At 38.8% G+C, this 249143-nt stretch overlaps 2 protein-coding genes across 3 annotated transcripts in view; one reads left to right on the forward strand and one right to left on the reverse strand.

The window, feature by feature from the left end:
- Positions 1 to 33066, forward strand: part of LOC127572921 (centrosomal protein of 120 kDa) — a 106760-nt gene extending 73694 nt beyond the window's left edge. The window contains exons 2-8 of the mRNA XM_052020649.1: positions 233 to 322; positions 869 to 961; positions 5715 to 5876; positions 8676 to 8798; positions 11628 to 11726; positions 27061 to 27206; positions 31078 to 33066. Coding sequence (XP_051876609.1) covers positions 233 to 322; positions 869 to 961; positions 5715 to 5876; positions 8676 to 8798; positions 11628 to 11726; positions 27061 to 27206; positions 31078 to 31315 — 951 coding nt within the window. The 3' untranslated portion in view covers positions 31316 to 33066. The remainder of the gene's footprint in view (positions 1 to 232; positions 323 to 868; positions 962 to 5714; positions 5877 to 8675; positions 8799 to 11627; positions 11727 to 27060; positions 27207 to 31077) is intronic.
- A 48826-nt stretch (positions 33067 to 81892) lies between these two features.
- prdm6 (PR domain containing 6) lies at positions 81893 to 239477 on the reverse strand. 2 transcript variants are annotated; one of them, XM_052020023.1, is made up of 9 exons: positions 239350 to 239477; positions 238198 to 238694; positions 232320 to 232624; positions 144911 to 145038; positions 131496 to 131620; positions 119779 to 119850; positions 115920 to 116256; positions 107333 to 107509; positions 81893 to 85325 (listed from the first exon to the last, which is right to left on the reverse strand). In XM_052020023.1, the coding sequence occupies exons 2-9, from the start codon at positions 238676 to 238678 to the stop codon at positions 85211 to 85213; spliced, it is 1740 nt and encodes a 579-aa protein (XP_051875983.1). In that variant the 5' UTR covers positions 238679 to 238694; positions 239350 to 239477; the 3' UTR covers positions 81893 to 85210. The 2 variants fall into 2 exon arrangements, with proteins under 2 accessions (XP_051875983.1, XP_051875984.1); XM_052020024.1 differs by lacking the exon at positions 119779 to 119850.
- Between the last annotated feature and the right edge of the window lie 9666 nt (positions 239478 to 249143).

The following is a 249143-nucleotide window of genomic DNA, read 5'->3' on the forward strand; positions in this document are numbered from 1 at the left end:
CCAATGTAATTCAGCTCAGAGTCTTTTTGTTTGTTATAACTTGAACATTTTATCATTTAGGAGAGTTAAATATTCCTTTTGCTTTTTGACCCTTATGGTATTCTCTAAGACTAGCTGGATTAATTGCCTGAAAACATGTTTCTTTCTGAGATTTTCAAAAAAATTTGTTGTTACTATAGTGTGCCTCTTAATTTTTATTTTTGTAAATGAGAAATGTCTTTTTTGGCTTTAGCTGAAACAAAAAGAGCTAGTGCACATGCAGACCCTTGCTGAGGAATGGAAGAAGAGAGACAGAGAAAGGGAAGCTCTTGTGAAGAAAAAGGTAAGGGGAGCAGGAGGAGAGGTTGCGTGGTAGCAAAGTAGCTTGAATTTCTTTTATTTCTGTTTCCCTGCACTGATCTGCATTTTCATAGTTTAAAAGCATGGTGCAATTTTACTGTTAATTACAAGAATACTGTGTTTTATAAGTAGTTGGTTTCCCAACTCAGTCCTGAATGGTTGTTGTGACGGATTGCTGGGGTTAGGAATTGCAAGAAGACTTGATGTTCATTCTCTACTTACTTCCTTATTGTCAAGGGCACCTGGTGAATAAGAAGTCTTCAAAGCATTAGTAATTGGGCACTTGTCTTTCATTTTCATCTCCAAGATATTGCTGTAGGACATTCATCAGGGCGATAAACACTAGCATTGTTGGTGATAAACACTGTCAATGAATAATTAAAAGTATTAACAATAATTAAAATAATCGTGTTAATCAAATTCTGTTAAATGAAAGTTTTGTTTTTGTCAAGTATATTACAATGTGTTGCAGATTGTGTTTGCCATTGGAAAGAAATTCTACATCGGCATGTCTTTTTATTAATGGCAGGTGGTTGAATATGCTGCGCTAGAAGAGCAACTACAACAAACATTGGCTGATTTGGAAAAAAGAGAGCGCCATCTCGCTAATGGTGAAATAGAGGTATTTGTGTTTAAAATTTATTTTTGCACTAAAAGTTATTAAAATTTATTGTTTGCTTTTAGTTGAAATTTTTTTAGCTGTATTGTGATTATGGTGCAGTTCTATCTCAGAATTTGATACCTTAGAGGCAAGAAGGCTCAAGTTGTTGGGAAGTGAGTAGTAACATCAAAACAATCATTATTCCATACCTCCTTTTCTCCTATAGCTGGTGGTGGAGTTCTTTGAATCGCTGTAGGCCTTGTTGATGATAGGTAGGGTATTTCTGGGTATCCATCCATTAATGGAGGAATAGCAGTGCATAGCTAGGTCAACGTGATGCATGGTTTGGAGCTTATATTGTGATCTTGCTGCTTTTGTCCTCGAGCGGTTAAAAACTACAGAGTGGAATTTGCTGCTGTATTCCAATTGATGAGGTGTTACAGTGCTTCGCAACTGTGGATATTACAACTATTTTATATTTGTAATTAAAGGAATTAATTGGAGCTTAATGAAGGGGTGCTAATGAAATGAACTGCTCTATCCTGGATGTTGAAATTCCTGGGTGCTGCTGTTTTTGGGCCATCCGGGCAATTGAGTATTCTTTCATTGTCTTGATTAGAGATGAGTAGAACAGATTTGAAGGTTTGGTGGTTGTGGGGGGGGGAAGTGCACGGTGGTAGGTGACTTGTCTGCCATCTCAACCTCTTGATATAAGAACAAAAAAGGAGGTTGTATCATCCCTTGGTCCTGGTCTGACATTTAGCAAGATTACGACTGATCCTCTATTCATTTTCCTGGCTAATCCCTATATTCTGGATTTTTTTTTTACTTCCCCTGCTCCCCCCCCCCCCCCCCCCCCCACAGTCCATAAACCTGTTGATTTCAGCCTTGAATAAACAATGACTGAACATCCATTGCACTTTGAGGTGGAGAATTTCAAAAATTCAGAGAGCAATAAATGAGAAATTTCTTTTTCTAACAGTCCTAAATGCCTGACCTTTTACCCAGAGCCCATTTCTCTCAGTTCTAGACTCTCAACTTCAAGTTTATTGTCATGCACATGCATTCACAGGGTATAAATGCCATAAAAGTTAGCCTTTTGCAGCAGCAGCACAGTACATTTCAAACATAAGTTAACATAAACTTAAATTAACATAAATTGTACATAACTTGCATGACAAAATAAACATAACGACACTAGTATGAATTGAGAGATAAAGAAATATAGTCCGAAATAGTGTTAGGGTTTTTCAGATTGGTTCAAGAACCTAATGGCAGTGGGGAAGAAGCTGTTGTTGAATATAGATGTGTGGGTCTTCAGGCCTCTGTAGCTCCTGCCTGATTGCAGCATCAAGAAGGCGGCATGGCCTGGTTGGTGGGGGTGCCTGATTATGGATGCTACCTTCCTGAGACATCGCCTCTTTTAGATGTCCTTGATGGTGAGAAGAGCTGTACCTGTGATGGAACTGGCTGAGTTCGCTACTCTCTGTACCCTCTTGTGTTCTTGTGCTTTGGAGTTTCCATTCCAAACCAGTCAGGATGCTTTCCATCGTACATCTGTAGAAGTTTGTCAGAGTCTCCAATGAGATCCAAATCTCCTTAAACTTCTAAGAAAGTAGAGATGTTGGTGTGTGTTCTTCATGGCTGCATCTTTGTGCTCGGCCCAGGATAGGTCCTCCAGATGTTGGCACTTAGGAACTTGAAGTTGCTCTCACTTTCCATGTGACCCTTCAATGAGGACTGGTGCATGTTCGCCTGACTTCGCTTCCTAAAGTCCACAATTAATTCTTTGGGTTTGCTTCTGTTGAGCACTGGGTTGTTGTTATGACACCACTCAACCAGCTGATCTACCTCATTCCTGTATGCCACCACGTCACCGTCCGTGGTTCTGCCAACAGTGGTGTCTTCGGCAAATTTGTAGATGAGGTTGGAGCTATGCTTAATCATGCAGTCATAGGTATAAAGAGAGTCAAGCACGCAGCCGTGCGATCCACCTGTGTTGCTGATCACTGAGGAGGAGATGAAGTTTCCGATCCATCTTCCAGTGAGGAAGTCGAGGATCCAATTGCAGAGGGAGGTACAGAGGCCCAGGTCTTGGAGCTTGACGCTAAGTTTTGAGGGGGAAACAGTGTTGAAAACAGAGCTGTAGTCAATGAACAGCAGCCTGATGTATATATTCCAGTTGTCCAGATGGTCCAGAGCAGAGTGGAGAGCCATCGAGGTAATGTCTGCTGTAGACCTATTGTAGTGATGGGCGAATTGGAGCGAGTCCAGGTCTTTACTGAGTCAGGTCTCTCCATTTAAAGGAAATGACCTCTCACATCTGCCCTGTCAAGTGCTCTGATGAATCTTGTGTGTTTCAGTGAGGCCCTCTCATACTTCTAAACTCCAATGAGCAAGGGGCAATTCTGCTTTAAACTTCCTTCAGAGGATAGTTTTCTCTTTGCAAAAATAAATCTGAATCTGTATTGTGATGTCTCTAAAGCAAATGTTTTCTTTATTAGAAGTGGAGAACTAAACTGTACATCAATATGATTTTTGCCAAAGCTTTTTTTTACAGATGCACCAAAAATTCCTCCAACCCCTTGGTAATTAGGGGTAACATGCTATTTGACCTATTTTGAGTGTCCATGTATTTGTCCCTGTCTTTTGCATAAAAGGACATCAAATCGCTCAATACTAGTTTTTAATAATTGCTTGTTTTTCAAAATGGAACTATGTTTTTCAAAATGGAACTATGTTTTCCCACATTATACTCCAGTGTGGCACTTATTGATTCACTTAAGCTGACTGTATCCCTTTCCAGACTCCTTTTGTGCATCCTCATCACAGCTCGCTTTTCCCACCTGGATTTCTGTCATAGGCAAACTTGGATACATTACACTGTTGATCCATCACATGGATATATGGGCCATCTTTTATACCGAAGACTTATCCTATGTATGAGATTGTGATTTTTTTTTTGCATCCTGAATAGGCAAATAGGGTTTTAGTTTGATCAAAAAATAAACTGCTGGAAGAACTAGGTTGCCTAGTCTGTGCTTGCTCTTGTCGATGTAGAGGCTACAGATTTTAGTTTGATGTATAGTTTTAATGCAAATTTTAATGAAATTGAGCATGTGTTAGTAGTTAGCTACAGGAAGATTTTCCTTCATCTTTTCTGCTGTTGTTATTTGTTAAGTCACTAAATATGGCTCTGTTAAGATTTAATCTAGTGTGTTAATTTTTTTGAGAGATGCAGACCTGAATGTTGCATTCAAGTCCTCGATGGAAAGATTATCAGCCATAATATAAAACATGTATTTTCCTTCGATATTATTGATCAGAACTAATTTTTGGATTATAATTTGAGTATTATTTGTTTGAAAATTATTTAGCATTTTGTATAATAAATGCAAGATTGTATGATAAAATTGTGTTGCATTGTAGCCTACATCATATTCCCATATTGTGGTCCCTTTTTTAAAAAAAAAGAAACAAATATCAAGTCTTTCTTTTATGACAAATCAATATTATGGAATTATGAAGTCATTTTCACTTTTTTTTTTAGGAAGCTAGTACATTTATCACAGTGCATGGGGGAAAAATACCGTCTTCAGTGTTCTAGCTTCAGCATTTACTTTTTGATAAATGACTTGTCCTCTGTTTCAAGTTCTGAAAGAACAATTTCCTGTATCTCTGTTGTCCATTGCTCCTGGACAGCTTTTCAATACTTTAATCATACTGAAATTATATTTCAAAATTGGAATCTTTTCACTGTTCTGGGAAGTGTAATTATTTGAAGAACCTGATAGTTAGCTGCAAGGCTGCCTCCTGGTGCATCATCATGATGAAGCAAAAATTGGGTAATCACCAAATCCTCAATTAAAAACCTGGCTAGGGTGCCAGTTGAATCCATTGAGACTGTACCTTACTCTTGACAATGAACAGTTTAGGGTTTGCCACTGAATCTATGCCTGAGAGTTAATGTTGCATAAATCTATCTTGCTTAAGCTGTCTTTTTATCAACTTAGGCCAATTATATCAGCTCTGCTGCCTGTATCCTAACTGTTGGCTCTACTACTTCACCCATTACACCCCTACTTGCAAACCTCAATTGCTTCCGTTTCTAGCAGTTCGTCATTTAAAAAAAATTTCATCCTTGTTTTCAAATATTTTTGTGTTTTCTCCTCTCCATTGTTCAATTCCAACGGTTCTACAACCCTCAAATCTGTGCTTTCCTCTAATTTTGACCTCTTGTACATTCGCTCTATCATTAGCAGCTGTGGTTTTAATGAGAAAAATTATTAAACCATTTTGTCATGATCTAAGAAGTTGAGCAAGAAACCCATTAGGGTGTTTTTAGTTTTCAAGTTTGATGTTTTATTAATATTCTTACCACCATTCAGTAATGGAATAGCAAAAATTTGCGCATGCTGGAAATCTGAAAGAAAAATGGCAATGGATTGTTCTATTTCTCTCCACAGATGCTGCATGATCCTTTGAATATATCCAGTGTTTTCTGTTTTTATTTCAGTATTTGAACTACAGATGCTGAATTTAGAGCCATCGTAAGGCCATCTATTCTATGTTTTGTGGTGAGATGGAAGAATAGGAACCAGCATCCCTACAATGTCTGGGATTGTAATTTGTAGTTTGAGAAGACTGTTTAACTAACCATTTTGGAATGTGTGGACATGTTGCATGTATAAGTGTTCCATCACTGGTCATGTTTGCTGTTTAATGTTTATTGGAGAACTTTCAAAATAAAGTCTTGATTTTATTCTGTGTAAAGCTGCAGAGGCTGCGGAAAGAATTACAGGATGATCATGATCGGAACTTGCGAGAAATGCAAGACGCCACACGACGTTCCACTGCAGATGCTGCCCATCAGGTGGAATTGGAAAGACTGAAGTTGAATCAGTTGCAAGATGATAAGTTGCGTTTACAGCAGCAGGTAAGGAGAAAAATGCTAATCAAAGGTAAATTTTTAAGGCAGAGCTAAGTCTAAATTGGTTGTAATAAAATGTTGGAGGAACAGTGGGTCGAGGAGCTTCTGTGGAGGGAAATGGACAGTTGTCGTTTCGGTAGAGACCCTTCACTTAAATTGCTTGTGATTATTTTTTGTGCTCATCCAGCTTGTCATTCAAGTAAAAAAAAAAAATTTAATTTTATCGCATTTATGGCTGTGCCTTGCACTAATGATTCTAGGATGTATTATTTCTGGCATATTTCCTTTTCTGGTTTACATCTCATTTGTCTTGTTTCTTATCCTATCATAAAATCGCCCATCTGCTGCTGAATCCCCTACTTGTGTCTTTTTACTACTAGACCTAACTCTTCCAATGTGCTTCTTCCGGACCTCCATTTATTCTACTTCTAAACTTGAGTTTCCCCAAGACTGCTGCTTGCCTCTAACCCCAAAACTTTCTGAGATAGTTACACTCCTCCACTTCTGGCCTCTTGACATCATTGAATTTATTTCCTTCACTTTTGTCAGCTGCTAAGGCTCTAAGCCTTGGAATTTTTCTCTTACTACCTTGTCTTGCTTCCTGTTTCTAACATTTCCTTAAGTATTATCTCTGACCAAGCTTTTGGCCACTTATCCCAAACTTTCCTTATGTGGCACAATGTTAAATTTTGTTTGGAAAGTTTTGCTCTGGTAAAAATGGAAATTTGTTGTTTGTTGAAATCTCTCTGAAATGTTTCATTCACTTAGTCTGACCCTTCATGTCAAGATGTTCTCATCTTCATTGCCTATTCAAGGAAGAAATCATGCTTAGAGTACCAGAGTAGCATTCATCATTTCTTCATTGACTGTGGGTGTATAGATTCATTCAAAAGACTAACATCTAATCGAAAAAAAATTGTATTTATCCTCGGTCTCTACCAAGAAATCAGCAAGAAAAAGAGGCAGCATTCTTGCCGCTCAGAACAGGAATTCCAATCTCACTCCATGATTCAAGCATACAATCTAGATTTATGGTTCAGTGTAGTATTCTGTTGTCTTGGTTCACGGTTTTTGTGGAGTCATACAGCATAGAAACAGGCTCGTTGGCTCACTGAGTCTATGCCAACCATCAAGCAGCCATTTAGACTATGAGTCACAAGAGAGACTGCAGATGCTGGAAATCCAGAGCAATGCACATAAAATGCTGGAGGAACTCAGCAGATCAGGCAGCATCTGTGGAGGGAAATGAACAGCTGACACTTCATCAGGATTTGGCCCGAAATGTAACTGTTCATTTCCCTTCATAGATGTTTCCTGACCTGCTGAGTTTATCCAGCATTTTGTGTACATTGCACCATTTACACTCATCATTTTCTGTTTAAGGACCTATGTTTAAGATCCCATGCCATATTAGAAGTGTGAAGGAGTTCTCACGCCTGAAGGTGGGATGAATATAAAATTAACTGAAGTTTTTGTTTGAGGCACTTTGTAGACTCTTTTGATTAAAGAGTTAATATTTGGTTACCGACTCAACAAAAATCTATTAAGTAATGGTGGGACCCTTTTGTAATTATCAGGAAAACTCCCATGCAATAAGGAAAAAAATGACACAAGATGAATCAATAAAATTCTAATTAATTAATAACAATTACTCTTTTTAAAAAAAAAAGTTGTTGGAGCAAAACCTTGTCCTATTGTGTATCAATTGGATCAGATGCCTTTTATTTTCCCATATAGTTGCTATTTCATGGGTTTTATTTGACAGCTTGTATAGTTAGACATTAGGTCTTGTGCTGCTCTTAAGTTTTTTGTTACTCAGGTTACACCTGAAAAAATTAGAGTTGTCCTAGCCTTACAATTTTGTTGCCTTGACTGTCGGTTTATTATGATATTTTGACATTGGATAATAAAATATCAAGCTGTTCATCAAGTACTTTTTAAAATTAAACCTCCTAATTGTTTTGAACTAAATCCAGACTTTTGATCCTTTATGGATTTCAAAGCTGGCAAATAGTTGTATAAGTTTGCTGTAAATGTCAGAGTTTGCTTTCGAACTGCATTACTGTTTGAAATAATGTTTAAAACATTGGGGTAGCATGCTAACTGTGATGCATATTTCAGATCACCTACTTTTTGGATTGTATTCAGAAACATTTCTGTTGTTCAGTTGCCAATAACTTTCTGGAAACTTAGTTTTTTTTTAATCTCTGCAAACTGCATTTATTTTGATTTTAATTTTTAATTATTGCCAGAGTTCAAAAGCAGATTCTTTTCTGGAATTCATTGTGTAGATTATAAGGTCAGAGATATTGACAATTATACAATTAATCGATAAATTTCTTGTGCTTTCAGTTATGCTTATCTTTTGACTTTAAAAAAATTTCCAGAGGAATAACATCTGAAAGTGAAGTTTTCAGTCTATTAGTTGGACTTTTTAATGTTACAATCAGATACTGTCCTTATAAATGTTAGTGGCAATAACGTATAAACAACCAGAAAAGTGTTAACTGAATAGATGGATAAATAATGATCTGTTACAGAAGGATTAGCCTGTTATGTGTTGCTGCTTTGTATCGCCGCCTGCTTTGTCAGCAGGATGTAAACAATGAAATTATTCACTCATTTTTAAATCGGAGCTTGATCAGTGTTCAGATTTCTTGCTGTTGTCTGCATGTACTTTGGTTGAGTTGAAAGTCCATTTATTTTGAATGTGAATTTTTAGAGCATCTGTTTAGTGTCTAAAGGATAAGCTGACTTCCTTTGGTTTCTTAAGTCTTTTTTTTCACTTCCATGAACTCTATCCAGCTCCATGAAGCAGAACAGAAGTATAAACTGCTTGAGAAGGAGTTCCATCAGTACAAGGAGCAGCAGAGCAGCAAGCCTGAAATTCGACTTCAATCAGAGATCAATCTATTAACTCTAGAAAAGGTAGAATGAAAGTGGATGTCTACAATGTACTTTAAGATTGTTCTTCACATTGGATATGCTTTAACAAAAGCAAATTTTAGTAGCTTTTATTTTGAGTACTAATGGACCGGATCTCAATGAGCATTGCCCACCCCTCAGATTTGCCCCCTTGAATTCACTCTTATTGCACCCAACTTTAAAGGCTGTGCTGCTCCTTCCAGCATGTTGGTGCACACCTTCCACAAAGTGAAGCAAACTTCAGTCAGTGACTAGGCTATAGTTAGTGGAAAGTAAGGTCCTGCAATGGATTGCCATGATGGCCTTCTGATAACTTGTGTTCAAAGGCCTTTTACACTGTTTTACATTGTCTGTCATAATCAGAGAGAGTTCTAAACAGTTGAAAAAGTTCTAAACAGTTGAAAAAGTTCTAAACAGTTGAAAAAGTTCTAAACAGTTGAAAAAGTTCTAAACAGTTGAAAAAGTTCTAAACAGTTGAAAAAGTTCTAAACATCTTTTCAAAACAGAAAATATCAAATTTACTGAAGCATACTTATGTTTTGGAATTTAATTAACAACATTAAAAGGACTTGAAATAAAAACAAATAATCCAAACCACATACCATTTTAATGAAAGTCAACAACCCATTCCAGTGAGAAACACCAGCAATGACCTGGGGTCCAGCCATGATGTTTATCCAGCACCACAGACAGATGGTATGGAAAGTCACTATGTTCGATAACAAGTGCAAGGGTGGGATGAGAGGTCTCTACAGAATTGCCAACTGGCTGTCATCACAATCCAGTCCAATATTTAACATCAAAATGCTTCATTTGACTATTCTATTAAATAAAACTTGTTCTACAGGATACCAAATCTTCGTCAGCTAAACCAGGTAGGAACATAAAATAACTGCAAGTGATTAGATATTTGGATGCTTACATGTTGATAATTAAAATTTTATCTTGAAATTTATAAACATTGAAATTTTCAATGGTATTCGTGTGAATTAAGGATGGTTACTCTGGATTCCTTTTCAGATTGAAGATGGGGAATTTGCAGTAATATTTCATATCAATTACCTCCATAAAACAAGAATTGTAAAATGATTTAAGTTTGGAATAATTGCACAGTATTTCAGATGAAACTTGTTCATTTGACATGTCTAGAATATAAGAAATATTCTTAATGATGCTAACTGATGCTTGTCTGACATGTCTAGAATATAAATCATTTTGCATGTTCAAAGGGAAATGAAGCATTCTTGTTGATTGCTTTTAAACAATATGAATTATTGAGGTATGGTATATTAATTTATCATAAAAGTATGTTATCTCAATTCCCTCAATAGTTCCACATTTAAAAAGAAATGCATCATATCCCTTAAACCAAAAATGTGCTGACATTTTGTGATATCAAAATATTTCTTCTTCTTTGCCCTTTTTAATTTCCACCTTGCTTCAGTATTTTGGAAATGGAAATGTTATTTCCTGAACCTGCCCTTTATTCTGCTGTCCCATTTCTTCAGGAGCAATAATTGATTCTTCCACCATTCCCTTGCTGTTCTCCTTCTTGAGCTCTCACACTTTGCTCTTATTCTATAGCCGCCTTACTTATTTAACTTTTTTTTTTGGAGGAGTCACGTGATGCACTTCCAGACTTTCATTACTAGATAGGATCAACAATTCAGACAGAAGCAGGACAACAATACAAAGTGCACTAATTCTTCCAGCTGTAATAGTAATACAAAGTAGTTTCAGATATACATTGTCTCAAGCTGGAGCTATTTCATCAATGTGGACACATATTGTTTTGATTGAAAAACATACTGAATCCAAAAATAGACTCGCTTCTGGCACAGTGGTCAGTTTGGTTTATCATCAGGTACTGAATGTCAGATCCATTTGGAAATGCTACCATTATCTAAGTTGTGACTAGAAGGGGGCATGCTATTTCACTTCTGGAAAAATAATTTCAGTGGAGTGTAGGCTATTAGAAATATTGGAGAGTGAACTACAGGATCCAAACTGAGCAATCAGGAAGGAAATCCTCAAATAATGATTTGCATTTTTATTATACATTAAGAATTGTACACTATTGTGAAGTGTCCATTGAAATGCTGTCTGCAGAGATTGCTAATTGCCTTCTATAGATCAATAGAAAACTTTGTTGAAACTGACTCTGGCGTTTTTCAGAGAAATCTAATGCTATTTTATAAACCTATCCCTATGTAATTTTCAGGAAAAGCATTATGGTGACCCATAAATTTAATTCAATTTCTTAACAAACTGGCTATAGGAAGCCAATCAGCCTCCTTTAGGCTTTTACTTTATTTTAATCCAGGATAAATCTGCAAAGATATTTCTAATTTCTCTCCATGTTTAATTTCCAAACCTTATCCAAAGATGAAAACTGTCATTGGATATATCAGTATTTCTTTTACTTATCACTGATCTATTCCATCCACTTCGTTTATATCTACGAAGCCAAGTCTTGAGGTCAAAAATATTTCAATTCCTTCAGTTTTCTACTAATGCTCTCATTTTAACAGATTCTTAAACAGTTTGTTTTCCAGCTTTATAAGTTCTTGAAGTAAACAACAAATCTGGAATGTTAACATTTGGAGTTATAAGTATAAATGAAACTGATTATAGTCCTTTTTTAATATGTTTAGCTGTCTGAAATTACAAACAATACATCCGAAGTGAATGTTAAGCAATAGTGCTTTTTTAATAAGGCGACATTGCATTTTGTGGATTGGTGACTATTTGGAAGGGATATTAAGTTGTCCAACTTTTGTTTTAGTGACAGTATTACAACTTTTTTTATTTTATCCTCACTTTTTTTATTAGGTGGAACTTGAAAGAAAATTGGAGTCGGCCACAAAATCCAAACTGCATTATAAGCAACAGTGGGGACGAGCCTTGAAAGAGTTGGCACGCCTGAAACAGGTAACCTACCTGTCATTTCTTTCAATAGTGGCAGAAATGATCACTTGTGATACAGTTTTACATCTGAGTTCCATATTTGAAACCAAAATGATCTTTTTAAATGAAAAGTTACACCACAATTGTTGGTGTTTGTACATATCTTTGTAAGTGAACTTGTCGATTCTTTAACCATGAATGCTTAAGTTAGCTAACTTCCCCTTTCTTTTTCCTATGGAGTCAGTTATACATTAAACAGCCAAACAAAACAGTTATGATCTGCTTTTTCTATTCAAAGTATGGTTTTGCATAGCAAACAGTAGAAATCATTTTACAGAAAATTATTTGCAATTTAATTTTGAACTGCTGCCATCAGAAGTAATTAACAAAGATGGTTTTCAGACTTCAACTTTTAATTGGGAGTTTTCTTGGTGCCAACTGATAGTGTACATCTTGCAAAGGCTGAAGCACTTTAGAATAGGCATACATTAATAAGTTCCGGGGGAAAATACTTTTCTCATTTATTAAAGACAATGCATGAGTTTTTAATGATTTCTGGACCAGCAGACAATGTGCAATGCTTGGGTAAACATTGTTTATATTTATTGAGAGTGTGTTTATTTTTCTTGACCAAAACTTTAAACCTTTTATATATTGCATTAAATAAGATTTAATTTTTGGATGACATAACATTGATATCAAAAATGGTGGATGTATTTAAACATGGTTAAATTTGATGGTGTTTCAATTTAAGTAAAAGATATGTCAGTGGGTCTATACTACACTGCTAAGTTGTGCTGAATTAGCCTCACCTGCCAAGATGGCGGTAGAAAAAACTATATTTGGCATTATCATTTTAGGACAGGGAATTAAAAATCACCATTCAGTTTCACTCCTGATACTATTTGTGGGTTCTTTGTGCAAATGGAGATCAGAAGCTAGCTCATTTAAGATTTGACAGCCTTCTGTTTACTCTGCATTGTTGAGTAAGCTACAGGGGTGAGTCTCTTGCATGCATAAAGGACACTTGAAGAATACTAAAGGATGAATAATGCTCAAGAAAGCAATTGGGGGGATAGAAAAAGAGAAATTGATTTTTTAGTGGCTCACCATAAGTTTGCAATTATGTATCATAGAGAGAAGGATCCTTTCCTGTAGTTTGCCTCTAAAGACCTGAAATAGCTAATGAGGGACACAGATTTGGTCCACAATGTCTTTTATCACTAATTACACAGCTCAGTCAGCTTTTACTATGGTAAGTTGCAGTGTCAATATTTTATGTTCGGTTTTGCTATTTAAATATGTCCTTCTCACCTCTAACAAAGTTCCCATGGGGCAAGAGCTAATCATCAGAATTAATGAGAAACTGTTAAAACTACAGTGCCAATGCTCCAGAACTGCTTTTGACAAGGTTCTGCAGGGTAGGCCGATCTAGAAGGTTAAGGCGCAAGGGATCCAAGGGGGTGTTGGCAAACTGGATCCAAAATTGGCTTGATGGAAAGCAGAGGGTAGTGGTGGATGTGTGACTTTTTGACTGGAAATCTGTAATAAGTGATGTACCTTGGGGATTGGTGCTGTGCCCTTTTGTAAAATATCTAAATGACTTGGATGAGACTCTCGGTAGTATGACTTAGTATGTTTGCAGGTGACACAAAAATTGGTGGATTTGTAGATTGCGAAGAAGGTTATCTACGGATATAGTGGGATGTAGATCAGCTCAAAAGTTGGGTAGAGCAGTGGCAGATGGAATTTAATCCGGGCAAGTGTGAGGTAATGCACTTTGGGAGGTTAAATTCCAGTGGGACGTGTAAAGTAAATGGCAGGAACCTTGGGGGCATTGATGTACAGATAATGGGTCTTACTCCCAACATCAGCAGGAACAAAATTCCTTCACAACCTGCCCCTACTGCACAACAATTCCCTCTAACAGTAAAGGTTCATGATGAGACCTTGGAAAGCATGGATCATTTCCCAGTGAAGGCAGATCGTTGATGAATTTCACCATCGTGTTCAATGCAACAACACAACCTTTAGTTGATTGATGAAAAGTGTTTGAAGATCAAGACCTCAGAACTGGCACAAAACTCATTTTCTACTGAGCAGCAGCGATCCCTGCCCTCATATGCTTCTGTGATCTGGACTTCCAGGGGCAGGCACCTCAACGTAATAGAAAGATGTTGTCAATGTTGCCTCCGCAGAATGCTCTAAACTCTCTGAAGGGATAAGCGAACCAATGTCAGTGTCCTCTCCCAGGCGAGCATCCCCAGTATTTGGCTCTTGTTACACCCAGTTGTCTGTTGGGTCAGCCACATTGTTCACATGCCCAAATTCAGCACTTAGTTTGGAGGCTTTACAGGAAGAGACTACCAGGACTCTGGCGGGAGAGGGGAAAAAAAAATCAAGGAGGTGTTCAAAGCTTATTTGGAAAAAGCAACCTTCCCATTAACTCTTGGGAATTCCAGGCTTATGATTTCTCAAAGTGGAGAAGGAGCATTCAAATTAATATTGAGAATTCTTGAACTCAAGCATTGGGAGCACACAAACTGAGTAAAAAGTAGAAAGAATGTACCACCCTCCAGACTATTCACCCACTTGTCCCATCAGGCATCATCTGTCCATCTTTGGAAGAATTTGTGGATCCCACCTTAGCCTTGTCAGTTGCCTCAAAATCCACAACACTGGATTAGAAGCAAGTCATCCTCAATCCCAACGGGCTTCCTGAGAAGAATTTGGCAATACAGATCGATTCTCCAGCTACAGGTCTCTCTCCACACTAGGAGTTTCTCAACTGAGATTCTTTCATTCTTTATTTTTAAAAAAAAATTGTATTCAAATGACCATTGCAGCACCAAAACTATACATTATACAGTTGTTTAATAACTTGTGGATCAAGAACTGAAAACTTGGCATTTGCTGCTGCATTTTCTTTTAAGTATAAAATTTCTTCAGCTACAGAAATCTCATTTGGTTTCAAGAGTTTCATAAATCTTGTTTTAATTTTCTTTAGGAAAGCAGTATCAAAATATGACTAGCCTTTTTCTTTCCCCATGACCCCGACAAACTTTACATTCTTATTGAATTGTGGTGGGTCTGAAATCTCACATGAAACTCCAAAGTCTGTCAAACATTTCCATAAACTATTGCATGCAGAAAGAAATATCCAAATTTCCCAATAAAATATTAATGACAGTATCCAGCTGCAGCCTGATGGCTTTGTATGTAATTTTGATTTTGTGTGCCAGAAGATCAATGTGAAGGCATGTTTGTTACAACTGTATGTTTAAATTCAGACCACAGCTTTGTATTGGTGAAATAGTTATTTTCTTGTTTCTGCAATCCATTTTCTTTACAAAAATTACTTTTGTGAGTAATGATTTTTGAGAGAAAGATGGATTCCTTCCTGACAACTGCAATTTCTCGTCAATTGGTATACATCTCCCTATTGGTTTCTCCACTCTGGAATAATTAAGCTGATTAATTTCTGAGTAATTTGGCCAAAGTCTGTTTAAATCTCCTGAAAAAGCACTTTGTGGTTCAGTCTTGAAGTCATCCAGGCCTTCCAACCCACTTGTCAACTCTGGGTTATTTTCAGAAAACTACACTTGAGTTTTTCAGCTTCTGCCAAGAGTTATTCCTAATGTCAGCAATCTGTGCGGTGGCCAGTGTTTGACCATTGTTTAGTCTAACTGCGTATTTACATCTCTTCAGATTTATGGGCGGCACTCCCATGTAAAGATGTTTATTTACGTGATAGAGAGACCTCTTAGTGGCACCTGTAAGAGGATTCTGCTTTTTTTTTAAAAAAGGTCTGACAGTCCCTTGCTTTAAGTGTCTTTAATGCATTCAATTTTTTCGGTGTCTAGTGACTTGACATTTCAGTAGTTTATATCAATAAGCAAGTGTCTTTTACTATCAGTTACATACTATTCTCTGCATTTCAAGAATTAAGTCTCTTTAAAAATTTGAGCTTAAATGTTTCAAATATCTTGGATGTTCGTACAGCAGTGGTGGTCTTGAAGTATTGAATATAGCCTGCATGCTCACAGTGAGTTTTTGTAAATATGAAAATAATTCAGCTGGTACTATTTTATGGCCAACAATCTTCTGCTTAGCATTTTGCCACCATATGAAATTATAAAATGCTTAACATTCAAAACTACATACAAGTGATTTTTAAAGTCTTGAGTTTGAAGCATAGAAATAAGAGCACCAGAATATAGAAGCATCAACAGAAAGTAAATTTTGATAGAATAGCAGGTTGCCCTCTTGTTTCCAAGTACAGGTATTTCTCAATTTGCAAAGGTTCAATTTGAGTATTTTCACTTCAGTGCCATTGATTCTTTAGATAACAAGTCCTCAAATTACAAGGCTTTCTTCACCATGAAGGAAAGCACACCAATTTTTGCTCCTAATATATTTTGTATTTCCTCCCATGCAGTGTTTTTTTTCCTTTCAGGTCACAGAGCTCTGCTTATTTTCAGAATTCATCACAGTTTATGCTGTGCATCCTTTAAGATGGCTTCATACTGCTGCCGCAGTTCTGAGGATTGAACCTCTAAGAAATCAGGACAAGCTACAAGTACTAATATTGTAATTAATAGAAATGAAAAACTTCAGCATTTTGTGGGCTTGAGAAATTTCTTGAACCTTGCTTTGTTGATAGTCGGCAGTCCTTAATGTGGACAAAATATAAGTTGACCCTCAAAATAATACTGCTAGAAGTGTATTGCCTGTTACAAGGGTCAGATATTACAATGAAAAGAATGTGAAAAGGGCTAAGCACATGGTTAGCTAAGAATCAATGGCATGACCCCCTGAGTTTGGTGATCTGGGGAAAAAGTAGTCAATATGGCAAGGCTTAAAAAATGGAGGGGGGTAGTGGATCTTTTGATTGTGCTGATGTATACAAGACCAGCTAAGGCTGTTTTGATTGCCTCAAAATGTGCAAGCCTGCATAATATTCATCTCATGCAGATACCATGGCAACAGAAAAAGTTCCCAAAGAGCTGAAATAAATCATTGAGAAAGGTGGCAACTTTCCCAAATAAATGTTTGTCATGGATGAGATGGGGCTTTATTAGTAGAAAATGTCCTCGTACACTTTCGTCTTGAGGGATGAGAAACTATGCTGGGTTTCAAGATAGCCACAGACTGCTTTCTTCTTGGAAATGATGACAAAGATAACCAAGCTGAAGCCTTGCTCAACCTATCACTCAGAGAATCTGAGGGCCCTAAAGGAATTGTTTGGTGATTTAGCAAAAAAGCTTGGATAAGGGCACTGCTCTTCCAAGATTATATCATGTCATTTCTCTCCCCTTTTGCATGATGTTGTGTAAGAAATAACCTGGTCATCAAAGCCTTGCTCATTGTCAACAATACCTCTGGTCACCTGATTGACATCATAGTCATGATCAAGAACATTTGTATATCGTGCTTTTGACCAACTCTTTGTTGCATTCAAGGCACACTGTAGTGTGTAATGAGGCTCGTCATTTTAAAGCTGACCACTAACAAACCAACGATTCAGAAAATCTAAAGGAATTACAATATCAAGGTAGCCATGGATTACATTGGTGCCTGTTGGGATGATGTTACCCATGTAATGATGATAACTATGGCAGTGTGTGTGAGGATGTGTTTGATGCAGTAAGCCAGTAATTATGTATAAGAGTTATTAGAATCTCAGAGAAGAGTTTGCAAATGAGGATCTATTAGAAGCTGAGCAATTGAGGTCACGAGGAATATGAAGGTCACCTCAGAGGGTCACCATCATCAAAATATCCTGCTGTGAAAAGGCTATCAGAAACATTCTTCAATATCAAGAATGAAGTTGATTACTATCCCAGCATTATTGTAGCTAAATGATAGAAAATGCAGTGCTTTGCTATAAGGACTTAAATGTAAAAGTTTTCCATTTCACTGTCAACAATGCAGATTCCATTAAGCTTGGATTCACCATCACTGCAACCATTGTCCAAACACCAGTGAACAACTGCCTCCCATCCATCCCTGCCAACACCTCAACAGGCAGTGCCACTGCTGCCAAATAAATAGTGTGTAAGAATTAGGAGCAGGAGTAAACCAAATCGTCATTTTCCTTTGCAGCTCCTTGCTTATCAAGAATCGAAGATTCCCTGAGAGAATAAATTTTGCATTATCTCTGCCTTAAATGAGAGAGCCCCTTTGTTTTCCAGTATCTTCCACTAGAGGAACCATCCTCTCCACACTTACCCTGTCAAGACCTACCATGATCTTGTATGTTTCACTTGGGAACCCTGAATAGGTATTTTTTTTTAACCTTGATCTCGGATATAATCAGTAATAAACTGAAACTTTATTATTTCTGAAACTTTTATTTATGTATATTTTGACTGAAATTGAGTTCTGGAACATAACCAGAAATTTTGCATTGAAACTTAAGGGAAGCACCTTTTTCAATTAACAAATTAGATTACCAGAAAATTTTCTAAGATTGCAATTGCTTTCATAAATCGAGGAATACCTGTAAAGAAAAGTACTTTGAAAATAAAAGCAAACAATCTTCTCTTCAATCTTTTAGGCAATCTGATACTATTTTTATGAAATTAATCTATCTTCACACACACTCAAAAAGCAGCAGGTATTTCCATTCATAATGTAAGCTATTAAATGTCTTCTGACAAAAAAAAATTAATGCACTTGTATTTGATGGAAGTACTTAATCCATCACATGAGGACATTAGAAATTGGAAAGCCTTACTATAGAGGAACAAAGTTGGCTGTTATTGGTCTTGATTTTTGTTATACTGACCATTTTTTTCATGTAATAAATAATGAAGTATTGGAATGTTGTCAGATCAGAGAACTGTAATGATCAAAATATCAATATTGTGAGTGAATGGACGTGGGGAAAGAGAATAAGAAATAATGCATGTGTAGGTGAATATTATGAGCTATAAAAGAAACAAGGTACGATAGAGAAAAACAAATAAAACTGCAGATGCTGGAATCTGAAATAAAAACAGAAATGCTGGAAGAACCCAGCTGGTCAAGCAGCTGTGGAAAGGGAAACCAGTTAATGTGAACTGGTTTCACTTTCCACTAGTGCTGCTTGACCAGCTGAGTGTTTCCAGCATTTCTGTTTTTGTTTAAGGTACAAATATATCATGACTTTGTCATTAATTTCCTATTATTGGAGTTTCATCTCTACTCAAAATAGTGTGATTAAATCCATTCTGTTATTACCTTAGTGTTGCATTCCAGATCCTAGCTACTCACTGTATTTAAAAATAAATTCTTGTTTCATTTTTTATTATGCCAATTATCTTCATTCCCTTTCCTTTAGTCCTGGACTCCTTGAACAGTTTCCGTCTAGTCCCTTAATGTTTTTAAATACTTTTCTATCAGATACGCTCAGCTTGTCAAGGCCATCCATATAACTGAAGTACATCGTCCCTGTAATAATTTTAGTACATCTCTTATGCACTCTTTCCAAAGCTGTCAAATTTTTCCAAGAGTGTAGAGCCCAGAAATGGCCAGAATGCTCCAGCTGTGAACAAACTTGTGTTAGATTGTATGTGTGTTTGTTAAGCACTTTCTCAATCTGGCCTGGCACTTAAAGCCAAATATGTTCATGTACAAAAACTGATAAATCTGGGGTACCTCTTTTAATATTATGCCCTTTAGTTTATATTTTTCTCCTTTCTATCTTCCTATTGCATTTCACAGCATTAAATTTCATCTCCATTGTTCCGACCATACTGTTTGAAGTCTATTGCTATTCACCTCACAGTTCACTGTGCCTCCAAGTTTTGTGTTATCTTATATTCTGGAAATTATTTTGTGTACATCCAAATTGAAATCATTAATCATATATTTAAGAAAAATGATTTTGTAAAGACCCTTGAGGAACTCCAAAGTACACTTCCCTCCAGTCCAACTTAAAAACCTTCCATTACTGCTCTTTCCTGTTACTTTGCCAGATTTCTACTGATGCTGCCATAGCCCCCTATTCCATTCCCCTCAGACTTAGTGACGGGTTTGTCATAAAAATGTGGTACCTTCTTGGGTGCCTTTTGGAAATCTAGGCTTGCAAAATTAATTGCATTTCCTTCATTGTTCACTGTTACTTCTTCTTGAACTTGGCCAAGTTAGTTGGGTATGATTTGCCTTTAACAAATCCATGCTGCCATTCTCGAATCAATCCACATTCAGTGACTGCTAGTTCTAGCCTTGATTACGGTTTCTAGAACTTTCAACACTGACATGGTTAAACTGGTCTATAGTTACTGGATTTATCCCCATACTATTTTGAACGAGGGTGATATATTTCCAGTTTTCCAGTCCCTGAATTTACAGATGTTTGTAAGGAGGTGACCAGGAAGATTGATGAGGGCAGTGCGGTGGATGTGGTTTACATGGATTTTAGTAAGGCGTTTGATAAGCTTCCTCATGGTAGGCTTCTTCAGAAGGTCAGAGGCCAAGGGATCCAAGGAAGCTTGGCTGTGTGGATTAGGAATTGGCTTGCATGTAGAAAGCAGAGGGTTGTGGTGGAAGGAGTGCCCTCGGATTGGAAGGCAGTGACTAGTGGTGTCCCACAGGGATGGGTTCTGGGACCTCTACTTTTTGTGATATTTATAGATGACTTAGATGAGGGGGTGGAGGGCTGGGTTAGTAAGTTTGCAGACGACACTAAGATAGGCGGTGTTGTGGATAGTGTGGAGGGCTGTCAGAGCTTACAGAGGGATATTGATAGGATGCAGAGCTGGGCTGACAAGTGGCAGATGGAGTTCAATCCGGAGAAGTGTGAGGTGGTACACTTTGGAAGGACAAACTCCAGGGCAGAGTACTGGGTGAATGGCAAGGTACTTGGCAGTGTGGAGGAGCAGAGGGATCTGGGGGTTCATATTCACAGTTCATTGAAAGTTGCCTCACAGGTGGAGAGAGCAGTTAAGAAGGCCAATGGGATGTTGGCTTTCATAAATCGCGGGATTGAGTTTAAGGGCCGCGAGGTGATGATGCAGCTTTACAAAACTCTAGCTAGGCCACACTTAGAGTACTGTGTTCAGTTCTGGTCGCCTCATTATAGGAAGGATGTGGAGGCATTGGAGAGGGTGCAGAGGAGATTTACCAGGATGCTGCCTCGATTGGAGAGTATTGAATATGAGGAGAGGCTTAAGGTGCTAGGGCTTTATTCACTGGAAAGGAGGAGGATGAGAGGAGACATGATAGAGGTATATAAAATATTGAGAGGAATAGATAGAGTAGACAGTCAGCGCCTCCTTCCCAGGGCACCACTGCTCAAGACGAGAGGTCATGGCTTTAAGGTTATGGGTGGGAGGTTCAGGGGAGATGTCAGAGGGAGGTTTTTCACCCAGAGAGTGGTTGGTGCATGGAATGCACTGCCTGGGGTGGTGGTGGAGGCAGATACATTGAACAGGTTCAAGAGCTTGTTGGATAGGCATATGGAGGAATGTGAGATGGAGGGATATGCGGGAGGAAGGGGTTAGGTAGTGTGAGGGTGGTCTAATGGATGGCACAACATGGTGGGCCGAAGGGCCTGTTTTGTGCTGTATGGTTCTATGGTTACGGCCATAGCTTTCCTTTTTCCTCAGCACATAAGGAAGCGTCCCTATAGACACGGGTGATTTCTTCTCCAAGTGTAGCTGTCTTTCTAGTACTTCATCAAATTTTAGCCTGTCCTTTATTTGAGATCCCAATACATCTTTTTCCATTAGCAAAGATTGATGTAAAGTTCTTAGTACTTCAGCCATTCTCTGTGTGAGTTTCCTTTTTTCTCTGAGATCAGCCCTGCCTTTCTTGCAGCCCATGTCCTATTCAGTTGACTATAGAATAATTCTGGGTGGATTCCACTTTATATTTTCATGCTGATCTCTTCTCATGCTCTCTTTCTGTCTCATTTCTTAATCTATTTCAGGTGTGAACTTTCTGTAATCAGGCTCTTTTGATTTGCATTAACAACCTGGCATCTGCCTTGTAATTTTTTTCTCCACTTTATTTTGCTGTCCTCCTTGAAGTTATTCAGTGACCTTCAGCTTTAATTTTCTCAGCCCTTTCATCATGAGCATGTACCTGGACTATAGTTGTATTCTCACACTCCAAAGATTAAAGCACGTTAATGTGCACCCTATCCAACACTTGATGTTTATTCACTCCACCCCTTGTGGCCTGTTCCTGCATTGTTTTCCTTGTACAGAGTGTACTGCAACGATTTGTCAAGGGCTTTCTAACAGCACCTTCCAAACCTCTGACCTTGCCATATTGAAGAACAGAAGCAGCAAACAATGTGCAACACCAACACCTGCAGGTTTCCATCAGAAAAAAGGTGATGATACAAGTTGTTGTTGTTGTATTCAAGGAAGGGTTAATTGGATGGGATAAACACAGTAAAAGAGGAAGTGAAAGGTTTAGCATCTTAATAAATAGCTCACCACACCGGAATAATCCCAAACTCCGAAAAGAAGCAAGGGAGGAAATTGTGAAGACTCTGACCACTTTTTTTTTCAATCTTCCTTAGCTACAGGAGTGGTATTGGAGGACTGAAGAACTTTCGACCACATGCTTTTCTTAAAAAAAAGAGTAGTTACAGGCCAGTCAGTTAACATTTGGCAGTAGAGGACAAAATAATAGAATCCATTCTAAGGAACATTACAAACCATTTAGATTAATTGGGGACATGTAGTTTTGATTTGTTAAAGAAAAGCCATTTCTTACATAAGGGCCCATTGAGTCTATGTCAGGTCTCACCATCCCAGCAATCCCACTTAGTTTCTCATAACCTACTCTCCCTTCCACATGCTCATCAACACTACCTTGATTCTCCTATCATACACTAAGAATATAAGGAATTTACAGTATTAACTTACCAACAGCGTGTCTTTCAGATGGGAGAGGTAACCCGAGCAATTGGGGGAAAGCAAACATGGTCGTGGGGAGAGTATGGAAACTCCACACAAACAGCACCTGAGGTCAGGATCAAAACCAGGACCCAGTATCTGTGAAACAGCAGCATTAACTGCTGTGCCTCCATGCCAGCTGTACCTTAATTAATTTGATTAAATTCATTGGGTAGCTAACAAGGAGAATTGATGAGGTATTTGAAGTAGGGTATATAGATTTATGACAGCTTTTGACAAGCCTAGTCAAAAAATTGTCGAAAGCGTCAGATTGGATCCAAAATCGGTTTAGGCGCAGGAAGCAAGAGGTAATAGTTAACGAGTGTTTTTGTGACTGGTAGGGTGGGTTCTCCTGGCATCAATATTATTTTTCATTGTTTATATTAATGATTTGGACTGATTGTAGGTGGCATGATTAAGAAGTTTGCCAACAATGAAAAAGTTGGCCAGGTAGTTGATAGAATGAAATGTTTAGATGGCAGGAAGGTTCAAGGGTCTGGTCACTTGGGAAGAAAAGAAGCAAATGGAATTCATTTGAGAGAAGTGTGAGGTGGTGCATTGGGTAAGTTCAACAAGGCAAGGGCCTTCACAGTAACTGGCAGGAGATTGAGTGATGTGGAGAAACAGAGACTTTGGAATGCATGTTATTCATCAGGGTCATCCCTGATATTTTTCTTGAGTGTCATTTTCTGCACAATCCTTGTATCCCTCGATTTGCCTAATATCCAGAAATCTATTGACCTGTTTTGAATATGACAGAGCCTCTACTTGCCCCTAAGGTAGAGAACTCAAAAGATTCACCACCCTCTGAGGGAAGAAACTTTTCCAGATCTCAGTCATAAACAGCCTACCCCTTATTCTGAGCCTGTTGTCCCTGTTTCTAGACTCTTCAGCCAGAGAAACAACATATCTATACGGCTATCAAACCCTGTAAAAAGTTTCGTAATTTCCATTGAGATCTCTCATTCTTCTAAGCTGTGGAGAATAAAGGCCTAGGTGACTTGTTCTCTCCTCATACAGCAAACTGCATTTTGCTGCATTCCCTTTATGGTATCTGTGTACTTTCCTGGGTAAGGAGACCAAAACTGTGCACAGTACTTCAGGTCTGGTTTCATCAAAGTCCTGTACAATTGCGCTAAGACCTCCTTACTCCTGTAATGTTTTGTAGTGATGGCTAACGTACCATTTGCTTTCTTAGGTTATTGTTGCACATGCATATTGGCTTATGTGCAAGCACATCTAGGTATCTTGAGTATTTCAAACACCACCCAATTCTAGCATGTAAAAAATACTGTACTTTTCTGTTTTCTGTACCAAAGTGAACATCCACAAATTTCCATATTATATTCCTTCAGACCATGTTCTTGCTCATTTACTCAGCTTCTCTATATCCCCTTGAAGCTTCTTTTCATTGCCCTTCCTCCCCAACCCCAACTAATTTAGTATCTTAAATAAATTTAGAAATACATCATTTGGTCCCCTCACCCAAATTGTTGATGTAGATTGTGAATAGTTTTGGACCAAATCTTTAATTGCAGTACCCCACTATTCACAGCTGGACACCATGAGAGGGATCCATTTATTTTTTATGTTTTGCTTTGCCCCAATTATATGTGCTGTAACCTTGATGACCAAACTTTTGTTGGGGACCTTATTGAAAGCTTTACAAAAATCTAAATACACATCCACTAGTTTGTCCTACTAATCACATCCTCAACTCCAGCAGATTAATCAAAGATGATTTTCCTTTCGTAAAGCCATGCTGACTTTTCAAGGTGTTCTGATGTAATGTCCTTCATTATATATGCTGGAAACTTCTTGCTACTGGTGTTAGGCGTTCAAGTCAGTAGTTCCTTGTTCTCTCTTGCATTGTGGGGTAATATCTATTACCCTCCAGTCCACAATGATAGTTCCAGAAAATGTAGAATTTTGGAAGATGATAACCAGAGCATACCTAATCTCCATTGTGATCTCTTTCAAAACTCTAGGATGTAGATCATCGGGTTCTTGAGGTTGATCTACTTTTGAACTCCCCAATATCACTTGACTAATTTTTTGCTTCCATCAAATCCTTCAGATCTTAGATCTTTGAAAGTAGCAGGATAAGTCAGTACAGTTTAAAAAAAAAGCATGCAGGCTGCTTTCCTTTATTGGATGTGGCATAAAATATAAGAGCAGAGAAGATTACTAGAACTACTTGGAAAAGTATGTAACAATAGTTAGCCCATAGCCTAAGTACAGTGTACAGCCTTGGTATCTGTTACAGGAGAGGTGTGAATGAACGGAAAGATTACTATGGTTATTCATGAAGATGTTGTTTGGACTGCAAAATTGTAGCTCTGATGAAGATTAGACATGCTAGAGTTATTTTATTTGGTACAGAGGAGGCTGAGAGAAGACGTAAGTGGGATGTATAAAATTGCAAGGGGTCAAGATAGAATAAATGGGAAATGTATTTTTCCTTAGCCAAAGGCTCAGAAAAAAACTAGGAGGCATAGACTTGAATTAATTGGTAGAAGAATTAGAGAGCAATAGGGGGGAAATAAAATCACCCAGGTAGTGGTAGAGGTCTGGAAGGGTAGTTTTGAAAGGATAGTTGAGTCAGAAAGCATCGTCACATTTAAACAATACTTAAATATGTGCTTGAACAGTTGTGTTTACAGATGTAAAGCAGGAAAGTAGGATTAGCATGCAGTGCTCTTTCAACCAGCATAGAGCCAATGGGTCAAATGGCATTCCCCTGTTTGTACATTTTCTGATTCCAAATTCAGCACCATGTTGAATTAGAAATACAGTATATTGCCAATCTTTCTTCATTGTTGGGTCAAACTCTTGAAATTCCTTACCTAACAGCATTATGAGAAGTTCCTTCACCACAAACACCAAAGTGTTTCAGGTAGGTAGCTCATCACATTCTCAAGGTCATTTTAGGATGGCATTAATTGCTGACTCTGCCAGTTACACCCACACCCCCTCAGAGAATAAAGATTGAAACACTGCCAACAAACAGTTGTGCTTATGAGGTTTCAATTTTATCATTTATAATCTGAGGTGATCCCTAGTTTTCTTGTGGATGTGGGAACAATTGCAAATTGTGTTTGAGATTCTTAACCCACTGTATGGTTACCACTTAAATTAAAGACTGTGACTGATGTCATTGTCAGTGACCAAACAAAAATAGACCAGATCTTTCATCACCACAACTTTTATTGTCTGTCACTGTCTGAAATGATTGGGGTGAAGGCTGTTCTTAGAAGGCAGTGGGTCTTAATGAACCAAGTTAATTGAGTGAAGGTGGGCATAGGACTCGATCCTATGCTTTTTAGTTGGTTTATTTCTAAACTACACTTTTCTGATGTTAGATCTCAAACAAAAATGATTTTTCCATTTGTTTTCAATTCTAATCATGAAACAACTTTGGAAGCATAATTGCTTCTGTTTGGAATATGTAGCAGACTTGTGGTTTTAAGTACAAATGAGCAGCATATATATCAGGAACATTACAGATCAGATTTTTCTTTTGAATGTTGTTAGACTCATCCTTCCCATTGACTTTCCAAGGGTTTATTTTGCACTGGAAGCTCTTACAGTTAACTGGCCAAAAAGTAAAGCAATTTTATAGGATAAGGAGAACCTATCTGAACGTGCATGCAATTTAATAAATCCCAATTGAGTTGAAAAACAATTGCTATAAGCAGCACAAGAAATATCAATGTTGTAACGGCACAAGAACTCTGTACCTTTAATAAATTTAAATGGTGAATCAAATCTGAGTTTCTGTTTTCAGGAAGCTTTCAGAGGAGTAGGTCACCTGTAACGTCTGCTTTTAGATTTCTGTGATATTTACATTTGTTCACTGATACAAGATTGTGTCAATTAACACACACACACAATAATTTAAAATCTGACTCAACATAATAATTTGCATCTTGTTCCATCATGATAACAATATCTGTGACTGAAGTTTTTTTTCCTTTGGGTATGGTTTGCTTCAGAATTACGGTACGATAAACGTGCCCTATAATAAAATATATCTTTATTAGTGACGTATATCAAAACACAGTGAAATGCATCTTTTGCGTAGGGTGTTCTGGGGGCAGCTCACAAGTGTTGCCACGCTTCCGGCGCCAACATAGTATGCCCACAACTTCTTAACCCGTACGTCTTTGGAATGTGGGAGGAAACCGGAGCAGACCCAGGGAGAACATACAAACTCCTTATAGACATTGGCTGGAATTGAATATCTGGTGCTGTTTTCACTTCTTGATTCATTATACCCAAAATCTGCTCATTGCTCTTCCTAAAAGTCTCAATAATATGTGTAATTTAAAAAAAAAGCAAAATTCTTCTTTTAACTATGCAAAGGCAGCAAAATAAGTTGCATTCTGGTTAATTGTTTATCAGCTATTTTTAACTGAACCTGCAAAGCAATTAGTTAATTGACAGTATTTTATTTGTTTCAGCGTGAGCAAGAAAATGCCATGGCAAGACTTAAGAAGCAACAGCAAGAACTGGAACATATGAGGTTACGATATCTTGCAGCAGAGGAAAAAGAAGTGGTTAAAACAGAGCGACAAGAATTGGAGGAGATTAGGAATGAATTGAACAGGTACCAGAGAAAAATTAAATGTGTGCAGTATCTAATCAGAATTGTTTGGCTTTGATCTAAGGGTATAAAATTTTAGAAATTCAATCTATGCTTCTTATAAAGAGAAACCATACAATACCCAGAAGTTCTGTTTCTTTCTCCAATGAGATTTCCATTTGTTTTTTTACCTTGTTGGTTTTCTCTCCTCTTTATGCTTATTAAAGCATATTAAAATTTGCTCTTTTCTATAACTGTTGAGTCCTGATCAAAGGTCATTTACCCAAAACATTAGCTGTTTCTCCTCAGAGATGCTGCCTGACATGCTAAGTATTTCCTGTATTTGTTTCTTTGTACATTTTGGATTTCCACTATCTCTAGCATTTTGCTTTCCTATTCAAGAGTCTGAATGTGGGTCGAATTTGTTGAGAAAATAAGAAACTGAAAACTCTGAGATAGATACATGAATATAGTGAGCATCCTGTTTAAGTGCATACTTATTTGTCACATTTTCGTCTGGCACTTGGGCTAAAGTAAAATGGCAGTACATTAGAATAGAATGTTAGGAGCACACAGATGAAGAACTGAAACTTGGAAAACTTTGAAGAACAAGAAAATTACCAATTCTTAACTAATGAGGAGTGCTTATCTTTCTGCTTTATCACATATCTTTAATTGCTTTTTTGCTTACTTTTTGTCACAAACCAGCAACAAAAGAAACACACACTGAGCATGATTCAGCGTTAAAAACTATTTTATTAATCACTACTTATGGTAATACGTAAAATAAAAGTAAAAAAAAATGTTAGTATGTTAGAATTCAAGAATGTTAAACCTCGAACGTTAACCCCAAAACTAAACTCTTCGTGTGTGTGTGTGTGTGTGACAAAGTCCAAAACTCCCAGTTCCTGAATGGTTCTTAAAGTTCAGTTCCGCAAGCCATAAGGTGAAACATGAGCAAGGGCTTCTTCAACAACCACCGTTGTCTGAAGATAAGATGTAGATGTAGAAAAACATAGAGAGAGTACATACGAAATCCAAATGTTCCACGATGGAACCCAAACGACACTTCAGTGTTTACTCGGTAGTGACTTCCTCACCCCGAAAAGCATCCGAACCGTGGTCGTCCACACACAAATGCCTGTTTCCTTCTACAGGTCAGCAACAAAGTGAACTCCACCGGATTACTTCCAACTTCCATACATGGATTTCAGTGGCAAACACAGTTATTGTTTCTCATCCATCGATAGAGAAAACAAGCAGGCTGGTGTCTCTCTCCCTTCTCTCTCTCTCTCCTTCTTCTTCTGACTTCTTCAACAACGTCATTACGTCCTTTATCTTCTATTGACGTAAGCACGCCCCACACACACATACACACACACTCTCTATCTTAAAGGGACTTTCACTGAGTCCATAACACTTTTATAACTGAAGTGTTCAAAATTTTGGTTGTCAAACACAATTTTCCTTTTCGAAATCCGAGTTAACTTGGTCCAATTATGTTGATAGTTTTCCAAGCCACCTGTCATCTCCTCCTTTATAATAGTCTCTGATGTTGCCTGAACTGGTCTGTAGTTCCTTCTCCATCCTTTCGATTAAAAAGTGGGTTTACATTTGGAACCCTTCATTTGCAGGAACTATTCCATGATTGCAATCTGTAGGATTCTGGTAAACAATAACCAAACCGTCCACTATTTCCACAGCTACTTCCTTTCGTCCTCTAGGGCAACATGGCAGATAGGGCATGGTCATGCTTGCCCTTAGCCAGCAATTCTGTGGAGAACTGCTGGTTCCCTGCCATTGTTCTTCAGTTTGTTTGCAGCTTCTATGCCTGTCACCTGAAATGTGCAGGAGGTCAGATGCCAGCATGCCCGATTCCTGGCTGGCTGCTGGACTCCAGCTTGGAGGGGCTGGATGTACCTAACATCCAGTGCCAGAACTCCCAGGCATAAGAGGTACACTTCCTTTCATTTGAATAAAAAGGTAAGTTGTTTATCTTTTTTGTGTTGTTTTATTATTTTTAGTTGATTTCTAGTACTTCAAGTAATTTGTAATTTTTAAAATTTGTCAAATTTTTAACTAATTATTTAAGTTTACTTAAACTGTTTGTAAACGTCACTATCAAAGACATTTGAAAACTCTTTAAAGTAGGTGTGGCATAGCTAGTAAAGCTGTTGTCTCACAGCTCAGGATATCCAGGACCTCCTCACCTCCAGTGCTCTGGATGTGGAGTTTGCACATTCTCCTTGTAACCGTGTGGGTTTTCTCCGTGTGCTCTGATGCTCTGGTTTCCTCTCACGTTCCAAAGACATCTAGGTTGTTAGGTTAATTGGCCACTTTAAATTGCCCCTAATGTGGTGAGGGGAGTTGATGTGAATAACTGATGTGTGTAACTCTATGATTGTAGGAATATGGGGAGAACATAGAACAGTATAGCACAGGAATAGGCCCTTTGACCCATCATGTTGCCAGTGTGAACTAATTCCATCTGTCTACCTGTGGTCTGTATCCCTCTATTCCCCGTCTGTTCATGTGTCTGTCTGAATGTCTCTTAAACTTTGCTGTCATGTCTGCTTCTACCTCCCCGGTGCACATTCCAAGCACCTACCACTCTCTGGTTAAATAAAAACATGCCTTGCAAATCTCCTTTAAACTTTGCCCCTCTCACCTTAAAGCTGTACTCTCAAGTATTTGACATTTCACTATTAGGAAAAAAAAAACTGACTATCTTACCCTATCTGTGCCTCTCATTATTTCATGTACTTCTATCAGGTCACCCCTCAGCTTCAGATGCTACAGAGAAAGCAATCAGAGTTTGTCCAACCTCTTCTGCACCCTTTCCAAAGTCTCTACATCCTATAGTGTGGCAACCAGAACTGCACACAGTGCTCCAAATGTGGGCTAATCAAAGTGTTATATAGCTGCAACATGACTTCCCAACTTTTGTACTCAATACCCTGACTGATGAAGGCAGCTATATCATATGCCGCTTTTACTACACGTTGCACTTGAGTTGCCACTTTCAGGGAGCTATGAACTTGCATCCTGAGATCCCTCTGTACACCAATGTTCCTAAGGGTCCTGCCATTTATTGTATACTTTGCTCTTTAATTTGATCTCCCAAAATGCATCACATCAAACTTGTCCAGATTAAACTCCATTTGCCATTTCTCTGCCCATATCTGCAACTGGTCTATATCCTACTGTATCCTTTGACGACCTTCTTCATTATCCACAACTCCACCGATATATGTTATCTGCAAATTTACTGATCAGACCACTTAAGTTTTCATTCAAATTGTTAATGTATATATTCCAAACAACAAAGGTCACAGCACTGATCCTTGCAGGACACCACTGGTCACAGATCTCCAGTCAGAAAAACACCTCCTGCCACTATCTCCTCGACCAAGCCAATTTTGGATCCAAATTACCAACTCCTCAGGGATCCCAAGTGACTTAACCTTCTAGAGGGACCATGTCAAATGCATTACTAAAGTCCATGTAGACAACATTCACTGCCCTACCTTCAACAATTATCTTTGTCCTTTCCTCAGAAATTGGAATGGGATTATTGTAGGATTATTGTATATGGGTGCTTGATGTTTCGGGGGCAGAGTCCCAGTGCATGCTTCCTGTGACCTAGCTGCCACTTGCATCACTCTGCCTCACAGGACTACGTTATTGTCCAATTATATCACTGGCTGATACTATAATGGTATTTTAAACAACACCCATTTACATGCATCATTCTATATGGTGTTCCTTCCTCTCCTCTCAGAGGTATCTAAACATAGCCACTGCAGGGAAAAGTTAAGATAGAGCTAAGTGGAGATTGTTCTTGTGATTTAAAAAAAAAAATTCTCAGATGCTAATTGTTTGTGTTGATTATCAGGTTAAAACTGCAGGAGGATAAAAAACAATCCTCAGTGCAGCGACATCCTGCCAGTGGGGAGGAGGCTGGAGATCACGTTCAACATCAAGACGAAGCCTTGGACAATTATCTCACTCGGCTCATAGAAGAGAGAGACACTTTGCTAAGGACAGGAGTATACACTCATGAAGATAGGATTATCCGTGAACTGGACAGGCAAATACGTGAAACTATGGTGAAGCGACGTGGTCATACTTGAGGATACTAGTGTTTCAATGAAATCTTTGGACAGCAAGTGCTAGGGTACTCGCATTATCCCTATTATTGCTTCTGATGTTGTTTGCCAATAATTTACCTTTGGTATAAAATCAGCACATATTATGAAGACTCAAATCAATCTTCTAATATCATTTTGGTGTATTTTTTGACTTTTATACAACTTTGTGTTTTTGAAAATGTAATTTTAGACTGAACTAGAAAGTTGTTTTATATGTACAGTAGTTTTCTACAGAAGTGTTTTTAACGAATCTGTAAATAGCTATATTTTGCAGAGCAAACTTTATTCAATTTCTTTAAAAAGTAATAAATAGTAAGTATTTTTCTTTAAAGGGACCACTAGGCTGATAAGCTCAAGCCAAATAAATGCAAAAAAATAACCTGTCAGTAAATAGTATTCACATTAAAGACAGCAGTTGAACCAGAGAAAGCATTTATTTCTAGAGCAGAATATGAAAGTATGATGATCACTTACAGAGCAGGTTTGTTCCAAGTAAACAGCAATAAATTCATAAGTAAGGATTCAAATACATTTAACTTTTGCAACATTGAGGTACAGATATTTGAATTCTGCCTTTCACAGAAAAACCAAGATGGATAAGCCTCAGCTTTTACACTTTTTGAAGGTAACTCCATTTGGAACACAAGATGCCTTGTTGACAATGACTAACTGTCCTTTATCATGTGTTGTTTGTCATTCTTTTCCCTTCCTTGCAGCAGTAGTACCTTTTCAAAAAAATCTGTGACTTTCATTTCTTAAAGACATCATTATGGTTCGATTTACTACAATGGTGTCTTAAAGAAAAGTCCTGACAATTTAAATGTACTTATCATTTGTGAAAATATTTTAAAGGTTGCTGTTAAACTAGTAAATAGTACACTCATTCTCAAAATAAAATGAAATTTTGAGATACCAAGCAGAAGATGACAAATCAGCATTGGTACATTTCGGGATAGATTTTACAGGATCCACCCAAACATGAGCAATGAACATTCTGATCAATTAATTATTATAGTTTTGCTTCTTGGCAAATTGGTTTATTTTCTGTTATAAACATTCAAACGATAATTTGTTCTCAATAAGCAAATAGGCTTCTTGCCCAGCTTCAAGTTGGGGGTGGGGTAGAGAGGGGGGAGTAATTAATGAGCCCGGATAATATCAGCTTGCTGATTCCTTAGAATTTATATTCTAGTTTAGATTGTATGTGGTGAAGAATGGGATATTACTGAAATTATCCTAATTTTATAACAATATGAGAAATTACCTGACAGCTGAAAATCAGGAAATGTATACAACACTTGAAATTTCTCTCACGACCACTTTCACTCCCTCCACCAGAAGCGCACACATTTTATAAAATTGCAATTAATGTTACCAGCAATAAATATTGAGTGTGTGGAGTAAAACTGGGGTACATCATCGTCAGTACAGTGCAGAACAAATGAACCTGCTATTTAAATCTCAGAATTAATGATGGTTTTTGAAATTCTATTATCAAACAGCAGAGGGGGCTGCATCTTCAAATTCTACATTATTGTGCATGTGAAATTCTACACCTCAGCCCTGGTTTTGTATGCTGCTTTCCATTTAGTTGATACTGTTGAACATAAATTAAAACATGAACAAACTTAAAACTTGCTAACTTTCAATGCCACTTCCTTGTGCTTTAATTGTGTTGATGTTTGTTTTACTTTTATAAATATGATCAGTTTAAATAAATTATTTTGTTGCAAGATACTTTGTCAATCAAACTGTTGCCATATAGTGATTGCCTTACAATATTTTAATCATTAACCACAAATGCTAGATGACAATATTCATACTGAGTGAGCAAATCTTGGTAAATCAAGGATGAATGAGAAAAATCATCTTGTGGCATATTATGGTGTATTTGAATAATGCAGTACCAATTGTCCCTGGAATAATGTTCAGGCTCTAGTTTGACCTCTGACAAACATTGATCCCCAGCATCAAAAGATTGAATTATGAAGAAAGTCTGAAAGCAGCTGGGGTCCTGTAATCTTGGAACCATATAAATATAGACAAGATAGTAAATATGGTGCAGGGTTAATCTGAAGCCTTCTTTCAAAAGGATACCATGATACCAGAGAAGGAGGGGCATAGATTAAAAACAATGAAAGGGAAACTTCATCCAAAGGACGTGTAGATGACATTTGAGATGCAGATAGATTGTTTGATTTATAGTCTGCTACTCGGTGCAGGTTTTCAAACAATAGAATTTGGTTTTGCTTGCTTTCATGCAACTATCCACTAAGTTTTTGCTCTGTCACTTCCATATCATTTGCTGTGTGCTACATGCTAGTCAATAACCATATAATTCTAACCATGTGATGGCACTAGTGATTGTCAGTAAAGAAGATAAATAACTTGTTTAATACTTATTAAATAACTTATTTATTAACTTAATTAATACTTCTAGTTTATTGAGCTGCCCCAAAAGGCTTTACAAAGTTAAATACAATTTTGAGCTGCAATCACTGTTGTAGTGTAGACTGATAGTACATGTTGCTGCAGGATAATGAACCAGTTAACTACCAAGAGAATGAGTTAGTAGTTATGTTGAATTTTCTTCTTTTAACTTTTTTGCAACACTTGCATGTTATTTAACATATTTTATACAGCAGAAAGTCTGATTACTCAAGTCCAAGCCAATTAAATATTTTACCATATTTTGCTGTACTAAAGCAGAATGCTAATAAAATGGACAGATAAATGTCCTGCACATTTTCCTACTTTTTTCCTTCATATGCAATATGATACCATTGTTAAATCTGAAGTTTTATCCAAATCATTTCTGTCCATTAATGACTTAAGTAGGTTTAGAAGTTCTATTTTCCTACCTTGGGACTCAAACAGGCCCATCCCAAAAACAAAACAAAATCTTGTTAAGGCAGGCCTTCAACATGAAGCTTTAACCCACGTACTCTTTCCGCAGATTCTGCCTGACCTGAGCATTTTCAGCATTTTCTCTGCTCATTGTTTAAATTGTGAACACCAGTGATTCCATCACCGATTCTTCTGTCACACAACTTGAGAACTATGTACAATTCTAACAAACAAGTTCCAGTAGAGAGATGTGATTGCACTGGAGAGAGTGCAGAGGAGATTTGAGGATGTTGCTCGGGCAAGGACATTGTATCAATGAGGTAAGTTTCCATAACCCAGGGTTGTTTTCTGTGGAATAGAGGAGGCTGAGGGGAGATGAACTGTATAAAATTATATGGGACTCACGGAGAGTAAATAGGCAACTCGTTGCCTGAAAAGGTGGGAGAGGCAGAAACCCTTATCACATTTAGACAATGCTTGGGTGTGCACTTGGAAGGTGAGATTAGCTGGAGAATTCTTTCTCTATTGGCACAGACACAACAGGCTGAAGGACCTGTGTCATAAATTTTCTATGATTCTAACACCAACACTTGACTTTTGTTGGGGGTGAGTACCTAACACCTTTAACTTATTTATCTCTGCAGTCAGTCTGCTCTCCACTCTGACTCCATGTGTTTTGACCTTAAGCCATGGCTCTATCATTCATTATCTTATTGTACGTCTTTTGGAAATTTAAATATAGTGAACTAATGTCATTTATCTATATTTCTGTTACCTCAAAGAATTCAATGGGATTAGTTAATTACATTTTTTCCTTTTGGAATGCATGCTGAGTATGTACCTCTTTACTCTTTTTTTAGATTTTAGATCATTTTTAAATTTCATTTTTGGATTAGTACAAGTAGTTTCACATTGGTGGTTGAAAAGATAATGGAATCCTGTCTGTTTTTAAATACAAGAACAATGTCAACTGTCCACAATCTCCCTTCTCTACATTTTTGTTAATATACAATCCAAACATATCAAGCATTTTATTCTCAAAGTTTGATTATCTTGCCCCTTTGCATTAAACATCTATATACCTAGATTTATATCAAAAATCCATTTTGTGTAGTGCATCTTCTTTGCTTTTGGTTATTGATTAAACCATAGGTGCCATGTCTTTGTGGAGCCTTAATGCATTGCCACCGTCAAAGATTTGTAAACATCTCACCGGTTTCCCTTGTCCTTCACTTACATTAAAATTCAGTTTATACTACCTCACCTTTCCATCTTCTCAAGAAGAATTTCTTTGCATTTCCATGTAAGTTTGTGTGTGAATGTTTGCCCAGTCTGTCCAGGTCATCCTGAAGTCTGTTACTGTCATTTTCTCTGTTGTCTGCATTTGAGTTTTGTGTCGTCTACAAATTTGAATTATGCAAGCCCAGGTCACAGAGTGCTCCTGACAATAACTTGTGGGACAACATTGCATTTTTCCTTCATTCTGGAAAAGCATTTACTGCCACTGTCAGTTTTCTATTCAATAACAATTTAAATTAAATTTAAATTTTATTTACAGTGTGGTAACAGGCCCTTCCGGCCCAATGAGTCCGCGCCGCCCATTTTAAACCCCCAAATTAACCTACCCGTATGTCTTTAGAATGTGGGAGAAAACCGGAGCACCTGGAGGAAACCCATGCAGACACGGGAGAACGCACAAACTCCTTACAGACAGCAACGGGAATCAAACCCCGATCGCTGGCGCTGTAAATAGCGTCATGCTAACCGCTATGCTACCGTGTCACCATTGTGTATCCATGTAGCCACTCCTTTAGTTCCACGGGCTTCAATTATGCTAATGTCTGTCATGTGTTTCTTCATCAAAAGCCTTTTGAAACCCTATATACATAGCATCATCTGCACTTTCATCAAAATTCCATGTGACATCATCAAGAAGCTAAAATCATTGAATAAATTAGAATATATTATTTGACCTGCTTAAGCACATGTTTATGTCATGCACTTTTGAGAAAATATACTTTCAAAGTTGAATTTGTATTAGTAGAGAGAAGTTAAAGGCCATGAGAATGCTTTTGGAATTAAAATTATAAGGATTAATTGACCAATTATAAACTTTTTTCTATTATAATTAATGTAAGTGCTTAAACAATTGAAAAGCAAGGTTGCAGTGGTTATAATTTGTTTTGAGCAACGAGAATGGGCAGTTCAATCTCTCGAGTGTGTTCTACTATTTAATTAAATCACATTCTTTCTGTGAAAGTGCATTGAATTGGAGGTAACCTTATAACAGGGGTTAGAAACAAAAAGTGGTATTTTCTTTGGTAAGTAACCAAAGGAAAATGTACATAAATACCTCCGTAGTTATTTTTCTTTGATTACTCACAATCCTCAAGTGATTTGGCTACATTTGGAGCGAATTTATTTATTGTAATGACAGCCAGTTGAGTTGAATGTCTTTACTTGTGTTTTGATTGTGCACTTAGGCAATTGTATAGGAACTGTATCTGTGCAATTGAACATCTTGTCTTAAGCATGCAAAGTGTGATGTTATTTCAATAAACCCTCAATCAAATAGGGGAAACAAAGAAAAAGTGCAATAAATGGAGTGTAAAAGCTCCCAAACAAATGAAAGGAACAGAAAATGTGTAAATGGGAAATTTAAACTAGAATGCAGAAATGAACATTAACAAAATAATGATCCTTGAAATAACTTTAATATTGAACGTTAAAGCTTGGTAACTTCTAGAAAGCAATAACGTGGAAGGAAAAATGTGACCTTTTATATCACATGGTTGTCACTTAGTTTATTTTCATATCGCTGAAGGCCAACAAATACAATCAGCATTTCGTGGGATTAGGATTTGGATTGACCCCTGCTGTGGTCAGGGATTTGCTGGCAATACCAATGGGCAGTTAATAGCAAATTGTACAACTGTTTGTTACTTGGACTAATTTCCTGGCAGCTCATAATCAGTAGGACTCATTGAAGGTGGGGTAAGCTTGAAGTGATGTTGGGTCTGTCTAGTGATACAAACTCAGAAGCAAACTGACCTATTTTATCTACGTCGTGCAATACCTGAGCAAGACAATTTTTAAGGTGCTGTGGACGAGTGTCCTGATTCTGATGAAGCCTGGAAGAATATACCTGGCAAATAATATTTTTCATTTGACTGCAGATAGTTATGCTGTTTGATAAGCAGGACACTTACCATCATCACAGTTTGTAAATTGCTCTTTTAACTGGTTTAATCCCAGAAAATATTCCTGAGTGTGTTTGATCGTTTCTAAATAAAAACAGAAAATGCTGGAAACGCTCAGCAGGTCAGCAATATCTGTGGAAATAGAAACCGAGTTAGAGTTTCAGGTCTGAGACCATTCATCAGACTGTTCCTAGACCTTTGCTGTTGTAAAACTAGTCTTGCAACACAGACCACATAGAAGGGCAAACAGAAACTATAGAGGAATTCCTCTTAGGTTAGTCTAGAAATGTTACATGCCGGAGGCTGCTGGGGGTGGGGTGGGGTGAGTTCTTGTAATTAAAATAGATAATTTTGACTTGTCAGAAGTTGCTATGTAGCATAATCCTTGTTTCCTCCGAGTAAATTGGATTTGAGGTTTTGCAATGTTTCAACACCCTTTTAAAAACAAATGCATTTCTGAATAACTGTACAGCTACTCTTTTTAATCTGTGTTGATTTTTCAATGTAATTTTTTGGTGTAGCGCATTCTTGTTGCTCTGCTATTTATATAACGAGATGAACTTTTGGCCTGTGAAACATGAACGCCACAGCATTGATGGCTTGTAGTTTGTCTCAACGAGGTGCCTTTTATGATATCTAAAGGTATTATAAATAATTACTTTATGCAACCTCTGTAATTTGAAATACATAAAGTCTTCGGTTAACTGAAAAATAAAACAATGATGGCATTAATTGCATAAAATACATAACTAAATAATAGAAATAACACATTGCTTTTTTTTTGACATCCCCAGCTAGACTGGGCACTCACTGTCTGTGACACATGGTATTATAAATAAATAGATATTAAGAGCAATGTTCCACAGGGAATTGCTGTCTTCTAGTTCTGCTTCTTACTTTCACCCTGTCTTCGGGCATGCAGATAGGAAATTTCATTTATAAGTTTATTTATCATTTTTTTTACCCAATGAAATACTTTCATGGTACAATAACTGTATATGGAATGAAGAATTGCTCTTGGATTTATATTAAATAGCTTTAATTTCCCTGAGTGGCCATATCTGAACTATTTTCTTTAGAAATATTTTCACAGATGTTTGCTTACCAGATATGAAGGCTCTGTGAGTGGAGTGGCTCTGAACCTTGGCATTCAGGGTGAAAATAAAATGAAGGGATTGTTTATTATTCTGAAGACTGTTTTACAAGGATGGAATTTATTGGGTTGGTGATATTTTATTGGCAAATATATTGCATGTGGCAAATAAGCTTTTGTTCTCACTTAACCTTATTTTTTAAATTTTAACATTGAAAGGTAATTTTGGTTCTTAGCAGATTTATAGGAATTTTATGTGACAGACTGAATTAATGAGTTTTGAATCGAGCAAAACATTTTCCTCCAGTATCTGCAGTCGTCCATTGATGTGTTCAAATCCTGATAGCTGTTCTGAAGTATTAGAGCAGAGGAGTTGCAAGGGGTTTTGGCAGAGGTATTTTAAAATCATGAAGGGTTATTGACAGATAATGAAACTGCTCCCATTGACAGAAGGGTCAAGAACAATGGAACACAAAATGAAAGTGATTGCCAAAAGAACAAAGTGATTTGAAGATAGTGTTTTATGCAGCAAGTGGATCTGACCTGACAGGATAGGAGTGGAGGCAGATTCATTCATGTAGTATTAAAACGAGCTAGAAAAGTATCTGAACGGAGAGAATTTGCAGGGCTTTGGGGAGAGCTGGATAGCTCTTAAAGCAAGTACGGTCTTGATCAGTGGAGATGCCTCTGGCAGTGCTATAACATTGAGGTTCACTGACAGATGAAGGAAGTCTGTCCTAACTAATTAGACTGGTTTAACAGTACCCAAATCAGATTTGAGTTTAAGCATCTATGTCAATTTAATCCTTCTATATGTCACAAAGTTATATGTCACAATATGTCACTATATGTCACAAAGCTCAGAAACAGAATCTTTGGCCCATGTTGACCATCAGGTACCAATCTATATTAATGCCATTTACCAGCGCTTGGTAGCCATCTATGCCTTGGCGATTTCAAATGTAACTCATAACTGTAATACTCCATCTTAGGCAACATCCTGGTGAATCTCTTCTGCGCCATCTCCAGCGTCATCATATCGTTCCTCTGATGTGGTGACCAGAACTGTACATAGTACTCCAACTGTGGCCTAACCAATGTTTTGCAAAGTTGTACCAAAAACTCCTTTTTCTTGTATTCTATGCCTCTGCTAATGGAGGTTGGTATCTTCCCCATCCGATCTTCCTGTGCTGCCACTTTCAGGGATCCTTGGACTTGTACACCAAGATCTGTGTTCCTCAGTACTCCATAGGGGCCTACCATTTATTGTGTATTCCCTGCATGTATTAGTCCTCTGCTTCAATGTAATGTCCTAAAATAAATTTAAAGCCTATATCTAGTTTAAAAAAAACTATTATTTGAATACCAGGGTTTCAAAGGTTTGTAAATTATTTTGACCCTGAACCTACTATCAATGTAATATGATGGCTGATATTGCTTGTATTTTTATCGGTAAATATTATGGCAATCATAGAGTCATAAACCAATACAGCACGGATACAGGCCCTTCGGCCCTATGAGTCCATGCCGACCATTGTGCCCACCCATCTTGTCTCAATTTCCTGCATTCACCCCATATCCCTCTAAGCCCCACCCCGCATGTACCTATCCAAGTTCTTCTCAAATGATACTATTGTACCTGCCTCAACTACTTCCTCTGGCAGCTCGTTCCATTCACCACCCTCTGTGTGGAAAAAGTTGCCCCTCAAGTCCCTCTTAAATCTTTCCCCTCTTGCCCTTAATCTTTGCCCCCTAGTTTTGGACTCCCCTGGGAAAAGACTGCTACAATCCACCTTATCTATGTCCCTCATGATCTTAGAAACCTCTAAGATCACCCCTCATTCTCCTGTGCTCTAGGGAATAAAGACCAAGCCTGGCCAACTTCTCCATACAACTCAGGCCCTCTAGTCCTGGCAACATCCAAGTAAATCTTTCCTGCACTTTTTCCAGTTTAACCACATCTTTCCTACAACAAGGTGACCAAAACTGTACACAGTATTCCAAGAAAGGTCTCACCAATGACTTGTACAACTGCAACATAATGTCCCAACTCCTGTACTGATTGCCCTGACTGATGAAGGCCAGCATGCTAAGCACTTTTCTCACCACCCTGTCTACCTGTGACACCACTTTTAATGAACTATGCATGTAGTCCTAGGTCCCTCTGTTCCATTATACTCCCTAGTGCCCTACCATTCATAGTATATGTTGTACACTGGTTTGACTTTCGAAAATGCATCACCTCACACTTTTCTGTATTGAAAACCATTTGCCACTCCTCGGCCCACTTCCTTAACTGATCAAGATCCCCCTGTAATCTACGATAACCTTCTTCACTATCAGCAATATCTAATTTTGTGTCATCTGCAAATTTACTGATCAAGCCTTGTGCATTGACATCCAAAACATTTATATAAATAACAAATAACAAGGGTCCCAATACTGACTCCCGCGGCACACCATTATTCACTGGCCTCCATTCCAAGAAACAACCTTCAACCACCACCCTCTGCTTCCTACCTCTGAGCCAATTTTGAATCTGCCGAACCTGCTCTCCTTGGATTCCATGGAACCTAACCTTCCAGACCAGCCTACCATGCGGGACCTTGTCGAAGTCCAAATAGACAACATCCACTGTCCTATCCTCATCTAATTTTTTGGTTACCTCTTCAAAAAGAAATCTAAAAGGTTCATCAAGCATGACTTTCCACACACGAAGCCATGCTGACTCCTCCTGATCAGACTCTGTCTATCCAAATGCTGGTCGATCCTGTCCCCCAGAATTCCCTCCAGTAACTTCCCCACTACTGATGCAGGCTGACCGGCCTGTAGTCCCCTGGCTTGTCCTTGCTACCCTTCCTAAACAACGGAACAACATTAGCCACCTTCCAGTCTTCGGGAACTTCACCAGTGGCTAATGATGAAGCAAATATCTTCACAAGGGCCTCCGCAATTTCTCCTCTAGCCCCCCACAAAGTCCAAGGTTGCACTTGGTCAGACCCTGGGGATTTCTCCAGCTTAATGTGCTATAAGACTTCAAATACCTCCTCCCTGGTAATATGAATTTCCTCCAAAACATCTCCACTGGTATCCCTTATCTCTTGAGCAACCATGATTTTCTCCTCAGTAAACACCAAGGAGAAATATTTGTTAAAGCTCCCACCCATCTCAAGACAAAGGCAGCCCTGCCGATCTCTAAGGGACCTACTGTCTCCCTGGTCTCCCTTTTACTCTTAATATAGCTATAGAACCTCTTGGGTTTTCCTTAACCTTACCTGCCAGATCCATCTCATACCCTCTCTTTGCCCTCTTGATTTCCCTCTTAACAGTATTCTTAATCTTTTTATAGTCATCAAGGGATTCACTCGTCCCCGACATCCTAATCACAATGTATGCTTCCTTTTTCTTGAACAGAATATCTCTCATCAGCCAAGATTCTCTGAGCTTGTCAGGTTTACCCTTCACCCTAACATGCTGCTCCTTGACTCTTGATATCACACTCTTAAAAGCCTCCTTTCCCTTCAAACGGTCTCACCCAATCGACCTCTGCTAGATCCTGCCTAATTCCCCCAAAATTAGCCATGGTCCAGTTTAGGACCCTAACCTGTGGACCTGTCCTATCCTTTTCCATCGCTACCTTTAATAGAATTATGGTCACTAGAGCCAAAGTGCTCCCTGACTGCCACTTCAGTTATCTGCCCTAACTCGTTCACTCAGAGAAGGTCTAGTATTGCACCCTCCTGAGTAGAACCCTCTATATATTGACTCAGGAAACTTTCCAGGACACATTTCACAAATTCCACCCCATCCAGGCCCTTAACATTCTGGATAGTCCAGTCAATAATGGGGAAATTAAAATCTCTCACTAAACCCCATTATTCTTACAACTATGAACAATTTCTCTACATGTCTGCTCCTCAAGTTCCCGTTGACTACTGGGGGAGTATAATACAGTCCCACTAGAGTGACGCTCCCCTTCTACCCATATAGCCTCACTGGACGATCCCCCAAGAATATCATCTCGAAGTACTGTTGTCACGTCCTCCCTTATCAAAAAGACAACACCCCCTCCTCGCTTACCTGTACCTCTGTCATGCCTGTATCATCTGTATCCTGGAATATTGAGCTGCCAGTCCTGCCCTTCTGTCAGCCATGTTACAGTTATGGCTGTAACATCCCAGTTCTCAGAGCCAATCCATGGTCTGATTTTGTCCGTTTTACCTGTTAAACCCCATGTATTGAAATAAGTGCAGTTCAACTGGGTATTCCTTCCCCTGCCTTTACTGTGCCCCTGGTTATCCTGATTACTAAACATGCTCTTGTTGGCTAGTGCTTTATCCCATGACTTGCTCCCTCTCAGAGTCCCCCCCCCCCCCCCCCCCCCCCCACACCGCCAATCTAGTTTAAACCCTCCCATGTAGCACTAGCAAATTTCCCTGCAAGAATATTGGTCCCCCTATGGTTCAAGTGCAACTGGTCCCTCTTGTACAGGTCAGCTCTACCCCCGAAGACATCCCAATAGTCCAAGAACCTGAATCCCTGTCCCCTGCACCAGGTCCTCAGCCACAAATTCACTTGGCCTATCCTTCTATTTCTGACCTCACTAGCATGTGGCACTGGGAGTAATCCGGAGTTCACTACCTTCGAGGTCCTGCTTCTTAACTTCTTGCCTAAATCCCTGTACTCATACTGCAGGGCTTCATCCCTTATTCTACCTATGTCGTTTGTACCAATACGTACAACAACTTCTGGCTTTTCGCCCTCCCACTTGATAATTTTCTACAGCCACTCAGAGACATCCTTGACGCTGGCACCTGGGAGGCAACGCACCATCCTGGCACCTCTTCTGCATCCACAGATTCTGCTGTCAGTTCCCTCATTGCTGAGTTTCCTTTCACTATCGCCCTGTCTGACTGCATCTCTTCCCTCTGAGCCTCAGAGCCGGTCACAGTGCCAGAGACCTGATTACTGCTGCTAGCACCTGAAAGAGCATCCCCTTCAACAGTATCCCAAGAGGTATACGTGTTTGTGAAGGGAATGGCCACAGGGGGACCCTGCACTGTTTGCCTACTGTCCTTATTTTTCCTGGTGATCAACCATCTATCTGAAGCCTAGACCTTGGGTGCTGGGAACTAGGAACAGATGTGTATCCAAATGTTGCCATACAAGCCACACTGTTCCACTGTTAAAATTGTGAAAATAGTGCCTTGGTCTCATTTATTTTAAACCATCTTAATGTAGTTCCCCACAACTTTCCAAACAACTTTTCTATGAAACTCAAGTCACTACAAGTGCAAATACCCTTGCAACAACATGTTATGTTAATGATTGTCAATAAACCTCATTAGGACTAAAATTTAAGTGAGAGCATTGGTGTCTAATTCCTTATAAATTGAATTTTTAAGAGAATTTAACTTTTATGAAAAAAATATTCTGCTGTATCATTGTTATTTTCCCTTTATTTTAACTGCTTCTGCATTTTGCAGTATTAGCCATACAAAGTCATAAGCAAGAGCCCGGCCCCTAGTTATCCTAGTTATGATTCAAGACTGCTCTTTAGTCAGATATCCAGAAGTGCATGAAATGAAACCTTTCATACTCATGCAGCTTTCTGATAAAATTCATACAATTTTACTAACCCAATGTAACTGCACCATGTAAGGAATTGACCTCTACGATCGGTATGCAAGACAAGTTTTTCCACTGTACCTCTGTACAAGTGACAATAATAAACCAATACCAATATTGATAGTCTTGCTGAGGTACATAAACAAGTCACCACAGGTAATTTCAATCTTTCATTCCTGTTCCTTACTTTTACTAAGATTGTAGGCATGCGGGATAATAAAAACCAACAGTTTGATGGCCAGTCATTAAAGTGTGATCATGGCAGTCGAAATCCTGCCTTTTTTTTAAAAAAGAATACTGACTAGTTAGTTAGGAACAGCTTATTTGAACTGTGGCGTTTGCATTATGAATCAAATATCAATCCCCTCTTTTAGTATTGGGGCATTGTCACAAAAGCATAGAATTGTTACAGCACAGAGGGAGGCCATTCATCTCATTAAGCCTGTGCCAGTTTGTTGAGTAATCCAGTCTGAACTACTACTCTACTCTTTCCCCGTACCTCTTCAAAATATTTTCCCCGAGTTCGTATCCAATTTGATTTTGAAAGCCCTGATAGATTCTATTTCCATCAGCCCTTCAAGCAGTGAGTTACAGATTTTCACCTTTCTACATTAAAATAAAAATTATTTTCCCTTACTACATATTGTGCTCATCACCTTAAATTGATGTCCCTTGTTCTTGAATCATTAGCTAATGGGAAAAGCTTCTTTCTCCCATGAGTAAGTCATGATCTTGTACACTGCTCTCAGAACTCTCAATCTTCCCTATTTCAAGTTCCTCCAGTTTAACTCTTTTAGGACATGGAGGTGTAACCCATGGGAGCTAAATTGGATAACCATACAGCATACAGTGCCTCTACCTCCTCAGAAGTCTAAGGATATTCATCACATTCCCAATGACTCTTACCAACTTTTATAGATGCACCATAGAAAGCATGATATCCAGATGCATTACTTTGTTATGGCAACTGCTCTGCCCAAGGCCACAATAAATTGCAGAGAGTTGTGAAAGCAGCCTATTCCATAACACAAACCATTGACTCCATCTACACTTCACGCTGCCTCGGGAAAGCAGCTAACATAATCAAGGACTCCTCCCACCTCAGTCATTGTCTCTTCTCCCCTCTCCCATTGGGCAGAAGATATAACAGCCTGAGAGCACGAACCACCAGACTCAAGGGCAGCTTCTATCCCACTGTTATCAGACTCTTGAATGGACCTCTCATATGCTAAATGATGAATTCTTGATCTCCCAATCTGTCTCCTCATGTCCCTTTCACTTTATTTGTCTACCTGCACTGAACTTTCTCTAACTGTAACACTATATTCTGCATTCTGTTTTCTTTTCACTACCTGGATGTACTTGTGTATGGCATGATCTGTCTGGATGGCACATAAAGTAAAAGCTTTTCACTGTATGTTGGTACATGTGACAATAATAAACCGATACCAATACCAACATAGAGATTATAACACACCATAAACCCATATCTGTTGATTCAGATGTAGTGAGTGCACACTTTGTGCTATGGGGTCGTTTATAACCAGCACGAATCAAACTGTCAAATGACTTTGCACCTTTGTTAAAGATCTAATTTTGTGAGCAGCTAACTATTTAAGTGGCGTATAGTGGCAGCACATGCAGGCAGGTGGTCTACAACTGAGGTCAACCAGCAGACATGCAATAATGGCACTTCAGTGAAGGCCCAATACAGTAATATGATATCTTCATTAGGTCAGGAAACCAACCTGGTACCTACCGGAAGGCAGTGGGAGGAAGTAGCTGTTGTGGTTAACTCCAAGAATTGAACACTTAGAATCTGGAGGTAATGACGCAAGAAGGTTAGTGCCCTCATGGTGTTGGTCAGTGAATGCATCTTCAAATGCTACATTCTACAATCTGTATCAATGATCAATGCATCACAGCTTCATCACTAATCACTGCAAGTGCTTAATGTGTCATATCTCCATCATTAGCCCCAACAATTGCTCTATCCATCACATCCCCATCACTAGCCACTGCAATAGCTCAATGCATCATGCCTCATTGGTCACTGGCCAACAGCATCCATCAATCCGGACTAACTCATAAGTTCATGGCACACACAATATACTTGCACATCAGCAGCTACTGATTATTCCTTGGGCAGTCCCGAGGGATTGACAGTGTCTTGCTTCCACTCGGATTTTGTAAGTTCTGAGGCAGCTGATGAGGCTATTGTGTGAGATGCAGACTCTCCCACCCATGGGGCTGGAAGTGGCTGATGTGATGGGTGTAGATTGTGAGATGAAGCTTTCCTTCTGATGCTCCTCCATGCTCCTGATGCATGGTCTCGAGATTCTCAATGTCATAGTGAATGTTCCTCCTTAAGTTTCAGTGCAGATCCGTTTAATGAAGCACAAAATGGCCTATATATTCTTCTTCACTGAGATTCTAGTAGGCGAATCAATATGATCTTATTCTGAGAGCACATCTCCCCCACCAGTCCTGTATCAAGAAAAGATCAGAAAAACTTGTGGTGTCAATAAACAGGTCATAGATTTTCCATACTCTCTAATTCCTCTTCCATTGATCTTAATTCAGCAACTGATAGATAATCATTTAAATTTTTCTGATTTCATGGGAGCAAATTCAATACATGAAGCTTTGCTGCTGGTATTATTCATAGACATGTTGGTTTGATAAGAATGTTAAGGCACTGTTAAAGTATTTTCAGTTTTCTTGTTCATAAGTATGGAGGTTTAGCATTAACACCAATATCCCATTTGGCAATATGGTTATCAGCAATGATCTAGACAGGCAGGCTTGCATGATTTAAAACTCCACAAGAATTTTATGATTATTACTTCGATCATTATCGTCTTATCAATTGTGAAAGTTTATTTTAATTTTCTGTGTCATTCAATCCTGTTTCTCATTATATTTGTAATTTTATCTGCAAAATATACATATTGAAAAATCAGTTTTGGGATTGAGAATAAGTTTTGATGTCTTGAAAAAAATACAAAGATCATTTTGTACTTGCACCATTTCATAATGCTAACAGTAATGACAGCTATCAATGAAAAAGGAAGCAGAAAAGAAGCAAGAAATATAAATGTAAATCTTCAAAAATGATTACAGTTTCTTGAAGAAATTAAATCCAGTTCATTATAATACCCCCAATGGACATATTTATTTTATGTTTTCTGTCTAAACATTGTATTCTTGCTCCTGTAGTACTTATAAACATGAACTGTTCCATTTGAAATAGTTTTCTGTTCATCAGAAAACTTTTACTAGTTTCCCTAAAATGTTCCATGTTTAACTAAAGATCTCTGGGACAATTCTTATATGGAAATACATCAGCCATGAGACTGCTACAGGTCCTAAGATAATCAAAGTACAAATTACTTTAATTTTTTAAAATGCTGTATGTACTGTTTTATGATGGCTTCAAGGAGAGAGAGTAGACCATGCAGACAAGAAAATTTAAATTTGTTCAGCACAGCGGTCTCATATTTGAGTCAGAAGTTTATAAGTTCAAATCCTTGCCTAGGGACTTGAGTGCAAAGTCAAGGCTGACAATCATGTCTGGCGCTGAGGGAGTGCTATTTTCTTGGAAGTATTGTGTTCTGATGAAGCATTTTTTGTTCTGTGTATCTTCTGGGTGGCTGTAAAAGATCCCATTACATCCCATGGAACCAAGAAAACCCTGTGAGTCCTCCCTTATGTCCTTTGATATTTATCCCTAAACCAACATCAGTAGAACAGATTATCTGGTCCTTAGAAGCTTTGCTGTTTGAGAGAGATCACTGTGTGAAAATTGGCTGCCACATTTATAATCTTGCAGTGTTGACTACAATTTAAAAGCACTTCACCAGCATAAGGAACCTTATGATGTGCTGAAGTTGTGAAGAATATTGTATGTATGCAACTTTCTTACTCAGTGCTGAATTAGCAGAACTCAGACAAAATGACAATATGAAGAAAAGTCCTGATGCAGGGTCTCGACCCAAAACATCAACTATCCCTTTGCCTCCACAGACACTGCTTGACCTGTTGAGTTCCTCCAGCACTTTGTTTTCTGCTCCAGGTTACAGTATCTGCAGTCTCTTGTATCCCTGTCTAACAGTATGAAGGAGCTTGTAATGAGGAAGCTGTAAAAAAAAGTTCGTGATTCTGACAATTGTTTTTGAGTTAAAATGTGTGTCTGTGTGTGCGCGCACGCGTGGACATCCCATGAGAATGGAACCTAACTTATTTGATATGTTTCCCATGAGTAAAATCCTAAAGGATTCTGCTGCATGGGTTATCTGTCAAGAGCAGCCACATGTGAGGTAATGAAGAGTTGCTGGCATACTTGTCAACGCAAATTCCCCCACCCCAAATCTTGAAGAGAAACATAGGAAAGTGCAGCACAAGAACAGGTCCTACAGACCACCATGTATGCGCTGACCATGATCCCAAATTAAACTAATACATGGTCCATATTCCTCTGTTCCCTGCCTGTTCAAGATGCCTCTTAAACATTGCTATCATATCAACCTCTACCACCTCCCCTGGCAGTGCACTCTATGCACCGATGATTCTTTGTGTAAAGCACTTGCCTCGCGATTCTCCTTTGAACTATCCCCCTCTTACCTTAAACCTATGTTCTCTAGTATTTGACTTTTCCACCCTGGGAAGAAAACTCTATCTATCTATGCCTCACATAATTTTATATACTTCTATCAGGTCGCTATCCTCTTCTCATTGACCTTCCAAAACCCATCACCTCACACTTGTCTGGATTAAATCCTCTCTGCCATTACTCTGCTCAAATTTCCAGCTGATCTATATCCTGCTGTATCCTTTGACAAACTTCCTCGTTATCCATAACTCCACCAACTTTTGTGTCATCTGCAAACTTACTGATCAGACCACCTACATTTTCATCTAAAAGATTAATATATAGAACAAACAACAGAGGTCCTAGCACTGATCCTTGTGTACCATCACTAGTCTCAGACCTTCATTTAGAATAACACCTTCCACCACTACCCTCTGTCTTTAATAGCCAAGCCAATTTTGGATCCAGTTTACCAATTCACAGTGGACCCTGTGTGACTTAGAGTCATGTAGTCATTCAGCAGAGAAACAGACCCTTCGGCCCAACTCATGCATGCTGACCAAGATTCCCATCTAAGCTAGTCTCACTTGCCTGCGATTGGCCCATATCCCTCTAACCCTTTCATTTTCATGTACCTGTTCAAATGTCTTTTAAATATTGTCCATTAGAAAGTATGGACAATATTCAAAATATATTTGGACAGCTGCCTCAATGATTTTCTCTGGCAACTCGTTCCATATATGCACCACTCTCTGTGTGAATAAGTTGCCCCTCTCACCTTAAACCTATCCCCTCTAGTTTTTGATTCCTTTACCTGAGAACAAAACTGTGTGCATTCACCTTATTTATGCCCCTTGTGATTTATACACCTCTGTAAGGTCACCCCTCAGTCTCTTACGTTCCAAGGAATGAAGTCCTAGCCTGCCCAACGTCTCCCTATAATTCAGGCCGTTGAGTCCTGGCAACATTCTGGTAAATCTTCTTTGCACTCTTTCCAGCTTAGTGACATCTTTCCCATAACAGGGTACAAAAATTGTACAAAATACTCCAAGTGTGGCCTCACCAATGTCATGTGCAACTGCAATATACCATCCCAAGTCCTGTACTCAGTGCCCTGACTGATGAAAGCCAGCATGCCAAACACCTTCTTCACCACCCTGTCTACCTGTGACGCCACTTACAGGGAAAGACTTAATCTTCTGGACCAGCCTGCCATACGGCATAAGAGCAGAATTAGGCCACTTGGCCCATCGAGACTATTCCGCATTCGATCATGACTGATTTATCTCTCCCTCTCAATCCCATTCTCTTGCCACTTCCTCGTAACCTTTGACACCCTTACTAATCAAGAACCTATCAACATCCACGTTAAATATACCCAATGACTTGGTCTCCACAACCATCTGTGGCAATACATTCCACAGATTCACCACCCTCTGGCTAAAGAAATTCCTCCTCATCTCTGTTCTAAAGGGACGTCCTTTTATTCTGAGGCTGTGCCCTCCGGTCCTAGATTATCCTACTACTGGAAACATCCTCTCCAAGTCCACTTTATCCAGGCTTTCCAATATTTAGTAGGTTTCAATGAGATCTCCCCTCATCCTTCTAAACTCTAGTGAGTACAGGCCCAGGACCATCAAATGCTCCTCAAACATTAGCCCTTTCATCCCTGGGATCATTCTCATAAACCTCCTCTGGACCCTCTCCAATGCCAGCTCATCCTTTCTTGGATATGGGGCCGAAAACTGCTCACAATACTCCAAATGTGGCCTGACCAACGCCTTATAAAGCCTCAGCATTACATCCTTGCTTTTATATTCTAGTCCTCTCGAAATGAATGCTAACATTGCATCTGCTTTCCTTACTACTGACTCAGCCTGCATGTTAACCTTTAGGAAATCCTGCACTAGGACTCCCATGTCCCTTTGCACCTCTGATTTCTGAATTCTTTCCCATTTACAAAATAGTCTACACCTTTATTCCTTCTACCAAATAGCATGAACATACACTTCCCTATGCTGTATTCCATCTATCACTTATTTGCCCATTCTCCCAACCTGTCCAAGTCCTTCTGCAGACTCCCTGCTTCCTCAACACTACCTGCCCCTCCACCTATTGTTGTATCATGTGCAAACTTGGCCACAAAGCCATCTATTCCATCATCCAGATCATTAGCATATAACGTGAAAAGTAGCAGACCCAACACCAACCTCTGCGGACCACCACAAAGGACCTTGTCAAATGCTTTACTAAAGTCCATGTAGACAACATCCACTGCTCTACCCTCTTCAATCATCTTCATTATTTGGATGTATAATTTGTCATAAGGATGTACAAATGCGATAATATGACTTCCGAACACAACTGATTTGTTTATTCGATTTTAAAATGGTTGTAGTGGGGGGTTGTAAGTCAAACCATAATAAAGATGCAATTCATCCTCATGATAGAATGTACTCAATAGAAGAAAGAGATTGAGGAGAGTGGAGTTTAACATCACATTTATGGATTATAATAATATACTTTCTAATCATTGGAGCATGGCTTGGACTGCTTTGGTTTCAGCTAACCTAGAATTGGCAATAACTTGTTAAAATGGTTGATCACAGTTTTAACTGGCCTAATAATTGAAGTAATAGTAATGAAAACTTGTCAGATCCTCCTGGCAACTTTGTCCATTGTTCAAAACTTGCTGTTCAGGAGAGAAAGAATGAGACTCCCTCAACGCCACACACATACAGAAAATATCAGCACATTTAAATCCAGCTTGAGGGCTATAAATTTCATTAACTGACCTGGAGCTCAATGTAAACAGTCTGAGAGACTGCTGGACCACAGACTCAGAATGTTCACTCCTGGCAGCCCTTCCATTCCAGGGTATGTTCTCTATCAGCTGACAAATCACAGCACTGTCAAACCAGTGCACAAAGCAACAGTTGGCTGGGACTTCAGTGCTGGAATGCATGCTTCTTTACAAAAGCTTGTCACTGATTCATATTATCTATACTAAACTACTTTTAAAAAGAAATATCATTCTTAATATTTGCATAGGTACCTTTTGAATTCTGAACACAGCTTGACAAAAAAGCGTTGCCAGCAACAAATGTTGATTTCGTGACCTAAAGCACAACTAATAACTATATTAGGAGCTTTATGTGTAGCCCTACATTATTCAGTGCTAGTAAATGTAGAAAAAAGACAAGAAAGTGCAAGAGTTAGATACAACAGAGACAGTTATTGCTTTTGTGATCTTGTAATTTATGTAAAAGAGCCAATAAAAACTAATAAAATCCTTATAGTTTTTAAAAATAAATGATCTTTCTTTTGTTGTACTATCTTCTTAGGTACTGCATGTGCTTTTTTTTAAAGAAAAGCTTGCAAAACTTTATTTTGTTCAGATGTGTATTGTGTGCAAGGCAGGTTAATTCAACATATGGACGGACAATGACTTTGCCAGACTAACATTACTTGATCACTTTCCTTTTTAATTCCTATTATGGCCATAATTCCAAGTCACTTCTCAATGCAGTTTCTTTGATCGCAAAAATATTTTTTTTAAGACAAAGGGCTTGCGTACAGCCTAACAAAACACAAGCAGTTTAGATGGTAATCTCCTTCTTATGGATTTAACAGTGTTCCTAATTTGTGTATTTTTTCAAAACTTTTTGGACACATTCTTTTTGCTTCATCGTCTGCCATAGTTCACCAAGTTATGAATGTTATTCTGTGCACCCTCTTCCATCAAAATGTTAGATAAATATGTTTTCTCAAATTAAAACATATTGTTATATTACGTATTTCTGCCCAAACAGGCCTTTAAAAATATTTATTAAAAAATTGCTTTTTATCTTGCAAATATATTTAGTACTTAATGGCTGTTTAAAGTAATAGAGGTGATCATTGACAGTTAATGTATCTAATCCCTCCAGTCCCATTTGGTTTACAAGATAAACTACAGACTAGAGTCCTCCCCACATCTGGGTATAAGAAATCCTTTGCAGAACAAACAGAGGAATTACTTCTGATAAACAGAACAAAGCTTTACAGGCTAGCATAGGCCCCAAGACTGTAAGAATATTGATATAAATCATTTGATTCTTAAAGCCTGTTGTAAGGCTAAATTCCATTACAACAGACATTGAAGACTTTCTACAGTCTCGTTTCTTTATCTACAACAAAACAGGATCTTATAACTCAGTAAAATAAGATGTTTAATGTATATATATTTCACTTTCTTTGCAGTGACCAAGCATATGCAATTATATCTTTAATTTTAAAATAATTTGTCAAATATAGCCTGTTGCTGATTTATATTAATGTGTCTCAATATCCACAGCCCTGACTAAATTTAAGACCAAATGGTTTGATTTATTTGTTTCAGTTATTTTGTTAAGTACAGCATACCTCAAACTCTACAAAACCACTTTAAAATGATTATAAACTTTAGGCAAAGATAAAAGATAACCTATATTGTATTTTTATCTCATTGGATTCTGCTGTTTTGACTCTTCATCTTCATCAAAGCCTGCTGCACTGCACAGTGTATTCACTTTCCCTCATTAAGATTAACAGCGGAGGCATAAATGTAGTTGTTCACATTGGGAACGTAACATTTACAACTCTGAACAAGTTTTGAAATCTATTGTTCTCCTCACGAGAACATTTTCTCTGTTTTGAGTTCAGCTATTACAGACAGACAAAGTTTACATTTTTTTCGGAGGGATTTTCCAGTTAATATAATAGGTACAGGCTTTGTAATGAGTGTTCACAATGAAGAAATAAAGTCTCACACTTAGATCCATCTCGATTTCCTTATGTATTAAAATTTGTCGTGGGGTCCAGAACAGTATCTTGTCATTTTTCAGGTCATTAACTGCCCGCCACAAAGATAGATGGGAAAGCAAGTTCTGAGGATGCGAAGAGTCTGCAAGGGGATATGGACAGGTTATGTGAGTGGGTAAAAAATTGACAGATGGAGAATAATGGGGAAATATAAGAATATCCGCTTTAGAAAAGAAGTTCAGATTTGATTGCACTTGTATCTGGCTCAGGGAATGCAACTTGGCCAACACCAATATGAGAGTGTACACATTCTGTCTCATGAAATGGTAATGGAAAGATTTACTCATTCTCTTCCCATTACCAAGGGTTTGCAGCTTTAATGTCTTGTATTGTTACAAGAATACCAACTGGAGGAAATGAGGAGAAACTATTTGGCAACACATTTGTGATTACCTTCCAAAAGCCAGTAATGATGACAGACTATTGACCCAGAGACAGATGGAAAGCACCCTGGAGACGCCCCACTGGAGACAGATGGAAAACCTAAAGGGAAAATAAGTTAAAACAACTATATTGTTGTGACATTTCCTTCTAAAGTCTTAGGAATTTTAGAGCAATTAAGTATCAGACATAGTTGTTTTTACTTTATAATGCATAATTAGATTAGACAAGGGGAGGAGAGAACAAGGCTTTGTATTCCTTCCTGGAATTTAATTAGAACTCTTTTTTTCAACACAGGGGCTGGGGATTCAAGCATAAACTACAATTTCATTTTGGCACAGCATGGACAAATAATCAAACTTTGGCCTCAGAGAGCAAAAAGCAGGTTTCTGCAAAATCTAGTAGTTTCATAGGATACAGAAAATAATAAATTAAACAGGTGCAAATATTCTAATAAATAGATTCAATCATTGTTCAGATATGGTCATTTTCCAACATTTCACTTTGTACATTATTTCTCTTAGAAATGGTGCATTATACTACCGTACATATTTAATGAGTGATTTTAAAAATACATTAGACCAATACATTTCCAATTTAAAGCCACATTTCATGTGTGGGAATTGCTCAATATGTTTTCCATTCAGTCATTATTTTTTGTTTTAAATTAACCTTTATACCTTGGAAAAACCATCTTTTCATGTAATAGTTTATTTGAATATATGCAGATCTACAGAAAGCAAGATCAAACAGTTCATCAGACACCATCTGCGGTAATTGAACTGGTTCTGATGAAGAGTCCCAAACCTGAAGCATTAACTGTTCCTCCACAGATGCCGTTTGCTACATATTTTCAGTATTTTCTGCTTTTATTTCAGATTTTCAGCATCTGTAGTTTTTTGATTCAATTATCTCAGTTTGACTGAACTCACATGTCTCTCCATGGTGAAAGAAATTAGTTTGCTCCATTTTTGATGTGCTAAAACATAAAAATGGAGTAATGTAAGAAAAAAATCACAACCTCACAAGATATGTCCAGGTAAGTAGCAGGCTACTAAAACTACTGCCCCGTAATGCCAACTCTAGACACAGTCAGTGACATAAATGTTACTCACCCTACAACCCACACACACCCACATCAGCTGCAATGTTAATCAGCAGATTGAAGCATAAAAGCTCTCAGCTACTAGTAACACCTGCAGTGAGGAGCACCTTCAAGAAAAGTGTATCTTGAGGTTGAACTGTTTTACAGAGTAGTCATTCATCAAGCAATACAGAGATGTTATAGTGAGCCATTTAAATAACTTGAGGAAGGATTCTTTCATTGATGTTATTAAAAAAATGCAGAGGACCTGCAAAGCAGCAAGTGAGTGAATACTTTGCTTGGCCCGGCTCTCTTAGTTGTTTATTGATATGCTATAAAGCTAGTAATGGATGGATTATTGAGAGAGCCACAAACTTTGAAGGGAGACTCAATGATTGTGAAGGATGTTCATGAGAACAACACCTCATCTTCTGTCCAGGAATATTGCAGCCTTTAAGATTCAATATTGAATTCTCCCGCTTTAGGTAACTTGTCCTTTTTTCCTATCTTTATCAGAATTCTGTCTGTCAGTATTTTGGATCAATTTTTCTTTTTCTTTTTGTATAGTCTAAGATGATGGGCACGTCCTACAACCTTAGCATGAGCAACACATTACACAAACAAAGAAGTATAATCTGATCCCAGCTGCTACATAACTGCTACACTTACCCATTTGGTCTTAACCGATCTGGGATTCTCCCTTTGTTTCACCCATCTATCCCCTACCTTCTCTGCTACTGAAAACTAATTTGTTTTCTCTCTCTCAGTTCTGATTAACGGCCCTTGACCTGAAAGGTTAACTGCTTTTCTTTCCATAGATGCCGTCTGACCTGCTGAGTGTTTCCGGCATTTTTTGTTTTTACTTCAGTGTACACGAGAATTTTATTTTTTATAAAGGAATGGCCAATTGCTTATCCAGATATTGTCTTCTGCTTTCACTCAGCAGGATGATGAATCTTGTGGTGCTGCATCCTTCCACTCCACCCCCCTGGTCTTCTGATTGTGCTTCCTGGCTCTCCAGGTAAGAGATCTCCCGTCTTCTGTTCGCCAGGTTATGTGGTATGCAGCACTTTACAATAAAATCCTCACACCAGTTGGCTTTCCGCTGTAGTATGCTCCTGGACTGATGAAGATACCGGAATCTCATTTTCAGTGGACTGATGTCATTCCCTATGACCATCCCTATTGTTTCATGGCTGTTGCTGACATTCAACTGAAGCAGTGGCAGTACACGCAGGTTTGAAAAGCCACAGAATTTGCCTGTGTCCCCTGATATATATCCCTCAGAGAAGTGTCTTCCACTGAAAGTGTGCAGGATGACAGAATCATGGGAACTACAAGGAATCCTGATATTGGCCATCAGAGACATCTTATCGTCGTTAGTGACCTGCATTTTTAGGGTGTGGAGTTCTTCAAGGGAGCCCTTATGGGAACATGACAATGACAGCCTGCAGCTTGGAGAAGCCAGCAATGTCTTGTGGTGCCATATATGAAGAATTATTTATCAGAGTGCATATGCATCCAGTCTGTGACTTGTTTACAGATTTGTGATTTGTTTATTTATTTCTGTTACTGTCAAGCATATTGTCAAATCTTTCTTTAAGACCAGTGAAATTAGCTGTGAACTGAGCTACAGGGTACATGCCAAATTTTATTAATATTGACACTCAAAATAATTTGAAAGGTTTTGTTGAGAACGTTCCACTGTTGCCAGTTTTCGGTTATGTGACGACAGGGGAAATCTTTAACCAAAAGACCGGAATGGTTTGCCATCGTGTTAAGCTAAGACACAGCTTCTGAGAGCATTTGAGAGAAGGCCGTACCAATTCTGCCCTTCTTCCTTGCACCTAAAATGATTGCTTCCTGTTTATATCTTGCTCCCTTCAGGGGCCTGTTGAAGTTCAAGAGAAAGATAATTGAAAACTGAACTTCAGTGACTTTTTGGGTGGGACTGAAGCACTTACAGTTAAAGTGACAGGACATCACTTTGATAAAGCTAATTAAGGTTGTTCCAGAACAATACAATGTGATTGCATTTGTCTGGTACTATATCCAAATGTGTCACCTTAATATTCCATTAAGTGTATTGATTAAATTACAGTTGAAGGTGCGGTTTGAGCTTTTATTTGACTGGAAGAGAGAAATCAGGAACTGACCAGCTATGAACCAGAGGGTAAAAAGAGAAATTTAAAAAAACTAAGATGGTATACAAGAAATACTGGAGTTATCATTGCATTCCTGAAGGCAGCTGACTTTGAAGAGGTTAAATAAATATTTATATTTCTTTAAGAGCTTTTGAGTTCCATGTTTCCAATTATTCACTTATATATAACCAAGGAGCCTGAAGGTCACTAATTGTTTCTGATGCTTTGCCCTTCCACTCTTAAAACTGCTGTACTGTTTCCCCCAAAAGGAAATTCCATGTTTTAAACATTTCTTGTAGACCATTTTCACATGTGAATTAAATTTTATTTTATTGTAATCATTTTAAGCCCAAGGATAAAATTACAGTTCGCAGGTCTTTTCCCATGAACGAGTTGAATGAGATTGATGGCAAAAGTCAAAATTCTGTTTGCATTACAAATGTATTTTGTATCATATGGGAATTGTTCCAACAAAACATTGGCGTTTGCTTCTTCATAAATTATTTACAAGTTATATATCTCAACTATTCTTTTACATTGGCTGAAGGAAGAAATTCTAAACTGGGATAAGGAAATGTAATGTTGGCATTTATGATCAAACGATTACTGTACCCATTTGTGCCAAGATTCCCCTTCCTGGTTCATCTCTCTGTATTGGTTAATAGCCACAGAATGCTTGATTTTTATCAAAAAGATATTGTGAAGGAATGCATTTATTCATCTAAGAGACAATAAATCCATGACGTGGACAAATAATAAATATAAAATCCCAGATTTCCTTGGCTGTTCTCTGGGTGTGTGGGGGAGGGGTGGGGGTGAACACAAATCACCTCTTCCTGACTTCGGTCTGAATTTGGCAGAAATTCAGGGTTGTTGTCACTCTCAGGAATTAGAGAAATGGTGAGCTGAAGGAAGCAGAAGAAGAAGAAGGCAACAAATAAAGTGGATAGAAGCTGCCAATATACCTCTGAAGCAGCTTTGGTATGTAGATCATAGGTTGTTTTAAGAGAGATGGTTCACTGGGCTATGAGGAGTCAACCCCAACTCAATGGATGAACTTTCTGTGCAGTTTTATTTCATGATTCGTCCTATATGCACCATTATTAATATATTATTATAGGAGCTTGTTTGATGGGTGTCTCCCAGCCAAAAATGGCTGGGTCAAGATTTATAAACAATTCCATGAAATACTCACAGATGCTCTCAATTACAGTTTAATATAAAAACAATTCTCTCTGAACAATGCCACAGAATGTGTCCTAATTTTCTCCAGCATATCTGGAATGTAGAATAACAGCATTGAATTATTAGTTTGGCTTATTTCTATAAAACTTCAAAAACCAATTTGATAGACTAAAAACATTATAGGATCAAAATTCTGCATTTTATATATTTTGTTTTATTTACTCATTCACAGGATTTCTTCATGTTTATGGTATACTTAAACAAAAGCAATGCTAAACAAATACATGCAAGTTCCAATAGATAGCCAACATGAAAAAGCTCAGTGCATTCACCAGTGCTCTGCTGATGCCCATTCTAATGACTCCTTACCCTGATATCTCTGGTCCAAGAGTGCATTTGTAAAGGTAAATGGGATCATATCATTTCATGATTGATGCCCGTATGAGGACATTTATATTGCAGGAATTGGTGCACCTCAAGTTGTACTACTAGGAATTAACCACTCCATAAGCATCTAATGTTCTCTCAGGTATTAGATAAACTTCTAAAGAAAGCAGTTACTGTGGGAAGTTTGAAAACTAGATTCCATAATCCTTATTAACATTGCACTTTGTAATTTTACTGTATGACAGCACTACATGTCTTTCTGCATTGTTCATTGCCATGACATGCCCTGAGTTTTGAGCACTCTTCATGTTCTTCACACCTCGACCCCATTTTAAATAACATTTTGCATTTTGCACTATTTTATCTTTTCTTATTTTGTTCTGAAGGGAGGTTTTCTTCACTTTTACTATAAGGTTCTGATATGCATAAAAGAAAAGAGGAATGTGTTCCTGCGGTTTCTTGGCTTGTCTTTTCAGTGCTTAAAATGTTTCAAGAAGTGACTGCTGAAAAATATGTGGGCAAAGAGATGACAGCTTCTCCTTTGTAGATAGGATTTCTCAAAGTGGCATTTGTTAACATGAAGTACAGAAATCTTGCCTGTACCATCTTTGAACTCCTGCCACCACCGCACATTATGTTTGACTTGTCATATAACCATTAGCCCAACCTGACACAAATCCAGACTTTCAGAATGAACTTTATTAATAACAAAACCCAGCTTCTTAATACAATAAAAATTCCCTGCATAAATATACTCGGGAGTAATTTCTGGTATCAGTGACATAAAAAGAACTCTGTAGTCAGCTCCAAAGAAGGGGAAGGTCTCAGCCTTCTTATAAGGAAAATATGGGGTAGAATGTTTTCCTCTGTTGCATGCATAAAACTTGAAGAAATAATATCGAATTTTGTTTCTGAAATTTTGTTCCTTTGAAACAATATCATGCATTTGGTGTATGTGACGAAGACAAATTGCTGACCCTCTAGTAATTCATACGACAGAAACCATGTGCATTGATCTGAGCTTCTTGAACCCACAATATTCTAAACCAAAAATGTGAATGTTATCAATTTATTCATGGCTGACACTCCAAAAACAATGTGACTGGAATCAAACCTGTCATCTAAGGATAGGTAGCACAGTCTGGTGTTGATCTTCAGAGTATGGGGGAGAGTTAGCTTCTCTGAATTTTTTAAGCTAAATTAAATAAGGTATTATTTTGTCATTATAAAAATAATAAGTTACCTTTCCAATAGATAGAAAAATAAAACCAAGTGTGCACCTTATGCACTTCACTTCAAGTTACTGTTGAATGCCATGTCAGAAGTGATATATAACACACACATGCGGCAGATTAAGAGCATTGAAAAGAGATGGTGACTAATATCAGCAAAAAATTGATGAAACCATAGAAAGATAATGGAGGGTGATACTTTAACAATTTGAGCAAGTTCAGAAACACACAGGGAAGATATGACACACCACTGGACAGAAACTCATTTTCCACATTTAGTTTGAAAGATGTTAATGAAGTGGAGTGTACATGTGATATGCTCTGGCAAGGAAATCATTTTTCGATAATGGGGGCCTCCAGATGAAAATTGTTCCTGTATTAAATCCCCACTCTGCAGAGAAACATATATCTGGAAAAAAGATTCTACAGAGTCTCATTGACAAATTATGCTGAGATAAAAGGTTCGAGTTAGGCATTCAGCATTTTTATTTGAGTTATGACTTCCTTGTCTTCTGTATATAGAATTGTGGTTCTTCAGAGAGTTGGATATTTTTTGCTTTTGCTGCCTTCAGGAGGCAACTGTGAGAATATAAACAAATTAACATCAATACACTATTGAACATACAAGCCAAATCTATTACCTGTGAATCAGCAGAATTACAGGGATGCAAACTGCAGCAAAGGTTCTGCCAAAGTGTATAAATATTTGTAAGGACAAGAATGCCTGCATCCTATTTGTACTTATGATAATTCAGAGAATTCTGTTCTTGCCACCGGACCTATGTCATGCAGGGCAATGTCATGGCTATTAATTGACAGTGGATATATTGGTCAAATGTCACTTTCTAAAATATCTTCTGTGCTCTCTCCAGGCGCTATGCAGCTCAGTTTCACAAGTACGTTCATATTCCTATAAGTATGTGAACTTTAGATTTTAAGTAAATTCCACTAACTGCATGCAATTCATTTGTCTACCATTTTTCTGAAGGTATTCATGATACACTGGCTGGAGGCGGGTACATTACAAGTACTGGGTGGAGATGCTTCTGTCAGTACTGCTGCAGTCACAGCAAGAGTTGGTTGATCCTTTAATTTGGTAATGCTGGGGATGGTGAGGCAAACATTTGGATGGAGGAGTGGATGGAAAGTGTGATGAGACCCACTGATGCTGTTAGCAGTGAAGGAAGGGAAGGCATAGGCCGTTCATTATTGGTCAAGCAAACCCATATCCAGCAACATAAGGACTCTTCTCACACATTTAATTTGACCATTTATTTCTCTTTGTTGTGATTCCCAGGTTACTTTACCTCCCTCTGGCTGCAAAATTTCAGCTCCACTGCATACTTTGTGGATGCTAAGTGTGACAATATAGAATAGTTTAAATGTGTGCACTTTAATGGTGCAAGTTGTGTGTAACACTAGTTTCTTATTAATATTAACACAAGTAGCCAGATAACATTGCTGAGGATATTAATGTAACTGTATTAGTGAGAGTTTTACTACATGCTTAAGTACCAGAAGTATCCAGAGAAGGCAAATAATGACCTCATTCACTATGCAGCAATAATTTGACACCAGCCTTGGTGTTTCAGAGTTTAACAATTCAGCTGCTGAACTCCCTTAACCTTGCACAGCTGAATCTGCTCAGCACCAGTACTATTTAAATCATCATCAACCACTTGCAGGTTATTTTCTGACTGATTTCTACTGGTTGTTGCTACAATACTATAGAAGTTTGGTATCTTTAGAGCTCTTTGGAAATGCTAAAATCAATTGTAAATGATGCATTCGGATTTTTTCCCATTCTTCAGGTTTCTGCCCAATGCCGTTATTGCCATATGTGAAATAAAGGCCAATGTTACTCAGCTATGTGGGCATTGTACGTCAGCTTTGAGAAATAATACAACTGAAAGGGGTCCCATGGACGATTCCAGCTTAAGGAATTCCATTGCTTGGATTTTACTTTGTGTATAAACATTGGTGGCAAATCATTAGGTTAATGCCTGGCAGTCTTGAGGCACATGGTTCCTTCATGCTGTGAAACTCTGCTGTTTCACCTCCTTGAGTAACCAAAAGGCCAACAACAGCAAGCACATGAACTGTGCTTATTCACAATGTTTCAGGTGGTGAAGGAATCCAACTTAATGGATCTACTAATAATTGCTTCAAACAGTGAAAGGAAACAAAGTATTTCTATTAGTGAAGGAGGGATGGGGAGGTCTCTGGTCTCCTGCTAATAACCATTGAGGGTGATGCATGGTGAAAGTTGTGGATGGAGGTTTGGTGATGACCAGCAGCTGCAAGAGAGATGAAGATACAGGAATTGTGCTTAAAGAGAAAAGGATGGGAGAGTAAAAAATGATGTGAAGGGGGATGAGTTATGGAAAGGTAAAGGCACATTGGGGAAAAATATGGAAGTATAAAATCATCGTCGTCGTGGCTATCCCTCGAGGTCGAGGATGATGGTCTTCATTCTGTTGATCTCTTTAGTGGCTTATGATGGGCTCTCAAGTGGCTTATGAGTAGAAGTAGCCCACAGAGCGAAGACGCCTGTGCAAGTATTTGTTTAACGTGTATTTGATGTTGCACTACAAAAAGCACACGATACTTCACAAATCAACCAACTGATTCCAGTGGCATGGAAACCATGACGACTGAAGCTGATGGATTTGTTGCAGCCTTCATCCGCCTTCACAGCCATTGAATTCAAAGTAACTTGGTCCGCCTGTTCCACCATTGAGGTCTTGGTTGGATTGTTCTTTGTCAGGGACCTCACCACCACTCTTACCACCATGGGTGACCCTACCAGAAGCATAGCTCCAGACGGCATTGCTCTCGGGATCTCAGGACCACACAAGCTTCTCCACCAGGACAAGGTGACAATCCCCGGAGAAGGAGAGAGAATGGGAAAGGGATAGATTAAGTGGGTATTTTCTATAATTCTCTCACCAAATGACAGCATTTTCCACACATGCCTTCTTGATGTACCTGAAAGGAAAGAAGAGAGAGCAAGTGAACTGTCACAACAGGAATAACAAAAGAAAAATGACAGAGAAACAACAATACAAAAACAGCAGACTCAAACAAAAATGTAATATATTCTTCAGGTAAAGATATTCAGTGACACTAATTTGAAACAACTAGATATAATTTGTCAGTCTCACCCAGAGGAACCACATTGGAGAATGGATGGTTTCCCTTCAGTGTGAGCAATATCTGTTTCATCATTGATCTGGGACTGCTTTGCGCAGATAGACTGCACAAAAATTGCACACTACTTGTGTATAACAGTTGGAAGCAACCTATCTCACAACTCGACATCCTTAACCCAGACGGGCATACTCTCTCACCACTCTTTCATTCCAAAATTATTAAAAAAGAAAATGTGAAGAAGCTTAAGACAAGTAGGTTCTTGGGATATAGGTGAAAGAAGAAACAGTTCTGACAACAGAAAAATCCTAGTTTCATTCGGCAAATATTCTAATTAAGGAGTCACACTGGTGGGAGGAAACTAATACTAAAAAATTGAAACCTAAGGGTTATGCATCAAGTAATGCATCTTGGATCTAATTGTCAGAACACCTCTGGAAGTTTTCATTTCGTTTTTATTTGCCATGTAAACTACACTGACATTTGATGACCATCTCTAAGTAAATGGTTGCTATCAAGCAGGAGAGTGTGCACTTAAGATTTCTTCACTTTTCAGTTGAAATGATAAGAAATTTTTTCCCAAAGCTAATTATATTGTGTGTCCTTCATGTAAAATTTCATGCAATAGAGAGCGTAAGTCTTTTGAAGACTGACTTTATCTCCTGTTGAAGTCTTTCAGTGTAAGACAGCATGGTGAAAATTGATCTGTAATCATTAATTGAGTACAAATAAAATATAATTTGTCGATTCAGCCTGTATTGATATAATGAAGTGCTGCACACACACTTGATCACAGGCTGTCAAATATTGATGCTGGTGCCATCAGAAAGCAAATCGTATAACTTATATCAGCTGAAGAATAATGGGTGGAATCCCAATACAGTGCTGATAGTGAAAAATACTCAGCAGGTCAGACAGCATCTGATAATACCTCTGCATTAAACTGTAAGAGGCTTTATCTGGTAAAATCTGATCGTTGATGAGACGTTCTAAACATAGTGCAAAAAAATCCTCAAACTCAAAATCCTAGAAATTGCAGCTAAGTACAGTGTTTTAGTGCATTATGAAACAATTCTATCAGTGAAGTGCAATTCAGTGTTTATCTTGCACTACAAATGCTCTGCCACATTTCTTCCAGATTCTCTGTGCTTCAGATCTGAACACCACTTAGCTGATTCTTATGTTACATGGATGATCTGCAGACAGAGTAAGCCACTCACAATACACTTTGTAACTTAAAAGGGAAAATTAGAAAAATTACCAGATGCTTGAAATCTGAAATAATAACAGAAAATGCTGGAAGTATTCAGCAGGTCAGGCAGTATCTGTGGAAATAGAAACAGAGCTAACATTTTGGCTCTGAGACCCTTCATTAGAACTTAAAGGGATCTGCCTGAGAAAGCTGCAGTTTGTGGAATCCTAACACCATCACTACCTGCTTAAGGTAACTCCTCTATGAATTAAAAAACATCCTTTGTGACAGTGATTCCTTAAGCTGCTAACCTACAACTACATTAATTACCCTGAAAGACCCTCAAACTTTCATAATATTGACGTTCCCCAAATCAATCAGTCGTGACTTACTGATGCCCCTGAATTGAGCCTTGAAGTTTCAATTTTCCCTTTCAAACCTCTCTTTCCCCAGGCCTCTCTCTCCTCAAACCCTGAATCCAACCCCCAATTTCACTTTCTTTGCAATGGTGGAATGCAGGGAGGAAACATCTCTCAACTCACTAATGATGTGAGAACTATAGTACCTGATGCTTTCAACTTCCTGTGCTATAGAACTTTACAGTAGTGAGTTCTCAAAATAATCATTCACTGATCCACTGCACACTGTGAGAAACCAAAGAATATCTTGCTCAAAAGTTTAACAATATATGATATTGCACACTTCTAATTTGAAAATATAAGAAAAAGTCAGTATCAACATGTTGTTTAAGATATTATGGTCCTATTCTGTAACTTCTTCAAATTAGTGCTAAAAGGAATAGTTCAAGTAAATTGGAGCAGCATGCATAACACTTTGTAAGCAATTGCACAAGGATAAAAGCAGGAAATGAATAGTGTTGGAGTTTGAAAAACATAGGCTTCTGGCATCAGCTTATGTGTCTGAGCTTCCAGAGAAAGGCTTGGCACTTTGATGTGGAGGGAAGCAGCACAGCCAGGTAAGCTGCAACAGTTCATCTAATTCAACAAGAAATGTTCATGAACCTGTGGGATTTTGCTGCACAGTGACACTGTCCATCAAGTATCTTCCATTTATGATTATTCTTTCCATCCTCAATCATTTTCTCTGTTATTTCTCCACAGCCAAATTAGGAAAAGCATTGTCATGATGCATGATGCACAATGGCTAAATTTCTGCAGGAAAAGCAGTAGCTCCGAACAGAACAGCCAGCATTTATCAGTGGTAGAGGCTGCTGCTAAAGTGTTAAGAGTCCAGCAATGGAGTGTAAATTTTTACCCAGGGGAAACCTACAAAACCACAGGGAGATGGGCAAACCACACACGGACAGCACCAGAGATCATGATCGAATTGTGCCACTCATTCATCGAGTTAGTTTACAAGTATTTAATTGTTTTAAGTATTTTAATTATAGTTTAGCTTTTAATTAATAATTTAATAACTTTTAATAGTGTTGTGAGAAATCCACATGGCTGTCATGTGACAGTAACGACACTGACACCCGCTGACCGGAGGACAGTATTGCTCCTCTGATCGGAAGTGATACAACTGTCAATCAAGGTGCGGCTCCACCCACCCCTCAGGTGTGAGAGTACCTTTTGCGTCTGAACCTGCCTGACCAGTATCCTTTGTCTCTGAACCTGCCTGACCATTGGCTGTGGCAGGAACCTTTGTCTTTGACTTCCACACCATTGGCTCGTTCAAACCACAAGAGTGAGGCTCCACCCAGCCTTCTAGCACCATAAAAAAGGCTGCCTCCCCTAGCCCTGTCTCTTTCGATGACCCCAGGAGTAGTGAGACAACGCTGCAGAGATCATTGGTAAGAGTGCATCACCACATGGTCAGGGAGCATTTCACTCAGACTCGGGGAATATTAAGGGCCAATGCTAGTGTGGGATGGGCATTGAAGTGTTATATCCTGAAGTTGTACATTGTTATTGTGTGCTTGTTTGTATCAGTGTGTGTGTGTGTGTGTGTGTGTGTGTGTGTGAGTGTGTATTTTACCCCAGTTGCGATTTCCCTCTCGTGTTCGTGGTATCCTGTGCGTGAGTGAGTGTGTGTCTGTTCCCATCAATTCTGTCCAGCGCTTGCCTTTGTGACTAAATTAGTTTTGGTCTACAAAGCTCGTTTCCAGAGTCCTTGATCCTTAAGACAGTTAAAAGAACGATTTCACACAACAAATAGTATGTGCAATAATTATTTTTGAAAGTTTTAAAAATAATGGTGAGCTCCTCTGACAGTTTTGTCAAATGATTCAGCCCAAGGCCTCTACTTCACTGGTTAGTAAAACATTTCCGTGGGATGTGCAATTAAATCAGTCAGACTGAAGTCAGCTCCAGTAGCCAAGTTCCAAATGGAAGATTTGTTCAAGGTAAGAGTGAATTCAGCTGGTAAAAGAGCAACAAGCATGGGCTGCACACTATTCAGTGGAAATTTCAAGCTTTCGTTTTGCAATATTATCTTTATTTGGAAACATTGATCTTGGGATCTTATCAAACTTTTCTTTGCTCTTTTTCTTTGTTCTACCCCAGATATTAGACTAGATGACACCGAATTACATCATGCATAGTTTGCTTTTTATTCATTTTTTGAGATCTCTGTCAAGGCTAACATTTAATCTTCATAATTACGCTTGAACCACTTCTTGAATCACTACAGTCCTTCTGGTGAAAGTACTCCCATAATTCTGTTAGATAGAGAACTCCAGAATTTAGACCCAACAACACAGGACTGGCAATACATTTCCAAGTCGGGATGACATGTGACTAGATCTACAAGTGATGGTGTTTCCATGTACCTACTGCTCTTGTTCTTCTTGGTGGTGGAAGTCAGCATTTTAGGAATTGCTGTTGGAATAGTCTGAGCAAGTAAGTGCAGTGCATTTTGTAGGTGGTAGGCATTGCAGCCATGGTTGAAAGAATCAATATTTAGGGTGGTGAATGAGGTGCTAGTTAAGTGAGCTGCTTTGTCCTGAATGGTATTGAGTCTCTTCAGAATTGCTGGACCTGCAGTCATGCACTCATGCAAGCAATTAGAGAGTATTCCATCAGAATCCTGACTTATGCCTCATTGGTGATGGAAAGACGAGAGGCTGTGCTTGATTTGATATTGGGACATGAACCTGGTCAGGTGTCAGATCTCTCAGTGGGAGAGCATTTTGGGGATAGTGATCATAATTCTATCTCCTTTACCATAGCACTGGAGAGAGATAGGAACAGACGGACCAGAAAGGTGTTTACTTGGAGTAAAAGGAATTATGAGGCTCTCAGGCAGGAAATTGGAAGCTTAAATTGGGAACAGATGTTCTCAGGGAAAAGTACGGAAGAAATGTGGCAAACATTCAGGGGATATTTGTGTGGAGTTCTGCACAGGCATGTTCCAATGAGACAGGAGAGTCACGAGAGGATACAGGAACCGTGGTGTACAAAGGCTATAATAAATCTAGTCAAAAGGAAAAGAAAAGCTTACGAAAGGTTCAGAGAGCTAGGTAATGTTAGAGATCTGGAAGAGTATAAAGCTAACAGGAAGGATCTTAAGAAGGAAATTAGGAGAGTCAGAAGGGGACATGAGAAGGCCTTGGCGGGCAGGATTAAGGAAATCCCAAAGGTATTCTACAAGTATGTGAAGAGCAGGAGGATAAGATGCGAAAGAATAGGGCCTATCAAGTTGTCACAAACCAGCAACAAAAGAAACACACTGAGCATGATTCAGTGTTAAAAACTATTTTATTAATCACTACTTATGATAATACGTAAAATAAAAGTTAAAATGTTAGTATGTTAGAATTCAGGAATGTTAAACCTCGAACGTTAACCCCAAAACTAAACTCTTCGTGTGTGTGTGTGACAAAGTCCAAAACTCCCAGTTCCGGAATGGTTCTTAAAGTTCAGTTCCGCAAGCCATAAGGTGAAACATGAGCAAGGGCTTCTTCAACAACCACCGTTGTCTGAAGATAAGATGTAGATGTAGAAAAACATAGAGAGAGTACATACGAAATCCAAATGTTCCACGATGGAACCCAAACGACACTTCAGTGTTTACTCGGTAGTGACTTCCTCACCCCGAAAAGCATCCGAACCGTGGTCGTCCACACACAAATACCTGTTTCCTTCTACAGGTCAGCAACAAAGTGAACTCCACCGGATTACTTCCAACTTCCAACTTCCATACATGGATTTCAGTGGCAAACACAGTTATTGTTTCTCATCCATCGATAGAGAAAACAAGCAGGCTGGTGTCTCTCTCCCTTCTCTCTCTCTCCTTCTTCTTCTTCTTCTTCAACAACGTCATTACGTCCTTTATCTTCTATTGACGTAAGCACGCCCCACACACACATACACACACACTCTCTATCTTAAAGGGACTTTCACTGAGTCCATAACACCTCCCACCTAAAAAAAAAATTTTCCCAAGAAAATTTTAACCGCGCATAGAGTTAGTAATGTTAATAATTATCACGCTACACAACTACAGACTATCAGATTAGTATAGATACATGTTTCCCATTTAACATCGGGAAAGACAATCAGCAATCACATTATCTTTGCCTTTAATGTGAGTTATCATGAGATCAAACTCTTGCAAAATTAAACTCCAGTTTAACAGCCTTCTGTTCTTGTTTTTGACTCGGCTCAGAAACACCAATGGGTTATGATCTGTATACACAGTCAATGGTTTCTGAGCGGTGCAAACATATACACTGAAATGTTGCAAGGCTAAAACAAGCGACAGTAATTCTTTCTCTATGGTGGAATAATTCTTTTGATGCTCATTAAATTTCTTTGAAAAGTAAGCTACAGGATGGTCAATATCATCAAGGTCACCCTTCTGCAACAACACAGCTCCTGCAGCTTCATCACTGGCATCTACTGCTAATGAAAATGGCTTTTCAAAGTCAGGTGTTCTGAGCACAGGATGGTAGCATAAAATGGCTTTCAGCTTCTCAAATGCTTCTTGACAAGAATCTGTCCAAACAAACTTTACTCCCTTCTTCAGAAGATTAGTTAGGGGAAGAGCAATATCAGCAAAACTTTTACAAAATTTTCGATAATATCCAACCATTCCCAAAAATCTTCTAACAGTCCTCGTACCTGTGGGAATAGGGAACTCAGATATTGCTTGAACTTTTGCCTGAACAGGAGCTTGCTTGCCTTGACCTACAACATAACCAAGATACGTCACAGTGGCATGGCCAAATTCACTTTTAGCCAAGTTAACTGTAAGGTTAGCCTTGGAAAGTCTTTCAAACAACCTTTCTAACGCAGAGATGTGATCTTCCCAAGTATCATTCCCAGTCACTAAGTCGTCAATGTAGGCATCTGTATGTTTTAACCCATGAATCACTGAATTAATCATTCTTTGAAATGTTGCCGGAGCATTTTTCATTCCAAATGGCAAAACATTGTATTCATACAATCCAGAAGGGGTTACAAAGGCTGAAATTTCCCTTCCTCTATCTGTTAATGGAACACACCAGTACCCTTTTAATAGGTCAATCTTTGTAAGAAATTTTGCCTTTCCCACTCTGTCTATGCAATCATCCACCCTAGGAATAGGGTAAGCATCTGACTTTGTTACAGCATTCACTTTCCTGTAATCTGTGCAAAATCTAACAGTTCCATCAGGTTTAGGTACAATAACACAGGGCGAACTCCAATTTGAAGTAGAATGTCTAATAATATCATTTTCCAACATGTATTTTATTTCCTGATCAACAAGTTTACTTTTTTCCACATTCATTCGATATGGGTGTTGTTTGATTGGTTTTGCATCCCCAACATCAACATCATGGGTAATTATCGATGTTCTGTTTGGAACATCTGGGAACAGATTTTTAAATTTTAAAATTAATTCTCTCATCTGTTGTTTTTGTGAAACTTGTAAATGGTCCAACTTCGTTTCAAGGTTCTCCAGGATATTTTGGTTTTTCAGTTTCGATGGAACAATATTTGGTCTAAATTGGCCTTCCTCAACATCAACATCAGGCATTCTAGAAACAACCTTTACACCATCCACCAAGGCCACCACTGAATCCCTCTCATAATAAGGTTTTAGCATGTTTACATGACAGAGTTGTGTTTTCTTGCGTCTATCTGGTGTTTTGATTATATATGTTAGATCAGTCACTCGAGATTCAATAACATAGGGTCCAGAAAAACGAGCTTGCAAGGGATTATTTTGGCTAGGGAAAAATACCAACACCTTTTGCCCCACTGCGAATGTCCTAGGCCGAGCACGTCTATCAAAATATGTCTTCATTCTTATCTGGCTTGTTTTCAAATTCTCTCTCGCTAGCTGGCAGACTCTCTCCAACCGAGTTTTAAATTTTTGGACATAGTCCAACAGACTCAAGTGAACTTCCTCATTAACCCGTTGCTCTCTTAACAACTCCAAAGGTCCTCTCACCCTATGTCCAAACACAAGCTCAAACGGACTAAATCCGATTGACTCCTGGATCGATTCTCTAACGGCAAACAAAAGTAAATGGATACCTTCGTCCCAATCCTTGGTGTTTTCAAAGCAATAAGTCTTCAGCATATTTTTGAGAGTAGAATGAAATCTCTCCAGAGCTCCTTGAGATTCTGGGTGATATGCAGATGATACAATCTGCTTTGCTCCCAGCTCATAGACTATTTGTTGAAAAATTTTTGACATAAAATTACTACCTTGATCAGATTGGATTTCTTTTGGCAAACCAAACAAGGTAAAAAATTTTACAAGAGCCTTTGACACCGTCTTGGCCTTAATATTTCTAAGGGGTATTGCCTCTGGAAATCTAGAAGTGGCACACATGATGGTTAACAAATACTGATTTCCAGTCTTAGACTTTGGTAAGGGGCCAACACAGTCCACAATCACCTTCGAAAAGGGTTCACCAAAAGCAGGAATTGGTTTCAAAGGAGCCACAGGGGGTTTTTGATTTGGTTTACCTACCATCTGACATGTGTGGCAGGTTCGACAAAACATCACCACATCTTTTCTCAAACCAGGCCAATAGAATTGTTTCAAGATCTTCCCTACAGTTTTATTCACACCAAAATGACCACCCAAAGGCATACTATGGGCCAGGTTTAAAATCTCATCCCTATAAACTTTTGGAACAACAACCTGATGAATAACTTCCCATTCCTCAGTAACAGGAACATGAGGAGGTCTCCATTTCCTCATTAACACTCCATTTTTGACATAGTATCCAGTTGGCACCTTTTCAATCTCCTCACATGAGAGTGCTTTTTCTTTCAATTCTGTCAACTCAGGGTCCTTTGTCTGTTCCACCATAAAATCCTTCCTTGACAAAGACAAATCTTTAAATTCAGGCTCACTATAAGGATGTTGATCCTCCAATGAAGACAGAAAAGTCTCAGATAAGGCATCAAAATTTTCTTCCTGTTTAGGACTGTCACAAGGAACCACATCAGACTGCACCGGACTGTCTGTCTTGGCTAATTCTTTAGCTCTAGCTCGAGTCACCGCACATGATGGGTAAACATCTGGATCATTCTCAGACTCATCAATCCTTGGTTTGGTTGTTAACCGTACCACAGGATCACTTTCTCCATTTGCAAGGTCATTTCCCAATAACAAAGAAACTCCTTCCACTGGCAAACTAGGTCTTACCCCTATCTCGACTGGTCCTTCTACGAACTTTGACTTTAAAATCACCCTGTGAAAAGGGACAGACATGGTCTCACCTGTAACGCCTCGTACTAGATTTACTTCACCAGTGTCACTTTCTTCACCAAAATTTAAAACACTGTCCAGCAAGAGAGATTGACTAGCCCCAGTATCTCTAAGAATTTTCACTGGCACCTGGGGTGACTCATCATTCAGTGAAACAAAACCATCTGATACATATGAACGGAATTCTTTTCTCACCTCCTCCAACTTTTCCGCTTTTACCTCTTGCAAGGACTGATCTTTAACAGCATCTCCTAAACCTTTTTGATTTTTAATTGCCTGAAAGCAAGCATTGGGCCCAGCTTCCTTCTTTTTCTTCAAAAGGGCACAATTAGATATCACGTGGCCAGGTTTCCTACAGTAATAACAAGTACGCTCAACAGGTTTCTCCAGCCCTGGCTTCTTTTCATCTTTTCCTTTTTGATTACCTCCCAATTTAATCTCTGGTTTACCTGGATTGTCTTTGTAACTCTTTTGAAAGGTTTTAGGTTGTCCCCATTTGGATTTATGGGTTAAAGCATAATCATCTGCCAACCTAGCAGTTTCTTGTAAAGTTTCCACTGCCTTTTCATTTAAATATGTTGTTAATTCAGCTGGAACACATCTTTTAAAGTCTTCCACCAGTATCAATTCTGTCAATTTATCATAATCCCCATCTACATTTTTAGCCAGGCACCATCGTTCAAAACATATTCTCTTTCCATTGGCAAATTCCATATAAGTCTGATCTGCAGATTTCCTCAAGTCTCTGAATTTTTGTCTATAAGCCTCAGGGACCAATTCATAGGCCTTCAATATAGCTTGTTTTACCTTGGTATAATCAGCTGCATCCTCAACAGACAAAGCAGAATAAGCTTTTTGAGCTTTACCTTTAATCACACTCTGTACCATAAGAGCCCATCCTTTCCTTGGCCAGTTTGAACTCACAGCAACCTTTTCAAAATGTTGGAAATACTGATCAACCTGATCTTCTTCAAACGGAGGGACTAATCGAACCTCCCTGCTGGCTGAAAAACCATCATCAGAATCAGATTCCGAACTCCTACGCTTCATTTGTAACTCATGCTGCCTCTGTTTTTCCTTCTCCTCTGCCTCAAACTTTAACCGAATTAGTTCCCGTTCCGCCTCTAACTTCATCCGAGTTATCTCTCGTTCGGCCTCTAATTTATTTTGCTCTCGTTCAGCCTCTATCTTTAACTGGGTTTGTTCTCGTTCAGCTTCTATCTTTGCCAGCTGCACCTGTGCCTCAGAAATTGCTATTTCACTGCCAGGAAACTGTTTTAACACTTCCTTCTCAAACACCTTCTTTTCCACATAATGGCCAGCTATCAATCTCTGAATATCTGCCTTTCTCATAGACTGCTTTACTTCTGTAAGGTTTAGCCTTGTAGCAATCTTTATCAAATCATCCTTTTTTGCCACCTCCAATCCCTTTTGGGTTGGTGACTCCAAAAATGCCTTAATATCCATTGCTGCTGGTTTCCACACACACAAGCCAATTAAAAAAAGAATTTATCAGAGCTCCCTCAAAAATCTTTGGATTGAATCTCGAACAAATCTCGTCAATCTGGGGTACAATCCCAGACGACACTCGTTAACCTTGGGAACTATCCCGGACGAGCCCCCAATTTTGTCACAAACCAGCAACAAAAGAAACACACTGAGCATGATTCAGTGTTAAAAACTATTTTATTAATCACTACTTATGATAATACGTAAAATAAAAGTTAAAATGTTAGTATGTTAGAATTCAGGAATGTTAAACCTCGAACGTTAACCCCAAAACTAAACTCTTCGTGTGTGTGTGTGACAAAGTCCAAAACTCCCAGTTCCGGAATGGTTCTTAAAGTTCAGTTCCGCAAGCCATAAGGTGAAACATGAGCAAGGGCTTCTTCAACAACCACCGTTGTCTGAAGATAAGATGTAGATGTAGAAAAACATAGAGAGAGTACATACGAAATCCAAATGTTCCACGATGGAACCCAAACGACACTTCAGTGTTTACTCGGTAGTGACTTCCTCACCCCGAAAAGCATCCGAACCGTGGTCGTCCACACACAAATACCTGTTTCCTTCTACAGGTCAGCAACAAAGTGAACTCCACCGGATTACTTCCAACTTCCAACTTCCATACATGGATTTCAGTGGCAAACACAGTTATTGTTTCTCATCCATCGATAGAGAAAACAAGCAGGCTGGTGTCTCTCTCCCTTCTCTCTCTCTCCTTCTTCTTCTTCTTCTTCAACAACGTCATTACGTCCTTTATCTTCTATTGACGTAAGCACGCCCCACACACACATACACACACACTCTCTATCTTAAAGGGACTTTCACTGAGTCCATAACAAAGTGCAGCAGTGGGAAAGGATGTATGGATCCGGAAGAAATAGTGGAGGTATTTAATGAATACTTTACATCAGTAGTCACTATGGAAAAAGATCTGGGTGATTGTAGTGAGGACTTGCAGCAGGCTGAAAAGCTTGAGCATGTAGCTATTAGGAAAGAGGAGGTGCTGGAACTTTTGGAAAGCATCAAGTTGGATAAGTCACCAGGACCAGATGAGCTGTACCCCAGGCTGCTGTGGGAGGTGAAGGAGGAGATTGCGGAGCCTCTGGCGATGATCTTTGCATCATCGATGGAGATGGGAGAGGTCCCAGAAGATTGGAGGGTTGCGGATGTTGTTCCCTTATTCAAGAAAGGGAGTAGAGATAGCCCAGGAAATTATAGACCAGTGAGTCTTACCTCAGTGGTTGGTAAACTGATAGAGAAGATCCTGAGAGGCAGGATTTATGAACATTTGGAGAGGTATAATATGATTAGGAATAGTCAGCATGGCTTTGTCAAGGTCAGGTCTTCCTTATGAGCCTGACTGAATTTTTTGAGGATGTGACTAAACACATCGATGAAGGGAGAGCAGTAGATGTAGTGTATATGGATTTCAACAAGGCATTTGATAAGGTACCCCATGCAAGGCTTATTGAGAAAGTAAAGAGACATGGGATCCAAGGGGACATTACTTTGTGGATCCAGAACTGGCTGGCCCACAGAAGGCAAAGAGTGGTTGTTGTAGGGTCGTATTCCGCATGGAGGTTGGTGACCAGTGGTGTACCTCAGGGATCTGTCCTTGGACCCTTACTCTTTGTGATTTTTATAAACGACCTGGATGAGGAAGTGGAGGGATGGGTTAGTAAGTTTGTGGATGACACAAAGGTTGGATGCGTAGTGGATAGTATAGAGGGCTGTCAGAGGTTGCAGAGGGACATGGATAGGATGCAAAGTTGGGCTGAGAAGTGGCAGATGCAGTTCAACTCAGATAAGTGTGAAGTGGTTCATTTTGGCAGGTCAAATATGACGGCAGAGTATAGTATTAATGGTAGGACTCTTGGCAGTGTGGAGGATCAGAGGGATCTTGGGGTCTGAGTCTATAGGACGCTCAAAGCAGCTGCAAAGGTTGACTCTGTGGTTAAGAAGGCATATGGTGTATTGTCCTTCATCAATCGCAGAATTGAATTTAGGAGCCGAGAGGTATTGTTGCAGCTATATAGGACTCTGGTCAGACCCCACTTGGAGTACTGTGCTCAGTTCTGGTCACCTCACTACAGGTAGGATGTGGAAGGCATAGAAAGGGTGCAGAGGAGATTTACAAAGATGCTTCCTGGATTGAGGAGTATGCCTTATGAAAGCAGGTTGAGGGAACTTGGCCTTTTCTCCTTGGACTGAAGGAGAATGAGGGGAGACCTGATAGAGGTATATAAGATGATGAGAGGCATTGATCGGGTAGATAGTCAGAGGCTTTTCCCCAGGGCTGAAATGGTTGCCACAGGAGGACAGGTTTAAGGTGCTGGGGAGTAGGTATAGAGGAGATGTCAGGGGTAAGATTTTTACTCAGAGAGTGGTGAGTGCGTGGAATGTGCTGCCGGCAACGGTGGTGGAGGCGGAAATGATAGGGTCTTTTAAGAAACTTTTGGATAGGTACATGGAGCTGAGAAAAATCGAGGGCTATGGGCAAGCTAAGCAATTTCTAAGGTAGGGACATGTTCGGCACAACTTTGTGGGTCGAAGGGCCTGAATTGTGCTGTAGGTTTTCTATGTTTCTAAAGGTGGGTGTCAGGAAGCGAGTCACTTGCTGCAGGATATCTAACCCCTGGCCTGCTCTTGTAGCCACAAATTTACTTGGCTGGTTGAGTTGAATTTCTGGTCAGTGGCGGCTCTCATTGCATTGATGGTGGGGGATTTGGCAATGGGGTAATGCCATTGAACATCAAGGGTTGGTGGTTAGACTCTCTTTTGATGCAGATGTTTGATTGGTACTTCAGCAATGTGAAGGTTATGTACCAGTTATACTTGAATATTGACAAGATCTTGGTGCATGCAGATAAGGACTGTATCAATGTCCCAGCTACTAGCACAGACCCAAGCACTTTGAAGAATCTGGGCAGTGAATCTGAAAAAAGGATCATCCTTCAAACTGTACTCATATGAAGGATTGACTCAATGATCATGAAGTGATTTCCATTTTTAAGAGTTACCTGCAGAAAAGCCAGGAAGAACTAGATATTCTCAGGTATTTAGTGGAATACATGAGAATATGTTTCTCTTGATAGTATATATTGTGTATGCAGAAAATAAAATGGCCAAATCTTATTAAAATGCACAAGATGAGTAATAGGGTTCAAGTTGTCCTAAGGATGAACTAACACTTCTTCCTTCATTTTCTCTGATTTGCATTGGAAGCTTCAGCTGCATTAGTCAAATGTGTAGTTCGGAGATGTAGCAGAAAGGTGGCAAATGCACAGTCCAACTTAGCTAGGTGTTTTGTCTCCTCCTTTCCCGCCGAACAGCAGCAGAAACAGGACTTGGCTGCTGCTGTCTCCACACTGCTCCGTTTTCCAATCCATCAATATGTCAATACATTTTGCAGATGGATTGCTAGAATAATCGTCCGTGTATGTACAATGACCAATAAAACTTTTTATTGTTGTGTGAGCACTTGACATGGAAAAATGCAGAACAGATTTGCAGACAAATTTAGGCAAGAGTAACAAGTGAAATCTTGCATGATTTACGTTATGATTTTGCACATTACTACCATCAGGGAAGAGGTACAGCAGCCTGTAGAAACACACACAATGTTTCAGGAACAGCTTCTTCCCTTCCGCCATCAGATTTCTGAACGGTCCATGAACCCATAAATACTACCTCATTATTCCTCTTTTGGACTATTTATTTGTTTTTGTAACTTATAGTAATTTTTATGTCTTGCATTGTACTGCTGCCACAAAACAACAAACTTCATGACATATGTCACCGATAATAAACCTGATCCTGATTCTGTAATATATTCTGCATAACTGCGGTATCCGAATCTCTTTTTCTTAACTTATTTGCATGCATGCGAGAAAGAACTGAGAAAGAACAGCAGAGAAGGAATTAACTTAAAGGAGTGAATACAGGAAGGGCACTTTCAACAGTTAGGCCAGGAAGGATACCACAGGTCCTGAATGTAGATGTAACCTAAAGGGAGCCCTTTAATATCATTGTAAAGATGGAAGTGTGAAAAATTGCACATTCAGCTAATTACTACCCAGTAATCATTCAGATATGGGTTGATAAGTGTCAAATAACGTTTGTGCCACAAAATCGCCAGGCAGTGGCCATCTTCATCAAGAAAGAAACTAACCATCTACTTCTGACATTTAAGGGCATTACTGTCCCCATGTCCCAAACCAGCAATATCCCACAGGATGCCATTAATCAGAAATTCAACTGGCCAGCCACATGGATTTCAATGGGTACAAGAGAAGGTTGGATGCCGGGTGTCCTGCAGTGAATGACTCACCTCCTAACCACATCTATAATGCACAAGTCAGGACTGTGATGGAATATTCTCCACTTGCTTGGAAGTGACAGCAACTCACAAGAAGTTGATATCATCCAATACAAAGCAGACCACTTGATTGGCAGCCCATCAACCATCCTAAACATTTATTCCCTCCCCCACAGTGGCTGCAATGTGTACCATGTATAATATGCAATGCAGTTCCTTCTCCAGGCTACTCCCAGCACCTCCCAAGCCGATGATCTCCACCACCAAGAAGGCCAAGGGCAACAATCCCATAGGAACACCACCTCCTTTTCATATTCGTCTCCAAGTCATGCACCATCGTGACTTGGAAATATATTGTCAGTCCTTTATCATTGCTGTGTCTAAATCCTGGAACCCATCCTCCAATAGCACTCTGGGAATACCTTCAGCTGAATGGAGATCACGGGTTTTATTCAACTTACAGAAGGCTTCCATTTTTGATCAGAAATTATTTTTTATTGTAATTGAATAAGGTAGCATACAAAAAGGTGATGGGTTGCAATTAAATTTCAAGCAGCAGAATCCATCTGAACAAGGCAGATTTATAGTGGAATGTTGAAGTACTAATCCCAACAATAGATGTTTATATTTGTGCTATCTATCTACTTCAAGATGTCAGTGTGTGGTCTGAAATTAAGGTTAAAAAAAACAGAAAATGCTGGAAATATTTCAGATTTCAGGTTTTTATTTTGGAACTATAGCACCTGTAGTATTTTTTGCCTTTATTTCTAACATCAAGGTATCCTTTCTTCTTCTGCATTAGTTCCTACACCATGCAGACATTCTGGATAGAAATGAGCTGCAGAATCTTTGCCACATATGCCACGTTGCTGTGTTCATAGGAAGTTACCCTGAACTGTAAAACCCTTCTGGTCTAGGCCTTCTGAAATGGCTTCCTTCTTCCTGAAATGTGGCTTCCCCTCTGCCAAAATTGATGGAGCCCTCATATGCAATTCCTCTATTTCCTGCACATCTGCTTCCACCCCCCTCTCCCCATACAAAACAGAGATAGATTTCCCTTCATCCCACCAGCCTTTGCGTCCAACATATCATCCTTCGTCATTTCCACCAGCTCCAACGTGATCCCACCAGCAGTCATATCTCCCCCCTGCACCTGCTTTCTGCAAGGACAACTCTCTTTGTGACTCCCTTGTCCACTCATCCCTCTCCACCCATACCCAGTACTTTCCCCTGCAACCATAGGAGGTGTAACACCTGTCCCTTCAACTCCACCCTCACCAGCATACAGAGACTTAAACAGCCCTTCCAGGTGAGGCAGAAGTTCACTTATGCCTCTTCCAACCTGGTCTACTGCATTTGGTGCTCACGATGTGGCCTCCTCTACACTGGAGAAACCAAGTGTAGACTAGGCAACACCTGCTCTCTGTCCACAATGGCCACCCTGAGCTTACAATTGCATGACATTTTAACTCTCGTTCCCACTCTCAGACCAATCTATCTATCCTTGGCCTTCTCCATTGCCACAGAGAGGTGAAATGCAAATTGGAAGAACAACATCTCATATTCTGCTTGGGTAGCCTGCAACCCACTGATATGAAATACTGATTTTTTAAATTTCAAGTAACCCACACCCCTGGTGTTCTTCTCCCACATGCACTCTCCTGTCCACCTAGGTTTTTTCACTCTTTGTTCACCTTTCCCATCCCCTACCTCCCCCTTCCTCCCTCCCCCCCCCACCCCCCCCCAAATTTGGTTCCATCTGTCACTCATACCCTCCACCCATTGTCTAGTTCCACCTATTATCCACCAGCCTCTGTCCCACCCTTCCCTCATACAGCTATATGCCGGCAATCTTTCCTCTTCCCTCTCAGTCCTGATGCAGGGTCTCAACCTGAACTGCCAACATACACCTTCTGCCTCCACTACTTGACCCTCTGTTTTTCTGTTTTTTTTGTTCCAGATTACATCAGGTGCAGCCTCTCTTGTCTTCAGAGCATAACATAATGCTTCAAGCAGCCATACCTCCATTTTACCAGCCACTAAAGAGAACTATCAGCTTCTGCAATGTTCACTAATTTCCCACTAATGCTCCAGTTATTAATTAGACTCCAACTGAAGCTGAAGAACCAGTAGAGTCAATTTGCCTATCCTTAATGCAGCAGCTATTGGGAAAAGACTGGGAAGTTAAAATTATTTTAAAATATATGCAACAGAGCAGCAAAACAGATGAGTCTTGTGTATTGTTCAATGCAGACTACAGGAAAAATATAGTTTTGATGTCCAGAGAGTTTCAGGAAATTGGAAGCCATTGAAAAAGGACTTTAGTGTTTGTGTAGTAACAGTGTAGTAGAGCAGAGTCAAAGTAGATTACTTTTACAGTATAGAGTAGAGCAACAGAGTCCTCATATTAGAGGAATCCAAAAACTGGGAATTCAAATTTGAACAGAGTTAATGTAGTCAAAACCAAAACCAAAGGAGAAACCATGTCAAGCATTGGGTGGTGGGTTCTGCACAGCTAGTTTTAAACATGCAGTTTCAAATTATAGTTTAGACCAAATTACTTCCACGACAGGGGAAGAAAGGAGTGGGAGAAAGGAGATTGAGTGAGGAAGGACAAAGAGTGATCATGGATGGAGTTGGAGAAAAGAACAACTCAGTAAAGTGTTGCCAGCCAAGAGACAACTTGGATAAACTCAAGATCCAGGCTGCCTTTGGCAGTGGCAACCTTGCAGCACAAGATCAAGCCACAATTTGTCATCTGCAAAGGCTTCCAGTCTACCAACATGTAGCAGATGTGCACAAGGTTGCCAGACGGCTGTCGTGATGCTTTTAATCTGCAACAGTCCAAGTTCCCTATTGTGTTCAGACTTGCAACACACTTAAAGTGCACTTGCTAGGAGATAAGAGATATTGATTTCAAACTTGAGGCAGGACAGCTGATGGAGGCCCAATGACACCTCAGTGAATGACATATAATCAACAGAGGTGTAATCAAACAAGCAGTGGTACATCAATGATGTGCTTCAGCCGCCTAAACAGTACTGGAAGCGTTTTTTTAAAATGCACTGCCAATTTTACCAAGTTCTTGCTTAGTGAATCATAGAATCGTACAGCACAGAAACAGGCTGTGACGACATTTCAGCCCAGTTCATACATGCCAACCTTAATGCCCATCTATACTAATCTGATTTGCCTGCATTAAGCCTGTATCCTTCTATCCCTTTCCTATCTCAGTACCCATCCAAATGCCTTTTAACCGTTGTTTAAAATGATCCCCAGTTTGTCCTGTAGAAATGTGTCTGTCAGTGTATAATTGTGAAAGGAAAACCCCAAAGACATTCCATTTGACACTAGCGCTGAGAAGATAGTATGCCTTTGTAGCATAAATGTAACAATTATATTTGTAACAGTCGATTTAGTCAGGAGTATTGCACTATTTAATTCATTGTTTTTATAAGCAATCAATAAATCTAAAGGTTTCCAGTTAATGCCTCTGTTATAATCAGAAAATGTATTCTCATACATAGAATGTCAGAATTAATCTCATAAAATAAAGTGCAGAGGTTACAATGGCAACAATGTTGTATAAGCATATGATATTGCATTTCTAGGTACTGTTCTCAGTCATAAAAGTCCTTTCCACCCATATTGTATGCCTTCATAAATTACTTCCAAAAATGTTTTGATTGAATTTCATGTTTAAATTAGTCAAAGGAAAAAATAAAGATAATTTGATGATACATCTAGCAAAATATCAGCTGTAGCTATGTACCTGATGGTTTAAAATAGTTATTAATAAACTACAACTGGATATGAATACATAAAGTAAATGCAGGTTATTTGTGTCTTTTTGCTGACCTAGAGCATTTCCAAGTTACTAATCAGAATGTCATTTCAGTAAAACCATTGTGTTAAGATTATTCATTTACAGTATTAAAATAGTTCTACTTTAGTTTGATAGACAACAGATTAATTGAGTATTTACATTTTTGAATCCAAGCACCATTTTTTCTTACAGCTTTCACTGCGCAAAATGAAGTAAAATGACAAAAAAAGAAAGGGTGACTGTTTGAAAAGGTGTTTATTGATCAATAACTTACGGTCATTTTCAGTGACCCACAGATAAGTATCACTCTCAGAGCCATTAAAAGGTCTCCTCCATTCTGCAGCTCCTCCTCCTGGTTTCCATCTCAATCAAAGCCATAGGGCAGCCAGTGTTCAAAGATTCAAACCATTAGTTAGTAGACCAGTAATCGTAAAACTTCCTTGTGATTTGTTCAAGAAATGGTCTGTGTCACTGAGCCAACAGAACGCATCGGTAATTGGAGTGGCCATCTTCAAGTCATTCAATATTGTTTTATGTGGAGGCAGGTTGTATCAAAAAATAAGAAGTATTTGTCTCTGAAATGGTAACATCTACTCCATGTGTATATATTAAATTTAGTTTTGTTCTTTATTCATCTAACCTTTCTAAAGAATGACATATTAAAACATATGTACATCATACAAATCATATTAAAAACACAAGTTTTCTTTTTTTTGGCGATGATTAATACAGCCTTTTGATTTTTTTATGTGGTGTATTTCTTTAGGGAACTCTGTTAAAGCTACTGATGTTGCTTTGAGCTAGAATACTTCTTGGCCATGTACAAAATGTACAAAAATGAACTTTCCTTATATTGCAATAGAAAATGCTCAGAAAACAGTCTGTAGTAATAAAATATACTCAGGAAAAGCAATAGCTGAATGAAAATTGATTATGAATCATTAAACAAAAATTAGTCCATAATAATACCTATTGCACCCAGAAAACCTCTAGTGAAGCTATCATTGATAAGATATGAATGGTGCTGTTTATCTGAATTGTACATTAAGATTATATCATGATTTTAATTATTTCTAGATAGGACTTTGGATAACTCTTACATTGCAACTGCCACAATGGAGGATTAATATCCAAAAACTCATTCTGCAGGAGAGCCTGGATAATTGCAAATGAGCAAAATAATAAATAACACTATCCATCATGGTATTACTTTTTTTTTGTCAGCTAAACATGGCATTTTTCACACATTAATTATTTTTCTGTCTTGTTTTTATTTGTAATGACCTTACATATGACAACCATAATTCCAAGCTGGTTCCATTACTCAGCTTTTGGGTTATTCAAAATGTGATACTTTAAGTGGTACATTATGACAATGGCACGTCTTTATTATATGTATCCAGCATGGGTATGAATTATGATCAATTGTTTCCAGATGGCCAAGTAACACCCAAAATTCTGATTTTCGTTGTCATTATTTCATGGCACAAATTAACATAAAAATCGCAATGAAAAAAATAACTTTATACAAGGCAGGGAAGAATTCCTGTCAAAAAAATTCAGAAGAGAAATGCTGCAGAAAATAAACGTATGAAGGATTTAACTTCAATAATCTTTGCAGTGGCCATGATGTATTAAGGAAGTGGGTCAATAGGATACTCAATTGTTGGAAAATAACTGAAAGCTTAACAACTTTCAAAATGTGGTACTTAATTCCTATGTTATTCTATTTATAGAAAATACTTCGATAATATTTTCTATGTTCAATGTTCATATTGGGTAATTACAAATGTTTCTTAGTATATTGGAAGTGAACTAAAAACAAAGGGCCATGGTGCAGAAATGTAATGGCAGCCACCAAAGGGCTAAAACACCGTGATTTTAACTTCTCCTCCTTATTCCAAAAAGGAGTGTTCTCAGTAATACAATATTGCTCAATGGTTATGTAAAAAAGAGATCATCTGAATCCTGCGGCCAGTGCTGTGGTGATTCTAGAACCCTGATGCACTGAGTCTATTTTTATGCATCTTAATTTCAAGTATTCAGAGTATAGTGACATAATTTTTCTCCACAAAATTTTTGTTCACAAAATTTTTGTTTTCTAGCTGATGAGTCCAACAGAATGACTGAAAGTAAATGGAAATGCAAATAGTACTGAGAGTTCCATACTCATAGATGTGTAACCATTTTGATGTACGATCCTATATGGCCCATTGCAGTAATATAATTGAGGAAAGTTTGTGTTTAATGGTGAATAACATTAATGAACAAACTTCATTTGTTCTGCATAGTGTTATATACAACCTGATGACTCTTAAGTATTCATAACGTTACTCTATATGTTAGAGTATTCATTCTGAATGCACTGTTGTGCTGCAGGAGCTTGACAAGGAATGATGTGACAGAATCACAATGTTTCTCTCACAACAATGTATTATGCATTCTTTGACTTGCATATGAAACAAGAATAATCAGTATCCGTGATTTAGTTCTCCACCCATACAGTCATCAACTTCAGTATGGGAAGCAGGCTGATACCAGTTATATGATTCACCAAATTTCATTCACTTTTAGTCAACTGCAACTGTTGTATTAGAACATGAAAGAATAGCCAGGCTTTCTTGTTTGGAAGCTGTGAGAGGAAGATGTTAGACTACAAACCTGCTAATGACTTAACCTTACAAATAGGGTGTATTTTTGCCAAATTGCTAGTTTAGCAACAAACTTTTTCATTAATTTTAGTGCTTAAAGTAATAGGTGTGTTTCAAAGAATTAATCATGCAGAATAATGTAAGCAAAAGAAGCATTTCACCATTAGCCCAAATTTAGGCTGAACTATTATTCTGCCTGAGAATTTATGGACAAATATTTGTTCAAACTTACTTATGTGCATTGGCTTTCATAGCTCTGCTGACAGACATATTGCCAGCAGTACTGCAGCAATACATTTACAATTAATGTTGCTTTGATGCAGTTTTATATTTCGAATGTCTGATCAGCAAGATAGATAAATTGTCTGTTTTGTTCTTGTGAAGTCTGAATTGTACAGAGTCCTAATCCAATAAGGAAAAGGTACCTTTGCATTTTACAATAAATCTGGGACTCTTTAATTCAAAATGCAATTTCTTGCTTTTCTTGTAGACATCACCACTGGAAAAAAGGATAGAAGATCTGTGTCCCTCAAGTCATGCTTAAAAAGGTGCAATAAAACAATGTGCATTCTCAGTCACAATTGTGGGTCACTGAACCCACTAATTAATATTTTTTCTTGCTTTGGTATTAAATAACAATTAAAAGGTTCTTAGAAATGTAATATATTCTGGGCATAGGAATCTTTGCAAGTCTCCCATTATTTGACTTTGTCCACTGAAATGAGTCGTATCTCTAATCATAAATAAATAATCTTTTTCCTGGTTGGTTTCTCTCTCTCCCATGCCAAGATCAATATCTTTTAACATCTTACTTATTTTATTACTGCTTTTGGTTTTCTGGGACTGATTGAAAGTTGCTCAGAGGAAATCTTTGGTTTTGCTTAAGTGTCCATGACATTTAATCATGACTTTCCTTGCAGTTTAATTCCAGCCAGTCAATCAGTTAATCCACTTCAATTGATTCTGTGCTTTCTGTTATTGGCTTGCACTCGTTGGGCATCCGTTGGTGTCGGCTCAGCTGCGTGGCTTGTGTGAAGCTCCGATCACATTTCTCGCACCTGTGGAGGCAATGAGAAAATTGAGACAGGGAGCTACATGTAAAGGGTGATGGCCATTTTCTCATCCCAACTAATCGGAACAGACACTTAAAAGTGGCTGTGAATTTTATAAGGCTCCTGGGGTCTAATTGGTGGCTACTCCCCAGCCTTGATGCAAGTGACGGGACAAGGTCTGCTTGATTCAGAACAGAGGAATCTGTCAATAGGCAGAGAGTAAGGTGATTTCTCAAGAGATGCCTGTCCTGTTATGGTCCTGATCACTGTCAGTTCAAATAGATAAAGAACAAAAAGAGATTTTCAGGAGCATGCCATCAAAGGAGCAGCTCTGTCGGATGCTCAAGGGCCTTAGGAGAAATTGATGACAGACTAAATCTCACCTTTCACTAATTCAAAAATCAGACGGAAGAGGCTGTAAATACCAAATCATGTTCGGGAAACTACTTAGAGCTTAAATACATAATGGTGTTTCAGATATCTAAGTGTTCCTGAAATCTGAACATCTGCAACTTCTGCAACATTCAAGAATCTTTTATCAGTGAAGAATGTAATTTAGTGTCAGATTTTTATACTATATTTTTATAATATTTTCTACCAATTCTTGTATTCCATTGAAATGTAAAGGATATAGAAGGGTGAGTGAATAATAGAATTGGCCAGATTTTAATGATATTTTAAAAGGGAACACCTGATCAAATTACAACACAGGTTCAAGGATTTGTCCTCAAAATAACAGAATGTTTTTAAATTTTGGTGTGTGTGTGTGTGTGCACGCGCGCACACAAGAGCCTATTTTAGATGCATTTTCTGTAAACTAAATTCAAAGAGGAACTTTGAAATTGTGCTAAAGTGTTCTCATAAAAAAATTGAATGAAATTTTGTATGACATTGAAATAGACTCCTATGACCGTGCAAATGAAATTTGGAATATACAGGTGCAGAAATTTAGCATTTATGGAGACAAAGGGCTGATTGATGTTTTGTGTTGAGACCCTACGTCAGGACTGGCCTGCTTTTGAGCTGTGAACACAGTCCAATATTATATAATTTGCTATTTTTAACTTCATAAGTAAAATAAAGAAGGACTCAGTGGAAGTGAAGGAAACCAACTTAAAACTCAGCAGCCTGCTTCCTCTCCTCTTTGAAATGAACATTTCTATGCAGCCATATTACCAATGATAGTACTTTCAAAGTCAAGTTTCCTAATTATAAACCATGGTGCTTAATTTGCTTGGTTCATCACTGCCTGTAAGATCTTCAAAACCTCAACTGATACAAAAATTGTAAAATATTCCTTAGGAAAAGCTACGCCCACTTCCCTGGTTGCAAAAGGGCAGGAGAAAGGATAGAGACCAGGTTCTCACTTGTTAAATTCTTCCATGCTTCTTAGAGAATTTCAAGCAGTGGGTGCCCACCTAAAAAAAGTACTTAGATGAACCAGGATGAAAAAACAACAAGGTGCTGGAGGAACTCAGCAGGTCAGGCAGCATCCGTGGAGAAAAGCAGATGGTCAACGTTTCGGGTTAGGACCCTTCTTCAGGTCTGCATCTCCCCATTGCCAGTCACTTCAACTCCCCCTCCCACTCCATCAATGATATGTCAGCCCTCGGCCTCCTCCACTGCCGGGAGAAGTCCAAACGCAAACTGGAGGAACAGCACCTCATTTTCTGTCTTGGGACCTTACAGCCTAATGGCATGAACATCAAATTCTCCCACTTTAAGTAAACAAACCGCCGCCCCCCCCCCGCCCCCCACTTTGCCTCTTCTTTTCTTCCCTTTCCTGGCCTACCTCTCTTTTTTCTCCTCACCATTTTTTTCTTCTCTCTCCTTTTCCTCTCCTCCCCTCCCCCTCCTACTGCCTGCCTCCATACCTTTGACCCATCCCCCAGTGGATCAGCTCTCCTCTCCACTCCCGCATCTGCCTATCACTATCTCTTACCTGCATCTGCCTATCACCACCTTGTGCCCACTCTGCCTCCCCTCTTTTGTCCACCTATCACTGCTCTGTTTTCCCCCCCTATGTATTGGGCTTCCCCTTTTCCTATCTTCAGTCCTGAAGAAGGGTCCTGACCCGAAATATTGACCGTCTGCTTTTCTCCACAGAAGCTGCCTTGCCTGCTGAGTTCCTCCAGCATCTTGTTGTTTTTTCATCTAGATTCCAGCATCTACAGTCCTTTGTTTCCCTATTTAGATGAACCAGGGGGGAATGTTCTGGATTTGGTTAGGGCAGGCCGACAATGTTCTTGTAGGCTCTTCAAATGAATTCAACACCTTTTGACTGCTGAATGAGGAGAGGTCTGTTTTTGTCCCTGACTTTGCTGCCCCTTCAGCTGGTGCTCAGCCCTGCGAGGAATCATTGTGACAGAAGAAGAGATCTGTACCTCCAGATACGTGGCATGCACTTTGGATGCACTGAACGTGTACAGAGCTATGGCAGGGGTGTTGGGGGAAACTGAATACCTTTTGTTCTCCTTAACTTTAAAGCTAAACCTACAAGCATAATGAAATGTGTATATAAATTATATGACCTACAAAAGGAAAGGGATTTTTAGAATGAAATCTTTGATCCAACAATAACAGATTACAGTTGGTTACAATTTTGTGCTCTGGTTGTCTTTACAAATTCTAAGGAAACCTGCTTTAGATAACCAGCATTTTGGTATTAGATCAAACCCATTTAAATGTTCTTCTATATAAGTGCAATTTTCAACCAAAATGTCTGAGTTACATTCCATAAGTTGTTAAACACAATAAAAACGCTGCTCTTGCAAAACACCTGCTGCTAACACAAAAACAGCACCATTGAGGAAATAGAGGAGAAAAGTCACAGGAAGAAAGAGTGACAGAGGCTTTCAGTGGAATTAATAAGGACTGATTCATTCTAGAGGCAAGAAATTCAGAAAACTATTTGCACAATTTATCCTAAGTAGACCAAAATATCAGTCAGAGTTAGAAAGGCCTTTTAACATTGTACAATTTGTGCAACTAGGAGTATCTCAGACTAATAGGGTACAGCCTCGTTACTTGCCTGAAGGAAGAAACATCAGAGAGCTATAAATCAGTTTGCCTTATCTAAATGTTTTTTTAAGTGGCAAAATCAGATTGATTGGGAAGACAAAAGATTCAACAGCTTAATGAAAACAAAAGGACATTTTTCGAAGCTTGTATAGGAAGCAATGTTGGATAATAAACTTGGCAGCACCATTTTGTCCACTTTCTAACGTCTATAAGTCTTGAAAAGAAATTCCTAACCAGAGTAACGATTGTAGGCAGCACCTTGCATTTATGAACTAGTAGAATAATTGAATTATAGAACAGAGGGAAATGCATCGCCCTCTGCAGCTGAATTAAAACTGAGTTATTTATTTAGTCCCGTTGCTCTCCTTGCATTACATTGTCTTTTTTCTTCCAACTATGTTTTCATTTTCCTCTTAAAACCTATTATAGATCTGCTTTCAGTACTAACTCTTGTCTTTTGCTGTTTAATCCCAATGTGTGCTTCTGCTAGTTAACGTTCAGCCCTATGATAATCCTTCCCTATTTTTCTACTTAAAAGCTTTTCTAAACCTTCTTCTCCCAACAAAAAGAACTCCCTTTTTTATTCTAAAGGAAATACTAACGCTAAACCTTATTATCTCTGATATCATTTAAATAAATCTTCTCTGTACTTTCTCCACAACTTCGTGAACATATGCACGAATAGGTGAACTGGGAGCAGGAGTAGGCCATTCAGCCCCAAGCCTGCCCTGCCATTTGATAAGATTATGTCTGATCTGACTATAACCTCAACTCCAGATGGAGTATAAAGTGGGAAAATGTGAAATTGTAAACATTTGAAGTTTCAAAGACTCTGCTACTGCTGCGCTTTGAGAAAGGGTATTCCAAAGATCCATGGGCTCCTGTGAGAAAAAAATCTCACCTCATTGATTCTTAAATGGGCAATCACTTAAATTTAAAGAGGGATTCCTAGTTCTAAATTCTCTTACAAGAGAAAACATCCTCTCAATATTGACCTTGTTAAGAGCCCTCATTTGTTCCCATGAAGTTTCCTCTCACTCTACTAAACTCCAGTGAATAAAAGCCGAGACTATCCAAATTTTTTTCAGAAGACAACCTGCTCATTTCACTTAGCTGTCTATAAACCTTCTATGAATTGCTTTCAACATATTTACACCTGTTTGTAAATAAGGAGGCCAATATTATTAACGGTACCTCAGATGTGAACTTGCCAGTACCCTATATAACTGAAGCATAACGTCCCCACTTTTGCACTCAGTTCCCCAGCAAGAAACATTAACTTTCTGTTAGCTTCCCTAATTACTTGCTGAACCTGCATTCTCGCTTATTGCAAATCATACATTAGGTCTTCCAAGTCCCTCTTCACCTCTGAGCTCTGCAATCTCTCACCATTTAGATAATATGCTTTTTAAAAAAATATTCCTACCAACATGAACAATTTCATATTTACCTACATTATACTCCATTTGACAGACCTTTAACCACTCACACAATCTACCTATATCCCTTGTGGGCTCCTTATGCCCTCTTCACAACTTATTTTTTCTACATATATTTGGGGCATAAGCAAAACTGGCAATCATAGTATGGTGCTTTCATCCAAGTCATGATAAACTTTAAAATGTTGAGGACCCAACATGATCCTGTAGCTACTTGCTAAACCTTGCCAAAAAGAAAAGACCCTTTTATGATTACCATTTGTCTCCTGTTATCCATCAATTTATTACCTCTTATACCATCAGCTTTTATTTTCCACAATAAGCTTCGATGTAGCACCTTATCAAATGCCTTCTGAAAAATTTAAGTATACTATTCCACTGGTTCTCCTTTATCTACATCATGTTACTTCTTCAAAAAACTTGAATAAACTGGTCAAACATGATTTCCCTTTCACTAAACCTTGCTGACTTTGCCTGATTACTAAATGTCCTGCTATAACATTTTTGATAATAATTTGTAACATTTTCCTTTTGACGGATGTTACTTTACTGGCTTCTAATTTCCTTCTTTCTGTCTCAACCCTTTTTGAATAAAGTTATGGTTGCTATTTTCCAATTTAATGGGCCAGCCACATTTTCTAATAAATTGAAAAATTAATATCAATGCATCACCTATCTCACTGGCCACTTCTTTTAATACTCTAGGATGGTCCATCAGGCCTGAATGCAGTGATCTCACAGCTCCATCAATTTTCACAGTAGTCTTCCCTGGTGATTGTAATTTTCCTGAGTTTCTAACAACCCCCTTCCTCTTTACCCCACCTTCCAATTCCAAAGGTGTAGCTATTTCTAATTTGTTGCTGCAGAGAGCTATTTCTAGCTTCATAAATGCTTAACTCACTTCAATAGAGTTTCCAAAATTGGATATCATGTAGAAACAACGTAAAGAATTGGGTGGTGTAGTGGGTTGGACAGTGCCTCTGCACATCTCTGACCTGGGTTTAACTGAAGCCTATACTTTGAGGACAACTGCTGCTTGTAATCTTGGGTCTGTTCACAATACTAATTAATAATCTCACCAAGATTATCCATTTGAGAAGTTGAGTCTTTCTGAGGTTGGATAGTGACAGAAAACATATTTTTTTGAATACTGGATCTTACTGTGTTTTACTAACCTGCCATGTGCATGATGCTAACTTTGACAGCCTGAAATTGGGAGGTGACAATTCTCAAGCACAAGCATTCATCACCGGCGGGAAAGTAAATGAACAGGATAATGGAAAGAACGTTAAGATAATTGTGTAGTGAATCATAAGTAAAAGAGAAAAATATGGTAAAATGCAATAGGAAGTTGTACAATTTGAACTGCTTGAGAACATGTACCACAAGCCTTAAGGACAGCATCTATCTCACTGTTATAAGACACTTGAACGGATCTCTTATATGATAAAGAACTCCTGATCTCTCAATCAACCTCGTCATGCCCCTTGCACCTTATTTGACTACCTTCACTGCACTTTGTCTGTAAGATTACACCATTCAACACCATATTACTGAACCATATTCTGCATTCTGTTACTATTTTTCCTTTTGTACTACCTTGATGTACTTATGTATGGAATGACCTGTCTGGATGGCATGCAAAGAAGGCATTTCTCTGTATCTTGGTACAAGTGACAATAATAAACCAATTACCAACTCTATTTTTGCTCATAAAATGGCCAAATTTCCATTGACAAGCCTATATTTCCTGTGTATCTAAATTTGATAATGGAAATTTGGACAATGGTCTACAATATCCGACATCAAACTAACTGCACATTATATTGATTGCCTAACTTTCACTTCTAATGATTCAATCAAAGGAAACTTGGGTGAGACATATAATGGACAGGCAATTTTACAATCTCCATTTCACAAGATTGCCCAAAGTTAATGATATGTTCTATGTGCATTATGTCTGAGTAAGTATAATGCAAGGTAAAACATTTACCTTTGTACTGATGGGTTATCATGGTGCTTGGTTGATTCTAATCAATCAACAATCCAACTATCCTGGAGTTTTATATATTTAAAACATTCATACATTAGTAAATTGGTTTATTATTGTCACATGTACCAAGGTACAGTGAAAAAGTTTGTTTTGCTTGTGATCCATACAGATCATTTCATCACATTAGTGCATTGAGGTAGTACAAGGGAAAAACAAAAAACAGAATGCAGAATAAAGTGTTACAGTTACAGAAAAAGTGCAGTGCAGACAGACAATAAGGCGCTGAAGCTTTTAAGTTTAGGGATAGAACAAGTGGCTAACAACCATCTCAGTTTGCAAATTTTATTGAAAATGAACAGATAGCGAATTTATTAAATAAATAATGAATAAATCAGCAAGATTATGCATGATCTGGCCAGCTCCTTGCACTCAACCCTCCTTTTACCACCCTAGAGGGCAATTGAGCTCCAGGTCTCACTAATGTGGTTGTTTGGTGAAACAGAGCGGACTGCGAACAGCAACTTGGCCTCAGGTGGCATATCCTGGGTGCCCACCTCTTGCACCAATCTGATGGCCTTTTGACACTTGGCTGCTGTTAAATGATTTTTAACCTATTTTTAAATATATTCAATGAATAGAGACATTTAATGTTCTAAAGGATTAAATATCAGATATTTTTAATATAATACATTTATTTCTTTTAAAATACAGTTAAGTGATGTAAACAAAGCATTTAGATACTGAATTAAGAAAAATATCATTTACTTGCACTTACCTTTTCAATCAAAATCAGCGAACCGATTGAAATGAATGGGGCTACACTAAATTGCCAGCCATGGCTGGTGTAATGCTGAGGTGTAGGTGCAAAGTGCATCCAGTTCCTCGTATCTGTATGTTTGTGCTTTGGCCCAAGACTCAGTGCAAAGTTCAGCAGTGAGAGGGGAGTTCAGGTGCACCATGGAAGACAGGGATGAACTAACCCATGAACAGCACCTCAATAGTTATTCTCTACATTCCAGGTCTATATATATATATATATATATATATATATATATATATATAAAAATATATACAAACACACACACATATATATATATATATATATATATATATATATATATATATATATATATATATATATATATATATATATACACACACACACACAAGAGAGACTGCAGATGCTGGAAATCTGGAGCAGCACACAAAATGCTGGAGGAACTCAACGGGTCAGGCAGCATCTATGGAGGGAAATGGACAGTTGACGTTTTGGGGTGAGACCCTTCCTCAGGACAGTGATGTTGGCCTAGATTTTCACATTGCTCCTAAAATGTTGATTTGTCTCCTCTCATACTAATCAACCTGTTGAAATTAACTATGTTTTTGTGACATCTCTTCTTTTTAAAGTCTTTCAGAACATGCCAGAGCCTTTAAATTTTATTTTCAGTTCACTCTAATTCATTTGAACCTTTAGTTTTATGGAATTAAAATGACGTTAATTTTTCTTCTGAAAGTGTGTTGCCATGTGCATCCTTATGGAACCTATCTCCTTTCTTTTACTTTGTAACTAAGCAAGATCTATTACTGGCTGGATTTATAGTAAAACCCGGAACATTAATAAGAATTTCAGAATGTAAGTAGAAGTTACCGGGGCATTCTGAAACTAAAGTAAGAACTTTTAGTTGGGGATAAAGGAAGGGATTTAATTACTGATTGGAAACTGAATATGATTGTCTACTTAAAACCACTGCTGTTTTGGGAAGTTCTGCCCTGAATGAGTTGAGTTACAGCATTCTGGAGTAGAATCTTGTCAAACGAAATGCATCAAATGAACCTGTTCAATGAAAAGAGCCCAAGAGCATTGTTCACACAAAGATTTGTGTTTTATTCATTAGTGCATGTGTGCAATGCTATCCCCTCAGAGGGGGTTATCAAAGTGCTGATGACACATTAGTGCAGTGCTGAGCGTTTATCTGAAAACTGATTAGGTACTGAAGCTGTTGTTAAAATCACTGTCTTCCATCACAGGATCTTGAAATTCTCAAATTGCAATCACATTAAATGCAACACAGTATCTGAAACAATTCGATTAGTGCCAATCAAAAATCAAGTATAAAGGGTGATTTAGATATAAAGGTAGCATAGAAATGGGATCATACTTAATATTTCTGCAGTCTTCCAAGTGTTGCTACTTAGTAAGGTAAATAACAGAAGTAATTGAAGGCAGGAAAATCTCAACTAACAGCAATGACTGGTACAATAAACTATCAAACATCATACAAAATATAACACTCATTTCTTAAAGGTATTCACATATACTTCATTATTTCTCCTTCAATAAAAAAGAAATAGATACCAACCATCTACTGTTTTCATAGACAGAATTATATTATCATATATGAAATTAAACATGTATCTAATCTCAGATAGATTCAATACAAACTGTACCCAACACCTCTAAAGTAATCATTCCAGGCATTGGTCATTCCAGTGCATTACTTCTCCTGAGAGGTTCATACACATCTGGTGGACGATTTCTACTCTGCAATTTTTGTTTCACCTTAATTATTTTTATAACTATGAATGCATTGTATTAGATATTCTAACACACCAAAACATAAACCTTAATAATGGATTAATAACTCAGAGCAGCTACTCGAATAAGTACAATTACTTGGTACATCAATGAATATCATGCTAACAAAGACAATAATCTCTGCTTTGATTGCTCCTTTAGACCCTCTATTTTGTGCCTCTACTTTCACACTATCTTGCATCCTGATTCCCACTCTTCCCTTTGGGATATCTCACCCTGGTTTAATTCTCTGGACAGCATGTTCCTTTGCCTTGTGGGTCTATATTGCAATCTCTTGGTGGTTTTTGAAAGTGTTTCTGGAATCAACACTTTCTGCCATCATGATTCACGTGCAGATCCACAGTGTATGTCCATATATTTGTCCAGTTTTTACAGATAAACTCACTTCTAGGAATATTATGTTCCAATTCACCACATCCTTCAGCTGTATATCATATGACCTTTTCTCAATTCCCTCAGCACATTACCTTTACAGGCATAGGCCAAACTGCTGGTTTAGCTCCTCCATAAAATACCTCATGTTCAACTGCTCAGTTTTCCTTGTAGCCTAAGCTTCACATTTCTTGTCAGATGGACAGTTGTCAAATTACATCTGCAACGGTGCCGATGCATCACTGATCACAACTCAGTCACCACACCTGACATCACAGAGAGAACTGCCTGCTTTCACTGCATTTCAAACCCACACTGTACCTTCTCTCAGTGTCCCATGTAGTTGTATCATTGACATAAAGCTATCATTTTCCAGAAGTGTTTTGTTGGAGATGCAGCCTGTAACCTTAAACTGTCAATGCCTATGAAATGGAGATGTCTTGGCACCTCTCAAGCCCACCTGACCAATAGTCTGTTTGGAGTACATCCTAAAGTATGAGTGGCTCTTGGATCTCCTCAATGTGCAATGGAAAACATGATCCCTCAATCCGAGAGCCTCAATTGAAGCCACACCCATCAAACAGCAAAAAAAATGCAGATGTTGGAAATCTGAAATAAAAACAGAAATCTAACACTTAGCAGCATCTGTGGAGAGAGAAACCTTCTGATGAAACATTAACTCTGTTTCTCGCTCCACAGCTACTACTGGTCTGCTGGATATTTACAAACTATGTCCATGATCATTGGTGCACACCCATGCCCCTGAACTATGATAGGCAACCAGGCATGTGTGTCTCCACTCACAACCCAACTATTCACCTCCCCTGTAACTCAGAGTGTCCCTCTAGTTTATGTGTTCAACACCACTTTGGCCTACCTCAACTGAAAATGGCTGACAAAGGTCCGATACATAACTTACAACAGGGGGACTTGCCGCAGCATCAATGAGCATGCTTATAATTGCTTCCTCAATCGGTATGGTGGCCTTAAATCTTCTGCCCTTCTGCTCAGATGCAGTTTAGAGGTGAGTGAGATTTGGTGCAGAGTAGGACACAGGGAGCAGTTTAGTTTGGGCTTGTTTACTAATAGTAAAGGATGGGAGGCCAGCCAGGGGAGCAAAGGTCCGATGAAACCTGGAGATAGCATAGACATGAATGAAACAAAATGACTGAGATTGTCTAGAAGTAGAGGTTGGTAGAGTAGAGGGACATGATATTTGTGACAGAGGGGGTCCAAGGTCAGACCTCCAGCTCAGTTAGGGCTGTGAGGCTTCAAGCAGTCTGGTTCAGCCTTACACCATGCCCAGAGAAAAGTGTTCAGAACAGGACCTCATAACAGATGTATCATGAAGACAAAATTTGCACAGCTGTTTTAAAACCAAGATGGAAACATGACCATTATTTGTTGAAGTATCCTCTTCACCTGCTTCCATTTGTATATCCAGAGGCAAGGATCTAGGAAATGTCCCATCTCACAGATATTTATTTCCTTTATTGCCATGAAAATAATGGAAAATTGATCAACTTTGAATTTTTGGCCACAACAACAGTAGCAAAGCTCCTTTTGGTTATTTTCCATGGTTTCCTTTAGTTAATTGACTGCCAAATTTCAGTTGTTTCTCTCATGTTGTAACAAATGGTAAATGATTAAACCACAGCTCATTTGGGAGGAAACTCAGTTACAGAGGCAGACATTTTCTGGTGAAGTGGAGAGGAGTTGATTTATATGGCTTTAAACAGTTGTGTCTTTCACAGTTTTTCTGCTACGAGCTATGAGTGTAGAAGATGAACTGTACTCCTGGTACAATAAATGTTAATGGGAATCACATATTAGTAAACTGCAAGCATTCTACCCACAAGTTTCCTCTCCATTAAAAGATGGAGACTTGCGGTGGAGTGTTCCCATGATTTCAGCATGGGCACTCGCAGCAGACAAGACTTTGTGTTGTGAATGCACATTCACAAAATTTACTCTACATGCTTAATATGTCTGAAGAACATTTGGCAGAGCATGCAAAAAATGCATACCAGAATAAAGTGCCAAGTAAATGGTGATAAATTGATGTTTCTGCTGACAGATCTGGTCAACGAGTAAAGAACACATGTTGATTGAAGCACAGCTTAATTTAGTTGCCTTTATACTTTTGATTTATGATTCTGAACAACACAAGACTGCTTTGTAAAGGCCAAGAGGTCACTTGGTTTAATTTGTCCATATTTTACTCATAAAACAAATTTTGTAGATTGTTGCTAGATTTAGATGACCAACTATATTGTTAGAACTGATTTGTTATAGTTTGCCACCTTTGTTGCCTGTAGAATCCCAGAGGTCCTGGTCATGCTAAGGAACGTGACTATCTGTTTTTATTGGCCTACAAAGACCATAATTTAAAATTCATTAACATTAAGTATGTTGAACGTAACATTTAACAAAGTCTTTTCAAAAGCTTCAGTCAATTTTTTAAAGAACATTTCTTCAAGAGATTGATACAGTTCTGTGAAAGTGATAATACTGCATTGCTGACATTATTATTATTTTCTCACATTAATTTGACTAATTCAGGTAAGCTAAACAAAAGGAATGACTTGAGATTTAGGGCTAAGTTTCCATAGATTCTATAGCACAGACAGGGCTTTGCAATGGGCATGAAAGAAAATTACAGATAGCAATTTTCCAAAGCCCTTGACTGCACTCAACCGATGGCTGAGACCTCAGGAAATTTTGTTAATGCAATCAGTCCTAAGGGACAAGTCTATATAAGTTATATAGACTTGCCACTTAGGACTGATTTATGGGAACTAATGGGACACTGTTTTTATTTTCTCAACTGTAATTACAGTGACATTTTAGTTCAAACTAAACTCTCACCCTGACATCTGACAATTTCTCAGAGTCATTGAGGTCCAAATGTCAGAAAATGTTTATGTGACCCATTTCTGTCCTTTGTTTCGCAGTATAATTTGTTCAGTCACTTCTGAACAATTCCAGTTTACAACCAAAGTCAATCCAAGTAGAAGACCTTGAAGAAAATGAGAAGCTTGGATAGACTGTGGCAAGTTCACCATTTTAATTATGCTTCTTCACATTTGCAAGCATTACAGAAAAGGAAATTTGATTCCAAACTTCTAATTCTTGCTGGTAGCACAAACCAAATAATTCTACATAGGAAATATATTGTCTGATCTGAGCCATTTTTTAAGAAATGGATTAAGGCCCATGGATTAAGATTCACGGATCTGGAATTGAAGTTAAGAAATAATGATATAACCAAATTTGCATCTGATAACAATTTCACATTTAAGGTAGTAAGTAGTTGAATTACACCAGATAAAAGGGAGTGAAGTTCAATTTTTGGTCTGTGCTCTATTAGGTAATTCAGACAAGTGCTGCCAGTGCTGGTAAATAATGAAGGGAAAAATTGAACAGAATTTCCTGGTTTTGCACTCTTTACATTCTCAGCCAGTTAATTACTTTTACCATTGTTATTATTTGAAAATATGATAAAAAATATGCACACATCAAAATCCTATAAGTAGCACTGGAATAAAAATTAATCTGTTTTTGGTGATATATGTTAAAGGTTAATTGTTAGCCAAGAAATTAGGCTCCTCTACTCTTTTCATAGTACTGAAGGATCTGTAAGGCTATTGTTGATTGTGTCTTCCAAACTTTTCCTGCTGCAGCAAAACTGTACTCTTTAAGTTCTGCTTTAAAAAGCTGGCCTGGATTGTGTTCTCATGTTCCTTGGTGTGGCTTGACAGCTCACTCTCTGACCACAACCTACATACTCAGACAAATGGTGGATTAGTCCTGAATCCATACAACTTTGAGTTTAACTGCTTGCCTTTTAGAGGAAAGTTCATGCATTTTTAATATCTATGCATATCATGTTGAGAGTTAACAGCAGGTGTTTCACATCACATAGATAAGAAGGAACAAGTCACAAGGCCAGAGAAGAAGCAGCACCTCTCTATCCAAGGAATCAAATAGCAGCTGGTGCTGATCCATGTGCTTCGAAAAATGCAGGAGGGAAGTGAGATTGGACAATAAGGTCATGCTTGTGTTGTTACTCAGTGAAATGGTGATCAATACATTAGTCATGGCTTTGAGATATTTATGGACAGCACATGAATTGGATGCGATCACTGCTTTTGCTTGAAGATGTTGGAAACCCATGGCCATCATGATTTTTAAAGCTAATAATAGTGCTGCCTCTATGATTTTGTTGCAGTAGATGGAACCTCCTTTCCAAGCATTTAGGGAACAGCCCTGTGCTTCTGGAAGCAATTACTCTTGCTAATTAACTGCTGGATACAGTTGACAACATATCAGTAGATACAGTCAACTCAAGACACCCCTTCTTTCATCTGTACACATCAACATTAAACAAATGCACTTGTTGCTGTTGAAACAAAACACATCTTTAATGTTGACTTGTAGTGTAAAGTGGCATGGAACTTCGCTGTTGTAGTTCTTCTTAATCCCTGAGTTGAGTACAAGTTGTATTGTTGGGGTCCCTTTTTCATTTATGGGTCAAAAGTGTGGTCTGCAGATCAGTTCTTTATTTGCTAACACAGCATTTAAATGGAGTCCCAGCCTAACAGATATGGATCATATTAAAATTCAACATTATGTATTTTACACAGGATCACCTTTGTCACACTAAAAAGCTGCCTTGCAGGTGTTACACTCTGTAAATTAATTGGGGTTCTGGCTAAAGAACTTTCCATCAACTGGAACGGTTGAGCCAATTTTTCACAACTAAGTACTACAAACAGTAGGAAATGAAATAAATAATTCATCCAATGATTCCTTTTCTATATGTCTGGATGGAAAATCCCACTGTGGTTAACAATCGATTATTGGAAATGGCTAGTACATAAATAATTAAAGTTGTCTATAATCAATCAACACAGCACTTTTTATCTAACAGTGGAGTAAAAGTAATAATTTATACCACCTGCTCACCACCCTCTAAATGATGCTGCTCTATAATCAGATGCCAGGCAAGAACATCTTCTCTGATTTTCATTCTCATTCCATTGAACTTGAGTACAATGTGATATTTTGTGTGGGCAATCGGAATTAGGAATGAATATAGAGGGAGTGAAGGTAACACATCCTTACTGCACTTCTCACTGACCTTGTTTTCATTTTTATCAGTCTAGTGTGATGATAGGTGCAATGGAACATTACCTTTCATTAGTATCAAGATCCCCAGGTAAATGTGAACTCACTAAGCTGGCATTAATTAATGTGCAACAAAAATCGGATTTCAACTGGTTTTGGTCATTAAGAAAAATTTAAGTTATATTATCACAAAATAGAAAGTGGTGATTTAACTTACTGTGCCTGCTGTGGCTCTTTGAAGGAATAACCAATTAATTCCACTCTTTTGCTCTTTCTCCACTGTTCTGCAATTACTTCCTCTTCTGGTTAACCAATTCTTTGAGATTTACAGTTAAATCTGTCTCTGTCCTTTCAGGTTACAATATATTAAAAAATTGTCTTAATCTCATCTCAGATTCTTTTGCTAGTCACTTTAAAGCTGTGAGCTCTGGGTCCTGCCTCTTCTGCCATGGAAACGTTTTCTTTTTATTTGTTCAAATCCCTCATGGTTTTAAGTACTACTAAACCATTATCTCTGCAATTCCTCCCTAAACATCTCCAAGTCTCCACCTCACTTTCTCCTTTAAGCTGTACCTTAAAACCTAATTCTTTGATTAAGCTTTTGGTCATCTCCCCTAATATTATATGTATTTGGATCATATTAAGTACAGGTTTAGAATGCCTCCCCCCTCCACCACTACCAAGACACCATGGAATATTTTGCTACTTTAAAATGCTGAATAATTGTAAGCTTTTGATTTTAGTATGCTTAGAATAGAATCCTTATGTTTATAGTCATCCTTAGAGATTTTTAACACAGGCTGATTTCATTGTCCTTCAAAGATTGCTGTATGCAAGCCCCAGAACCAACCCCTCCTGCAGCTATTTGAAAATCATACCTTAGTTTATATCATTTTACCCCTTGTTTTCAACAAATGTTTATCGTTATTTCCAGAAGTTAAAGCCTGGGGGTTAAAGATTGGCTTAAAAGGGAGAAACTGGAGAAACAGAGTCATGTTTGCATTAAAAGATTCATTAGGAAGGAGACCCAAGATACTAAATGATATAGATGATGAAATCCAGAAAAGGGAGACCTACAGTGTGAGGTATTTAATTTGTTGTGTACCTGCCAGGAGGTGGCTCCAAGTATTGGACTCCACAGGCCCGGATCTGATCTGGCAGGTCCGCTTTATGTCGCCGAAGCAGGCCTCTCATTCATTATGAAGGTTGGATTTTGTGTTAGCAGACGTCATCGTCTGAGGGCCAACATGCACGACTGAATTTCCTGGAAGTGCAGTCCAGACGTGATTAACTGCCACTACGCACGTCCATATGCCTCAGCGCATTAGCATGCCATGTGTATCTGCGAAAAAATTTCTATAGTGTAGTCGAATGAAAGCTGTGATAGAAATTTTAGGCCAATGTCTTTTTGAAAGAATGAGTTGCGTTGGTCCAAAGGGCATTTGATCTGATACCGACCATATTTGACATTCAGCATGAATGATAAGAGGAGAGATTCTGGACAAATATTTCTTCCTTTTTCCTAGCTTAGTGGCTCTAAAAGCAATTAAAAATCCCAAAGCTATCTTTACTGAGATCTGAGTAACTCAATTCCAACAGAGGACTACCTTGGGAATCCCCTAGTATCTATAAGTTTGGTATCTCAATTCCTGCTTTTTTAACCAGTCATCAGAGACCACCTAGAAACAGACTGAGCTCTGCACACCATGATGCTCTGCTCTTAACACCCTCTTATTTGTTCCCAACTGTGTCATTATGCTGTGAATTAAGCAAGCTAATCTGTGCTCCTGCTTCTGTTTCTGGAACACACCTCAGAAATTGATTCTGCATTATCAAAATCCTGTTTGTGCGCACATGTAAAAGGTGCTGACGCCTTTCATTGAACTGTTCTGTTTCACCTTAACTCCACTGGCTTGGTACCTTTGTAATCTCCCCACCACACCCATTCCAACTTCCACTGCTCCTGCTACTGCCCTACTTGGATCAGTACTGGCACCAGACTCTTGATATAACTCTCTCTCTCTCTCTCTCTCTCTCTCTCACTCGGTCTCTATATTACCTAACCCCTACTCTTGCTGATAAACTAAGTTTAAACAAAGGACTTTAACCAGTAGATACAGAAGGGGAAAAAAAGTTTGTTATATGACTCTAAAGAAGAATAGCTTGAAACAGACCTCAGGGACCATACACTGAAAGAACATCAAGCATGATAGAGGAATAGTCTCCTTCTTAGGCAGTTATTTGGGGTCTAGGATGACTTGCTTCCAATCCATTGTGTATTCTGAAGTAAGTAATGAGGCCAATATGGAAACGACAGACGCTTCCACAGATGGGGCAGGAGGTCAGATGGGTAGTTTGTGAGGTGATGTGCTCCTTCCGCTGCTTAGCAGTGCTTTTGTATGCTCCTGATGCATGGCCTCAAGGTTATCAACACCATCCTGAATGCTCTTTCTCTATTTTGAGCACCCAAGGGCCAGTGGGGAATCAATAGGGAAGCTGCATTCGTTCAGAGAAACTTTTGAGCACATCCTTGAATTTTTTTCTCTGCCTGGTAATCTCGTCCCATGGCAGAGCTTGGAAAAGAGATTTTGTTTTGGCAGTCTGGTGCTGGGCATATGAATGATGTGGTCTGCCCAATATAGCCAGCTTAGAGCAACAAGGGCCTCAATACTGAGGATTTTGGCCCGAGAGAGGATGTTAATCATTCTGGTGAATGTGCTGAATGTTGTGATGGCAGCATTGGTGGCATTTTTCCAGTACCTTTAGATGTCTGCTTTAGGTAGTCCAGATCTCAGAAGTTCATAGGAGGGCAGGGATCACTGTGCCTCAGTAGACCTTGAGTTTTGTGCCAGGTCTTAAAATATGCTTTTCCTTGATGTACCAAAGACTGCTGACTTATTGAAGATATTAGTGAATTTCTTCATCCATGTCTTCCTTCGCTGAGATTTGGGAAGTGTTCCATGTTTTTTAGTGTCTTTTGTGAATCCTTATTGTCAGAGGGCAGTGTGGTGCGGTGGGAACAGGTTGGTAGAGGAGCTTTGTCATGCAGATGTCCCATCCTCTTGTTTGCTTCAGTAGAATAAGTCAACAGTCAACTGGATCTTGACCTGAAGTTATGCACAAACACCAGCATCATCTGCATACTATAGCTTGACTACTGAGGTTAGGATGACATTAGGGATAGTGTGTAACTCATTGCAGGATAACAGAAAGTAAAAGAATAACCATGCAATGATGACATGAGAAAGAAAGTGACTTGAACTGCAAAATATGTTCAAGGGGGTGAATGTAACAATGGGGGCAATACGTATCCATCTGAACTAGTGCAAAAGGATGAGTCAACATAAAATTAAAAAATGGTCACTGATGTGTCAGTGACAGTTCATTCTTGGGGATTAGGACAGGATGCTGAGTTTCAGTGCAGGAAGCAAAAGAAAAGCAGAGGGTACTAATTAGGGTTAAATTCAAAGGAAGAAATGGATGTGGGAGGTGCAGAGCAATGGTAGAAATCAACATACAGAATAATTTCTATTAAATCTTTCATGACACCTGCAATCCATTTGTTCTCCGTGCTCATCAGCAATTCCATTATCTTCATTCACCACCAAGAGGAATGAACAGAAAGGGAGTAAAACAAAAGGATATAAAGAGCAATGGAATTAAAAAAAAAAGAGATGAATATTTCATGGACTGAGAAGAGAGAGACAGTAATGTGCAGTTTACTGTGTGTTGCACCACTTAATGTCCATGAGTTAATTTAATAGATGTTGTGGTTTTATTCTTGAAAACCTTAAGATTTACACCATGTCTAAAGTAGTTAGTTTTAAATTAGTGCACTACTGCATTTCACTTCTTTATGTCAACACGCAAAACTTATTTTCCTTAAAATCATTATAAGAATGTCAGCACTTCCGATTTGTGTCCAGAAATTGGTTTAAGAAATTTTAATGCACATCTAAGATTAGCAATAAACAATTATCACTTTTAGTAAGATTATACTGACTTTGCAACATCAAAGTTTCTGTTACATCACCATACTTTCCTGCAAATTACAGGAATAGGATGTTAAAAATAAATAAACAGAGCCAACAAGGTCATTTGTAAGTAACGCTTTTAGATTAAAAGAAATCTATTTTCCATTCTGACCTCAAAACCTCTTCAATTAATTACAAAAATCTATTTACACAGTAACTTAGGTAAAATCAATCAGATTTGTTGAAGTGTTTCCATGAATCTTCCTAAGGTTTACAGTATAGCACCAGTAGATGTGTGTGGAACACTAACATTGGGAACAGGTAAGGGTCTGTTTGCTGAACTCCTTAAGAATCTACTTTTGGATTATGTTCTGGGTGCCATATCCAGTATTGGAAGATATAGGTAACAAACTTGGGTCCATGTTGGCTCTATGACCTCCACCAAATACTTGAGGCAAAGTGTCATTTAAAGCTTCAGTGTTCCTGTAAGCATAAGGATGAGTGTTCAAGGCTTGGTGTTGAATGCCAGGCCTCCTGACAGTGAGCTTTATGCCAAGTGTGCCAAATTTTACAACCTAACTAATACTGCACAGTCAACTCCTGGAAAAATTACTGCTTTTAGAAACTGTAGGTACAATTTAAAAGAATTCTTAAAATTTTTGCAGATACATAGCTGGGGGCAAGGACATCTTATTATTTATTTTGGAACTGATGTAAAAGATATAAGCATTGCAGAGTTATTATGCTTGGGATCCCAGTGTACCTTGTCCACAAACGATCTATTGCTCTGATGCATACAAGTTTAAAGAAAATCTGCCACACAAAGGCATCATACTCAAGTGGCTGGGCAGATTATGTGCAATATAAAGTGTTTCTTTTCCCCCTGCAGAAGGCTACAATTTTAAGATGATTGAAGTACCACTTTAAGAGTTTCACATGTACATCCATGTCGCAACTTATTACAACAATTTCAGCAGGAAGAATAGTCACAATGTCATTTGGAAAGGGAAGCTAACAACACGACCTATGAACATGCGTATATTCATTAATTCACACACAAGGGCACTTGATTTCACATCATCTGCTCTTCAAACTTCCAACATCTCAACTCTGCTTGAAGCACAAGGCAGCAAACAACAGAAAGGAGAAACCAAATCAATCTTGGGCTTTAAGTTTGAATAGGTTATGTTTGACAGTAGAATCATAGAGTCAATGAGTCATACAGCACAGAAACAGGCCCTCGGCCCGCCCATGCTTACCATCAAGTATCAAGTACTGAATTACCGGCCAAGGCAAAGAAGGCAATTCATAGCCTTCCATGCCTTGGTGATTCAAGTGCTATAGTGCAGATACCTAAAGGTTGTGAAAGTACTTGTCTCTACCGCCCATTCAGATAGTGCAGTCCAGATTCCAACTACCATCTGGGTTAAAAAATTCCTCCTCAGATCCCCTCTAAAGCTCTTATTTCAAACCTATGCCCTCTGTTTTAGACTCATCTGCTACGGTGAAAAAATTCTTACCATCTATCCAATCTATACCCCTCATAATTTTGTATACTGCTCAGCCTCCTTCACTCCAAGGAAATTAATCCCGGCCTGTCCAGTCTCTCCTTGTCATTGAAATGCTCCATCCCAGGCAACAATCTGGTGAATCTCCATTATAGAGTGGAATTATGCAGGAAGCAGGTGATGATGAGGCTGGAGGCCAACACAAAATTTACCACTGGTAACATGCTACTTTTGTTATTCTTCCCATTCACTGGTTATCTCTTTAAGTCAACTATGCAATTATAGTTTCCAGCTCACCAGACCATGGGCCACATCATTAGCTGATGTACGTTTGAAGGGGGATTCTATTGCCTTTGAGCTAGCCATTATGTTCTCTTTTTATCTCCTCCACTCAAAAGAGGAGTATTTAATAGTAAGTCCAAAATCCTGTTTGTAGTTAACAATAACCTGGCACAGAACCTTGAAGTATACAAAATGGAGAAGATTCTAACTGTCACAAACACAACTTTTAAGTCCATACTCAAATGTGTTGCAAAGAAGCTTCCTGCTTAAGCAACAAATTCTTCAGGCCAAATTATTCCGACCTCAAATGCTTGTGCCAAAACCAATGATCCAGGCAACATTCTTTCTCTGATATCAGGTAATTATTATTGTATTAATTTCATTATCATATAAAAATAAAGCTTTTACCCATTTAAGCAGAGCACTGTAGCCTGGCCTCAAATTTGACAAGAAGCCGATGTGTGGAATGCAATGTCTGAAGATGAACCAACAACAACTCCTGTCTGGTTTTCCAACCCTTGTTTGCTAATTCTTCACTGGTGCTTACAACCATGAAGAATAGAAAATTAATCTCAGTATAAAATTAAAATATTGTGAGGAAATCCGTAGTTCATGTGAAAGTCTGTATTAGGCACAAATTAAATAAATGGATCGTGTCCATGAGGAGTCCTAGCTACTGCTTGTAACTAACCATCCACATTGTTTTCAGCAGCGTATAGCATTTCTGCAAAATTAAAAATAGCTAAGGCTAGGTAGTTGGAGATTAGTATTCAGAGCTGCATGCTAGAATTTTCTGAACTAAATGAGCCACATTGCCCAGAATTTACAGGAATGTGGCACAACGCCCACGATGCCTGTTTTTGTCTACCGATGCATATCAGTGTGAGTTATTCTAAGTCTGCTGCAAAGCTAAAACTCTATTTTGAGCTGCCCAGCACTGACCCATAGACTGCCCAACTCTGATCAGAACAGAAAAGTAAGGCGGGGTGTTCTGAAGTTCTGGCACAGAGTTCCTAGTCACTAGAGAGCCTTGTGCTCCAGTCAGACCTTTATCCTGACCCCCATTAGAAAAACTGTAAGGTATGCTAATTGGATAAATCAGTAGTGTTGATTATTTCCTTAAGGAATAAAAAACTTTGTTTTAATAAGGAAAAACATAGCCAGAAAGAAGATATGGTATTTCTATTTTCAAGACATGTGAACTTGTGTTACATTAAAATGACTCTATTTCATTACTGAGGAACTAGGACCAGAACCATCTCTCAACTCACAGGCAAATAATGAACCTTTGTCATTGCCTGGGAATTTAGACCACCACACTACTTCCAACAGGAAACTACACCATTTATCAGCAAACATGTACACACAAATACCTAAGTGACTTACAGATTAAAATAAAATTAATTACAGTGTGCAGAAACCTCTGACAACAGAGAGAAAAAGTGAACTTGTTTATTACTCTTAATGGTACAATTAGTGAAATAATAACTCAATTTAATGAAAATAAATAAACTGAAGCAAAAGATTTTTTCAAGTATCTGACCTCTTTTCCACATTTTGTGCAGTTCCACCACAAATATCTAAATAAGTCCTACAATGTGTTATAATGCCATCTGCTACACTGAAACATTTTCAGAAGAAGACGCTGATATTTTGGCTAAAAGCAGGTAATTGCTTTCATTTGTTTTGATTACTTACTTAAATGGTTTTTCCCCTGTATGTGTCCGAATATGATTGTTCAATGTTGTAGCTCCAGCAAAGGCACGTCCACAGTACCCACATTTAAAAGGTCTGTCACTAGAATGAGTTACCACGTGATTCCTCAACTCTGAAGGCTGGGAGAAGGACTGAGAGCAATGTCCACATTGGTAAGGCCTGTAAGAGAACCAATCAATTTTCAATACTACTATAGTTAGAAGCAATCTGCACCATGAGTTATGTTTAGATACAATTAAAAAAATGCAGTCCTTTAATTTTTATATTGATTGATGTGTTATTTTGCATTAAAATAGTTTTTATTTGTAGAATGTCCAATGTTATTTAGTCTTGAATTTGCCCCATTCACTCAGAAACTGTTCATTGGCTGTTCTGGTGCTTTGTAATAATAATTTGCGATCTCTTTGCAACTAACAGAAATTTCAAACAGCTACCTTGTGATCAAAATTGAACTGTGACATTCTTGCAGCCTTTGTTGTTAGTTGGTGATGTTACTGGTTGTCAAATCATGTGATTTAGTCAGAGGTGAGCTGCAAATAGTTGGGCCCCTCCCCATTAGGGATAATTGGGAAATCATAAATAGTAAATGAAATATTGGAAAGTATAACACATTCCAAAATGACATACTATTGCTAGGCATGGAGGACTAATAAATGGCACTGTAGTTAGTTTTGAGATGGAAGTACAAATTTCCTCTGGTAACTTTTTCAGTGTCGATTTTTTTTTGGGGTGAAGTGGGTGGTGGGGGGAGGGGCAGAAGGAAACAGAGAGCAGTCTTTTAGCCCTGAGAGGATTGATGCCAGACACCTTACTTAGTTGCTGCATTCAACTACTACTCTATGATTCACGTGCAGCTAATTTAAAGGCTTGGTACCAGGTAGTTAAGGCCAAATGTCACCTAAATTTAGCTACTCCTAAAAAGCAAAGAGATTGTATTAAGTTTCACTTCTTCATTTTGTCACTGGAGGGCAAGCTCACACTGAAAACAACTCATAACATTTTGATATTTTACAAAATTTCAAATATTATTTGTATAAATTCCACATCTGGTTTTAAGTAGCTTTCAGTAATTCATACTACTCTTATTCAAATTATGTAATGCAGCTGGGGTATTGTGATTAACTGTTGGATCCATCCTTTATTATTATTGCATTGTCTTTGTATATTACAGTTTACCTAAAAAAATGCTTACAGCAATAAAGCAGCTCAAGTTGATGGAGTCTCAATGTAAATAGTCTGCGTATACTTTGGAGAACAATCTCTTGTCACTCCTCCATAAATCTTGTGGATTTAAATTTCACTTATTTTTTGCAGAAAATTGGTCATAATTTGGTTGTAGTGAAAACTGGCAGTGTCTTTCAAGGAAGCCTCAGGTTCTCTGACAAGGTTTGATAAACAATAAAATGAAACATAGTCTAATGTTCAATTGACAGTCAAGCAATTGCACCATTTTAAAGTATAATGTTTGGATGTCTTGACAAAACTGGAGAGGTATTTCAGCTTTGCTTGCTTTTGTTTAACACGATATTGCAAGCCACATTGCTCTAGGCCTGGATGAGGGCAGTCTATGTCATTCAGCATTCCGAACTCAGGCAGCTTCACACCTACACTCATTGTTTTGGTTTCAAAGGATGTTCAAAGAATGCCCAAGCCTATTTCAGTGTATTATCCACAACTTTTATATGTAAATCCCTACCATTGTAACACTTAATCATACTTTCCCATAGTCTAGTGCCAGAGTAGAACTTTTCCTTATTTTAATGGTGCCAATTTCATGTTTTCATCACCATATAACATTACAAAAATAACTTCAAGAATGCAGTGCATGGAGGATTGGTCTGAAGAATCCACATAACCTAAAAAAAGTTTGTAACATTTAATGTTGACTCTGTTATACTATCAACAATCAAATTGAAAAATTTGACAGTGCTCTGTGCTATATCAGGGGAGTTAAGTATTCTCTATATATCAATGCACTTGTTAGACCATTATGTCTAACTTTAAACATCACTGGTGCAGACAATGATCCATAACCTCATCTTGTTGGAATTATCGCTAACTGTTCTTAGCATGAAGTAACATGGTCAAGTGTGCCAAATATGTTATAAATAAGTTGAGAATATTGTTTTACCACATTTGTCAATTTGAATATAATTTGCTTTGTGCTAAATAATGGATCAATGGTAGAAAATTTATAATTGACATCTGTGATTTCATTCTTATGTTTCTGTATCATAACTCCTTTTGCTTTCATCTGTAAATACACTAACAACAATTTGGTTTAATGGACATGAAATTAAATGCTTTTTTTATTTTCCTTGTATGGTCCCTTAATTAGCCAATATACACATTTTCATAACCTTTAGTTAGGTAGGAGGACTGGCTGATCTCCATTGCTACAGCTCCCTGTGCCATGAGCTCTGTTGTTTTTAAACATCAGCAGGGACTTTCTGGAGAGAAACTGTCAGAACCTCCAGAGAAATAGAGTAAGTAGATAAATATGATCATTAATCCCTTTTCTCTGGGGGTATCACCAATATCCATAAAGGTACAGGCAGGGGATTAGGAGTAACACATAGAAATTCAGGAATCACATTGCTTACCAGGGTTTAGAGTATTGTAATTATATTATGGCTGACAATTATGAAAAATAGCAACTCATATGGAAATTGAGAAAGAACGACAAACACAGACACAGATAACTTAAAAAAAAGCATCATTCATTCCAGGAGTGAATATCTAGTTCAGCTAAATCACACCCACACTTCAAAGCCATAAATATTTGATATTGACAAACATTCAGACCATCTTTATCCTCTCTGGAATCCAAGGTATCAGGAAACATTTATCTTCCATATATATTTTGGAAGGATTATTTAGCTAAATCTGAAATAAATTATGCCAGACAGATACATCTTAACATTTTAAAACTATGGTTCTATTGTACATGTATTAAGAAAATATTTTTTTTGTCTAAAGACACTGCATTTGCTCTTTATTTCTTCTGAAGTCCTGGAATTAATTAATACTGACATTGTTTAGGAGTATGACAAATTAAAAATAGCAGTGTAATCAACAGCAGTGCAGCAATCAGAATGCTCTTTCAGGAAGTTAGAAATTTCCACTTTCAAATTTTGAGTAAAAATCAGTCCAAATGATTTTGTATAAACTTATTTTCTATAAAGGTGAAACCAAGGAAGAAATATTTTATTGACACCTGTCTATGTTACAGTTAAATTTATTCTTCAGTGCAAATTAAAGAAACAGGTTTCTTGGTGCATGATCAATGTAGGTGCACCAAAAATAATTAACTTTTACAAGAAGATAGGATCCTTAAAGGTCTAATTATTTCAGATTCACTGAAACAATCCCTTTAATGCATTGAATGATTGGCAGCAATATTCCTCAATGTTATCGAGCAGTTATTTCCTCCTGACAGACTCAGTAAATTGATGATTGTATAAGCATTAAAAAAGAGATTGCTAAGCAAAATTCACAATTCATTACCTACTGGCAGTTAATTAGATCTGGATAGTGATTTGCACATTAGGAATATACAAACACAGATACGTAGGCTATTTAGCACCTTGTCTTTGTCCCTAGCAATTAGGCAACAGCATAATGGTGCAGAGTCCTGGACTATTTGAATGGAGACTTGAGTTTGAATGCAACCCAGAAAGTTGGGGAATTTAAATTCAAGTAATTAAATAAATCTAGCACCAACAATGGTGACTAAAAAACTGTCGGATTATGATAAAAATGATTTGATTCCACTAATGTCCTTCATGGTAGATAAACTGCTGACCTGGCATTTCATATGATGAAAGCTTATTGACATGAAACATTAACTCTATTTCTCTCTCCACAGATGCTATCTGACCTGCTGAGTATTTCCAGATTTTCCTGTATTTAAGGTCTGACCAAGGCTCTGTTTAACTGAAGGATCACTTCAGATTCTTATCATACAGCACAGAAACAGGCCCTTTGGACCACCATGCACATGCTGACCAACATGTCCAATCTATACTAATCCCATTTACCAGCACTTGGTCTGTAGCCTACTAAGTCCTGACAATTCTTCTTTTTCAGATGCTTTTCAAATGTTGTGAGAATACCTGTCTGCACCACCCACACAGGCATGCATTTCAAATTGCAATCACCCTCCAGGTAGAAAATAATTCTTCCCTAGACCCCCTCTAAACCTCCTACTCCTCAATTAAACCAATATCCTCTGGTCTTAGATATGCTGCCATGGGCAAAAGTTTCTTATGATCTACTCTATCTATGCCTCTTATAGTTTTCTACATTCCTCAGCCTCCTCTGCTCAAAGAAAAACAAACCAGCCTATTCAGTATGTCCTCTTAATTGAAACATTCTATCCCAGGCAACATCTCCTCTGCATTCTTGTCAATGCAATACAGCTTTCATATTGTGTGGTGACCAGGGCTGCACATAATATTCCAGCTGTGGTCTAACCAATGTATTATAATGTTTTTCCAAGACCTCCCTGCTCTAATATTCTATGCCCTGGCAAATGTAAGGCAACATCCCAAATGCCTTGTTCACCATCCAATCCACCTGTACTGTCACCTTCAGGGATCTTTGGACATATGCCAAGGTCCCTTTGTTTCTCAATACTCCTGAGTACTCTACCATTCACAGTATATGTCCTCCCCTTATTAGAACCCTCAAAATTCATCCCCTCCCATTTCCCAGGATTAAAGACCATTTGTTGTTTCCTGTCCAATTTACCAGCTGATCACTATCATTCTGCAGCCTGACCGTCCTCCTCACTATCAACAACAACATCAATTTTTGTGTCACCTGCTAACTTACATATTCACATCTAAGTGTATATACTAAACAGTCAGAGTCTCTTCGCCAGTCCCCGTGGTGCACTGCAGGTCATAGGCTTCCAATCACAAGCAGTGTGACTGAGCACTTGGGCAAATATCAAATTCCTTGTATTCTTATACATTTTTGGATGCTATTAATGATTCTTGTACATACACTTCCAAGGCACTCCAAAGAACAAAATCCGTTTGCTCCCCCAAAGTTCCCAATCACTTTTGCATCCAAAACAGATCTCTTCACATTTCTCCATACTGAATTCCTATGGCATTCTCAATCCAGCTGCTTAATTCCCCCACTGCTCCCACTTACACTGTTTACTTTGCATACTAATTTACTGTCATTAAAAAAATGTAGATATATGGATCTCTATTCTTTGTCCAGGTAATGGATAAATTATGAAGCCCATTACAGGTCCCTGATAAATATAAATTACCATATCCTGTCATTCAAGGATTACATCCCTGTCTCCTCCCTCTTGCAAAATGTCATAAGATTACATCCAATTCACTTAACATTTGCTAATAATCTCTTATGCAGAACCTTATCACATATCTTTTGGAAGTCCATGTAGATAATATCCATAGCTATAAGCCTATCTAACATTGTTGTGACATCCTGAAAAAGTTCAACAATGCTCGTCAAACATAACATGTCCTCCTTTAATCATTTGATACTTGTCCAAGTGCTCAGTCACTCTGGTTGAATTGAAACCTAAGATAATCTTTCATAAGAAAAGAAAGGTATAACTCCCTTGCAGTGTGATTAAAAAGACTAATTCCAGAAATCCAGTAAAGCATCTAAACCAATGGAGAGAATTATAAAAGTGCCAAATTCCTTAATCACACTCAGGTTTCTTAATTTCAAGTTCTGTGAAATAAAAACATTGAGATTCTGTTATCACAATTTTGTTTTCCTTCAAAGTCTAGCACTTCTACAAATTTGCCAGAGCTTTTGTTGTCAGTTCTTCACCACCTGCAAGGCACTCCAAAGCTCAAAACTGATTTCACAGACTGTTCACACAGTCACTCCCATGTCAAGCTTACTGACTGAAATGAAAGGAAGCAGGAAGTTGTGGCAAAACAAAAATCCACCAATGAAGGTGACTGACTAACATAACCAACCATGGTAAGATACTTAAATACCAAGGAATATAAATTAAAAATAAATAATTTGACAATGAAAAATAACTCAGATAGAATGGGAATGAAATTAATCTTCAGTCACTTGTGCTAAACAGATGCAATATCTTTGGACACCTGTTCTACTGCTCTCCTGCTACTAGAGCACCTAATTAGCAATTACTAAACAAAACTAAATTTCTATCACAATATTTTTGCAGAAGTATAAAAATAATGTGTAATAAATTTTTAACAGTGTGATTGTGTTTCTAAAAAGAGAGGGATTGCGGCATATGTCAGAAAACCAAACATACAAGCTATTTGATAGGATTGGTTGTTCAGTCATTAAGCCTTTGCTTGTTCCCTAATGTTCTCTATCATGTGTAACACTAACACTGAGGGAAAATAAATTATTAAATGTCAGTGCAATGATTTTTCTTTGATTTTGCATAAAGTGCAAAATGTATCCCTTATTCATATTTCACCTAAATGTTATTGTCATACTTCAAACTGAACATACTTTCAAAATTATGCTAATTACTTAAATACTATTGGCTCATGTTCAGTCAACTAACGTTTTATTTGTATAGTTTCACTATTTCTTACATATGTGCAAAAAAGAAAATGATGAATACAACATTTATTTTGAGAATTTGGTCATGAGCTGCATGCTACACTTTAATTATATGCAAACAATATTTTTAAGTAATTAATTTTATAATAAGAACAGTTGTGTTCAGTACTAACATCTTATAATGTTTTACAATGACACAAAGGTCCTACTATAACGACAGCAAAAATAACTTGCACTTATGCCTTAATCTAGTGAATACTCCCTTGTCACTTCACAGAGTGATCAGCCAAAATTTAACGCTTAGCAGATAAAGAGATAGTAGTTCAGATAAGCAAGAGCTTGATCAAAGTGGTGGTTTTAAAGAGCAACTTAAAGTGGTCTAAAGGTAACAAAGGCTGTAGCAAACTTTGGTATGTCAGGCAGCTGAAGACTGCCAAAGAAATTGGTGATGCACACTTTGAAGATTTCTTCTAGGGTTGCATTGCTGGTTAAAAAAGGTACATTCTGGGCAAGACCATGAAGGGATTTGAATGTGAAAGTTTTAAACCTGAGCTAATTCTTGACTGTGAGCAACAGTCAATCAGTGAGCTGAAAGACGATGGGTGAATGACGTATTGTGAGTAGGGATATGGGCAGCAGAATTTTGGTTGAGCTCAAATTTCAGTAAGGCAACTGGTCAGTCAGAGAAGTTGGGGCTGGAAGCTCAACCTGAAGTTAAGGAAGAAATACATTAGCCTGAAATTTGGATCCATTTGATGCTTGTTTTTCATGAACAAATTGTACATAACAATGATTTTACTGATCACCTTCAGGTGAAACTGCAATCATAAGGAAAATGGGCTGGGGCACTTACATAGATGATTCACCTAAGTGTGGTTGACACTTTCCTGGCATCCATCAAGCATCTAATGATATCAAAAATTGCACATCACATGTGCCCTCCATCACTGACATAAATTGGAATATTTAATTGCAACCTATATATCCTTCACTGAACAGACACAGAAGCCTCCTTGGGATCTTATATGTTTGAATAAGGTCATCCCTTGTTCTTCTAAACTCAAAGGAATACAGGCTCAAATTATTTAGTCTCCCTTGGTAGGACAACACTCTCAGTCCAGAAATTCACTTAGTGAATCTCCTTTGTATTGCCTTCAATGTCACCTTGTTTAGGTAAAGGGACGAAAATTGTATGCAATATTCCAGGTGAGGCCTCACCAACACCCTGTATAACTGCAACAAGCTTTCCTACTTTGAAACTCCAATCACTTTGCAATGAAGGCCAAAGTGTCAATTGCCTTCCTCACGACTTGTTGGATCTGCCTGCTAGCTTTTTGTGATTTGTGCAGTAGAACACCTAGATCCCTCTGTACCTCATTCATTTACAATCTCTCTCCATTCTACCTCTTGGCTTCTCTTACCAAAGTGAACAACCTTGCACATCCACATTAAGCTCCATTTGCCAGTGTTTTGCCCACTCACTCAATCCACCTATGTCCCATTGCAGAATCACAGTATTCTTATCACAACATGCCCTTCCACCTATTTTTGTATCATCAGCAAATTTGGAAAGCTTACTCCTTCTTCCAGGTCATTAATGTAATTAGTGAACAATTGTGGGCAAGAACTGATCCCTGTGGTACTCCTCTACTTATCTCCTTTCAGTCTGAAAAGGACCCATTTATTCCAACCCTGTTTTCTATGAGACAGCTAGCTTCCAATCCATTCTGACACACTTCCTCCAATACCATGGACTTTTAATTTATGTACTTTCCCCCTAAATATGCTATGCATGGAGTTCTCAGCCTTGTGAATGCATCACAGTTTCTCTAGCTGCTGCTCCAGCTCTGAAACCCAGAGTACAAGCTGCTGTATCTGGAGATACTTCCTGCACATGTGGGTTGACCAGAAGGACTCTTTCACTTGATTCATAGAAGATTATACCTTATTGTTCTACAATGCAGAAGCAGAATATCGAAAGTTATCAGTTTAGTGTGCAATGTCTGTGCTTGATTCTGGTTACCTGTCTGGGTTTTGTGGACACACATGCATCTGTAGAAGAATCCGCTGGGTGAAGGTCTTAAAGCACTGTCCACACTTCCAGAGGTGCCAGTCACTGAATTCTCCACTTAAATGGCTGGTTGAGGTTGGACTTGCCAGTACCCGTTGGTTCTTCACGTTGATGTGGTTGGCCATGGATTCATGCGGCCCTGCTTTGTCTGACAGCACTTTGCTGCAAGATGTCTCTGGGAACCTCAGGGAACGGTAAACGCCCGTTGGTGGAAGTTTGCCAGTTTTGTTGAATGATTGTAATGTCTCATGCCTGGTCATTACGTCAGCAAGAGTTGATGGGACATTCACTATGGAAATAAAAAAAAATCTTTTGCTTGAAAATTATAATTCAATTACCAAGGCAATAAAATCTCAAACAATTAAGCATGTCTTTTGGTCCAAATTCTACCCAAAACTATTTTCTATTGGGTTTTTGTAATTTCTTTTAAAAGAAAACTATTAGAGAAAAGTGACTGCCCAAAATGGTCTACCTCGAAAGGACAGAGGGATGGATGAGTGGGTAGGAATTAGTCTGCTATGTCTGTTCTAATCTATGCATCACCAGGAAAATTGAAGGCAAGCAAAAAGGGAGGAAACCCAGCAGTAATTTTCATCTTGGCTCATTTCCAAGATAATAGAATGAGATAATAGATTGCCAAAGTTCTGGTCGTTATTTTGATTTAATGAACTGTATAATAATAGTAGCAACTATACTCGTACATTATTAGTAAATGGAGATATATGCTATTGATTCTATTTCTTTTCTTTATGTTAAATTCACTTGTATTTGGGATAGTTCTATAAAGGAAGCAAGTTTAAATATTAAAGTGAGTTTCTGAGTTAGTCTGGAACTGAAAGCATGGAATTAGATTTTTTGAAATATGATTGCAAATTGTGATATTTTTAAACAGATGGATTTACTTTTTAGTTTTATTGAATACAATGATTTATTTCCTTAACTATACCTCAAAATTTCACCATAGCTACGGACGAGGAAGGGCAAGCAAATCCATCCAACGCATGATGGTGATGTTTCTTAAAGAATTTGGACGTTGGAATCAACTTGCATGTGAATCCTTACAGTAAAATGGTGCTGTATGAGAGATCCATACCACCGTATCCGTTAGTATGTGTGATATTTGAGCACCCAATGACTTGGGTGCTTAGTGGTCATCAGTAACAACATTTTACCCAGTAGCGCATATTAAGGGAAAGAAATGTTGAGAGTCCCACACACAAACTGAAATTAAGCTTGTGGATCTCTGACAGTAATGATGTCTGCACAGCATCCTGGCACTGACCTTGAGATGGTATAAGGAGAGGGAGTCATCAGGAGAAGGATCCTACATACCAGGGTTCCAGGAAGCTACTGAAGGCCAAAATGAAACAGAAATGGATTGAGGTGTCAAGAGATCTGAAGTGATGTTCCAGGGACCTGCTCCCCATTCTGGAAAAAGTTTCATGAGAAAACCTTTGACAGCTCTATCTCTCGGAGCTCAGTCCACCTCACAGAATGCCTCTCAGGTGGGACAGATCTGCTCTACTGGCCCTCTGCATCTAGAAGTTTTAAGTCTGGCTAGGTGGGCACAGAGGATGGTGAGTCTAGGTAGTGGCCTGAGCAGCACCAGAAAAATCATGTCATTAACAAATGACGTTTTATTTATGATTATCTTATCTTCCTCAGGCTTGCGATAGGTCTCATTGTCTCCACTTTAATTCTCCATCCCACTCCCAGTCTGACCTATCTGTCTGTGTCCTCTGTCACAAAGAGGCCTAATGCATGCTTGAGGAACAACACCTCATCTTCCATCTGGACAGGTTGCAGTTTTCTGGACTCAATATCAAATTTGCTAATTTTCTTTCAATTCACTTTCAATTCGCTCTTCCTTTATTTCTTTCTATCTGTATTGGAACTGGCCAGTTTTCTCAGTGATCCAGAAATGTTTTCTTAGTTTTGTCTCAGCTGGGCATATCTTCTAGTCCTGTTATTGGCTGCACCAAATACAGGCAATGAAGCATAATCTACTTCTAACTACCACATTATGCCATTTGGTCTCACCCTACCTTTATTCCCTTTATTGTTAATGTAGGACTCTTAGCAGTGTGGAGAAACAGAGGGATCTTAGGGTTCACATCCATAGATCCCTCAAGGCTGCCGTGCAGGTTAATAGAGTTGCTAAGAAGGCATATGGCCTTCATTAGTCAGGGTATTGATTTCAAGAGCTGCAAGGTAACATTGCAGCTCTATAAAACTCTGGTTAGACCACACTTGGAGAGTTGTGTTCAGTTCTGGTCACCTCATTATAGGAAGGATGTGGAAGCTTTAGAAAGGGTGCAGAGGAGATCCACCAGGATGCTGCCTAGATTGCGGAACATGTCTTATGAGGATAGGTTGAGTAAGCTCAGGCTTTTCTCTTTGGAGCAAAGGAAGATGAGAGGTGACTTGATAGAGGTGTACAAGATGATAAGAGGCATAGATCGAGTGGATAGTCAGAGACTTTTTCCCAGGGTGAAAATGGCTAACACGAGGGGACATAATTTTAAGGTGATTGGAGGAAGGTATAAGGGGGATGTCGGAGAGGTAAGTTTTTTTTACACAGATAGTGGTGGTGCGTGGAACGCACTGCCGGCAGAGGTGGTGGAGGCAGATACGTTAGGGACACTTAAGAGACTCTTTGATAGACACATGAATGATAGAGAAATGGGGGGCTATGTGGGAGGGAAGGGTTAGATAGATCTTAGAGCAGGATAAAATGTCGGCACAACATCGTGGGCCGAAGGGCCTGTACTGCGCTGTAGTGTTCTATGTTCTACCCTGTCCCAACTTAAAACTAATTTGTTTTCTCTCTTTCCTAGTTTTGATGAAGGTTCCTGCACTTGAAACGTTAACTGTTTCTCTTTCCACAGATGCTGCCTAATATACTGAGTGTTTCCAGCATTTTCTATTATTATTTCTGTTAGGAATTCACCGAGCAACCTACTGACCATTTAAAGTTGACCACTACAGCCATAACCCACAGCTAGGAAGTCTACGGCTGACAGTTGTTGCCGTGGTTTCCGTTGCTTACCTTCTTTTTGGGTTGGACGGCAGCTGTGCCCGCCAGGGCTGCTCATCATTAAAACACTTTTCATTACTTGTATCAAAAAAATACACATAAGAAGTTACAGTTTCTCTCAAAAACCCTTCCTGCCTTTGATACCAAAGAGAAGACTATCCCAGTTGATACGACTGTGACTGTGAGGCTTATGGAATAAGCTAAAGTGAGCACCAAGAGATACATGATTACTCAGTATGGTTCCTTCCCTGCCAGAGCATTCAATTTTGCTTAGATGTTTCTACTTGTAATGAAGATGTGCTGCCTGAGGATCTCAGGGTTACCAGATGCTTGGCTTGTAATGTAGGTAGGGAGGTAGGCAGGCAGCAGGCAAGTAGATAGGTGCAGACAGATAACAAAAAGGAAAGTCCATTAAACTCATCTGATAAAGATGTTTGTGGTGTGGGATCACTTTAATGGTGAATGGAGTATCTGGATTGCTCATTTAATTTACACAATTAGTTCCAGTTATTATGATGTTGCAAGGTTACGATATCATCTGCAAGTTTACAATATCATCGTATGTTATTTTTTTCCAGCTTAAGCTCTCGTTTCCAAAACAGAGTTCTGCCTTAGATGTCAGAATGGGTAGAAACCAAGCAGTGTGGCCTCTCACAATTGTTTCCATTCCTGATCTCTGGTCTTAATATCATGGCAGAGTTTGACATAATCAGTAAGGAATGTTAGTGGTTGTTTAGTGATTGATCGTCAAAAAGCCAACATGGAACACCTTACCAGCCAAGAAAGTTGGGTTTGCCTTGTCACGTTTAGCAATCAAGTTCTGTCCACCTGTCTGGCAGTGGTTATCTTAAACATAAAACGCATGAAAGCCCATTTGAATGCAGCTGCAAGCATCCTATCAGGAATCCTTTCGTTAACTCCCCTCCCCATTCCCTGTCTTTGCTGACATCGCTTCCCCACACGTCCTCCAAGTGTTAGTGACCTGTGAGCTGATTGAAAACATCCACAGTGCATAAGTGGATAGACCAGACTTGAGATTTATGTACAGAAAACGTTTTGGGGTTGATGATACAAATGGTGAGTTTATGATGGTAATCCATAACTTTCTACGCAGTTATTTTGTGAAATGGTTTTAAAGTTGGCATGCACAGTTAATGGCTGTTTTTGCCCTGGAAGGATTAAAAGAGAATAAGTTGAAAAAATCTTGTTTTTGGGGGTATATGCCCTTTGGCTGGCTCGATCAGGTCATGGAGGTCAGTTATGTGACCTTTCCCATCCGCTAAGCAGACCAGTAGAGCACTGGATTTACCAGGGGGAGAGACTGCAGGGTCAATGAGAGTCTGATGAGAGGCAAGAATTTCTATTGCAAATTAAGAGCCGAAGAATGGGGGGTGGTTAAACATTCAACACTTTGTTAAAGCCCATTTACCTCATCTTCTTCATTCCTTCCTGTGACTGGGGTGTACAACTGCTGTATGTGATTTGCACCAGTTGTGTTCTGTTACATTACCCCTTTAAATGAACTCAAACATCACCAATGTGCCAGCGAAACAGTGACAGACTTAACTAATATTATTTATTGAACCTAAAAGTCAGAAATGTTGAGCGATTAAGAGAGAAGTGGAGAGGTATATCCTTCCAATTGCAAGCAGTGTTGACAACCAGTTATTCCTCTGGAAAAGTTGGGTTGTATTGTTGGTTGTAAGAGTGTGAGGCATGTATCCAGACAATATATCTATAATGTTAAGAGTCATAGTCTGATGAAGTGCAGAAGTAAAGGCAGGGTTTTTTCTTGGAAAAGATAATGAAGGGTTACTCTTTATTTGAGTAGGGCAGCCAAATCAGGCACTGAGAAACAACAGCCTGAAAACAATGAGTAAATTGTGCCAGTAAGATTCTAATCAACGGGATTTGTACCATGTGGCTGAAGCTCACTCCTCATGGAAAATGATCAAACAGGTTCCAGCTGGGGAGAAGATATATCAAAGTCAAATGGTTGTCATAGAACAGTAACAATACATCATGGCACTAGATGGCAGGGTTATCAGCATGATGGCAAAATCATGCGGTGTCCATGGACAACTGGTTGTGATGGTTCTCAAATTAGCTTTAACATATATACACAAGAGTTCGATGTTAGGTTGCTAGATGGAATATTTATTATGAATAATAGAACACACAAAATTAGAAGCTTCAAAAGGATTGCATCAGGAGGAAGTCAGTGTACTTGATGTAAAACATGCAACTCCATCTCACACCCTGCTCACCATTAGATGTGGGGTAAATCAAACTGAGAGTTCCAATACAAATTTTAAGCAGGAATGACAATCTCTGTATGAAATCAATTCAAACCAAGTTTTAGCAGAGGCACCTATCAGCAAAGGAAAACACTGAATTATACAAATACAGGTTTAACATCCAAACCAGCAAAAAGGGGACAAGAATTCAGGATCATTAATGTCAAAATTTTCTGTTCGAGCTGATGATGAAGAACTTTTCTGACTCTAATGTTGATAAGCACAATCCCCATTCCATAACACACTGTTGGTCACTGACCAGTACAGTGTCTGTTTCACCACATTGCAAACCAAATGTGACTACAAAATAAGATTCCAAACCAAATTATGCCATATTAATTCTGCCAAATTAAATACAAATGGAAATTAATCATCCTGTGCTTTCTTTTAGAGCCTGTTTGTCATTGACTTCTCCTGAATTAGTGCTCCCATATATCCCTCTCTCAAGAGCTACAGTATGATTGGTAAAGGCTGCTTAATGTCAATGGAGAAGATTCCAACTAACCTTTGAAGAACAACCTTGAGCAGCTCTAGACCTGGAAGTGAAGTCCTCTATTTCAGCATGGCTGGAAATAGACCGGGATTATGCTCTGCAGAGCCATTGCCACATTCTGACATGTACTTTGGTAATTTTTTGGATGGCATATTTTTGGACTGCTGTGACTGCCTGCAAACTTCTCTCTGGACTGTAGTCCCTACTACAATTATAAGGAATACAATACAAGACCCTTTTTATACCATAGTCATTGTAATTACAGTAGCTTGGCAAGACCACTCCTGGAGCACCGTGTACAATTTTGGTCTCCTTACATAAAACAGGATATACTTGCTATGGAAGGAGTGAGGATTCACCAGATTGGTTTGTGGCAGGTTATCATATAAGTGGAGATTGAATAGGTAGGCTTCTGTTGTCTAGAGTTTAGAACAATGAGAAGTGACCTATTGAAACATATAAAATGAAAGGTAGATGGGGGAAGATGTTTCCCCTGGCAAAGAAGCCTAGAACTAGGGGTAAGCATTTCACAATAAGGGGAATACCATTTGAAATTTATAATAAGGAAAAATTTCTGCCCTCAAGGAAGTGGTGAACCTTTGGAATTTTATTACCTCAGAGGACTGCAGAGACTCAGTTGTTGGTTGCATTGAAAACAGAGATTGATCGCTTTCTGGATATTTAGGGATATGGAGACAGGGCAGAAAAATGGTGTTTGATGTAGATAATCAGCCATGATCTTGTCAAAAGGCAGTGCATGCATAAAGGGTCTAATGGCCTACTCCCATTCCTACTTCTAATGCCATTAAATTATATTGTTAATGATAATATTAGCAGTCTGAGCTTGCACGGCCACAGTCTGAGTTTGCTTGTCCGCAAGCTGGACTTCCACTGTTTCATGCAATTCCCCTCCAGCGTACTGACACTCTTGGTATTCTCACCCCCTGGTGCCTAGTTTCTCAACAAATGTTGATATCATCTGTATTCATCCTCTCTCTCAGTGTCTGAACTGGTGGTTATAAGTGTAAAATTACCGGGAGGTTGGGGGCGGGGGGGGCACATCTTCATCACTGGCTGGCCAACTTCCATTTTTGGTAATGTGCCCAGACAACAAAGAGTGTTGGCCAGAAGTTGAACTCATTCAAATAGACAGGCAGCACAACATTGGCACTGTCGACTTCAGTATCATGAACTGCGGCAAATTGCACTTCTTGCATTTAAATTCAGTCTTAGTCAAAAACTTGTGAGACCTTATTCCTTTCAAGTTCATAAAACAGACATAATCAAATTGTTTCCTGTTCAGTTACACAGAAACAACTATGGATATGGAACTGATGATAGGACTGCACATGGTGAAAAATAAAAACAAAAAGGCAGTTAAACAGCACTCAAACTGGCCTGTGTAAATCTTTATCTCTACTAAAAATAGTTACCATCAACAGTTTTAAACATGACTTAGGTCAGTTGTAATGAATTGAAGCCAAGCATAATATTATCTCAGATATTGTGAGAAATTATTACGTATGGAATATCGGCCAGTTTCAGGTGACCAAATTTTACTGGAGGAAAAGGGTATTTATTGTCCATGTGCCACTACTTCACCATAAGCCAGTACAGTGGGATCCCACAGAAAGGAGCATTATTCACATTGTCAATTTCATCTCAAAAAGTTTTCTAGTTCTTAAACACGTTCTGCTCACATGTAAGAAATCCATCAGTCTTTTGATCACCCATTGGACATAAATCTTTTAGTGATGACTTTTCAATGGTGAATCAGGTATAAAATTTTAAGCCTGGAATGAAAATATCAGTTTATATACAACTCAAACGCACAGCATCTTTTTCAGTTATGAAGCCAGAAAAACAGTAAAGTTTCCTTGCAGAATTTGGACATTAACAATTGTAAGTAAGATGACCCTGACTATACTTGTTTCTCTTCATCAGGAGCCTCCAAGTCTTGCATTTGACGTATTTACTTAGCAAGTGATTTTATTTTTCTTTCAGTAGCTTGATAAGTTTTGTTTTAGGTGTAAATATTAACAAAGCTCCATGTTCAGTTTGATCACAGATCTGAATCTCCACTAACCCATGTTGTCTGGGTTATTTTCATATCTCCTTATGACACAGAAGGAGCTCATTTCAGTTCATTGAGTCTACATTGGCTCATAGTTTATTCCTCCACTATTTTTTTCTGTTACCTATTCTCTTCACATTCCCATAAACATTCCCCTTCTTCCCTTCTGACCTACATGCTAGAGGTAATTTACAGTGGCCAATTGACCTACCAACCTGCATGACTTTAGGATGGATGAGGAAACTGCAGAACCCAGGGAACAACCCATACAACTCAAAAGAAACACGCAAGTAAAAGGAGAATGGAAGGGCTGGAACCACATGGAGACTTTACAGCATTGGTTATGGGCAAAGAAGAGCAGCAATCTCCCCACAAGCTGTGACTCATGCCCAGCCTTCTTCCTGTTATATCTATGCCCAACAATCAGAATAATCTCCCAAAATTTCCTTGCACCTTTTCTGAAGTCTACTCCACACATTTAGTAAAGACTGTCAATCAAATGAGCATGCAGGCAGAGAATCTGTTTTATTAAGAATGAACTTGCTTTGGAGATAAACCTCTACATTGTTCAGACAAATCTGGATTTTCAAGTAATAGCTATTGCCCAGCTTCAACTCCATGTCCCAATATACATTATGCTTATGGTGTAAGTAAATTCAGCTTGTATTTGCACCAGCTGTTAATTACTGAGACTTTTGCAATAACCTACTTCTCCTTTGCAAATAATTGAATAAATAATTGCTATCACTGCAATGCCACTGAATTCAAAGGTGAGATCAAATTTGTTGAAATAACATCAATTTAATCCATTAACACATTTAGCAAGAAATTGGTATTGCCAGCATCTGTTTAGAGGTGCTACAGGTTACTTAGAGCTCCAAACTCTAATTTTAAGGTGATTGGAGGAAGCTATAAGGGGGATGTCAGAGGTAAGTTTTTTTTACACAGAGAGTGGTGGGTGCATGGAACGCACTGCCGGCAGAGGTGGTGGAGGCAGATACATTAGGGACATTTAAGAGACTCTTAAGTAGCCACATGAATGATAGAAAAATGGAGGGCTATGTGGGAGGGAAGGGTTAGATAGATCTTAGAGAAGGATAAAATGTCGGTACAACATCATGGGCCGAAGGGCCTGTACTGTGCTGTAATGTTCTATGTTTAAACCATTGTCCAAGCATGTAAACACTTGTATGGCAAACTGCATCAAGTGCCAAATTGATGAGGATAATAACTTATGGACAGAAAAAATCCACTCTAAGTATGCATAAAACCAGATCGTGTAGTCATTCATCTGCTGATTTGATGCCAGCCATCCCATTATGAGGCTGAAATCTTCCTCTCATCCCTTCTCTTGACTACACAAGATTGACAGCTGAAAGGACCACTTACCACAATTATTTAATGGCTTCAGCCACTACTTACAGGCTTGTTACCAGCCTAGCTTTTGCCAGAATTTTCATTAGTTTTTTTTTTCTGGCTGTTCATAGCAGTTTCAGATTGCTAAAGTTCACAGGGAGTGATGAGGTAAGCCCTGAAGGAATTTTTCCTGACTTCAATCCTCGTGTATAAACCAGCTGATCCCAGACATGGGTGTATGAGTGAGATTTCCCCTTGAAACATTGTATGATTGGAAGAATTAAAGAAAACACATAGAATGAACTGCCAGACGATGCAGGAAAAGAATGTTGAGAAAGGCTTTCGCCAAGAGGTGGCTAGGATTGTCAGGGAGCAATCCTCATCCTTTAATTCTCAGTGATAAACAATGGTACCTGTTTCAACAGTATGTCCTCACTGAAATCTCAGGGGACTAGGCTCACATTCAACTAGATACAGCAGAAAAGAACAGAGAAAAGGAAATGTGAAGGCAACCAAAATAGCTCAAGCTGTGAGGAACTTATGCACATCCAATACCAGCAGCTGCTATCCCTTCCTCACTCACGAACAGTTCCACACTTCATCTTCCTTCAGCCACCACCAAATATATAAATGAGATTATGCCACATTACATGGACAAGTCATCTAGCAAGTACATATCCATGGAGCCAGTGGCAGTCTGTTTGCTGAGCTTAAGTGCTGTTAACTTGTCCTGGAGTTTGGCAAGAGAACCATTTTCAATGATATGCAACATTGGCTGTATCGCCACAATTGCAAAAAGGGTTAGCATGAAGGGCTCAGTCATGAAGATTGGCTGCATGGCTCCTAGTGTGGTAACATAAACTCACTGGGGTGATGTCTGGGGCTAGTCCTGAGGAATTTACCTTGTTTCCCCATTCCTTGTTCCAAAGGGTGTCTGGAGAAATGTCCTGGTACATCAAGGGCACAGTAATAGGATCTGGGAGCAGGTGGATTGAACAAGAAAGAGGTAGGTCAGGTGAAGATGGATGATGACAACTGGGCTTTATGTCACTAATTGTCAATGGATGTATCAAGGATCGACGTTAGCAGGGATAGGGAGGCCACAAGAGGGATGTCAATTGGAGAGTTCCTCAAATGATGCATTTAGCTGGGTGTCCATAAACTCTTCGTGTGACAGCTAATGCCAAGCAAGTGCTCGGTACTCTGCTGCTAAGTATCATAGGGTAAGAGCAAAGATCTAGCATGTTTTTGCCTTATCTTCGAAGTTACCCCTTAGTGTTCCCTTACTGCCTGTATTCTGTGTGCAGACCTAGTGTTACCAAGCAGAGCTACCCTGTTGCTATTACATAGCTCCTGAATTTCAGTGGAAAAAAACAGCTCAAGGCCTCAGAAGATAATCTCCAGCAGCTCTTGTCCTAGAAGACACTCTACAGTCTGCACCATCTGTTCCTGCATGGCAGACATCTCAACTGGATGGTTGATGAGCCATAGGAAAATCACTGACCAGCAAAGTGATAGGAGTTGGATATTGAATGCTGTATACCTGAAAGCGGAAGCCAAGTTTGAGGTTCATGGATCTTTGAGCAAACCTATGGTAGTGCCTCGATAAACCTGGTAACTCAGACAATAGATTACATGAGTGCAATAATACCCTGCAAGGCTCTCTGCTATCCAAAGTCATTCTGCTAAGGTTGCTTGAGAGCAGTCATAGCTTTGACTGAAGAATCTTGATTCTGATGTAAGCCAGTTATTCAACAATAGAAGCTGACACATCAGCCCTTGGACATTACATCATTGTTGGGTAAAGTACGTGAATGAAGTGCCCGCCACTTGCAAGATGGAAAGGATGGGTACAAGTTTTGTACACCATGCAAAGTCCATTGCAATGCTGCTGCTGCAATCTTCTATTTGCTATGACATTGATCCAAGGCTTTCTGCCCGCCTTCTCAATGCACCAGGCATTTCATGGTGCATACAAAACACCTTCTGTGGATTGCCTCATTGAAATCTTCATCTGGGTCCTCTGCAGCAGACATTGGACTCCGATGTTTGTGTTGTCCTGACCTTGTGCCTGGCTGAAGGTTTCTTGTGATTAATGTCTCAATGTGCATAGATCCTGCCTCTTTGCTGCCCTCTCAGATAAGCACACTACCTGAGGTGGTAGCTGAGTGTGAAATTGCGTGGCAGTGTTCATCACTACTGTGTTCCTACTGTTCCTCTACTGGCAGATCAGCTTGGATGTCTTGGTTATGTGAAAGAGGAAAGGTATGTGGGTAAGACTGTGGTGAAGTAAGTATGGAGATACGTTAGAGGTACATACTTACACCATCTTCAGTCTGTAAGTCAGATTGGGTTTTGGAAAGGAAGAAGATTGTGAGGACAAATCATTCTGAGGATACTGCTGCCTCAGGTGATTCAGCACAGGCACTGTGATTGCTGTTCCAGTCATCAGCAGCACCATTTCCTCCACTGAGGTTAAGATACACCTCCTCCTCATGGAAGTACTACCCCTATGGTTAATTCCTACTGCCTCAGCTTGTGCATAGCTTCATCCCGAAAGATAGGCGAACAAGAATTAGTGAGTGTTGGGTAAGTGTTTGACTGTTGTCCGTGTCATGATTGAATAGCTGAATATGTGTGCTGACTGTGAGAAATGGATGTGAGGCTTGGAGCAGCATTCAATGAGTGTACAGTGAGTCTTGATCGATAGAGTTTATTGGGAGGTGAGGGATAGTGGTGAATTGACTAGCGTTTGAGGCCAGTGATGTAGTTAGTAGGATATGATATCTGATGATGCACTTATTCACATTGACAACTTATGTGAAGTCATATATATGTACAAATTCAGATTCTTAGGGCTTGTGGAATCCACTTGTACAGGTCTTGGTCCCCACTGCCTGGTGTGTGTGTGTGTGTGTGTGTGTGTGTGTGTGTGTGTGTGTGTGTGTGTGTGTGTGTTCATGGATGCATGTGTATGAGTGCATGTATGTGAGTGCATGCCTTTGAGTGTGTACACACGTGTGATGCCCATCCGTCTCTCCAAATCTCTTTCATTTTCCAGCATGTCTCCAATGCAGTGTCTATATAGCTGATAGGCTGCTCTGGTGTGCCATTCTCTACTGCTTCCTAGTCAGTTTCACCTCCAGTATCACTCCCAGAGCCTGCTCCAGCCAAAATCTGCCTCTCTTTTAAGAGGTGTAGATCAGTTTTGGCTGGTGCAAAAGCAGAAATTGTAGTTAATACTCAACAAGTCTGGCAGGATCTGTGGAGAGGAAACACAGTTAATAATTCAAGTTGATGACATTTCATCCAAACTAGGAAGAATTAGAAATCAAATGTGTTTTAAATGGCAGAGGAGGTGGGGTGGGGCCGAGAACAGAAGGATGTCCGTGATGGGGGGGGGGGGGGGGATGTCAACAGAGACTAAATGACACAAATGGTGGTGTTGTCAGTTGAGAGAGGGTGGTGAAAACCTGTTAAAAGCAGCTGATCTGTCTGGTGGACGTATAAGAGAGGAACATGAACGAAAACAGAGGGGAGAGAAAAAAACATTGTGGGAACTGAGAGAAATAAACCAATGCAGATGCTGTAAACCTGAAATAAAATAGACATTGCTGGAAGTACTCAGGAGGTGAAGCACCTTCTGCAGAGAGAGAAAACTGGAGTTGATTTTACAATTTGACAACCTGATGGCCAGTTCTGGTGAAAGATCATCAACCTGTAATGTTAACTCTGTTTTTCTCTCCACCAATACTGCCTGACACACTGAGTACTTGCAGCATTGTCTGTTTTACTTCAGATTTCCAGCTTCTGTAGTGTTTTGTAATTCACAGTTCCAACATTGTTTTGTTTGCCTCACTCCTCTCTTTTCATTCACCTCACCTTCCATTCACCTCACCTCCAGACAGATCAGCTTCCTTTGACAAGCTCTCAGCAACTTATCTCACCCAGCACCACCACCACTCCATCTTGCTTGGTCTCAAACCAATTACAAGTCTTCCTTTTGTTCTCTTCACCCCTTCTTTATAACTTTACCTCATTTCCAACCTTTTCCTAGTTTTGATGAAAGGTCATTGACCGAAAACATTAACTCCATGTTTTTCTCCACATATGCTACTTCACCTGCTGAAGATTTCCCACTGTTTCTGGTTTTCTTTCCTTCTTTATTACAAATTTATCTGGTCCTAGGCACTCATAATAATGGCCTCCAGCCAATGAGCAATGTATACTATCTCCACTCTCACTGGAAGACTTCCGATTCCCACCCTCCAACCCCCAAACCTGTTGCAGAATCTTGCTGGAGGCTTGGTGGCTCTAAATAGTTAGCAGAGTGATTTGATTCCAAAGTTCACATAAAATCTGCACAAATTGGGATTATTCTTAAATTTATCAAAATGATAACTTTAAGTGTTTACATAGTAATTAGCATTTGTGAATATGACTTGTTATACTTAATTCCTAAGTGCTTATACAGTTTTGGAGATAAGATATTTTATTCTTATCACAAGAATAAAAAGGATAGTTAATTCAAAACAAAGTATATCAATGTTTCCATCCTAACAATATCTTCAGTATTGATGTGTATCTGTTGGGTATGGTTCCAATGCTGTCATATACGGATTACAACTTCAAACATAAAGCTTGTATGTAATAACATAAGTTATTTATTTGGATGATTTCATTGCATTTGTGATTCATCTCATGCTATTTGTTATGGATTGCTTTGTTGATAGCTAATGAAAGCCTCTGCAGCAAAATCAGTATGAAGTCATAGTGCACAAATAACCTGATTGTTTCTCGTTTGGACCTTAACTTCTGGGAGAAGGTTAGTCCGAAACTACAGGTGAGGGAAATGAAAGGAATGGAAAGATTATTTTATTAAAGCTTCAGTCAAGAACAAGTTAATGTGCTGTATTAAATATGTTACCTGCAGATTTTCGTTGAATCATAACATTTACAGGTCACAAGGAAGCTATCATATCTGAACTATCAACATGTTGTATCTACACTAATCCCATTTTCTGGAACAGATTTAAAAAGGCACTTAATCCATGGCCTAAAATAATAACCAATAATGTACTATGGAATTATCCAAGCAATCATTATGTTATCACAATAATCACACCGCAGATTTAATTGTAAATTTTGAGTTTACTTTGACAATAATAGTTTCTGAAGCAACATTGTACTTATTGTATATTCTTCAGTTATAGAGAGAATTATTTCTCACATCTAAAAATACATCCTTAGTAAATGTAGTAAATGTTTGTAATATTGTAATGCTGTTAATGCAATTAATTCTTATGGTTCATATTCATTCAGTGTAATATTAACAGTAATATCTAAATATATACATGCAAATCATTAATAACTCTTTACAAGACACAAAATGAGTTGGTGCTTTAAGTGAAAAGATAAATAACTGCTTTTCTAGGCACCTCAGCATCTGTTGTTAATGTCTCATGCATATCCCTGCACTTTCTGTTGAAATGCAGCAATTTCTATTTTAATGCAATACTATCTAAGCAGTGTAGCAAATAAAAATGATAAGCTTGAATGTTTGCAATGATCACAGAAAACTTATATCTTGACCCTATTCTTAGCAACCTCATGAGCATAAGTTTTCTGTTGATAATAATTTGAAATGATAAAAGATGGCATTAAACTATAACTAAAGAGCAAGTCCATAATGAGGTAGGTAATTCAACCATTTACCCAGAAGTAAGCCTGCTTTTGTGAAGTTTGTCCAACCAATAATCTAGTTACAAAGAATTGCTGCCCTGCAACTACCTTGTTCTTTCTAGCCTGGCTAATTTTTTTTCAGATGTTGCAATACAGAATTAATCATGCACATCTGTTCACTTGCTTATCACCAGATCACTTATTTTATTTCTCCTATGCATAATTAGGAAAATTTGAAAAAAAAATCGAATGAAAACCTAATCTTAATGGAGATCAGCAAATATTTCAGCAAAATTGTATGCACAGCCACAGAACAAGTATAACTTTGTTGTCACCATCACAATTCAATAATTGAGCAAGTCAAATCAGGATGCCATGCAGCTTTCAAGAAAGAGCAGCAGACACATGCAAGATTCTGCTGCTTTTGCCAGTTTGACAGAAAAGAACACCTCAGTTGGCAAAGACCATCCAAAATTCACCAATTAAACACATGTGTTTCGTCAGGGAATGTTTGTTAGCAGATCAAATATGGCAGTGAAAGGTTATTCAATATTAAAATTATTTTAAAGGCATTGAAGGAAATGCTTACAATTGTCATCTTGTGCAATGCACTGAAAGGGGATCCCAAAGAATGATGAGTAGCTATCGTTGTACCAGACCAAAAGTTCCACTCCTCTCGGAATATCATCACAGGCTCTGTAGAATATGCAGGACCTAAAACAGAAGATGAGAGGTATTGGCAAAACGCATGCAGTGCTTTCAGCTTTGATAATTTATAAATCCTGTACTATATTTTTTGAATGACATTTGGTTTTCATGGCTCATCACATTGGTGCCTCCGCCAATATTAGAGTGGTAGAATACAGCCTGTTACCCCCAACTACGTACTTGGCCACTTCTAAAATAAAGTGAGGTTGAAACAAAATCTTGTTCATGGAGGCTGAAATTTGGAAGGCATGTCAGCTGATATCATGCCAGCCAAGCATAAGCTTCATAAATCACACACAAAAGTGGGTGGGTGAAATAGTTAAAAAGATGGATAATTTTTTTTAATTGAGAATAAATTATACAAAATAAAATATTTTAACATATATAGTTTTAAGGACATTTTTAAGATTGATTTAAAATATGGTAAGCAACCACTGGCTGATTTGCAATTGCTTGAACTGTTTATAGAGTCAGTCTAATTGCCAAGCAATAGAACTCTTCATAAGTAACTCTGCTATATTGCTGCACCTAATAGCAAAGAGTTTGTCACACTTAATGAGATATTTAATCCCACAAATTGTCACAAATATAGCACCGTGATTTAGAAAAGCCTTGATGTAGCCAAGCAAAAGTCACACTGGTTTCGTAGAAATTCTGAAGAAGGTTAAGACATGCTGGAGTTTCATACGAGTTTCATTTTGCATCTTATTGAAATGCACCAGCACCAGGATTACTCCATGTTAATACTAAGGGAATATCTGTCCCATTCTTAGCAATAATATTTTTCCTCTCACTGATCAGAAAGTTTAAAAGAAATGAAGGTGCAGAATAATGAAATGTTGATTGTTTGAAACTCTGTTTTCTAAGAGGGCCTGATGGTCCAGTGTCTGGTAAAACCTGATAGCCAGGTTGCACTATTTAACATATGCTGATTCCTCAAATAAAAAGATGGTGAGGTGCAAAGCTAATACTATTGCAGAGGAAACTGCAGTACAAGAGGACAATTTACGCTGGCAGACAGAGATTAAAAGCCAAATGATCCCCCCTGCTACTTTGGCCCATTTCCTAGTGGTCTGTTGCAGAATAGTATTAGAAAAGGATTCTTTCTCTCATTGCAAGTTTTCATTGCTCGCACTCCATCTACTCCTTTGGAACATACAGTCCCATATGCATTGGCAGTAAAGACGCCTTTAATGCATTATCCAAGTGATAATAATTTCAGAACCTTGTAGATTGTGTGTTAAATGGATTCAAGAAATGAAATGAAATAAATTATGACTGGGGGTAGGTTGGAGCATCATTACTGGTATGGTGATGTGGTAGAGCTTCAATCTGGTGTTGAACTTTGCTCCATAGTTTCTCAGAGGTTAAGATAAGATATTTTGTACATCACATTAATCACATGTACTTCGAAACACAGTGAAATACATCTTTTGCGTAGAGTGTTCTGGGGGCAGCCTGCAAGTGTTGCCATGCTTCTGGCGCCAACATAGCATGCCCACAACTTCCTAACCCGCACGTCTTTGGAATGTGGGAGGAAACCGGAGCACCCAGAGGAAACTCACGCAGACACAGGGAGAACATACAAACTCCTTACAGACAGTGGCCGGAATTGAACCTGGGTCACTGGCACTGCAATAGCGTTACGCTAACCGCTATACTAAAATTGCTTTATAGCCCTGCCTTATCCAAGGTGCTGACAGACTTTTGGGGTCTGCTTGTGGATCTCAACTCAGCTCGCTCCTCAGACTTGTGGGGCCCCAGGAAGGCCCCTTAAATACAGAAAAGGAAGATCATTGAACGAATTTCAAAATAATTCTGGCACTTCAGTTTTGCGTTGGGTCTTGGATGATATTTCTATGCACTATTATGTCCATAAGTGCCCCACTTGATTATTCTAGTCATCTGCTTCCTAGAATTCTGGACTGGATTAGTGGAATAGAAGATTAATGGGCAGAAATTATGCCTGATCTCATTTGTGTTCCTGCTAAAGGTTTGTAGATTTTCTCGGCTTATCTTCCACTTACTAATATGCAGGATTTCTGAGGCTAATCATAACATCCTTATAGCCAGCACTCTGAGATCAGTGAGTTTAGCACAGACCACAAATCAAACATGGCACCTTCCGGGTCCATTTGGCACAGTTTCCTCCTGGAAAGTATACTGGAAAACTCTTTTGATTTGACAATTAGAAAGAAGTATGAAAAAAAAACAACCTTTAAGATGTGTGTTGTGGCCATATTTGGCTGAAAGAAAAGTGCAACACACCTCTCGTCCAAGACACATCACAAGAATTTGCTTGTGCCAAAGCAGTTTGTTCCTTGCTTAACTCCACTTGCAACAGAGAATCCATCAGCACATGTTCTTTAATAGTGAGATGTGCACTTGTCAATGTATTTTGTCATTGCCAAGTGGCTCTTGGCAACAGGATTGTAAAGATCAATATAAACAAACAGAGGAATCTGAAATTTTCACTTGCAGCTGTGAAAATTCCATCTGTGTTATTTTTACTGAGCATTCTGCCATCCTGTTTGACTGAAGTGCTGCTAGCTAAGCAAAGTGCTTCAGATCTTTCTATGAATATCTGACAAAAACTATACCCTGGCGGATTCCTCCCTTTGCGGAGACCTGTAAGACTTTAATAATTCTTCCCACAGTTTCATCAGGTTCAATCAAAGCCTGTGCTATACATGTCAAATATCTGGTAACATGGCAATGCTTGGGACTATATTTGATCAATTTCACCTTTTTATTTGACTTCTTGCAATACCAGCTTCGTAGAACTGATCAAAGTTCTATATGCCATTAGACCAATGCTAGACATAAATGTACAGTTTCTTCTGAAAGGACAGGACTGTTTTAAAGCAATGGGTGGTCTTGGAGGCCCTTAGAAAGACTACAAAACCATAAGCGTACACTTTCTTATGAGAGAGCAACAGTTGCAGGCCCTGCACAAATCAGTGTGTGCTTAAGTACATCAAAGGCATTTTTTCCTCTCAGCTAATATTTCCTTTCCTGACATGTATCTAGTATTGTGTTTGGATGACTCATAAAGATAACTGCATGATGTCCTCTCTCTGTTGTAGCAGAACTCCTGCCAATGAACATTATTGTCAGCACAAAATAAAAACAAAGTATTGGGGGTGGGATGGTCTCAGTCATCAATCAATCTTAAAAATTCTTTGAAGAGAATTCCATTAAGACATCACTAATCAAAACACATGGAATTCAAACCAGCTGCCTATCACAAGGGGTAGTTGTTTATGCACAACATAAATGCTCCACATTTGCTATATTCCTATAGGCTGTGCATGCAGACGTTTCCTTTACCCATATAAATCAAATGTAAAACTTCCAAAGAACCAAATACTCTCTCTTATTTATCTCATCAGAAACTGAACTGTTGCAGGTGAAAGTATCTTCTGAGCAGTTCCACAAGGGCCCAAAGTAAGACTGGAACATTTTAACTATCCCATGAATACCCAAGGCAAAGGCATGATTCCCAAGTTAGAACGCCACTCTGTGCTGAGTCATCCACTCATAGACAGAGGCAGGAAAGGGGCTGAAACTGGCTACAACATTTCCAACTTCAAAGGTAATCAGCCAGCATTTCTGCTTCTGATTTTTTAACCAATCATTCCTGGTTGAAGGATTCAGCTGTGATGGACCTTTCTTCATCCACATTTAACACTCTGCTGACTCTCACTTTCAGGCACATATATTAGGAACGGCCTGATGTGAAGTGCTAGAGGCAATCGGTGCTCACTGAACCATAACTAGCAATGAATTTAATGACTTCAGAAAGAAAAAAAGACGTATTTATTTGGCATCTTCTGCATCCCTTTTGAGATACCCTAAAGTATGCTATAGTCAGTGAGCTACGTTTACGGTCTAGTCATTATAGTATTGCAGAAAATACAGGGGCCAATTTGCACACAGCAAGCTCCCACAAATAGCAAAGTGATAATAAAAAAGATGATGCATTTACAAAAATGTTCAAGCAGCCATAAACATTGGACTTTTTTTAAATAATGCTGAGGGCTCTTTAATGTTACCTGGGCCCTTTGGTTTAATGCCTCATACAAAATCTGGCAACTCCAACAAGTGTGGTACTCCCTCAATAGTGCATTGGAGTGTCAGCATAGTTCTGTGTATTCACACCTGTATGACTTGAACTTGGAGTCATTTTGTGCCTTGAGGATAGTAAATTGATGAGAATATAAAAACATGGGATAAACTGGGTTGAGGGCAGCTCATGCTTTCTACCCTCCTACAGATAAGTTTTCCTTTGAGTGCTTTACTTAGGGATCACTTCCACACCATCGCCTACATTTCCCATACCACATCTCCCTGCTTCACAGGCAGCCTGCTATTGCACTTTCTCAGATTTTGCCATTTGTAACCTTGCATGGGTCAGAGAGTTCTAATCCTATAACCCTAATTATATAACTATGCTCATCATACAAGATTACAATTCAAAAGCATTTCATTAAATTCAAAATAATTTGGGGAGTTTCGATGAAAGATGCTTTATAAATACCTATATTAAAAAAAAACTAGAAGCAGGAGAAGAAATAAAAAGAGGAGCAAGCCTTTTAGTCCCTTGTGGCTGCCCAGCAATGCGATCATGGCTGTTCTTTCCCTCAACATCACTTTCCTGTACTCACCCCATAATCCTCTGATTGCCTTAATTTCTACAAAACTGTCTATCTCTGTCCAGAATATACTCAGTGAATATAAATATATGTTCTCCTTTCTTGCATAAGTGAGCTAATTGGATTACTAATTCCTGGAAATCCACCCGCAAAGATTATTTTCATGCGATGAAATTCCAAATTTTTCAGAGGTTTCCCTAGTCTCAAAGTATATTGTAGGAAAAAGAAAAGAAAAAAGTCACAATCCTTTCAGAAAATAGAATGTTGAAGGACTGAAATATTTGACTTAATTGTTCTTTATAAAAGGTTTCTCAGGTATGTATTTCTGTGGTTTAATCTTGCATTAAGAAAGCAAACACTCCTCAGGTACAAGCATCTTTTATTAATATAATTTTAATGATTGCTCAGTATGTCCCTGTGAACTCGAAGTTTAACAATGGGTGGCCCAGGGTGATTGTCATTCAATCTGCCTTCTGGTTTAAAGAGATTTCAGGGGAGTTTTTTGGTTCAAGGAATCAATATTCCTTCATCATGACTATTTAAAAATCAAAGTGGCCTGCGTTCTGCCTTACTAATACCGTACCTCAATCACAGAGCTAGAATTATGCTGGAGTATTAAGTCACTCAAACTCACATAATAAATTTCATACAAATCAAGAGGGAATTTCATGAGACTCTACTTTTGACATTGATGTGAATCAACACTGAACTATTACACTTCAGTCCTGATCTTCCAACAAGGGTATGTTATTGCCAAAACTCCACATCCATGGCAGAGCCTTGTGAAATTATCCCTCAGAAATTTCTTTATGTGAAGACTTCTGACAAGCCAATCTTCACAAAGCTCCCATTTTCATTGAACCAAGACCATTATCTTTAACACCATGGGAGCAATTTTGCAAAGACCCAAACATGGGTCAGAGAGTTCTAATCCTATAACCCCAATTATATAACTATGCTCATCACAAGCAAGGAGCTGTTCATGTAACAGACATCTTCAGAATTACATCTCATGTATTATTGATTTTATACAACAGGTATCACTCAATATCATTTGCAGATCTCTAAAAAACATTCCTGTCATGGCAAATAAAAACAATAAATTTGTGCTTCTCATAACTGTTTCCAATACAGCTAAGATCGAAGAGAGTAGAAATATAAAATCTAAGTAGTTATTCACTGTATTATTTTGCTTCTGCACTAATAAACTCTGATTGCAGAATAGAACAGCTGTGGTACTGTGTAAGAATACCTTGTGTAAGGTAAAAAGGGCCCAGAAATCATTCTACAATACAATAACATGAGAGAGATTGGTGAATTATTACAGGAAGCTTTGTTTCCACCATGCTCTTCAAAACACCAGTATCTGTTTTTGGGTTCATTTGTTTTGTTCTGTTTAGTGTCCTATGTGCTTTCATTTGGTAAAAATGTTTTCACCACTTCTGTGTTACTAATGTGAGAAGGCTTGCCAATCCCAATTTATTTTTGATAATAGGATCATACAATTTTAATTGCAGAAGAAATCCTCTCCTATGTCAACTCCATGAAAGAGCTATCCACTTCATCCCATTCTCTTACCTTTCCTAGTTCCCTGTCATAAATTTTAAAAATTCAATATCCAATTTATATTTATTGTGCATTCTGTTACTACCATTGTTTTCAGCTAGATGTAACAATGTCCTAACAACTGTACAAATACATACTTCTAACCTTTTTTTTATTATTGATTTGAGTTTTATGCTCACTTATCTATCAGTAGAGATTATTTCTCCCTGTCTATCTCATCAAAAGCTTTCATAATCGTTTCACCTTTCTCAGACATCCTCAAACTGTTTCGGTAAGAATCCTTGTTTAACTAACATCTCCTTACAGTTAAAACTTTTCAATCCTTGTAATACCATAGCAAATCTATTCAAGACTTCTATTAATGCTAAACTGCTACTTGCTGCTGCTCACATTATTTTCCTACCCTCTGATCCCTATAACATCAAATCTCATGTATTTTACCAGCAGAAAATAAAACTATAGGATGTAGCTACAGAGGAATTTAGACAAATTGGTAAAATAGCATTTGATGTCTCTGGGCCTGTACTTGCTGGAGTTAAGAAGGATGAGGTGGGATTTCATTGAAACCTGCCGAATATTGAAAGGCCTGGATAGAGTGGACATGGAGAGGATGTTTGCAGTAGTGGGAGAGTCTAGGACCATAGGGCACAGCCTCAGAGTAGAAGGATATCCCTTTAGAACAGAAATGAAGAGTAATTTCTTCAGCCAGAAGGTGGTGAATCTGTGAAATTCATTGCCACAGATGGTTATGGAAGCCAAGATATTGGGTATATTTAAAGCGGAGGTTGAATAGGTTCTTGATTAGTAAGGGTGTCAAAGGTTACAGGGAGAAGGCAGGAGAATAGGGTTGAGAGGGAAAAATAAATCAGCCATGATCGAATGGCAGATCAGACTCGATGGGCCGAATGGTCTAATTCTGTTCCTATGTCTTATGGTCTTATGATTTCACAAACATGTGCCATTAGATTTGAATAGTGGCTTGAAATGAATACTTGCCCCCTGAAAATGTAATTCAAAGAAGCTTGTTAAGGATATACAATCGAGGATTAAGCTGAGCTAAATGTTCTAAAGTTTTCCTTTATTTACATTCTGAAACCTAGGAGGGTGCTCCAAAGGGATGAGCTGAGTCCACAAAAAAGCAGCTGATGTTTAACTTGGAAAAGGAATGAACTAGATAGGCCCAGTAAAGTATTCTCATTCTGCGCTTTCTTTCAATTTTCTTTTTGGATTATACACTGCTACTTTATGGGCATCACTGAGGGCAGCTGACAGTAGGTTTATGATTTTTATATAATATTAAAACTAGGAGCTTAATGAACATACTAAACAGTTATATTTTAAGTCTGTTTATATATTACTTTGCAAAATGCATTGAAACAAATACTAATGCCACTATTTGTCAAATTGGGTACAGATATCATCCAGTTCAAACATTGAATCTGGAGAAAGTTTCTTGTCCACTTCTGGGAGTTTTCTACTTATTGCTGTTTACCATGATGTCTGCACTGTTGAACAAAAGTGGCTAATCCAAATCAACTGATCAAAAAAAACAACCTGGATAGACTGAAATATCTTTACGATAAAATAAGGAGTACAACATTCTGAAAGTAGTCAGCTACGCTGAGACATTGGTTGTACATATAAAAAGCAGCTCCTGTAATTTTTATTTTAAAAATATAGTGTGGGCCGCCCTCTTTAAAGATGGAGGAGTCCGTGTATTGCTAAGTGCAACTCATAGACCCCTTGATTTGTGGACCGGATGCTGCCACTGATCAATGGGATTTTGTGCACCCATGATCACTGGGCAAAATAAGGCCCACTTCACAATAAAGGGAGGGGGTCTCCTCAGATCCATGTGCCATTGCACCCTCTCTATTCAACCAGTCTCCTGTGGTCCCCCTATCGTTCTCCTTTATCCTCCTCATGCTGCCTTGGAGAGATCCACTTCCTACAGGTCAGAATGTGAGTGATGCAGCAGATGCATCTGCGAAATGCCCAGGCAGGTTTTAATGCACTTAAAGTGTGAAATAAAACAAAAAGATTTCAAATCAAAAGCATGGATTTTCCAACTTTGTTCTTTTTTGTGGATGCAGATTTGGCATTAAAACTATTATTAATGACAATTTAACACACCAGAAGTGCCTCATCCAACTTTTCTCCTAAACATCTTAATTACAGCAAGTCAATTATTTTCCATAATTTAAGTTTAAAAAATGCCCACAGATGCTAGAAGTTTGAAATAAAATTAGAAAAACCTGGAAGAACTCTGGTCAAAGAGTCTCATTGATTGTGCCTGACTTGCTGAGTTTTTCCAGCATTTTCTGTTTTTACTTTCTGTAACTTAGTACATAGTAAAATAAAACATTCCAAGCAATATTTGAAATGTTCAAGTCCTGTTGCCATGATCCTATTGTGTGCAAACTCACAGTGACAACTGATTCCATGGAAAAATTGAAGTCTTCTAAAATAATACTTGTAACACCTGCCAGAATTTGCTTTGACTGCTCTTAAGTTTTATATGTTGAGGATAAATAATAGCATATGATTGGGTCCTTGCTTACATTCCAAGCTTATTTTTTTCTATGCTTAGTGGGTAAATATATCATCTAATGTAGTATTATGACATGCAGAGCAGTAATGTTCTTATCTCAATCATTAGTCTCTGCTTACTTAGCCAGTCTTAACCAGGGTGATTTTTGGAGCACTGCAATTGGTTAACAGAATGAAAAATATCTAGCAGTTTCCAGTTCTAATCACTATCTATTGACTCATAATAGGTAGTGCATCTGTGGATGATATTTAGAACGAGGATTGAACGAGCTGCAACGTCTCACAACTTTTAACCACTGCCAAACAAATTGTATCTTAAGATCATTCATGAAATGTGGCACTGAAGCCAGCCAGCACCCATGGAACCTGCACAAATCTCTGGCTTGAGCAGCAGAAAGAAAGAAACTGTGAACCAATTCCAATGCCTCTGGCTCCACAGCAATACTGATGGAGTCACCAGCATGTTGCAAGTGGATACAGTGGACATTTGGGGCAAAAGGTATGACATGGTAGGTCATTTAAATATTAATTAGCTACTTGATAATGCGAATGGGTTATTGTTTCTTAATCAGCAAAGGCCATACTCTCACAAAAAAGAGAACCCAACAAAACAAAATCCTAAATCATTTATGATGAATAACAAACATTGCAATTTTCAATGTTAAATAATAAGTGCAAATATTATTACTATTGTTATCATCACACAATGTGCTAAGGTATTAATAATCACTTTTGGAGTTTTGGATAGGCTATCTGCTTGATATAATTTACTTAATAATTCCCAGTAACTGACTCCCTTCACCTCTGCAAAGATATTGATTTGTTTCTTTGTTGCATTCTGTGACGCCTTATAGGAGTGACGGGCTTCAAGCCTTATCAAACTTATGGACAAACAAAATTAAACATACTAAATGTATAATCTTAACAAGTGAATGAGGGCAGGTATGTTAACAAGAAAGAAAAATCATGACCAAGTATAACTTTATTCTCACTCAATGCTTAGAGGTCATCGAGGGTGAGCACTAGGAAAGCCCCTGGCCAATATTCCCATCCCTTAACCAAGAACACTCCTTGCACCTTCACAGCTACTCCAACTAGGATCACCACATATCTGAATGGGTCAGCTGTCTGAGGCCATCACTGGTCAAAAGAGAATTACTTCAATATTTGGATGATTTACACATATAAACAGGATTCCTTAAGATTGAATAGTATGACACCCGTTTTGCAAATTTTCTAATTGATGTTTTCACAATACTTGACAGTACAGAAAATGTCAGAGTTATTCCTTGTCAGCTAAATACAGCATATATGATGTCCCTGATGAAAGGACATGTAGGCTCATAAAACACTAGCTCCAGATGGAGTTCAGCCAAGAATAATAATAGAAGTTAGGCCAAAGTTGGTATGCTAACAAACATCATACAAACAATTCAATGAATGCAGAGAATTATCAAAAAACAAGAAGATAATTAACATGAATCTGATCTTTAAAAAGGCTTAGTGTTTGGATTAATGTCTATTAACTTAACATGTGCAATGATTAAAGTTTTGAAATTAGCTGTAAACAAAGCTACTGTATAGTGCTGACCAAGCAGGAACTCAGCAGTTTATGAGAAAAAAATCTGTGATCTGACAATTTATTCAGTTTATTTCAAAATGAGAGTTAGCATAAGATAAAGGGGGAATTCTATAGCAAGGATTTTCATGGTCAGGTTACAGAGGGTTCTGCCCATTCCTTTTGTATTGTAAACCTTCCTTCAAAACCCACCAGATGGGACTACTTGGAAAGTTACACAGGTCCATTCCCTTTAACAATAGATCAGAGGCACTCAACCAACTATCAAAGAACCTGTTATTTCCAAACAGGGAAAAGAAAATAAGGCATTTTTCAGGAAGCCCCATTCTGTAGAGAAAAAGAAGAACCTTAGAGTGAATGTCTGCTGATCCTGGAAGGTAGAGGAGGAGTATAAAGTGGTTATCTTATGTCTGCAAAATTGTTTTTGCTCTTATTGGCTGAAGCTTAAAATATAACACTGGGGTGGTCATGCTAGAACATGTAAAACATTGGTAACATCACAAGTGGATAGAATAGTTAGGTTTAATTATCATTTTGCACTAAACATGTGATTGGACTAGACAGAGTTCAGAGAAAATTGGCAAAGGTGTTTCCGGTGCTGGAGAATTATGAGAAGAGATTGGCTGGATTGGGATTGGCTTCTTTGATGCAGATGCTGAGGGAAGATCAAATAGAGGTATAGAAATAATGAGAGGGATAGGCAGGATGAACCATAAGAAACTATTTTCCGTTGTAGAGAAGTCAATAACCAAAGGGAAGAATTTTGAGGAATTGGTGGGAGGATTAATGAGAAGTTGCAGAAAAATCTTTCTACACCCAAAGAGAATCAAAGGTCAAAAACTCACTGACTGAAAGGGTAACAGATGCAGAAACCATCATTACACACATCAGTAGAAGACATTGGTGAGGCCACATTGTGTTCAGTTTTGGTCACCCTACTATAGGAAAGATGCCATTAAGCTGGAAAGAATGCAGAGGAAATTTACGAAGATGTTGCCGGGACTCGAGGGACTGAGTTATGGAGAGAGGTTGAGCAGGTTGAGACTTTTTACACTGGAGCATGGGAGAATGAGGGGTGATCTTATAGAGGTGTATAAAGTTATGAGGGGCATAGATAGGGTGAATGCACACAGTCTTTTTCCCAGGGTTGGGGAATCAAGAACTAGAGGGCACAGGTTTAAGGTGAGAGGGGAGAGATTTAATAGGAAGCTGAGGGGCAACGTTTCACCCAGAGAGTTGTCTGTATATGGAATGAGCTGCCAGAGGACATGGTTGAGGCAGGTACCTTAATAATATGTAAAAGGTACTTGGATAGGAAAGGCTTAGAGGGATATGAGCCAAACGTAGACAAATGCACTTGCTTAGATGGGAATCTTGATTGGTGTGGACCATTTGGGCCGAAGGGTCTGTTTCCATGCTGTTGACCCTATGACTCTGTGAAGATTACTTGGCTGAGCACTAGTTATGCTATTGCCTATAAGTCTGTGGACTGGGAGACAGGAAATGGGATTTCTCTTGATACGTCTTTTTGGTTGGCATGGACATGATGGGTTAAATAGTCTCCTTCTCAACTCTAAGTTGCAATGATTTTGATTTCTTTAGTTTATAGTCTTGGATCCACACTTAGGAATCACATACATGGCTATAACTAAACACAGGTTATGCTTAATAAATGAAAAGTTATGCATATATTTGGGAATTTCATACAGTGCTTCATAATTTGACCCACATTTTCTATGTAATGAAAATGAATGAAATTGTGTCTGAAATACACAATGCTAATCATTCAAGAGTGCATAAAATGAGCTTACTCTTGTAGGAAGGCTAATGAAATAACAGCATTGATTAAACAACAATGTAACACTTAAACAACTTAAGCAATTATTCAAATTACTGCATTAATGCAGGGCAAAGCAAACCAAAGATATCCAATTTATAGCTTAGAACTGAAACTGATAACTGACAAAAATTAATCCAAAGCACAGTCACCAATTATGAGACCTAACTGGTCAATTCCGGTGGTCTTCAGTCCACAAGTACATGCTCAATTCAAGTTGTCCTTTCCCATCCTACCCCTATATTCCTCTAGTTCCTTCACTATGTCTGCAACATACATGATAGGCTTAGAAGAGGTAAATAAAGGAAAATTGTTCCTATTGGCTGGGGTTACACATTGGGTAAAAATTACAAGAGGCTTTGAGTTAAAAATTTCTTAATGCAGCAAATGGTTATATTCTGGAACTTGTGAAGGAAACGAGGGTTTTCAAGAAGGAATTTCCTGCCATTTTACCCCTTCCCTTCCCACCATCCATGGACCCAAATGTTCCTTCCAGGTGAAACAATTCACTTGCAATAATTCCATGGCAGTCAGTGATGAGAATTCCGCCAAAGACTGAAGTTGAACTTTGTAGATGATTAAAAGGTTTTCAGAAGTTAAGACATCAGTCACTCACCACAGAACATCCAGCCTATGCCATGTGCTTTTAGTAATGGTATTGATATGGTTGACCACTGATGATTGCTAATATGTTGATAGAAGGAGTCAATATAGATAGCACTACCACTATATAATCAGGAGACAGAAACTTGAATTTCTCTTATATAAAATAAAAACAGCAACCAACATACTTAGCCTTTTGATTTTTGTTTACTCTTGGATTTCTCTTGGTTTTTAGAACCCATTATCTCACACTTATGTGGCATGCAAATCTGTCAACCCAAGCCTAGTCCTGACAGTATACTATCTTGGGGCACTTCATTATTGATGGCATTATTAGTGGAACTGAGCAAACATCTCACTTCTGACCTCTGAGAGACAAGACCATTGATGATGCACTGCATATTAATAAAGCTGAGCATGGTTGTTTGATATTTTTAGATCTGCAGCCAGACCAAATGTTCAGCTAAGCATCACATTGATAGGTCAAAATTGTAAGCATCACCCACCTGTACTGGACAACTGTCATGTTCTGCTCTCCACAATGTCTTGCACATCGGATATACCTCATCCAATTTGACTTGTTGGGGTCACTGCCATCAATAAAGTGTTGTAGGGATCCTTCCTGATCATATATCTGAGAAAGAGGTCAAAAGGTCAAATAGTTAATTGGATCAACAGTGATCACTCTCTTGTTGCCTTGATTGTATCTCTGCTGGATGCCCAGGCTGGAAATTTATGATCATTTAATTTGTCACTGACATGAAGCATTTTCAGGAATCTGTCAAGCTATTAAAAATAAATGAATGATACAAAAATGTGAAAGAACATACTTGTAATTTTAATCAGCCTTTTATATTCAACTGGTAGTCAACGTGCAGAAATAATGAGATTGAAAAAAGTGCCATTTTGGGCCATATTCCAGATATTCTTAAAATGAAAATAATTTGCTTCTTGGTCCAATCTGATACCTTCTTCCATGGTTAAAAAAAAGTGTAATATAGATTAGTCAAAAGATTACTTTATTTCAAGCTAAACATGAGAGACACCAGCAGATTTTACTCTTACTTTACTTGAATGTTATTTAAAACTACTAACTTTGCACTATTTGCACTACTATCTTTACACCATTCTGTTGTTTTGCACTTGTCGCTTATTTATTGTTGTATTTATTACTTCCATGTATATGTTTACTCTGTGAGCTTCACACAACCAAGAGTTTCATTGCAGCCTTGTGTATATGACAATAAACTAATCTGAATCTGAATTGGATATAATTTTGAATGAGCTTTAGTATTAGATCTTGTTTGAAAATAAGCTAAATATTGAACTGCTACAGTGTGGCTAATTTTGATAGATCTTATGGAACCGTAATTTATTACCTAAAGAAGTGAATAATAAAATATTTTAGTGAGCATAACCTGTAATTTATATATATATATATCTGGCATACTATCAATATAGATGTTAAAGAAAATGTCCTTAAAAAACACTTGCTGCAATGTGTCACATTAACTACAAAACATGGACTTAATTGTGAATTGATTACAAGAATTTTAATGGGAACTTCAGAAAAAATTTAAACTTTACTTTTTGATTAATAAGTAAGGTATTTCAAATAGTGAGAAATACATTGGAATGTATCATGCACAAGCCATATGCACCTTAGGAATTTACACTCTTTAATTATCTTTATAGAATGAAACAAATATTTAGGGATTAAATTTACCCTCGTGGAGTGCTGATTGGAGTGTTTAGATAAAATTGAGTCATTTAAAAGAATCAATTAATTGGTTCTTTGGAAATATACTGCCGTAGATTTGAGGGAGTCACACATGCAAGAGCCTTAAACAAAATTTTATATCCCTTCTTACTTGTTTAATTTGGTGCCCTGTCAGAATTCACAGATAAAATCTTAGTTTTGATTTGAAAGGTGCTTTGGAGCTACCTGGAATAAAATTGGTATATGAGAAGATAGCATGATTACAAATACTGTGGATGAGGAAGATATTTGACCGCCTACCCTGAACAATCTTATGACACCACCACCCCCCCCCCATCCCCCATTGCAGAATCTAGCTTTTTGAAAATGCATTTCTTTTCCTCCACCTTTCTACTAGAAAGTCTAGTACAAGTATTTATGGTAACCACATAAAGAGCTTCCTGATTTCAGTCCTCGAGTTACCTTTTACTGGTTTAGACTTGAAATTTCTTGTCCTACTTGCAGAATTTAACTGCAGTATTCTTTATTGACCTTTTCTATACTATGTTGCATCATTAATGGAAAACAGAGAGAACTACGTTAGTCTTTAGGATTTCAGGAATTTATATTTTTGTATCATCTTTATGGAATGAAGCAAACATAGTTTGACGTTTTCCCTGAGTATTTATATTCTTGTATCATCTTTATGGAATGAAACAAACATAGTTTGACACTTTCCCCTGAGTATCATTCCCAATTCTCAATGGCTCCAAAAAGAGAGCTGAGGATTGTTGTAGTTTCAGTGATCTCTACATTCCATGAGAAAATTCTCCGGGCAAAGGCATTATCCCTTGTGCTCAGCTACAACTGTCTCACCTATTTATGTGATTCATTACCAAAAGGAATAGTCATTACCCAGTGCCTTTCTTGCTTTAAAATTCACTGAAATTAACTCCAAATCTTCAATGTAAAAATAATTATATTCTTTCAGTGAATAGTCTTATGAAACATTTTATACTCAGCATGCACAGTTTTATCCACAGTGTCTTATGCAAGCCTTTTTCCTATAACCATTTTTATCTTGCAACATTATAAACCCCAGAGTGAGCTGCACTGGAAACAAAAGAGAAGTTCACAGTTGGATGATCAAGACTGCAAGGGTCCAGTGAAAGGCTCTGGCAGCAAGATCATCTCATGAAAGGTAGCGTGTTGACATTCCATTAGGTTTTCATGATGAGTTGGCACCAAGACCAATCAGACCCATGTTTTATAGTAAATCATGGATTTCAGTTTGAGTTCAGCCTCAAGAAAGTGAACAAAATGTAGGATTACAAAATACTAAAAAAAATCAAAAGGTTTGTAACCTTTGTAATAAAGTTTGCTTACAGCTTTTTTAATAATCTTCCCTCCTTTGTTATTGAATTGTCTCAGTTAAATATTTTACTGTGTCTTCTACAACTGACTTCATTAATGGCAATAAGCACTATGGTTTGTCCAAGAAACAGTTTCTTTTATTAAAATGATATATGTCGAATATGATATGCCAACAACTCATTACCATAACAGAAATATAATTAAACATAGAACATAGAACAGTACAGCACAAGAACAGGCCCTCCGGCCCACAATGTCTGTGCCAACCATGATGCAAATTTAAACTGCACACCTGCCTGCATGTGGTCTATATCCCTCAATTCCCTCCCTATTCATGTGTCTGTCTCAGCGCCTCATAAACTTTGCTATTGTATCTGCTTCCACCCCTCCCCTGGCAGCACGTTTGAGGCACCTACCACTCTCAGTGTAAAAATCTTGCCTCATAAATCTACTTTAAACTTTCCCCTTCTCACCTTAAAGCTATGTATCTGGTATTTGACATCTCTACCCTAAGAAAGACACTATCTATGTCCCTCATAATTTTATATACTTCTATCAGGTCATCCACCAGCCTCCAATGCTCCAGAGAAAATCATCCAAGTCTGTCCAATCTCCTCTTTTAATTAATGCTCTCTAATCTTGGCAATATCCTGGTGAAACTCTTCTGCACCTTCCTGCAATGCAACATTCAGAACTGCACACAATACTCTAAATGTGGCCTAACCAAAGTTTTATACAGCTACAATATGACTTCCCAAGTTTTGACCTCCCAAAGTGCAACACCTCATACTTGTCCAGATTAAACTCCATCTGCCATTTCTCTCCCCTTATTTCCAACTGATCTATATCCTGCTGAATCCTTTGACAACCTTCCCAACTATCTGCAGTTCTGCCAATTTTTGCGTTGTCTACAAATTTACTAATCAGCTCACCAACGTTTTCATCCAAATCAAATATATCACAAACAAATTATTAAATATTACTTACATTTTTCTAATATTTTGAGTAGTATTTTGCATAGTCCATTTGGTACTGGTATTGGTTTATTATTGTCACTTGTACCAAGGTACAGTGAAAAACTTGTCTTGCATACCGTTCATTCAGATCAATTCATTACACAGTGCACTGAGGTAGTACAGGGTAAAAGCAATAACAGAATACAGAGTAATGTGTCACAGCTACAGGGAAGTGCATTGCAGGTAGACAATAAGGTGCAAGGTCAAACAAGGTAGATTGTGAGGTCGAGAGTCCATCTCATCGTATAAGGGAACCATTCAATAGTCTTATCACAGTAGGATAGAAGCTGTCCTTGAGCCTGGTGGTATGTGCCCCCAGGCTCCTGTATCTCAGATGCCTTGTTAAATTTTATCCTTATTGTAATAATTTTCAGGAATATTTCATGAATATGTCATATTCACAAAAGTAAACAGAAAATTGTAGGAGATTTTATAAGTTGAATTGACATCAAAAACCAATTCCTAAATTAGTCCATCATTCAAAAATTTAAATGTTTGTGTTTATTTGCAAGAATGGAAAGTGAAGGGTAACCTATAACTTCGGACAGTGCAACGTTACATAAATCTCTGAATTTCCATTGAAACTGAATCAAGAATTGCACAAAAACATGGCACTATGTTTCTAGCCAATTTCTAGATTCCCAGGTTTCTATGAAAGTTTGAATGTCCTTTCTCATATGAACATACTTGTAAAATTTGAAAAATGTATGTTAACATGTTAAAATTAATTTGTTGAAATTTATGTATGATTTAGCACTCTCTCCAATAAATCCACATTTACAATCAAATTAAAACCACGACAAGCTTGTTAGAAAAATGACAAATTTCCTGCTGTTTTGTACGAGATGACAAGTTTCAAGAGGTTTAATGGCAGAAATTTTGAACTTTACTCGTCATCCTCTGACACTCATCTGTTTTCAAAATGTACAAAGAGTAGGCCTAGAAATTCCAATCTGAGGCTCTTCGGTAGGTGATATTCCATCATGTAAAGGGCCCAAAGCATTGTGCATTGGGTGTTACACTACAAGTAAACCATAAAATATCTTACCTTTGTGAGCTCTCACCATTGTGGAGAATGGAAATTGCTGAAGATGTGAATTTTGAAAAAGATTAGAGGGCACGTGAAAATAGAATGGGAATGAGAAGTCACGTTGTGGAAGTGTATGGCATATTGAGAGAACATGGAAAAAGAGGAAAAAAACTGGATTTCCCAACTGTGCCCCCAGGTAATGTCAGGGCCTTATTGAACAATCCTGAAGAAGATCTTTACTCTTTGGTTAAGGTATACAGAGAACGATTTTGTACAAGTGGCATCAAAACAAACATTACATCACTGCATTTGCTCACCAGTCTTCTTATCTAAGGACATCATATGCACAGTGCAATGAAAAACACTATGATGCTGGAGGAACTCAGCAGACCAGTCAGCATCCGTGGAGAAAAGTAGGTGGTCAACATCTTGGGTCAGGAACCTTCCTCAGGACTGAAGGTAGGAAAAGGGGAAGCTCAATATATAGGAGGGAAAAGCAGAGCAGTGATATGTGGACAAAATATGGGGGGAGTGGGGGGCAGGGTATGCACAAGGTGGTGATAGGTAGATGCAGCTAAGAGATAGTGATAGGCAGGTGCGGGGGAGGAGGGGAGAGCAGATCCACCGGGGGATGGGTCAAAGGTAAGGAGAGAAAGGAAAAAAAAGTAGAAAAAAAGATAGGCTAGGAAAAGGAAGAAGAGAAGAAGCGTGGTGGGTGGGGGTTGGTGGGGGGTTGTGGGGAAGAGGTGTGGAGATTCCTTAAAGTGGCAGAATTCAATGTTCATGCCATTAGGCTGTAAGGTCCCAGGATGGAAAATGATGTGCTGTTCCTCCAGTTTGCACTTGGAATCCTCCTCGTAGTGGAGGAGGCCGAGGACTGACATATCAGTGATAGTGTGGGAGGGGGAGTTGAAGTGACTGGCAACGGGAAGGTGCAGGTCGTGGTTCTGGACGGAGCGCAGGTGTTCTGCGAAACGGTCACCTAGTCTGCGTTTGGTCTCACCACTGTAGAGGAGGCCACACATGGAGCACTGAATACAGTAGATGATATTAAGGGAGGTGCAGGTGAATCTCTGTCTCACCTGAAAGAACTGTTTGGGTCGCTGAAGGGAGGTGATGGAGGGACAGGTGTTTCACCAATGGTGGGGGCAGTGGAAAGTTCCTTTGGTGGGAGCAGGATGGGTGGGGGGGGGGAGGAGGCAGAAAGGGGTGGAGAGGGGAAGATATGCTTGGTAGTGGGGTCCAACTGGAGATGGCAGAAGTGGCAGAGAATGATGTGTTGGATACATAGGCTGGTGGGATGAAATGTGAGGTCAAGTGGACCCTATCCCTGCTGTATTCTGGGAGGGGTGGGGGTGAGAGCAGAGGTGCAGGAAATGGTAGAGATACGGGTGCGAGCTCTCTCAACCACAGTCAGGGGGAAGCGGCAGAAAAGGATGAGGAGGGGAATATATGCTTGGTGGTGGGGTCCCATTGGAGATGGCAGAAGTGGTGGAGAATGATGTGTTGATACGTAGGCTGGTGGGATGAAATGTGAGGACCTATCTAATATAAAGAATCTGACACACAAAGCATCCAAACATTTTTTCTAAATTCTCCTGCTTAAGTGCAATAAAAAATAGGATAAAATTTTAGACTATTTTTTTAAGGTCCTGATTTAACTGTAATCAAAATGAGAACAATGTAGTTCAGTTGTTTTAGCATTCCAGCCAATGATATTTTCTGCTGTTGACAATTAAGGGTTAGCTGTGAAATTATTTTAGGTAGTCTTTATTCAGCTGTCAGTGGGATCTTCTTCTTATTTTACCTTAGGTTAGGAATCTAAGTCAGAAAGGTCACAGGATGGCTGGAGTTGGAAAAAGAGGTTTTAAGTGAGATTAATATATGGGACTGAGGTTGAGTGACAGAAGATCCACTGGATTTATTGCTGGCATTGTGTAAAGTGGAATAAGTTCTATTATCTAGCACTTACATCCATGCGTGCAAAATTTCAAAAGAAATATAATCTAAACTGGATTCACTCATCTACGTATTTCTCTCCTTCCTATGTATGCACTAATTGAAAATACTTACCATCCTTAGAGAGTGAATGAAGGCAAGTAATATCATAGTCCATCCTTCATGACAGAGTTATTGACTTGGACTTCACTACACTGAACAAAATACATGATTTGTCTGCCTACTGTCCAATTATGTCGAAATCTGCCAGGAGTGACTCAATCACTGTGTGTCTTTTAGACGGGGTTGTGCAGAGGGTGGTGTAATCAGTAAAGAGATCAATGCAGGTTTTGATAAATCAACTCCTATATCATCAATGAAGATGAGAAATAGTGAGGCCATGCATGAGTGATAACCACATACATGTTGAAATTGAAGCCAAATATCAGGGCACAATGCTTTCTGTCCTCTGGGAAAGATGCATATTTATTTTGATACATATAAGAGAAATTATGATAGGGCTGTTCTCATGCATACTACCAAAGGCACCAGAAATCCCAAAGGGTACTGCTTTAACATAACAAGGGCAGCATGGTGGCACAGCAGGTAGTGCTGCTGCCTAATTGCTACAGCTAACTGAGTTTGATCCTGATCTCTGGTGCTGTCATAGATTCATACAGCACGGAAACAAGTTGTTCAGCCCACTGAATCTGTGCTATCCATCAAGCACTCAATTTGTATTAATCCTTCACAAATCCCACTTTATCTTCCCCACATTCCCATCAACTCCTCAGATCCTAACGCTCACCTACACACCAGAAGCATATACGGTCACCAGTTAACCTACCAATCTCCATATCTTTGGGATGTGGGCAGAAACTGGAAGAAACTCACAGGGCCACAGGGAGTATGTGAAAACTCCACACAGACAGTACTGGAGGATTAAGCCTGGGTTGCTGGAGCTGTGAAAAGTAGTTCTATTAGCTGTGCCATTGTGTCTGTTTCTATGTTCTCTCTGTGACCATGTGGGTTTCCCACGGGTGCTTTGGTTTCCTGTCACATCCTAAAAATATGTTGATTGGTAGGTTAATTGGCTATTGTGAACTACCTCTAATGTAGTGAGTGATAGGAAGGAGAATGGGTTGTAAGTAGGTGGGGGAAGGGATTGATGAGATTGCTCTGACAATCGGCATAGATTTAATGGGCTGAATGGCTTCCCATGTCATAAAAATATGCTGAACACCAAAAGAATCAAATGAAATATTTGCTTTGGGGAGAAGGTCGTGGGACATGGTGGCCTTGGTGAAACTGGCAAAGGATTAAGCACTGTCCTTACCCAAAGGAATGCGAATTCAAATCCATTTTAACCTAATAAAATGAAAGGTACTCCTGTATGTGAAATAATCTGCTTGCTGGTAGATGGGAGATAGTTTTGTGCTGTAAGCCCATGTATCTGAGCAGTTGGATTCAAACTGCCACAGATTATTTTATGCAGAATATGTACAGCAAGTAGATAGAGGAAGATCAGTCACACTGTCAGTTGGCTACATCCTACTTGGAATGAATTGCCTTGGCCAGCAACAACAGTGGAAATAGTTGGATTTAGAGGAAAGCTGATTTCTTAATCAATACTTTTAGAAACCAAATGGTCCAGATTTTGCAGTCATAACTGTGCTCTAACAAACATTGTGAATCTGATCTCTGGAATATGCTTATGGACAGTCATACACAGTGTCCAGACAGTGCTGTCAGTGAATCCTTGCTCTTCTACAGGGAACATGGCAGTGATAATGGTACAAATGAGTGGTTTCCGGGCCACTTCGAAGTAGCATTTAAGAATCAACTGTATGGGATACACAGGAGTTACATGTAGGACAGATTGGGTAAGGATGACAGATTTCCTCCCCTGAGGGACATTAGCAACTAGATGGGTTTTTACAAAAATCTGATAGTTTTGTCATAATTATTAAGACCAGTTGGTGCTTTTTCTTCCAAATTCCAGATAATTCACTGAAATTAAATTCCACAGCTGCCATGATGAGATCTAAACTTGGGTCTCTCAATTATTGGCCTGGCAACTTAACTGCCACGCCACTCTTTGACATTCAATGCCATTACCATCACCGGGTCCCCCATCTTCAATACTTTGTGGGACTGCCATTAACCAGAAATTTAATTGGACCAGCCACATAAACACCAAAGCTACAAGAGCAAGTCGACTAAGTATCTTGTGGCAAGTGACTCATGTCTTAACATCACAAGGCCTTTCCACCAAGGCAGAGGTTAGGTATGTGATGGAAGATTTTCCATTTGCCTGGCTACATACAACACCGTAAGACCATAAGGAGCAGAAGTTAGCCATTCGGCCCATCAATTCTGCTCCGCCATTCTATCATGAGCTAATCTATTTTCCCATTTAGCCCCACTCCCCTGCCTTCTCACTATAACCTTTGATGCCCTGGCTACTTAGATACCTATCAATCTCTGCCTTAAGTACACCCAATGACTTTGCCTCCACAGTCACTCGTGGCAACAAATTCCACAGATTCACCACTCTCCGGCTAAAGAAATTTCTCCGCATCTCTGTTCTGAATGGGGGCCCTTCAATCCTGAAGTTGTGCCCTCTTGTACTAGACTCCCCTACCATGGGAAACAACTTCGCCACATCTACTCTGTCCAGGCCTTTGAAAATTCGAAATGTTTCTATGAGGTCCCCCCTTCTTCTTCTGAACTCCAAGGAGTACAGCCCAAGAGTCATAAAACGTTCTTCATATGTTAACCCTCTCATTCCTGGAATCATTCTAGTGAATCTTCTCTGAACCCTCTCCAATGTCAGCATATCCTTTCTTAAATAAAGAGCCCAAAACTACCAAGAACTCTCAAGAGGCTCAAGCATCTCACTTGATTGGCTCCCCATCAACCATCCTTCATAACTGGCATACAGTGGCTGCAGTGTTTACCATCTACAAAATGCATTGCATTTACTTGCCCAGGCTAATCAAACACCACCTCCCAAATCCACTACCTCTAACATCAAGAAGGATAAAGGTAGCAAGTGGATGGAAACCACCTGCAGGTTCCTCTCCAAGTTATGCACCATGCTGACTTTGAAATATACTACCAGTTCTTCCCTGTTGCTGGGGATTAATCCTAGAACTCCCTACTCAACAGCACTGTGGGAGTACCTTCACCAGAAGCACTGGAGCAGTTCAAGAAAATGGTTGACCACCACCTTCTTAAGGGCAAATGGGGATAGGCAATAAACATCGTGATCTGGCATAACTAGCATAAAAAGCAAACTAAGTGAAAGAAGCATCATATTGGGGCTTGATGTGTGAGAAATTAAGTTGCACTGTCCTGATGTATGAGCCAATTCACCTATTTATCTACTTGATAAATAAATCTCTTGTTAGATGTTAGCAACACTCAGCTCTTTCAATGGATATAATATTCTGCTGCAGTAAAATATGATTTCCTCTACCAGAGGCTAAATATTTTAGTTGCTAAATTTCACAGCAAGGAAGGAAACCATTGAGATAGGCCTTCAAATTGTTCATTCAATCAAACTATGCATTTGATATTCTACTGTTAGCATTTTGACTGAGTAATATGCGTTTTCTATATATAGACTACAGGTGGGCCTTGAATACTGATACACAAATAATCCATGGCTTGTACTGCAAACTTGTTTGGCTTTTTCATGCTGCACACACTTGAGAAGTAAGCAATGTTCAGGAGATCCTGCTGCCTAGATCTGTGCTGCTTCAAGCTCTTGCCAAACAATGCACAGAGTTTTAGCTGGAGCCTCAGGTGCTAGGGCGCTTGTGGCAGATTGTCCCTTAGTCTGGGTCTCATATGATTCCATAATTCAGTGACTATGAACATTTAATGTTGGGGTAACTAGAAATCTGTTCCATTTCAGCCTAGCCCTCGGTGAAAGTTGTTCAATGTTATTTAATGCTGTTCAAACCCTGGATAATGACTGGAGAGTTTTTAATACAAATCATTAGATGGCAGCACCAATGGAATTCCATGCACAGATTATTTCACAATTTCATAGTTCCGGTGACCTTGGTTCAATCCTGACCTGCAGTGTGGTCTGTGTGGTGTTTGCACATTTTCATTGTGACCGTGTGGGCTTCCTCTGAGTACTCCAGTTTCTTCCCATATCCCAAAACTGTGTGGGTTGGTAGGTTAACTGGCCGCTGCAAATTGCCCATATATGTGGGAGAGTGATAGAATTTGAGGGGAGTTGATGGGAATGTGGGAAGAATCAAATGAATTAGGGTTGGATTAGTGTAAAAATAGGCACAGACTGGGTGGGCCGAAGGCCCTGTTTCTGTGCTGTATTTCTATATAACTCTGTGACCCTAGTTTTAGCTTAATAAATTTAATACTACAATGAAAACCCCATTTGGAAATTAGAGAGAACTCTGTATTTCACTGAACTCTGACAATGTGATTCCACTGCTAATAGTTCTTTTAACCGATGTTCACTGAGTCAATGGTAATAGCCCAGCTCCAAACAGGAGTGGAAACTTACCCCTGATCAGATATAAATTAACCTCTGTCAAACTGAAATACAAGAGGTGACAACACCTACATTCTGCCAAGTTGGTTTGAAGGTGTTTACAACTGAAGAAAGGTAACAAAAATATCTTTGTGCATGCTGTTTGATACCTTTCTTATCTTACTACTTTCTACTTCCCATCATATTGTATATGTGGCAGAATTTTATTACTTCACTTGTATCACACCCACTTAGTCAACTTTAGCAGCTTTCATTTTATTTAAGGTAAAAATCAGCTGGCACATCAAGCAATAAAATCAATTACTCTAACAGCAGGGACCAAAGCTGGGCTCTATCATCTTTGCAGACGTATGCCCTTTCACCTTTTCAAACATGCACACTATCATCTTTGAAGACATGTTCCCAATCTCCCACTGTTTCTGGAGTCTCTAACAAGTACTCTTTACCATGTCACGTAAACATTACAATGTGTTTACATTCTATCTGCTCCAAAGATAGCAGAAAACCACATTTCAACAGTGGCAGTCTGCTGACTTCAGCTAATGCTACATCACTCACAAAATACTGTCTTTGTGGTCAACTCCACGTGAGGTAAAACTGTTCAAAGGAAAAAAATGATCCACAGATGTATGATGGGGAGAAAGAGATTTGGACAGGAGGGATGTTATGGTGCTACTCCCTCTGGTTTTCTTGATATCAAGTTGATTATTTCTGTCCTTGATTCAAGATGCCAGTTCCATATCATTTGCAGCATGTTGCCTATCTCTAATTGTAGCTAAACTAGAAATGTATAGGGTGTCAGATTTTGAATGACATTGATGTACATAAATTGCATCCCAAATCTCACACCTCCTTAGAAAAAAATAAGTTTACAGAAGTCTGCACTCTCCACAAATAACCTACTGTTTGTGGAAATGCATAGGTTTGGATAGAACCTTTCTGGTAAACTGCTATTAAAATAAATCAATAGAAAGGGAATAAAATTAACACACATTACTTTAGAGATTTACACCTGCAGTGCTACATCTTTGTCAAAAACTCTTTGAAATAATTTTACTGTGGTGAAGAAGTATTTAAGTCTGACCCTTTACTAACCTCTTAGGCACTCATTATAATTGCTCTCAATAACAAGTAAAAGGTCTTCAGGTCATCATTAGTAAACATTAAAGGATGTCAGAGCAGTGCTAACAGCAGCAGCCGCTTACTTTTAATACTGAAATTTAAACTCAGAAAAATTAATTAGTTATAAAGAATATCCATGTATCAGGTAATGAAACAAACTTAAGTACTTAACATATATGTTAACTCTACCGTGGGATAACTAACCAGGACATGTTCCCAATCATTAAAGTAGGAATCATCATAACAATCAAACTGCATGTGCTTGATCTAGCAACAGAGTCTAAATTTGATTTTCATGCTAGTATTTGGTATGGTTGAAGGTGTGAACAATCTCATAGAAAGAAAAAAAGGAACAATTTGCACAAGGTTAGTATCTTCTCATACATTTGGAATATGATAAAGTGCTTTATGTGCAATTAGTCACTAATGAAAATAATCACAGGAGTCATATAGAGAAATATGGAAGTTCCTTGTGCACAACAGAGATCCTCAAACACCAAATTATATGAAATAACCAGTTAACTGTCACTGGGATGCTAAAGGTATCACTCACATAGTCTCATTTGATCATTTAGTAACAATTTGTCTGAAATAATTTATTTAAAAATAATGCAATACCTTCTCAGCTACACAATATCCTCAAGTTCTGAAGTGGGATGTACTCACAGCTACCTGAATGAGAGCTAAAAAGGCTGTTACAGATTTAAATGAGTACTATTCTGTATCAGTAAATATTAACTTACTATGCCTATAAATGCATCCATGCTGCCACAATAAATTTGGGTGCCCACATGCCACTATTACTTTGCTTTTGATAAGTAATTAAATATTAAAACTTCAGCATTCAAAAACAATGCAGTGGGACAGCAGGTAGAGTGGCTGCCTCACAACTCCAGCGACCCTAGTTCAATTCTGATTTTTGGTGCTGTCTGCATGGAGTTTGTCTGTTCTCCCTATTAACTCATGGATTTCCCCAGGATGTTCCAGTTTCCTCCTACCAAAGACATGCTGTTGGTAGGTTAATCAGCTACTGTAAATTACTCCTAGTGTTGGTGGGTTGTAGGAGAATGAAGGTGGAGTTGATGGTGTTGTGAGACAGTAACTTATGTTCTTCTACATCATAGGAAAATATAATGTGCATATATAAGAAATAACAAGGAAACATGGTTTCTCATCCCTGGTACGTGTTGCACTGAAAAAATATGTAAATAGGGCAAAGAGGGTATGAAATTAACCCTTCCAATATTGAAGAAGCACCATCTTACTGCTAAGTCTGACCTTCAAAATCACAATTTTAGATAGAGGAAACTGCAACACAGCCCCAAAATGATTGATCGAGCCATGCAGTAACAGAACGCCTGGTTTCTACATGGTAAAATAAATGTTTTAAATTCCTAATCTGAAGGAAACTGGGTGACAATTTCAAAAAATACTCATGTTGGAATTTATAATCTACTACATGAAAGTTACCTCACATATAACAAATGTAACCTGCTAATAGAGAAATCAGGCTACTTTCAGATGGAAATTAACAGACTTACCCTGTTTTCTGCAATGCTGACTACAATTCAGAAATACTGTATTGATTATAAAACACTTTGGGGGATGGGAAGGGGAACACTGTAGAAATGTCAATCTCTGTGATGGAGTTTTGGTGAGGTGTAGTAATATTGCATGTTCTAATTACAAAGCTATGATTGGGAGTATTCCTCAGCTTGTTCTGATTGACCGCCGTAACTTTGCTAGCGGATCCACTAAATCTTTATTTATGCATTAATCTAGAATTTCCACAGACTCATATCAAAGTTGGCAATTAGGAGAACTCTTGCAAAGTATTTCTTGTGAGTACTCTCAAGTGCAAGTGCACATACCTGCTTATCTTACTCATGGGCTTCCAAGTGGAGTAGTTGTGAAAAGTTGAGTCACTGGCAGACACATGTTCAAACAAAGTAAGTCGTTGTCTCCAGACATAAATAATGATGTCCCACTTAAATGAACAGTCCCGGTTAATCTTTGTGTAACACTCTACTATGAGAATTATCAGTTTTGTGATAATAGTCAACTCAACCTTTAAGGCACAAAGTATATTTTGAAACAAAACTGCTCAGTCAAAGAGAGTTCAAAATAGGCCTGCCTGTTTTGGGAAATTGAGGCTCAGATGGTTACAACTTTTGTTTTTCTTTCATCATCACTCTCCTTGAGGTAATCTTAGGGTTACTGGAAGAATTAGATCATTTCCCACTGAGAAAACTATATTTTTTAAGACTTGAACCTTTTAAAAGAGGTTAGGGCCCATAAAAGCATATAGTTTTACTGAAAGTATTGGCTTCAATGCCCGAGGACAAAGACTGCAGAAACTTAATTTATGCTCAAGGGAATGCAGAATATATGGTAGAACCTGCAGGGAGTGAAAAAAGATGAATCTTCCAACCATTCCAGTACATCCAGAGAGCAAAGAAAGGTGAGTTCCAGGTCTTCATTGAACAGTCCTCCTTTTATGTTCTCAAGGTTTCAATGGAATTCATGCCAATTAAAACTTGGTACAACCCTCTTTGAGGTCTTCAGAAGGCTCCACCTTTTTACTGCAATAAATTCATTTCTTCCAAGTGAAAACAAAATGGTTCCAGTGAAAGTCAACAGTACAAAAAACCCCAAAAATTGTCATGATGGTGTACATTTGCACACATTTTTAGGAGTTTTAGCACTTATTGAGAAATTCATTTACCCATTATTTGGTGGGACTTTTGTTCTCTCCAGCATTTATTTTCCAGTGTACAATTTCCCTAGTAGCATCAGAGGTGTGCAACAAACACAATTCATCTGCAGTGAGATTTTCAACTACACTAGTCTGAAAAATTGTAGTTCTTATTTACTCACAGAACAACCAATTTTCACAAACCTTGTTTCTGCTGAAACAGTGCTATTTTAAGGATTAATACTCAAGCCACATTCTTTGTTTTTGGTGAGATCTCCTACAACCTCAGATACAAAGTCACATCTGTGGCAAGACGGCAGCCCCAGACCAAGTTGCTCTCAGCTTCCTAATCCCAGAACGGTCCCAGCCTGCTGATCTCCACTGCATCTGACAGCTGCTGCACACTGACTGAGGGTAGAAAAGGCTCCGTCTGCTTTTCTTCAGCAGGCGAGAGCAGGTAGACAGGCACAGGTATTTGGCTACATTGTCGGCCTCCCTAAAGTGCAGGCAGTCAGAGATCCACTCATGTCCTTACAGAGAACCCCGGTACCTCTTGTTGGGAGCACCTGCTGTAGTTCTGAAGGTTTACTTGGCCTCATGCACAAAGAACAAGCCTTCTAGGGACAAACCAATAGGGAACACCATGTTGAAATTGACAGTGTCTGTTTCAGCATAGTGTGATATGGGGGAATTCAACTGTGCTGTTCTGTGAATCTCTCATTGTTTACATGATCCGCAGTGTTGTTTTAATGTTAGTAAATGGCTTGAAGAAATTTTGAAGCCAACTTGGATAGGGCTCAGTAATTGTTACTTGGTAATTGGTTTATTATTGCCACGTATACTGGAGATACAGGGAAAAGCTTTTGTTTGCATGCCATCCAGACAGAGAATTCCACACATAAGTACATTGAGGTAGTACAAAAAGGAAAACAAAACAGAATACAGAATATATTGTTACAGTTACAGAGAAATTGCAGTGCAGGCAGACAAATAAAGTGCAGGGGCCATGACAAAGTAGACTGAGAGATCAAAACTTCATCCTTGGCATATAGGAAGTCTGTCCAAGAGTCTTATAACAGCGGGATAGTAGCTGTCCTTGAGCCTGGTGGTACATATTCTCAATCTTTTGTATCTTCTACTTGATGGGAGGGGGGAGAAGAGAGAGAATGACCGGGGTGAGAGGGGTCTTTGATTAGATTGGCTGCTTTCCCGAGACAGCAGGAAGCATGGCAGATTAGGTTGGGATAACACAGAGACTATTACTGTACTTTTGAGGTTGTCAAACGTCAACCCCACTGTACAAATAATCCAAAACAATGAATCAAGTTGTGGGGAGGGCCAAGTCATCAAAAAGCATGTCAGCCTTCCAAATAAAAAATCATATGGTATTTTACACACTGTGGTGTTGTAAATGAAAGTTGAGAAAGAGTACAACTTGAAGCTGAATTGATATTGCCTATTTTCAGCTATTGCCTCCAGTCAAAATTATTTCCTTTTTCCTTAAAATTTGCCATGCTTTAAAAAAGAAGCATCATGATTGGTTCACAACAAAATGAACCTAACTATTGCAGAGTTATTAGAGGAAATACTGCCTATATAGAAAACACAGAAGTGCATTAGCCTCTTAAAATTAACAGTTAAGATAAAAATTGAAAATAAAAGTTACATTTTCCATTTGAGGACAACATGGTGTCCCCAGCACTAAAAAGTTCCTGTATACCCCAAAGAACAGATGAACAAAATAAACAACACAGATTGAGCTCTCAATGTTAGGCAGGTCCCAGCTGTAAGATTTTCAGATGTGACTCATCAGCATACTTGATAAATCTCCTCAGACCAAAAAAATTAAATGTGTTTAAAATCAGCAGACTTTTTTTTTCCATTTTACAGGCTGCAGGTTCAGATTAATACGCAGTATAACAGTTGACCTCATTGCCATACGGTCTTTTAATCTGAACCTGCTGTGTTACTATAGTTGTATGCTCATACATTTTAGAGGTTTGCCTATTTGACACCACCTATCACACAGAGGAAAGGAAAGCTACTTGAAGTCTGACACATATATAGTGGGCCAAAGAACATAGGACATGAATATAATGACATCTTTAACCAGGCAGATTAAATGACATGGTTCTCTGCAGGGTTACCCAATGGTTTTCAAAATATATTGTCATTCCAGCTTCAGAGTTTGTTTTTAACCTCTTTCAGTAAGTTCTCCTTCAAAGTTCAAGTGGAATAACATTTTTGCTGGTGATTCCGGGGGTGGAACAATATTGTTCTCAGTACAACCAGTTCTTTGACACTAATGTGTGTATGTGTGTGTGTGGATCAGCCAATGCAGGTTCAAGGTTCAAATAATATTCTGTTAAATTGTAAGGAACAGGTGCTTCTCCTGACTTGCAACAAAATAACTGTAGGCTGCAACTAGTCTCTCCACTCCCGTCCCCAAATCCTCCACTTCTATACTCATCCCAAGGCCCTAATATGGGTTGTAGTTCATAAGATCCCAAGAGTCAAACAGCATGGAGCACTTCATTGGTGCCCACAGCTTGTGTGATACATTTTGATGAGGTCCAAGGAGCTCATCTCCATTCCAGCATGCCTTTGGAATTGTGCCTTACTTGTTGTGCACAGGTACCAGGCTCCATTGCATCTGAGCAGCCTCAGACCTGGGAGGCTGCTCCCTTGGTGGTGTGGCCTGGAACAGCAACACGGTGATGCAGCCAAGCATGGGTGACAACATAATGATTGGGAAACCCATCCATTGGAAGGAAATATTACAGCTGAAGAGCCCAAAAACTTCAACAGTACTGCTCCTGGGAGACTCCAAGTCAGGGAAGACAGCATAAAGATCAAGAGTCCATGCAACCTCCAAAACAGTACTATGATCAAGCAACTAATAGTAGGAGGAACAGCACCAACTACAAGAAACAAGAGGATGTTAGTTAATGGTGTATCTAACAACCAAGAGAAGTTTACTGGCAACCTGAAAAAAAATTCTAATTATAATACCATGAAGACCATGAAATAACCCATGTTCTATATCAACATTACATTTCTGCTGCTGCTTCAGAATCATGGAATCGTAGAATGGTACAGCACGGAAAAGGGCTCTTACGCCCACTTCATCTATGCTTACCCTATCTACTGTAATAAAATGGTCTGCGTTACCTCACAGGAGAGTCAGCAATTTAAATTTGACACTGACTCAACTGAAGACATATTGGGTCAGGTAGCCAGGAGACTGGTCAAAGAGTTAGGCTTTAATGAACGTCTTAAAGGAGAGACAGAAAGACAGGGAGATTTCAGGAAGACATTTTAAAGCATTCATTGCCCAGATGCTTAGCTGGCTCCATTAAAGAAAAAAAAAGAAAAATACTGGAAATCAAAAAGACTGCAGATGCTGGAAATCTAAAATAATAACGGAAAATGCTGGAAATATTCAGCAGGTCAGGCCACATCTGTGGGAAGAGAAGCAGAATTAATGCTTCAGGTTGAAGACCCTTCATCAGAACAGAAGTATAATAGTGGTTTTCAGGTCCTTCTGAAGCTGCCTTTCTGCCCCAACTGTGGCATGGACCTACTCTAAATTTCAAGACTTCTACAAAAGGTTATGACTTTGATAAGATCTCGGCATTTGGATAAGGATGACATTCGTTCATTTGAGTATGTTTGTTTACAATTACCTACAATTACCTAAAGACCTGTACAAGATCAGTGCTAATGTAAGAACATTATGGCTTAGAATTTTGTCTGTGAAATGCCCAAAAAAACGACATGGCACAGACACAGATTGCATCAGTGTAGCATACAAAATTTTATGCACATTTCTGCATGAGTTAGTACCAGTTATTAATAAGATAGAAACATTTTTTAAAAAAGAAACAATACTGCTCTTACTGCCTCTTTAGTAACAAAGTATATTTTTCAATGATATCCTGTACAATGTATCTGTAATTAATAAACAGAATAATGATTATTTTTAACTCCAAAGTGAGTAGTTTATTTACCTAGTCAATATGAAAAAGTATATTGAGGTCACAAATTTACCCATTAGTAGAAAAACTGATGCTTACTTATAAATTTGTTCAAAGTTAGTATGTGCTGAGAATTTGTCAAATAAAACTGGGTACCACCATGGAATGATTACATAGGCTGAACAGTATTAGACCCTCCTTCAATATCTCATTTATCTCCTAGGCAGGCAGGGGTTATCAATAGAAGCAAGACTATCAATCAATCCATGGATTTTTCAGACATGTAATGCTTGCTGATCAGAGGGACGTTGGTGGGATCAGTTTTACACTATCAGGACATGATCTGTGATCAGAAAAATCCACTGAACCTTTTATTATTTACTTGGCCAAACTTATCCACTGGAAAAAAAGTACTGACAGTTCATTCATCGTGCACAGTTTTGGAGTTAGATGCGATTTGCCTCGTTGTGACCCAACCCATTGATGCTGCCGGGTTTCTGGAGTCCCCTACTGTGAGAATTTTGTTATTGCTCGGTATTCTACAGAAGTATTTTTGTATCCAGCTGCTAAATATAACATGTTATTTTTAAGATTTTTGGAAAAATACCAGAAGAATTTTTTTTACAAATGAATCCTTTTTGAAACCCTTCTTTGGCGGCCCACAAATATTGCTGAATGCGTTATAGTTGTTTTGACTTAAATTAAAGTCAATTACTCATTTTATGCAATGGGCTCCAAGTTTAAAAGAAGGAAACAACTGGGGATAAGGTCTCATCTCAAAACATTGGTGCAAAATTGTAATGAATAACATTTAATCATTGAACTTATTTTAAACTTCACAACAGAAGACAATTTAATATAAAGATGGGCAGTGCTTCTAAGAGTGGGGCTACCAAAATGTGTTTCTAATCACAAAATTAAACAAATATGAATCCTGTGGAAAACTGGCCTCTTTAGCCAAATGCTGTAAAATTTGTTATGTGGACCACTTAGACATTATAGTTATGGGGAATATCTTACTTTTAACTAAATACAACATTGATGTTTCCAATTACATCTGTCAAAAATGTATTTGGATGATTTGCAAAGACAGAAATCATGAAAAGTAATTCCTTTCCAACAAGATTGGGTTAAAGATCTATGCTAGATATTCTGGTTGACTTCAATGCTACTGTAACCCCAGAACTCTAAATGCTAACAAAAACTGCTTAAATTCCAAAGAGAATTTAAGCTTTATATGAGATTATTTATCAACTGTTTGGATGATTTCGAAACTAGATTCTGTGACCTTCAGAGAGAGTAAGATGGCAGCTTTGACACAAGTAGTTCAATTATAAAAATGATAATGAGCCATTTTACTTCTTGTAATGCTATCATTGCATTTAACTCAAATAATTAACAACTCCACAAAGTTATTGGTAAATATGTTAATGTAAAATAAAATCTATGGTTTCTGATAATTAAACCTACATGGCAATGGATAATGAATTATACATTACAGCATTTAGAATATATTTCCAAATATGTAATGTAATTATATACTTTAATAAAAATATTCCTTTTATAAAATTCATCTGTATTGCTCTAAGGAATCAAAACTTGATCTAATTCAACTTGAGCCAATGAGACTATTCAAAGGTTTGAACAACTGCTTTACATTCCAGGTGGAGTATTCAATATTGATTTCACTTGCATTATGCACTTTGATGTGTCTGCATTTTGTTTCTGTACATTAATATCTTCGGGCAGCATGGTCTCTCAGCTTTCTTTGAATACCCACTTCAAGTGAAAGTTGCAAATATGATTGTCAATATTTTGGGAGGAAAAATGCATTGTGCAGTATGATGGTTGTAGACTAGATGACAAGTAAATAATAGAAATCATTCCTGTATATAAAAGGAGGCAACATAATACACAGAAATCCAAGAAGCATTAATAACCAGGTAAAATCAGGTTGTTTTTCTTAATTCTGTTATTGGTCAGTGTTTAAATCCACTTGAAAAATGCTTGGCCATCTTTTTGTTCCATCCTGCCTAAAACTCACCAGGATGGAACAAAATGCATAAGAGAAGGGAAAAAAATTATAGCATGGTAATCTTGGCTGCCCCTTCCAATGCTTTCCAAATCATAGCTGTTGACTCAAACTTTTCTAATAAGTGATGACAGACTAGCCATGGTATCCCTACTAATCTGCAGCCTATTAAAGTGCTGATCTTTACTCAGTTGTTGGTAGCTTTATAACAGGTGACACAACAGCAATCTGATTTGATTGTCTTTGGTGCCATCTGACACTTCTGGTTTTACCTTATTGTCTTCAACAAACAAGTCCAATGACATGCGAACAAAAGAAAGTAATAAAATAGTCTGTCAAATTAAACATGCATAGAATTCCCTGCAGCATTTGACTATTCTAGACTTCCAAATATTGTCATAAATCCATGATTTGGTTAGGACCTCACTACATCAATTCCTAATCATGATTTATATGAGAGTTAAGAACACATACTGATAAACCAGTTAATATCCCTAATAATCACCATAGCATATTGCTTTGCTAGCTGTCATCCTTCTCATTATTAGTTTTAGCATTCATAATCTAGCTAATGGCTTGGAACATAGCAGGGGGACAGTCTTTGATCATATGCAAAGGCATCAGTCCCTCTGTTATGCGTATGGTGTCATTCTATTAAGAGGTCGAGGCATGTGTTTAAAGCAGATGTGAAAATGCCTAAGCATATAATTTTAAAACCTAAGATTTAAGACCTAAGAAGGAACATATCAGAGAACTGGTGATGAGCAAGGATCTACCCAATTGAGTTACTTTCAACAATCCTCTGAGTCACCCACCACAGCTAAAAATAAAGAAGTAAAGAAGAAATTCTCAGCAGCTCAGTAAGCATTCGGTAGTGAGAGATAAAGGCTTAACAGTTCAAATCAATGACTGATGCAACATTAACTCTGATTCTCTCTCCACAAAATGTTATCTGACCTGTGTATTTCAGGTACTTTCTGTTTTTATTTCAGACTTCCAACTTCTGTAGTTTTTTGGATTTTCAAAGTTAGGATATGGTTCAGACACATATGGTCTCACAGTGTGTAGCCTGGATCCAATAATGTACCCGGACTTTTCCTCCACATTTGACGCAGTCAGCAACCATATTTTAAGCCACACTTAGGATTTTGCAGTGGGTTCTGTCAGAACTACTGATGTAACATTCCTACCAATAATAATCTCTCCATTGGTATCTCTTGCTGAGACATGTTTTAAATGGGCTTCTTATAAACAGGCCTATATTGCAAACATTTTAAAGATTCCTTTTTTTGAGAAAAAACATCTCTGTTTGTTATTTCAAACTGAAATTTCAGTACAATACTGAGGGAGTGTTACAGTGTCAAGGCGACCATCTTTTGGATGAAACTTTAAACCAAGATCTTGCCTGCTCTGCTGATTATCTGACCAATATATATTCATCAGTCAAAAGATCATCTGGTCATTATCACATGACTGTTCATGAATTCTTGCTGTGTACAAATTGGCGTCTACATTTACTGCATTATTATAGTAAATTACAGTTCACTGACTGAAGAATTAATTGACTGTAAAGAGATTTGGGACATTCTAAAGTCATGCAAAGCACCATGTAAATGCATATTTTTCACTTAAATTGTTGTATTTCTCTGAATCACCATAGAATTAAACTTGATTTGATTTCAAAACTAGTGTCATGCACTACTGGCTGAAGATCTCTTAATTGGTTTCTCTTTAAATTGATCCTAGAATTAAGTATGTTGTGACTCTGCTCTACCTCTACCTGATAAACAAAATTATAAAATTAAAGTGCCTGGCAAGGTCCAGCAATTTCCATAAAACTATTATTTTCTTCAGCAAAGACTTAAATCTCCCTTGAGCAGAAGGATTATAAATGATTTTCTTAAAGCTCTGAATGTCAAACTGAATAAGATGTATTGGACAATTGCCCACAGGAATATCCAGCCAGTAAGTACTAAAGTAGATGTTTGTTTAAATTAAAATCTTGTACAAGACCTAACTTAATCCTTCCAGACAGAGGAGATATTTTATCCAAATGAGAAATACTGGTGATGCCAGCATGTCAGAGATCTGCATCTGTTGAGAAAAAAAAACTTGGTGTTCCAGCAGTAACAACAAGCACACAGTATTATTTTGGTTTATTTGTTGAGTTCAAATTTGTGTATTCTGAGATAACCAGAACTATGCACTTAAAATAAGCCTTTAAGATTCTTTATGTTTGTTCTACATGGTTTATGGCCTAGAGTTCCCAATACTCTTGATCTTAATGGCAGACTCCTGATATGGACAGTTCATAAACCAGGCTTGCCAAGTGGAAACTAAAAAGAGTCATTTTGGAGGTGAGCTGACTTTTATTTATTTGAAGAATAGAGGCTGATATTCTGAAATAATGGAGTGGTTAATTGGATGTTCACCACTGGCATTGCGTTGCTGCAGTTTGTTCCACTTCCAGGTATTTTGGGTTGAGTCAGAGCCGGTGCCCAGGACTGCTGACTGTGCAAGCCTGGAGCAGTTCCAGCACAAGGAAACACAGAAAGGTTGCTGGGAGTGGTGAGCAGACAGAGAATCCATATTGAAAGTGGATATTTGCAAGGACATGATCCCGAAATGTCCTCACTTTTTTGAAAGAAGGGAAATGCATTTTTTTGAGATGACCGTTCAATACAGGGCAATTGTTCTCTGGTTTTATCTAGATACATTGGGTGTTTTTTTTGTGTATTGCCAATGCACAGAAGATAAATCACCCAGGTTCTGCAGCAAGCAGAAATAAAGGAGGAAATTTAAAAGGCAACAAAAAGTATTTTCCTGGAACAATTTTGCTGAGTAGTACAAAAATATTGAAGATGGAGAAGATGCTTGATTGATGGTCAATGGATTGTGAATTGGTAATGGAAGGTACTGGAGGGAAGGAGTTCGCAGAGGAGGGGATCACTTCTCACTGTGGCAAAATCACACATAAGCAAATGTAGCTATAATTAAGTCTTTCCCTCCCTACCCAGGTATATGTAATCAAGAGGAGAAAAAAATACCTTAAAACTGAGAGTCAGGCTTCGCTGCAAGGAAATTAAGAAAAATGAAAATTTTGATTCACCAATGAGATTTTCTTAGCCTACCAACAAAATTCTACAGTGCCACTTTGACCTTCTGATCACCAGTCCCAGTGGGAATCTCGGTTGCATTGAATTGTCACCGTCTCTCCGTCTCAACTATTTGCATGATCTCACATCTGTGATTTGGGACAGGGACCACATCCTCCCTGTAAGTGGCTGGGAGTCCCATTCTGTTATAACTTCTGGAGTGGAGTAGGGACCCAGGAAGTTCAAGTCCATGTATTTTTGGTACTACAATGATTTTTGCTCACTTTGGCCATGATCACTGGGTGAATGTACAATCCAGTGAGGTATTGAGTGTTTTTGATCACAAAGGTGAGAAGGTAAATCCGCAGCTTATGCTTTATTACCTATTCTCAGCTGGGATGATTATGAAGTCAATAAAATAATATTTAGTTTTGCTCAGCTGAAATAGGGAAACATAATCATCAATATTGCTGATCCCAGTCACAATTAACGTTCTCACCGTCAATGAACTTGGGTCCCTATGAATATTAGGCTAGAGCAGGACCAAGATCAGCTGTGATAACCATTAGATGTTGATATTTTGATCTCTGTCTGCATAATCAATATATTTTTAAATTATGCCATCTGCAGGACACTGTGTGTGTGTGTGTGTGTGTGGGGGGGGTTGATTTGCCTCATAGATATATATATATATATATACATATATATATATATATATATAGAGAGAGAGAGAGAGAGAGAGAGAGAGAGAGAGAGAGAGAGAGAGAGAGAGGGAGGAATATATATAGGAATACTGTTGACTCTGTTCACTATTCCTGACACTCCATTATAGAATGGAATAAAAGGCAATCAAAAGGCTACAATGTAGGATGGGCACAATGTGCTAAAATGATCCTGCTGTCTACAATTGCTGGACATTTTATACATGCGCGCACACACACACACACACACACACACACACACACACACACACACACACACACACACACACATCCATTCACCTGTGTTGGATGCAGATGGCCTAATTTCCTGGCCTTATGCTCATTCAAACTTTGTGGAGTGATCAAAACAGCAAAAAGGCCAGTCCAGTGTGATGTAGAGGCGCAGTTCTCAAAATGCTCTGACTGGCTTTCATAGCTAACAAAGCTGAGGACAGCTATGAAATGTGCAAATGATTTTAATGGATTTTAAATGTTTCTGATATTTAAAAAGTATGAAAATTAAAGTAAATAAATAATAAATGTATTCTCAATCTGATCACAGTAATTCTTATTGAAGCTAAATACTTAATACCCTCCCCATCCCTATCCCTACAACTGTTATTAGTTCTGCCACCAATGAAGGAAATGTTGCTCTTTATAGAAACAACCTAATTTTTTTCCATTTAGATGTATTCAATTAAGTACTGAACAAGTTCTCCACCAGATGCAGACCAATTTTGCCACTGTAATACTTGGTTGGCCAAGGTACAAATTTTTTTTTCTATTTCTTAGACACTTTCTCATTGGTTAGATTTGTCTGCTATTCTTTCCTTGACCACCTAAAAAACACACATCTTTTTCCCACTTCCTCTCCAAGTCCTAACCTATTCAATCTCATCAGTCATAGCTGTCCATCTTTGACTCAATTACCTTAAATCTTTGCTTCCTTCTCCTCTTTCCCCCAGACACTCATGAAAAGCTACATAAATGTTAACAATCTTATTTTCCCTTGCACTATGCTCTTATTGCTTACACCCTTACAACGTTATATGATCTTCAGTAGTGTAGACATGAATATCAGGTTCTCAACAGAAAGGAAGATACACATTAAGAGAGACATGGATATTCAAATTCATTTGAAATTAAATAATTATGTCTCTTCCTAAAGCCTTTCATTAAGGGTCAAAACATCTCAAAGTAGGGTGCCCTGGATGCAGAGCACACCTGCAAACCTCAGTTGTTGTTTAAACACAATTGTAAATTGCAATCCTCTCTGCAACATGCTACCCAAACATGAATAGTTCTGCTTGGAACTTAAACAGGTAAATTTTAACATTGGTTGAAGAACAATGTAAAGTCGTAGTAAAGTGGGTCTTGAATTTAGCACTGTCATATGAAACTGAAACTATTTTGAGTTATAAATTTATAGTGAGTTCCCAATAAGCCTCCAAAATTCATGTAATACTCTGCAAACACTGGTTAATGTCAAGAGTCTGGTCTTGAAGTTACCATTACTGATTATTAGAGCAATTAAAACATTCATTCAACATTCCTCTGTCAACTACTTTCACGCAAGTGTTGAATCATTAACCTTCCATAGCATTTTCTAATGCAGTAACAGTAATTCCTGTATTATTTGTAAAAGGACAGTTTTACTGCTACATGTATATAGAGCAGATTTCAATCCAGTTACTGTATTATTGAAGTATGGAAGCTAAATTTTTAAATTCACTCCAATAGAACTTGAACAATATTTTCTTTCACTGGAACTTTCAGGGCCCCTTCAGCAAATTCAGATTTAGTTCATGAATTAGTCTTTACTTCAGTTGACACGTTATGAGAATGTTGCATTTTTTTTACTTCCAATAGAGATTGACTAGACATTTCCCCGGAGGAATTTCACTTTAATAATTGAATATTTAACACAGAAGTTGATAACTTTGAACATATACCCAGGTAGATTGATGAAAACCAGGGAATTATCAAAAGAAATATCTTCACTTATGCATGGTTACTTTGCAGAGATGCCATACAGATGGGTGAAGTAGCAACCATTAGTGCCTAACACTGAGATGTCACACAGATATAAATCACCAAGATGCAGGGGCTGAATTTAACTGCCCTCATCTGGAGTTAGAGAGCTATAATAGTCTCCAACTAGGGTCAGCAGCTTTACTGGATGTTCAGGCCATGGAGAATAATCCCAGCCACCCCTTTCTGAACCTTAGATCACTTCAGGGGTACTTTGTAGACTTAATTGATTGAAAGTAATGAAAGGTAAATTGACATAAAGTAGACACTGATCTAGGAATTGCTAAATTACCCTTTAATGGGATTAATAAAGCATTGTGTGTCACCCTTCTTCTTAGCCAGTCCCTGAGGATGGAGGATGACTTGCTTCCACTCACGCTAACAATGATTTTAAAAGTCCCATGAAGATGGCGATCGTCACTGCTAGGCTCCCAGAGAGGCATTGTTGAGTTTTCCCATTTAAAGTTGTGCAGTGTCAGTTTCAACTCCACTGATCTGCTGCAAGATCTCACAGCTGCAGGCACTTAAACTTGCAGCCAGCCCTCAAAGGAACATACACACAATACAAGTGGAACACTTTCAGCTACTGGCGAGTGCTGTTTTCATCAATAATGCATGCTGCAAAGATAGAAAAGATGCTTTCTGAGTTAGAGTGACCTAGAAAGATGGTGAAGAACAGTAGTTGGGGAGACATGTTCTTTGTGTTAATGGGCCACAGATACTCTCTACAGATTCAGATTCATTTTAGTTACTTATCATAAACAGCAGGGTGCAATGAAAATCGTTGCAGCGAACCACTCCTGGCAAAGGATTTCCATGGAGGTGAAAATCAAAAAAAAATGCTGCAGATCTGAAATAAAAACAGAGAATGCTGGAAACATTCAGTCGGTCAGGAAGCATCTGTGGAAAGAGAAACAGAGTTAACGTTTCAGGTTGAAGAACCTTTGTAAGTTCTGTTTTTGTTTCCTGTTAAAAGCAATACTATATAAGCATGCATCTTGAGGAAGCCTGCAATTCAGCCAAATGATTGGGCCTTTCTCCTGTGGACTGGAGGAAAAATAAATGAAGTCTCCTCTCCTTAAGTGTGGAGCTATTGTAATTTCCCTATTTAGGTAGTTGCAACAGAATAGAGGTTGCAGCAGAGATTAGCTGCAGCAGCCTAGTGAGATCATCAGGCTAAGAAGCTGAGTCTAACTATTGCCTTCTAAGAAAGTCAAAGAAAAGCAGTCTAGGTATCCGTGGAACATGCATTTGTGGTCATAGGAGGATGTTAAAAGCTATCTGTGCTGTGAGTCAACAAGAACTGGCATTTTTCAAACCATTGAGGTATGTTGGAGGCAATTTTTTGGCATTGTTGATGTTGTCTGGGGGAATGATATATGGATAAAAATTTTAGCACTAACAAAATATTGTCAGAAGTTCAGGGGTCAAATTCTCCACTGAGAATGAAATAGCCTAGGAATTGGGCATTATTGCTCTATTCCAAGTTATAGATATACTTAATTGCATGATATTGCTTATTTGGAGTTGTGCAAAAGAACTTCTAGACTGCTGTCTCCAGAGTGGTTATGGTCATGGCCACCTCTTGTTGAATGTTGAAAGTAACTCCTATTGACCACAAGGTTCAGTATTTATTTTTTCAGATGACGAAATTGCCATTTATTTCTCAAAAGAATAGCTGAACTCTTGTCAAGGGCAGTCATTCTTGCTTCACCTTTGGAATTCAACTAATATGTTGTTGTTTGGAGCAAGACTGTAAAGAGGCAGAAGCCAAACTGAGAATTGGTAAACAGATTATTGGCAGGCAATGTTAGGTGGAATGATAATGAATCCTTGTGATAGATCAGAAGAATGTGTTGCTGAAGGAAATGGGTGCAGGAGGATGAGCCTTAGGTTCCTGTATCATTGGGACCATTTCTGGGGCAGGTGGGACGAATTGCACCGAAAGTGGAATGGGATCAACATCTTTGATGGAGGTTTGCTTGTGCTGTAGGGGAAGGTTTAAGCTGAGTGGGCAGGGATATGGGGATCAGAGTAGACATTCAGATGGCAAGCTACAGTCACCTAGAGGAGAAAAGTTAGAATGTCCAATAGGCAAATCAGGGAGTTAAATACACATCAGGGGAAAACAAAGCTAAATTGCATCTATTTTAATGCCAGGAATCTAACTTGTAAGGCAAGTAAACTGAAAGCAGTAATTAACACATAGAACTACAGTATTCTTGCCATCACTGAGATATGGTTGAAAGACAGGCAGAACTGGCAACTCAGTGTTCCAGGGTATAGAATTTTCAGGCGAGACTGAGGGGAAAGTGAAACAGGAGTTGGCATTGGACTATTAGTCAAGAACTAAGGTGTTTTGTGCTCTGTCTGTAACCGCGATCTGCATCTCCCCATTGCCAGTCATTTCAACTCCCCCTCCCACACTCCTCCCACAGTCCTCAGCCTCCTCCACTGCCAGGAGAATTCCAAGCGCAAACTGGAGGAACAGCACCTCATTTTCTGTCTTGGAATCTTGCAGCCTAATGACATGAACATTGAATTCTACCACTTCAAGTAATCCCCACACTCCTCCCCGCACCCACACCCCACCCAACTATGCCTCTCCTTTTCTTCCATTTCCTAGCCTATCTCTCTTTTTTCAACCCCCCTTTTTTTCCTTACCTTTGACCCATCCCCCAGTGGATCTGCTCTCCTCTCCTCCCCCGCACCTATCACTATATCTTACCTGCATCTACCTATCACCACCTTGTGCCCACCCCAACTCCTCTCTTTTGTCCACCTATCACTGCTCTGCTTTTCCCTCCTATATATTGGGCTTCCCCTTTTCCTATCTTCAGTCCTGAAGAAGGGTTCTGACCCGAAACATTGACCACCTGCTTTTCTCCACCAATGCTGTCTGGCCTGCTGAGTTCCTCCAGCATCATAGTGTTTTTAATCTAGATTCCATCATCTGTAGTCCTTTGTTTCTCTGGACTTTTGAGTTGGAGGATTCAACAAAGGGAGAGGTGAAACTCTAGTGCAAGTCTCCATAAATAAAGAGGAGGTGCTTGATTCTTTAGTGGGCCTAAAGAAGGATAAGACCCCAGGGCCAGATAAGAGTTATTTTAGGTAGCTGTGAGAGGCAAAGGGAGAGACTGCTGGGGCTTGTCTGAGATTTTTAAGTCTTCACTAGCTACTAGTGAGGTAGCAGATGACTGGAAGATAACATATGTGGTCTAATTTTCAAAAAAGACAGCAGGTAAAGACCTGGTAATTACACATTTGTGAGCCTAACATCAGTGGTAGAGAAGTTATTAGAAAAAAATCTGGGGGGCAGGATTAATGATCACTTAGAAAGACAGGAACTAATCAGAGGCAGCCAGCATGGCTTTGTCAAGGACAGATCCTGTCCAATCAGTTTGATTGAATTCTTTGAAGATGCAACAAAAGGCATTTTTGAGGACAGCGCAGTAGATATGGTTTAATGGACAAGGTTCCACATGAGAGACTGGTCCAAAAGGTTAGGGCCCATAAAATTCAGGGCAAGTTGGTAAATTGGATCAAAAAATGGCTTAACAACAGGAGACAGAGGGTGATAGTGGAGGGCTGTTTTGTGACTGGTGGTATCCCACAAAGATTGTTGCTGGGACCACTGCTGTTTGTATTATAAATGAATCATTTGGATGTAGATGTAGGAGGCATGATTAGTAAATTTGCAGATGAGATAAGATTGGTGGAGTTGTTGACAGTGTGGAGGGTAGTTTTCTGCCAGAGTGATTTTGATATGTTGGGCTGAGAAATGGCAGATGGATTTTAATCCTGATAAATATGAGGTGATGCATTTTGGGTGTACCAGTAAGGCTATGATATGTTTCATGAATGAGCAGCTGGAGATTGCTGTACAAGTCCAAAGATCCTTGAAGGTGGCAGTGCAGGTAGATAACGTGGCTAATAAGGAATATGAGACGCTGGCCTTCATTAGTCAGGGCACTGAATACAAGAGCAGGGAGGTAATGGTCCAATTTTTTATAACATTGGTCAGACCTCAGCTAGATTCTTGCATGCATTTCTGGTCACCACACTATAGAAAAGATGTGATGGTGCTGGAAAGGTTGCAGAGGAGATTCCCCAGGATTTTGCTGGGGATGGAGTGTTTCAGTTATAAGAAAAGACTGGAGAGGCTAGGTCTGCTTTCCCTGGAGCAGAGGAGGTCAAGAGGGGAGCATTTGAGATAATATAAAATGATGACGGTATAGAGAGGGTAGACTATTCCCCATATCAGATAAAACTAAAGGACATAGATTTAGGGTAAGGGATAAGAGATTTAGAGGGGATCTGAGGGGGACCTTTTGCACCCAGAGAGTGGTGGGTACCCGGAATACACTACCCGAGAATGTGGTGGAAGCAAAGCTGCTGACAGCATTTGAGAAGGCTCCAGATTAGCACTTGAATCACCATGGCATAGAAAGCTATGGGCTAAGTGTTGGAAGGTGGGAATAATATGAATTGGACCCCATTGGTTGCTGTGGACATGGAGGGCCAAGTGGCCTGTTTCTAAGCTGTATGACTCTATGACTCCTTCCATTTAATTTCTTACGGACTGATGGCCAGTAATTTGTTGAGTTGGATTTGTATCTCTCTTATGTAAATATGTATGTCATTCCCTTCAGCTTTATTAATGTCATAGGAATGGGTACGGGGAATAATCTGAATCATCAGTCGACTATCGTGAGTGTTATTATGGTTGGCGTTGTGCGTGTGAAAGCACCTCCCTTTTTTTTACTCCATCACCCCAGAGAAATCAGAAACCAAGTAGCAATTTAGAAGGAAATCCACTCCATAACATTTCAAACAGCAGTTTACCTTGTATTATGAAATTTTGATTTTGTGAAAAATATTAATTTCTTTTACAGTGATATTACTCATTTCAAACTACTTATAATTTAATTCTTATCTGAATGTAGCAAAAGTACATCACCCAATGTAGAAATTAAAAACTTTTTAGTAGAGAAAAGCTCACAGCTCTACTTAAATAAAATGTAATGACTTCAGAGTCTGGGTCACATCTGTGGCAGATAGAACTCCCTTTTAAAATAACACGGCTTTAGACTGTGGGATTGATGCCAATGATAATAGGGCAGTGTTTGAGGAAGGTCAGTTATCACTGGCAATAATTCAACCACTTTGCGCTTTAAAATCCTTTTCTTTTGTATTCCATGAAAATGTTAAAATATAAACCATGTTTTCTGAGGCAAAACTGATTTCCAGTAAAAGTGTTATCTAATAGGACGTTCATCCATTAGTTCTGTTCACACAGCAGTATTGCTGACCACTTTCACCGTGCAACTGTTATAGATGCAAAGTGGATTTGGCTTCATCTTGACTCAATAGGACCACATTTTGCGATTTCAAACTGGACATAAGAATCAATTTCGGGGAACATTATCCTATGCCCAAAGAACACCTAAACAGTACTGCAAATGAAAGCCTGAGTGCATCATTTAGCATGCTGTTGTTGAATACAATAACACAATACGGAGCAGGAATATATGCAGAAATCCTAAGTGATCACAAGGTGGATTTCTTTAAAAATCATTACTGTCATTATCAGCTTTTTTACATCAGTATCTGTAGAAAAATATGGTCTTGATCAGTGTAAAAACAGAGGGTAAAATTGACTCCAAAATGTTGAATTGGTCTGAACTAATGATTGTACTGATTAACTAATGTTACAAAATATTGTAATGAATTCCTGAAAACAGCTTAGATTGATTACTTCTGCAACTTCCTGTGTCAGATGATGTAACAGCTGGGAGGTCAGTCTGCCTGCTGCAATCTGTACTAAGTCCTTATCCCATTAGAGCATTTAAATAATTCTAGTTACTTTGACAGGAAAACCATAGCAGTTCACATCACCTTTGACACTCAAGGACTATATCATCTTGTCAATATATAAACAAACAAATGGCAAGTTATATTTTCACAGATTCTTTAAATATCTGATACAATTTATCACTAGTTAAGTAAAGTGACAGCAGGATCTCTGGAAAATATTCTACATGGTAACTGTTAATATATATGACACTAAATATTTACAAGTGGCATTAAGAGATGTAATCAGTCAGCCAAAGTGATTCTTTTGTATGTCTTACCGAAGTGTAACATATAGGCTTATTGGCGTAAAGAGAACAGGCCAGCTCTACCAACAAGTCATATATTAGGAGACAGTGCATCCCACAGCCAACAAGCACACCTCCTGTCAGATGGTTGGGTAGTGTAATTTCCTGGTATTTTGCGAGAGGCCCATTACTCAGAGTAGGTTTACTCACTAACTTGTATGTTATGGATTATGTTTTCACTTTTACTCTGGCAGTTTCCCCCTCTCTTTCTCCAGTGATTGGTCGTGGATCAACACCCAGGGATGTGTTCAGGAGCAGCAGCAAGAGTGTGATAGCAGTGAGGCCAAGATAGTAGATGAGACACATGTGGTACAAAGCTATGTCATTAATCTCTGGATCATCTCTATTCCTGTTGACATTAGGTGGTATAGATCGGATGGGTGCAGGGTGGTGGGTTGTCTATCATTGTGCTGGGAGATATGAAGGGGAAGGTAGTGTGTTTAAAGATAAATTGGTATCCACATGTTTTACACACAAATGAAAGAATTTTTAATATCTGTAATTGATAGGATATAACAAGCTATAGAGCAAGCAAATAGGATCTATTTCAGTTCTTAGTCATGTCACAACAACGTGTAAGTTTATCTTCCTTGGTTATTACAATTCAAAATATTAATGAATTTATTTTATAAAATTCTGTGAAGAAATCTGCTTTTTTCACATCCTGCTGTTTCCATTAGCTCTTTTAATCAACATGCTCTGTTCCGTTGAGAATTGTCTATCTACATTACAAGATAGATACAATGTCATTGGTCCTTACTGGGAGCCATTCAGCCACTTCAAGGTAATGAATTGTGTCAATGATTGCAATAATCAGAGAAACTGCCTAATTTATGAATGCTTGCATATAGCGTTTTAATTGATCTCCACTATTAATGCTGGCTTGTTATTCTTAAGGAGTTATTCTCCTAGATGTCAATTTGATGTAAAATATTCTTGTACTTTTTTGTTTTAAAATTAAGCTTCCATGTACTTTGGAATCAAGGACAGTCTGGAATTTTAATGTGCTTCTCATTAAATCATTGCTCGGCTAGCATTGGGTGGTACTACAATCTGGCTCAGCACTACTAATTTTGAGACAAAATGAGGTCTAGCCAAAATGTTCATTTATGTCAGTTCTGCTGGTCTGATAAGTGTGCAAGATTGTGAAAAATGGTTCATATTTCATGTGTCATTTCATTTCAGTGCCCAGTTAATCACTATTCATTTATCTTATGAATATCAGGAGTGAGTACTAACACATATGTACAAGGGGCACAAAGTGAGGTTCTTGATGATGTGGATACATGAAATTTGGCTCTCATTGTGTTTTTCTTAAGTCAACTTATAAACTACACAGAGGACTGGATTGTTATATATCCAGATTGAATTGGATGTTCTGGTTTATGGGCAGACTGTCTGGGTACTTGTTCAAGACCTAGGCTTCTCCTTTCTTAATATTGGGGTGTATCTCCAGCAAGACCATTCATCTGCTTTGAGATGGTTTCTGACCCTGGTTGTACTTGCAGTTCACAGTGTCTTAACATATAAGATGGAAGTTCAACTGAGGAGTTACACCAATGTGGGATAGAATCATGCAGTAGCAAGAGAAAGGGGTGGTTGTCATCCCTACGTGCCTCAAGTCATCCAAAACTAGATGCAGGAAAATACAGAGCTTGGACACTCACCACTTCGGACTCCAACCTGTAGCTAATCACCAATGTATTGAGTCCTTCCGTTAAAAGCTAAATAAAATTATTAGGATGCATTAAACTCCATCTGGGGTATCATGGCATATCCAATGAATTATTAACTGCTTACCCAAAGCTAAATATCAAATGTCAAAACATAAGTGAGTAAACAGAGTTTGATGATTGAAAATCTGTCATCAACTTTGACTTTAATCACAAAGAGTGATCAGTATCCAGTGGTTGTCTTGAGAGCAATTAGCAACTTATTTCAAATTCTGTATTCCTAGATAGGATGAATGAACATTAAACAACTATTGCTGTCTTTTAAAATACTGTTGTCAATGGAATTGATACATAAAAAGGGTAAATATCCTTGCTTTGTGTTGTCTAATAACTTAAACTATGTGGTGTTCTGCCGGCTTATCTTTCCCTTAGTTTATGTGGGAATCCTGATAAAATTTGTTATTATGAAACCAAATTTATCTCGTAAATGATTTTTGGACATTGAGGAACACTGGTGAGAAGGAAAATTTCAGTTAGAAGGTCCACTCTTATCTGATTGAATGATGAGCAGTTTAAGAGGATCACATCATCTCTTGCTTCTATTCCTAAAGCTCTGATTACAGCAGGACAGAGATATAGAATGATTCAAAAAGTCTGATCCAGGGAGCTCTATACAATGAAAAATAGTTTGGACATAATGTTGATAATTCATATTCACTGTGGTTGAGTTCAGCCAGGGTAGTTTCCAGGCATATTGCATGTTGAGAGTTTACTTCCTGAGTTAGAATTAGTCGAAAAAAATCTAAAATCTGGTAATTTGGTGTAGGTAGTGGTTAAAAAGGCTGTAAGAAACCTGGTACTGTCCTGAGAAGGGGCAAATCAATTTTCTTGGTCGATGCATAACCAAAAGGGAAAGATGAGTGAATTTGCCAATTGCTATTCAGGATACTGTATTCTTGTTACTTAAGAGAAACATGCAAGAAAAATTTATCAGAAGACATGAGAAAGGAGAAGCATGGTTTTTCCTGTCCCAGAATTCTCAGCTGACATCTCCAGGCTTGTGTTCTGCTCCCTTAGTTAATACTTGTCTTGATAGGGAACTTTTCATGGAACCCCAGCAGCTGCCTGACCACCCATCTGCCATCAGCAAAGGAGGCGCTGAAGCCGGATGCTCTGGCAAATAGCGCACAGCACCCTGATCCCCGACTCTGCCCCCACATTAAAATCACCCATAGAGACATAGGAATTACTTTATGCTGTATGAATGACATTCCAGTGAATATGTTTAACACTTTTAGTCAAACCTTCAGCAACTGATTCTAGCCAATAGTGTGCTGTCAGTACTTTACTTACTGCTCAATCTCACTAACCTGACATTTATGGTGTACTGATTGGTCTCTGTCAGTACTGCTGGTTGTAAATTCACTTTGAAAAGCTTCATGTTAACAGCCTCCAACCAGCTCCAAACAGAGAATGTACAGGCAAGCTGACAATTGCTTGACCTTCTGGCCTTATTACAGTGAGTAAATCAGACTTTAAGCCATTAGGCTTCAGCCTGAGGCCGAAGCAAAATGCACTGACATGACAAAAGGTCAACCTCTATCACACATTTCCAACAACTTGGATAATGGAATTCTGTAACTTATCTGACAAATGTAGTAAAAACCTAAAACACTTTCAGTCTAGAGACTTCTGCAACATTAATAGCAACAGTGAAAGTGTTTTAAAAGGGATGTATCATCTTGTGTACTTATCTTGCAAGACAACATGAGTTAGAAAGCCTTACTGGAGGCAGAAAGAAATTCCACACTGTTGCTCCCCACAGTTCCCAGTTCCTCAGCATCCAGTGATTAACAAAGCAATGAACTGTAGCAAATATCCCTTCTTTTGATGAATAAGTAAAATCGCAGGACTCCATCAAGGTTGGAGAGAAGGCAGGGTGAATCAAGATGGGATGGGGGAATCAGGTTGTGTTTGAATAGTCTTTGGATTATAATAAAAAAGATTAAAAGAGATAAAACAAACCACAGTTTTGGGGTACTGTTAAATAAAAGAATACCTACAAAATGTAAGAATCAACAGAAGTTCTGACTTTTCTGTGAGACCATATTTTAAGTCTATGTTGTTGTGGGAGTATAGTGTGCCAAAAGCATATAGGAAACTCAGAACAGCAATATATTTGTCACTGGCTTTTTATCTCATTACTATTTTACATCCGCATGCCCTGTCCAATTAGTGGCAGAGAATAATGTGGACTCCGATGAATCAATCTTAACTTCAGGACCACAGCAACTATTGTTGAGGTAGCTTAGAGTTAGGAAGTGACAAGAACCTCACAAGACCCAAAATTGTGCCCGCTTCACTGACGCTTCTTTGGTTGTGTTGTGAAATGTTCGAAAGAAAAGTTTCTACCATTGTGAGAAAGAGGTTGGCAGCTAATAGTAAGGTTGGAGGAGGTCAGCAAAAGTGGCCTGTTCCTGGATTCAGTGCAGTGAGTGTTACTAACCTAAGTAGGTCAGGAAAGGTGAGCACAGTACTTCATTTTATCCATATCATGGAACACAGTACAGTACAGCACAAAGGCAAACTTTCAAGGTGTGTGAAAGATCCTCTAAAATGTGTGTAACTTACTTTCCAAGCACTATTGGTGTGAGCAAATGCTTTCACACAAGCAGGCAAGAAAACAGCAGAGTATTAAGTACATATTGGCATATTACCCTTTCATGGATTTGGTCCCCTAATTGCTCCTCTGTTCCTACCTTGCATCTATTAATACATTCCAGAAAGCCTGGAAAACCTATGGCAACAAAGTTAACTGCAAAAATCAAGTCCTGCTTGCCTTGAATATTGAAACTGAGAATTGTTCTCTCCTGAGGGGATCAAATGCAATGCACTAATATGAAATGCAGAAGTCAGAATGTTAGAGTTGACACTCATCTGTTTCCAGGACCTCATTGCTACCGGTACATAAACCCAGGTGAATGTATAAGTTAAAATTCCGCACGTTAAGCCTCTTCATTTTCAGTTACAAACATACAACTTAGGAGCAGGAATGGACCACTCAGGCTCTTGAGCCTGCTCCATCATTTATTGAGGTCATGGCTGATCTGAATGTAACCTCAATTCCACATTCCCCTTTATCATCAGTAACCATTCCCTTATTTATCAAGAATCAATCTACCACTGCCTCAAAAATACTGAAAGTCTCTGCTTCCACTGCCCTTTAAGTAAGAGAGTTCCAAATCATCATGATTTTCTGAGAAAATAATTATTAGCTGCATCTCCATTTTACTTTCAAACAGTATCCTCTAGTTCTAGATTCTCCCACAAGAGGAAATGTCCTCTCCACACACACCCTGTCGGGACAGCTCAGGGTCTTACATGCTTCAATTCCTTCAAGCTACAAATGAAACATAAAAATATCTGCTTCTAATGCAGCAAAAAACAAAAGTTCAATTGTTCCCTGCTGCAGAACATTTATATTAGTGAAAATTTCAGTCCACAATCCAGTCAGATTTTTCAATTGCCTCCGTTCAGTACCCACTCAGCTCATTAACTGCATGTTTTGCATTTTGATACCCTTTGTGGTGGAGGCTGCCATTCCAGGGCATTACAGAAGAGGCCTGACAGGAAAATTTCCATCAGCTTCAGCCAACAACAGGCTTCTTGACGAGGACCCTGTAGTTGCCCTCCATTCCAGAAACAGAAAAGATCTCTCTGTGGTGAACCTGCAACCATAGGTTTCTGAGACAATCCAATTTGCAGTTATGGTGCAGACCAAACAGTGGTACATATACCAAAGAGTACCCACTAACCGACTTCAAAGACAAGTTCTGTGAGTTAAACCTGGTCAAGCAGAATGCCATCTCATGGCTTTGGTCACGTAGAAGCAGCAGGTAAATAAATGAGAAAAGACAAGTAATTTAATGACAATATCAAAAAGAATGACTTGGATTTTCATTGTGACTTTTACATCCCTTTCACAGCATAGTCACACAGTGCTTTCCTGCTACAGGTATGTTTTTTTGAATTATGGTTGTTATAATATATATAAATAATATCCTGACATCATAATGAGTTACTGCAGCTTACTCTGCAAAATATTAACTGTCTGGACATAATTTAATATGAACTCCAGTTTATTTTAGTTGCAGTAGATCATCATTGTTCAGTTTTATTTTAATAAACACCAGTCTATTTGGTAACACTTGGTAAGGCAATATGGTCAGTGATAACTGCTAAATAGGATTAACAATAACCTTAATACGAGCACCAGAAGTTGTGATTGTATCCTGCTTTGTTTCGAATAATATATGCGTGTTAAGGCTTTCATTCAGGCAGTATAAAAGGTTGCCAACTGTCTGTGGACTTGTAGCCAAGAAAGCCCATAAAACACCTTCATTTTGTAACTATTAATTTGAAGATCATAATTAATTAACATTTATCAAAGCATTATTTTGAATAAGATAACTCTATAAAAGTTATGGATGGGACCTAAAGTTATTAACAGGTGCAATAGGCCCTGTTGCACCTGTATACATACTTTAACTAAAAAAAACTGTGGCAGATCTTGCTCTGATCAACCACTGTTGACCCACCGAAGGCCTTCTGAACCGCTGGGCACCGCATGGCTGAAGTGCACCCTGAACAAGGAGGCTACTTTAAACCAGATTTTTTTAGTTGTTTTGAATAAACTTATTTTTAAAACTAAAGAAAAGCAAAAAGCACCAAATGGGGTCCTGGTCATAAAGGCAAAAGATGGAAAATTCTGCTACAAGAGTAAGAAATCTTTTTTGATTTATTCATATACGCCACCTTTACTTTTCATTACACATTTTTGGAAATATATGGTTATAAATGTCATAAATGGTTTGCTATAAACCACCAATGACTGTAATACTGAATAGTTTGCATAGTTTGACTATATGTGAGCTATATCCAAGTGAGAGTTTGTTTGCCTAAAGAATCGAGACATATTAGTACAAGTACAAGTACAAGTGATTGGCTTAGAAATTCATATCATTTTTATCAACATTAAAATATCATTGCATGTCTCTCTAATGCTGTTTTATAAAAGATGTGGAAAAATTTTAATATTCAATAGTACTATTTAAAAACAGTGCTGTCAGTTCCCTCATGACTTTACTGGAAAGTTCCAGTTGAATTTCTTCAGCTGCTAGCACTTTGATGCACAGCTGAGAGCTCATCAACCAGTCCTTAAAAAGGCACAATCACACAAAACCAGAAATATTCATCTGGCTATAGAGAGAGTGCTGTTTATTTGCAGGTGACAGCACCAGTGATTCCTGAAGGTAGACTGCTACTCCCAGGCTTACTGAGAGATACCTTATGAAGCCAATGGGTCACACTAGCTGAAGATGGAATGTTCTCTGATCAGGAAAGTCAAGGTGGCACTAAAGGATCACAGCCAGGAGTGCCTAACAGCAAGTTGCCAGGGAGGTTTCTGTAAGGGCATAAGTGCAGTCAATGAGGAGGCCTGCAAGGATAATGAAGAAGTAGACAAGGTCTGCCCTTGTGGAGTAGAACGTGTCAATGACCTCCCAAATGCAGTACTGTGCAGCAAACTGTGATACTTGCCATAAGTCAGCAGCTATGGCTGGAATGAGGGTGAGAGTGAGGGTTACCTTGGCTTCCACTGTGAGAGCAGTCCAGGCACGTGTGTAAGCTTGTACTCAATGTATTTTAGGGTCGCAGATGTAGGTGAGTATTACTTTGTTGAAGTGTATCCTGTGAAGAAATTGTGCGTCCAAATGACATAGATAGGAACGTGGCTTCCTGTGAAGCTAGAGCAGATAAAGTGCTGGGTGCTGGGCCTCTGCATGTCTCCTGGACCTTGGCTCTCATAGCTGCCTGTGGTTTCTGGGAGGTGTCTTTTGCAAGTCCATGTTGTCCATGAAGTGAAGAGTTAGGCCTGGACAAAAGGCCATTGGAAGGCAGCTTTAGTTCAAACAAAGTGAGGTTGCGAAGAAGGTTCAGTCTTGGGTATGAGCAGTCCACAGAGAAAGCTGTGAGCCTTCAGGGTGTTCTGCAGCAGTCTGACTGTACACAGGTTTCCTGAGATTAGCCCTTAAATAATATTGTTTCTGAGCCCTCGGGGATAGTAAGAGCTGTTTTCTCTGTGAATGAAGTATGACTGTCATTACTGAGGTTGAAAATCTTGCCAGTGACAAACGTTGGGTGTCAGACCTCTGTTGGGGAAGCATAATGTGGCAAAATTATGCTAGGAAACAAAAATCTTAAAATGGGTCTGCCATTAGCCTCCAGCTCTAAGAAACATTAAGATGTAGAAAAATGCATCCGTTATAAGTAAAGTACAAGAAAAATGCATCACTTAGCTGGTCGTGACTACAAGGCAAACCAAATGGTCTATTAGCACGGCAAATTCGAAGTATCTATTTTTTGTAAGGTGAGTAAATGTAAGTTAACATACTGACAACTCAACAACAGATCTGTTAATATAATCTTCGACATTGCTGTGCATTGTTGGTGTTGCACAAATGTATTTCAACCTCATTGTTTTCAAACAACCACATTATTTATGATGCAGCTACCATCCATATGATAATAATCAAGCATTGAAAATGACATTGAGAAGATATGCTTTGATTTATTTTTTTAAAGTAAACTAAATGAAGAATCAAAGTCCATTCAGAGGGCACCTTTAAGATAAGAAAAAGTCATTGAATGGAAAAGGTAAATAATAAATTACATCTGTATGACGCAAGGAGCTTCAATTCAGCCACACAGGATTCTAACTCGCATGATACCTTGCTGGAGCCCTTGGGTAATACAACCTTTTACTGAATATTTTTAACAAAATATAATATGCACAAAAGTAATGTTAACCACTAATACAATTTTTAGATAACAGTTCAATTAGTGTTAATACATCTAGAAAGTAGAATCACTTTTGGGGTAGAATCAACTGGTTAAATATTACGTATGTATTTTTATAAATCAAAACTGCTTAGAGTGTTTGAAAAAGTAGGTGATGGATTGTTTGAGAAACATTATTTTACATTTAATGGATCTGAGCCATGTGCATATTTGTTTCCCCCTGTGCTTTGCTATATTAGTTCTAGCTCAGACTGAAGTAACTGGTTAAAATGTTTGACATGAACTACAAAGATTATGGTTGGCAGGGTGAATGCTTTCGAATATTTTTTAAAAATTGAAAAGTATGTTTGGGTTGTTCCTTTCAGTATAAAATGTGGCAGTGTCATTCCTCATCATTTACAATGAAGAGGCATTGGAGCTGAAATAATAATAGCTCACTTTTCGACCATTACTGCATCTAGGTCTGTATTTTTCAGCTTGTGGATGAAATCACAGCTGGTTGTGACTACAAGGCAAAGCAAATGGTCTATTGGCATGGCAAATTCAAAGAATCTATTTTTTGTAAGGTGAGGAAATGTAAATTAACACACTGACAACTCAACAACAGATCTGTTGTGAGTTTGAAAGGGTACTTTCACTGTCATTTAAATTTACCTGTTGCCTGTGAGTGAGTTTCATTAACTCCCGGAGGAGTTGTAGACCAGCACTCTTAGAGGACACTAATACACAGCTCCGGTCCCATTTCACTGAGGCACAGGGTAGTAAAACACTAGCCATAGAAATATCAATGGCCCACACCAGATACCCATTCTGAAATGGAAAAAGTAATTTGGAATGGGAGGGCTTAAGTGATGCAAATAAAACTTTAATCAGCTGTTAAGATCAATTAAAAATCATTACAGAATTGTAGAGAGATGAGAAAGAAAATGTTAGCTATGGATTTAGTTTAAGACAATACTTGTCACACCTACACATTGACCTACCAACAGATGTAAATATTATAGCTGAAATCACCAAGTCCTATAGAAGGAGATAGATGTCACTCTGCAGAGATATTTGGTACCCTCAGTGCACTAGAAACGTATCAGATCCACTTGATTGAATCAGATATTACTCCTGCATCAGATGAGGCTGGTATATCAGCTTTCTTACACAAGACACAAAGAGGCAAAGATTCCAGCCACTACCACCCCTGCAACCCTCCACCTCCTCCCTTATACCATGGTCTCCCCAAGTGGTAGGCAGATGCCACATGGACTGGGCAAATAGCAGAGGGATACTTTCAACTACTCACTTCATGCAAGTGTAGCGTCGTAACATTGATTCTGCAAACTTTAGCAACATTAGCACTGCAGGGCAGAAGCAGACCCAGTCCTGCTGTGGGCTTTTGGATTCCACCATGTGCAAATGCTGTGCCTCTGTATTTTGACATGTAAGTACAGTGCAGAGCAAAAAATCTTTCTGATGTTTGATCAAAGATACTTAGTATTTTAACCCACTACACCCACTACCCCCCTGCCCACTTTAAATTTTCCCAGACTTCTACTGTATTTTTAATACATTTCTGATTCAGATTCCTTCAGTCTGAGCTTATTACATTTTGACATGAAACAGGAATGGGAACCATTCTGTGGCTGCATAATCTGTCCCTGGAGATTAAATTCATTAATGAGCTAGGTAATTTCTCATTTACCTTCTAATCGCAACCATATTAAGGAGGAAAATTAGCTTGCTGACATAATATGGATTAATTATTCAGAAAGTGTTCTGCTTTCCTTGTGAAAACAGTTGGAAAGGATTGTTTTTAGAACTCCAGTCTGTCTAAATTACCAGATTTATTTATAATCGACTTTTCACTATTGGAAAAAATGCTTTTGCCAAATGAAATGTTTTGATAAAGAATACCAGGATCTTTTTCAAAAACAAATTGGGCAACTGTTGTACACACAAAAGCCTGGGATCCAAAGTGAATTGGACCATGAAATAACTGAAATGACTAATTATGTAGCTTTCTAATTCAGTGAACCAGTGCTAAAGTTGTCACCTTTCTTCTGATTCATGTCGCAGGAAGAATTAACATGGTCTTTGCTTCAGACAGTTTATCATTTCCCATGAAAGCTCACAGGTGACAAGACATGGTGTGAGGTAATGGAATGCTATCTGATCCAGTCTGAACTGTACTACAGTGTAGCACATGGATCAAGTACAAGACAAACAGTGTGCAAAAGCAGTTGAGGACAGACCTCTGATTATTTGTGTAACAATGCAGCACTACAAGTTAAATGGCCTCTGTCACTATTCAGTTAAAATAATGATTGAAAACAAATGATAAAAATCATTTACAAACAAAAGATTTGCTTGTGTTCAGAGTTTTATTTGGACACTGTGCATTTAGAAAGAGAAAGTAGCTGGAGGTAAATGGAAGTTAATGAAAGTACAATCACCACAGACGTTTTAATGCAGCTTTTGTTCAACCCCATACATTATTTATTATCTTGATTTTTGTTCAAAATCTCATTGAGCCTAATTTTATTTTAGTACTTTGTAGGCTTTCTCAATTAATGTTTAAAATAACAAATAAATTGCAACCTTAATCAACTCTCAAAAAATTGGCATTCTTTCAAGGGATGACTGTAATTACTTTGAAATCAGAACCCGTAACTAGATAAAGATGTTAATTACTGAGTATGTTAAAATAAAGCTTTTATGAAACAGCATATGGATCATTCAGCTAGAAATTTTGGACTCCAGTCTTATGGCAGGCAGTCAGCAAGCAACTTACAAAGAACAAAACCTCTGTCCATGATTCCAGGAAGAAGAATTCACTGTCATCCTGCCTTGTTTTTGTACATTGATACAAATACATTTTGAACTTTGCAGTTAAATAGATGGGACAGAGTGATTACATACCTTCAGATTAGATGTTATCCTACAAAGTTTATAACACTTCTTGATTACCTCTTTAACAGACCATTGTGTTTCATTTAATAACAGCTGGCATGACTCGGGCTGGATTACCATACTGGGGATGATTTTAAACTGTCAGTCAACCAGTTCTCCCTTGGAAACTGGGCAACTGCCAGCTGAAGATCAGGGGAGCAGCCCATTTGGTGACTTCATCTCTCCCCTTCAATTTTCAGACAAAGGAATGAACAGCACGTTCGCCTCTTTCAGGCAAAAGATTACATAGCGCACATCGTGGCCTATACTATTTCCAGGACTTATCTGTAACTTTCAGTCCAAATTGGTGTCATATGTATGATTGGTTTAGCCAGCCATCCTGAAGGAGGTCACTAGAGGCAGCTCCACAGGGACCATGGGATTTTTTTTGGGGTGGGGGGGGAAGCAGGTGATTTTTGTCGGTCAGAGGCATCTGGTATCAGACCAACTTGCTGCCCCGAACATCCCCTTCCCTCTTTGTTCAACCTGACAATCCAAGCAACTCCACCCTCCTGTCCCCGGTTATCTTATTGCTGCCCCAATTGTCAGTCGATCGTCAATGCTCCTCTTCAGTCCTCAGCTGTGATTCTTCTTCTGCTTCCCCAATCCAAAGCACAAGCCCAATCCAACCTACCACAGCGCTAGTCTTGATTGGCCCTCTGGTTTATAGCTATTCCAAACCCCAAACCTCAACTTTGACCCTGAGTCCCAGACATCAGACTTTAGTTAGAGAAAATCTGCCACACCATCCAGTTTGTAGCAGGTGACCCATGACCAAAGCAATCATTGGCACCCCACTGCAATTCCCTTCAAACTACATTTTCTAAATTTGAAGTTGTAGAATCTATCGTAGGATCTGTGACTACATTAAAAATATCGACATATCATACCTGCACTCTTTAAATCTTGGTCCATACCATTGGATTACAACTCACAAATAATTTTAAGGTGATTGAGGAAGGTATAAGGGGGATGTCAAAGGTATTTTTTTTACACAGAGAGTGGTGGGTGCATGGAACGCACTGCCGGCAGAGGTTGTGGAGGCAGATACATTAGGGACATTTAAGAGACTCTTAGATAGTCACATGAATGATAGAGAAATGGGAGGGAAGGGTTAGATAGATATTAGAGCTGGATAAAATGTTGGCACAACATTGCGGGCTGAAAGGCCAGTACTGTGCTGTAGTGTTCTATGTTCTATAAAAGAAAGTCACATTTACAGTGGGAGAGAAACAATATGCAAGTATATTGGGACTTGCATAACAGTCCCAACATACTCCACCATGTAATGAGCTAAGGGCACATCTCGTGAAACCTGTGTACATCAGACTGCTGCAGAACACCATGCAGGCTTACAGCTTCCTCTATGGACAGACAGGCAGCAATAAACAAGGATAGCCAACAGACTGGATTAGATGAACCCCTCAAAGATTCTAACCATACCTTTTACGTAGACAGGTCAAGACAACACGTAGACAGGGCAGCACATGCAAGCTTAGTGGTGGTGAATGGAAAAGGGAGAGGTAGTGGCAAAGTTGGGGCTTGATGGAGGGATCTCCACCCAGATGGTTGAGTTCATTGCCTTCATGGAAGCACTGGAGCTAGCAAAGGGCAAAAGGGTTAATTTGTACATGACTACATATCACTTCAAGGTATGCCAACTTTGAAGAAGTTTTCCTCCTCTCTTTAACGGGAGCTCTCCGAATCCCTCTACTGCTCCCTTTCTGTGGTTTCTACTGCTCTTCTGCCCATCATATCCCACGTCACTGGTTCCACCTATCACCTTCCAGCCCATGGCTCACTCCTCCCTCTCACCAATTTATACTGGCTATCTCCCCTCTACACTCTCAGCTCTGATGCAGGGTCTTGATCCAAAACGTCGACTGTCCCTTTGCCTCCACGGATGCTGCTTGACCTGCTGAGTTCTTTCAGTAGTTTGGTTCTTTAGCAAACATAGTTCTAAACTGATTTCAATGGAACTAATTGACGAGTTGGTGATGACCAGAATTGTGCTTATTCCAAGGCAGCGTGGCTTCCACAATAGTCCTGATCCTGATGAGCCTGGCAGTTGGAATGATTCTTACAGCAAGGGCAATAGATGAAAGAAAGACAGAATGTGGACTGTTTACCCTCAACAGGCACATTGGCTTGGGTTTGTCTTATCAACTAGTTAGAGGTGTAAAGACCATGAAAAAGGGTGTATACGTGTACTGAGGTATGGATAAACTTGAGTCCAGTTTCATGTGAACCATGCAGAATGACTAATGTCACCATTAAGATGAAATGCATGAAAAATCAGCGGGTATAAGGGCAAGTAGAGAGGGATATGTCGTGACATGCATGGATAATACTATAAGTTGGACATTTTCACACAGCATTACTACACCTGCTCCAACGAAAACAGAGGAGCCCATTCTGTTGCAAATGGGCAGGAGGACAATTGGAATGTAACTAGGCTTGGATCCAACAAGGTGAAGTGTCCAGTTGGATTAGATAGTTCCTTCCCCTACAACCGCACACAGCAACCAGGTTCAGTGAAAGGCATAAAAGGAAAGTGCTCTAAAAGGCAAAACCAGGGTTTAGCTGGTATTCCAAGGCTGCACGGCAAGTATTACCCCAATGGTAGGGGTAATACTTATTATCTCAATGGTTGAATCGGGTGCTGAACCATATCTTCTGCATCAGGTGAAAAACATCTTGATCCGGGGAAGCTTATTTCAGGTATGAGCCAACAGACGTCAGTACCATTAAGAAGACTGGTACAATTAGAGGAAGATCCCTGAGTGGCTGTTGCCAAAGGGACAGCTTAACTGTACACCACATCCTGTGGGCAAAGGCAGAAAGGATGAATGTGGTCAAAGCCAGGCAGAGGAAAGAATACCAGAAGTATTGTTTAATGACCATGGCCACACTCACTCAGGGTGCTGAGGCCAGGGGGAGTACTGTGTTATTGCTACCAGATTTCTGTTTTAAAACCTGGTGCTAAGCTCTGGTGCTATGGGATAAACTATACTGGCATAAAAGAATAATAAAAAAAACAAGTAACTTTAAATGTCATAGATTCACTGAGTGAGAATTTGGACCAACATGAAAACCCTGTGGGGGCCACCTATTCACACCCACTTACAAGAAATTAAGGAGAGTTTAGGCAAAGCAGCAAAGAAATGCAATGTTTTGCAACAAGACCTGATGGATTTGAGGAGGGATATAGGACAAAATCTATGGTGGTATGTATGAGGAATTGGGGACCGAGTGTTGAGATCCGTCCCTGGATACAAATTATTTCCTAAAGAAGTGAAATAAGCAGGAAGCCAAAGCTTTGCTTAAAGAACAGTAGAAGCTGTTACTACTTCAAAGTTGGTAATCGCAGGTGAACCTGTGTCTCTCTTTGCCCAACTGCCTGATCAGCACCGAGGGGCATGAAAACCAAGACTTGTCAGTGTTGGTTTACTTGGACTAGTTTGCCAAATATCAAAGGAAGGGCCTGAGTGGGTTAAAATTAATATTAAACAATATTATGTTGCAAATGGCACAAATCAAAAAACATCAGTGTTGGAAAGGGGATGTGGGGAAATGGTTAAGCCTAGCTTAAAACACTGAACAGATGATTACCACAGTATATCAAGGGATAAGAATTTGACCTGACACAGCAGCTTGTCGGTTCTGGATGGTTGAGTGTAAGCTTAACAAGGTCAAGGGGCTCAGACCAGAGTTAACGAAGTCTTAGATACAAACAACCCAAGGACATATGTACATCAAGATGACATCACCCCCAGACAGGATAAACTACCTCAAGAGTTGCCAGATAAGAGGAAATGTAATTACTGCTTGTAATGTAACAAAGATGAACAAATGGAGAAGTGTGTAGTGCTCTGAATGGTTGTTGATTTCATGCTAGGATGTGATGTACCTCGGGAAGTGATCTCTCAGAGTGCCAGAGAGATTGTCTTACCACTAATGTAAACTAAGGACTGCTTGAGGTTTAACCAAAAGACATGTGTTGAAATAGTTACACTGTTTATGCTTAAAAAGCAGGTGAAATGTACACCAAGGAATCATTGATTCAGAATTGCGACAGGATAGAAGGAGGCCATTTGGCCCAACAAATCTATGACAATTCCTTGTGCAACAATCCATTTAGTCCCATTCACACACATCTTCCCCACACAATCCAGATTATTTTCCTGACCCAATTCACTACTGAAAGTCCTAAGAGACTCTTTCTACCAACCATATAGACAATGATCCCTTCCTGAATGCCAATTGCTGCCTCATTTTAAATGTCACTGCTGCCATTTTTGACACATTTGATAAAATTCTTCAGTTGTTATGTTTAATCCAATTGCCTTTGCATTCATTTTGTAACATAATATAGACTTCAAATATTGTAATGATAATTTCAACTAATTTGCTCAGATTTACCCCAATACGTTGGTGAGTACAATGTAAAGATTATTGTTTGTACATAAGGTCAATGTAGTTTACGTGTATGCAACTTAACACCAGATTTTTTTTACACTACTCCAGAATTTTCTTGCACTTTGGTACCAGTTCCATGAGCCCTTCACTAAGAGCTTGTCTAGCTAACTAACATTATCCTCTGGAAGTGAACAGAGAATACAGTTATAATATGCTTTGCCCAATTTTGCATCAAGAAATTAAGATGCAATAGGATCTGAAATCATCTAAGACTTGGGAGGATCTGTCCTCTGAGAGGATGAAGCAAACTCTGATGTTCAGATGTAGTTCCTTTCCCTCATCAACAATTTTTTCCTCAACATTTCTAGATCTCCTAACAAAAGTCTTGTGCGTCTCTGAATTTTGAGAATCTTTTGAATCCCACTAAGTCTCTCAAAGCACTTATGGTTAGAAAAACAGCAAAGGCTCAAGCAATAGGAGGTTTCTTCTTTTTAGCCTTTTAATGGAAGTAGAACAGGAGAAACAGCGGCAGGTGGCTGCAGCACACTCATCCACATGAACAACCCATCCCACAGGACAAAGAGTGCAAAGGTTGCACCAGGATCTGTCAGAGGAGCAGTGCATGTGGAGACTATATCACAATTGCCTGCTGTTTGAAGTTCTGAAGGGAGGCTGGGAATTGGGAGGTCCGGAGCAGAGACAAAGGTTCGTACTCTGATTGGTTGGATATGATTTGTAATTGAGGGAAATGTAGAGAGGTATCAGCTCTTCACCATGCATAATGACCTGGATTTTGCTCAGTATGGTTCATTGCCTGCATTTGCCACTGAGATATACAGTTTGCTTAATACTTAGGTTATGCTTATCCATAAAGAAAAATATTTATCCTATGCAGTGTATTCCATATGGAGTGCAGTAGTGGAGCATAGTGACAGGTTCTCCAGCAGGAATCCTTCAGTAAGCTCAGGACTTTTGTGCAGGGATACACTTGTGGCATAGGCATAAACTTGCTGGCATTTACAAGGGTAAATACTAGCAGGTTACCACAAAACCCAGCATTGCTGAGGATAGAACGATGAAGGGCTGTATACTGAAGCTTACAGATGCCATGAACATAAAAGACATAGTAATTTATAAATGTTTGAGTAATAAGAAAATAAAGATCACAGGCAGATTATGTGAGTAGTCAAAATTATGAGAGATGTGTGGGGATAGAAGGTTATCCACTTTGGATTAAAGTGAGGTAAATCAAAATATTTTATTAATGGTAGAAAATTAGGAGCAGTGGAGAAATAAATGATTTTGGATGTCCAGGATCATACAAGTGACTTGTAGCACAAGCTAATAAGAAGTTAAAAGATGACTCAGCAACATTATTACTGTTTTTTTTATGCCCTGTGGATTAGTTTTAACCCATTTGAGCTCTGGAAATGTTTTACATAAAAATATGACCTTGCAATACCCCACTAATAAAAATGGTTAAAAACATTGGCTTAGATCTTCCACTGACCAGGAGCTACCTGCACTCACCAGTTGCCTGGCCTTGAAGCCTGTTCTTACTGAAGTGATTGCCCAGGCACAATGTTCCTCTAGGAAACCAGTTACCAGCCGAGCATACGTAGCACTTCTTGTGGAAAATGGCAAGCACTGTCCCCAAGAAATACTTTTCAGACCTGCTTCAGCCCCATCTTCGAGCTTACTGGCTCTCAAAGCTATCAAGGAGAACCCTCCGAGATTCACAAACACAAAAACTATTAAACATTAAAATACAATTTAAAGTGTTTAAAAAATAAATTAAAATGCTTAAAAACACCAACTAGAAACTATTAAATATATTTAACTCAACTTGATTAGATTAAGTCCTGCAGGATTCTGTGCTATCTGCTGGACACGTGAGAATGCAATTGTTCTGAGAAGTTTAATCAGCTGTGTGGAAGTTAGGGAATTCCATCTTCCCTCTGGAGTTTAGTTCACATGCAAAGCTTGTTCAAGTTGGGTTCCACAAGAAAACGGCTGATTTCTTCTGCTAAAAAATCAGAAATAGCCACTCTGTACATGCAGGATGTAAGGATGTCAACTAAGATGTGTTGGCCATTAGTGTAAGGGGTTGGAGTTTAATAATAGGGAGGTTTAGTTACTGTTGTGCAGGGTGTTATTGAGGCCACATTTGGAATATTGAACACAGTTTGGTCTACTCATCTAAGAAAGGATATAGCAGCATTGGAAGCAGTCTAAAAGACATCACTGGGGCAACTCCTGGGAATGTGAGGGTTGTCGTATCAAGACAGGCTAGACAGTTTGGGATTATATTCTTTGGAGTTTGGAAGAATGAGGGATGACCTTATTGAACATATAAGATCCTGGGTGGATTTGTCAGGGTAGATGTTGAGATGTTTTCACCAGTGGGAGAATCACAAACAAGGGGTCATAGCTACAAAATAAGGGGCCAGTCATTTAAAACAGGTGCATAGAAATTTCTTCTCTCTAAGCGTAATGAATCTCTGGAATTCTCAGCCCCTGAGGGTGGCAGAAGCCAGATCATTGGATATAATTAAGGTGGAGATAGATAAATATTTGAAAGATCAAGGAATTGTTGGGAACTGACACAGAAAAAGAGTTGAAGCCAGCATAGGTCAGCCATGATCATACTGAATAGCAGGGCAGGCTTCAGTGGCCTACTCCCACTCCTATTTTTTTGTGTTCTTGAGATAGTATCACCTTTGTGTACCTGTTAAACACAGGGATGTGGAAGAGCACTAATATGCAGGAGCCCTCAGTGATGGACCTTCTCTGACTGTCAGACATTTGGACATTTATAACTTATAGGCTCTGCCTCTTCTCGAAGGTGTGGAATCATCCCCGTCCCTGTAACTCAGAACATTGTTCTGCCTGTTTCCACACTCTGGTGGGTAGCCTTACATCCTGTTCTGTGGAATAAGTCTCACTGCAGAAAAATTTAGTGTTAACCGAATGTGAATTTTAGTGTTTACATGTCTCGAAGAACAATTTTGCATATTGAAGGGAATACAAGCCTAGTTTATATAGTCCTTTCTCATATTTTAAACCATGGAGACATTCAGCATGTGTATAAAAAGGGTGATATTGAATTGGCTGCTCTCCATATACCCCGACACCCAGTCGTAATTTTCCTTTCCATTAAAGTCAATGGAATGTCAGGTGGGGTTTGTAGTGGGCAGTCAATCATAGCTCACCCATTTTACTCCTCCTCCTGAAGTTGGAAGCTTCTTATTTATGGCTTCAAATACACTGTTACCAATCATATTACTTGAATGAAATGTGCTAACAGTAAAACAAATCTGTGTCACGTTCCATTACTATAAATAAATGCTGTCTGAATAATCATATTGAGTACAGTTAATAAAACCCACTGTTGGAAGAACAGAGGCAGGTTGTGTTGAGGGCTTCCTTGGTAATCTTGCTTTAGGTCTTTAAAATACTAAAGCTCACTCTAGTCCAAATCACTGATGCACACATCAGAGAGAAAGTTCTACTGACCAAACTTGTAACTTTGAAGTATTGATTTAAAGTTTGCAAACTGTATACCACAATAATGTCACAGATTCAATGCATGTGGTGTTGCCCTGATGCAATTTGAAACTGTTTAAAGTTCATAGAAAACTTTTACCATTGCATTTGGGAAACAAAATTGTAACATTTTAAACTAAAAATCAATTATATAAACATATATTTACTATGCAGCACCTGTTTTAAAGAGAGGATGTATCATAGAGCTTGCTGTCAGCCTGAAGTGGAAGGTGATGCTGTAATATGACTGGCAGCATGTTAGTGCGCTGCATTTCTGATCCCATGTGTAGTGTCATGAAAAGAAAGCATACAGTGTTGCACCTGGAGTTTTTTACACAGCATGTTTCTGACTTCAGCTTAACAGTGCTGCTAAGCAAAGGCAGAGGAATCTGACTTCTTCCCACAGAAAGAAAGAGAATGCTTCATGCAACTCATTGTGAACCTCTGTGCACATCCCCCAACATCCATCTCAAGAACAGCACTGGACAAGAGCAGCACTCCTAACTAGCCTTTCCATTTCTGCAAGGACATATGGACATATACCAGAATTTAAATGTGTCAGCTTTTGTAGGGACTAATGAGTGCATGTGTCTCAATTACGTCATTTTTTTGTAAAGATGAGTAATTTGAGTGTCCAACATGCCAGGATGTGCACAAAGGGGGCCCTCAGTTTTACCCATTCAGACAATAATTTTATGAAGATATGAAAAAGCATTTAAAAATCAGTCTGCTGTAGATTAAGATCTATTGTTTCAAAAGCACTGAAAATATGTTTTGTCAATTGAATTCTTGCTGTAAAATAAAGTTCATAAAGTGACACATGAGGATTAAGCTTTGATTTTGATTTATAAGAGTGACATTTTCAAAGATAGCTCTCTATATCGGAATCAGTTCCATTTATTTTGCAGACTGTTTGAAGGCTTGTGACAATGAACCTAAAGAGAGGACCTTCAAAATACTAAATATAATTCTGTGTACAGTGCCAAACAAGTCAAATTATGAGAGACAAAAGACTGCAGATGCTGGAATCTAGATGAAAAACACAACTCAGCAGGCCGGGCTGTATCCGTGGAGAAAAGTAGGCAGTCAATGTTTCGGGTCAGGACCCTTCTTCAGGACTGAAGATAGGAAAAGGGGAAGCCCAAATACAGGAGGGAAAAGCAGAAAAGTGACAGGCGGACAAAAGAGGGGAGGCGGGGTGGCCACAAGGTGGTGATAGGTAGATTCAGGGAAGAAATAGTGATAGGCAGGTGCGGGGGAGGAGGGGAGAGCAGATCCACCGGGGGATGGGCCAAAGGTAAGGAGACAAAGGGAAAAAAAGGTAGCAAGAAAACCAAAAAAACTGTTCCTTGCCTCTTTTTTTCTGACCCTATTATAAACCTATTATAAATTAAATATCTCAGTTAGATCTCCGCTCTGTTGTCACTGTTTTATAAAAATAGTATCAACATCTTAAATTTCTCTTCATATCTCCATCTTTCTCCCCATATCTCTTCTCTTATTTCCCAGTTTCCATTTCTGTTCTTGTCCCACTCCCAGTGTTTCTCCTTTGTTGCTCTTTCTCTTTCCAAGCTCCAAATCCCAATCAGCATTTCTTTCCACAAATCTCCTTTCCTGGTTTTCCTCTTACCTACAGTCTAAGCCTCCACATCTCTCTCCAAACCCTCATTCTCAATCTCCGCTCATTTCCCTGAATTTTCATTCTCCTTCTCAACGACCCCCATCCCTCAGACTCCCTCTCTCTCTTTCTTTCTCTCCAAGCTTTCATACTCAGTCGAATTTCGCTCAGTCAGCGCCAGTTCTTTATTTCTCCCTGACCACCCTCCAACCCATCATTGTCAACCACTCGTTTGCCATGAGAACCATGTCCTTGCCTATGCTCTTCCCATTGTCCATACGCAGTAAATATTTCAGCACACCCAAGTTGCATTTCTCTCCACTACAAACTTCAAAGTGTAACAAGCAGCAGTGGCAGGTGGGTTAGGAAGGGAGTGTCACTGATTTACTGCAGAGCCACTACACGTGTGCAAATTAACACTACAACAAACTTTTCACTGAGTGAGAATGACAGAGCAGGAAGAAAAACTTTGGTTGAAATTCACATTCACAGTTCCTGACAATCACCCACGACCAGACTTTCCATGTTGAAACCGTAGTGGGCAATTAGTGCTCCAGAGCAACCACATATTTCATCTTAAAACAGAGTTTGAGACAAATGGACTTGCTTTATTTTGTCAGCTAAGATTGGACCTTTATTTTAAGCCCTATGATCCACAGTAAAATGATCCCTGCAGTAAGCTCCTGAGTATAATTTCCTCTTGAAAAAAAAACTGGCAGGTCAAGAGACCTGTGCTCAAATTATGGTGAGAAAAACTAAAAAAAGTAAGAAAAACTATTTTGTTCACTTCAAAACCAGGTGTTCCTCCTTCCATGCCTTACTAACGAAACAGTGGGTTGAAATTATGCTCTGCAATATTGATAAACTTACTTTTATAAGAAATTTGCTCAACTGCTTTATTAACAAAGGTACTAAATGATTAATTAATTCTTTAAATACTTGATAGTATAATATTACGTACATATTTTGCTAGTAATTATCACATAGATAAATAAAAAATGTGACGTTTGGGTAAGTAAATATCCTGTTTGGGTAAGTAAATATCCTGTTTGTGTCTGTGCATTATTGGAATTTTGATCAGCAATTATACTGTTTGAATAGTGCCCATATGAAACAATGAATTAATTACAGGACAAAATGAGGTTATTACATGAGCATAAATTGATTAAAAATCAAGTTTAACGATGTTGGATTCAAGCACTAGATGCAGCATAATGGAAAGCATCAAGGTTGATTCTCGGCACTGGAAGTCAGAGCTCCTTTTCAACTTATGCTAGAGCTCCAGCTGGCAGAAGCCACATAAGTCCAGGCACTGCTCAAAATTCCAACCTCCCTGCAGATGAACTGTCCAATTTACAAGTAAGCCCACTGCAGCAACTCTTTGGAAATAGGGGCCTAAGAATTAATTTTCTTAAGTTACATAGGATAGTTAATGTTTGGTGACAGTTATATCTAGAAAACTACTGGACAGAAAAGAATGGGTTCAAAGCAGCAAAATGTAAATTAGGAGTGATGTCAGTAAATTCTTCACAGAGGACTTTGTTGAATGGACTTCCAGCTGATGCAGAAATAGACTCTGAAACATTTAAGAAGCATTTAGATGGTTCAATGGCAGGAGCTTGCAGACCATATTAAAGGCTTACATTAAAATAATTAAGTGACCTTCTCTTCAGCAACACCTCACAAAGTGACAAATGACCCACTTAGGATAAAATTTATAAATGGTATTTATCAAACATATGTTTTGAAATATATTTTCATGATATGAAACATAAGGTATTCCACATAAGCCACGAGGCCAAAAAAATGCAGCCTTTTCAAAGCACTTCTTCTGTAAATCCAGTGGGAGTGTGGCAGAAGCTCCATAAGATGGATTGGGATCTATATAAAAAAATAAACCTGGAAGAACTCAGTGGGTCAAGCAGCATCTGTGGAGGCAAAGGAATGGTTGACATTTCAGGTCTAGACCCTGCATCAGGACTGCAAGTGTGGAAGGAAGATAGCCGGTATATAGAAGTGAGAGGAAGGGGTGAGATAGCAGCTGGTAGATGTTACCAACTGTTAGCCTTTTGTACCACTTCCCACAGGATCTTGTTTGAACCACAACTACTAACTGCACCAAACAACAGTAGCTGTGAGAAGCTCCATGCATGTTGGTTTATTTGTTCCTAACCTGAGATACCACCATTGTGGCAAATGGGAAAGGGTATCGCCTGATGGACAACATACATAGAATTGTATCCTGAAGATCCTTAAAGAATTCAAAAAATGGTCAGAATGGTTTGAACTTCCTTACAATGAGCACCAACAGGCTTTATTCATTATGTACCTGGCAGTCTCCGAACAAGCAGTCTCTAACAGAATTATTGTCAATCTCTGATTGGCAGGTTCCACTGATGTATTGCAGAGATACTAGCCCCCTTAAGCATTACTGTAATGAAGGAATCCTGCCCAACTTTGGAAAGTTTGCTGTGGTTAGGAGCAGAGGGTCCCAGCACTTGAAACTGACACTGCATCAAAGACCCACAGATGTCTAAGCCCCATGTTAGCTGCAATGAAAGATCAAACGATTTCATCAATTTTGAAGCTCTCCTTCTGCTCAGCTGATCATCTAAGTGTATCCGCTGATGTTGACATAGCATAAATGAAATGACGGCATAGAAATATCTTTTTACTTTTTTCTGTTGCCCTTTTTAACCTGATAGTGGCAACTGCTTTTGAAGTACTTCACCCCAGTCATCATCCTTTATGTATAAGCCTGGCAGTGAGTGTTGGCAGGTTATTCAACTGTGCAGAGCATCAGAACCAATCTCATCCTGTCATTACGTGACCAGAATTCAGAATAGCAAACCCTTACTGAGATCAGCTAACTGATCACAAAACAGAAACTTAGAATATTCCTCATTGTACTTCTCAGTACCACTCACACACAATGTTACAGCGCTATAAGATTTCAATGAATATTTTAAAACACAAATAAAAAGATTACCATTTCTTTTAATATGACAAACTTTACCTCTTTTATTGCCTTTTATCAGGTTACTTTGGAATAAAAGACACCTACAGGTGGCGAGATAGTTCATATTCTGAAAGCCTTTAATATTGCTCATTTTTTCTCTTTCCTACTGAGAGATTATACCCAGCAATTTGGAAAAAATTGCATAATGTGTTAAAATCCAAATTACATTCTGCAAAAAAACGTATTGAAAGATAAATGAAGAATGACTGCTCCTTTTGGGCTTGAGTAGAATGGAGAGGCAAATGTTTAGCCCCTCCTTGTTGCATCAAGAACTTTCAGTGTGAGGAAATGCTTGAACTCCTCTGTATTTGACATATTGTGATTGGCAGGATTCTGACCTCCTCCACAAAACCTGCAAGCTATATATGTGTATGGCCGGAAGTGAACATACAGGATGAAGCTGGCATTCTTACCTTGTGGGGTTTTCCATGTGGATCTATAAAGCTGTATGCAAAAACAATCAATTCAAGGGAAATCAATCCTCATTTGAAAGTTGGCCCACCAGGAAGAAAGCAGAAACCATGAAGAACTAAAGGAATTAATTAGCTGCTTGCCCAACACTCTGAAAATGGGAAAGTCACTGCTCCGAAATTCAACCAACTCCTTGAGATGGGCACCTCAATAGTGCTATCAGTGATATGGATTCTGGCATAAGTTACAGCCTGCTGCACTTTAGGAGCACTGTCAGAATTTCTAGACCAGACTTTGCTCATGAAAATTAATTCCATTGGCTAATATTGAAATAATCTTATTCCACTGCAGTCTGTGTATGGTGAGACCAAGCCTGTAGTCAGGACAAGGGGAAGTGAAATGCATGCACTCTGGAGAGGGAGGTTCCCACTGACATTGGCAGCAGAGGGTTCAGATGAGAACTTCAATGATCCGGCCTAAAAAAGGTTAATGAATATGTACAGTAAAACATGGTGCTTGGTTAGCCTGCCAAAAATCTCACATCCAATGTCAAGGCATGTGGAATGGTCGAGGGCTTTGCATGAAAAGTGGAGCTCATCCTTTCCATGGAAGCAGTGGATAACTCAAGAATACATGAAGACCCAAACATCACTTTAAACTGCAGTGCAAGCAATGCCCACCTAGATTCTCCATGCTAAAGTGCTAACCTTCATCTTGACTGCAGTGCTTAAAGTGGCTTTTAGGTGTCTAAGCAGTTCAATGATCTGTCTTCCAAAAGATTACTAGAATTGCCGATACACTGTACCAGGGAAGTGGTATTCACAATTATTCCCCACTTGGGAGAACAGCATTGGTGATCCCTTACTATCACTCCACAAATCACCCTGTACTAACTTAATGTAACTGCACTGTGTAATGAATTGACCTGTATGATCGGTATGCAAGGCAAATTTTTCACTGTACCTCAGTACAAGTGACAATAATAAACCAACACCAATACCTTGCTTGTCAGTCAGCCAACCACTGCCATTCATACCAAGAAATTGCAGGCCTTTTAGATCCACAGCTGATTAGATCATCTTGCAAACCAATTTGCAATCTCCTTCACTGAAAGTAAGCAACTATAATGCAACCAATATGGCATTACAGCATATGGATGGCACAATAGCACAGTTGGTATTGCTACTGCCTCACATCTCCAGCAACCCAGGTTCAGCCCTGACCTCGGTGCTGTGTGTGGAGTTTGCACATTCTCTCTGTGACCATATGGGTTTTTCTTTGGTTTGTCTGGTTTCCTCCCACATCCCAAAGACATGTGGGTTGCTAGGTGAATTGACAGATGTAAATTGCCCCTAGTGTAGGTGGGTGGTAGGAGAATCAGGGAGGAATTAACAGGCATGTGAGGGAGAATAAGTGACAGGGAAACAAATGGGGAATGGGATTGATGGGATTGCTCTGACAGCTGGCATACACTAGACAGGTAGAATGGCCTCCTTCTATCATAAGAGAATATGAAAATATGAGTGTGCTAAAAAGACAAACACTAAAGCAGAACTCAAAGTTGATTAGCTTTACGCACCTGGTATCCTTTGAGTTATAAAAGGTTTATTTCATGTTGGGTTTTATTTTTTCTTTGTAGCCAACAAGAGCAGGAAGTTGAGGTGTGGGACTGTTGTTGAATAGTGAAATGATAACATTTGCTATCAGATCAGTTGTCCTTGGACTCCAATAATCAGAAAGGCCTCTCTGGATCACCTTGTTCATAGCTCTCTTTATGATCTTAATCTTCTTCTTCCTTTGTTGGCCCACTCATACACACTGCTTTCCCCTCTCCTGCTCCAAAGTTACCCTCTGTATATAGTTGGTGGTGAGATTCTGCAACATATAGCAGACCAAAATGAATCTAAGCACACATCATGCGTAGCACTGCAGGACTCCCCCACATTAGTTTGTCACTTCTCCACGACAATAGTGTGCTCCATCACACTTTGTGTGAAGGATGGACATTTATGGACTTATGCATTGGTTGCATGCCTGAGTCATGAGCTATGTTAACAGTGCGTATTTCACTCCAAGGGGAATGCCAGCTAATGCACCCATGTCGACTAGCAAATAGTTTGTGCAGAAGACTTGAAGTCAAGACATAATCTTGCACTTTGGTCCCTGTACATTTCAACCACAACACACTGAACACACTTGGAATCAATAGTCAGCAATCAGCAATTAACCAGAACTGGTGGGGTTTATCGGTTGCTGAATATACAACTAGCTGGAGAGTTGAGCTCCAGTATGGCATTGCTCAATATGGCCTCCTCCACATCGATGAGACCGAGCGCAGACTAGGCAACCTTTTTGCCGAGCACCTGCACTCTGTCCTTAATTGCCCTCTGGATCTCTCAGTTGCAAACCATTTTAATTCCCCTTTCCCATTCCCATACTGACCCATCTGTCTTCAGCCTCCTTCACTACCAGGGTGAGATCAAACACAACGTGGAAGAAGACCATCTCATATTCCACCTGGTTGGTCTACAACCCAGCAGCATGATCACTGAATTCTCCAATTTTAGGTAACCTGCTTCCACTCTGTCCTTTTCTCTCTCCTTCTTATCTCCCCACATTCCGTCACACACCCCTTCTTTCCAAAACTACATCTCCAGCCCCTTATCAGTTTCTTTCCCATCCTCTACATACTATCTGCCCATCACCAACACACTCCTCCCACAGGGCCCCTATCCCCTTCCCCCACTGCTTCCATCTGCCCGCCATTCCCTCCCTTATTTGGTTCCACTCTTCACCTTCATTTCTTCCCAGATTCCAGCCTGTTGCCATCTCCACCCTTCCCTCCCCCACCTGACTCTATCTGCCAATCGACCCCTCCTCACCTGGATTCACCTATCATTTGCCAGCTCTTGCCCCATCCCTTCCTCTCACTTGTTTATCCTGCTATCTCCCCTCTACTGTTTCTATCCAAACGAAGGGTCTCGTTTCGCCCAAAACATTGACTGTCCGTTTTCCTCCACAGATGACCCACTGAGTTCCTTGAGCTGCTCGCTTTTCACTCCAGGTTCCAGCATTTGCAGTCTCTTGTGTCTCCATGTGGCATCGTTGGTGTTTAGTGCTTTGCTAATGTCTAATCATCACAGTCTGTCTCTTGTGCATGCTTCTGGTGGCGTTAGCTGTGCTGGATTAGTGCCCTCACAAATACCAGCCCATTATGCCACAAATGTGGGTGGTCACTAGATGGCATATTGGAAACTATTCAGTGAAGAATCATACTCTGGAGCCAGATGTTATGACCTCTGCTTAACCGCATATAAGGTGCCAAAATGTAGGGGTAGATGGGTATAGGATTAAACCAAGGATTCAGACTAGGATATTGAAACCACATGTATTGATTGAGGAGGTATAAAATGCTTGACATCATTGAGTGGGAAGAGGCAAGAGAAATACTAAGGGGAAAATAAATTGATGTCATTCATAGTCTTTATCTGATTGCAAAGTATTATTAGAAAATGGGAAAACAGTCTGCTGTAAATTTTCAAAACAAAAGGAACAAAAATAATTAATTATACCATAAAAAGACGGATTAACCAAGTTTGTTTATTATAACAGGCAATGCTGTAGCTGTGGTTGTGGCACTTTTCCTTTTAAATATATAGGATTTTTCTGCAAATAAAGTTTGGGAAAATGAATAATATTTTGTATTTATTATTTTACTGACAGAATCAACGTCATGGCCTTGGTATTTACAATACACTCAGCCCTCGTAATCTCTAAGGGATAGGGACACAGACTTCCTGCAGATAACAAAAACACAGATATTGACCATCACCACATTTTCTCTCTTTTCGCACTGAATCTCTCAGGTGCATTGAGGAAAGGGTTTCCCATTGCTCCCAGTGTTGACAGAAACAGACTGTGCACAGTGCATCTCAACCACGCAATGTCACTGAAGAGTCAGAAGAACCATGGTGCATTTGGGTATTTGATGGTCAGCATGGACATAGTGAGCCAAAGGGCCTCCTGCCCCACTCCCACTCAGAGTACTTTATACCTGTATGACTCTATGATCTCGTGACTCTAGCACTAAGGTCCTCTCATGTGTACCCAATACATGGACAGTAACATGAATGTGCCCTATAATATTCTAATAACATATATACACATTAATAAATAAATTAAAATATTTATGTACCTGTTATATTAATTAAAAATCATAGAAAAGTATTATCATAAAAATGCACATATCTTTAATGTAGTCAACTTGAGTGCCACATCATCTTAATATGGCACTCAACCCTTTCTCAGGCAGTGGTGATACGGGAACAGTGGCTGGTTCTTCTTCAAGACCAACAGCTGTTGATCAAGGAGATGGAGGCTAGGAAGGATAGGGAGGCTGTGAGCAAGATGGAGCTGGGGCAGAGGCAGTGGGTTGCAATTTTTCCGTTGGCTTTTCGAATGCCTTGGCCTTTGTAAAGAACACTCACATGGAGGAGTTTCTAATCTTTTTGATGTGGCTCAAAGCCTCTGAAATGAGTCAAGTTGTGGTCTGATGACTACACAGATCCATGGTAACAAATAGAGTATACTTGATTGGTGAGAGCAAATGATAAAAATACTGAATGCCTATCTGTCAATTACCAGACAATAATCCAGCTAATCGTTTGTTATATAATAAGCTACAAGAGTGCTTTATGTATGTCATCATTAATAGACCAGGGATTGACTTTAATTCATTGCTTATTTAGGCTCCAAGTACTCTACTCCAATGATAAAAAGCCTCCCCTATTCCCCAGAGAAGTAGTAGTCTTTTCCACTTAACGTTTATGATCTCTTGAAGTGAATGTGACCACTTAGTACCAATAAGTACCAAGCTCAGTACAATATTGTCTTCTTAGGCAGTCCCTTGGGGTTTGGTATGACTTACCTCCACTCCAGTCCCATAGTTATGGAATGACTCTTTGAGACCAATATGGGATCCACAGATTTTGCTATAGATGGAGTGGGAGATGCTTGATGAAATGGGCTGATAGTTTATGAGGTGGTGCACTCCTTTCACCATTTATGCTTCACTTCTATGTGCTCCCAATGAATGGACTTAAGGTTCTCAAAACCATTTTGAAAGGTCTTTCTCCATTCAGAGTAGTAATAGGCCATGAATTCCCATGAGTTAGTGGAGGTCTTTTAGAGAAGACTTTGAGAATGGTTATTATAAACAACTTTTGTTCATCAGGCTTTCTTTGATTTTATTTATTATTTTTGTCCCATTTTCTGAAAACATTTACAGCTCACCAAATCATTTACTCTGTCACCCGGTAGTCTCTGACTGTGATGGAGCTCAGGATAAAGCATCTGTTTCAGGAGTCTGGTCTTGGGCAATGCTAAAAATGTGGCCTGCCCATTGGAACAAGAATTCATGGCAATATCTTGATCCAAGAATTGGTATCTGTTGGATAATGTCATCATCCAAACCGGAGACCACAAGGATGTCCACATCACCCATACTGTGACAGGTACCAATGGTTGTTGGACTGACCACAACCTGATCCATTCTGCTATATCCATCAATACCACCACTGCTTTTTGTGTCATCTGCAAACCATCTAATCATATCTGCGGAATGACTTCCACATCAATAATGTATACAACAAACAGTAAGGATCCCAGCACCAATCCCTGTCCATTGTTCCAATGGATAGGCCACACTTTTAGCGTGCCCAACACCAGACTCCTGAAGCAGATACTTCATCCTGAGCTCCATCACCACTGGTCACGGTCTTCCAATCACTAAAATAACTCTCCACACTCACCCTCTTCCTCCTTTAACCAAATTTGGATTCACTTTGCCAACTTTCCCTGGATCCTACAGCCTCTAATCCAGGTGAGTTATTGCCTAGAAATTCATCCATCACTAGTCATGCTCTATAGTGGTAACTGCCTCCAGAATTGTTCCATTGAAAAGCTGCTGTTATCATGTATCATGCTATTGACCAGAGATACATTTCTAGGCACAGATATCCTTCACATCTAGAGATTGAATTCATTCCGTGTTGACAACTGGTGAAGTAAAGTATTTGTTGCAGAATTTGGCTGCATGATTTGGGCCCTGGGGTGTCAATTTGTTCCCAAATTGTACCTGATGTATGTGCACATATTTGCACTGCAAGTAACCCTAATGTTCAGATTGGGATAGATACCAGCATGTGTAAAAACAAGTCTGTCAGAAATATGTGGGATAGGAAGATTATGATGTCAAGAAGTGATTGATCAATGCTGAATTAATGCCAGCATGCCAAATTGGACCAGCTAATACCATGCATTCTGCACACAAGGAGGATCAAGTAAATACAGCAAGAAGTGATAACATGCTGGTGCTACTTAATGCAATTGCCATTTTGTTACTGGTTAGCTGTTGATTGATTCCAAGTAAAATATTATTTGGTGTTTCCGAATGTATCTAGAATTTGTAAAAGTCAATGGGTTGTGGTGCGCCAGGAGTAATAGCTTGTAGACTTCAAGGTTTCTACAATAATGTTCCTCTTGGAATCTGGATTGTGAGGAAGAATGAGAAAAGGGAACATAGAACTGGACAATGAGTTAGAAGATGGAGAAGGAAGAAGGCAGGATGTGCACTCAGTATGAAGCCTTATTCCCTCTAGGTTTTCCCAGAAACCCTTTCCCTGCATCCACCTCACCAAGGGACAATGCATGAGGAGCCTGTGATTCAGTAAAGACATTCCACTGAAGTATGTCACATGCTCCAGTCACAATTCAATCACAGTAGGCTGTTAAATTTATGGTGCCCTATGTATCGGCCTCCTTCTAGGCTGGAGCTGGAAGTATCTGCAACACCATACAAGTTGCCATGGATTTTTGCATTAGGGAGGTCATGGACCTTTTCAACTCAACAGAGCTGAATAAATATCACTCTCCCTTGAAAAAGAGCAATAGATAGAGATAGTGTGTGGCTGTACAGTGACTGTGAGTTGCCCACTGTCTCTAGTCATGACATCCCTAAACTTTTTTGGTATTTGACTCCATTGTGTAACCATAACACATGATAGCAACCAGTACACAGAAAATTCTATGCTACTACCTAGTGTTGACCTACTTCCTGGATGCTCTGAAGGAGCCTGCAGTCTCATTAGAGCCAGTCACCAGTTGATCATTCCCTGTTACAAGGAAACATAAATCCAATTCCCATTTCCACACTAGATGCCATCCTATCTTCCTTCCTACCTTAATGATCATCATAGCATTGACTTGGTCACTATGCCAAAATTAAAGCAAACATTAAACTAACCTTCACCATTGATTTATACATCAAACCCTGCTAAATAACATACATAACTCAATTTGTCATCTTTCTCACTTCCTTTAGTGTCTGTTTTCCATGTGCCTTTGCCTACCTTTGTGTTTCTGTGCCAGGCTCTTGAAGAAACACCCAACAGTTGTAAGTTGAGTTTACATGACAGCAGCCTGAGCTTTTATTGCAGCCCCTGACATTGGACGGCTTGTGCTGTAATGGAAACTAAGCCTTCACACACGGCATCGTGGTTGGGTCTGCAAGTGTGTAACAGAGTTGCCTGCAATATTTAGTACAGCACCTATGAAACTCATGGTGGTAGCATAGAAACAGGCCCTTCAGCCCACAATGCCATGCCAACCATTGATGTCAAATTAAACTGCACACCTGTCTAACCATGTTCTATATTCCTCCATTCCCTGCCTGTCTAAATGCATCTTAAATGTTGCTGTCATATCTGTTCCAACACTTTCCCTGGCAGTGCGATATACCGCGCCTGAATCTCCTTTCAACTTTAATCGTAAATCTCCTTTAAACTTTATCCCTCTCACCTTAAAGCTATGTCCTCTAGTATTTGACATTTCTGTCCTGGGTGGTTTGTAACCATGGGGGTTCAATCTTGGGGGGGGTCGTTGTAACCATAGGTGTTCAATCTTGCTAACAGCTGTACAGATAGTAGTTGTAGAACAAAGGCAGGAGGAAAACACAACCTGAAAACCTTTAAATCTCCAGGTCCCAATGGCCTGCACCCCAAGGTTTTGAAGGAGGTGGCTATGGCAAATATGGATGCACTGGTTGTCATCTTCCAAAGTTTCACAGGTTCTAGAACTGTTTCCACAAATGTAATGCAAGTCTTTAATCAAAAAAAACCCCAGAAAACATGGAAAATAATTGGATTTTCAGGCAAAGTGGGTAGAATGATAGGTGAAGGAGCCTCATCATTGCCAACTACATGGAGAGTCTTATTATCTGAGTCACCGCTGTTTATTATATCAGGGACAGAATCCTTAACTGCCTTAGGAATAACATGTTGCAGGGCCATCCCAGTCTGAACCATCAATGAGGGTTTCCTGGAAAGTCAGATATAGACAATAATGCAGTGAAATTCTTAAGATGAAGGAATTCTTAAAGCAACCTTGCATCTTTTTTTGTTGCTTCCTTCCTTGGACCTGTAACATATAATGAAACAGATTCAGGCAAGCATTTCTCTGAGGGTATGTTGCAGCTTGCAGTCTTAGTGTTCTCCATTCTCAGTGTTGGTAAAGGTTTAGACTTTGGCTGTCTGTTTTTCATAATTGTGCTGCAACATTTGTGTAACAATATTGCTGTACTATTGTCAAAAGTTAGTACTAACTCAGTTACATTTCTGGTCCCTCCAACAAGAAACGTCCCTGAACTTAGTACTATACTCAAATAACACAGCAACACACAGTTGTAGGGTCTGGTGTTAATTAGTTGAGTCATAGAACATAGAACAGTACAGCACAGGAACAGGCCCTTTGGCCCACCATGTCTGCGCTGACCATGATATCAACCTAACTAATCCCCTCTGATGCACATAGTCTGTTTTCCTCTATTCCTGCCAGTTCATGTGTCTATTAAAACGCTTCTTAAGTGTTGCTATTGCATCCACTACTACCACCTCCATGGCACCTACCACTCACCACATGAAGCACTTGACTCACACATTTCTGTTAAACTTTGCCCTCTCACTTTAAGCCTATGCGCTTGAGCATTTGACATTTCCACCCTTGGAAAAAGACTCTATTAACCCTACCTATGCCTTTCATAATTTTATATACTTCTATAAGATCACCCCTATGCTCCAGTAAAAACAATCCAGATTCGTCCAACCTCTCCACATAGCTAGTACACTCCAAACCGTGTGAACCTCTTCTGCATTTTCTCCAAAGCCTCCAAGTCTTTCCTCTAAGGCAGCAACCAGAACTGCACACAATAATCCAAATGTGGCCTGACCAAACACAGCTGCAACATAACTTTCCAACTTTTATACTCAATGCCCTGACCAATGAAGGCAAGCTTACCTTACACCTTCCTTACCCTCCTATTCACTTGTATTGCCACTTTCAGGGAGGTATGGACTTAGACTCCAAATTCCCTCTGTACATCAATGCTCCTAGGGTCCTACCATTTAATGTACACTTTCCCCTTGCATTTGGCCTCCCAAAATGCAACACTTCATACTTGTCTAGATCAAACTCCATCTGCCATTTCTCCACTCAAATTTCCAATTAATATAGAATTAAAGTGTTCCAGAACTAACTGGTCCTGAGATAAGCTATTTTCTTACTGGTCAGCAAGTATCATGTGTTGCTCCCCCTCCTCCTTCGAGAGCATCTTGGGTAAAGGCTAAGTCCTCCTGATAGGGAAGATATGAAGGATGCATCAAATGATGACAAAGTATCTAACCCACTCTGGAGAGTACTGCATGATGCCCTGGAGTGGTGCAGACACCGAAATCATGTCTCAAGGATCCTGATGGCAATCTCCTTGGGCTCCAGGCAATTCCATGGAAATCATTATAAAGGCATTCTGCTGCATTAACTGAAGCATGGAAAGGAGTCAGAAACCAAGGAAGAAGAGGATATCCTCCAAAATCCAGCCCTCAATATACAACAACACCAAAATTAATGCAGACAACTCAAGACGTCTAAGAATAAAAATCATGTGAGCTCCCCACATGCATGGCACCAACCTTGCAGCAGCCTCCTAAGTAGCCAGTCAGCCTCCAGAGCTCAGTGCAGCAGACTGCAGACTTAAGTGTCAAATAAATGAACAGTCCTTTAATTAGTCCAGCAGCAGTGACTGGAGAGCTATGAAAGCATTGTTCCCTGTGAGTTTCCAACAATTTTTTCTAAAGAGAAAAATGCGACTGAATTTCAGCTACAATTAATTCAAATGAACATTGCCTGACAAACGGTGCAATCTATGCCATATCCAAACATCCTACTGTGCCTGCAAGTACTAGGTCAAATTTCATGAATTATGCAATTTGTGCAGAATAACCACATCTTCACAATGTATTAAAAATATTGAAATTCAGATGGTCAGCACTAAATCCAGTTTCTCGGCAAGCATGCTTTATACAGTCTTTGCTTACTTTCCCGGTTCCCTCTTTTGAACTGTTTGAGTGATCATTGTGCTACAATGCGCATTATAATTTCTGACAACTGATCAAAGAAGCTTTCTTGCACATTATCAGTATGACACAATCCTTTAGTTGCAATGCATTTTTTTAAATATAGGAAGTATTTTATAGCGAAATAAATACCTTCAGGAATATAATTCCCAAAAGATCCATAAATTACCTATTACTCTGTAAAATGGTGACTACAAATCTTTGTGATAAATCATGACTTTGCCTTCTTTTTACATGGTAGAGGCCTTAGCCAACAAAAACAGGAGCTGAGATTTTCCTATAAATTGCATCTTTATTACACATACTACTCATGGTGGAGCATTGGACCACATTTCTTGGAGTATAACTGCCAGCAAGACCAAAAGTGAACATATTTCAATGTTCCTAATGCTTTGAAGATTTTAATACATTCGAACCATAAGAAAAAAATAACAAACACATCATCATTGTTCATATATTACAAAACACAAACATACTCAGGAGGAGCATTTGCTTACTTATCTGATCAGACTATTGGTTCCTAATGTGTAATGCTCATATCAGGTTTATAACAACATGTTCCCATAAAGAAAAGTCTGATTACAATCAAATGTAAATATCAATCAAAGCAAAGCAAATGCAAATTGAAACATGTTTTTAGGATCATAAATATTTTACAAGGAGGGCAACAATATATTTAAGTAACTGTTCAAATTTCACAATTAAACATTTCTTATCGGTTTTCCTCTGTCACTTCCACCTCCTCTCTTGAAGGCAGTGATCCTGACTGTGTGCAGCTTGCAGAGTGCCAGTTGTTCCTGGCACTTCATCTGGTTGTCCACTTTTCGCATGTGTGCTTGATAAGGTGGAGTAGGTTTTATTGTTCATTGCTGTGTGGTAAACTCATCATTTCAAATCAACTGCCCAACTCATATCATTTCCATGTGGTCAGTGGAATTGGATAAGGAGTATAACAGATACCAATTCCCAATTCTGAATCTACTTCCTACTGGTGAAAATTAAAATGTACATAGGAGTGTGATTCAACTTAAGGGCAGTCCCATTTTCTATAAAGATCACTGTGTAAATAATTTCAAACAAGTCTCACTGGATTGCAAAAGGGAACAGGAACCATGCTATATTATATCCTCCCCAGCCTACTAATGCAGCTCTGTCATTACTCAGGCAGAAATTAGCATAGACTGAAGATCAAATCTGAGAGTTTCTAGGTTTCAAAGATCTAGTTTCACACATGCCAATGCATTTAGCAATTGGGTCTCTTGGGAATATAATCTAAATTTAAGTGCAAAACACCAGCTGATGTAGTTTCGTTCTTTGGGAAAAATTGTATTGACAAAATGACAACCATCGCAAAGAAATGCATTGTAAATAACTACACTGCCTGAAAGTCATATTTAACAAATACGTGTTACCCTCTCTTACACAATGCTTTTACATTTTATTAGTGCATTATTATAAAATGGAATTATAACCTTTTTATTTTTTTCTATGCAAATATTGTGATCAAAAAATAATTCTATCAGCAGATTTCTAGGATTACAACTTCCACATCTTGGTTAACCTTAGACTTTCAACATAAGTCTTAAAGGAGTGAATCTCTTGTGATTGCAACTGCATTTGCACTCAAAGAAATAATTTCCATAGGAATTTAAATGTCTGCATAAAACTAATTGTACTCTAAAGGCAATACACATTCACACATAAGTGCATTGTCAATGTATATAGGCCAGATAGATATTTAGGTTTTGGTTATTATAAATATGAGTCTACTACTTGCTAATCACATTTCCTAACTTTAATTATGATAATTACAAAAAGTTTTAACAATGATGTTTTGTCAAACCTTAAGCATTTTTTGAAGGCGAATTATTCCTAATTGTCTATGTTTTTGGGTAAAGAAATCCAGACAAGACAGTTCCATGGACGTGACAGTGGAAGAAAGAATTGTTGACCACAACAGATTATATTTAATGCTGACCAATGTACTGTATTGTGAGTGGGCACAACTAGTTTCAAGCATTTATATTCCATGCTGGGACAGAACTAAAGTAAAGATTACTGGCAATTATATCCTGAGTCTTTAAAATTTTCAATGCAGTGAATTGGGATGTATAATCAGGATGATCCACTGTAAAATAAAGAGCATGCAGTAGTCCTTGAATAATAACTCAGTTAGTGACCACAAGGGGACATCTATATATGTTACATATGTAGAGAATGGTTAGTTATCATGAATTTTTCTTTGCACAGAAGATCTATGTTCTTTAGAATATGTTTCTAAATCATGTAAAGGGTGCAAATTAACTGCAAGCATTCAAAAGGGAGCTGGAAAAGTTCCTGGAGGATACTGATACTAATGCATAGTATTTGCTCAACTAATACTCAAGCTCAGCTAGTTGGGAATAAAAATTGGAAGTACTTTTTAACACAAGGGATGGTGGAAGTCCAGAACTTGCTCCCCCAAATGCTTGGTCAGTTTTAACTCTATAAACAGAAATAGATAGAGCTTTGTCTATGGAACATGTCTATTAACTGTGTAACTGATACATGCTTATATGTCATTAATTTGAGTGCTAAAAGAAAAACTTGCACTTACAGCATTTTTTACAATCTCAGGTAATCCTAAAGTGTTCTATAGCCAAATAAGTACTTTTTAAATGTAGTATCTGTTGCAATGTATAAACCAATTTGTTCAAAGCACATTTCCTTAAACCACAATGTTATAGTGACCAGATATACCCTGTTTTCATAATACTGCTTAAGGGTTAAGAATGGTTAGGGTACAAGGGAGAATGCCTCTGCTCTTTGAGAAAATTATGCTGAATATTTTAGATTCACCTGGGAGTGCAAGCAGCACCTCTGTCTAACATCTCACCCAATAGGTCTCACATCCTTCCTTCCTTTTCATTTCAGATTGTGTAAGTGAAAATTCTGATGATATGGGGAGCACTTTAGGAAATTACCAGCATGTATTGTTTTCTTCTTTAAAAAGTAATTTTGATTACTGTTTCCTTAATTGGCACACTCGCAATGGATTAAAATTCTCCTAGCCGCAAAATGCACATCAAATGAATCCCAGTATGACTTAAAGAAGATGGAGTACACTTGCCAGCACTTAAGGGCAATTTGTCCAAGATTTACATTTACACATGACCAATGGGAAATGTGTCCAATGCCCCCAACTTAATTTGGGTGGCATATCATGCTCCCTGTTCCCATCTCCATTGAATCAAGAAACCACCAGTTAATGCTTGATCCAAGGATCAGAAGCTTGGCCATCTCCTTTTGAGTGGCATTTAGTGGATCAGTGGGAGAAGGTGACATCAGGTGTAGTTGAGAGGAAATTGGTTAAAGTTTTTCTTATGAACCTGGAGTCTGATTTATTCATAGTTTCTTGAAAATGCTATTTCATTCATATTAGGAAACTGAACCTATCAAATGTAAGCAGGTATAACTTTCTTGCCTGGAACAGCATTGATAGCTGGTAACGTCTCTCAGAATTGAAATATCCTGCATCCTTGATAGCTCTGGATGTACAGTTTGGATATTGATTGATATGTCTGCATTTTCCCATTGTAAGATAGGTGGCATGTCAATCAATGCCAAGAGTACTAGTCTGTATGTTCAGGTCAATTGATCATATTCTCTGCCACTCAGAACACATGGGTGAAGAGCTAGTCAGTTGACTCTGTACTAAATATGCTGGCACTTTTTTCAAAATGTTAATTCTGTAAACCATAACATCAAAATATCTTAATTTCATTGTGTGTTTCCTGTACTATAATAATTGCTAGATTATGTTGTTTCTTCCTAAAGTATAAAATTTTATTTTACTTGCACAGTATGGAAAGGGTCTGTTGTCAGATAAATTGTTTATCTTGTAATGGAAAGGAGCATTTTATGTACTTAGCCTTGACAATGAATAAATAACACTGACTAAATTACCTGAGATCTACTTTGTCGTATCTTCCACACCAGATAAAGACTGAGCAGCTAATGAGGCAAGCCACAAGGAACTTTTGCCTACTAATTTAAATAGAAACAAAACTGATCAAGGTTCCTCACCTATTTTCCATTTCCTGCAGCTAGGCAATAATATATCCAGGTGCAAAAAGAGTAAAATCTGTCCTGATTTGCTCTACACTTACCAGGATGTGTGGGAAAGGAAAAATTAGTGTTATTACAGTACACCCTGTGTCTGTACAGGATTCTGCTGAGCGTGAATCTGAAACTGAAGAGAGGAAGTTTGGGAAGAATGGAGTTCCCAGGGCATGGAGCAGAAATCATGTGGCAGTTTCTAAAGAGATGGGCACACTGCACAGGAATATAACATGAAGGGGGTCCACTGGATATGAATCATAATGGAGGGACAGTGACCAGTCAGCTGTGTTTAATGCATTGGATAGAATGTGGAATATTTAAAGTAAAAATGCAGCATGATTTAAGTAAGAATCAAGTACCACTGGTGGCATTGACCAGCACAGCATGAGTAGTTTCCTTGCAATAGAAGTCAAAGCATTCAAAGAATTGTAAATGTGTAAATCCAGAGCTAGTCAAGTTGTTGAGTCGATTCATTTGTGAATCCAAAGGAAATTGAAAATTGGGCCAAGGTTGAAGGCCATAATCGTATTTTGTTTCAGATATGGGAGGTGAAAACATTTTTGAATGGGGAGGTAACAGCATTGGTGTAGCTTAAAACACCAGCAAATGCTGGGCAAGGAGTTCTGGGGAAAAGGTTTAACACTGGAGAAACTAATGCTTAGAGAAGCATGGGAATTACTGATGAATTGTCAGAGCTGGGAGTATGGGAGGTGCAAAGGAAGATGTAATGACTCAGAGAGTCATTCTGCATAGCCTTGATCTTTGAAACAATATGTTCCATAACCTCTTTCTAATGGGGATTAGAAGGGAGATGGAAGGATTGGGGGAGACAATTGACAACCTATACCCATCAGGATGGTGGATTGAAGTAATACATCATAACATGTTTGCTCCTTTGCCAGAAAGGGTTGTCAGTCAGATAAAAAGATTTTAATTTTAAGATATCCTAAGATAAGGTTTCTTTATTAGTCACATGTACATTGAAACACACAGTGAAATGCGTCTTTTGCATAGAATGTTCTGGGGCAGCCTGCATGTGTCACCATGCTTCTGGCGCCAACATAGCATGCCCACAACTTTCTAACCCTAAACACATTCTTTGAAATGTGGGAGGAAACCAGAGCACTCGGAGGAAACCCACGCAGGCACAGGGAGAACGTACAAACTCCTTACAGACAGCGACCAGAATTGAACCTGGGTCGCTGGCGCTGTAATAGCGTTACGCTAACTGCTACAAGATGTGGGCATTGCTGTCAAGGCCAGAATTTTAGTGCACCCCCAGCTGACTTGACTAAGCACACCATTTCAGAGGGCAGTAAGAGCCAATCATATTGGTGGGTCTAGAGTCCTGTGTAATCCAGACCAGCTAAGGATAACAAATTACGTTTCCTGGAGTATTACGACAATCCAGTAATGTCATGGTAATTCTTAACGATGTCAGATTTTATTGCAAATTTAATTACTTAGAATTAAATTACCTGACTGACATGGGGGATTTAAAGTCACGTCTTTGATTAATAGTCCCAGCCTTTAGATATTAGTCCAGTAATTTAACTATTGGATTAAAAAAAGACTCTACTAATTGAGCCAGGAGGACAGGAGACTTTGCATGACTTGGTACTAGCGAGTGAGTAAGCTGAATTGAGCTGACTCAATAGCCAGCAATTCCTTAGGCAACTACCAGCTATCAGCATATTGGCCTCAGCACAATGTAGACTTCGACACATGCTCAGCCAAATGTAGAGGTGTCAAAGATGAGCTGAAATCTGATAATGGCATATCTGACTGTCTGCTCTGCTGCTGGAGTCATCATTGAATCCAACGATGCAACAGTGTTGTGCTGAGGAGAGGACACACAGGCACTTTAAACCCAGCCATTCAGCTTTAAACTAGGATGGCTGGCATATGAACGGCAATGATAATCATTTAAAAGAGGTCGCTGATCACGTGGAATATTGTTAAGTGTAATTAAGTTTTTGTGTTATTTTCCTTTATTTTACAAATTTTAATTCATTGTTAGTGTTTAATGTTATTTCAATTAAATTTATTTAATTAGTATTTTCAAAATCTTTTAATAATTAATATTTTATTTATTTAAATCCATGTAAATGGTCTTTGAATGTCTATGGCTATTGGAGACATTGAAAAATAATGGACACAGTGGAGAACAGCTACAAAAAAACAAGTTGCAGCAGAAGGAATGTAAAACTAACTACAAAGCAAGATTTCGGAAGGCTATGAAGCACAGGCATACAGCTGTAACAGGTATATGTATACAAGCAGGCTCTGCTACAGCTGTTCATAATTACACACTTAAACGTTAGATATAAATGAGCAAATCTTCCAATGGAGGCTTAGAACCCTGTCGTCTTAAAACTGAGGTTGAAATGAAATCTCAAAAATCATGATCATAATAAGATCCCAACAAAAGTTGGAAAAGCAGAATTAATAAATACATGATTTCTAGCGAACTGGAGTTCTTTTTTCTCCTAAAGTCTTTAATAAGCTTAAATATAGCTAAAGATCAAGAGATTGATACAAATAAGGATCATTTTGGTCAAGATTAGTTTAGTCATCTCAACAAAAGTATCCATGATTATTCTGTAACAATATCTAACTCACTTATGAACCATTATTTGGTTTTTCCCTTTACTGTTTTATGATTGCAAGAATAAAATGAGTCAATGAATCTGCCACAACATGGAATTACATACTATATATTACTTTCACATTCTTATTTTTGAGTTAAAAATGAATATAAAATGTTTATTTGGTGACAGCTGACTGTTTCTAAGTCTAAATTGACAACCTCAATTACTCTTTCACTAATCAGCTTTGCATCTTAATCAATAAAGCATCTTTAAGATACCTGAGATATGATCCAAGAAGCACAGGTTCTAGAGATTTTCGATCCATTCAGTCAATGGATGAAAACTAAAATTGTTGTGTTTACTTTGAAAAAAATCTTTTTCAAGCAAACTTTTTTGAATGACTCTCTGAGATTCTCCCTACAACCCCTGGCATTTAAATTCTGACACAGTAATTTAATAGACCCAACTATTAGAAAAACATGTTACATTGTCAGAATTAAGTTCAGAAGTTACCTGGGCACAGTGAACCCGGACCAGACAAAGAGAAAGAGGAGCCTTGCTGCCAGGTACTAGAGGTTGCAGTCAGACTTATCAGAAGACTGAAATGAGGTCTTGTTATGACAGGCTGAGGAAGAAGGCTGATGAGCTGGAACAGTGAGGTGCCTGAGGAAGCAGCTGGCCTGACTGGAAGTATGTATATAATGTTATGGATCATTGGAGAGTCCAGCTCCAGTCTTGCACAAGCTTTGCACAAAGCCTGGAACCTGTCTTATCTACCATGAAAGATGTGGCCAGCTCTGTTTCGACACTGGCAGACCCATTCAGCATGCAGCATTTGATTACTGATGTCTCAGCTTCCGCTGCAGTACAGCAAGGCACCATATGATTAAATGCTGCATGATAAGTGTCTCGGCACTGGTGCAATTTTTGAGGGCATGCCCAAGGGAGAGCCAGTGTCTTCATGGTGTCATCTCTCAAGTTGATAGCATTAGTGATCTCATAGCTGCAGCTTCACCAGTGCCCTTGCTGTGGTGACTGATGAAGTTTGCACCTACTGCTTGCAGCAGGGTGACATTGGCCACAAGAGGGTTTTCTGAGACCAGGGCCTCTCAGGTCATGCTCAATGCCATCTTTGGCTTCCTCCACTGCCAGTCTATATTCTTCCAATTGCTAAGGTGCAGACTAAATGGGAAGCACTGAGCATAGAGTCTTAGGTGATCAGTTGTAATGAGGTTGGGAACTAGGCAGATTGGAGAAATATTTATTCTTTTTATTTTCATTGACGTGGAATAAACATGGTGAACATAATAAACATCTGCTCCCCAGATATTGAGCTCTCGACGTCATTATTTTTGGGCATGGTTACAGACCAGCTGGACACTGAGGAAATGAGATCCCTTGCAGTTCTGGTACACCTTGGGATTTTGATGTGGTGCCCTGAACTTAACTAATGGGAAGCCTGTGATCTTTGAGAATCCTTGCACCTGATCTGCCAGTGGCTTTCTACTCAAGCAAACGGAGATGAATTTGGCTCACCATGAGCAAAGAATTTCCATTACTTCCCCAATGGAGGGGAGTGCTGTGAACAGGGACATGTTATGAATGTCTCCAGCACCAGCCTGGAAACTGCTGGAAGGTGGAGAAATTCAAAGGAACTGTCACCTTCCCTGCCTGTGGGGTGGCAGTACTCTCCTTGTCCTTTGGCTGCAGGATTGGTTGGAGCAGGTGGCAGAGCTCTGTGAGGACCTCCTTCAAGGACCAGAGTCTCATCAGGTATTGCCCCATTGTCAGGTTGATGCAGGAGGAGAGTTCCTGAAAGGCCTTTTATGGATCCAGGTTTCTGTTGGGAGTACTTTTAGCACTAATTTTCTTCCCTCTTCTGATCCATAGGCCTGTTCTTTGGGTCCAGCTAGTGGAGTATCTTCCTGCTGCAAAATGCAGGATTTTCCCTGTCTATATAACACCTTGAAATGCATTGCACATTTTCCTACCCTAATGTTCTTTCTTCAGACCGCAAGCTCTTTACCACACCAGATCCTTTCTTGGTGTTTGCAACCTTCAGTTTTTTTTAAGAACTAATTCTGGTGTCACTTAATCAGTACTTCATGTTTTTTTCCTGTAACCTCTTCTTGGCAATGGAATGAAGCTCTGTTGCACTAATTGTTCCAGTGTTATGGGTGCCACTTTGGTTTGAATTTCCCATGCAGTGCATGAAGGTTTTCTCATGTGATTTGTGCTAAGCAAGACATGCAGGTGAATAATAGTGCATGTGTCCTTTGTGTATGTCACATGTATGCAGTATAGACATCACATGATGTCAATCAACCTTCAACAGGTGTTGTCCAATAAGTCAGCTTTAAATGTTGATTGAAGTCATGAGATGCTTACACTGAATATTTTCAAGTCAGCATGAGTGACATTTGCACTGTCACCCACCTGAATATAGTGGTGGCATAAGTCACATTACAATGCACTCACATACTTCCCAGGAAATTCAAGCCAAACAGGCACCATAGAGCTGAAACAACAAGTCCTACAGACCTCATTTCTGTGACCTAAAAAAAATGGCAGCAGAAGTCATGATGTAATGATTAAATGATACCAGAAATGAGTCTTAAATAATGGAAAGTTGCAAACAACAAGGAAGCAGTAATGTGGAAAAGTCTTTGATGTCTGAAGGAAGAATGTTTCATCAGGAACATGTAGATTGCATTTCTATTTCAACTCAGTAAACATTTAAGAAAGTACAAAATCACCTAGTACAATGTAGCATAGGAACAGATTAAAAAATGATTGTGATGCAGAAAAAGAACCTATCAGCAGTTAAGTGTATTGCCTAAAACAGAGGGAGAGAAAGTCAACAGTATAATTTTAAATGACATATTCAGACATTAACAACATGTGACAAACAACTAATTGGTTCCTTACTTTTGAGTTTATATGCAATTTTTGTATCATGGAATATATTGTACATGATATTACTAGTTAACATTTGATGAATAATTATGTTGATGTTCAAATTCCGTGCATTAAACTTAGACCATATTTCTGTTCCTTTTGTAAGTTATATCATTCCTGTACATACATGTATAAACTGCCTTTTCCAGTATCACAAGCCCCTAATCATCATTGCAATTTCTTATTGTGGTGACTCAACACTCCCTTTTGTTTTAATGTCCTATTTATAAAGGGATACCACAAATTGTAAGAGCTACTGCAATCGTGAGCTCACATGTTGCCTTGTTCAATTGTATCATCACTTCTTTGCTTTTGCACTCTTTTCTCCTATGTTTAAACCAAACCCTGTATTCACCCATTGGAGGAATTACGGCCATGAAAATAGTTTGGTTAGAGTCTGTCTTTCATAAACAATTGACATGAAGTAATTTAACCCAGCACAAATCACATGATCACTTCCAGGTAAAATAGCAGCCATCAGGAAATCAGATTGGGCACCTCAAGAGTTGAGCAAGCACCGAATGATGCCACTATTCACACAACACCTATTTCTGCCCTTGCCAACCTGAAGTGAAGCTCAAAGATGACCTTCAGTCAATAATCACAAAAGAAGCAGATTGTGTTAGAATACCCAATGAGATGTAAATTAAATGGTCTCCATTCTGACATTGATGTATTGAACAAACGATGTGCTATACTTGTCAGAATATTTTCTCATTCATGTTTCCTTGCTCCCTCATTGTTTTCAGCCTTTTGTGCACTTCAGTGCAATCTCTGCCTTAGTGACCATCCCCCCACCTCACTGTGGTCTGGGGTCACTCAAAGCATGGGACTCCATCAGGGCATTGGATCACAAAGGGGCTGTCCACAAACACCGATGACCACCATGACCCCCTTCCCCTTCGATTTTCTTCAACTCCATTGTAGGCTTCCATGCAGTTTGCCTTTGGCTGTTTTGGGGTGGGTCCTTGAAAGTTAGCAAACCTTCCCTGATCATAGCTCAACAAACACAAAGCAATAGCTATGTATCTCTGCTGCTATGGTTGGGAAACATGCAAGTCCCACTTTGGTGCATTTTTCAAGGTGTCAACAACCCTAGTGCTGCTTCAAGCATGGATTTGCCCAATTTCATGATTGTTATGAAGGGGAAATAATTACGTAAATGGTTTACAGCACCAAAAAGCTGAAATCCAATGTCAAGGCATTTGCTTTTCCATGCCTGTCTTTGTGTTCAACCACACCCTTCAGCCTCTCTCCATTAACTTTATACTCTTCCTTGTTTTATCCATCCAAAATATGTTTTCGTCTCTCTCTCTCTCTCTCTCTCTCTCTGAATTAAGTTATATCCACTGCCAATATGCTTGTATTATTTATTGATCTATGTTGTTGCTTTGTTATTTTTTTGGTGCTATTTACCTTTTTAAATATTCTTGAGTACAAATTAATACACTGTCACATGTGGGCATGCATTCAATACTTGATCCTTGATCCTACTACTTCTATAATATGAGCAACATACGCTGCTTCTTGCCTTTATTATACATAGAACCCCAGCAGCATTTTAATTGACTCCCAAAACTAGGGGAAATTGTCAGAAAGCAATCAAGGGCACTTAAAATGTCAAGATTTCCTGACTGAGGCCAGGTTCTGATAGGGTCATGGAGTCATAACAGATCCTTTAGCCCATCAAATACCCATCAGGTTGTCTCCTCACCAAAACTATGGGACCTTGCTTCTAGAACCTCTTACCAATCCATCCAACCTTTACCTTCTTATCTGTCCCTTTCCATTCAAAACAGGCTGGACAACAGCATTTAAACAAAGCCTAGTAGTTAATATCCGGTTGAACTCCAGAAGCCAAGACTTTCTACGAGAATTAAAATTAATCCTTAAAACTTTCTCAGAACCGACTGTAGATTAATTAGTTTACATTTACTTAGAGTGTCCGTTTCTCTCTTCTTGACTCCAAGCATTATATCAGCAACCTTCCAGTGAGAAACGTAAAAAATATAGGTTACATAAAAAATGAGACCCTGCTCCACCATTCAGTCAGATCAGGGCTGATCCAATTTTGGTCTCCACATTACCCTTGACTCCCCTGTAGTTCAAAGGTTTGTCAGTCTCTACCTTGAGTATATTCAAAGTTCACGCCTCCCTAGCTCTCTGGAGTAATGAAATCAAAAGAGTCACAAACCTCTCAGAGAAGAAATGTCTCCTCATCTCCAGGTTAACTAAGTAATCCATGTTCTGAAACCATGTCCCCCAGTTCTAAATAACCTCATGAGGAGAAACATCTCCTCAGCATCCACCCTGCCAATCCTCCTCAGGATAGAATCATAAAGTCATAAAGCAATACAGCATGGAAACAGGCTTTTCAACCCATCAAGTACACACCAACCATCAAGCACCCATTTACACTAATCCTGCATAAATCCTATTTTATATTCTCCCCACCTTCTCAACAACTCCCCCAAGACTTTACCACGCACACTAGGGGCAATTTACCATGGCCAATTAACCTACCAACAAGCACATGTCCCCAAGAAACCTCTAGAAACCAGAACACCCAGAAGAAAGCCTTAGGGTCACAGGGAGAACATATAAACTTCACACAGACTGCACCAGAGGTCAGGAATGAACCCAGGTCTCTGGTGCTGTGAGGCAGCGGTTCTGCTAGCTATGCCACTGTGTTACCCTGAAATCATGTTATGTTTCAATCAGATCATTCTTCTAAACTCCAGTGAGTTTTTCCCCAACCTGCTTAACCTTTCTTCTTACACCATTCAGTTCTTCCCAGGAATCAACCTCAGGAATCTTCTCAAATGCAACTATATCATTCCTTAAGTGTGGAGGTCAAAACACTACTCAGTACTCCAGCTGTGGTATCACCAGTTCCCTGTAAAGTTGCATTAGTGTTCCCTACATTTATACTCCATACCCTTTGCAATAAAGGCCAATATGTGCTTTTAGGACTGAAAAACTATAAGCAAAATATCTGCTGTTTCCTTTCAGAGTTTCACTTATTTTGTTACTAACCACCTTTAAAACCATTAATCTGATAAATCCCACTCTATGCTGATTCTTAAGTATGGTTGTGAGAAAGAGTGGCATTGTCAGAAATTTTGTGATGGTCCAGATGTTGCAGCTGAAATTGTTACAAGAGAAATCTTTGGGGCGTGGACATACATAATTCAATGTAAAAAATGTTGCTGTCTGTGGTTTCCTCGTTTTCCACAGTCTGCAATATTTTGCATTTTTGTTCCATGAAAGCTTCGGAACATAAGGTAACTATGAACTATTCTCACTTTCAAATACCCTCAAAAGTGTTAGGCCATTAACCTGACTGCTTACTTCTTGGGTCTGTGAGGATGTGAATGATTCCCCTCAACAAGCTGAGGAAGGATTACTTCCTCAAGCAACATGACCAAACACAAAAATCAATTTCTCTTTCTTGTTTGTGAGATCTTACTGAGTGTAACTTGGTTGATGTGTTTGCTCAGAGGGCAATGATCACTGTTTTTTAAAGAAATTCAATTGTCCCTTGGAAGCATGATAAAGGACTGTATAGCTGGAAGCTATTTTTCTTTCCCTATATGAACAAAAGGACCAGCAGTTGGTATATACCATCATTTTGCACCAAAGTAAGATAAGCCATTGTGTACCAAGAACCATAGGGACTCATGAAGTAGCTATTCAATTAGCTCTTTGATAAGGAATTTTCTCATAGATCACATTATTAGTTGTGAGAAACAAAGAAGAACGTGTAAAGATTAGGCATCATACTCTGAATTAGGCTCAGACAGACAGATAGATAGGCTCTGTTACTTCAACATGTGAAAGAGCACTAAATCAAATGATTTTTGCAAGTCTCAATCTAAACTATTAAAGGCAAGTGGACAGTGGGAATTTGCATTTAATTTGCCTCAAATTGGCACTAAAACCAGGCTATTAGCCTGGAGGTGAGTTCTGCACAGAGGGTTTATTAAGATAAGATATCTTTATTAGTCACGTGTACATCGAAACACACAGTGAAATGCATCTTTTTTGCATAGAGTGCTCTGGGGGCAGCCTGCAAGTGTCGCAACACTTCCAGAGCTAACATAGCATTGGGGAGAGGGGTACAAAACTTCATTACTCCTATAAAAGGGATTTCCGTTGTGGATTATCAGATTGGCAGGTTAGAGACCCTACTGATAGGAAGTTTACATAAGCAGGCAATAGGAGGAAGAGAGACTATGGTGGAGGTGAGATCAAGAAGTTGCAGGTGGGGTGGGTTCAGATGGTGATGAGTCTTCTGAGCCTTGGTGATGGGAGGGTGATAGAGGGAATAGATAGCAGTTGGGGAGTCAGATAGCCATTGAAGGACCAAATAGAAGTTGGAGTCTGAAGAAACATTTTTGCTCCTCCGAGCCAACAAGCAACATATTAATTCACCTTCTGTCCTCATCCCTTTTAGAAGACAGAACATAGAACAGTGCAGGCCATTCGGCCCACAATGTTGTGCCGATCCTGATGCCATTTTATACCAAATGTCCTCCTCCTGTATATCATCTATATCCCTCCATTCCCTTCATATTCAAGAGAAACAAAGGACTGCAGATGCTGGAATCTAGATGAAAAACACTGTGATGCTGGAGGAACTCAGCAGTCCAGACAGCATCTTCATATTCATATGTCTATCTAAAAGCCTCTTAAAAGCCACCAAACTACCTACTTCCACTACTACCCATGGTAACCTATTCCAGGCACCCACCGCTCTCTGCACAAAAACTTACCCCTCACATCACCTTTAAACTTCTCCTCTCTAACCTTAAAAGCACATTCTCTGGTGCTTGACATTTCTACCCTAGGAAAATTATTCCGACTGTCGACCCTATCTATGCCTCTTATAATTTTAAAAACCTCTATCAGGTCTCCCCTCAGCCTCTGACGCTCTGGGGAGAACAACCCAAGTTTGTCCAACCTTTCCTTAGAGCTCATACTCTCTAATCCAGGCAGCATCCTGGTAAACCTCTTCTGCACCCTTTCCACAGACTCCACATCCTTCCTATGATGGGATGACCAGAACTGCACACAATACTCCAAGTGTGGTCTGACTAAAGTTTTATACAGCTGCAGCATGACTTGCTAACTCTTATACTCAACACCCCTACTAATGAAGGCAAGCACGCCGTACTCCTTCTTTACCACCTTATCCACTTGCGCAGCCACTTTCAGTGAAATATGGACCTGGACCCCAAGATCCATCTGTACCTCAATGCTGTTAAGGAGCCTACCAGTAACAGTATACTTTCTCCTTTCATTTGACCTCCCAAAGTGCAACACCTCACACTTGCCTGGATTAAGCTCCATTTGTCACTTCTCTGCCCATATCTGTAAGTGATCTATATTCTGCTGTATTCTTTGATAGTCTTTTACACTGTTAACAGCTCCACCAATCTTGGTGTCATCCGCAAACTTGCTAATCCACCCATCTACATTTTCATCCAAATCATTGATATATATCGCAAATAACAGAGGTCCCAGCACTGATCCTTGTGGAACACCACTGGTCACGGATCTCCAGCCAGAATAACAGCCTTACCTTAAAAGCCTTACCCTCACCTTCTGTCTTCTATGGGCAAGCCAGTTCCAAATCCAAACTTGCAATTCACCCAGTATCCCATGCATCTTTGTCTCCTGAATCAACCTACCCTGAGGGACCTTGTCAAATGCCTTACTAAAGTCCATGTAGATAACGTCCACTGCCTTACCCTCATCAAGCACCTTTGTCACTGCCTCAAAAAACTCAATCAAGTTTGTAAGGCATGACCTGCCCCACACAAAGCCATGCTGATTGTTCCCAAGCAGGCCACGCCTTTCCAAATGCAATAAATCCTATCCCTCAGTACCCTCTCCAATAACTTCACTACCACTGATGTGAGGCTCACTCGCCTATAATTACCTGGATTATCCCTATTTCCCTTCTTGAACAAAGGCTTAACATTTGCTGCTTTCCAGTCCTCCGGGACCTCGCCTATTGCTAGTGAGGACACAACGATCCTTGTCAATGCCCCAGCAATCTCCTCACTTGCTTCTTTCAATATTCTGGGATGTATGCCATCAGTCCCTGGGAACTTATCCACCTTAATGCTTTTCGGAAGACCCAGCACTACCTCCTCCTTAATCTCAAAATGACCTAGCATATTATCCTGCCCCACTCTGTTTTCACTATCCTTCAAATCTTCAAATCCTTCTCCTCGGTAAATATCGATGCAAGGTTCTCATTTAGTACCTCAGCCACTTGCTCTTACTCCAAGCAAAAATTCCCTCCCTTATCCTTGAGTGGTCCTACCCTCTCTTTAGTTATCCTCTTTTTCTTAATATAAGTATAAAATGCCTTGGAATTCTCCTTGACCCTGCTCGCCAAGGACATTTCATGACCCCTTTTGGCCTTCCTAATTGCTTGCTTGACCACTTTCCTGCTTTCTTTATATTCCACAAAGGCCTCGTCTGATTTTAGCTTCCTAAACCTTAAGTATGCTTCTTTTTTCTTCCTGACTAAATTTAGGACCTCTCAGGTCATCCAAGGTTCCCTTATGCCATCCTTGTCCTTACTCCTTAGAGGAAAATGCCGATCCTGAACTCTGATCAGCTGGTCTTTCAACAACTCCCTCATGTCAAACATTATCTCTTACTTTCAGTTACTGATTTGCCTAAGGATTTGGGACACCTGGTCAAGTATGACAGTCAATGTAAGTATAACATCTAAATAAACAACCTGCTACCTGTAAACAGAGTGGTCATCCTGACACCATGAAAGCTGAGCATGGATGAATTCAATCCCAACTTTTTGGAGTTAAAATTCAACAATGCTTGTCAATCTCACTTGGAGAGACTCCTCTAAGAATGAAATTGGTAAAAAAAAGGAATAAAATGGACCAACAACCTGCTGCATTAATAGTAGATTGACAGTTATTAAGATACTAGACTAGTAGCCAGAAATCTGGACCAGTGATCTGGAGACATGAATTCAAATTGCACCCTGGCAGCTAGGGAACGGAAATTCAAGATTTAAATAAATCTGGAATAAAATTAGTAATGATGACCAAAACACCACTGACTTCTTGTAAAACGCAGACTGGTTCACTAATGGCCTCAAAGGAAGGAAATACGCCTGGCCTTTATGTGACTCCAGCCCAACCAAAAGGGTTGATTCTTATCTGTCTCCTCAGTGGGTTGGCAATTAGGTCAATAAACAATAAACATAAACCTTGCTTGCAGTGTCTATATTCTTTGAAGAAAAAAATACACTTTGGAGGACAGTTTCTCTCAGACTATTTTGAGACTGTACCACTGTAAACTTTGCTGTAGAATTTTGTCTGTTAGTTACTTTTAGTGAAAGCCTTAAACTATTCTTCTAAACTGTTTTTACAATATTGCCACAAAGAGAATCATCAACTAATGTTTCCCATTGTTGATGCAAAGTGAAGAAACTTTTAGCTTTACCACAAGTGATCTCAAAATAACTTAAGCTGGCAATTGGTAATTAAAAATTGGAGAAGTATTTTGTTATACAAACACTGCAAACACTTTAATTAGTGGAACAATATCAAATAGTACAAACTTAAAAGCAGAACATAAAAGCATTGCTCAAAACAACAATGAGAGCACAGGTTCAATTTACCATTTAGAAAATACACCTGCAGCATGAAAAGAATATTCAACCCATAATACCCACTTCTTTCATAGACCATATACTGTCTACTATACATTATACTGTATATAGAAACTACATCAGTATCTATGAACAGTTCACTAATTCAGAAGTTACTGTGCAATGAAAGGGCAGATGGGAAATAAGCAAACTAATATACCTCAGGAAATGTGGAAAATTAAAAGACTGCACTGAGATTTGCAAAGAAATTTCAAGATGACATAATTGAAATATTTGTGATTATGTAAATAGCTGAAAAATTCATCATGGACAAAGTTTCATGTAATTTGTCTACAAGAAAAGAAAATCTATTCAAACTTTTGAAACTATGTGTATTATATCCTCTAGTTCATCAATCACAGTCAGGGTTAGACTGTTGATATCTATATCATCCAAGTAATTTAAACAGCTAGACTATATAATACTTATGGTACATAATCGAGCTTTTGAATGTAGAAGCAAAACTACAACTGGAAAATAATACTTATTGTTAATAACCTTTTACTTAATCTGTCATTACAATCTGTATTATTCATATTTGTCTGTGATAAATTACAGAATATTTAACTTTCTTGCATATGTATTGGGTATTATTCCAGATATGCTTTCACGTTGGCACACAAGTGGGGTAATATCCTACCAGAAAAACATGTTGAGCCTCTATATCGATAGACACTAATAAATTTCCAGGAAATACAATTGGATGAATTTTGGTGAAATGAAGCATCTTGTTTTCTTCAAGATTAGTGACAATAGCTCATTATGCTTTATTTTTGCTCATGGAATTGTTGGAAGTGCAAGGTGATAATGATGGAATTGGGATAATTAACACCTTTCTGAAAACTGAAAAAATAGATTAGCGCCTTGAAGAGATTTAAAGACTGAGAAATAAATGAAGGTTGGACTGAAAAGTAGGGTGAATTATAATGCATAAATTCAAGATCAAATCCAGTGCAGAAAGAGAAACAAAGTCATTGACAGAATGATTAGACTATGAGGAAAAGTTAAAAAAAATAAAGTTCACTATTTTTAAAATCTCCCAAATCATTTCAAATGAATTAAGCTCCATATTCAGTGTGGTGAGTTTGATGAGCAACTGGAGTGCAAATCATAAAGTTCAATGAAAGGCTAACCTGGAATTCCTTTTCTCAGAAATTGGATGGCAGAATGGTGTAACTTGGCCATCAGCTTGTGGTGATTTGTATTTCTGCCTTGCTGCAATTTGCTGGCAAGTTTGAGCATTAATAACACCATTGCTGGCTATCTTGTAACCTGCTGTAACTATATTGGAACAAACTTTCTTCTTAATAGTTTTATATTTAGTTTTTGAACTTCATTAGCAAAGTTTTTAAATCAATGAATCACAAAGCAAGGCGCTTTCTTCCATTGTCATTATTTTTATTTGCAAAATCTAGCCCATCATTTTTTGCAGATACAACTTGCTGTATGATTTGGTAATTATAAAACCTTGTGTTAATGTTATAGATCCAAAGAGCAGAACTAGCACTCACTATACAAGGCAGGTGTGAACATATAAACATTTCAGCTGCATTTCCAAATTTATGCAGATGAACTGAAGAAACTGCACAAAAGCAATGAAATTAAGAAACACATTCTAACAGCTATTGCTGTAAATAAAAAAGTAAACAGCAAACAGCACCAAAAACACACAATACTCTTTTCAGTTTTAAAAAAAAGTTACAGTATTCCAATATAGTAATAATTAGATTGTATTCTTATGTTCTTAAACCGACTTGAATTCAGTGATCTGAGTTATCTAGTTCAGCTTGTATAGTGTCTGGATTGCGAAGGTTAATGTGATATATAACATATATTGTAAGCAGTCTGAAGGAGTAAATGAAGTTCCAAAAGTTGTTTAAAATTATTATGTGGAAAGTTTGCACCATTATAGTTTCAGAAGAATGTTTTCAAATTAATTTACTGCTGTCTATTGAGACTTATAAAGCATACAATCTTTGAATGTTTTCTTTGAAATGGATTTCAATAACTACAATTATCCCATTGAATAGAAGTTACTGATAAATCTAAGGGAACTAATTTAATGCAAGTGATTTTTTTTCTTATTGTATCACTTTATGCTATGATGTTCATCATTGTTAATGATCTTAGAACCTGAAAAATGTACGGCACATATATGTTCACAAGGAGTTCAGAATATATTGATGTTCACATGGTTTAAGGGCAGCTGCTTCTTACCTCCCAGAGATGACGGCTGTTTCTGAGGCCTCCCAGCTGCACCTTTTCCCTGGAGATGGTAACTCCCTGGTAAGGTCCAAGCCAGGTCCCCTGTGGGATGCGTTGTGCTGCACAGATGCCATAACCCAGACCTGGCACAGTACTGGTACACAGGCACACCTCTCGTGGCAGCTCACGCAGTCCACAGGGCACATCGGGTGGAGCTGTGCCTGCACTGCTGCTTGTGCCCACGAGGCGACGCAGTGAGTGGAGGGGTCCATGCATTGGGCACTCGCCATTCCGATTGTCAGCACACATGTCACAACCTGAGGAAAGGAGAACAATTTGTATTGAATGACATGAGAAGGATCATAGATTATGTGACAGCAGAGCAGGCATGGATTAGCTGACCATGAGGAGGAGCTCATGGAGTGGTAAATTGATAGCTAATGCAGAAAGTTAAAGTGAGAGGCAAGAGAAGGAAATAGGTTAGTCTAAGTTGTAAATGAAAATGCAAGTTAGATTGAGTGGAAAGGATGCAGACATTTTTCAGTGTTAGAAAGGAGCAGGGAAGAGAGGCAGGTTGAATCATGTAAGAAAATTGCAACAGCAAAGGTGAGACTTGGACCAGTAGACCAGTAGGCAACTACAGTATTAATAACAGTTCATTTCATGTTAAACATTTCAACAATTGGAATAACAATTGTTCTGGAGGCAGAGCCATCTATATGAAAGGTTTCAGACTGGAACAGTTAGAAAGTTAGGGCAATGGACAAGGTAAAACCAGCATCTGGAGAGTAAAGACTGACTACAAGTGCCAATGCAGAGGGACAGGTTAGAAGGAGAGCCAGGACTGAGAACAGAGTGGAGAAGACTTGTTTGGCTTATTAGCAAGGAGATGCGAGGGAATAGAAAGGATCGACAGAATGGGTTGTGAGGGGCGACTGAAAACAGCAAGTGGCAGGATACTTCTCCACCTCGTACAGTAAAATATATAAGTTAAGAACTTATTTGCTGCAAAAGCTTTACCAACGCAAACACAAGGTGAAAAGAATATTGGCTTTATAAAACTGCAAAATGGCGTAATTGCCTATTTTGTTGTCTTTTCATAACGCGATGACATTTATTGTCATAAATTCGTGTTCCCCTACGTAGCGCACCAATGGAAAGTAAAAGCGGGTAAATACAATGGAAAGCGAAACCCCAACACATCGCAGACCTGGCAAAAAACATTAAAAGTTGCAAACACTACAGTTTAAAAAAAAGTGGATCTTTAATAGACCACTAATGCAACAATTGAGAGTTTAACATTTGAATTTAAAGTCTATTTTTGTCATTTTGGTTGATGAACTGTGAGCTGCCTGTCTCTATATAATAGTTTATGTAGCAGATGTTTAGACTGAGGTGTATTAATTTGCTTATTTCCCGCCCGCCCTTTCATTGCATAGTAAATTCTCAATTAGTGAACTGTTCATAGATACTGGCAATGTCCCAACTTACCCTAAGTGTTCGCGCCTTGGTGTTTCCCCTAATAACTCTATACATCAACATCATGTTACCACTCCCTCTGCGAATTATTTGCATTTTGTGTTCTACCCCTGTTTAATACTTCCCCACTTATTATATTTCACAGCACTTTAAGTATCCTTCTTGAGTTTTTGTTTAATACAATTGAAGCTGGCAGCCTAGGATAGGCCAACGCGTCCTTTCCGGGTTTATGTTACCCGAGTCACCTCTGCATCTTTCGCTCGGTTTTAAAACTTGGAAATAAGCACAAATACAATCAGTAAGTGCCACAGGCTGCCGCGATGTCTCGGAGGTGGGCAGCTTAATCCAGACAATTATTAAATAGGAAGAATATTGCATTACTGTAATAAACGTGCCAGTAAAAGAACAGCAGAGTTAATTCAACAACAGATTAGGGAGAAGAAGGAGAATGTGAAATGAATGAGAAATCATTCGAGGAATCCTATTGCCTGGTATTGTGCCCCAGGAATACGATTAATCACATTACTTTTGTAAACAAATGTTATTGCTTGCCGCTCAATGTAATTGGTTTCCAAAAATAGTAACTAATCAAGAAGTGGCCACATTCCTCCAAATGCAACTGTGCATCTTACATTAGAAACTGAATCCATTCCACACAGTTGGAACTATTACAACCCGATCAGTCACGGTTCTCGGTGGGAATATTTGTAACAAGCAAACACGCAAAATGTATTCTTCAGACGCGACATGTGGCGATCCCTTATATAAATAGTTTTATATATAGATAACATGTTTGGGGTTAAGAAATGCAAGGTGGTTCAAAAGACATATCAAATACTGTGGGGTGCTAGTCTTAAAGGATGCCATTCCTGACAATCAATGCGGTCGGTGTCCTAGCAGTCCTAACCCGCGCTGCAACAAAACTTGCCACTGATTTTCGCCTCTGAAGATTTGTTGCTCCGGAGGCAGCATGTCTACTGGAAGGAAATTCATTGGATTGGTTGTGTCGAGCTATCGTGTCTGATTCTATGAATGGGAGAAGGAGGTCGGGGATTGGAACTAACCGAAGTTTGCAACAGTCCTGAATTCTTGCTTTCAAAATGTTCTTTTCGAGAACGGAAGCCCTTTCCCAAACCGCTTGGTCCATTCACGTTAAACAATGGCCGCCAGATTTTTCCTTCTCAACTTAATTTAAAGTTTACAACAGCCGGACCACTTTCAGTTTATTTCACGCTACTCGGTCAAACTATGGGTTTCAGTTAACTTGATTCCGAGGTTATTACACGTGCAAATCAAATTTCCCTGTTGAAATTCATGGTTGACTTTCCATAACGGAAGTCTAGATATTGTAATGTTTCAACACCAAAGAGTTCTTAATCTTACACATATTTCAGCAACTAAGATATTTTATGATATTTGTGGCATTTTTATCTACAAAGGGGAGAAGAAGTAAGCAGTTAATGCAGTTATTACTGGACTGGTTTAATTTGTTATATTCATTTTAATGCATGTGCACATTTTCAGCGTACAGTGAGTGATTACACTACATCCGAAAGCGCACACACAATACACCGTCAAATCCCATCTTTGATGCTGAAAGTTAAACAGGCCTTCACACAATCTCATCGTTTTGATGCATTCCTTGAATAGTGTTTGATACCATGACGGTTCGAGAAGACCAAGCACCCCTGTACGGCGGAATTATCCGAAAACTTTGCTGATAATTATTCTACCCACTTCGTTTACTGTTGTCAAAATGTTGTAATACATTGACTGGTTGCAGATAGCGGGCGTCCTTCTATATCTGCTATTCAGGAAATCAATTATACATTCCAACTGAACTAAATTCCACGATTGCACGCCGTTGTATAAACTTCTTGTTCAACTTTTTAAAATAAATCTCTATTTTTTTCACTCATTACCTGGACAAACGGTTATCTGGGAATTATCTGAGCTACTCGTAGAAATTGTCCTTATGCCAATAGACTGAGTGCCTTACATTGAACAAATCGTTTATCGTTACTATCAGCTTCCTTTCTGAAACATTCCCAATACCAATTTTAAGTTCATAAATAATATCAAGACCAGTTTCTATTGTACTTTACGTTTAATCATTGGTTGCTGTTATCGGCACCCACTATTTAACTTTCAGCGCACATTAAATTGAAGTAATTGAATAGCCGTATAATACTCTTGCCCATTTTAAATTGTCAACTGCATATATCGCACATAGTTATGGTTTATGGGAAATGCCAAGAAAAATATCCAGAACAAAATGCGCATACCATAAAATATCCTGTCTCTATAACATAAACATCGTTGAATTAATCAATACTAGAGACACGTTCAATTGTATACTAATTTTGTTTTGTTGTAGAAAGGAGAACATTCATATGACAGAAATGTGAATTTGCAACCTCTCCGTGCTTATTTCTGCGCACACGGTGCAAATATATATCTAGCTTACAGATTCTAAATTTTTCGTTGTTTGACAAGTGTTCATCATGATATAAATATATCAATTTGGAATAGTTCCATTAGTTATCTCACGCCGTGGTCAACAATCGTTTACAAACATGTGTATAAAATATTCGCAGGAATTGCAATACAACTAAAGGTTGTGATGTGAGTCTAACTCCCTCGCTTGGCTGTGCCTCGCTGTTATTTTTTTCACCGACACTCGGAGTGTTCCTTGATATAAAAATGAAGACTGGGGCTGGATGGCGCCGTTGGGCAGCTGATTGGATTTTGCCAAGCTGACGGAGTTTGGGGGAAGACAGATAGGATTTTTAGATAAAACTGCGGCTGGTCCCTAAGAGACCCAAACAATACCGAGATGATGAATAGCATCTCTGAGGCGATCGATCGGTGCCCTGATATAGTCGATTCGGCCAGCTTTCTCCAGAAAACTAGTGGCAATTAATTGTGTCTTGTCCGCTCATCGCTCATCTTTGTCTGGCAGTTATCGATGGAGATTAGTGCTGATGGACCATTTTATCACGTTAAATAAACATTCACCACCTTTCAACCAAAGGAAATATGGATAATAAAGCTATAGTTAGAAGTGCTAGTCACTCTTCAGCTGACGGTTTAGATTATGGAGAATATGTGCTAATTTGACATATTTGATCTTTTGGGATACCTTATTCTGAGATTTTGAAAGAATATGGGATCGGAAAGTTGGATGACGTTTATCAGTTAATTCTATCCAAAATCTATCTCAGTCTTGCGGTGAAATCTTTCACTGATTTCTGTTTATCTCAGCATCTGTAAAGACCTTGCCCATTCATCCAAGCCGCTCTATATATGAAATGAGTTATCTCAGCTTAGCTGTTGAAAAAAAATATCGATCAAACAAAAAAGTATCTATGGATTCGAGAAAACAAATGTTTGTCCTAAGCCTGTCGATGATGGAATTATACTTCTGCAGCACGTACCTATCAACTAGTTTAAATGTCTACCTGTTTAAACTAAAAAAGTTACAGCACCATCAATGAGTGTCTTTCATGTCTTATGTCACTCAGGACACAAGTAAAGTCACGCTCAGGACTGCAGCAGGCAGTGTTTTTAAAATGCATATTTTAACCATCTCTGTAATTATGATACTGATTAGGAAGGGCTAAAAAGTGTGTTCATCATCTCACTGACCTTTTGGCTCTCATATCAATCGCATCAAATTGAGTCATATTCCACACAAAGTTTTGCAATACCCCATTAGGTGTATTCAATCGTCTAAATGTATCTCTGTCTTTTTATAGTTTGCTGGAGACACCTCTAGTCATTATTCTAATGTCTGATTGCCGATAAAACACATTGCTGCCAGATTGACTAGAAATGCTTTCAAAGTTGACTGGTGATAATATTGCTTGCTGCGCCAGTTTCCAGGGAAATTTGTGTGCAGTGGTACCAAAGCAAAGAGTGCGATAGCTACGGATTGAGACAGTTCTCTGACACAACTTTTGTTGCTTCGGAATTCTTTTCTATTGACTCCGACAAGGGAAAGGTTTGACTGTACCGTTGCAAAGCAAAGTGAATCTCGCCAGTTCGAGTATTGTACTGTCGTGCTTCGTGCTTTAAAGTAATGGACTCGTGCAACATGTTTTGCCATTTTACTTCAAGACAGTCGCCTTTGATGTGGGGGTGGGGGTGCAAGCTTAATGTGCCAAACTTGTTTACATCTGCAAAGGAGCCGAATATATGAGACAGTGATCTCACTTGTGAGCATTATTATTTAATAAGGGAACGCACAATGGTGAGCATTCTGGTTGGGATCATCACATTTTAGCCGCACAATATCCTTCGTCTGCACTGCGATTTGAAATGTTCCCTGCATTAAAGTTATGTTGGGGGAAATGTTACATATAGCGACAATGCACATGCAAAATGGAGAAGGAGGAAACGATTCACTCACGGTTATTGGGGTCGGTTCCATGGTTATTAAGAGGGATGATCTCCATTCTCTGCTGTCCGTACAAATAATAGTCCAGATCCTCTGTAGTGAAGGAGAATCTCCGCGTCCTCTCTATCTCGGGTGAACACAGCTCTTTGCTCGGATTGCCGTTGAGCGCCAGGGGTGTATCGGAACCCGCGAGCTGCCCTAACACGGAGATCTGCGGCACAGAAACTGGGGTCAGGCCGGACAGGGACAGGGAACACGCCGAAGAAGAGGCCGAGGAGACGGTGGAAGACGCCGAAGAGGTGAGAGGTCCCGAGTGGTGGCGGAGGCTCTCGCTCGCCGGGCCAGCTCTGTCGAGCGGCTGCAGCTGGTTGGGGATCACTGTCAATGAACCGACTTTCAGCTGGGTCTGGGGGAAGAGCTGCTTCCAATGTTGGATATAGGCGGGATCGACCTTCAGGAAAGCAGATCCACTGGGCTCGCTGGGTTTCATCATCTCTAAAGATTTCCAACTTTAATAATTAAAGAAAAAATAATTAGCTAATGACTGAGTAATGTGCATTAAAATAGTCTTCGTCAAGTTATTCAAAGTTAAGCTTTTAATCCTGTATAGTCATGTCTTGGACTTCATGCGCAATATCCAAAACAAAACGTTTATTATAACCATATTTAACACTGACATCTCATCTCAGTGTAAAAATACGTTTTAACTGAAGCAACAATGCATTGAGAACTGTACTGTACGCAGGTACGCAACCTGGGTAAACTGCGCCTAGTCTGAATACAGTATGTTCTGTAATTGACCACAATTAAAATGAGAGACTACGTAATTACAACGCTTTTTTTCCAATTCTGGAACACATGGTCGCAAACAAATACACAGAAAAAAAATTAAAGTTTAGAAATGTGCAGTGTTACCCCCACCAAATGGACATCTGTGTCTCTTCTGTCTCCAAATGGACATCTGAATCGTTTTAATGTTGCCAATACCGCGTAAACGTAATATGGCACCAACTATCTGTTCTCACCAGATCCTTCAAAGAAGTACATTCATAATGTAATAACTTGAAGAGAACTTGCAGAACTCCTCGATCAGCTGCCAACTTGGAGCTGACGTCTGTCTGAGCAATTACAGTACCAAATAAACGCAGTTCAGACGCTACTTACCCACGACGTTATTTCACTCAGACCGCAGATTTTAAGAAAATGGACTTCTTGATATCTTTATACTTCTCTACTCGTTTGTCCGAAAAACATGTTTCTAGTGTGAGAGGTCGGCGTGTGTTAGATCCGAGCCACAGGATCCTGTTCATCTATGAGGTTCCTAGAACGTTTACAAGCTGGCTTGGAGCTGGACACGTGGTTTTTACGACAGCACAGATTAGAGTAGCCGGGGGGAGGGGTGGCAGTGGGTGGTAGTCGGTAATATAACATGGATCAAAACTAGAAAGCAACTACACCCGACTGTAAACGATCTCCACCCATGACCAACATACAATATCATCTTCCCATAAAGATAAGGCGAAAACTTACTAGCACAGCAGTCATGAACAGGAATGTCTCTATTTGCATTATATTTCTCATTGTACAACTTGTTTCATTTTCTGTTCTACAGCCCACAGAATGCATTATATGATCTATTCTCCGAATTGTTGGTGACACTTATACAAGTTCAATGTGTTCTTGTGATTACAATTAACAGAAAAGTGCGATGAAGTCACTTGGGCGAATCAGTAGAGGTTTGATGTGACGGGTAAGCGTATGTTATAATATGGTTTAAATAGCCATGACCAGATTTTAACTGGTGAAGATTTACCTTAAAGTATAAATATTTCCATTCTTTCTAGACATTAACGCTTTGCTGTCATCGCTGTTGGTGCTTATCTCGTCAGGTCGCTATCTATCCTTTTTCGTCACCAACATGTTTATGCTCCGTTTCCTTCTCATCACCAACTTCTTTTTCTTTCCTGAGACCAGGTTTCATTGTCCTTTTCCTAACACCTTTTGTTCAGCAGCTGACCTATATTTCCAAAGGACCATTTACGTTCTTTCAACGCGCGATTGGAATATTCAGGTTTGAGATTCAGTGGCCGGTCATTTAATCAACACCCCGCACTCCCCCCGCAAGACCTTTTTCAATCCGAGCAGATTCTGAGAAACTAGCTGCTCTGTTTGGATTGTGTCTCTATCCAATGCGGTGTATATTCTACTAACTCCAGTGGGGCAGCGCTGGAAATGTTTTGACTGGCGTCATTTTGACAAGGTCGTCCGTCATCTAGTCTATAGATTGATAACACACAGCGAAAAGACAAACACAATCACGCGGAAAGGAATTTTGGTGCGAAATAAAGTTGACTATGAAATATTTGCTTCACTTAAAAAGAATGCATTATGCCAACGTGCTTTCAAAATACTCTGAACTCTGAACTTCAGATTACTAAACCAACGACTGATGGCGCGCACTCCACTAATACACTGAACTGGACACCACTAACATTGCAGTCGTGATCGTATTGGCAGTTAACGGTGAACCGATCTTTTAGATTTTATGCGATTTACTTCTCATTCGTATCATAATATGATACGATGGGCGCCAGACCCAAGCTTGAGAGTTATAATAACCAATACCGAGCAAAGATAAAACAGAGTGGAACTTGGAAAACATTCGTCATAAGGACTTGGTCATATTAAATTCTCACGTTCATTGAGTATGTATGGGAGTCCAGATTATTATAATAAACAGAATAGACAGAACCCCCATGAAATACTATGGTTACCGATTGTATTGGTGTCTCTTACTATTTACATCATTTGCCATTGATTTGGATATCGACTGTTAATCTGCGTACAGAAATTACATAGACAGTCATGAGCGTGTAGTATGTGCAATATCATACTGTGGAATATATACTTATAGAAGCAGCGTGTTGACTTTCTTTCATTTGAGGAATTCGAACCACACAACAATTATTATTTCAATAACTCACAGATGGGGAAAGAGCATCAAGAAAATACTCAAGCTCTTTCTATGTTAAGTTGTAACTCTATTGTCAGTCTGCTGCCCGTAACGTTCAGTTTTGTCACCTTTACAAATCTGATTTCAATTAAAGAAAATAAAAGAACAATATAGTGGGGTGGGAAATAAAAGCTCTTTTCACTAGGGAATTTTTGAACTTGGGAGGCAAAGAGCAATAAAGGAGCTCACTAGCTGTCTGATTAAGAAGAGTCCTCTGGGAGAAATTGCGAAGTCTTACATGTCCGTCTGTTTGTCAAAGTGTCCAACAGCAGCCAGGTCAGTTCGTTAATGCATTCTGTCGATTATAGCAAAAAAAATGTAAATTTATTTGAGCAAAGTCTAATTGCTGCAATACATCGTATTCCTCGCGTTTAGCAACACGCTGACATTTACTTGATTGATGAATTCTGCTTATATGCGATGTGTTTAACCGATCTGATAACAACGTGGAATTAATATTCAGGTTATATTTCGTTTATTGTACCTGGTTGCTTTGTGTAAGCCACTGTGCAAAAATGGAACATCAACATTTCTCGCAGTGTTACGCATTATGATTTCCGCTAACGGGTCAAAAACAGACTGGGTTTTCAAAATAATCACATCCTATAAAGCAATTAGATTATCAGTTCTATGTATCTGTATGCATTGTGTGTGTAAAAATCTGATCCAACAATCGATGTGGATATTCCAAGCAAATTTGTTGGTCTGAAATAAGGCGCACTGTATTAAATGCAGAGAGCACACTCATGTTTTTCTTCATTGATTAATGACTTCTAAAATAAAACATGCGGGAATGGGAGCTGCGATCGATAAATTAACTACCGAAATTCATCATTTTCTCGCGCAAAATATCCAGAGCAAGACACAATTTTTTGACATGTCCCACAAGGTAGAAGCGAGGCAAGGTTCGATCTGGATTGCTGGTTATTAGAAAATCTGATTCCATTTGACACCCAATTAAAAGTTTGCATTTCTTGTTAATTAATTCTCTTGATCGGTCAAGACAAATAGAGGGTTCATTTTGACAGAAGTCCGATAAAGAATTCAACAGCGTTTCTTCGCCGGGGTGTCTCCTGATTATAGTTTTAAGGTCACGGCTTCATGGGTTTATAATTCATTAATACAGACATTTATTCAGACGGGAGTAATGAAGATCGCACTCTCTTGCATCATCTGGACTTATTTGGGGTATAGAAAAGAAAGAGAAACTCTAACAAATTGTAAACTTGCCAGTTGATGGTTCGAGATTAAAATCGCAGCCCATATCCAATCTAATCAGCCCACCGTAACAATCCACTCGAAAAGGCGAATGGATTTGTAAACAATTTTGCAAACATTCAATCATCCATTATCATTAACACGAAACTTTAAAAATGTGCGGTTCTTGTGAACTTCATGGCTTGAGTCAACACTTTCCACTAACTTCCCAACATTAACAAACGGTGCAGGATGTGGGCGTCGGGTGGACGGGGGATGTTATGATGTGGGCAGGAGAGTAGGGTGAATGGGTAGGGGGTTGTTATTACAGGATACTATAACCTTGTATCGATAATCTTTGGCGTTCAGCTTAACGTGCCTACAAAAATAAATTCTCTTACTGTTTATGTGTACTTTAATGAACGTAAAAGTTACTGCGGCGAAATTATTTACGGCAGTTTAGTTGAAGTGTTGGGCTGGGGTTGGTGCTGTCTTCTGTCCGGGTCAGTTTGGCTTTCTGAAAGTGTGCTTCACATAATTCTGAACCACTTGAGCTCTCTTCATGCTTAGTAGTTTAAACTTTTTTTTCCACAGTCGATGGACAGTTCAATGCCGGTTGGAAGCACTCGAAATTAGGAACGGTGCGACAAGCTCTCGGTATTTATAAGAAGGGAAAATATCAAAAACTAAAAGATACCGCTATCTACGTGAGACCTGTGATAGGAAAAATAATTATTTCCGCAAACGTATTATGGACTACTATCTAGGAGCAGATATGTGGCATAATGTGATAGAACATCGAACAGATAACAGGCCCTTCGGCCCACGATGTTATGCCGAACTAATTAAACTAGTAACCAAAGGCTTAACTAAACTAATCTTTTCTACCTACACAAGGTCCATATCCCTCCATTCTCTGCAGATTCGTGTGCCTATCTAAGAGCCTCTTAAACGCATCTATCATATTTGCCTCCACTGCCACTCCTGGCAGTGCATTCCAGGCACACACCACTCTCCGTAAAACACTTGCCCCGCACATCTCCTTTGAACTTATCCCCTCTCACCTTAATGATGTCAATTAAAGAATGTGAACATATTGCCGTTATTAAAAAGACATTTCCTATCGGTTACACTTCAATGTAATCTCTACATAACTAGCAGAACTGTAACATATGAGAGGCCATAACCATAAACAACACTAAAGCACTAAATCACCTTTCAGGTACATACATGTTTCTTATAACATCTGAGGGTTTGTTCCAAAACAATGGAGATTTGTGGCTCCTTCATACTTGGTAAACATATATAAATTTTGTGACCTTCCGATCACACAAGTTGCTCAAAGTTAATGTCAAAATACTGCAAAACTCCACTGCCTCTGAATGATGTGCTATAGTAGAAGCACGATTAATAACGACAATGGAGTAATTTGTCACCGTGGAATTGATACGTGCAACAATATCAGCTGTAAAAGGAATTATCGCGTGTGACTCCCTCAGTGACTTTGTGACTTTCCTATCACGCTATTTATTACAAATCTTAGAGAACGTCAGCCAACGTAATACATATGTAAACACAATGGACTGTAAATTCATTCAGTAAATTAGACAGTACAGCACAGAAATCGAATTGCAAATATTTAGCAAAACTCTTAACGAACTTCGTGGTTGGAAAACAGTTGGGAGAAATCGCTCTTCGACAAACAGTGAGGTGCCCAGCTCCGAAATTCAGCGATTTTCGCCAGTAGTCTGAACAAACCCAAGGGGGCGCAGCTCCTCACGCTTTCAGATCTTCGCCCGATCGATAGTTTAAAGGAACGGCAATCCCCTTTGCACATGGTTGCCTCATACTATGCCCGAAGATAAAGTCACCTGATCAGAGTCTGGATTTTTGTCAAAGAGTTATCCACGACCCCGTTTGCATGTTGATCTGCTTTGACTTGTGAGTAACAAAACGGACGATTCTAAAGTCTTTTAGCTGGGCCACTGAACTGGCCTTTGTAGACTGAAGCATTCCCAAAAGAAGTTTTTTTTTGTTTTCGCTGAGATTGGTATCGGCGCGGTCGCTGTTTCGAAGGCACCTTTCTCGTAGGCTTCAATGCAAACGTCAATCTGCTACAGGTATGCTTTGCTGGAAACTGTAGCGTGGTCCACTCTAGTTCAATTGTCGCTCCGATTGATGGAAGTCAGTAAACTGATACTGTGAATACTCGGTTACATTGTTCCTAGTGCATCCGAGTTCTTACACCCCACTATTCACTCACGTTCACGTTTTTGACAAATTCTTGACCCAAGGAGGCTGGATTTGGTAGCTATGTAGATCTTTGTGGCAATACATCTTGTATACTTGTTAGAAATGCTGAACTTCCATTTATGAGTTTGTATTAAATACAAATGCAGTATAAGAATTGGCGAAGAGAACATTTATAGGTCCAGAGAACTACTTGGAATTGGTCGGCCCAAATCTATCCATCCGCTTTAGATAAATACAAAGTAATAACTGGACTGGACATTTCCGCTGTCAGCTCGCAATAGAAGTCCGCAGGCCCTTTATGGAGGTCTAGCACGAGTTAACCGTTGGGTTACGATTTATATTCAAAACATTGGTCAACCTGACCCGACCAGTTTCTGGAAGATTATATGCTCGTTCCACAAGCGACATCTGTTAATTACACACTGTTTATTAAATCTAGAAATGGGCCAAATGAGAAGGGTCCATCAGTAACTTCTTTTGATGATTAGCATGAAAAAATAAGCTGAACAACCGATTAAGTCGAGTTTAATGCCAAATGCATAAGTACGGTAAGGTACAGGTGCAATGAAAATCTTGCTTGCAGCAACATCGCAGGTGCGTAGGTTCTTACTCTCTTAGTCACGAGTGAGTAATTATAAAACAAAATTTTCTAAATAATCTGAATATCAGGAAAATCCGATGGTTATCCATTGAGGAGTATTCTTGGCAATGGGACTAATCACAATCCAAGGTTCAATGCCATCGTTGGAGGGACGGAATTCCACTGCAGATATGTAATCAGTAGTTGGTCTTAGGAAATGCTATTACTGGAGTCAGGAGTCAGCCTACACCACAGAGAGAACGCTCAGTGATTCGAAACTCCTTACTGCTTTACTGGCTGATGGCACCTAAAGTTTTAAAAGAGGATGACTATATTTTAATGGGATGTAAAGACATTTGATGTTAAACCCATCTTTTTAACGTGATTCTATTGTATCACAAAGCTGGGAGAAATTATCAGTATTACAAACCAGTTAAGATTTGGGGAGGCTGTTGAATCATTGACGGTTAGGATTTAATTGCTTCACATTCACAAATCATTCAAGGGATATCTACAGTTTCAGTAACTTTTTTATATTATTTCTGGTTCATCCAAAGGCAATCTAGTATTCGATCAGGTATTACATTCATTATGATCAGAAAATAGTGGCATATCGACCTCAGACGATGTTTGCCAGGATAACTGCACTATACTAGTATTTACTTGTTACTTGTCTTGAAATGACACTCTCCGTGGTTGTGATGTTGTGACTGGAGGGTGTGGTAGTTGGGGGAGGAGATGTCTTCCCCACATATGAATGTTCTGAAACTATGTTCGAAAATGTTCACTCCAACAACTTCCGCGCCTTTTCCGTATCACGACGCAATGCTTATATTCTGTGGAAGTGAATACATGAAACGTAATATTTCAAGGTTTAATATTATTTTAAAGAACGTCATAATAAAATCATAAATTCAATATGCAAAGTGAATCCTGCATGTTACGTTATTAAGAAGCAACATTAATATGGCGTGAGGTCGGTGGAACTTGCGTTGATGAAAATTGCCAATAACATCGGTGGTGCAACAGCACACTAACAAATACAGAAAAAAATAACTTCGCACAATTTAGTGTTGGCATTTAAACATAACGCCTGCTAAAGGGAAATACCATGTAAAAAGGATTCCATTAGATGTAAAAGTGCGTAAGTATGGCCATTCCTTGGCAAGTAATCTGTCCCACCCAATATTTGAAATGACGATTTGAATAGATTCAATATGAACATATTAAATGTGTCGCCTTGATTGCAATAGATGGAATAGCTATAAACTGTATTTTCAAATGCTAAACCTTCCCAGTCATTAAATTCACTTTATTGGGACCATTGGATGTTATCATTTTGTACTGGCGATTTTTCATTCCAACAAATTGCATTTAACCAAACGTTCCTCCTTTCGAGTTTTTGGGCATAAGAATTTAAATTAAAGTTCCTCAATTTAAATCGGGATCCCAAAGCGAAGGTGTCAGATAACATCGCGTGAAACAACAAAACTGGTTAGGTGAACCAGTCAGCAACTTTGGAGGCACAAAAGACTGCAGATGCTAGAAACTGGAGCAACGCACAAGATCCGCTGAGTTCCACCAACATCTTGTGTGTTGCAGCCAGTAACTTTGTCGGCATTTTAAAGGTTTAAGGAGGAAGAAAGGACATAAAAATGTAAAGAATTCCACTATTTGGACTATCTTGGGAAGAATGTGTTGGAAATGGAGATTCTGTACCCATCTGACTTTTAATACATTGCATGCAGGGAGGAAGAACAGGACCTAGGAAGCCAGGATCAGGTTTTGGAATGGGAGTGGGGTGGAGGTTGGATGCAATAAAAAAGATTCAGAATATGTGGGTATAATTGGCTCAAATATCAGATTACTGTTTGCCACAGGATTACAGTCTCCCAGTGTCAAGTGTGTCATTTTAGAATAAACAAAGTTAAATGCATTTTTATCTTTTCCAAAGGAACTTTTCTTTATGGTTTCATGCTACTCCAATTCCCAAAGATGATAGTGAGCACATAGCATCTCCAAAAAGAGGAAAATCTTTGGTGTTCAAGAGAAGTCTTGAGAAATGCAAAATGAGTAGAAAAAGGTCATCAAAAGGATGAAAAGTAATGCAAACAAACTGTAATGTTTAACATATTAATGAATTTCGGAAATAGCAGAAATGGATCTAGCATCTTCAGTTACCATGGAAGTACATAAGTGAAGTGTGCAGATACTGATGTGAGCAGGGATGCCCTCTGCAAGCATGGATAATCAGAGTAAAATCAATGACTTTAAGACAAAAGAGATGGGAGTTATAGACTATTAAGTTTTCTCATCCCCTTGAGAGGGATCTTTTAATAAATATTAAAGTGACGAGGAAGGGCTGGGAGAGGAAATGTATGAGCAGCTGGTAATTATAAGGAATCATTGGAAACTGGAGTTTGATGGCAATAGATCACAGAGAAGATAATGTGCCCACACTAAGAAAGGGTGAAAAATCAGATATACCTCATTAGTTTCATTTCAACTCCATGTGAAATAATGGGAACAGAAGTAAACATGTGGATTGTCCATCCAATATTAATGCAGCAAACACAAATCAGCATGGATTCAGGAGAGCAGCTCACCCAACCAAGATCTTTGACCTAATGAGAAAATGACAACCCAAAAGTTCTGTGGAGATCCATTAGACATAGGAGTACACAGACTTCTACAAAGGTCAGACAACATTTTACAAAACTGAAAACTTGAAAATCTTGGGAATGGATTGGCTGACATTTAGAAAGAAAAGATTCCTGTCAAGCTGGAGGGAAGTACTAAGTGTGGTTTCCAAGGCTTGTTGTTGGGACTACTACTCTTTCTACATTATATGAATGTATATTATTTTAAATCACAACACTGACATAAATCAAGCAAATATGGAAATGGTATCAAACTAGAATTGGAAGAGAAACAGAATTAAAGATTCAGATAATGACCAACAGATGCATCATTGACCTGAAATGTTAACTCTATTTCTCACTCCACAGATACTGCCTGACCTGTTGAGTATCTCCATCACTTTCTGTTTTCATTTCATATTTCAAGCATTTGCAGTTTTTTTTTGCTTTTAGAGCTGAAAGAAGCACCTTAGAAATTATGGATTGCATTTGACAAAATATTTGATTGGGTCAAACAATAACAAATAACATTTATGACATTAAAGTTAAGACAGATAAATGTAAAGTGCTTTACAAAGAATCAACATAGCTGACATGTTTCATTTTGTAATATCCTGGAAAACTAGAGAGATCTAGGAGGATTAATAGAAAAGACTGTCAACATGTTCAATGGCTGCACAGCAGCAATCAACAAAGTCAATAAAAGTTCAACTAAATACCTAAAAACAGATAAACAACATAGCAATCATGTTTAATCTTTCTTGTGTTAAAAAATGTGTTAGAGCAGAACCAAAAAAAAGAAAAGAGCATCAAGGACTTTGCAACAAAATCCTGCACAGTTTTCCCACTGACTTATCACCACAGGCTGAAGAAATGCCAAAATCCAAACGAAGAAATGTAAGTTGTATTAATGCCATTTTCCCATGGTATCCACACTCTTCAAGTGAAATTACATCATATGTGGGATAATCAAAAAATCCTCAGCTTAGAAAGTAGGTATCTGGAAGGGGATCTTAGAGAGATACAGAAAAGTAAGGAAATGGATAAATACATTTGGAATTTAATCTAAACTATTAGAAAAGGAAATGTAGCTAAAAATATAAAAAGAATGATCAGAAAGCTATCCACACAAAGAATGATAAATGTTTGAAAACAATCGATTGTGTGTATCTGTCTGCACATGTGTGTTGGTGAAGGACTGCACGAAGGGGTTTTATACATCCCCACATAGCTATGGTCACTTTTATCTGCAATTATCTTGCAATTTTATCACTAT

The sequence above is a fragment of the Pristis pectinata genome, chromosome 7 (assembly GCF_009764475.1).
Source record: "Pristis pectinata isolate sPriPec2 chromosome 7, sPriPec2.1.pri, whole genome shotgun sequence".
In the NCBI taxonomy this organism is placed as follows: domain Eukaryota; kingdom Metazoa; phylum Chordata; class Chondrichthyes; order Rhinopristiformes; family Pristidae; genus Pristis; species Pristis pectinata.

What these genes read in the sequence shown, in the direction of transcription:
- prdm6 (XM_052020023.1), bottom strand. Translation starts at nt 238,678, where the DNA reads ATGATGAAACCCAGCGAGCCCAGTGGATCTGCTTTCCTGAAGGTCGAT. An exon ending in ACAGCCGTCATCTCTGGGAG is followed by an intron (nt 145,039 to 232,319) that starts GTAAGAAGCAGC and finishes CCTCTTTCTCAG; the next exon opens with ATATATGATCAGGAAGGATC. An exon ending in CATTGCACAAGATGACAATT is followed by an intron (nt 119,851 to 131,495) that starts GTAAGCATTTCC and finishes TTTATGTTTAAG; the next exon opens with ATAACCACTGCCAGACAGGT.